Source organism: Pagrus pagrus (genome assembly GCF_965226575.1).
Source record: "Pagrus pagrus genome assembly, chromosome: 6".
NCBI lineage: Eukaryota > Metazoa > Chordata > Actinopteri > Spariformes > Sparidae > Pagrus > Pagrus pagrus.
Window position 1 is genome coordinate 22871046 of NC_140190.1, and position 240911 is coordinate 23111956.

The 240911-nt window shown below is 40.2% G+C and overlaps 11 protein-coding genes and 3 long non-coding RNA genes across 24 annotated transcripts; 8 read left to right on the forward strand and 6 right to left on the reverse strand.

Annotated features, from left to right (window-relative positions):
- The first annotated feature begins 408 nt into the window (after positions 1 to 408).
- On the forward strand, positions 409 to 28081 carry acsbg2 (acyl-CoA synthetase bubblegum family member 2). 3 transcript variants are annotated; one of them, XM_084355090.1, is made up of 15 exons: positions 409 to 515; positions 11546 to 11681; positions 12816 to 12937; positions 14616 to 14887; positions 16894 to 16982; positions 18831 to 18951; positions 19783 to 19863; positions 19947 to 20096; positions 20673 to 20849; positions 21920 to 22101; positions 22964 to 23206; positions 23320 to 23537; positions 23722 to 23861; positions 24980 to 25226; positions 26400 to 28081. In XM_084355090.1, exons 2-15 carry the CDS (start codon positions 11569 to 11571, stop codon positions 26516 to 26518), a joined length of 2274 nt encoding a protein of 757 aa, XP_084211216.1. In that variant the 5' UTR covers positions 409 to 515; positions 11546 to 11568; the 3' UTR covers positions 26519 to 28081. The 3 variants fall into 3 exon arrangements, with proteins under 3 accessions (XP_084211216.1, XP_084211215.1, XP_084211214.1); XM_084355089.1 differs by lacking the exon at positions 409 to 515 and adding an exon at positions 2120 to 2293; XM_084355088.1 differs by lacking the exon at positions 409 to 515 and adding an exon at positions 7066 to 7251.
- A 1551-nt stretch (positions 28082 to 29632) lies between these two features.
- On the reverse strand, positions 29633 to 55472 carry LOC311258486 (protein ENL-like). 2 transcript variants are annotated; one of them, XM_084354797.1, is made up of 12 exons: positions 55331 to 55472; positions 48030 to 48210; positions 47514 to 47596; positions 45453 to 45596; positions 43811 to 43936; positions 41304 to 41954; positions 40602 to 40692; positions 40349 to 40460; positions 39276 to 39375; positions 38729 to 38797; positions 36889 to 36960; positions 29633 to 36513 (listed from the first exon to the last, which is right to left on the reverse strand). In XM_084354797.1, exons 1-12 carry the CDS (start codon positions 55340 to 55342, stop codon positions 36385 to 36387), a joined length of 1770 nt encoding a protein of 589 aa, XP_084210923.1. In that variant the 5' UTR covers positions 55343 to 55472; the 3' UTR covers positions 29633 to 36384. The 2 variants fall into 2 exon arrangements, with proteins under 2 accessions (XP_084210923.1, XP_084210922.1); XM_084354796.1 differs by having other exon boundaries at positions 38720 to 38797.
- A 3356-nt stretch (positions 55473 to 58828) lies between these two features.
- On the reverse strand, positions 58829 to 64018 carry LOC311258417 (protein ENL-like). 2 transcript variants are annotated; one of them, XM_084354671.1, is made up of 6 exons: positions 63676 to 64018; positions 62263 to 62443; positions 61176 to 61258; positions 60732 to 60863; positions 60388 to 60480; positions 58829 to 59184 (listed from the first exon to the last, which is right to left on the reverse strand). In XM_084354671.1, exons 1-6 carry the CDS (start codon positions 63706 to 63708, stop codon positions 59125 to 59127), a joined length of 582 nt encoding a protein of 193 aa, XP_084210797.1. In that variant the 5' UTR covers positions 63709 to 64018; the 3' UTR covers positions 58829 to 59124. The 2 variants fall into 2 exon arrangements, with proteins under 2 accessions (XP_084210797.1, XP_084210796.1); XM_084354670.1 differs by having other exon boundaries at positions 60388 to 60486.
- A 4358-nt stretch (positions 64019 to 68376) lies between these two features.
- On the reverse strand, positions 68377 to 75224 carry acer1 (alkaline ceramidase 1). The gene is made up of 7 exons (XM_084355315.1): positions 74798 to 75224; positions 72841 to 72953; positions 72552 to 72666; positions 71210 to 71348; positions 70365 to 70502; positions 70138 to 70275; positions 68377 to 69644 (listed from the first exon to the last, which is right to left on the reverse strand). The coding sequence occupies exons 1-7, from the start codon at positions 74802 to 74804 to the stop codon at positions 69467 to 69469; spliced, it is 828 nt and encodes a 275-aa protein (XP_084211441.1). The 5' UTR covers positions 74805 to 75224; the 3' UTR covers positions 68377 to 69466.
- An 800-nt stretch (positions 75225 to 76024) lies between these two features.
- myo1f (myosin IF) lies at positions 76025 to 99887 on the reverse strand. 3 transcript variants are annotated; one of them, XM_084355611.1, is made up of 28 exons: positions 99720 to 99887; positions 94664 to 94792; positions 92227 to 92316; positions 92022 to 92116; positions 91808 to 91895; positions 91538 to 91627; positions 89869 to 90000; positions 89556 to 89690; positions 87725 to 87857; positions 87116 to 87312; positions 86892 to 86972; positions 86661 to 86747; positions 86317 to 86403; positions 85451 to 85618; positions 85074 to 85159; positions 84896 to 84977; positions 84668 to 84774; positions 84480 to 84578; positions 84206 to 84350; positions 83517 to 83631; positions 83260 to 83429; positions 82950 to 83095; positions 80380 to 80526; positions 80146 to 80294; positions 79889 to 79951; positions 79340 to 79547; positions 77152 to 77312; positions 76025 to 77023 (listed from the first exon to the last, which is right to left on the reverse strand). In XM_084355611.1, exons 1-28 carry the CDS (start codon positions 99720 to 99722, stop codon positions 76947 to 76949), a joined length of 3270 nt encoding a protein of 1089 aa, XP_084211737.1. In that variant the 5' UTR covers positions 99723 to 99887; the 3' UTR covers positions 76025 to 76946. The 3 variants fall into 3 exon arrangements, with proteins under 3 accessions (XP_084211737.1, XP_084211738.1, XP_084211736.1); XM_084355612.1 differs by lacking the exon at positions 99720 to 99887 and adding an exon at positions 94908 to 95654; XM_084355610.1 differs by lacking the exon at positions 99720 to 99887 and having other exon boundaries at positions 94664 to 94896.
- On the forward strand, positions 88561 to 94785 carry LOC311258912. Its single transcript, XR_014622790.1, has 6 exons — positions 88561 to 88743; positions 88928 to 89011; positions 90435 to 90535; positions 90965 to 91058; positions 94111 to 94151; positions 94697 to 94785. It is a non-coding gene; the product is annotated as an uncharacterized lncRNA (long non-coding RNA).
- Positions 99888 to 101744: 1857 nt separating the features above from the next.
- On the reverse strand, positions 101745 to 155454 carry adamts10 (ADAM metallopeptidase with thrombospondin type 1 motif, 10). 4 transcript variants are annotated; one of them, XM_084355613.1, is made up of 26 exons: positions 155371 to 155454; positions 149099 to 149500; positions 140883 to 141022; positions 140578 to 140787; positions 136897 to 137065; positions 136268 to 136470; positions 135254 to 135337; positions 132766 to 132911; positions 131694 to 131737; positions 130913 to 131018; positions 127873 to 128019; positions 127492 to 127633; positions 126293 to 126400; positions 125689 to 125834; positions 124171 to 124234; positions 123925 to 124027; positions 119561 to 119694; positions 115998 to 116121; positions 112354 to 112434; positions 110804 to 110967; positions 110589 to 110715; positions 109274 to 109403; positions 108766 to 108970; positions 107808 to 107984; positions 106856 to 107021; positions 101745 to 106195 (listed from the first exon to the last, which is right to left on the reverse strand). In XM_084355613.1, exons 2-26 carry the CDS (start codon positions 149199 to 149201, stop codon positions 106086 to 106088), a joined length of 3333 nt encoding a protein of 1110 aa, XP_084211739.1. In that variant the 5' UTR covers positions 149202 to 149500; positions 155371 to 155454; the 3' UTR covers positions 101745 to 106085. The 4 variants fall into 4 exon arrangements, with proteins under 4 accessions (XP_084211739.1, XP_084211740.1, XP_084211741.1 ...); XM_084355614.1 differs by lacking the exon at positions 155371 to 155454 and having other exon boundaries at positions 140960 to 141022; positions 149099 to 149114; XM_084355615.1 differs by lacking the exons at positions 140883 to 141022; positions 149099 to 149500; positions 155371 to 155454 and having other exon boundaries at positions 136897 to 137007; positions 140578 to 140583.
- LOC311258913 lies at positions 130740 to 132517 on the forward strand. The gene is made up of 3 exons (XR_014622791.1): positions 130740 to 130820; positions 130938 to 131050; positions 132411 to 132517. It is a non-coding gene; the product is annotated as an uncharacterized lncRNA (long non-coding RNA).
- Positions 155455 to 157702: 2248 nt separating the features above from the next.
- Positions 157703 to 173574, forward strand: zap70 (zeta chain of T cell receptor associated protein kinase 70). Of its 2 annotated transcripts, none has more exons than XM_084355643.1 (13): positions 157703 to 158746; positions 164815 to 165285; positions 166642 to 166802; positions 167336 to 167474; positions 167568 to 167649; positions 167816 to 167835; positions 167917 to 167956; positions 169140 to 169323; positions 169413 to 169619; positions 170075 to 170267; positions 171917 to 172057; positions 172193 to 172305; positions 173053 to 173574. In XM_084355643.1, exons 2-13 carry the CDS (start codon positions 164881 to 164883, stop codon positions 173168 to 173170), a joined length of 1803 nt encoding a protein of 600 aa, XP_084211769.1. In that variant the 5' UTR covers positions 157703 to 158746; positions 164815 to 164880; the 3' UTR covers positions 173171 to 173574. The 2 variants fall into 2 exon arrangements, with proteins under 2 accessions (XP_084211769.1, XP_084211770.1); XM_084355644.1 differs by lacking the exon at positions 157703 to 158746 and adding an exon at positions 164474 to 164557.
- A 1482-nt stretch (positions 173575 to 175056) lies between these two features.
- On the forward strand, positions 175057 to 181153 carry mob3a (MOB kinase activator 3A). The gene is made up of 4 exons (XM_084355646.1): positions 175057 to 175282; positions 176667 to 177237; positions 178511 to 178713; positions 180745 to 181153. Exons 2-4 carry the CDS (start codon positions 176820 to 176822, stop codon positions 180772 to 180774), a joined length of 651 nt encoding a protein of 216 aa, XP_084211772.1. The 5' UTR covers positions 175057 to 175282; positions 176667 to 176819; the 3' UTR covers positions 180775 to 181153.
- Positions 181154 to 181286: 133 nt separating this feature from the next.
- On the reverse strand, positions 181287 to 190968 carry LOC311258934. Its single transcript, XR_014622799.1, has 3 exons — positions 190890 to 190968; positions 183619 to 183747; positions 181287 to 181729 (listed from the first exon to the last, which is right to left on the reverse strand). It is a non-coding gene; the product is annotated as an uncharacterized lncRNA (long non-coding RNA).
- Positions 190969 to 191052: 84 nt separating this feature from the next.
- Positions 191053 to 201248, forward strand: mknk2b (MAPK interacting serine/threonine kinase 2b). The gene is made up of 14 exons (XM_084355645.1): positions 191053 to 191174; positions 191786 to 192004; positions 192465 to 192555; positions 192771 to 192872; positions 192996 to 193093; positions 195528 to 195607; positions 195803 to 195876; positions 196063 to 196167; positions 196409 to 196464; positions 196683 to 196778; positions 200192 to 200386; positions 200486 to 200650; positions 200756 to 200796; positions 200917 to 201248. Exons 2-14 carry the CDS (start codon positions 191954 to 191956, stop codon positions 201188 to 201190), a joined length of 1428 nt encoding a protein of 475 aa, XP_084211771.1. The 5' UTR covers positions 191053 to 191174; positions 191786 to 191953; the 3' UTR covers positions 201191 to 201248.
- Positions 201249 to 210024: 8776 nt separating this feature from the next.
- Positions 210025 to 225232, forward strand: rexo1 (REX1, RNA exonuclease 1 homolog). The gene is made up of 16 exons (XM_084354370.1): positions 210025 to 210329; positions 211901 to 213741; positions 213837 to 213938; positions 216183 to 216393; positions 216713 to 216861; positions 217028 to 217165; positions 217274 to 217397; positions 217509 to 217634; positions 219337 to 219477; positions 219579 to 219692; positions 219856 to 219929; positions 221101 to 221211; positions 221537 to 221652; positions 221783 to 221921; positions 222384 to 222504; positions 224080 to 225232. Exons 1-16 carry the CDS (start codon positions 210140 to 210142, stop codon positions 224166 to 224168), a joined length of 3786 nt encoding a protein of 1261 aa, XP_084210496.1. The 5' UTR covers positions 210025 to 210139; the 3' UTR covers positions 224169 to 225232.
- Positions 225233 to 225869: 637 nt separating this feature from the next.
- On the forward strand, positions 225870 to 239197 carry dmbx2 (diencephalon/mesencephalon homeobox 2; the record flags this gene model as incomplete). Its single annotated transcript, XM_084354152.1, has 5 exons — positions 225870 to 225931; positions 234510 to 234638; positions 235065 to 235237; positions 236562 to 236737; positions 237815 to 239197. The coding sequence occupies 5 exons, from the start codon at positions 225870 to 225872 to the stop codon at positions 238331 to 238333; spliced, it is 1059 nt and encodes a 352-aa protein (XP_084210278.1). The 3' UTR covers positions 238334 to 239197.
- Between the last annotated feature and the right edge of the window lie 1714 nt (positions 239198 to 240911).

Below are 240911 nucleotides of genomic sequence, written 5' to 3' on the forward strand. Positions count from 1 at the left end.
TACACCTACAAATAGCCTTTATGTAGGCATATAAAAGTAACTGAATATTGTTTTATTATTTTTCATTTTTCATTATATTTCATTGTATTCTATCTTATATATATGTAAATATATATATATATATATATATATATACATACACATACATACACATGTTCTATGTGTGTGCAGCTTGATACATAGCCCAACATTACAAGGCACTTGAATTGGTATTTTAGTGCTAAATAATAAACATAGAGGAATACAAAAAGAAAAAAGAAAGTACTGCAAAAGGCAAGCATCGTAAATAAAATGGAAATGTACAATAAAAGATAGAAAATACTTTTTAAAATGAAAAGAGGTGTTTACAGACAATATACTCAGTGTGAGGCAGGGTGCATATGAGGTGAGGCTGAAGCTGTAAAACGGTGTCAGAGTTCAGTCACACTCACCATGGATTTATTGACCCTCTGCCAGTGAAAGGAGAGCTCACAAGTGGCTCATCCGCAACCGGACAGATTCACCAAAACAAAGAGGTAAGTCCACCACCGTGGATTGATAACCGCTGCTTATTTAGGTAATCTTATCAGCTGTCACTCTAGTTAACGTCAGCCCAGCATCAAGCCGTAAACTGTCGAGTTTATCAATTGAAGTATAAAGTATAAATATATGTGCCAATTAACTGAGCTCATTAGTCTTGTTAAAGCCAAAGTCAAATCATCACACAGGAGTTTAAAGCTTACCAGTTCAACGGCCACACAGCCAAGACTGTATTTTATCACTTTATCATTAGGTCGTGAAAATGTGTATTTAGTTTTTAGCCGAGATGCATCTAAGGACGTTTAATCATATGCATCCATAAAGGCCGCAAAGAGAGCCAAAGTCACGACACTTCCAGTATGCAACATGGGACCTTATTTTAGAAAAACGTCTATGGTAGTGAACGGAGAGAGACAAATACGTTTCTGATCCGTTTAATTTTCCAAGTCAGGAAACTCGCAGTTCGTCGTGAATAAAGTAAAATATCAAATGGTTTTGTGTTAAACGGCTCAGTGAACTACATCGTCTCGCTCAACATACGTCACCAACACCAACATGGCCGCCAACTCGGCACAGCAGAAAAGGTACTAAATAAGAGATGAAAATCACAATTTACCTGATCACACTGACAACTGCATTAATGTGAAAGGGTAGTTCGCCAGTTCTGCCAGCAAGCTAAATACTGGACCAGCTCTGCAATGTTTAAATTACGGGTTTTGACGACCGTTCAACCAGACGACGTCACTAAGGCGACTGTTTGGCTGTGTAGTCTTTATAATTACGTATTTTCTGTCTTATATTTCATTAGCTGACTTTCTTGACTTGGAAAATTATCTTTTATATCGACAAACATTATATGTGTGATTCATGACCATTCATACGGATCGAAAAATGATTTGCCTCCCTCCATTCACTACCATACAACGTTTTCCAAAATAAGGTGCCATGGCGCAAACCGGAAGGGGCGTGACTTTGGCAACGCCAACGGCAGACCCACATAAATTAAATCCCGCCCCTTGGCTAGCTGTCTTAGCTTGCTAGCAACTCCTACATTATCTTCTGTAAGCTAACTCATTTGGTTTTCACCTTTGTGTGTCGGTAGTGGCTGTTAATTCCTTACAGGCCAGGCCAACCTACAAAAAACATGTAAAACTAGGGGAATGCCCAATGTCTGCTACTTGGACAATAAACAATAAACAAATGCCTCTTCTGGGTATAACAAACAAATACCTCCTACAAGCCCAGGGAAATAAAATGGTAAACTGAAAGTGTATAGGGGCTTCGGTTTTAAGGGATTCCCAGTTTCCTCACTAGAAAGATGTGGGCAGCCAAGAAAACAAAATAGGGCCTAAACAGACCAGAGTTTCTGGCTGCCAATCTAGGGGGAATGAGGTTCTCAGGGATTCAGGGACAGGTTCAGACTGAGGGTGAGAGCCCCCGGTGTGTCATTTCCCACCTCTCTTAAGCCTTTACAAACAGGGTGTCCTCACACCATGATTGGCTGGGAGGGAAATGCCCCAAGCTGCTTCCACTCCTCAATCAGGAGTCAGTCTCCCCACCTGTGCACAGGTGATCTGAACCCCCTGCAATTAGTCGTGAGGGAAAATCAGCCCAAACAAAGAAAAATAGCAAGTCTCAAACAATTGGACTGCTACACCTTCACTTATTTCTGAAAATTTTAAACACACTACGCAGCTTTTCTGTCCATAAGCTAAGCTAATTGGTTGTAATACTGAACTGCGTGGCTGAACCTGAACACCTCATTTTACCCAAGGTAAAAGACTTTCATTGTATTTTCAGCTTTCCACAACAACATTTCCCATTTAATCCTCTGAAATGTTATTGTCCAGGTATGAACTGTATTTTCTATTTATTTATGGATATATGTATTTTGTTATTTAAAAATGTCTTTTTTTCTGGAGTGATTCCATTTTCTGTTACTTTACACGTCTGGACCACTCAACTACATTTCAGATGGAAAGAATATACTTTTTACTTTAGTACATTTTTCTCACAGCTATAGTTAATAGTTACTTTACACATTAAGATCTAGATTCAAAATATTCCTTATAATCACCTTATTAAATATAATGTGTTGTTATGTATTATACTACCACACAGTGTATAAAATACATACACTTCACAACACTAACACACTCATGACTTTGTATGGCATGAATCAAATTATCCAATAATAGAAGATGATATTGGTAATAATAATACAACACTTAAAAGAAGCCATAATAAGTATTTTGAGTTTTAGTGGTTTAAGTACACAAAAAAAATACTTCTATTAGTCAAATTTATTCACTTTGTTTATTGTGTGTTTTGTCTATTCTAAGGCAAATGAATTACACTCAATATGACCAGAGAGAGAGAGAGAGAGAGAGAGAGAGAGAGAAAGAGAAAAGTGTACACAAAGAAAAATTAGACATAATTAATTTTTCCACTTTTTGGCAGATGGCAACCTGCCTTCAGGTTTACTGCTTTACTGCCACCAACAAAGTGAGAACAGAAAGACACAGAAATGATTTAAGTGGCAATATTTTTTTACACAATATTATCATATAGGTATTATTAACACAATATCACATTTTTTAATTTCACAGTTATCAATACTAGGGGTGTTGCCATTAGCCAGTATGGACATTAACTGTGATTGGAAAAAAATGAAATATTGATATTGTGTTAATAAAAGATGGTAATATGATGAACACAATCATGTCGAATGACAGACATTTATGGTTACATGGACTCTCTCTCCCACTTCCTACATTTGTATGACAAATGGTATCTATTTGACTAAATAAAAACAGACAAAATACTCAATTAACAAAGTTAAGATGTATTGGACTGAGATTCAGAATTTCTATATGTATCGTTATTGTGAATTCTTCTGGCCAAGATAAATGATACTGTGACAGCCCTGATTAATACTAGCATATCATGATACCCTTAATGTACATTATAATATTGGGTTACTTTTGATATTTCAGCTGCTTGTTGCCCATGACCATTAATAAAGCCTTATCTTATGTTAATTCTAATAATACATTATCATTTATTTGTTTATTACATTTTGTAGCATTTATTTGAATCTGGTAGTATGTATATAGTATACAGAAAATGGAAATACTCAGTATAGCACTTGAATAAATGTACTTGGTTCCTTGCCTGTTACTGCCTCAGCAGCCTCAGCAGAGTGTGGGCTGAGAGAGAGGATGTCACTGACCGACAGTAACCTCAGCGCAGGGTGCATCAGCACTAAACACATCCTGCAGCATTTCAGCATTTGCGCATGGGTAGAGGGGATCAGCTGGCTTCTGGTTGTCATGTGACACTGTGGTGTGGTGGCTCTGCGTTTTCGTCTCTCATGGCAATTGGCTGAGCCTGATCTTGCTATAGTGAAGTAGTGATGGCACATTATATATGAAGTCATTTGAGCTTCTGCGTATGTGAGATGATTTCAGACTGATGTTCAGAAATAAGCCTCATGGTAATAAGAAGATACTCACGAAGTAATAAGACCTGTTTTATGTTTTGGGCATATACATGCACATTTTTTGCATTTTGAGGTGTATGTGAGTGTATTTTTCTCAGTTTTTTTAAATTAAACTGTCTTATTTTAAATAGAGGTATTGGCAAAAAAACACCTTTTTTTTCTTGTGAGAATAGAATCAAATAAGCGTAAAGAGGAAACGTGTCTGCTTCCTGCTTCCCCCACTTGCACTACTTGACCTATTGACTGTTGGAGGCGGGAGTTTAGGGGAAACTGAAGGAAATTCCTCTGATCTAACCCCCCGTGAAACTGGGTTTTTTCTTGTTTTACCACTGGTGCTGCTTGAGTATTTGATCAGTGACTTTTTCTGTCCGAATCAATTTCACCCTACTCTCATAGGAGTTACCTACAGGTTAAAGTATTAAAATAAAATGTCTTCTTAGCTATGAATCTACACCCACACTTCCTTCACAGAGGCAGGCTCGTTTACGAGAGTGCATGACCTCTTTTTCACTCCTTTATTTTCATAGTTGTATCAAGTGCAGTGTTTGCTAACTGTAAATACTTTTACTATGAGCAGTTCTGTAAATTCAGCTTCTCTTCCTGCATTTTCTTTCCTCTCTAGAGCCGCTGTCTTTGTTTTAGTAGCCTGTATATCAGGTCATGGCTCACGAGAACAAGAAGTACAGGATTGACTTGTCAAGCTGTATAATTGGGTCTGACGGCTTTGATTTTAGACCACAGGCCAAAATTAGTTTTGCCAAAAATGTTGTGAGTAATGCAGTCACTACTTTGAGGACATCCAGTCCCCCAAGAGAAGCTTCTTACCTGCTAGTTGACCTACTGGTTTTAGTATATTTAATGCTATGTCTGCAATGTTTTTATTATGATGAGAACCTTAAGCAGCCATGTTATGATGGCCCACTATTTTGCAATGGTGGATCAAGTATTCAAATAATACGTAAGAGAAACGATACCGCACTGTAAAAGTACTCCATCACAAGTAAAGGTCTTGCATTAAAAAGTATAGTGTTTCCCATTTGAATTGTGGAGGAGTGGATGCATGAAGTTGCACAAAATGGAAATACTCAAGTATTACTAGCACAAGGACAGTTCATCACATTTGCACATTAGGTATAGTCTGTTTACAAGTCAGATTATGTTGTTAACTATAAAAGTAATGCACAGAAGCAATAGAGTTAGCGCAAATAAAGAATGAAGATGCTAAATGTGATAGATGGATTATGTGCATTATTTGCATGTATAGATGTGTATAGACATCTATATATGTTTGTTTGACAAACAAAATAAGTCTGCAACTTAGTCAACAATCCATTAACCCTTGAATCATTTGTCGATGCTGTTTTTAATCATTGTAAAATGTAATTTGAAGATTTCCCCTTACACTCTAGCAAACATTTTTAAGTTGATTTTTTTGACATTTTACAGACAAAACAATTACTTGATTAATTGAGGAAATAATCTGCAGATCATTCAGTAATGAATTTGCAGTAGTGCTATGTAATGTATCGCTAAGATATTGTTATTCTGACATGAGACTATATTACATTGGGATATGGCATATGTGTTGTCTTTTGCTGGTTTTAAAGGCGGCATTACGCTAAAGTGATAATTTGGACTTACCAGCCTGTTGTACTTGTTCTAATACTTGCCTTCACCCACTTAGTCATTATATCCACATGACTGATTTTTGATTATTTATCAAAAATCTCATTGAGTTAGTAATTTGTGAAAGTACCAATAGTTATCCCTACAATATTGTTGCAATATCAACATTGCAGTGTTTTGTTAAAAAATATCCTGATATTTGACTTTGTCACCCAGTCCTAGCGTTTATGACGTGCTTTTGAGGAGATTTCAAAATATTGAGATATTTATATTGTGTATTGCGATATAGCTTACAAATATCAGGATATTATTTTAAGGCATTACCGCTCATCCTATTGTAAACTAAGTATTGTTTGGTACTAAGTATAGCTGGATTGATAATAGACAAAACAATTAGTCAATTAAGTATGAAAATGATCCGCAGATAATTCAATAATGAATTTAATGTAGTGATTGGCAATATATCGCTACTATATCATTATCGCGATATGAGACTATATATCGGCTCAGATTTTGGAAATCATGATATCGTGATGACATAAGTGTCATCACGATATCATTTTGTCAATATTTTGTAAAAGTAGTCTACCTTACAATATTGATATCAATGTATTTGGTCAAAAATATCCTGATATTTGATTTTGTTGCCCAGTCCATAACATTAATGAAGGGCTTTTGAAGAAATGTATATTGTGTATCGCGATATAGCTTCAAAATATGGGGATATTATTTTAGGGCCATATCGCACAGCCTATTGTAAACTGAGTATTGTTTGGACAGTTGGATGGATAATAGACAAAACAATTCATTGTGAAAATAGTAAGCAGATAATTTGATAATGGATTTGCAGCCTTAATGGATTTTGAGTGACATAAAAATGAGGAAGATGTAAGGAATAAACGTGTGAAAATATTCTAACAATGTAGGCCACAGGATGTGGGTGTCTTTGCATTGTGCAGAATGATTTCAGTCAGTGGAAAGTCGTGAAGCCAAGACATCACAGCTGCACTTGTAATCTGGCCTGAGAAAGCTTTGCATACACGTTTATCCGACAGTAACCTCAGCCAGCGTAGCTGCAACGTGTGCTCAGAGTGTGAGTGTGAGTGTGAGTGTGTGTGTGTGTGTGTGTGTGTGTGTGTGTGTGTGTGTGTGTGTGTGCGCAGTATCTCTGTAGGGGGATGGGTTGAGTTTCACAGCAGCATCTCTCCTATGTGTGTAGCCTACTCTCATAGCCACTTCCCCCACCTTATTCATTTGGCTTGCGTGGCCTTATATGGAAAATGGGTCTTGTGGTGTGAGCAGTTTCAGCCAATCAGGTTGCTTTTGGATGATGGAGGAGGGGGGGTGTGTGTCTGGAGGAAGCTGGCTGTCCTGTCTGGGTGGGGTTTCAGGGGGTGGGACCAACTGAGCCAGCCAGTGTTTGAAAATGAATGATATGCTCCTCAAGTTGTAGAAACAGCGGACAGCTGGTGAATTTGTGTGTGTGTGTTTAGCGGCAAACTGAAGCTACAGCGTTTAGAGACAGAGAAGAGGAAGAGTGTACGAGCTGAGAGAAAAGCTTTCATACAAACGGGGAAAAAAGAAGCCGTTTCTAACGATGCAGCGTGAGTACTGAAATTTAGGTTTCTGTTTCATATCGCATGAGATGCTTTAACCTTCCAGCATTCACTTAAACAAATCAGGTTTGGTACGAAAAAGCTTGGTAATGATCCCCGAGTCTTGCTCACATGTATGTGTCATGTATGATACTATAGATTTGATCTGAATAATATCATTTAATACCTCAGGTGTTGTGCCATTGTCTAATTCCTGTGGTTATCATTCGGCTTAACCATTCCCTGACATTAGTCTCACAGTTGTTATTAAATATAGCTCATTTTTAGCCTGATTTGAGCACAGTAATTGTGTAATAATGTAAATAATCTGTAAATTTCAAGAGGGGTAACATGTATGGCTCAATCACCCTCCACAACATGTGGACAGCTGCTCCCATGCAAAAGGGTGTAACCCAACCAGAAGATCTGTGTGAATTTGCCAGATGATGACTAACATTGAAAAGGCTGCATTTAAAGCCTCATTGTATTGATATGTAGCTTACAGATTTCAGTATAGGATGAAAAATGCTAAGCTCGACGTGTTAGTGAGGATGCTGAGGAGCACGCCCAGTCATAAACTGCTGCACTGGGAGCTGTTCAGAGGCAGCAGCCCACTGAAGATGTATTGATTGAAAAACAGCTCATCTCACATGTGATAACATGGGGTTGAGACAGTCCGTTGGAGGTGGTCGTTATCTTGGACAAGAGGAGACGATGCTTGAGAACAGAGAGGCAAAACTGAAGGGAGTGGTGTCTTTTCTGTTTGACAGGGGATTAGCATAAGTGAAGTTTGCAGGCATGGTGTTGGGTCCGGGGTTGTCCCAGCATTCATGTTTTTGTCAGAGGATGAGGATGTGATAGGTTCTTTTTCTATATTGATAAAAGGGGAAAACCTGGTTTAAGTATTGTCTCTCCAACTGTTGCATTTTCTCTTTCTATATCGAACAGCTGGTGCAACACAACACTCTGCCCTACATCCATAATCCTCTCCTGATTGCATGAATGCAGTTGCAAAAGTGATGTCAGTTTGCGCAGTGCTTAATCCATCTGATTAATCATCCTGGTCTTAGTTGTGCTGGCACATGTCGAGGAAACTTCCCAAAAGCAGCAAGAGAGGAAAGGACAAACCTTGCAAGTCATTTTGATAACAATCTACCTGCATTTGCTTGTTCGAGTTGCTCTGTTGTGATGATGCTGTTCTCTGTATTACATTATTGTCAGTCAAATATCTTTTAGTTTTGGACTATAATGAATCATTAGTTGCAGCCCTACTTCCCCAGAGACTGTGGCTTTTTGTTGTTATTTGAGAAGTTCAAGTGGAGGCCCACAAATGTCCTATGGGTGATACCAGTAAACCCCAGTAAAGTTTGAGGAAGTGGATTATGACAATCTGAAAGTGACAGTTCATCACACTGGGCGGGAGATTTTATTTTTGGGTAAACCATGGGTGAATGATTCAGTTACCCTTGGTGACAAATGATTGATGTTTAAGTCATTTGTCAGTGCCTCAGAAGACATAGGGGGGTTGCCACACCAGAGCGAAATCAGAGACATGCATCTTGAATCTTTATTTGTGATCCAAACGTGTGATGGTGGAAGATGGGGAAATAAAAAAGGGGACAAGCAAGAAATAGCCTCGGGGCTTTCCCACTCTGATGTCTAAGACTATAATCGTCCAGACTTGGAGGGTACAAGTGACTGAACCCTTTCTCAACATCAATGTCACACCCCTCCCCCTTCCAATCCCATGACCCGAACACCAAAACAATGACGGGGCATAAAGAAATAAGACAAGGAGGGGAAGGAGGGGGGAGATGGGGGTTTTAAAATGTCTGACCAAACCATATCCCACTTCATCTGCCTGCCTCCACCCTCAACTTATCTAGAAAACCCACATCCACTTGCAGCTGTGTCCTTGAAGGAATTTGCAGCTGCATTGGAAGGAAGAGGCAAAATAAAATGGCAGCTCTGCATGTGTCCATGTGAGCAGCAGCAGTGAGATCACCCTGTGACATTTGTCTCCTCGGCTGAGAGACCTTCAGGCCTCCGTAGGACTCCTCGGGGGCAGCTGGCTGCTCGCCACATGACTGAGGGAGAATTGATTTTCTTTTACAACCATAATGATAGTTTGAGGCTGCTGGTTCCTCACGGTCCTGAAATTCTGTACTATCAATTTCATTTCTGACATTTTGGTAACAATTCACACATGGAACATTTAATTTGACCCGTTTTGTAATTTTTTGGGAAGGTGTGGTTGGCAAATATGTGTCAAACTCTGAAGCGCGATGTAAAATATTTTGGTTCCTGCTCTCTGACCTCCCTGGAGCCTGTTTCTTTCCACTTGTCCAAACCCAATTGTCCCTTGACAGTGGTGTCATGATAGGGCGCTGCTACAATAGGCAGACGAAGCCACTGGTATGTGTTTTTCAGCTCACTTAAATAAACAGGCCAGCAGCAGCTCAGGGGCTTGAATGAGCGAGAGCGTCATGGAGGTGTTGGTATGATGGTGGCCGAGCGGTGAAGGTTTATTGTTGGGAGGCTTTGATGTGTTTCCTGTGATGAGGTAATGGCAAAGGCAGAAAAGGATTGTCCCTCCGACTCTTTTGAAATGGATCTGATCGCTGTTTACACACTACAACGCCAGGTTGATGATGAAGAGGTGAAATAAATCCAGCTATATTTGTCTTTGTTTGTCTTTCATTGGATTATGATGAGGGACAGCAATAGAAACGTTTTGAAAAAGGTGTTTTGTTGACCAAATCAGGCAATGAAAGCCAATATTTTATTCACAGCAGGACAATGTAATCTGTAACAAGACTTTCCACTTTACCAGCTCAGCTCCATATGTTCTCCACACTGTTGTTATACAACCAGGTTTTGTCAACAGACCGCTGTAGTAAAGACGAAGACAATATTTGTTTAGCAGCTCATAAATTCAGCAATAAAGGTTGATAACAGTAAGATGTAGCTGAACATTGTGGGGATTTTGAAGGATTTCCTGTCAGCAGGTTTTGCATTTGTGCGTATTACTGTTCCTCTTTTTCCATATTTATTCAGCATCAGGGTTGGTGCCAGTCACATGGCCTGGAAGATTTCAATGTCCGGGACAAATGGGAGAAATTCCTGTCAGAAGTTTATTGAGCTTCAAATCAATTCATGGCGACCGCTGTCAGCGTACATCACCAGCCTAAAGTGTTGGTATTTGACGACCGGGGAATGAAACTCAAAAATGTACTTATACCAGAATCATTTTCAAATTATTTTCACCAGACATTGTGACCAGAGAGATTTAAATATGTTGGACTTAAACAGATTTCCCTGGTTAAACAAAAACAGTACCGTAATTACCTACAAAACAAACCCTGGTCACTGTGTATCTATAAATGTCTGTCTCTTTCTTTCTTTAAGAGTCCCTTATGTAGTGATAAAATGTCTAAATAACTTATTGCACAAGACAAAAAAAAGGCTTGGCTGTGTAAACATAACCCCAACTACAACTGCCAGAAAAAGTAATGTGACCTGGTGCCAACAACACTCAGGTGTTAGTCTTGTGAGTACTAGAAGCTGCCGGCTGTCACAATTTGTTGTTACCCCCTCGCAATTAGACCAGAGGAGCAATCCTTTTATCTTTTTTAAAGTCAGGAGGTATCCCTAAAAGAGAGCGTGTGTCTAGTTTTGTTATCAAGAAAAAGACATACTCACCCCTGATATAATGAAGCAAGTTGGTTGATCCGTACTATCAGTTACATCAGTATCTACTTTCTATCTATTTTGATGATGTGGATACATGCTACTAAGAAGAAAAGTAACCCAGTGTACTAAATTAAAGCCTATAACATAGCCTAACAACTTTGATAGTCAATCACTTGGTAAACAGTTTTGTCGAACTTAAAACCAAATGTCTTTAAATTTGAGCTGTTTATTGGACGAAGGAAGGCATTTGAGGACATTACCTTGGCAACAGGCATTTTTCACAAATTTCAGACACTGAATAGACTAAACAAAACAACTGATTCGTGTAGAAAGGAGGATTACTCAATAATGAAACTTGTGTCAGCTGTATACTAAATGGTAATCACCAGTGAAGTACCTCAACAAGAAGACTTAGATTTGGACGTCATAAAAAGGTCATCAAACTCCACGTTTAGTCTCTGAGGAGATTTATTTGTTGTTGTTACATTTCCGAGCTGCACCTAAGGAATTTTTGGGACATATTTACATTTCCTTACTTTTTGCAGATGCTTAAAAGTAATGCCCTTTAAATATACAGTAGCTAACGAGCCCTGTCCCTCTTCTCTTTCAGTGACCTTGTGTGAATCCACCGACATGTCTGAGGCCGTGGTGATGGAGCCTCCCAGAGCAGACGGCTTCCTGGAGTCGTCCTGTGGTGTGGGAGACAGCGCAGCCTCCCTCGATGACTGCATTGTGGACACAGCAAAGTATGTCCACACAAACACATCCAAAACACCATGACATCAGTGTCCTGAGACCTTTGGTTCCCACCCTGGGTTTTTGAAGAGCGGTCACAAGATAACAAGTTACAGAAGAAAAATGAACACATTTTACTGCTTTAGATTTAGAAGACATTTATCTTTGCTATTTACCTGTAAAATAATGATTGGTTTTACCTCTTCCGACCCTTAAAATGATTCAAATTATAGCATTTCAAAAAGAAAGAAATCACCTGCTTGAACTCCACACAGCTCACAGTGGTCCAAGGATCACAAGCCATAAAGATTGGGAACGACTGGTCTACACCCCTTTCACACTGGACAAAAAATCCACTAACCTCAATTATCGCCCCTTTTCCATGCTGAAGTTAAGGACATTGGCGTGTAATTACTTATTATCCATCTTGGTTCCAGCAGCGTTCAAACATTGTTCAGTTGGCGTTGAATTTGAAAGAGAGACTGAAGTAAAAGCAATAAAAAGTAACCTCTGTAATGCTGCCCAGGCTGCTTTCTACGGTTCTGTTTGTCGCTGCATTTGTGACGTCAAATGTGACACATCACAAAAACAACTGAAAGGCAAGCTTGTCTGCTGGAAGTGGAAAAGGCGTCAATCGCCTATTTTAAGCATGTTTACCCAAGTTAAAAAATGATCTGCATTACTGGTTATTTTTTGTGTAAAAATGGCATTTGGGTCAGATGTTGTGTAGTGTCACTGTCTTTTACTAAGATTTGAATATGAAAGGGAAATTACAGGATGCAGATGGTAGTAGTTCACATAATGTTAGTAATTGTAAAGTGTCACTGTGTATAGGATTACATTCCTGTCAGTGTAATAATAGTCATTTTATCACTTTTGCTCTGTTATTCAAGCTTTAATTTAATTCACTAAAAATATAAACTTTCCTTTGTATCTAATAAGTGTTTACAAGGTCTACAGATGAAATGAAAGCATAATATGTATTTTCAGGTTGATGAGGAGTTTAATGTTGTGTTTGGAGCCACAGTTTCCCCCTGTGACCCGTGCAGGGTCCAGTTTCTGCCTCTGGTTTTCCCCGCGGATGCTACGGTTACTTTGGGAATCCACGTGTTAAGTGACGTGTTTTTTCCTGTCCCTTCCTGCAGCGAGTCTTCAGAGGAAGATTCCACGGGGGAAAAGGAAGAGGAGATTGGTCCACATAATGAAGTCACCTGCAGCACCAAGACGACGGAGGTCCCTGCTGAACACACCTCAACCACACAAACAGGTGAGGGCTGGAGAAAAGACGCCAGGTTGTGTGTGTTTACTCTTTTGTTGTCCCTCCCTGAACGCTAACATTCGTGAGGGTGGTGCAAATTATGATGACTATACACAGACAGAACTGGGCTATATTATGAGTCTGGTCTGGTCAGTGTGTTGACTCTAGCTGCTGAAGTCGGCATTAGTGAACAAGTTTTTTCTTTTTTCCTGAGGAAACAGAAGAACCCACATTCTTTGGCAGAACAATTTGACTTTCCTCTTCCTGCCTTCAGTCTCCACTTTGACATTCCTTCCTGTCTGAGTCACTGACGGGAAAAATACGTGTACTTTTTAATCCATTATATTTGTTTCTGTAAAGCAAAGTTTTAATTTTGATTTGGCTGACCTGTTTACTTGAAATCCTTGTGATTCAGAGTTCAATTAAATGAACAGGGACGACATACAGGAACATTTCTAATCATCATCTAACCAGGAGAGGGGTGAATCTGTTAAATATGTTATTATATCAGCTTGGTTTTATAAGATTTTACACTAAAAAAGAATCTTTTCAGCTATTCTTAAAGATTTACCTCCTGAATGAAAAATGTTTGATCGAACTATAACTGAACATGTGTGCTGCTGGTAGAAAAAATCCACCCTCCTGCCCTCTCATTTGCTCTGTGTGCTGATAACCAGCTGTTTGTGTTTGGTCATAAATCCACTATCATTTAGTTCCTCCGTGTGCAATATAACACGGTTGTATACTGAAAACATCCTGCTGTCTGTTGGGTCAATAACACGTTTGTTTGAGATTGTAATAAACACAAAATGGAGCTCTCTCCTTTTCTAATCAACAAGAACATTTTGTGTTTATTATAACTTGGGTGTTGTTTTTGTAGCTCAGGTCATCGTGTTTACCGCCCCATGATCATTTTGGAGTTACCAAACTAATTGCGGAGTTCTCTGAACGCAGCACCATCACTAAAAAAAAACAGCAAGATGATAGCCCAGCATTAGCCCACTTTATTTAAAAGTTAAACCACAAGTTAGAGCATTAAAAGTGTTGCTAATAACCCCTCACTGGACAGGAAACTGCATGTGATCACAACTGTCACCCGTGTGGCTGTTAAATTTAAACCAGGAAGTTGTTCTGTAAATTGAAGCGAGCGTTTACAAAAGGCAGTTGGGGCTTTTTTTAATGTTTGCTTACTCTGCCAGACATGGGTGTCCTTTCAACAACCTGTATGGGGCTCAATTACTCACAATGCTTTTCTTTAATAACAATTTAAGATCATTTAAGATGTGAAACGTGTTTTGATAAATCACTTTATTTCAATTCATAATTGGTTTTCAAGGGATTCAAAGACAAATTAAATAAAACAACCAAGAAATCTTTAAACACTATATATGTGCAAGGGTGGCACAGGACATGTTGTGTTTTAATACAGTAAAATAGCCTGTAAGGTTGATATAATGGTGAGATAATATTCACTTTACTTTCACAAAGAAAACTACATCAGGCCAAACTCAAGTAACAGCCTACTGTTGTCCCAGCTTTAATGTCGTGCCAGATGGTGAGACACATCTCCTCTGATACAACAATAGCAGAAAAAACAAAAGTTTAGTTCTGCATGTTTCTTGGAACAGAGGTCAGTCGTTGATATCTTGTTGCTTGTCTTCTGAACATCTTTTATCGTGTCTTTTAGTGAAAGCCCAGCGCCCAAGCTCCCTGGCGGTGCCAGCAGCAGGAGAGCCTGGCATGTGGACGTCACAGGGGGATGCAGAGGTAAAACTGAGGATCGGGGACTCTGGTCTGGCTGCTGAGACCCCTTTGACCGTCCACCAGATGTTAACCTCAACTGTGGAGCGATTTGGTGACTACAAAGCTCTGAGCTGGAAAGAGGGCGAGCAGCAGAAGAGCCTGAACTACAGAGAATACTACCAGACCTGCCGCACCGCTGCCAAGAGCTTCATGAAGGTAGGTTTTTAAATATTGAGTAATCATAATTATAAACAGCAGTTAAATAAGAAAGGATCAAAACATCTTCTTTACAGTTGAATTATGTTTTTCTTTGTTGTTCCTACCATAACAAGACATTGAAATAAGTCACTTTAATGGACTTTTTTGACAATTGTATGACATTTTGTAAACAAAAATGATGAGATGAATCAATAATGAAAGTGTTTGTAAGTCAGTGGTGGTCAGTGTGTAGCTTTTATAATAGATTATCTTATATTTTGCATGGAAATCTATGTGTCCTATTTTAGATCTATCATTAGTTTATTACACTGTCAGGTTTACGGGAAACGAACTCAGAACATTTGCATGTTCAGTTCTGGAAAATTTTAGGATGTGGCGCAAGTAGAGAATTTCCTCATGGTAGTTTCATATCAAAATGTATAAATTGCACAACACCTTAAAAATAAAGACAGAAGTCTCTGTGAACTGTGTTCTTCACAGTGAAAAGCACTTTTGTTTTCATCCACCCGCAGCAGAAACTCTCCTTCAGTATCAAATATCTAAGATTTCTGTTTTGTTTTAAACAACGGTCTTCTGTTCTCATTGTCAAGTCTTGTGATAATTTCATGCATTTGATTTCATGCCAAGTCAGTCTAGACGACACACGAAGCAGCGTGAAGGAGTCAGCCTGATATTCAGCCAGGGAGGCAGCTCTGGACAGGCCTCAGCTGTTTATACAGGACAGAGCACGTTATTGTTTATTGTGAAACCCAACGCAGTTAGTCAGCATGGAGACTCAGCAGGAGTCATGTACACAAACACGTAAAGACAAACTCACACGTGTCTCTCTGGACTTACACACACAAACTAAGCTGAACTTGAGGTACATGCACATGCTGCATAACAATTAGGTTTTCAACCTCTCAATCGTTAAAAAAGCACTTTTATATGAGCGGAGCGGTCATGTTTCCATCTGCAGACGTCGAGCTTCAGATGTCAAGCCTCGTATTATATTCCAGCTATTGTTATGAAAGACTTCATGAGTTATTTAAGAAGCTCATTGCACTGTTGAGCTTGGTATCAGTTTCCATTATGGCAGTCCTGTGTACATTGGCAGTATATCTGCTTCCATGGTAACAGCTGCTTTGGCAATGTGCTTTAAGCAACCCTGCAGATCAACAGTTCAACGCTGTCGTCACAGGTTTCAGGCATAAGGACAAAGATGGTTTTAGACTGAGTTTCATAAGGAAAAATACTTCTTGCTCTAAACTTGTAGAGGACAATCTTCATTTTCATCTTAAAACATGAGAATAACCACATTTAGCGAAACAAAGACTTGACACCTGACAAAGCAGTATTTACATTGTTTATTTCTCCAAACTTCATGTAATTAATGAATTATAGAGGGGGCATCACAGAGGCTAATAGGATGAGACATGTACCATATGAACTGCAAAATCATCCAGTTTGAATCCTGCGAGGGACCTTTTTTTTGCGTGTCCTCCACCTTTCTCTTTCGCAACATTTGCATGATGTCAAAAGGCAAAACATTTTTTAAGATAGAAATGGGCTCTGAAAATGGATGTGCAGAATATCCCAATATTATTTCTATGATAATAAATTTGTCATTTTATTTATACTTAAAGCAACGTTATGTAGAAATTGACATTGCGTATTCATTTTGGCGCCCCCCACAGTTTCTGAGTGCAACACCACTGTCGCAAATACAAACCCCAGGTCTGTTGTTTGTCAGATGTAATGTAGGTGCTGAGTACAAACAAAACTCATTACATCATAACAATGTTATGTGTTGAAAACTTGTCTTGAAGTAAACATGCATGTAACGCTGTGATCCTACCCTCTCACTGAAGTTACATAGTGCAGAAACAAGTGATGGGGGGCAGAGTGGTTGAGTCAGAGACACCATTCACCCTATTTTAAGACACAAGATTTTGAATCTGATATTCTAAATTGAAACAAGTTACTTAATGTTGCTTTAAAAAGTATGTGTTGTCATCCCACAGCTCGGTTTGCAGCGCTACCACGGCGTCGGCATCCTGGGCTTCAACTCCGCCGAGTGGTTCATCGCTGACATTGGAGCCATTCTGGCAGGGTGAGTTTCATCTTCATCTCTGAATGTTAGAGCTCATCACTGAGAGTCACATAAACTCGGTGTCACGCCACTCTCAGTTTCATGCAAGCAGTCTGTTTATGTATGAATGTGCCGTATGCATGTCCTCCATACCTGAGTGACGCAGTCCAAGACTTGAAATACGAGTACACCAGAGCACAACTTCAGTTCAGCACGTAGCCTCTTAAGTTATGACATCTTGATTGATAGATCACATAACCACACTAAACAGCAAGCTAATGAACTACAGCAAGGTACATTTACTCAAGTACTTTGGTACAAAAGTATAATTTTTATTCATCTCACAACCCCTCAGATTAATTGTGTAATCATCTGCATAAGCAAGCAAGCTAACATAACCAGCTAAAACCGTAATATCACAACATATTTCACACGCTTTGCAGTGATGTTAGCTTTGACTTTGCGTTGGACTCTGTGTTGTGGTGGGTGCTGGTTGTTTGTTGACATTAGCAGACTCCATTTCTCAGCTAATGTTAGCTAGTGTTTCACACTGTTGCCACTGTAGGGAAGCAGAAGAGAGGCATGGCTCTCAAGAGCGCACAAAAACATCACATCCTTTGAGTCCTTTACCAAAAAGACAGGCTGTAAGAAGCAGCCGAGAAAGGTCTCATTTTTAAGTCACGTCAAGACTCATTCACACATCAGCAATTCAGAGTGATTTAATAATGTAAATTGCTTCACATTCTTGCATATTAGACCTGTACTTTGATTTGTTGTATTTGTACGTTGTTGTAAAGTTTTTTAAGTAAAGGTTTTGAGTACTTCATCCACCACTGACTTGTGTGCAGATCATATAAAAGTAATCACAAGCGTCTCTTCTGCTCTCACTGCATAAATACTCAGCGTGGACGGTCCCTAAAGAAATCAGACCTCGTGCTTCATGCAGCGAGCTAAATAAACCAAGAAATTGGCTTCATCTGAGAAACCAAAACCCCTTTTAATTAGGAACCAAACCCATCGATTGGCCATGGCTACAATTGGCTCAACTAATCAGCACCATTAAACATGTGCTTTTTGACATTTTGGTTTTTCACGCTGTTGGCACATTTGAGCCGGAGAATATGGTGACTTTTATATCCTTCAGTTCTAGGAAGGCTGATAACAAGAGCACATTGAGGAAAATGAGTTTGGTTATGCAGAAGATCAGAATGTGTCGCTCCTCTTGTGTGCTAAGACATAAATAAACCTCTCTTGGAGCTGTAACACACATGGTGATACTGTTCGTGGATTCCCCAGTTTCCCACGCTTACCCTCACTAAGAATGTATTGAAGCTTGCGTGAACTCGTCAAGCCGGTCCTGATGAGCCGACCCACACGTTTCCTTAATGAAGTCAGTAGGAGAGTCACGTTTGCTGCAGATCACGTTGTTGGAAGGCAAAACAAAAAAAGAACTGAAACATGTCTTGTTGGCTGACCTTCTATGAGTAATGGCTGTCAGGTACTCTCACAATTCTACGAGGTCAGGTAGTTCCTGTTGTCCTGACTTCACTAGGAATGGGAGAGTTAAAAAAAAAAAAAAAGAACAGATCAGAACAAAAATAGAGCTTTTTACCTAAAGTCTTCTGCTGATCAAGATTAATGAAAATGTTGTAAATGACTCCACTAGAGATCTGTCCCTGTATAAACCCTGTACAGATGAATGTAGGTCTGATCAAAGTTGAGAGCACATGCTGGAGATGGCTTCGGGAGGTCAGCTCTCACTGTTCTGTGGATTAAATGAAACATCTTGTATGGCAGGTTTCCAGTACAACCAGTTAGACTCTGTGTATAGAAACTGCAGAGTCTGACTCATCCTCTTGTCTGTTGCAGTGGGTTTGCTGTGGGCATCTACACCACCAACTCCCCTGAGGCGTGCCAGTATGTTGCAGAGAACTGCAAGGCCAACATCATCGTAGTGGAGAACCACAAACAGCTGCAGAAGATCCTTCAGGTGAGATCAGAACGAGCGATACACTGCATGTTAACACTGTGGATAAGACATGCTCTGCCCTAACTCCATACTAAGTCCTTATAGGCAAGTCTTGCCACTCGGCAGCCATCTTAGCAACAGCTCTGAAGTTATTCGACCAGGTCCCCATCTAAATGACACCTTAAGTGTTCACCTGGACATAAAAACTGCACGTATAGAATCGCCAGTTAAGCCTGATTAAAAAGTTTGGTGACTAAAATAACTTTTAAAAGGCCCTTTTCCCACTAATCTGTGAATAACCTCATCATGCTTGCTAATCCTGTGCATTAGCGCGATATCCTCTTCTATCCTGCTTACTCATTGGCACCAAATCAGTTGAAACAGTCATAAATCTCAACTGTGGCTCAATTGGCTTCTGGGGGAAGAGGTGGGATATGTGTCATACAATCACCATCTCTGTTTAAAATGCCATAAGTGGTCTGTCTCTTTCTTACAATGTCTCTGGTGTCGGCATCAGCCCGAACAAAGGAGTCTCGTCGGACTCCACAGTATACATGAAGAACTGCACAGCATTTATCCAATGTAATGCATCGCAGTATTTATAACTGCTGCTTAGAATTAGTATGCAGTACGGATTTTGGACACAACCAGAGATTTCTGTCTCCCTAATCTTTCAATGTTTAGACTGATTTTGTAGCAAGCGCTTGATCAATAGAGTATTTGTCTTGTTTTCTGATCTAAAATGATTTTAAATATATATGGCCAGTAGTCTAGACATGACACAAGTCTCCTTGTTGACTTTGCCTGCAGCTATTAACTGACTGGATTCTTTCTGAATGTATTTGTTCTCAGGTCGAAGACAAGCTGCCGCACTTGAAAGCCATTATCCAATACAAAGACGCACTGAAAGAGAAGAGACCAAATCTGTACACAGTAAGCAAACAAGCTGTGCAAACATGAAAATATTTATTCAGTTCAATAAGCATCATCTCAGTGATTTTGTTCGTGTGCTGCAGTGGGCCGAGTTCATGGAGCTCGGACGTGAGGAGCCTGAAGAACCCCTCGACGCGATCATCTCCAGCCAGAAGCCCAACCAATGCTGCACCCTCATCTACACCTCAGGAACCACAGGCCAGCCCAAAGGAGTCATGCTCAGCCATGATAATGTAAGTCAACATGAGCATAGTGAGCAAGAAGGGTGAAGTGTCACATGTTTGGCTCCTGAGACTGACAGCAGACACACAATCCTGTTGTGTAAAGAGGGAACAGTGCAGATGCAGCTGACAGGAATAACAAAGTAAACTGACTTCCTGTTAGCACCATGTGTTGACAACATTCCTCAGTGACAGATGATGTTCTGTCGACCCTGTAAAACCACGGACTCATTAACTTGCCACGCGACTGTCTGAAACAACTGAAACTTGTTTTCAAACACAGATTTTATTCTTCTCAAAGTCCAATTGTAAAGGTATAAAACACTGTGGCCTTGAAAACTAAATTAACACCATGACAGGCATAGACAATTTATGTGAATTGAGATGGAGAATGAAGCAGACTTGATGATAATTGTAAAAAATAAGATAAAAATGCATAAAAACAGGGACAACATGCCTTAATCAGGAAAAATGAAAAATGATAATCAATCAATCTTTTCAACAACAGTCATCTTATGACACTCTCCAAAGTGAGACCGAGTACCGTGAGTATAACATACTGTGTTCCTCTCTCTCTCCCTCCCTCAGATTACATGGACCGCTCTCTCCACCAGCCGCCACGTGCGTCTTACAGACGCTACTCTGGCACAGGAGGTGGTGGTCAGCTACCTGCCACTCAGCCACATCGCCGCCCAGATGGTCGACATGTGGATCACCATGAAGGTCGGAGGGATGACATACTTCGCTCAGCCAGATGCACTGAAGGTGAGAGAAGTCAGTGGTGTTAATATGTGGTGAAAAGTACAAGATCAACGCTGATCTCGCACTTATTTTTATGATTAATCATTTAGTCACTCATTATAATTTCCCAGAGCCCAAAGTCACATCTTGAAATTGTTTCTTTGTCCAAATAACAGACCAAAACTCTGAACTCTTCATTTACTCTCATAAATGACATAGAAAAGCAACAAATCCTCACATTTAAGAAGCTGGAACCAGCAAATGTTTGATATTTTTGCTATAAAAAATGAAAATATTTGTAAGAATAACATTCATTAATGCAGTAAATCTTTGACATATTTATAAATAATCGTACTATTGATCATAAATTTGTATTGCACCTTTCATGCAGAGACAAAGCCCAAGTTGTGTCACAAAAACAGGATTTAAACAATGCTTTGTAGAGAACAAGAGCAAAAACAAACAGTAAAGATAAAATAAATAAAAATTAAATGTTTACAATAACTATTAAAAACATTAAGAACAATAAAGTTTACAGGAATGAATAAATAAACAAACAAGTAAGTGAAAATAAAAAAGGCAGATTAAAAGGTGGATCATTCATTTCTGTTTAAAAATAAGAAGCCAGTTTGCCAGTCGCGGATCAAGAGGGAGAATATTTTGTGAACAGAAAGGATAAATTCAGTAGATAGTCATGAGTCATGAGTCAGCAGTCATCAAAAACCATATCTCTGACTCTTGAACCCTCCACAAATCGTGACTATCTCTCTTAACCTGCCCTTTCATGGGAAATGCAAGATTTCTTCTGCGGTGCAAAAACACTTCTGTGATGTTGAGCTTCTGCCTCTCAGGGCTTTTTATTTCTTAGGCCACGTTAAGTGTGTAATGTAGTTAGTAAAGGCAGATCACCAAGAGTTCCAGTGAAATATAAAGCAATATCCAGAGGGTGGACTTATGAAAAAGCTTCTTTTTAATGCAGAGGTTTTTCAAGATCTCTGCCTCACGTTTGTAGCAGCAGATTCAATTTTCCGCTTGATTTCTCTCCATGTGAGCTGTAAACTACATTCGATGTGTGTGTTGTTGTTTTTTATCAGGGCTCTCTGGTGAACACATTGAAGGAGGTTCGGCCCACAGCCTTCATGGGTGTCCCACGAGTGTGGGAGAAGATGCAGGAGAAGATGAAGTCTGTGGGAGCCAAGTCTTCGACTGTGCGCAGGAAGGTGGCTGCCTGGGCCAAAGATGTCGGTCTGCAGACTAATCTGACCAAGATGAATCAGTGCGTAAACATTATTAAATGACTGTTTTATTTAGACATGGTGAAATCATTCCTGGGACCTCATTACAGAAAAATGTCTTGACGGCTCTTCCTATCATCACTGAGGTTCCAAAGATAGCAAGAATGTGACCGTTTGTAACAGCTAAAGTCGAATCCTAAGATTATACTAGATACTTAAAATCCTGAATGTCATCCTTAACTGAGATATGATAGGTTATGATTATGATACGATGATTTCAGTCTTAAGAATTTTCTGTAATGAGGCTCCTGCTTCCATGTTTTGGTTAATGAAATGTTGATCCCCAATGCATGAGACTGGATTATAGGAATATTGTCAATGTGGCATGTGTGTCATTTTTGGGTATCTAGTCATCCAGAGAGACTTAGATTTAACGTGTTTGACATTGTGTGACTCATTATGTGTCAGTTACTGGATTTATGTGAGCCCATTACACAACAAGGTTAAGAGCCTGCAGCCGACCTGGTGGCTCTTTTAGGCTTTGAGCTAAATGCTAATGTCAGCATGTCAACAGATGTCATTTCTGGCGTTTAGCATGCTGAAAGTAGCTAATTAGCAGTAAACACAAAGTACAGCTGAGGCTGATGTGAATGGCTTTAGTGTTGCAGGAATTGGGCCATAAAATATTTTTTTTAATTTTGTGCTAATGATGACGACGGAGGGAAAGTGAAGGGATCATCAAAATTGTCAATGAAATGATAGGGCAGTCCATCCATTAGTTCACTTAAATGGTGGCACTACAGAAAAATTCAGAGGGATCACCAAAGTCAGCAGGTTTTGTAAAATATGTGCTGCTGGCATGACTCCGAAAACTCAGACCTGCTGTTATTTGTCTTATCTCAGAAATGCAGCAGCTGGCCGCACACCCTTCAGCTATCAAATAGCCAAAAAGCTTGTGTTCAAGAAGGTGCGTAAGGCCCTGGGCCTGGACCGCTGCAGCAAGTGCTACACAGGCGCCGCTCCCATCACCAAAGACACCCTGGAGTTCTTCCTCAGCCTGGATATTCCTCTGTACGAGCTGTACGGCATGAGTGAGAGCACCGGACCTCACACCATCTCCAGCCCTGAAGCCTTCAAGCTCACCAGGTACATTTCTCTTTTTACCTCGACGAGATTTGTCAGGAAGCAATTTCCAATCTGAGCTCATTAAAAACACATGCTTGGTGTCAAATTAAAAAGATGTTGTTTTGTCCTTTCAGTTGTGGTAAAGAGATCCCAGGGTGCAAGACGAAGCTGCACAACCCGGACGAGGAGGGAAACGGCGAGATCTGCTTCTGGGGCCGTCACGTCTTCATGGGTTACCTCAACATGCCCGACAAGACGGAGGAGGCTCTCGATGCAGAGGGCTGGCTGCACTCAGGTGACCTGGGCAAACATGACAAGAAGGGATTCCTCTTCATCACTGGAAGAATTAAAGGTACTTCTATATTCCTTGTAGAGCTTGAAAACTGGATCTGAGAGAGAGACTTAGATTCTCCTTTACAAAAAATATTGATTCAGTGTCCTCTTGACTCTTTAAGCCTGAGAACATTTTTCTTTATCTGTTATCAATTGGGTGTGTCCGTTTGTTAACCGGTGCTTGTCCTTGTAATTGATTTCAGAGCTGATCATCACAGCAGGAGGAGAAAACATCCCTCCCGTTCCGATCGAGGATGCAGTGAAGGAGGCCGTGCCTCTGATTAACAACGCCATGCTGATCGGAGACAAGAGGAAGTTTCTGTCTATGCTGCTCACCATTAAGGTAAGAGAGCGTAAGACCTGGACCTGGTGCCAGAGACAGAAATATGAATATGTCAGATTTATAAAGTCGCACATACACCTGGTTCTGGCTCACTTAATCACCCAATTACATACATAACAGCAACACCAACTGTGTCTCGTCAGCGAGGTTCTCCAACAGCATGACAGCTGTCATTACTGCCAACTGTGGCTATTCACAGCACTCACACCACTGATTCATCACATGTACCTGTAAACCATCATCACTGATGTCTCAATCATCATTATTAAGTGTCAGACGGATGATCAGTGCTCAGTCTATCGAGACAGCTCTTCATTTTAGAATATTTGAATTATACATTTCTGTTTTCATATCTGACAGTACTTGTTTTCTTTCCTCTTACTTTGTTTATTTTGAACGTTATGCACCACAACACCAAGGCAAAATACTTGCTTGTGAAAAACTGTTTCTGAAAGACTTTAAAAAGTTTTTCACAGTTGAGGATAAAACTAAAAGATCAATAATACCAGAAATAAAGACTCAAATGTAAACAAGTGATAAATTTTTAGTCTATAAATGCCCTTTTGACATCTCACAGAACACTGTGTAGACTGAAAAATAACAGTGAAACTGTCAAACAAGCAAAACACACAATGTTTCACTATAAAGTGACATCTCATCTTATAATTCACATCTCGGCTATCTCTAGAAAACTGTGTGTACGCCTGGTCTGATGTGTGTGAGGTGTTATGTGTGGGGAAATGTATGATACACAAGCATGGTTCAGTTTAATGATGAGCAGAGGGAGGACTGTAGATAACACAGGATGTAAGGCTGTTGAACACAGTGAAGGATATCAGATGGCAGCTGAAGATGCCACTTAGCAGCAGCACAGTATCTCTGAGCCTTGTAAACATCCTATCTTTATACTGTTTATCTAATCTCAGAAGAGTCATTGTATCTGTCTTAACTGATAGCAACAGCAGCAGCAATAAGAAGTTTCTTCTCAAATGCTGCCATCTAGTGGTGAAACTGCAACATGATGAAGACAGACCCTAACTCCAAATTACAAATGTATTAATGCTTAAAACTGAAAAAGAAAGAATCAATACTAATGAATTGAAATTTGTTTTCTCCAGTGTCAGGTAAACGCAGAGTCAGGGGAACCCGAGGATGAGCTGACAGCAGAAGCTGTCGAGATCTGCCGGAAGCTGGGCAGCAACGCCACAAAAGTCTCTGAGGTCGCAAGCGGACGAGACAGGGCAGTCCACGCCGCCATCCAGGAGGGAATCAACCGGGTCAACGAGAATGCAACCTCCAACGCTCAGCGTATTCAGAAGTGGATCATTCTGGATCGGGACTTCTCCGTCACAGGAGGAGAGCTGGGTGAGTGGGACCAGAATGCATTGTTTGCCGATTAGAGGATCTATAAAGACCTCGGTAATTTCATATATATTAAGCCTCTATGTAAACATCATCTAATTCAGTGGTTCCTACGCTGCATTCCTGTGTAAGGTTTTTCTTTCTCAACTGTTTCAGTTGAATCATTTAGATACCTGGAGTGATAAATAGATTAGTTGACTGACAGAAAATTTGTTCTCTACTTTCTGATACCTGACGAAGTGAATGATCTGTATACTGAAAAGCAAATGTCAATGTCGGTAACATAACTAAAAGCATGCAAAAAGCTGTTTTCCCCTCTTTAAATCAATATGACGCCTGCGTTAGAATTTGTTAACCCATCAATCAAATTAAGATAATAAAAATAACAATAAGAAGATTAGTTGTAGTTGTAGATGTCCGGGTAGCTTTTTAGTTGTGTCAGTACCGTAACATCTCACACTCCACACTGCAGTCTAATACTTCATTGTATGACATCACCCATGTCCAGCATATTACTGCCCCCTTGTGGTGTGGTTTACTAACAAGAACAACATAAATTACTCTCAAAAAAGAACCAAAAAACATCCATATTGGCTCCAACAATAACAGTAATACATAGTTGCTAAGAACTCTTCAGTTTGTCACATGAACAGTAAAACCTATTTGGAGCAAAACATTTTTTTTTTAAAAACAATTTTTTGATAAATTTTAACCATAAAATTTACTTATCAACTTTTATTCTGAAATCTGATTTTGTAACTAGGACGCTACAAAGATGTGATGTATTTATCAGCCTTAATTCTGATTTTATAACTAATCTAGGTCACTCTACGTGGACTGCAACTAAAGGTTACAACCAAATACTATATTACAAATTAAATGAAATATGTGAGTAATAAAAAAGTCCTTAAGATCCGCCAAACATGTACATTCGGCTGCCATGTTTCAGGGTATTTGACGTCCAAATCAGCAAGTTGTGTGGCAACGTTTTCGCCCCAATATCAAGGTTGTTGTTTTGACTTGAGGGTGCGTTAATTTTCCTGGTCCAGAATGTTACAACTACAGCTTAGAAAGTTAAGAGGCCATATGATTTTTATTCCCTGAAAACAGGTTTAAGTAAAGCCTTGAAAAAAGAATAAAGTGTTTAACAGTATGATTTCTGTCCTCGTTCCACAGGCCCTACCATGAAGCTGAAGCGTCCGGTGGTGGTGAAGATGTACAAGGAGCAGATCGAGAACTTTTATAAGGAGCTCGCAACTCCAACGACCCCCGACGCTCCGCTGCCTCCCAAATAAAGCAGCTCCCCCACCTGCAGGGAGATCCAGACCGTCTCCACCTCATTTATCCGACCTCTCCCTGCTGCCATTCGTCTCTTGTACAAATATTTTGATTGCCTTAAGTTTTTCGGTCATTCTGTCCTGGTTTACATTTATGGGCGCTGTACAAAAGAGAAGCATAAACATGAGAAGCCATTGTATAATAGCTTTATGATTTTGAAGAAAAGTTCTATTTATTTGGATGAACAACGGATAGATGAAGTAGCCGCAGCTGTGTGTCGAGGAAATTTTATTGCACTGCTTTACTTGAGATATAGAAATGTAGAATCCAAAAAAAAAAACGAGTTTATAGGATGTTTTAAAATGAGTAATATGTGTTTTGTTTTTTTTTGGAGCATTTATTTATTATCAGTTTGCCAAAGTTTATGTGGGCCAAATGAGCTTCAAATGAAATTCAGCAATCGTGTCAGATGTTTACTGGCCTTTTACACGTATTTGGTGGTTTTCTCTCGTCTTTGTCAACCTGGTTTTAAGCTAAATATTAATAATCACTTATGTTGTATGTGTTCAATAAGTCACAGGTGTATTGAAATCTATCTCATAATTAAAAATCCAAATTTTGTTTTTCCATGCTGTGAAAAAACATGTCATTGAAGCCATATCTATTGCCTTTTGTAACTGTAAAGTCAGTGAAGCCTGCACACCTGCCTGGTCCTGTTGAAATGTTTTCCAACAGTCCTTCTGTGTGTAGACCTGCTGTGATTTGTATGTAATATTGTAAATATGTTCTGCCTACATCTTCATCTTTCTTTCGTTTTTTATTTAATTTTATTTTTGGTTGATTTTTCTGCCATTTATTCAGCATTTACGCATCATTATTTGCACTCAAATGTGGAGAAAGTGTAGCAGGAATGGAGAATGTACATAAGTTAGATGATATGTAGGTTTAGGGCAAATATATCAAGTGCATAAGAGTTGTCTCTATTGGGCTGACACATGTATAAATGTTCAGGTGGTTGAGGTTTTCATCCGCGCCTTTCGCCTCCTTGAAGACATTTCATCTTCAAATTAAAACACTCTAAAGGAAATAAAAAGAAGTTGTGAGAGTCCAAAGAGCCGATCTTGTATATGAAGTAATTGTATATAAGCATATTGTAGGTATTTGTAGCAATCTGATCGTTCAAAGTGAAGGTTCAGCTTGAAGAAATTGAAGTTCAGGGTGTGTGTGTGTGTATAAAGTTAAATAAGGATATGATGGCGATTCAGTGTGTCAGGGTGAGTGAGTTTCAACGTCATGAAGCCAATAATACGCAACATCTGAACAGTTTAACTGCCTCTAACATGAAGATTTTGTATCCAAGAAGTACAAAAGCACCATTATCAATATTATTTGAGAGTTCAGCGAGAGCTCACAAGACCCCCGACAGAAAACTGGATTCACCTGACCCTAACAAGTTGTTATTGTGAACTATATCAGGGTTGAAAGATTGAAATATGCATGATGCCACAGGAGAGAAGTGAAGCTGGCCAGTGACTGTGTGTGTGTTTGATCAGTTATGGAATAAAAGTTGACAAAGCTGACGTGTGGAGCTCTGTTCTTCTGTCCTTCTTTGAGTGATTGTTTCCTGTTTAATGTAAAGCAGAAAGAAGCACTCAGATATTTTACCTGAGTAACAGTAGCAATACCACAATCTACAAACACTGTTAGATGTAAAAGCCCTGCGATTAAGACTTTACTTCGGTCAAAGTGCAAAAGTAAAGTCAAAGTGTCTCAGGACTCTTAATCAGTGCTTCATTAAAGGCAGGTGGTTCAGGCAGTTAAGCCAACAATAACACAAAGTACATTGTGTGCTACTGATGGACAATTGTGATTTAATTCTAGATGATCTTAAATTTATGAACATTTCTCAGTTAACGTCTGTTCGGCTTTATGTTTGCGTCAGGTACGAAAAATAAATGGTGTTGGAAAATACGTTTTCTGAATTAAAATTCTAGTTAATTCCAGTCATGTAACATGTAAACTACTTTACATAACTGCATTTGCATTTTACATTTAAATAGTTAAGTTATTTATGTAACATTTGGATTATTTTTAGTTTTTTATCAAATCATTTGATGTAAAACAATAGTTTTTAATGGCACCAGCCAATTGTGGGAATGCCTTTTCTTGTATTTCTTTCTTTCCCTCTTTTTTCTTGTTTTGTTTTGACTCATTGTGTCGCTGAATGAGAGTCACCCCTCAGCGATCTGTTAGGTCAAATTTACAGGTTATGATGGTGATGAAAATTAAGTGGGGCTGCCATTTTGAGATTATTCTCATTCTCAATTAACATGTTGATCACTTAATATATTAATCAGTTATATTGCCTATTAATAATGGGGGGAAAAATCTCATATTAATCCAGAAATTTTCCTGAAATTGCTTGTTTTTCTGAATTACAGTCAAAACCCCAAAGATATTCAATTTCAGAGCACAAGAGAACCAGCAGATATTCACGAGAAGCTGCAACCAGAGATTTTTCTTTAAAAAAGACTTAACACACTATACAACTGTTTGACAATCAAAATTATTGTTAATTATCTGATGACTGAATAATCTAATTGTATAAGCTTTAATTTAAAAAGAGATAAGTCTGAAGTATTGTACGTTTTCAATAAAGTGCTTATAGAAAATAAAAAAACTCACCCAAAGACAAAGGGAGAGTTGCCTCAGTATTAAAAGGTATGGAAGAAACTCCACAGTTAACACATTTTCTATCATCTGGCAGCATTTATCACCCTCACCACACTACTGTAACTGTTGCAATGTCTAATATACTGAATTATTTGTGTAAAACAGTTAACAGTTATTAATGGAGGTTAAACTGCCTCACGGTTCTCACACTAAGTTTTCTCAGCGAGTAGAGTTGCGTCATAGAGAACAATTTATTGATCAGCCTCTACCAATAAACGTCCGTCCCTGTGGTGACATTTCCTCGATAGATGGTCAATGCATCATGAGCATTATTACCCGGCCGGCTGCTTGTCCTTTTAACCCCGCAGACTGCACTGACCATCACATGAACCTTACATGAACCCTCCACACAGCCATGACCGGGTCACACGGCGGTCAATGATCGGACACGCGGGGACAACAGTACTTAATGACTTTATTAATAATATGATTTCAAAATAAAAAATAACATTAAAATAACATGTTTCGTCCTTGTTAACAACTTGCATCATATGGCCACATGGTGGCATGGTAATGCCAAGTTTTTATTTTTCAAAAATACCAAATTGTTCTGCCATCCAGTTCATTTGTTCTGCCCATCATTTGCAGCTTGGACCACATACATGGAACACATTTGGGACTCCACCTTCCCCCTTTTACCCCAGTTAAAAAAAATCAAACCTTTATAAATACAGGCAACCCTGTCCCCTTGTCACAGACACATTATGACGACCACTGACACAGGAACATCCCGTCTGCACATGCCCCCTCCCACCCCCCTCCACATATTTTCAAGGAACCATGTTGCTCTAAATTTTTCCTCATCCTCTCAAAGATCCACACAGTAGATATTCTACCTTTGCTGTATTATACACTTAATATATATAATAGTCTCAGCTGAAATGCTCACTCCCACAGACCTCCTCACAGTTGCGAAGTGGCGACGCAACGCTGGCTCCGGAAGTGTTTTTCTCCTTTAAAGCAAACCAGAAGGCAAAATAAGCACCGCATGAAGGTCAGATAGGCCGGCCAACCATATTTACTTCTGTGTCTTTAAATGTTACACTTGACAGCAGTCTATTTTCATTTTCATGAATATCTTCAATTCTGCTTAAACACATGACTCTCCCACATAATGTAACAAAGAATTTTACGTTTGGTGGTAATTTGTGTAATTAAATGGAGAGTTTAATGCTGTTCCAAGATGTAGAAGATCTGCAACTGTCTGCCAAAAGGGGAAAAATGATCGACACTATTACTTCCAGAACCAACTACCACTCCACTTCGCGACTCAATTGTTTCCTATGATGTGTTTCATCAGGCTCAAGTTATCATAACACAATAAAATTAGGCATTTGGGTACAGACGTCTATGAATGAGTAGAAAAGAGACACTCAAATCATAAGTGGACGTGACACGGAAAACAAATATTTTAGCTCGACAGTTCAGTTCCCTGAACAAAACTCCTCTCGTCTCCGTTCTGGTCCAGTTATTCCGACTGGAAGCAGAGGGTGATATCAAAGTTTAGCTCATCCTGCAAATATTTTCCAACACCTGCTTCTTGGTGTTTCAGCTGTCATCAGAATTATGACACACAAAAAAAACATACAGGGAACATCCCCATAACATTTTCTGCCTGAAATAGATCCAATGGGCATGTTTGCTTGTGAATAATAGCGACAAATCATGCCAAAATAAAGACAATTAAATAAGAAACAAACAAACAAACAAAAAAAAAAATGGTTGGCAAAGAAAAGGAAAATCAATTCATATTGTATTGCATGTAAATATTGTATAAAATCCTTAAAAATACAGTTTAGGTAACTACTTAAGTACTGAAGTCATCACAGCCAAAAGTGCAGAGGTCCATAAATAAAACATTGACTGTGGGTAGACAGTGGGGCTTCTCTCGAGTCCCCACGTAACCTCCCCTCTCAACCACCACAACAAGGGACTGAATGAGTGCCTGGTCAAAGGTCAGAGTTCATGAACTAGGACTTTAAAGTTCCCACATTGATGCACAGAGAGGACAGGAAGGTTGGTTTTTAAATCTCTCCCATCGCTGACAAACATACTCACTCACACAGTTTCAAAGTTCATTCTCAGTAATCACGGCCTGAAGTTCTGTTGACGGAGGCACACCTAGAGAAAATGAGGGTGGGACGGGGGAAGAAGTGAGGGCAGGAGGGGGTTACTGCAGGGCACGTAAGGCGGCAGGGATCCTGGTTATTCTTTTTTTTTTGTTCGAGACACATTTTCCGTGCTCAGACGGCGTTTACAGTAAGGGCAGAGGGAGTGTGTACAAGTCGCTGAGCCAGGCAGGCAACAGAAAAACAGAGCGAACCATTAAAGCTATTGAAGCGTCAGAATAAAAACACAGTCGGCAGGAGGAAAACGGAGAAGGAGGGAGGGAGGGAAACGCTCATTGAAGGTTTGAACCACAGTGGGTTGGTGTGTGTGTGTCTATGTGTGTGTGTGTGTGTGGGGCCTAGAGGGGCCACAGGAACTAACACACCAGGGGCCTGAATCAAGAAGCAAGTTCACCTCAGTCTGGCTTTCTTTGAGTTTTCTGGTCTCACAAAGCTGCCTCTTGGCTCTGTTAACGCACAATTTACCAAAGTGGGTAGACGTCCGTTTACATTTAAAAAAGGTGCACTAATTACTGGAAGATGAAACTGTTGACTTTGGGGGGAATTTTGTCAGTGCAGCAGCAAAAGGTAAAATTCAGCTTAAATTTTTTTTTAAAAGATCGAGACCAGTAGGCAAAATACAGTAAACAATATTTACATATATAAACATAAAAAGTACATAATAATAGTGACATAATGCAATAATCACATAACAGTGGCCATTATTATTAACAACATGTGCTAAATTTAATTATTGATATAATGCTTCCGTTTCTTGATGAACAATTACAGAGCCTGACCAGTTGAAAGTAACACTAAGAGTTAATGTGTACAGGAAAGGAAATCTTTAATTATTGCTCATTATTTCATCGCTACAGAAAGGAAAGCTCTCATTGGCTGGCAAGTGTCAATTTAAACAACTTTATATATCCAAAATAAAGTCTGGTCAACAGTTAAGTTGTTATAAATCAGTGCACAAGGTATATTTAACTGCATGTAACCATAGCAACAACCACTTCACACTTAATTTTGGTAAAGTCAACCTAACCAGGGTCTCACTAATTATTGAACTAGGGCTGTAACTAAAGATGTGGATCGTGGATTAATTGATTAATTGTTTGTTATACCAAATGTCAGGTGATGTCTTTATGTGTCTTGTTTTGTCTAAACGCCAAAGACTATCAGTTAATTTGGAACATATTGGAAAGGCAGCGAAGAGAATCTTCTGCCATTTTTGGATGAAAAATCACTTTAGAATTGTGAGCAATTATTTTTCTGTCGATCGAATGGTCGATTTGTGGTTGCAGCTCTATATTGAATGACAATTTAAATAGGCTACACTCATTTATTTGGAAAAGTGGCTACGACATAAGTGTGACAAAACAATAACGATATCAAAAATACTACACAGTGGAAACTCTGCTTCATCTCGTGCCGTTCGTTAGCCTCCGCACAAGTTTTGTGTCCAGGTGCTGTGTAGACTTTGAGTTTACAAAAGTACTATGTTGACCAAGTCCCTGCATGTTGTTCTGATCATTGATGCAAAATAGTCTTTACTGTACCAATTAAAGAATTTTAGTGCATTTAAATACAACAGTAACTGTCATTCAGTATTCATCAATATGGCCAACTTGCTTTGTGCGACATGCTAGACGCGATGCTGGTGTGGGATTAGGAAACTAAAATGCAACGTGGCCAATTTCTTGTTTTTCCCCCTCAAGTCTCTCTCCTTTTCCTGTCACCTCTCAAAGTTCACCTCTAATAAATCTGTTACGAATCAACATAAATTATCCTGAAGATCATCGAAGAGGACATAAAAGAATGTTTCAGAACCCCAACAGCACCAAAGACCGTTTGGCAGTATGTCTCAGGTTAAATTACGTTTTTAAAGGTGAAATTTGCAGCCTGATTTTAACTTATATAAACATTAAATAAGTTGTGATTGTGATGTCCTGTAAATTTGGATGGATTTTGATTGGCTGACAGTGTTTCTATCATTGATCACATCTCTTTGAAGTTGATCCAATCTCATTCGTCACCATCGCTATGGTTGTTGTGTGGACAATTTTTAAAACAATATATTTACAGTTTTCATTACAGTCGTTATTTTTGGTGTGGATTGGCCTTTAAAGCAATGTTACTTGGTTCAAGTGAGCCAGCTTTGTGAGACCAGTCAGCTCGGGTTTAAGTTATCTGCGATAATCTTGCTTCATGATTCAGGTCCCTTAGAAATACATCTTAAATATTGAGGGAAAGGAAACACAAGGAGCGTTTTGTTTAGCTTATTTTTCTGCCTACATGCCCTTTGTTGATGCTCTGGTAACTTGGTATCAAACGCTCCAACGTTAGTTCGAATACTTGAAGAGGGAACACCGACCCTATTCAATGAGACAAAATGCACAACACAGCTGAAGCAACTGTTACTACAGGAGCTAATTAAATGTGAGTAACTACCACACAGTCACCTGACGATTCCTCTTTAAAACACTGAACCTAATCTCAGAAAGCAGGAACATAAAAACATGACCACCATCGGTGAGAAATAGTGGTATTAAAACTTCTAGAGGAGAAATGACAAAATGGCAACAGCCTACAAAGACACTGGAGAAGGAGAAGCAGGGATGGAAGCCATTAAGACAATACTGGATATTCAGGCATCCCTATTAACACTTGTTTCCCCAAAGGGGGGTATTTTGGGGGGGTTTCAATCTGTGTGACCATGGCTAACAGAGCGCACACCCCCCCCTCACACTGCAAGTCGCAGAAAAAGGCACTAGAGTGGGGCTGTTGCTAGCCGTAGAAAAGTAAAAGCGATATACATTCATAGCTCACAGGTTATCTTAACCGCAATCTGGGAATAAATACACAAAATGCACTTGTAGAAAAATAAAATGTAAAAAAGCGTGGCCCCTATTTTCTTTTTTCTTATTTTTGGATTCTGGGAGACAAGTATGGCTACTTTTTCACGGCTTTATTTTTGTTTTAAACCCCCACCCCACCCTACCCTACCCACCACTTAGAAGGCAATTCAGGAGTGATCCTCCACTGCTCTGGCCGCGAGCAGTCGAGCCCTTTCATGCACGCCAATATGGGAATAAGGGAGATGAAGAAAGAGGAGGGTGTAGAGGATGAGGGGGATTCAGTGGGAAGGGGGGAGCTGTTGGTAGGAGGTCAAGGCTCAGCTTTCAGTGCGAGGAAGTAGAGGGGGAACTCAACAGAACATGTGTTTTCAAATGTTCAGAAAACAGAGAAAGCTCATCCATAACACAGTCACACACACACACATACAGCATACGTCTCAGTGTCATCATGTACAGTGTTGAGTGTAAGGACAAACATGTGCTGGGTACGACTTTAACCTCCCCTATTTAGCATTTATAAGCACTGTGAACATTTAATAAATGTTTGATAACACAGTTTTATTTGTTGTACACACCTCTGTAAGGACATTTTAGATTTTCTTAAAGGGGCTCTAAGTAACAAGTCAATAACAATTTCAATTTACATGTATTAATCCCTCAAATATGAGCGGATTGTAGCGTGATGTGAAAACTGAGACTGTTTTACTGTTTTATTTGGCGGACCCCGCCACCTTTCTAGCTTCAAACAGTGTTCTGGGGACCTTATTTTCCTCTGAGAACAGCTTGTTTATTCAGTTCTGGAAAAGATAAATATTTCTGATTTTGTATTATTACCTCATTCATATTGTAAATATTAAAGTTCTGAGTTTGAATTTCTTGTATTTTCAACTGAATTTCTTACATATTGCCCCTTTAAAGTTCAGTATTTGTCAACATTTATCCCATTAAGACATATTTTATATCATAACAACAGTGTTTCAACAATATTGTCATTAGAGCTGCAACTTTTAGTCGATTTATTGCTCAAAGGACAATTAAATGTTAACTATTTTGTAATCAATTAACTGTTTTTGTTATTTTTCAAGCAAACATATCAAACATTTGCTGGTTCCAGTTTCTTAATTGTCAGGATTTCCTGCTTCTCTTTATCATTTATGATAATAAATGAAGAGTCTCTGGGCTTTGGACTGTTGGTTGGACAAAAGGAGCAATTTGAAAACGTCACTTTGGGCTCTGGGAGATTGTGATGAGCATTTTTTTCACAATTTTAAGACATTTTATAGGCCGAATGAAAATAATTGTTAGTTGCAGCCCAAATTGTCAATCATTATCTGTTGGCTGTAAACCAGCCTCCACTCGTGTGTGCTCACAGGAGTCATTGACAAATACATTAAAAATCACATATCTGCTTACAACTACATTATAGTGTGTCATAAACCATTAATTCAATGTTTGTATATTGTCTGAAAATGCTAAATGTGGGGGTTTGAAGTCAAGTATTACCTGAATCTGTCTGTTTGTCGTGTGTGCGGGAAAGGAGGGGAAACTGTTGTTGTTTGGGCTCGAGCTCCATGAACAAAGAGAAGTCGGTAACCACAGAGACAACATCTCCTCTTAAACCTCAGCAGCGCTCGCATGCACACACACACATGCACAGTCAACACACACACGACTCAACAGTATGTCGGGAGAGAAATGAGCTCCAGCTGACAGCAGGGGGAAGGGAACTGGAGCGTTCTGCCAAGTAAGGAGTGTGCGTGTGAAGGGGGAGGAAATGGGAGGGGAGGGGGGTATTGGCTTTGCAAAGGCGAGAGCAATATGAGTGCAGGGGGGTGAAGGAGGGGGTGTGGGGTGCATTCCACAGCTCTGCACAGACAGAAAAAAAAAAGATGTGTAGTGAAAATCCTGACTGTAGATGGAGTTCTCCCCCACCCCTCCCTTCCACACCTCCTCCTTCAGTCTCCTCCCCAGCGTCACCTGAAGGCGGTGTGTCTTCATGTGTGCTTGTGTTTTGTTCGAGTGTTTCTGTTTGTGTGGTAGTTGTTCGACGGTTCAGTCAGGCCTGTGAGACGGCTGCGACAGATGTGGCTGCTTGTCCCCTCCTTAAAAGAGAGGAGAGGTGGTGGCAAGTCTACCTCCGCGCTGCCATCCACACACCGGTTTCCCCACGTCAGCTTCCTGTCACGTGGCCGTCGCCTCCAGGTAGCTCTGTAGTTTGCGGACGGTGGACTCGTCCAGTGAAAAGAGGTCAAAGTCAAAGGTGGTGTTGGTCACGTTGAAGTGGCCCGTCTCTTCGATCAGGTTGACAATCTGGCAGAGGAGAGATCAATTAATCATTTACCATGTTTGTACTTCAGATCACGTGTTTCATAATCAGACCTAGACATTTTTATTATTATATCACATTTTTCAGTACTTCCACTCCAAGCTGTGTGATATGACAACATATGTCACGTGGTGTTATTACATATTACATAACATTATTACCTACATTATGCAATAGAAAACACTTAAAATGAAATGTGTTAACTTTGTCCTTTAGATCTCATTATTCATGCTGAAACTCTCTGCAAAAGATGCATTTTTTAAAAATGGTAGTCAACACTTGTTGGTATTCCAGTTGGTGTAGAATATGGTGTTGGTATGACGTTTATCCACATGAGAGACCATGGCATGAACACACACCTGCTGTAGGACGTTACGCTCCCTTAAAGCCATCAGTCTGCGATGGAGGTCCACTAATTCTTCTGTGTAGGCCTGCAGAGAGGTGAACATGGTCGGTTTAGTATTCAAGGACAGCAGAGACTCATAGTGATGTTCCTTTGTAATGAAAAATCTAACTTCAGTACAAACACAGGGAAAAGTTTTTTAGCTGGGGGTAATGCTGCCCTAACTAGAGAGAAAACTAGCAAACCTTGCTGACCAGATAATCACCAAACCAAACCATCTAAGAAGTCATTTCTGGGCACTTTTTGGATTCGTCACCGTGGAAGGCAAAAATCAAAGATAAAGGTTAGGCTGCTTACTGTAATCTTAGTTTGTCAGGAAACAGCAGAGGACCAGAAAGCGAATGTCAATTAAACAACATTTAGTATGTCAGGATAGATTAAGATAATGACGGATGTATTAGTTTGAATGAATTATGTGCTACTTTCAATTATCGCTAATTTATAAAACACATTTACGTAATCTTTTCGATGTGAGCACGCACAGTAAGCGCATTGAAAATAACGGCCTGACACGCAATAAATAAGAAAAATTATTGTTATGCACGCAAACATTTGACCTATCAGATGGAGCCCTGGATACATGGGCCAAGCATTCACAACATTTGGCCAATCAGATGCAGCCCAGCTAGTTGACAGTAGATTTACTGGTGTCAGTTACATGGCAACTGTGAGGTTAGTTAGCACGTTGGCTGAGGACAGAGAGAAGAGCTATTATCACAATTCATATCGTCACTGCGATACTGAACATAATCTCACATCGCAGACTTTCCTGATAATGTGCAGGCCTATTTTGAATTTGTTCAAACTTTTTTGAAAAAGCTATGTCCCTATAGAGTCGCAATTTAGTGGAGAAACTTAGGGCCTGTGTCCACAGAGCGTTTTTTTCTGGCTGAAAAGTTCTTGTGAGTGCTGGGATGAAGCGTTTGTGCACTGAGAGAAAAAACGCTGCACGTGCGTCTTGTCTCCATGACAATTCTCTTGACAACCACCGCTGTATGGTCCACACTGCCCTTTTGCGGTTTATCTGTTTGTTTATTATTTGACATGGACACAGGCCCTTAGTCTTCCATGATCTTGTTTTCTGTCCTTATAGTCGTTCAGTTTTGAAGCAAACTAATTAATCTAGACATAATCACAAAAAGGAGAGGGTGTTTATTGTGTATTTATCCACTGTCAGGGTGTATTGTTATGTATTTTTTATTGTTAATATGCATACATCCTTTGTGTGGTTGACCAGACGATGGATCTGTAAAAAGTCAAACTATCATAGTATGTTGTTTAGATTGTAAACGGAGCACGCTCAGACTAATTTGGGCAGCATAAATTAAGTTGACTTGAGTGACACCAAACCATAGACAGCTTTTGATTTAGCTGAAAAATGTTCTGCTGCTCACCAAACAAAATGTTAAACTTGTTGTTGTTAAACTAATGTTAAACTATTTGATTGAAACTACATATTGAAGTAGACATCTTCCTTTTAATTTAATCTCTGTGGGATTTAACCTTTTTCCTGATGTCGCAACAGAATCCATTAAACTGAGCATATGTTTAACTGAAGGGGTGAAACAGAGCCTGTTCGCCAGAGTTTTATCACTACATGAATCATCTTGTTACAAAGAAGAAAGAAGAGATTTATTTTCAAGGGTTCAAAGGACAGAGACTGTCTACTGTCTGCACATCTGGATCAATTCACTGGCCATCACTCCATACTGAATTCATTGAATATTGACAGAAACATTGAATGTGTATGTGTGGGTGAGAGTTAAAGCATAAAAAGTTTGATTTACCCTTCCTACCTTGTCGTATCCCTTCTTCAACACCTTCTCTGAGCGAAATGAGGAATCTGGACTCTTTCTGCCTGAAACCTGCAGAAAACACATTGGAGAAAGAAAAAAAAAAAGAGGGAAAGGGGAAAGGGGAGAGAAATTTAAGAGACAGATGATACAGAGATGAGAGACAGAGGCTTGAGGAAATCTGGGACACTGATTACATTTAATAAAGCTGAAATGTCTGTCTGCTGAATGTCTTTAGGCTATTCTGTGTTAGGAAGCAAGACATTAAAAATATGGCATGTAGTAAAATTCAAATGAGTCATCTGCATCTAAACTATTGCCTCACACTGTTCTGGCAATATCATTTTGACACTTTTGCTCATCCATGTGTTTCAAATTTCATTTTTTCTAACAATACCACACAAACACACAAAATAAGACTTTAAGGAAGGATTATCCTGAAGAAGAGACACGCCGGATGATGAAAAATGTATAATAACATTGTTAAGAATAAATGAGGCCTGTATCAGTAATCAGCAGGTCGCACGCTGACTCAGTCTGCGTGACTCACTTTGTTGTTGGTGGAGTTGTGTTTCTGCGGGGGCGGGGCAGGGTCTCGACTGGGGCTGTGCGAGCCGTCACTGCTGTCACTCTCGCTGTCCAGGCTGAGTCTGACAGGGGACAGGGTGAGGTCAGAGGTCAGTCACACACAGACTGACAGACAGAACACATTGTCATACGGCTTACCATTGTACTTGAATGATGTGCGTCTGAGATCATCATTAATATCGGCTGTTAATATGGCAGTCAGTAAATTAAATCAACATAAGCTGTTTTTGGTTCTGAGTTTCATTTGGTGAAGGAGACAAAAATGTATCAAAAGAACAACAAGGGTAAATAATATTAAAAAGAGACACGAAATTGTGTCTCTGACTGCATGTCACACTGCTCAAGATAGGTCTAATAAAATCTGTTGGCAATCTCTGTCGGTCTGTACCCCATCAGTTCTGAGGCATGTCAGATTGTGTGATAAAAGCCATTTGAATTACAGTGCTACAAATTCTGTAAATGGAAAATAATACTGATGCAAACCAAAACTTTGAAATGTGTGCATATAAAAACCTGACTGTCCTGACTAAAAAAAAAAAAAGAAGAAGAAAGAAAATGAAAAAGTCAAAGTCAAAATATCACAAAAAGGTTGAGGCTGAGGTAGAAAAGTTGGTGTACGGATAAAGGCAAAATGAAACAGGAAAGTCAGGAAACAGACTTGGCAAATAAATCATGATGTACTTGGAGCATGTGACTTAAACGTCCACATAAAGAGACGAAAAATAACAGAAGAGGAAAACATCAGATTAGAGCTGCAACAATTAATCGATTAGTTGTAAGCTATTAAATTAATAGCCAACTATTAAACTGTTTATAATTTTAAATGAAAAAATGTCAAAATTCTCTGAATCTAGCTTCTTAAATGTGAATATTTTCAAACCAAGACATTTTAGGATGATATCTTGAACTTTGGGGAACACTTTTCACCATCTTTGGACATTTTATAGACCAAACTTTTTATCAATTAATCGAGAAATCTACAGATTAATCCACAATGAAAATTAGAGATGTAGAGGTGTATTTAGGGAGACTAACCGAGAGTCCCGGTTGGGGGGGTTGGTCTTGATGGGTGTCTCCTCCTCTGAGCTGCTGTCGTCATCGTCCGACTCTTCTGACTGGATCTCCTCCACCATGGACCGGAGAGGACCTGGGAGAGGACGACAGCATCACACAAACTACAATATTGACCTGAACATTGTATCTCAAGCAAACTTTTAACATACCCAAATTACATGTTAAAACCGTTACATAAAATTATCTTTGGTGAAAGAAGGTGAATGGACTCTACCTTGCCCTTGTTTCTGTCCAGGCTCAAAGTCTGAATCTGAACTGGAGTCAGAGCTCGAACTGGAGTTGGAGGGACTCGAAGGGGCTGACTGCTGTAGGAGACAAAACAAAAGACAAAAGAGAGAGAGAGAGAGAGAGAGAGAGAATATCCTGATAAGTCTCGAGCTAGAATCCAACTCTTGAGGTGATTATTGTGCTGTTTTTGACTTCTGGAGTGACTCTTCTCTTCTGACTTTCATGGACAGTCAATATCAACAATCTGGAATTAGGCCAAATTAGTAAAAACTTTCATTTGTCTCTATAAATGCAGTCGTGTAACAAATGGTTAAATATTCAAATAAGAAAGTACAACAGGGAATTGATTGGTAGATTAATTGATAAATCAAACAAAGAAAACAACAAAACATTGCCTAGTGTCTCATTTGTGAGGTTTTGTCACTTTCCTTCATCTTGTGTGATAGTAAATTGAATATGTCTTTTTTGGTTTTGGAAATTTTTACTATTTTCTAATATTCTATAAATGAAACAATCAATAGATTAAACAAGAAAATAATCGTTTGATTAAGACATCATAAAAACAATCCTCAGTGGCACCCCTACATGATATATAATGATAATTAACATTATATGAAGCATATTGAAGTGACATTTATACACAGCTTGAAAAAATTTCGTCTCCTTCCACATTTTCACGTCGACATACCTCTGACTTTGACGATGGTTCGTCTGAATTCGACTCTTCTGACTCTGGAGGTTTCTTGGGCTCCTTTGGCTCCTGTGTGTCATTCTTGCCTTTAGCCCAGCGACCTTTTTCCTTGGAAGGTTTCTTTTCTGCGTATGGCTGGCTGGCTGCAGACGAGGAGGAGACTCGAGGAGAAGTTCCTGTAAAGGCCCCGCCGGTCGGCGCCTTCGGCCCCTCTGAGCTGCCCTTCTTCTGCTTCTTCGCGCTGGGTTTGGGAGACTCGACAGTGGAGGGTCGTTTCCCCGGGGCTTTGGACTCCCCGGGCCCTCCCCCTCCTCCTCCCCCACCACCCCCTCCGCTCCCTGCCCCCCCTCCTTTAGGGGACATGCCCTCCATCTTTGACTCCTTCAGGGTGAGTTTAGGCTCTTTGAAGGCAGCCTTGGGTAGGACCTTAACTTCATCTTTCACTTTGATCTCTGACGGCTTTTTTGAAGACGATGATGAGGAAGAGGAAGGATCGCGGCCACTCTTGCTGCTCCCGTCTCTGTCGTTGTCTCCTTTTGACGTGGCTTTGCTCTCAGAGTCTTTTCGGGGCCGTTCACGGTGCTCCTTGGTCAGCTTGTGTGGTTTGGGTCCTTTGCTGCTGCCACCACTTCCTTCTTTGCTGGGTTCCTGGAGAAAGAATACAACAGCAGCACTGTGACTGACAATGAGAGCACTCAGCCAAAGGCTTCATAAACGGAGACAGGCTCAGCTGCATAAAGACCTCATCAAGCTCTGGCAAGTCTAGTCTGTACTGTAATAACATTATTTACTGTGAACCAGATGTCAAATTAAGCTTGTCGGTCAGCGTGAACTATAGCCAAAATAACAATTTTCTCAGTGATCAGTCTAAAAAAAAAAAACCCTCTTCATGCAATAACAAGACTGAGAGTCTACAGCCACGCTAGCAGCTCTGTGGGGATATACAATGGTGCTTTGAGCTAAATGCTAAAGTCAGCAAGCTAACATGCTAAGGTATAATATTTCTCATGTTCACTAGCATAGTTTAATATGCTGACATTTGCTTATGAACACTTGAGTTGAAATGGATGGAGATTTCTTTAGTTTTGCAGGTATTCGATCATAAAACAAAATATTCAACAAGCTGAAATTTTAACCTGATAATGGCACTAGATGAAAAGCTAAAGAACGACGAAAGTTTTAGCCATTCATCCAGAAGGCAACATGATTATTTGTACCAAAACTCCTTGCTTATCCGTCCAAAAGATCTCGAGGCATTTCACTCATAACCACAAATATCAACCTTGTGGTGGTACTAGAGAAAAAGTGAAGCGATTACTAAAGTCAGTACAATTCATCCTCTGGGGAGCATGAACGTGTGTACAAAATTTTGCCTTAATCTGTCTGATAACAGATTTCAGTCGGACCGACTGATAGACTTTGCCTAGAGTCATGCCACTAGCGTGGACAAAAGTAGAAAAATAAATAAGAAGAAAAAGTTAGTTCAGTGTATTAAACAGAGATACTCTACTATACTGCAGTAGAGTATGCAGACAGTATTTACACACTGCGCCTGCTGTGAGCTGCCAATCTGGATTTATGAGTCAACTGGCAATGGACTACATTTGTTGTTTTACTGGAGTTACATTAGGAAACGTAAACTTGTAGTAAAACTTTGAGGGCAGCAGACGAACTGATCATGTAGTGAAGGATGTATGTGTGCATCTCATCCACAGAATTGCCTTTTAAACAAAGCTCTCAGACACAGTGATACAGGTATGGCATGATTATTTCCAAAACAGTTCTAGAGGTGTTCACTCAAGGGTCTTTATCATATTCATTCACTGTAAAAAATAGACTCAATACAGACTGGAAGACTGGAGGGAGTCGCTATGTGAGTGTGTCTGTGCGATGTGATTTTTTTCTATGTCAGCAGATGGACACAGCTGGATGAAACCAAGTCCTCTATCTGCCTCAAGCTGCTGCTCAACAAACGCCCACTCATGTCACAATAATAATGAGGATCGAAGCGACATGTACATCTTTGTCAAATGAAGGGAACATTTTATTTATTTATATGTAGACATTAGGACAACTTGAAGATAGTCACCAATGTGGGTCTTGAAGTTTTGTAAATTACTCAAAATCTGTAGAACAAAACACTTACAGAAGCAAACCCATACATGAAGAAACTGTACTGGTCTGTGAAAGGTCTATACCAAAAGCGGCAACAAATTAAACTGTAGCGGGATCAGTTTCCTGTTTTCTCCTCATATGTACCCTCTCCTGGCAGATAAGCCGGCTGAGTAATTCTGCATACATGCATACAGATGCTCAAAAACAGCTGGGAATGATTACAAGCCTGAGTCAACCTGTTCTGAAGACTGTTGTTTAGGGCAAGGCAAAAAACGGGTCAATAAAATGGACTGGAATGATCAATGAAGTTGTGACACCATGAATGAATGAGCAAGCTGACATGTTTGAGATGACTAAGATGGTGTTTTTCTTTGGAAAATGTGACCAACCTTTGACACATGAGAGGTCTTGGTCTTCTTGGGGTCTGAGAAGGCAGAGAGGGGGATGGTGGGGAGCATCGGGTAGTCTGGACTGGGCCTCGACACGGCCTCAGCTCCCTCTGGAACCACCAATACCTGAAATCAAAGAGACAAGGGTCATGGAAGCCACTGAATATATACTGTAAATTCTCCAAAAATGTACAGGGCCTTTATTTATTTTCACTAATGAGAAAACCAGACTTTTATAGAGGAAAAGGAAATTTTGGCCCTGGTTCTGTATGTAAAAGTCCCCGTCAAAGACAATGATACGTGACTCACAGTTCAAGCACTTCTACGGCGTGAGTCATCAGTACAAAACATTGCACAGTAACTGAGTGCTGCGAACTGCAAGTTAAAGCTGAAGATTAAGGTTCTGGCAAAACAAATTGTGAAGCAAACAAAGAATCCTGCACACTTTACATCATTTGTACCAATTTTATAAACAACATTTTGGTCCTCAGATCTTCATCAGGCAAAGCTGATATAGAAAAAGTTATTGTAACCTGGTACTAAGAGTTTATGGTGTGCAAGAAAGTTTTTGAAATTGCGACTGATCCTACAATCTGTAGCTTGAATCAAATCTTCTGATGAATTCAGCAACTGTTGCAACATTTTTGTTCACAAAAAGCTGTCAGCCACGGCAAACTGATGGGAATAAATGTGATTTCTCTGTAACAAAGATGAAAAATTAAAACTGCTGAACATAACAGAAACCTTTATGATCATTACATTATGAAGGAGAGTCACGTCTTTCTTTGTGAAGTTTAATGTTAAAGTTAAATTCATGACTTTTTAATAGGGATAGACCGATTGTCAGCCTGGCTGATTGTTGGGGCTGATATTCAGTACGGGTGATATTTCTGTCGGATTGCCAATAAAATAAAAAAATAATTTTAAAATGTACTACTTTGGCTCTGATGTGGCATCCTCTCATACAACGTCCTACCTACAACAAAGTCTGATTACATGTCACCATTTATAGTCTTTAAACTCTGAATAATCTGAATCTGCCAAGTAACTAGTACCTCAATTTAAACGTAGCAGAAAAAGGAAATGCTCCTCTAAATATCGGTCATCAGTCTCCTTGGTTTCTAATAATCAGTATCCGCCCTGAAAAAGTCATATGGGTTGATCCCTACTTGTTGAAACTACTTAGTAAACATACACAACTTATTACCTGTTTAACAACCATGCCTGCAAACATACGTAAGCATGATGGATAACGAGCAGGGACAATATGGCCTAGAATGAGCCAGCTGCATACTGATTTTTCGGTGATTGGTGCAACAATCCCATTTTAGTGTTTAGTATTTATTTACATTACTAACAATCTAGGGCCTTTTTTGGGGAACTGAATTCAATGATTTTGAAGACGTTTCAAGACCTGCAGATACCCTGCGTTGATGATATAGTTTAAAGACAGACTTCAAATGGGGGAATAAAAAAATAAATTCCAGGGCCAGTTTCTCCTCCCACTTAACACCTGTATTTGAGAATTCATAAAAAACATCATGTGGTAGCTGCTATTACAGCCCTACTGTTTACTAAAGTCACTTATTTAGCCATCAGTCTAGTCAACCTGGCAGCCAGCCAGTGTGTCAGGCAGCCTCACCCCTCCAGCTTTGATCAGCTTTCTCCTGAATTCTTTGGTGGGGTTGTTGAAGGTGAGCTTCTCACAGCGTAGGTGGTTCACTGGTGGGTTGCCCTCCAAGTTAAGGAAGAGGTCGTAGTTGAAACACACCTTTTTTGGCTCCTCCTGAGGAAAGACAGCAGATAAAGATAGTTTAAACCCTCCTGTAACAGTAAATGTGACACAAACTAATCTGTGTTTGTCTTACTGCATTACTGCCCTTCATACCGTCACCTCTCAATACCTGCATATTTCACAACAAAAGATAAAAGCTGAATGAATGAACTATCACCCTGGAAGTCAATAAAAGACACAGACAAAGCTGGAGCCGGCACACTGATAAGAAACGAGTAACATTCCTGAGAGAGGCTTTAGAGAAGAGGACAATTAAAGCAGAGGTAAAGCATTAAGACACACTGAGGGATACTATAAAACAAAATGTCTTCTTGTAAAGCAGGTGGAATAATGGCTGCTGATGTTTACACTCCTTGTGCTTGCCTTTGAGTATTTTCATCATCTTCTTGACAGATTTGTCCACTGTGTGTAAGTTAATTGCACCTAAGAGGAGGAAGTAACATTGTTGGGTGCAGTCCAGAGGTTTAATATTGTAAAGAACTGCAGGAGCTGCACTAATGTGCACAGACCTCTGAAGCACCATCCTTATCTTGTAATGAGAGTTAAGTGGTTCTTTCTGTCTTTCATCATTCTTTTAAACGGCTAATGGAGACTTAAAGGTGCCAGTATAATAGGGTGTACTTATTTTATTTCTATCACTTAAGGAGAGAAATGTCCCCTATTAAAGTAATGTTTTACTAACACAATTGCTCATTCTGATTGGCTGAGTGGATATATAATAAATATATACGTACTGTATAATAACTCTTATTGACCTACTGGAGAGTGTGTTAGTAAGGTTGACCAAAGAGACAGAGCATCGCTGTGCTGCACTCAAACACTATACATGCACTTAAGTAATCTGATTATTTCTGGCTTTGGGCAATAACCTGATTTCTGAAGTATCATGGTAAAAGGAACAGCTGCTTTCTTTTGCCAAGTTAAGGAATTAACCTGGTAAACAAGGCTGCATTTCTGCTAGAAAAACCTGTTTTTCCCCCGTAACCCAGATTTGTATGTTTATGGAAAGGCAGTCTAAGCTTGGTCTTAATCCGTCATGAAGCTTAAAAAATGACATTTATCTTGGCCAGGACTCGCTTGTTAAAGGCATTTTGAATCTCAATGGGAATATCCCTGGTAAAATAAAGGTTAAATAAAATAAATACATTGACACAGAGAGATCCGTGCACAGTTCATACAGCTTTCAGAAGAGTAAAACTCAAGCACTTTCAAGATACCTAAAACAAAAATTTCCAGACTTTTAAACCCTTCATTCATCAGTCCTTTACACCAATAGCAAGCCATGTGTGACTTTGTTCATTTTATCAGCTGTTCACATTAACTTTGATTGTGTGTTTTGATCATGTTTACTTATTTGCTAATTTCGACACCACCCAGTGAGCACAAAGTGGTCTAGATCACGTCTTTTAGACGTCATTTATTGACATCCAAAGACATAAAGACATCCTCTGGGGAGCCAGAATGAAAGTTTTTTATACATCTTTTCTGGACGTTGTATAGACGTTTATATGGCCATGGGAAGATGCATACACTGTCTCTTAGCCATGCTGTCTCTCCACCCCAACTGGCATCTTTTTTCTTTGGTCTTTTGTCAATGTCGTTTATAGACTAATTCTGGCTGTCAATGGACGTCCAGATCATGGCCTGGCCCGATGGACATGATATCAACCTGTTTTGGACATCCACAGACGTTGCCTGCTCTGTGGGCAGGAGACAACAAATAAGCGTGACAGTGGGATCGTTTCATTTCAGTTTTCAGATTATATTGAAAGTCAAGTCTTTATCAAGGATAATATATTTAAATTCAAGCATATTCCCAACCTTGAAAACATAATAGTTTTTTTGCTCCAACAGTTTCTTTGAAGGAAACAAGCCAACAGTTTACTGTCTGTATTCAGTCTATCTCACCTTGTTCTTGAAGTAAACCTCAATAGGCATGAGGAAGCCTGCGTAGCCCGACTCCTCCACTTTGTACGGAGGTTCCTTGCATACTGCAGACAGACAAAGACATAATTACTGCAGTGATACTACACGTATAAATAGAATGCTTTACTGTCATATGACCTAAATATACTAACACCTGTGCATTGTTCATTGAGACAGTGTCTGGATTGCTTACCTTAACTTTGACCCCTGTTGACGTTCGCATTTTTAATTTGATTTGGAAATTAGGAGCGTTATTGCACCTGCTCAAATTTTATCAACTGCTGGTGCGACAGGAGCATCATGAAGAAATGTGAAATGTGTTTGATTCAGCAGCCTCTTCAATTTATTTCCATTTCCATCATTTTAACTTATGTGAAATTAGTTTCTATCCCTGTCTTTTGTGCAAACACTAACTAAAACACTTCATTACCTTGGTGTGCGACATATGCTACGAAAATAAAGACACTGTGTTTGTGTTGAAATATCTCTCCGTCTTACCTCTCTTGGGTTTGGGGAAGCTCTCGTGCAGTCGGAAGACGACCTTCTCTACAAAGTGCTGGATGTCGCCGGTCTCTGGCCCTCGGACAAACACCATCCAGTCGTGGGTGAAGCCTTCTGATGTCACTTTCTTCCTCAGCTGGGCTCGGTGGCCCAACTCCAGCTTCACCTGCACTGTGCACTGAAAAGAGGCAGACAGAAAAAAGAGTCACGTACTATATGAGACCACATTAGACCTGTAGATGTGGTGAGTATATATATACGAGCCAAAAATAGGTTAAAAGTGGACTACATGGGCAGAATGAGAAGCTGCAGATGTATTGACAGATAGATACTGATGAAGATGTAGAATGGAAACATTTGTCTGTCTTTGATTATCTCGATGTGGTGAGCAGAGCAAGGTCAAAAAAATGCCTAGAGATTTTTGTCTTCTTCCGTTGACTCTTTTAGACTTTAATCTGCATGTGGGCTATGTTGCAATGGAAAGATTTATATGCACCTTTAAAGCTCTTCTTTCTTCATGTCTATGCTCATATAACCTGCATGAGATGTCAGATATGATGATGTATGCTGAACATTTATGTCACAGATTAAATGTGTCAAACTAGAAAAAGAGACAAAAGATGGGTAACCTGAAATTAAGTGGGTTTATTATACATGTTTGCTTGTCTATGATAAAATAATAAGGGTTACAAATCGAGTAAATTTCAATTATACATCCCCAAATCACAATTTTTGCTCAAGGCTTACAGCATATTACACCATCTATCCTTAAATCCTTGATATGCATGAGGGAAAACTCCATTAACATAATTTGCAATTATTTCTTCATCTGCAGAATCTCTTATTTTGATGTCCAGTTTACTATCACATTTAAACCTTTCCTCAGAATTAATGTCACAAATTAAGAAGTCACTCTTTCAGGAAAAGAAGCGGACAGAAAAACTCATTCTAAAAATAAATGACAGCTGACGCGAGGGGAAGAGCGACTGCTGCCGACTGTCACCTAATTGCTCGCGGAGGCGTCATTCTCGTGGATGGATAAAAAAAAAAAAAAAAGCCTCTAAAACGCTTAAATGGGTCGCCAAATATACTTAGGCCACTGTTAATATACCTGGGCGACCCGCCCAAGTAAACTGTATGTATGAAACAGTGATTGTTATAAATTAAACTACCCTACAACATATACGTTAAGAAAAAAATACCAAAACATTTGAGAGAATTTGCTGAAAAATGTTTATGTTTTGGACAGTTTGTCAGACAAGATAAGACAATACAAAATCGTTTTGTCCTCATGCAATGGACACTTTCACTGTCCTGATGTTGTACGGACAAAACAATTAATGATGAAAATATTGTACGGACGAATCGATAATGAATGATGAATGAATGAAAACAGTCTTTAGTAGACCTGCTTGTCCCCCACAGCTCTAGATAAACACCTTGCTAACCGAGGTTGTTTAAGAAATAAACATCAGCAAAGCGAGAAGTGAGATTAAACCAAGGGGCCATTATTCATTGGTTCTTATTCCGTCTTGAACAAAACCTCTGGGTCTCTATTTTGAGTGTGTGGACTTGATACTCAAGAGGAGAGGCTGAACACTTGGCCTGGACTGGTGTCGGGACGCTCCCTGTGGAATGGGAGTGATTAGCTGCCCGAGCCGACTGATCTCAAAAGGTTCGTCCAGAAGAGGGGCACATTGTTGGGCTACTTCTCTCTGCCAAGAACAATGACAGCGACAGGACGAGCAAGTGACACTGTGCTGGTGGTGATTGGCAGAGCAAGTGAAGAGGCTATGGAGATGGAGTGCAGAAGGGAACGAGGGGGAGACGAGAGGGGACAGAAAGGCACTTTATGTCCAGGGGAGGACTGAAGAATGTGGGGATTTGGCCCCGGCAGAGAGCAGCTCATGAGCTGGGACTGAGTGGGGGGATTAGAGGGGACAGGATTGAGATGAGCTGGTCTGGCACTCTCCGACTCACTCTCTCACACACACACAGAAACACACACATACACACACACACCTCCCCTGGCTGGCACTCCGCCCGGCCATTCTGTGGCAGTAATGCCCTTAAACTCCAGACTCCACCACACCCACAGCGAGCAGCCGTGGAGTCCCTCCAATCATCAACAACCCCCATCCCCCTGGCAACTTCACAAAATCAGGAATGTGATAAGGACAACATGAAAATCAGGATGATAATGAGCCAAAGAGGAAGACTCTATTAGAAACCAAAAGAGAACAATTATCTCAGAGCATGGACAAAATAAACATTTCTCCCAATTATCAGAAAATTGAGAGCCCAGGAGGCGAAATGAGGCAGAGAAAATTAGAGCTGAGACAATTAGTTGATTAATTGATTAGCTGGTAATTAATCTGGAGCTATTTTGATGCAAAGGTACCAAAAATTCACTGGTTCCAGCTTCTCATGGGAGGATTAGCAGCTTTTATTTGATTTATCTGCCAGCAAACTTTGAATATTTGGGTTTTGGACAGAACAAGACATTTTTAAGACATCAACTTGGGCTCTAGATTTTGAAACCTCCATTTTTTACGATCTTTTTGACATCTTATAGAGCAAACAACTGTTCAATCAATCTCAATCAAAAGAATCAAGATTGATCATCTCTGTAGCATTACTTCATTATAATGCTGTTTATCCCACATTTATCCTACAATTTAAAAATGCAACCTCTTGTATATTTGTATATTGCAAGTAGCCATACTGCGATTTCAATAATATTTTGATTAACTGTGCAGCCCTAAAAGGTACTAAACATTCACTGGTGAGAATTTGCTGCTTTTGTTTGATTTTTGTGCCAGTGAACTTCTAATATTTGGGTTTTGCACTGTTGGTTAGACAGAAAAAGACATTTTTGAAGACATGAACTTGGGTACTAGACTATTATACATCATTTTTTCACAAACTTTGACATTAAACAAAGCAGACAACCAATCACAAATTATTATTATCATTAAGTGCAGCTATAGATAAAATACTAGGGCTACAACTAATGATCATTTTCATAATCGATTAAAGGAAAAGTTCACTGCAAATTCAATCATTACCTGCTGACCCCTGCGCTGATGGAAATTTGGGATAAGTTTTGTAGTCCACAAAACATTTCAGGAGCTTCGCAGCAAAACAGCATCACAGCATTCTCCTAAACAACTGAATTAGATGTGGAGTTGTTTTAAAACGTAAATAAATAAATAAATAAAATGACTCCATACAGCTTGTCCGGTGTAATCCAAGTCTTTGGAAGCCCAGAGATCCCAAACTGATTTGACAAGACAATATTTAGACCCTTTCTAAAGCTGAAATCACCACTGTAGCTGCTAAGCTAATAACATTAGGGTGGGTGCACAAGTTCAAGCCAGTGAAGTCTGTTCAAATCAATTCGGGATCTTCTGGCTTACACAGGACGGGCTGTATTGAACCATTCCATTTTATTATTTTTTTGCCGTTTTTACGTTTTCAAACAAGTCTCTTCTTAGGTTGTTTAGGAGAAAGCTGCAGAGTTTCTATAAATTGTTTGTTTTGTCTGAAAAACCCACAAATAATGTATTGTGATATAACAGAACAAAAACAGCACGATGTGAAATTTTAGAAGCTGTAGGAAGCAAATATTCAGTATTGTACAAGAAAAATGATTTAAAAAATGAATTAACCATTAAGTTTCTATTAATTGACTACTACACTATTCATCTCAGCTCTATAAAATGCAGACAGGAAGAGAAAGAACTATGTTTCAAGTCAAACTGACTGAAAATATGAGGAGAATTCATCTATCAAACCGGAAATTGGCGATCATTTCTACTAATAATCAGAAAATTAAGAGCACCAGAGGCGGGGAAAATAAAGACTTGAATGAAAATCACGTTGATTGAGCTGGATATCAATTGAACTGCATCACACTGCCTGAAAAAATTTAACACCAGGGATCTAAAAAACAATGGTTAAGTTTCTCAATCATTCAAGTCTTCGGTATGAGATGGACAAAATGACTTTAGGCAACACATTTATTTCTATCCTCTATAAAAGGAACACAGGGGGATACAAAACCAGACAACACAAAGCCACTAACATTGAGATGGTGCTCATGCTCTCTCTCTTTCTCATACACGCACAGAGCTCCAATTGAGAGGATGAGAGGAAATACTAATTTTGGCAGACACGCTGGCACCCACAAAAACAATGAACTCCCAGCTGACTTGTAAATAACACCCCTCATGACCATGTTAAATCTCTGCCAGCTAATGAACGATTAAAATGAAAAGTCAGAAACTTTCCCTATGAGCGGAGGACAAACAATCACGTCAGCAGCTGTGACTTCACAGTGCTACAGCTTCCACTTAAATCCTTCCTCACACCCAGCCTTATATCTAAAAAGATGACACGGAGAGAGATGAAACAGTTACTTGTATTGGAAAATGGTCAATCCCAGAGAGCCACGGGGGAGTCATAAATAGCCAATCTGCAGCACCCAAGGAAAACAAGTGAGTATTGGAAATGGGGTGCGTGAATGAGCGTGTGGGGATTATGAGACGCTGCATGACCACTCATCCCGTCTTGGAAATGCTGTGTTCATTACATGCAGATCTCATGACTAAAGAAGAGCAAAGATCTCAGTATTTGCACACAAAGACGTGCTCCTGCTTCACTGTCCACAACACATGAAGCTGATTAACCATCATCCAGCTGTGTCCTGATGCTGTAATGTGCAATACATAAATTCAAATGCAACATTTGCAAACTGAACTTGACTCTCTTCCGGATCTGACAGACTCAGAGCTGCTGCATACCCAACGGTATAAAGGTAGCACACTCACAAATCTTCAGGACATAGTTGATAAATCTCAATTTCAGCTATTTATTTTGGCCATATCAACCAACATGCTAATGTTTTGGCCTTGCGGCTTTCTGTGGCCAAAACAAATAGGGGAAATTGAGATTTGTCAACTCAGCCCTGAAGATTTGTGTGTGTGTTACCTTTATACCATAAAATAAATTACTGGGAAGACGCATCCTCTCACAGATGGACTTTACTGCCGGTTTTCTTACATCCACCTATCTAAAACAAAAGCAGTACAATGCAATGCAGTGTTATCAAAAATATTGCAATTTCAACACTGATCAATTCTGAACATTTGAAAAAGTGTCAATACTTATTTTTTGCAGTATTTTCCACTACTAGCTGTGTTTTTTCGATCCCCTCTCCAACAGCGAGTTGACACGTGTTGCTGTAGCGCCCACATAGCTGTACCTCCTCCAGAAGTAAATTAACTTTGATGCTGTTGTTCTGAACACACAGTACACAAGCCTTGTTATATTCATCTTTCAATAACAATCTAAAGTTATGCCCTAAATGTTGTGTCAATTTTTCCTCATGGTATTGAATAGGGGTTGACTGATTAGGCTTTTTCAGGGCCGATACTGATACAGGTTATCAGAAATCAAGGAGACTGAAAAACGATATTTGGGACCGATATTCATTTGCTGTAAAAATGAAACTCTTTGTAAAACGACCAGTGATGAAATCAAGTACTGTTCTTAAGTACAATTTTGAGGTACTTTGCTTTAATATTTCCTTTTTCTGCTACTTTTTACTTCCTCTCAAACTATTATCTGATAAATTTACTTAGTTTAGTAGTTACTTTGTAGACTAATAATTGTGGCGTTTTACCAATCAGATATTATTGTGGGCCGGACATTGTGTCAGAGGACGCTGCATCAGAGCCAAAGTATCATATTCTAAAATTAGTTAATTTTATCAGCAATCTGACAGAAAAAAATGACCAATACTGATAATCAGAAAAGGCTGAATACCTGCCCCCTAGTACTGACCATGGTATCAAATATAAATATCTTTTTTAAGGTTTTGCATCGAAGTTAGAGATCATTTAAGTTACAAAATCCATGTCTACCAGTGAGGATCCATCTAGTACAAATCAATTCATTTGACCAGGACCACGAATTACAGCAAAAAACCTCTCTAGAACAGTTTAAGATTAGCTCTTAATATAATAACCTTTATAAAAAAGGTATGTTTCATTGCAAGGGTGCATGAGTTTAGCTATGTGCACCACTAAACTTGCGAATGTGCATGTATGAATACAAAATGCAAATCTTGCACATGTAACATAGTTAACATTCACGACAGAAGTACAACTACGCAACTCTTTTAACTTGTAGCAGAAGACCTCGTCTGGATGAACACACACATTTTCTAGTTAAACTTCAAAGGGGCCAACACTGAATGGGGACTAGTTCCAAGAAAGTGGCTGAGACACTTTCCAAGGGTGTGTGTGGCCTAACCTTCTGAAATATAGTCCTGAATAACCCCAGGCATTTAGAGACTAACCCACTTTGAAGTAATATCTCCCTTGCAGTTAGCTCATGTGTAATTTGGTTAACCCACTTTTCTGTTTTCTGCAAAATAAATGACGAAGCTGTTTAAGATGATATAAATCTTAACTGTGCAGATTTATACATGCAGTAGTATGAAAAGCGAAGCCTTGATCTTGCAAGAGCAAAAAGGCTTACATGCAGGTCATTAAATTATGTTTTACATTCTGGTTTCTTTATAAAGATCCGCCAATGCATGGGTGGTCATCATGACTGGATCAAGTTCAACGCTTACACAGAGCTTTTCCACCATGCTACATGCATTTCAGTCTACAATCATGAATGTGGTAGGCATTAAACATTAACCAACTGTCGGCTAATAATGCAAAGGTATTACAGAAGTTGCATGGTCGTTTTTAATCAGCATTGCATGTGAGGTTTCAGGCCGCTGGCAGTGGAGACACCACCCCGCCTCTCCAGCCCAACCTGGAGAGGACAAATCTTTTCCCCGGCGCCTTGTAGCGGCTCCTTAGCCTTTAGCCAACGGCCGACACTCTCCTGATAGGTAGACTAGCTTAGCTTAGCTACACAAAAACCCGACTCAAATTGGTCTTCATGGTGTTTAACAAGGTGCATGTGCGTTTTAAACACAACAGAGCGGAATAAACACCAGGTGTAAATCTCTTTGTGTGCCTGGTTGTGGCTAGAGCTATGCAGCGGTGCTGAATGGTGTGGTAGACTGAAGCTAGCTAGCGGTAAATACCGATGTATGAGTGCCCAGCTAGCATAGCTCCAGAGCCAAACAACTACGAGTTCATTAGCAGCAGGAGCATTTTTTTCTTCTGGCTAGCAGAACAGAGGATTCATTCCTGCCCTGGCAGCGCGCAGCCTGCTGGCATTTTCTCCGTGAAAAGTTCAGATTCCACAAGGAGACACAAAAGCCACTGTACCTGGTTCTCCATGTTTTTCTGGCCTCAGTGATTGTTGTATTTATTTACAGCGGCGTTTGTGGAGTGTCTCCCCAGCCTCTGCTCCTCATTGTGTGTCAATCCAGCCCAGAAGCGGAAGGCAGACGGCTCCCCTCCCCTTCCAGACGGCTGCTGGCAGGCAACCAAAACAGAAAGCTCTCTCAGCCAATCAGCGAGCCGTAAATTTAAGCACTCTTGAAAGTAACCAATCGGAGCACGGGAGAGGCGGGGCAGACGCTGAGCTGCAAATACAATTAAAGCATTTTCTGGGGGTTTTCTCGAGTGACAGCGAGCTTGTCCCAATGGCTACAGCTCTGTTTCAATTGTAAAATGCACATGATGTTAATTGATTAATCGGAGTTCGATTGTAAGGGATTCACGTCTTAGCTATTGCTATTAGTCTGGTAAATGAAATATCAATAACATTAAGAATGTGACATATATCTTAGTCATACAACTTCATATGTATCACAGTTTTATTTTATTTTTTTTTAAAATATGGTCTGTTTTCTGTCCACACATTCACATTCACTCGTGTGTGATCATTCTCAGTGACCACAGGCCAGTGCTCCTGGTTTATAAACCAGTCATGTTATATGTAGGACTAAAACTGCCAAAATCAAACTTAAATAAAGAAATGTATAAATGGCTCAATATTAATTGATTGATTGATTGATTGATTGATTGATTGATCAAACAATCAATTGGTCAAACAGTCCATTACTACGGAAGCCCTAAAGGGCCATGCATTCATACATATTATTTCCTCCGTTTTCCCAAGATAACGTGATAATTTTCTCGAGATAACGAAACGTTGTTTTCCCGAGATAATGATATAATTAATTAGAGATCTCGAGATGACTGTGATATGATGAGATTAGGGAGATGCCTGGGACCTCGTAGCTGGTCAGCTATGTAGTTAACTGAGATAACGATATAATTAATTCGAGATCTTGAGAAAACAGAACGATAGTGTATCAGAATCAGAATCAGAATCAGAATTCCTTTATTTGTCCCGCAAATGGGGAAATTTCTTTGTCACAACAGCCAAAGGACAGTATCACACTTAAACAGTAATAAAAGTAAAAAATAAACAATATAATAAGACATAAGAAATAGAATTTAACTGGTATATACATAATATCTACAATATGAAATTGGTATTTACAATATGACATAGTATTTATTATTTATAATATGGACAGTGTAAGTTTAAACAGTTGGTATTTTTATTTACAAACAATAAATAATAAATATGGATATTAAAAATTGTCCAATTTGTGCAAACCAGAAAGTGTGTGGATATGTGCAGAGTTTTTTTATTGCACAGTGCACAGTGAGGTCTACTGGGAGCAGTGCTGGTTGTAGACTCTGACAGCAGCAGGAAGGAAGGACCTGCGATACCTCTCCTTCACACACTTGGGGTGTATCAGCCTGTCACTGAAGGAGCTGACCAGTGCTGTGATAGTGGCCTGTAGGGGGTGGGACTCCTTCACCAGCAGCGATGATAGCTTGGCCATCATCCTGCTGTCTCCCACCACCTGCACTGGGTCAAGAGGGCATCCCAGGATGGAGCTGGCCTTCTTGATAAGTTTATCAAGTCTCTTCCTATCTGCTGCCGAAATGCTGCTGCTCCAGCAGACTATACCATAGAAAATGGCTGATGCCACCACAGAGTCATAGAAAGAAGTAGTATATTAAGTAGTATATTAAATCATTGCAGGAAACATCATTCAGTGTAGCAATGTAAGTGGATCATTGTCATATATGTCATATCGATCACCGCGTCACATATCTTTTCAACCAAGGCCTGACACAGGCTGAAATAGCATTATGCCTTGCTATTACAGATAACACATTAGTGTGCGTAATCTAAAAAGACGTTAGCAAGGCTTCAGCTATATCGGCGGCGCAATCTAAGTGAGCGTGATGTCGTCGTTAACTACATACCTGACCAGCTAAGAGGTCCTAGGCATCTCCATAATCTCAGGCCTATCATATCACAGTCATTATCTCGAGATCTCTAATTAATTATATCGTTATCTTGGGAAAACAACATTTCGTTATCTCGAGATCTTGAAAAAATGATCACGTTATCTCGGGAAAACGGCAGTTGTTATTTCGAGATAATAACTTGAGATCTCGAGAAAACAAATGAAATTAACTCGTTATCACGGGAAAACGGAGGAAATAAAATGTATGAATGCATGGCCCTTTAGGGCTTCCATACGTTACATTTAATTTCATCACAAAATAACATTATTTTGCAGCTCAGATTAAACAAAATATTCTGTTATAAAAAAGGTTCCCTTCCTAAGGCATAGCTCAAGTTTTTAATAATCATCCAACCTAAAGAAATCAGCATAAATGGAGGACATTAATATACACACTTTTTGTCATTAAATGCAACAAAAATAAGTGAAAATGAATGTAGGCGTATAACATGTGACATTAATAACTCTTTCTGCTTTAATTTGCCTGCATTTATTAAATTATTTATGTACTTTACCATAATGTTCCATCAATTAATTATTCATTAACGTATCAATTTTTCAATTTATTTATTTACTTATTTATTTCTGTATTCTTCTCCCTCTGTATTTCCCCCATTATTTATTTCTACGAACGTCTTCCCTAAATTGAAAAAATGCACCTTTAACATCTCTTTATGCATTTCTGCCATCAGAGTGCATGGATCGACTACACATGCCTTGCTTCCACTGGGTGTGGATTTATATTGAGCCCTTTATACATTTATTTTTATACTTTTGATTTTGGCAGTTTCACTCCTCCATTCTATAATAGCATCATAAACTCAGTGAAAAACAGTGATGGAAAATAATTAAGAAAATGTACTCAAGTGTTGTACTTAAATACAATTTTGAGGTACTTTACTGATGATGATCGACTACAGGTGTCATTAATCCATCAGCACATGGTAGCATAGAAATTCCATTGCGTCACAATGTAAATTTTGCGAACACATCAATCAAAAGTACCTAAAGTGCCTAATTGAGATGCTTTTCCAAAGTTGGGTATGTCTGAATTAAAGTATTTTGACCTCTTAACACCACAGGTTGTTACACTGATCTTACTCAGCCTCTGTCTCAAACGTCTGATTCAAATGCTTAATCTGGAAAGAAAGCAGTACGTCCTCTGATTGAAGACTTCTCTTTCATACAGAGTGAGGGAGCGAGGGCCCGTTGCAGTCAAGTCTCTGTGGTGCTCAGACTTTGATGTGAGATTATCGGGCCTCAGCTATGGGACAGAAGGTCAGCACTCTCTCACTGGTTTGGTGCCTCCTTTTCTTCTCCTGCCGCTCAAACTGATCCAGTCTGCTTCTCAGTCAAGTCTGAGTAAAAGAAGTCCCACCTGGCTGTCAGACACGAGGGTGTCCCACTTGTATTGAGGCATCACCCTTTAAATCCTCCTTTTCAATTTGTAGGAAGAGGGAGAATCACAAAATGAAGCAATGTTGCACAGGTTTCACACATGTAAAAGAACTTTATTATAATCAAAAGAAAATGTTAATTTCAATTATCAAGTACAATTTATAAAGAAAATCAAACAAGAATCAGTAGATATTACAATACATATTTTTTAACGATAAAAAAAATATACACCAGTGTGTCCTCACTTGGAGGACCTTAAAAAAAAACAATCAAAAAAAGAATCAAACATGAGTAAACATTATATACATTCATATGTTTACTCATGCTGATTATTTTTTTGATTGTTTTTTTGTAGCCCTGTTGTAAGAGTCTTGTCAGGGCCGTTCATTTGGCTCCTCCCTTGTCAGCTTGTCTGCTGGTGCCACTTCCTTCTTTGCTGGGTTCCTAAACAGGGAACACATTTGGATGCACAGGACCACCGTCATTATCTATCATCTAGAGACACAATCATCTCCTCCCAAAATGTGCTGTTGTGAAATTATTTACTGCTTTTGTCAGGGAGAACGTAAGCGTAAACAACACACAGCAATAATAATAAGACTCATTACTCGGTGTGGAATCTAATTCATCAAACTAAATCTTTCTCTGTGTAATAAAAGCGGGAGAATATTATACACAATAAAAAAGGCAGTCCAAACAATACCACAATTAAAAAAAAAAAAGACTACTAAACATACTACACTACTACAATATATTTTGGAATATTTACTCACTGCTCTTGCTATGAGCCGACAATCTGGACTGACAAACTGAGGCTATATATAACCAAATTTAAGCAGGTGGTTAAAGCAAAACCATTAAATATGTACACTGGAAATAAAACCCCTGTTGCTGTAGGTTTTGACTTTGGACAGCAGGGGGTGTAGTTTCACCCTCTCTCGGAGCAGAGTGCTTGCCGAGAGGTAAGGTGGCCTCGATAAAACACAGGAAGTACATCATAACATCGACAGTGAGAATATTTATATTAATAACGTATTTAGCCATTGTATTAGATATATTTAGCCATAGGGACACATTTGATTTCTCTGTAAAATAAAGAAGTTTCCAAGTCTGATCACACCGTATCGTGATTCAAGAAGGCATTGCTGTTCCCTATGGAGGGGCCACTGCCGTGTTTGTGTTGTATTTGTGCCTTATTTATGCAGGAATAGCACTGGATTTTTTATTTACTTTTTGCTAGTTTCTTTTTACAAACTGGCAACCAGTTCCTTGAGTGGAACGAAGCTTTATATTTTGACTTTTATAACATAAATAATTAAGGGTAAAATTGGGATGACAAGGGGAAAAAACACAAAATAGCATCTGAAGTGGTGTATGTGATTCATCACGGCTTGACAAAAAAGCAAGTCAAACAGATTTTTTTCAGAAGCTTGTGTCAGTACCTTGTTAAGATTGGTGATTTGATTTTAAGAAATGCATTGCCAAATTTGCAGTATCTTTAAAAAATAAAAAAAAACACCACACAAATGTATTGGAATGATCAATAAAGGCTTGACACCGTTTCAGGTTAGCTTATCTAAAACAATATGAGCAGGCTGAGAGTGCTACTGAGATTTTCTACATGCAGGGATCATAATGCTGACCAACCTGTGACACATGACAGGTCTTGATCTTCTTCTTTGGGAGCATTGGGGAGTCTTGACCGGACCGTGACGAAGCCTCAGCCCCCTCTGGAACCACCTTTACCTTAAATGGAGGGACAACAGTTATGTGTTATCTGTGTAGTAGTTTCAGTCATTTTAAAGCCACTGTACTTTAGACACACACTGTAAATACTGAAATATTTGCCTGGGCTTTTATTTACCTTAACTAAAGACAGAACTAGATATATTATATACAGTACTCTTCATTACGCTGTCACTGCAACTATTTACTATTCAGTCACTAAGCTATCAGCCCAATCAATCAGCCAGTGTCTCCGGCAGCCTCACCCCTCCAGCTTTGATCAGCTTTCTCTTGAAGTCTTTGTTGGGGTTGTTGAAGGTAAGCATCTCACAACGCAGGTGGTCGCCCTCAGGCTTAAGGTTTAGGTTGTAGCTAAAACACACCTTTTTTGGCTTGTCCTGAAAGAAACAATAGAGAGAGTGTTTTATCAAGCTAATCTGTTAGCTTTTTTACCGTCTTGTGTGACAGAAAGTAGCTTGTATTTGTCTTTCTGCATCACAGAAGACTTACAGTTGAATGAATAACCCATCGATAAAACAGACAGACATAGTCTTTCCATCTCAAACATTTCAGTTGTAGAGAGCGGGGCAAGTGAAGCTGAAGGAGAAGGTATGAAGACACCCTTGAGTAATTTCATAAACACAAATGTCTTGTTTGTTTGTCTTTAGTGCTTTTTTCATTTTCTTGACAGATTGGTCCATCTCCTTCACCTTGTTCTTGAGGAAAACTTCGATATGCATGAGGAAGTCATTGGAGCCCGACTCCACCACTTTGTACGGAGGCTCCGTGAATACTGAACAGACACAGATGACATGAAAGAAATACTGGTTATAGTTACAGTGACATTAAACTGATAATATTCTTAGTGCTGACAAATTAATGAGTTTCATGTGATCAAGGGATAAAGGCAGAGAATAAATCCAGTCAATTTTCTTATCTTTTTCTTTCCCTTTATAAAGGAAGGGAGGTTGCAGAGACATCAACATCTCCTGACCAATTTCCTGGGGGAAACCCTGCATGAATGTGTTATGCTGCACTTCTTAATGTATTTCGTGCAGTCTTAGGCAGTTCAAATAGCCTTAAGCTAAGTAGCCTTAAGCTATTTCAACTGCCTTTTTGTATGAATGTGCTATATAAATATATGATTCTTACATCCACAGTGGGGTCCAAAAGGCTTAGACTACATTACAAATCTTTAATATTCTTATATAAACTTGGAAATAATCAAAGTTTGAGGATTTAAGAATCATTTAAAACACAGTTTTATGATTGGTAAAATGTAGAAGATACATTGAAGATCCAGCAGTATTTCTAGGTCAGCAACAGTGGTTTGACCACCTTTGACCTCCTCTGTAGAAAAGGTCAGATTTGCTTGAATTGTAAAACTTTCAATGAAGAAAGAAATACTAGATTTGGTTTACTCTTCAGGCCTTGTTCACTTGTAGCCAGTCTTCACTCCATTATAAATATATATTTGCCTCAAGTTTCCAGCAGATCATTGCTCACTTAGTAACATTGTGACGGGGGAAACATGGCATTAGAACTAAGTGTTTGTGTCAGGAAGTCAAATGTTAATCTAAGCACAGAGGGGCTTTCATACCGAGATATTCTGGAATGTATGCTCATTTTTGAGGATTCAACTTTTCACTCAAAAAAAAATAAAAATAAAATAGTATTACATTCAAAACAAATGTAAAATAGAAGTATTTGGACAAGTGATGTCAGACTTTTGGACTCTACTGTATTTGCAAAGTGAAAGATTGTGGTCATGTGCATGTTCAGATTTGATTGCCATACCTCTCTTGGGTTTGGGGTAGCTCTCATGCAGGTGGAAGACAACTTTGTGTGTGAAGTGCTGAATGTCATCAGTCTGTTGCCCTCTGACAAAAACAGTCCAGTTGTGGGTGAAGTCCTCTGATGTTTCCCTCTCTCTTAGCTGGACTGTGTGGCCCACCTCAAGATTCACCTGAACTTTACACTACAAGGGGCAGAAACAAGAGAGTAAAACACTGTGCCTCAAAGGCCAGAGAAAGAACAAGAATGCAATTCACATGCAAATACTACCCTTAAACAATTACAACGGTTATTATCTCTAACTGTTGTCAAACACCAAAAGTTAGGTCAACTCCATCCTTGGAGTCAGACCTTGATATGCAGTTGAAAAAGCAGGAAAAAGTGGCTAAGAGGACCTTTGGTGCCAGACTGTAGGCTCCACATTAATCTTTTAATCAAAGGCAGCCAGAGGGGAGTCCCAAACAGCCTATATACATATATCCCACCAGTTAAAGGTGCGCTATGTAGTTTTTGGGAAGACATTTTAATCAGATGAGGAAAATACACAAACTGACCTTAAAGGCCAACACAATTTCAAACTGTTTTAGGGTCATACTACAGAAACTTCCACCTTTGGAAGTGCAACATGTCTGAAAATTGACTTCCCTTTCTACTATTTAAACTTAGACCACATTATTCCATAACTCATTGACTCTAAAAATACACATAAATAAAGTCTTAATTACTTTTTTTTTTTTAAAAACTGGTGTTACTCATAAGGAGATGAACACCAGTGATTTCCTTCTATGACTAGGGACAAAAACAAATTGATGGCCCAACAGGCAGTAATTGTTCAAATAACCTATTGTTTTATTATAAAATATGACAAGAACTTAAGTCACAAGTGTTTTTTCAGGTGTAATGTTTCTGTAAAGGCTAGGACCAGACGTTTCCATAGAATTACCCTTTATTTTGTTTGTATGTGGCGGACCCTGCCACCTCTCTAGCTTCAAACAGTGTTCTGGGGACCTTATTTTCCTCTGAGGAAGGAAATAAAAATATCCCTGAGTTTGTATTATAACCTCATCAATATTGTAAGTATTACCTTTCTGAGTTTCTTTTCCAAAACTACACAGTGCACCTTTAATATTAAGGGAAGGGGTGTAGAAGCAGTATGACTACTCACCCTGTGATCCTAGCTACACTTTTTATAAACACTTCAGCATTTGATGAGTGTCAGGATATACTTTACATCCACTTTGGAAAAATAACCTCGACTTCTGACGTTCAGTGAAGTGGAAACATATTCAGTTAGACTGACAGCTAGCTAACGGGAAATAACAGCTAGCATGGTTCCAGAGACAAACTGCTTCCAGTTTTGACAGTTTTCCTCTGTGAATCGTTCAGATATCATACAGAGAGATAAAACCACAGTACCTGGTCCATGTTGTGTGTCTGCCCAGCCGCCATCTTCAGTCTGCAGTACTGTGTGCACAGATGATGCTGCGGCACACAACAGTTAGTACAGACCAAAAGGTACCGTTACACACAGGAAGTCTCTCTGTCTAATCCCGTGCTCAGTTTTCACAAAAAAGTGAAAGTGGTGACGCAATCAGGAAATACTCCGAAGGCTAGACCGTCCAATTTAACAAAGGTTGACGCGGATCCAGCCCCTGAATTTGGACACAGCTAGTGTCTCCATGTTCCGTAGACAGTTTATCTCTTCGTACGATGTAAAGTTGATGTGATGATCGTGATTTCGCTAACTTTTCTCAGGAAGTTTCTCTAACTCTCTCATCCAATCAGGGTGCCGGGAATTTTAAGCGCTCACGAAAGGAGCCAATCAGAACTCTCAGAAGGCGGGACAGTCTCGAGTGGCTACGTTCCAATCGCTAGCTCTGTTCTAACTGTACAGCCACATGATGCTAGTTTAAAGGTGCATTATGTAGTTTTAATCAGAAGAGAAAGATCTTCACTGACTGATGTCTTTATGCCTGAACAAACTCAATAAACAAACTCCCTTTGTTTTCACGACTGAAGAAACTGAATAAACAAACTGACCTTTGGGACAACACAATTTCATACTGTTTTTTTACTTTGTTTATATGTGGCGGACCCTGCCACCTTTCTAGCTTCAGACAGTGTTCTAGGGACCTTATTTTCCTCTGAGAACAGCTTGTTTATTCAGTTATGGAAAATATTTATTTCTCAGTTTGTGTTATTACTTCATTAATATTGAAAATATTACAAGTTTGAATATCTTCTCCAAAACTACATAGTGCCCCTTTGATTGCAACTGGTGTGCATTACTCTTAATGTACCATGTTTTCTCAGTAATTTGTTAAGCACTTTGAATTTTGATTTGTTTGAAAGGTGCCAAGATTGATTGATTGATTGATTGATTGATTGATTGATTGATTGATTGATTGAAAAATAATCACACCCCAACGTCCATGTGGTGTAGATCTGGAGCCTTTAAGGACAGTCCTCATCAGCACTTTCTAAAGCTATTACTGAGGCAATTTATTTATTAGCTGTTTAGCTATTGTTATTAATGTGGTAATTAAATAAAAGTCACCAGGAGGATTAGATCTTATTTGTTTATTCACATAGGTGAAGTGCTTAAAATTGATCATCTCTTTAAAATGCAATATTCTCCTTGGAAACCTTGGGTCCTGGCATTCATGTGGACGCCACTTGACAGGCACCACCCACCCAAACACCAATATAGACCACATAAACAACCTCACAACTTGCAGTGCCTCCCCAGTAGGACAATGAGCCCTGCCACACTGCAAAATCTGCTCAGGAATGACCCAATGTGACAAGATCCCAAGGCGTTGATCAGATCCCCAAATTCCCCAGTTCCAATCTGACAATCATCTGTGTTATGTGCAAGAACAAGTCCCATCCATGGAGGCCCAACACCCCAACCATCAGGACTCGAAGGATCCACTGCCAATTGTTGAATGCCAGACACCACAGGGAACCCACAGAAGTCTTGTGTCTTGTGTCTGTCAGAGCTGTTTTGGCGACACAAGGGGAACCTCCACAATATAAAGCAGGTGGTTTTAATGAAGTTCCCAATTTATGTTTTTTTTAAACATAGACTGTTAAAGTTTAAAAATAATGTAATAATATTTGAGACTCTCCTTTTCATTCTCTTCAGCCACTGCTTACAAACCACAAAAACTAGTAAAGCAAGATCTTGAATGTAAATATACTTAGTTAAAAGCATGCAAAATAGTTCCACGTATATACGACAGCAGCCTGCATGCAAGGCTTATGCTATTGTATGCCAATAGTGGAGGGCAATAAGGATAAAATCCCCTAACATGGTGTATTTTCTTTTATTTATTTATATATCATTTTATTTGCAATATTACACACAAATATAACAGATAACAAATTGCTCAGTGATTTGTAACATTGCCCACAACGGCCTGAATGTAGAGACAAAGTTACCACTGTTTCATCTCTCATCTCATTTTCCCCCTATCCGTGAGGGTCGCCGCCAATGTTGCCACTCTACCCCCCCCTTTCAGGGGTTTGTGGGGGGTTACTGGAGCCAATCCCAGTTTTTCAATGGGCGAAGGCCAGGGTACACACCTGGACGAATCGCCAGCTCATCGCAGGGCCCTTTCTGATGGCAGGGGCTGCCACACAAGGTGCCAACTGTGCATTCAGGGTTCAGTATCTTGCTCAAGGATACTTAGACATGTAGCTCAGTTCCGCCCAGGGGAACCTGGATTCGAATCAGCGACCTTCTGATCGCTGGTCACCTGCTCTACCCAGAGGTGGGAATTGTGGAGTCATCAAGTCATCTCCATGCCATGTATTTGTTCTGTTCATGCACTAAACTAGCTGAGTCCAATCAGCACAGCTCTTCAGCCAGGAAGGTGAGCTAATTAGTGAATGCACCTGGTTCAGTGACTGAGCAGAACAAATACATGGCATGGAGATGATTTGATGACTCCACAATTCCCACCTCTGGCTCTACACACTGAGCTACAGCCGCCCAAGTTACCACTGTATAAATTATAAAGCAAAATCTGAAAATGGTCATATTCCTATCATCTTGTCATTATCATGAGGCCAAGCCCTATGTCCTAATTTAAAATGTTTAACACATAAATCAACAAATCTAATGCGATTTTAAACAAGGTTGTGACAGCACCATGCATTTTTTAAAAACATATAGTTAAAGGATAACTACCGTTTTTTACAACCTGGACCTTATTTCTAGCAAAATATATGATCATTTACTCACCCAGATAACTTTGGTGTCATTTGAAGTCGTTCGGACGAAATTAGATCCGGTGTAGCGCCGATATATCCATATAATGCGAGTGACGGGGCAGCGACACACAGCCTCTATATAACGCATTATCTGTCACGAAACTAGTTCATTTCACCAATATCTTATCATGATGTGCTAGTGCGGATGTTGACAATAGACGAGCCCAGACTCAGAGGGGAATAGCACTAGCATATCGTAACAAAATATAGGTGAAATTAACTAGTTTCGTGGCAGATAATGCTCATAAAGGCTGCGCTTTGGTGCCCCGTCACTCACATTATATGGATATATCGGCGCTACACCGGATCTAATTTCGTCCGAACGACTTCGAATGACACCAAAGTTATCTGGGTGAGTAAATGATCATGAAAAATAGTTACTGTAAAGAGGTTTATATTATAGCTGTTATTTGCAGGTTTACAATACATCTGTTTTTCACAGTAATAAACTGTAAAAAAAAACAGTTCTCAGCTGTGAAATTAACAGTTGCCAATAAAGAATACTGTAATATTTGATACATTGTCACCACAGCTGACGGTATTTTACAATTTTATTTTATTTTTTTTCAATTTTATATAGTGTAGTACAGTTTAATTGACAAGTTGAATCACACATGGCCCTAACTCTTACTCAGCCTCTGTCTCAAACGTCTAATTCAAATGTTTAATCTTTCATACAGAGTGAGGGAGCGAGGGCCCGGTGCAGTCAAGTCTCTGTGGTGCTCAGACTTTGATGTGAGATTATCGGGTTTAGCTATGGGACAGAAGGTCAGCACTCTCTCACTGGCTTGGTGCCTCCTTTTCTTTCCCTGCCGCTCAAACTGATCCAGTCTGCCTCTCAGTCAAGTCTGAGTAAGAAATGACCCACCTGGCTGTCAGACATGAGGGTGTCCCACTTGTATTGAGACATCAACCTTTAAATCCTCCCATCTAAATATGTAGAGAGAGGGAGAAACACAAAATGATGCAATGTCACACACATAACAGAACTTTATTGTTTTTTTAAATTTTTCAAACTTATTTTAAAAAAGGAGCATAAATCCATGCCAATCATCATCTTCTTCAATGATTACACTAAATACAGTTGTCTTCTAAGTTGCAAGGCATCAAATAAAACCCAAACAAACATTTTCATAAATAATCACCATGAAATTAATCTGTATGTGTGAATGAATGATTATCAAGCACTTGTCCTGGCTAGTAGAGATGACCAAAGTCAGCAGGCTTCATCCTCTGGAGACCTTGAATGTTCTCATAAAACTTTAAAAACATTATCATCTCTACAGCCATGTTGCCAGCATATCTAATAACTATCTGGTGACTCCTCAGATTCTACTTGTGCTTCCCAGAGGGGCTCCCGACCCCCAGAATGAAAACCATAGATCTACAGTAGACACACAGACCAACAGACCAGCCCAGGATGTACTGTTAGCAGTTAACATGTCTGCAAACCACAGATATGTACAAGGTTGACACTTGTACCAAAAAGTGGCAAATCACGTCCACATTATATGCTTATTAGCAACCTTTCACATCAGGAGGTTGAGGGGATGGTGATGGAGTTATAACAAGCCAACCACGATCTGGCTGTCACCAGTTAATAACCAGAGTTAATGCCTAAAAGCACTCTATCTCATCACCCACAGGAGGTCACTATTGAACACCAAAGTGCAGAGAACGCCTGCGTGCTTTTCTTTTTGTAAAATATCTATTGTTGGATCTTTTGTATCCTTCAGGAAAGATCATGTGAATGGAGGCACAATTGTACCTGAATATTCTCAAAACACCATCAAAATCAAGAGCTTTTTCAACAAAAGGGCTTTTAACAGTCCAGTGATGAATCAGTCTCACTAAAGAAACAGATTTGCATGTGATTGTTGTGGTCAGAAATACAAACGCACTTAAGAGTCATATTTCAGAGGTCCTGAACGAGACATCATACATTTATTTTGCTAATTTTCGTTCTAAATCAAACAAAACTCAGTTTCGGCTACAAAGCTCAAACTAACCCCGAGGGCAGGGAGTATGACTGTGAAACTACCGCATGTTGAGGTCATTTAAAACTCCATGTAAACACTTTTCACTGTGGCGCGTCACTCAAAGAAACCGTCGCACTGAAAACTGACAGCAGTTACAGTTTCATAAAAAACAGCAGTTTAATTTTAAGAAAACGTCTCAAAATATTCCGACATGTACAGAATCAAACGTGCATTCATGTCTTGAAAATAAGTCACAACAGTTGCTTCAGTAAAACACACATGCTTAACTGTAGAAGACAATTCAATACACACAATTACTCTTTTCTCTCAGTCATTCATTTTGCCTATATATACTGTATGGATACACATGTCCTCAGTAGTTAAACTTCAGTCTACTCTGAACATCAGCGGCCCTCCAGCTCTGTTTCCAACAATGTTTGGATGAATATTATTGTTTTTTAAAATAAAACACAATCACATCTTGAAAAGAGAAATAAAGGGCATATATTCACATTAAAATTATCTTACCTAATGCGCTGTTATTTGTAACCAGATTAAAAAACATGGATCTATAGAATACAAATTAATTCATCAATTTGATTATGTAAATAATGGATATATTTAAATATATCTATATTTGACGTTCAATAAATAGAAGATACACAGCTCACAGCTTTTGCAGGAAGTGCGTTTTGCCTGTTTACAGGATGGCGTTCTCAAAAGGTAATGCTCAGGTTTCAAAAGTTGGCTTTTTCAAGCACCAAAAATGCAGTTGTTGTGTCACTGAACGTCCAAAACGCTCCAAGATTTCCGTTTTATGCAAAAAAACGTTGCCGTGTAAACAGCCCCTTCGTGTTTATAGCATGTAAATCACTTTTGGAGTGGTAGTCATTGTGTGGTGTAGCTGTACTAATGGAGCGTATTTGCAGAAATAACTTGGCAAAAATGTGTTAGCAGCGTTTCCTTGTTTTGGGAGTGCCTTTCAGCACAATGTGAGGTAATCCAATGGCCCATTTATCACATGGCCAGTACTGCAGTCCAGGCAGTGAGTACGGTATCTCATAGTTAGCATCCAGGTAAGCTATCAGGGTGCTGCCATAGGCCACAGCCATCACGATCAGAATGTGCCTGCAAGATACGGATAATGCAGATCAATACACATGAGCATGTCCTTGAAAGCAACAACATGGCATGAAACACAACATGTGGAATGTATTATGTCCACACTTTCCCCAGTCAAGGAGTAGCTAAGTTCTTGGACCACATGGAAGTTGTAGGAAGGTGTTTGAGATGAATGATGGACGAACACCTTTGACACATAAGACCAGGTTCACCTCCTGAGCCCTGTGTGGCTAGTTGTTAGGTGTGGTCAGCACCTTGGTTATGTAAGGCAAAGATTCTGGCTTTGTTCACATGTTAACACAGCAAACAAATCCTTTTGTCGTGCTTCAAGTCAATGTTGAAATAAAGTGCTGAGAGTTTTGAACCGTTAAATAAGTAAATTATGCTTCAGTAGATATTGTGTTGCAATGTGCCATGTTGATTAAAACTGTAATTCAGGAGGAATTATGTCTCTTACGGTACTTAGGAAAGGAAAGGACACAAGTATGCTAGGACTTACCAGATTCCATGCAGGTAGCAGAAGTTCAGCCTCTGCCAGAAGCTGCAGCCAAAGCGGTCACTAATCCAGCAGGAGATGGCGAGCACCCACAGAGCCACTGACAGCTTGGCCAGTCGCAGAACCTTCTGGTCAGTGCAGCTGAGACAGAACGAAAACTGGTTATCACAACAAATCAAAACTGCACCGAATGACTTACAGATGCCTGGGAAACACCAGAGATTTCATACCATCTCATCTCGATGGCCAGAACATAAAGCAGATGGAGGCCGAAGCAGTTTAAAGCGTAGGCATTGGCTGTGGGTTTGACAAACGATGATAATGTGGTGATGACGGTAACCACCAGGACGAGGCTTGAAAATGTGGACCTGTGGACAGAGAAAGACAAAAGAAGCGATCAGGAATGCTGCATCTTTTGTGGTCATTTTTGCAGTTTCAGCTGATAATTGTTTGATATTATTTGACACATTGTTTTGTAAAAAAATATAGATTCTTCCTATGAAGGGAAAAAGAGACTAAATGTAATTGGATTTCACTGGCACATGCTCAGTATGAAAAACACCCCTACTTTTAAATGAACTTGACTTTCAAACAATAGATTTTAGTTTAAAGGACCCTTTACGTCCTGGGTGTGTTCAGTATTTCATCCACGATAAGGAAGACCAACCCATTACTTTGAAAAATGAGGGTAAAGTCATTGAGTCACACGTCAGGTGCTTATCAAAATTGAATTAATCTGTTCCCCACCTTGTGGTTAAATATTTACACAGGTAGGGTGGAGTTCTAGTCTTTCACAATAGCGAGAGCCTCTTTCTGTCACATTCAGGTGAAGACAGCAGCACCGCATTGTGTCATTGTGACATGAACAACTCCGGTTGGGGCTGTCAGACAGGCTCAGGACAGGTTAGGTTTCAGGCTGCCATTCCTCGGAAACACGCTGCCATTGTTATGTTTTTTCATTAAAGGATTATTGAGCTGCCTGTGAGTCCTTAGTGACACGTGGAGATGAATTACTGAACAAAGACAAAAACAAAGACCGTGCACTGACGACTTGATTGCTGTAAGGTTGCTTTACCTGTCTTTTATGAAAGAAGGGAAGAGCCTGCGGGGGAACCAGACAGCGTATCCCACCGCCAGCACCCACAGGATAGACAGCTCATCCAACATCTGGCCAACGAAACTGAGCGTCATGTGGAAGTATGCTGAAAAGAGCCCTGCAAGAAGAGAGAACTGTCTTTTTAATGTGAAACAATTCATGTTTTCATTATTATATTATAGAAGGAAAATCACATAGAAAGTAAAAAGCCAAAGAAAGAATGTAAAGTCTCTATTAGGCTTCTAGCCTGGGATACTGTGAAACAGTGGTCCCTAGTCAGGGTGAAGGGACCACGCAAGGGTTTGTACAATAAATCTGCAGGGGTGACTTGTCCCTTTTTGAGAAGAGATGATTATCTTTGCTTTTACAGCAGCTAAACAGATGCCACTGAGACATTGGAGGAAAAGGTGCATAGCCCCTTATGAAGAATGGACCAGAACAATGACACAATTGGACAAGCTTGATCAATACATGTTTACATGGGGCCCATAAAGGGGCAATATAGTAACTGAAAATATGTTTCAGGGTAGGATTCCACTGTGAAAGTGTGACTGTGTGTTATTTAAGAATTTTTTTTTTAGCGATTTTCCAGTTTGTCCTAAGAAGTACTCGAGAAGACATATGTGAATTTTTATTTCTGTTGAATCTCCTACCAATCTGAGTGTAAAATTAAATTTTTGACTGTTTTAAATTGTTCAAACTTCAATAAAATGTGCATTAGAAATCTGCAGGGGTCGAGAGATGATACAATGCATTATTTTGGGGGGCACAAATCTAAGCTTATTTTTCCTGTACATTGCTGAATAACTTTCCTTAAGATATTTTTTGGAAGCATTTATACCTTGACTGGACAGTATGACAGTGAAGCAGCAGACAGGAAATGTGCTGTTATGTGGCGTGCCCTGCAACCATTCGAGATGCTTTTCCTTTTCAATTTTTTTGGATAGGATAATTCATCTCATCTCTTTTGAGAATCTGGAACCAATTAATTTTTGTATTTTGAGTTTGATGTTGATCAAATTACTATTCTGTTGCTCGCTGCAGCTCTTGTTGGAAGTGGACTTCCTGGTAGGAACTACTGCAGTGAACTTTTTAAAAAAAGTCCATTCAGTCTGACCAATTTCTATGGCAGATGTCCTTTTTTGATGTCTGCTCAGGTCAAATCATAACTGAACACCAACAACTCACAAAAGCAATGATTCATTTAAAGAGAGCTGCATTTTTTGCGAAGGTCAAGAAGATCTGGTCATGTATCTAAAATGGTGAGACACTTAAATCTAACCATTACATTTATGAATAAAGAGAAAAGCGAGGGACTGACCGACAAACATCATCATGATCCAGACCAAGTGAATCGCCAGGTTCCTCTCTTTGGCGTAAGGGTGCAGAAGGTAAAGCATGACGGGAGATATGATGAAGAAAAAAAAGCTGCTCATCTGCAGAGAAAATATCAATCAGTCAACAAAACAATGAATGAATCATCCCAATCAAACCTCCCGTTTGTCTGTGAGATTTGACATTTATTTCTTGTCCAAAAATAGAAAAAAAACCCATTCCTTATTTTGCTTGTTTCCTGAATCAAGTATCGACATAAATGCAGCAGAACTCACAGTGTTGAAGTACTCCACCACATGTTCAGAGTGTCTGTAGTTGTCTTCACACCAGTCGATTTCTGAACTCTCATATGAGAAAGCTCCTGCCATCTTTTCATTGGAGTAAACAGCTGTGAAACACAACAGAGAGGGAAACGTCACATCAAGAGCACACCTGCAGTTTTGCACACTTCTCTGTCAGTTGATCCCCCAGCAGATAAAATACCGGTTGTGTATATCCAGGAGGCTGAGCAGAGCATTTGTATAGATGGGTTATGCAAACCAGTTTCCACTCCCTGCTGAGTTGTATTTAAATTTGTATTTAAATGTGGCTTTACACCCTTTCTCAGACAGGCATGCAAACATATGTATGCAACACTTTGACATAATTTGTTTTAATCAAGCGATTGATTAAAGAATAACCTCCATGAAATAAAACTAACGACAAAGTGGAATGACAAGTGATAAACTGATCGTTTGTTTAAAAGGAACTTTCATCAAGTTTTGGGACTTTTTAGACACATTACATTACGTTAAAACTGCACAACAACGGTCACCACACCATGGTGTCCACGGCAAAATCTGATGTCATTAGTAATAGTCAATCAGCACTGAATAATCTGAATTAGTTTGCTTAAATGATCAATTAACTGAAGTGGAGTGAAAGTATTAAGTAGCAGAAAATGGAAATGCTGAAGCAAATTACCTCCAAATTGTACATAACTACAGTACTTGAGTAAATTGTGTCATGATTGGGACTTTTGGTGTGGCTGTGATTGTATTTTCTGTTTTGCTCTGCAGAGGCTGGACGTGGCTTCCCTGATGCCTGGAGCTGCCTACTCTCTCACACCTGCAACACAGTTGATCATCAGCAGCAGCTCAAATACTCTGGTCTTCTCTCTACTCGCTGCCAGATTATTTTGTCTCCCTGATGTGTCACATGGCCTCTCAGAAAGCGCTACTACTTGTGATTCTAGTCTCTTGTGTCATTGTGTTTGCTATCTCGCTAACCTTGTTTCTCCTCAACCTCTCCAGTGATCGACCTGCTTTCAGCCTCCAGCACCTCTGCTACCTGCCTACACTCCGCTGTGGATCCTCTGTGTTACATGCTCCAGAGCCTCCACCAAAGCTTCTGCCAACGCCACTGTGAGTCTCCGCCACTACACCTGCTGAGCCACCTGCTGTACCACCTGCCTGAGCCATTTTCACTGCCCTCTACCTCAGCATTTAAAATAAATTCCTTTAACCTTCTCCCTGACTTGGTGTCCGCTTTTGGGTCCTACAACCAACCTAGTACGAACCATAACAAACTGTAGCTAGTTACATTGCATCATTGGTTATTCCCAACTTTGAAACTAAGATATTTTGGGATTTTTCCTGTAAATGTATATTCGTTTCAATATTGTCCAAAAATCCAGTCTCCTGGAATACTAATAATTGGTATCGGCCATGAAGAAACCATATCGGTCAACCCCTGGTAGCTACATACATGTAAAAATATGTAATATGTAGGCTACTTTTACTTGTACTTTTGATACTTAGGTCAATTTAATATCAGAGACTTTTACTCAAGTACTATTCATATGTGGGTGATTTTCACCCTTACCAAAGTAATATTGTAACACGGCATCTTTACTTTTGCTCAAGTATTTACTCAAGTATGACAACACTGGATAATAGAGTATAAATACAGTAGATGTGACTGAATATTGACTTCTGGGTTGTGATTATGCCATAGTCAGTCCATTATTATAGGATTACTGTGTCGATACATGACATACTGTATGTGAAACTCACTATTGATCAGCACATGTGCACTCTGTCACTGTCAGGATGAACAACAGGAATATTCTGGTGACTTCAGGCTGAAGGTGTGACAGTTTCAAGTCATAAGAGCCATGAAAGTCTGATTAACTCTATATAGAATAACTAGATGAAAATGTAACTATGGTCCAAGTATCATGATGGTTCTTACCTCCCATGTTGTTGCTTTCCCAGCCTCCAGTCCGACAGTGCCGCTCTGCTCCAGGTGAGGCAACAACAGGTGGATTTTTCGGGGCGGAGCAGAGAAAAGCTCTCGATCCTGTTGCACGAGACTGTTACGTCATTAATGAGCACGCTGAACGGTTTCACGTCTCCAGGTCAAAGTCACCAAGGAAACAACGCACTCATTTTTTTTCTGATGACGAATATAAACAAACTCGATCATCAGTGCCTCAGACAGCCGGCTGGAGTGTTTTGTGTATTACAGCACCATTATTTGAATATCACGAACAGATATTCAAATAATATGGTGGCAGCAACAGGTGTTACAGGTAGATGCTGTACTGATCTGCTGTAATCTCAGGTGTTCTCTAGAGAGCAGGATCAGCGCTCCACCTGCCTCACATCTGCCTCACATCTGCCTCACATCTGCCTCCGCTGTGTCGGGCCAACACCGCCGATTCAAATTTCAAAATAAAAGCCTAAACGCTTTGAGTGGGCGGAAGGGCAGGAGGACTATTAAGTGGTGGTGTGTGTGAGGTGTTCATTTTTATTTCATTAAAAACTACACGTGTTATAGATGCGGTGGTATCTTAACAAGATATAGTGTTAAAATATTACTTTGGTAAAAGTAAAAGTCACCCATAGAAATAGTATTTGAGTAAAACTCTTAAAGGGGCACTATGTAGTTTTGGAGAAGATATTTAAACTTGGAATTTTAATATTTACAATTTTAATGAAGTAATAATACAAACTCAGAAATGTTTTTTGTTTTTTTTTCAACTGAATAAACAAGTTGTTCTAAGAGGAAAATAGGTCCCCAGAACACTGTTTTGAAGATATAAAGGTGGCAGGGTCCGCCACATATAAACAAAGTAAAACAGTATGAAACTGTGTTGTATTTTAAGGTCAGTTTGTTTAATCAGTCATGTTTAGGCATGAAAAAACTATAACTATACTTATATGTATACTTTCCTGGAAGATGGAGATCATTTTATCAACTTTGAATACCGTTGGTAGTTAAATCTTACTACAGTGCATCATATTTTAAAAAGGAAACACATGTTTTACTTTACATGTGAAATGTTCATCTGAAAAGTATAAAATAGTGTAAATACTGAAGAAAAGTAAAAACCTCACTATTAATGAAGTTTGTTTACCATGTTAACACACTAACAAACATATAAATTGTTTTAAAAAGGATGAAAAACTCAATTCGGAGTGTTAACACTCTTTATTTTTCTCATCTTATTCATATACAAAAACAGATATTGATTGACCGTGAAGGAATTACATTATTTTACAAAATTAATCACAATTTAAAGTCAGAAATAAACATTTCTAAAAAAAATGTAAAAAGAATAAGTCACTTCTTCCTGTTTGTTATTCAGAAATGTTTCATAACTTACTGATGACACAAATCAGTGCATAAGTCCATGAGGGAAAATACGAAAATATATTCTTTTTTTTTTTTTAATGAAGTTAAAAAATATATAAGAAACTGCCATCAATCGTTTTAGTAACAATCCATGAATAAAACATAATTTTTTAAAAGTGAGATTAAAAGTATCGTCTCTGAATGGTTTTGATTCATCTGAAGCAGGTTTGTTACAGTGCAAACGTAACATTCAAGTTCACAACTTATCTATTACTTGATTTCATGCTGTTGTTTTAATCAGGAATACTGAGCAGTATTGGACGTTGCTCTGGAGAAAAGCTTCAGGCAAATATAAACATTGTAGACAACAGAAAGCGATGCATTATTCTCAGCCGCTTTTCTTTAGAGGCTGTAACTTTAGCTGTGAATAATTTTCAGTGCAGTAACAGTTTAAAGAAAGGTGTTGTGAGGGTCAAAGATCTTGATGCTGTGTCACTGAGAACAGGATGAAACCTAAGCTCTCTGCAGTGGATCTGTGTTTTAACAATGATGACCATAACAGTGATGTCTCCTGTGCTCTGTGCGTACGGCACCGTGTCAACAACTTATAGGTGGCTCAAATGTCAGCGAGGTCCAACCTTAAACAGCCCTGTTTTCATTATGAAAGAAGATCTACTGTGCAGCCATGAAACCATTAACAGGCAGAATGTGCTGCTGTTAACAAAATACAAATATTTCTCCACCAGGACTGATTGAGCCCTCTTCAAATCTTTTCCACATAGTTTCCAGGGAAGAGACCTTCCCTGCCTCGAATCCTGCCTGTCCACCAGCCTGAGGGATCTGCAGAGAAAATAAAGAGAGAAAAATCACTAACCACAGCAGGACATTTCAAATCAGATCAATCAGTTTAGAGCTTCTGTTTAGTTATTTTTATCACTGTACATCTCACTTTCATTTCGTCCACTCACCTTCTTTGACAAGGTCGAACACATCATTGACCTCAAAGCTGATCTCGTCTGTGTCCTGGCCGACGTACTGATATATGGCTCGACAGCGAGGCCCCTGGGGTCGAGGCTGTGGTTTTGGAGCAGGAGGAGGTCGATGACTGATGCTCCTTTTCCTCTGCTTCCTGTGACCAGGGGACAAAATTGACAAAAGGATGAAAGGAACTGCTGATGAGAGGGACATGTGTACTCTTAAAAGTTTCTTTTAAGCTAAAAGGCCAGACAGAGGAGAGTTTTTAGGTTTGCATATCTTCATTTGAGAACGATATTTCAGGCTTTAACTTGATGGTTTCTTTTTAAACTAAGTACAGAGTGAAACCAGAACTATGCTACGCTCCAGATGTATAAAACTTCATTCAAATCACCTTAACATTTGCAATGATGACACAGATTATCATGAACAAAACCTTGCTCAACACAGATTGAGTGGACCACTCCATAAGTCCTGATAAGATCAATATTAATTTGTTTCTGAGATAAGAGATCTTAATAAACCTCAAGAACTTCGGGAATTCAACTTCATCAGTTCAATGAAATTTGCATTAAGAGACCTCATAATAAAGCCACGGGCACCAGGGAGACACCTGATACTGCAGCTAAAATTGGTGGAAAGATGAAATTAAGAGAGTACATGGGTGCGTATAATTACACAGGGGGACACCAACACATACAATGTGGACTGCTAACAGTTCAGTTGAGCTGTCGGTTGCTGACAAATTAATTGTTTTTTTAACTTACAACTCACATAGGTTCAAATTAATGTTGTGTTTAACCACTTTTACACCGACATTAGCAAGCTTTTTTTTGTTGGTTTTTTAAAGTGAGTGAACCTGCTAAAAGTCGCCATTTGACTTTTTCACACTACCAGGAGACAACTTTTTCCCATGTGTATCACATTTGCTGTCACAAATGCACTAGGAAAGCAGGAAACAGTAAAGAGCAGCAGCTCAGACTACAGTACATCCAGAAGATGGTATAACTTGTTTTATAAAGTCTTAATCACTACAACTCTGAACTGGACTTGTTTTTTTCCGGAGCTGATAACGGAACTTGCAAAGGAGTAAGACATCTTGCTTATATCTGATCTCTGATGAGACATGTGAGTACTGATCAGGCAGACTAGCACCGAAGCCAGTCTGGTGGTTACTTTTTTAATATCTTTTACCTCAGCTTCTATTTCAAACTCAGTGGTGACTGGCCGATGGAAAAGTATTAACAAGCCAGCGACCATAACTTCAACAACCCTCATAGCATCTGGACTAACAAGCGGGCAAAAATGAATGTGTTAAACTGGGTGATTTGGTTTCATCACAGCCAATCAATGCAGATCAATACCTGGGACTATTGCGTACTCAATTGACGCAGAAATTAATGCTGATTATACATATTCAAATTGAAGACAAAAAACAGATGTTAGCTGGTGACGTGTTAATAGGTTTTTTGTCTAGTGTGAATGGAAATAAGAAACAAGTTTTACTTTTTCACAATGACAGATGAGATTTAACGCTCAGTTAGTAATTGTACTGAGTGAAGGCAACAGTGTGATTCAAACAAAGTGTTTGTTGAACAGTATGTGAAATCCTCACATATCCAACATCAAAATTGAGGGGGCTACGTCTGACAAATTCTCTGGCATTCAAATATTCTTTCCCATTTCAGGCAATGATTGGCCAGGTGTGTGGAGCTGGGAAATGAGCAGACTTTGAACTCTTTCTTTATTCTTTATAGAACTCCTACTGTTACCTTTACTATGCAGAAAATTAGTACAACAAGACGAATGCCTTCGAGCAGAGATTATCTGAAAGTGCGAGATTATCTGCCTGCGAGAGTGGCCTTTCTCACCAGCTAATACATCTTTTGCATTTGGTTGTTTTCAGAGGAAAATTCCTAAAAACCAGTTTGTTTTAGGACATGGCATTTACAGAAACTAGTTGAACAGCAGGTGGCCTAACTTCAGCTCTCCATAAACAGGTTTATCTACTCATTCATTCAATCGTTTGGGCTCGGCAAGCGTTGAGCCTCACCTTGACAAGCCTTAACGACTCATGTACAGTATGCGTTGATTTATAATGACTAATCAGCTCCACCCACACAGGCTGTGATCATCCCTCCCATCACTTTTATTCAGGTCTCACAAGGGGATCTCTCTTACCCTGACATGCCCACTTCAGGAACATTAAGAAAGTCCAGGTTCCCCTGGTTGTACTGGTTTTGGGCTGGGACTCGGGGGGCTTTCTGGGAGCCCAGTTTTGGCAGGGCTGTGCTGGGTGGCCTGCCCTGTTTGTGCGGGGCAGAATATGTGATTTCTGACTGTTGGTGGGGAGGGGCTCTGGAAAACTTGGCTGCTCCATTTTGGTGTGCTGAGGAGAGAGGAGGTGAAAAAAGGTAAAGATATAACTTGAACTACATCTAGACCTCTGCACAGATGCTGCTGAAGGAAAACCTTGCGAAAATACTATTATTCAGGACATAGCTTAAAATCCAGTTTTAAATAATACAGTTGGTTCTGAATGGTAGTGGTGAAAAAAGTATTCCCATATTTAACTAAAAGCAGAAAGCAGGTACAAGAAACATTCATTTGTTGTTGATTCTGGCGGCCCCTATTAGCCACACTGCCTCCAACAGTAAAATATTTGTGTTAGATATAAAAGAAATATACTGAACATACAATGAAAATGAAAGAATTAAATTGTGACTTTACCTCCACCGGCATAATTATTTCTACCTCCACCACGTGACTGTGGAGCAGTCTTCCTGGATGGCTCTGAGAAAAAATATATATGCTTAGTTACAAAAACATTAATCTAAACAAGAATCTATGTACAGTAAAGTAACATTTTCCATCTTTCAAAATTTTTCTTTAACTCTATTGTGTGTGTGTGTGTGTGTGTGTGTGTGTAGTTTTGCCCTGCTCCTTTGTATTTCAACACTGTACTGTGTCATTGTGTTTTAACTCACTGGAGCTTTTGGGTAGACCGTCCCCTACTGTGATGGTGAGGGTCTTCCCTGCAGGTTTGAGCTGGGCCAGGTCACCTTGCCCCCTCTGAAACGTCACAACCCTGGAGCCTCCTCCACCCCAGCCCTCCTTTTTCACTCTGAACTCTAGCCTGAGTGGTAAGAAAGTGTGTTAGTGATTTGAGTATGTAAGATTATGTGTAAATGCAGCCTGTCTGAGCGTGCAGGTTCCTCTACCTGTCATTGAAGGATATTGACAGTTTTCTCTTAGTCACTTCCTCGTAGCGTTTCGAGAGCAGGCTGAGGAACTCGGTCTTGAAGTTGGACTCCAGCAGACTGTCGTACTGGGTCTCATGTAGAATGAAGAAATCATCCTGTCTTGTACTGAAGGAAAACAAAAACGGACCATTAAGATAAAAAGAAAACTAGAAAATGTACATGTTCTAAAGAAAATATCTGCCAATGCTGAAACAATTTCACTTTTTGTCTTCACACTTTGGGCTGTTTCTGGCTTTTTAAATGTCTTTCCATTGCGGTAAAAGTTCAAGTTAAAGATATTAAAGCTTTGAGAAGGTTTAACCTGAAGTGAAAATGCTGAAAAGAGTTTAGATAAAAATAATTAAAATACTCCATCATGAGTAAAAGTCAAGCATTCAAAATGATACTTAGGTAAAAGTAAAGTTTATTAGCTAAATGTATAAGTATCAAAAGTAAAAGTACTTGTTTTGGAGAAAATGTCCCTAATATTTTATAATAAATTACGTTGTTGCATTGATATGTAAGCAGCATTTTACTGTTGCAGTTGGTTGGGGTGCAGCTAGTTTTAACTACTCTATATACAGTTTGCTTGTTTAGTCAATTGGTTCTTAATGGAGGCGTCCAGACCCCCTAAAGGGTCACAAGATAAATCTGAGGGAGGACGAAAACTCAAAGTTCTGATGAAAAGATTTGTTTTCATTTCAAACTTTTCTCAAATATTAGATTTTTTTGTGAAATACTTGATAATTTGACACTTTAAGACACTATGTGAGAAGTTAAAACAGGAAATGTGTCTTGATTTGTGGTTGTACTGCTAACAAATCACTGGCATCTGAAAGGTGAGAAAGAGTCTCAACCAAACACTATTTTTATTAAGCCAAGAAAGGGAGGTTGGGACCCTTAAAAAACAATTTTTACCAATGTGTGTATTTTCTAATCTGTTTAAAACTAATCAATCAAACTAGTGTAGCTCACTAATCATATATACTACCCTTTTTATTTCCTGTAGGTATGTGCTACTCATTAACAGCTAATTATCTATGATATCAAAAGCTATTGTGATTCAAAAATGCTTGCCTCTGGGTTTGAATTTACTAGGTTAAATCTCCAATGTAACTCAATTGTTACATTGTCTGCTTTTATCATGTTGTATTCATGTGAAACTGACCCTGAAATGTCAAGTTCTCAGTAGGGCTGTCACATTTTATTTGAAATCGTTCGAACATAGGGTGAAAAGCTAATATTCAAGCTGTAATAACCTGTTTGAAATGTACTATTCATAAGTGCATTAGGCAGTTTGCCTTGTGATCCAGCAGAGAGCGCTACCAGCTTGGCTTAATGTATTTAAAAGTTTTGTTCTACAACATAAAATACATCATTAAAAGTCCCACAATTTAATTATAAAGCACTTACGTGTCTTAAAAACTGCGTTTGCTAACAAGTGGCTAAATGAGACTACAGAAGTTGTCATGGACATCAACGTCATCATGCCAAACACGAGACTCATCTACTCACTACTCCGTTTTTACAGGTTGACTTTAGTTTTAAACTATTTAAACTCTAGCTTAACAACTTGTAGGTTGATCAATTTACAGAAAACATGTATAACACTTGTGTAGTAAGACCTTTAGTGGTGATGACGAAGTAATGTGACCGTAATAAAGTCTGCTTATAGACTAACATTAGCTTTTTGTTTCTAGCCATTTAATTTACGCTTCGAAAAAAGTGGTGTTCATCTGTGAAGATTATCTTGCTGAACAAAACATTCAGGTATCATAAACTTGTCTGCCACAGAGCATACTTTTGGCGATATACCGAAATCCAATTCAGAAATCCTATAGGCTTTGAAGAGGGACACAGTGCGATGCTAACTTCTGGGTTAGCCTACAAAAATACATCATTCCAACACCACTCTAGTGACCTATCAGTAAACTCAGTTAAAGTTATGTTGTTTTGCTACGAAAATGGACAACAATAGCAGAAAAAGCTGTCCTGAGCGCACAGTAAAAGCACCAAAACATCTGAGAAGCAGTGTGTTGAAGTATTTTCGGTTTCACACCGTAGCAGGTAAAGTCACACATCTGGACTGTGGACCTGCCACCTTACCACCTAATTGAGGCTTCAAAGGCACCACAGACGAGTGAAGCAGCGCCAGGTGTGCAACCTCGTTTGACTACATATTATTTAGCACTGCTGGCTTTAGTAGCCCCCCGACCAGAAGCTCATAAAAAGGCACATCGGTGATAAGATTAAGGGTAAGAGAAGGTAGTAGTGACAGGTACATAGGAAACAATAAATTAATACAATACAACGGAAATAATGATGTGATGAACTTGGTTTTGGGAAAGAATGATAGCCCTAGTTCTCAGCAATAAAAGGCAAACCAAATTCTGTGAATTCTCAGTTCTGCTGTTTTTGCTATTATTGTGTCAGTGGCTTCACATATAGTGGTGAGTGACCATCATAGCAGTTCTTGTATTTTCAGCCACAACCACAAATGTCACCATTACCCGGTGTAGTAGAGTATCTCTTGTAAACTAAAGACCTACCTGAGAGAGACACTACTGATGCTTCCAAACTCCATTTTTCGTTTGAGCACCTCTTTTATCTGTCCTTTCTCAGGTCCTTTCTTCACCTTCTCACGACCAATCAGATAGATGCCTTTAGGGGTCAAGATCATATCTCTCTTGATGGACTGGGTTGTGAGAGAAAAAGCAGAAGTGAGAACTGAGAGCAAGGCCAGAAAGGAGAACAAGAGTGGGTGGCTGTGGGGATGAGGTAAGACGTCTCTAACAACAGTAACTTTCCTGTTGGTCAATTTTTTTTAAAACTGAACATAACTGTTAAATGAAGCCTCACCTTGAACCTGCGATCAAACTTGTTGACAGAATCAGCAAAGTCAACACGCTCCCTCTTGGACAGAAACTGTCGCAGTTCAGGCCTCTGCTCCAGACCGAGGTAGTCTCCGACAAAGTTTCTGTTGATGCTGTTCTTCCTCCGCTCTTTGGAATTGTACAGGATGTCTGAGGCTGTGTTGCAAGAATGGCCAGACATTAAGAATCACAGCACCAAATAAGCACTTTTGTAGCAACAATACTTTTGTCCTTGGAGCTCACCCTCTTCTCTCATCTGTTCATACTTCTTCCTGGCAATGAATCTTCTCCAGGATTTCTGAATGATCCTGGCAAAAGTGTCAAACTTCCTCTCCCTCATCTCCTCAAGCAGGAAAAGCTATGGAGGAACCAGCATGAGGAAGGAGTTTACATTTATCATTCACTGCCAAGTATATATCATTTTTTACACTATCAATTTTCTGTCTGTTAATTAGAACATGTCATTGTAATATGAAGCTCTGCTCACAGAAATGTATCAGAACGTTGTTTGAAGTGTTTCAAACTGTAATACATGCAGATCAATATCAGGGAGAGGAACAAGTTTACAGATTCTTAGCCACTTGGTGGTCGTGTACAGCACTGACATATCACCACCTTTTAGGTTGATATGGTGAACTTGTTAGCAAAAAGTGGACAGAGAAACATTATCATTCATGCTACCTCCAATATCCACTCCATTTTAATTCTGTTTTTGGTCTCTACCATCTCCCGAGGGAAGTATCGTACTTTTTAGCAGCTTGTTGCTAACTGTGTTTGTCTGCTGAGCAGAAAGCATACAGAGGGGTGGTAGAGTTGTGTATTGTTGGTGATGTAGAGAGATGTGAGGAGAATCTAAGTAAAGTTATATTCCACCATTGATCAATACCGATGCAAAACACAACTCAGACTGAAATATATAAAAAGTTTGTTACCGATTCAGGGTTCTTGACGAAGACCTTGGTACGTCCCATCTGGTACTGATCGTTATCCATGTTGACAGACCGGAGGAGGTGAAGGACCCCCTGCTGCTCTGGACCCCTCCAACATGGCCACGTCTCTGCTGTCAGAATAGCATACCTGGAAACAACAGGAACACGTGCAGCAGCAAAAAGTCACTTTGAGAGTGTTTTAGATGTGTTTTTCTTTCAGGACAAACACACAGAAATGGATGTATTCTTTAAAGAAACGCTGTAGGATTAAACTCACCTCATCAGAAACTTATTGAAGGCTCTGCGGTATGCAAATCCAGCCCTTCTCACACGTATGTTTTCCCGCAGTCCCAGGTATTCAACCTGATGCTTTGCCCTAAAAACAGATGGACCACAATTTGTTTAGAAGGGATTACTGTATGTTTGAGCGTATGTGTAAAAGTTTATCGCAGTGAAGATGCTGACCTGTTCTCCTCCCAGTCTTTCGGTCTTTTTGTCTCATTGGGTTTGATACAGCGGATATAGTGTGGAGTGCATTTCATCAGCGTGCTCACCAGTTCATTAGCTTGTCTCTGTTGGAATATTCAATGCATTGTTAAAACCCCCAAAATATATCTTTATTCTGTTTTCAGCAAAGTGAGGAAAGGATAAAACGTACACTGATCAAAGGTTACCATCAGTTTAAACCCTCACCTTGATCTTTGAGCTGGCTGTGGTCGGCCTGCCTTTCTTATCTGTGTTCAGGTTTTCAGGGAACAAGCTACGGATGAAGTCACTGTTGAGACAAATTTAAGTTAGTTATTTTTTTTAACTTCAGTTCTTTTCAGAACATACCATGAGTAAATACATAAAATAGGCTTAAGAGACTTACTATTCGCTGCTTTGCATGAGCTCAATGAGGTCAGGGAAAAGCACATCTCGGTTCCTCTCACAGAAGCCATTGATATCATACGACACCTGAGATGACGCCAGGCATTATAATTGCTGTGTAAACTTTACTTTATGAGTATTTGCTATACAATTTTGAATTCAAATGTGCTTAAGGGTTAATGAGTTCATGCAACGACAAACATGTTTACTTCCTCTTGGTGTAACAAAACCCTCATTCACAACACAACACAACACACATCGGCCAACAAGTATTATACACAGCAACCCTACAATTTGAAATAAATAGAATCCAAATAATTGTCAGTGGGTTGTATTTCTGCTACCAGAAAGTCAGTGTGACTGATTTTATGTTCCTACTTTGCCAGCGTAGTGATGTACGACGAAGCCAGAGTTCCAGCTGTTGAAATGTTCATGTGTTCCCACGGCAGCCTGCAGTTTCTGCAGGAGTGTGCCATCTGCACCATCTCCTTTGGCATGCATGGTGGCGCACACATCGTCCAGCACACTCATTACACCAGGTGGGTTCTGCAGGGAGAGGATGGAGTGTATGAATTTTACTATAAACAATCACCACTTGCAACAGATTTTACACATTTGAAAGTGTAAAAAAACAAAAACAAAAGCTCCTCCTTGCAAACATACAGTATGATGATGAATTATTTGATGACAAAAGAACAAGATGATGACAATGTTTATTTAAAATATTGTTAAACCCATTAAAGCCAAGCGAGAACACTTTTTAAATTGTTTATGTTACTTATGCAACTGTTTATGCCTCACAAAGAAAGAGTCAGAAAAAAGGCTGCATTCCTGAGGTCAACAATGTCAAAAGAATCAGTTCACGTGTCAGTATCTCATATAAGGTGATTCTTTTGCTTATTTGGACCATGGGAGCATTTTCTATTTTGTGTTTTAGGAATCATAGACAAAAAGAGAAAGAAGTAAAAATGTCAAAATTCTCTGATTTCAGCTTCTTAAATATGAATATTTTCTGGTTTCTTTACGCCACTATGATCGTAAACTGAATATCTTTGGGCTTTGGACAAAGCAAGACATTTGAGCACGTCATCATGGGCTTTGGGAAACACTGATCAACATTTATTACCATTTTATAGAACAAACAACAAATCTATTAAAGGAGAAAATAATCAAGAGATTAATCGACAATGAAATTAATCGTTAGTTTCAGCCCTCGATTAAGAGTGATGGAGTTATGAGCTTACCAATTTATTTTCTATGAGGTCGCACACAATCTTATTGTTGAAGTACTCGATGGGAGTCCACTTGATGCCCTCCTGAACATACTCTTCCTGAGAGAAAATTAGAAGACATTAGAATAAAATAGAAGAAAGAATAGCGCTCAGAGGAGAACTGTTTGAAATATGTTTTAAGAGAGCAGATTTGAAAATTCACAACCACGTTCGGACTGAATGATGCATAAGCTCACAATTTGTCTCTATTCAACGAAACCCCATTTACTCAGTAAAGTGCAGAAGTCTAGAGACAAGGAAGACAAATCAAGAGATGTGACAGACTTTACAAAAGCAATACATTTCACTGTAGCTACCTGCTCAGCCTTCAGAGTCAGTTCAATAAAGATCTGCTGCAGTTTCTCGTTGACAAAGTTGATACAGAACTGCTCGAAGCCATTTCTCTGCAAGTGGGGAACACAATCCAGTCAATATCAGATTATTACCACAGTAAATCTTGCTGTGCTGTACCATCTCTTAAACTACCATCTGTTGTTTTAGTGGCAGCCTATAAATATTATGGAACTGTAACTTGTAAGGGGACTGACCTGGAATATCTCAAAGCCATAAATGTCCAGTACTCCGATACTGAATTCTTCATGCGGCTTCTGGATGGCTTTATTTATAGACTGAAGAAGACAGACAGGGAAATATTTAGAACAAATGTCTTTACTGTATCTCAACTTGTGTAGGTAACTAGGTGGGTAAGAGGTTTCTCCCTTATTTCACTTAATCGTTTTTTGTTACTTCTGTGTTTAAAAAGTTTGACTACCTCCACCAGGTAGTCAAAGAGTCGTGCATAAAGGGCTTTGGCCAGGGCGTCTCGTGTGTAGGTGGCCTGCTCCTGGTTCAGGGTCACATTAATGGACTCTGACTTCCCCCCCCACTTTGAATCCATCTTCCGGCTGGTCAGCTTGTCCTGCAGACGGTTGGGGTCGATGCCCAGCAGATATGCGGGGAAGGCAAGCACTGGAAGAGAAAATTATATTTCACATCAACACAGATATATAAATTATATCAAAATTAGGCTTGAGTAAATAATGCTTCTTTCTGCAGTAATTGTAGATGAAACTGTCTGCAGTCTTTACAATTCAAGACAGCGACTGCAGGATGGTAAAATTGCTGCCCTGGATGTAAACACCAATTATCTATTGAGCAGGGAATCCCTTGGCAGCAAACAAAGGAAAAGCTAAACAAGGTAGTACTGATGTGCACAGATCCTATCAATTAACAGTGTATTTGTCATGGGACTGCCTCATCATCGTGAGCTCTAATTTACTCATATCCCTCGAGGGATGTGCACACATAATCCCCAGTGTGTGTACACGGACATGGATGAGTGAATACGTGTGACTGGTGTATGTGCATGTGTCTCACTCACAGTCCGTGCTCTCCACCTGCCCGTAGTTGCCTGCTTCTATGAAGCTGATGTTTCCCAGGTGAAGGATGCCTGCGACAATCTGCAGCACCTGAGTCTGGATGTCACCTGGGATCCCAATCACCTGCATGGCTTCCTGGAGACCACAGCAAAAAAAAAAAAATTAATAAAAAAAATAAACAAACAGATAATGAGGGCAGCAATTTGTAGCATTAACAAGCAGACTCAGTGGAAATATTTGATTTTCGAAACCCTTTTGTTGTAATTTATTATTAATTTTTTTTGTTTCCTGGTCTTTCTGACTGAACAATATTAGACTGTGAAGAACAAACATAGCAACTACACTCAGTTACTGTTAAAGCTAGGTCAATCTAGCTAATGTTATGCTAACTAAAACTGTAAAAAAAAGAATTTAACTTTAGCAATTAAGCCCAACTTTATAAGTATTAAAATGCTTATTTTTGTTGATACTGTTTTAGAAAAGCCTACTTTTTATATCAATGAGGGCAAAAAACATCAAACATCAAAATTCAGCAGTTGAATCAAGACCGAGCTTAGCTTATATAACGTTAGCTACAACAAAACCTGAAGGTAGTTTTAGTAATGGCGCGGCCGCTTACCACAGGAAAAGTGATGATTTGACAGTTGCTTTCACCGTTAGCTTAACAAGTCGCAACTGATAAAAAAGAAGGCGCTGTTGCTATGGATACCTGCCATTTGCGCACTGATTCAGCGTTTTGTTTTGTTTTTTTACGAGGGACTACTTCTTCAGTAGAAACTAGTTCCAAGTAAATCTGTTTATTGTGAGCTCTGTGTATTATATAGAGTAACACTGGCACTGTTTTTGAAAGGATGTGTTCTCATTGATTATTTTAAATGTATTTGTCAATGCTGTTTGCTCCTTAAACAAAATTCTAATCGCCTCCATTATAGTTGAGTGGCGGAGGAACTGGTATCGCCCACACCAAATAAATAAAACAAAAACGAGCTAGTTAGTTACTAAAAAGCTGTAGCTGCTACAGGTTGGTCAGAAAATATTGTTATACCTAATAAGTAGTGAATAAATATGTTAAAATATGTTTAGTTTGGATTAACAGCCTCATAAGTCGTTTACCAGACTTTTGTTTAATGTGTAGCCTGCAGTTACACGGTTTTAACCATTCTTTTCCATGAAAGCTAACGTTAGCTACACTATCTTTCTTCAAGGCTGGATTAGCAACTGTCCCTGCCTGGGCCCCAGACCCGTATCAGGACCCCCCAAATCCCCTGGAGCATCACAGTTGGCTTATGGTAATGTGAACCATTTCTTTTCTTTGTTTGGAAATTTACTCTAAAAAAAAATGTACTACTAAATATTAACAGACATAATATGCCTTATGGCTTTTAAAGTTATTAGCTGTCCAAAATCAAACCACTGGATCTTAATTATTTCAGGTTACTCCTAAATTAGTTTTTGTTTAATCATATTACCACACAGCAAACCTGGGGCCATGTATAATTCACACAGTGATTCCCCAAAGCCTCCTGGTCCCTCAACATCAAGCACTTTCTACTTTGCAACCAGGCAACACAGTCTAAATTAGATCTATAAGTCTGAACAGTTTCTTCAGAGTGATAGTCCCCTCAAAACTCCCATTGTTAATTTGTATAATTTTCCAAAATACACCTATAAAAAGAGGCTTTGGGTGGAGTAAAAAATTGCATATTTTTGTATGTTTCTTTTTTCCTTCTTTGTCAATTAATCATCACATGGTCCTATGATTTATATTGTGACCCCTCAGAGGGATCCAGAGCCTCTATTGGGATTTGGGAATTTTCTCCACAATATATGTACCATAGTCTCTTGAAAGTCTTTGCTGTCGTTGGTCCCGTCCACCTTGTAGGTCCCAGATTGGTTGAGGTAGTAGTAGTAGTCTGGGGTCATGACGCCCAGACCCTCTTTCTGCTGGTTGTTGGCGCCCTCTATCAGCTGGAAGAGAAAAGTGTAGGTAGAAAAGAAGTTAAACATGATTATCTTAGGCACTTCTTTTCAGAGTAGGCACAGAAGAATTATGAATAGTTAAATATCACCTAAATTAATAATGAATCATGAATAGACAGTATCAGTATCTGTGACGATTTGTGCATGTCTCTCATCATCCTCTGACCTGATAGTAAATGTGGAAGTTACGCTCGCTCTCATTCTGGCTCACCACCCTCGACTTCTCCAGCAGGAAGTTTGAGATTTTTCCGCCGTCCGGCTCTCCTCCTCTGCTGAACTGAATCTCAAAGTATTTCCCCTGGTAGATGCAAATTCAAAGTCAACAATCAGAAGTGACAAAAAGGCTGTCACCTGATAAATCTGTCTGATCTGGTTAACTCAACAGGTGCAGGGTGAGTGCACTCATTGTGCACCTGCCTGACACACCAACAAAGCCTCATTATAACCTAAATAAAGCAAATAGATAACATGAAATCTTTGTTTCACAAATAACTCAGATTAGAATTGAAATTTGTTAAACAACTGCTGTCAGGATGAGACAATGCCAGAACACTGCAGCAGATTTCCAGATAAAAACTGTTCCCTCCATGGTTGCTACATCTGTATGACCTGGAAGATACTCTGCAGACATTGACTTATACTTAAACTTTCTAGCTGCAGAGGGACTACAGAAACATTTCAATTTAGCAACTTGCACTAATCTGCACACTTGCATGTTGTTGTGGTTTATAGGTGTGAAATTAGAGCCATCATAAGGACCCCACTGATGAGAAATGACGGGATGAATTGTCTTGTTGCGAGAATCAAACCAACACTGCTGTAACAATGCTTCAGTAAGACAAATTAAATATTGTATATGTACCCCCATTTCTTATCATTACACTAATAATCATTAGTTCACAAATAACAGCATGAGAAATCAGCTTTACGTGGAGCAAGTCTGTAATGCAGTCCAGTTTATCCAAATAAGCGATGTACCCTTCTAAAAACAGCTCAACTGGCATAATCCAAGTCTCTGGATGCCCCAGTATCCTAAATTGATTTGAAAAAACGTATTTACACATTTTTTAAAGCAGAAACCTTCAATGTAGCTGCAAAGCTAAAAGTGTAAGCACGCACCCCTGCTGAAGTGGGTGCATGAGCTTGACTGCGTGTTGTAGGTGTAAATAGTGTCTTTTTAAATCAGTTTGGGATCTCTGGGCTTCCTGAAACTGCCGAATGAGCTGTTCAAGCCATTTAATGTTGTTGGTTTTCTACTTAAGTTGTGTAGGAGATGCTGCAAAGCTGTTTTGCTGTGAAGCTCCAGAACCATTTTGTGGACCAAGAAACTTCCCTCAACTTTCTATCAGCATATGGGTGATTAGATAATGACTCAATTTCCATTTATGAGTGAATTTATCCTTTAAAACGGGAGCATAGAGTAGATGAATTTTCTGTGTTATTTATTGGACACTCCACATTGTTGGTGAGATGGTAATGTCATCTTGGCTGGTCAGTGTGCTTTTGTTTTGAATTATTCTCAAACACAACATTGTGCAGCAGCGGCCTGTCAGCAGCTCTGGGACCTCATTGTGCCACTACAGCAAAAAACAGTGGATCACCACATTAGGAATTCTCCACCAGACTCCATGAATGTCTCCACAAAATGTCATGACAATCCATCCAGTAATTTGAGTTACGTCAGTTTAAACCAAAGTGTTGCACCAGACAGCCAACTTCCCATTCCCACGCTATGCTAGCGTGGCTAAAAATCTGTAAAAACTTGACATTTAAGCATCTACAACCACCCACTCAACTAGCATCCACAGTCATGTTGAAGAAAAGATTATACTCACAAAACGACTAGAGTTGTTGTTGCGGACGGTCTTGGCATTACCAAAAGCTTCCAGGAGAGGATTTGACTGTAGGATGATGTCTTTTACATGCTGCACACACACACACACACACACACATAAAAACACACACACACACACACACACACACACACACACACACACACACACACACACACACACCAGACACAGTGTGAGACACAACAGAAATGCCTGCTCACCACACTAAAGGAACATTTCAAGATATCTTTAGCCATTGTGTGCTGTCTCTACCTGAACTTTCGATCCTCCTCCAGATACTTTGGAAATGTAACCCATGATATATTTGGCAGCCACTGTCTTTCCAGCACCGCTCTCACCGCTGCCACAACCCCATGACAAATAGAACACAACACACCACAAAACAACATAATGTTACTCAAGCTACACTGGCACGTGGCAACACGAGCTGTATTATAAAAACGAAAGACAGGGCTGTTGTGATCACCTAATGATGACACACTGATTCTCTCCATCAATCATCATGTTTCTGTACATGTTATCTGTCAAGGCGTAGATGTGCGGTGGATTCTCATATTGGGCCTACAGAGACGAATAGAGAGAAAGAGATTTGTGGTCAGTCATCAACAGTTCGAACCAAACACCACTAATTTACAAGGACTGTTTGTGAAATGTTAAAGAAGTGTACTCACAGCTCCTTGGTAAAGCTCAATCTCTCTATCGGTGAAATAGGGCATCTGCTTGAACGGGTTAACTGATATTAATACAGCACCGATGTATGTCTGAACAGAGAGGTCAAGGAGTGTAAATCGTCTTTTAGGCCATAACTGATATATTTGATCATTTAAAAATCCAATATATAATATATTCGGTAAAATTCAAGGTTTTTTCGTTGTTGTTTATTAAGGTGTGTGGCTAATATATGTACTCAGTGGTCAATGTCAAGTTTATGTCCAGAGAAACCTGGTAACAGTGCAAATGTAGCACCAATGACCTGTCATTAATATCAGCACATACAATACAGTTTACACAATACAATTCAGCAATCAAACACACACAATCTCTGGCGGTAAGGCTTCGGCCAATATTAGATATTACCAAATTATCCAATATTAACTTTCATATGCAATGTCTTTCACAATATCAAATATCGCACAACTGTTAAGACATCTTCAGGCTTTTATTTTGAAAAGAAAATGCACACTGAGCTGTCGTGGCAGCAGAGGCAATGTACCTCGATATTTAAGGAGGTGGGACGGAGGTTACTACAGGTTAATTGACCGGATATGGTGGTATGCACACAGTGCACGCAGTGCTGTCAGAAAAAAATATCGTCTATCGTGACAGTTGGGCTGGACAATATCATGATTTAAATTTTGGATATCGCCCAATCCTGCTGGCAGTAAATCATCTTTTCATTTTGGTGTTGTGGCACAGTTAGGAATCACTTTATAACAAGTGCACTTAATAAGCATCTATAAGTTGACAGTAATTGCTTTATTAATGAATAAGAAATCAATTACCCATTAGCAAGCCATCACCTGGGGATTATTAAAGCAACCACTGAGTCACTCAGGTCATTTCCTCAGTATTTCTTGCTAAAGATGTGAAGAGTTCCATCAAGTGAAATTTAAATTACATAACTGCCCTAATATGCCCATAATCTCAAAATTTGACCATCCTTATTCTTCTGCAGTCTGCAGCCATGCTAACAGCTCCGTGAGGCTGTACGTACACAGCAGTTCTCATTACGATGCTAAGCAGGTATACCATCTTAGCTTGGTATCTCAGCGTGCTAGCATTAGCTAAATAAAAACCATAGCTACGACTGATGGTAATGTCATTAGTTCTGCAGGTTTTGGGTTATAAACATTTTCAAAATTTAACCTGATGATGGCACTGAAGTTATTAGAATTCATCCTGAGGGCAACAGTACTATTTGTACCAAATGTCATTGCAATCCACCAAATAGTTGGACATTTCACCCAAAACCACATATGTGAACCTCATAGTATGTAATTGAAAATTCAGGGGATCAACAAAAAAATAGGATTTGTGTCTGTACCAAATTTCATTGCAATCCACCCAGAATTTGTTGTGATATTTCAGTTTGAACCAAAGTAATAGAATGACGGACCAACATCCCCGCCTAGCTACTAAATTACAGATTATAGTTGGCGTCTGGTCAAATTTATCTGGAATGTGGGGGGAATTACTAAGGTTATGACTTCAGTATTTCTAAAAACTTGTGCTACGGCCCGACCATTATATGAAGGTTCAACCGTCTGTACTTCCTGATTTCTGTGATAAAACAGTTGCCTTAAAAAGTCAAAGCATTCTATGCAAATCAGAAACACCAACCACAAGGATCTTTCACTTCATGTCAGCACACTACCTGGTATTTAAAAGTTGTTTTTATCTTGGAAAGGGCTAATTCGTAGTTAAGGTATAAGATTAATTGTATTCACGAATAGTTATCCCTGACAACTTATAAGTCCTCTGTATTCATGACTTACTGCTGCAGTGTGCGTGAAGTGACATCAGCAGTGAATTTCTTTTCCTGACTTTAAATATAGGTTTCAAGTTCAGCTGTGCTCTAAGAAGACGGAAGTGAGCGGTGAGTCATATTGAATGCAGAAGAGGAAGAGTGAATTCATTGTATTTATGCCCTTATATGTTTGTTCAAATTGTTTGACTGTGTATTTGTGATTCTTTTTGGCATATTTTTGTGTTTAAAGACGGGGCTGGACGTTTTAATGGTGACAGTGTAGGAATTTGTGTCACCGAGATTTTGAAGCAAATGTGTTTGACATTAATTGGACAGGGTACACAACAATATCACTCCACATTTAACCAAATTAAAATTCAGCTTTCTTAAATCTCTTAATCTTTGGGTGTTTTTGAGTGATTAAAGGACAAGGTAGAGAGTGGGATCTGATGGCAGACTGACACAGTGGCTGATACTTCCTGTCCCACATTCATTATGATTTCCTGCCCACAAGAACCTAAACAAGACTCCGTTGCTGATCGTTCTAATGTCCCTGCAGTTAAATCAAGTAATATCATCAATATTTGTGACCACAATTTGAAGTGTCCATAATTAGAGACGATGATAACATTTAAGGATACAAAGATGTAGTCGTCCATGTATCTTTTCTTAAGGTTTTCCACGATGGCATCCTCAGTGATCTTGGACAGCAGGACCATGTCGTCCACTCCACTCTGCTTAACATTTTGACTCTGCCAGTGGTACTTGGCCTGAATCACACACCAGAGAGAGGAAGAAAGAAGGTTGTTATGTGTTTTTTTGCTCTTTGAATTCATCTTTAATTGGCAAATTAACTCTTTAAAAGCTGAATAATGGAAACAGTACCATGTCTTAAATTCTTTAAAGGGGAAAGTCATTGTATTTCATTCTCTGCTGGTTTGACTCTGATTATTTTTTTCCCCGATCTTTGCGGAAGTGAAATACTAAATTGTTGGAACATTCAAGTACACAAACAAAACAGGAAAAAAGAAGCAAACAAACACACCAACAAACAAGGAAGAAATGAACCAACAAGAAAGAATGGGAACTAATAAACAACCAGAAAGTAACAAAAAACAAACAACCAGACCATGATAAAATGAAACAAAGAACAAGAAACAAACAAATAAGAAAGAAATTAACTGACAAACAACAATAAAAAACAAAGAAAAGGGAATGAAGTAAAATAAATCAAAAAACGTTCAAAACATCAATCAAAAAAGAAACAAAGTAACAATAAACATACAGATAGGAAACAAACAAACAAATAAGAAAGGAACTAACAAACAAACAATTTTAAAAAAATCTAAGTACTAAGTAAAATCAAGAAATAAAGACACAAAAAATAACAAGCTCACAAACAACGAGACAGAAACAAGTAAACAAAGAAGGAGAAGATGGAGGAGACTGTAAAATGTTGATTTCTCAGGGGTCTAATGAATTTGGTAAATGACAAAGACAAGTTTGGCATCAGTTTAGAGATGTTTGAAGAATGCAACCCCCCTGTGGTCGCCATTACAGGAAGCTAGGGCTGGTTGCTGAGCAACAGGTTAAAGATGAGGTGAGCTCATTTTCTAAGTTGGACATTTTAGAGAAGCACCACCAAAACTGATCTGCTGACTATACACAGGATCTGATCGTAACATGGTGATGAATCAACAACGTAATGATTGTTGTGAAACAATGTGTGTCTCTGTAATGAAGAGTGCGTCAGACAGACCATAATTCTCTGTTGACACGTTCTCATGGGACCCTAAGGTTCAATTCAATTCAAAATACTTTATTTGTCCCCGAGGCGCAATTTAAGGTTAACTCGTCTCCTGCGTCTTGGTTTTCCAACAAAACCAAGGTTGTTTGATGTGTGAAGTCTGACAGGTCTTAGCATTGGCATGGTGGTTGGGCTGTGGTCGGGGGCTTCCACCTACAACCTTTACTCCTTCTTTCTTATTTTGTAATTCATTTGTCATATTCTGCACCAAACCTAATTAAAACTTTTCACAAGTAATCTCAGCATGAACATTTTTTTTATCTCTGGAATTATCATTAAAAGAAAAATCTAAATTCTGCTTCAGCCAAGTGTGGAGATTTAGTTTGAATTCCTGTTAACATTTTAAAGTTTGCAGAGTAACTAGTAATTTCATAACATGTGAGACTACGTTTTAAGGAAATGTGGATTTATTGCATCTTTTTGATGCAATAAATGTCTGTGTATTTCAATAAAAGAAATTTCATGTACTGTAGCTCGATTAAGCCTAGGTCTAAGCAGACACCCAGTATAACAAACAGTGTTTGTAACATGTCCTTGTGTCATTGAGTATGTATTTTTAAATCTAAATTTAAATCCCCTAAAGGGGAACTTCAGACGGAAGTCACAAGTGTCAGTCTAATTAAAACCCTAGATATCTATCTAGATAGATACCTAGTCTGTTACATTGTAAACGCTTTTTTTTCCCTTGTCACTGTTTTTTCTGTTTGGACAAAACAACAACAAATCTATTTTATAGGATAAATATGTTTTTATTCCATATATTTTTATAACAACAAGTAAGTTCTCCTTTAAAAATAGGTCACTATTATATAGTTTCATTAAAAAAGGTTAATTCATTTCTTAAAACAGCTGGGCACTGTAGGTTTCATAAATGATACTCAAACATGAGTAAATTCTGTTCTGACTATTTTCAGCAGCGGTTTAATATCCATTTGGCTCTATTTCGTATTTATTGCAGCAGGTTGGTGTATGTGGAATTTCCTTAAGTAAACTACAGAACGCTCCAGTAGCTCAGTCGGTAGAGCACGCAACCAATGTACAGAGGCCTTGTCCTCGCTGCAGCAGTCTAGGGTTCAAGTCTGACTTGTGGCCCTTTGCTGCATGTCATCCCCCCTTTCTCTCATCCCCATTTCCTATCATCTCCCAAGCTGTCCTGTCAATGTAAATCCATGAAAAACTCCCAAAAAATACAAAAAAAATAATGATAAACTACAGCGCCCACGTTCGTCATCAAGAACAACCGTGTCGCCCATCCATCTCCTTTTACTGTGAGTGATAAACTTTACTTCATCACACTTTATCTCGTCACATGAAGAACATTTTGGGAATGTTTGTGGTACTGTTTGCTGTTTGTTTCACCTGCCTGAAACCGGCAATGTGAAAACTGTGCAGACATTATCTGTTAGCTAGCTGGCAACAGTACTACACTACCGTCAGAGTATGTCTTTTATGTGATTGTGGTCAGCCTCTGACTAAACTCAGAACTCACCAGAATCTCTGGTTCTTTCTTTTACTTTCCTCCAGTCTGTCCCTTTTCCTTTCATTTTCCTCTCGGCTCTGTGGTTTAAGAAGTTGCACATTTGAAACAAGCTAATTTTGAGCTCAAGTTGAATTTGTTTTAAATGGCATGATCGACACGTTTAGTCTTTCCACTGACTTTGTATGTAATCCCACGGCTTCTAAAATCTGCTTCAAGCCATGTCCACATTAGGGTCGGGCGGATAGACGGTGCCATTTTTCATCGCCGATTGGCTGACAGTCATCGACTTCTGAGCCCTATACCATCCTAAAATTGTGAGTTAAAATGTTCCACACCAGAGTTGTTGGCACTAATGTGACGTCCTCATGTCCATTTTATTCTTAAACCTGCCTGGTGTGGCGAACCTAAGACACTTGGTTACATCGCTGGCAGCGGTGTTTCTTTTCTTTGGACTGCTGTTGGTGTGTTTCTTTTTTTCGGGCTCTTGTTATTTGTGTTCTCTTATTTAACTTAGCCTGCTAACTTTGTTTCAAGCTTCTGAGGTTTCACACAGCTAAGTTAGTGTGTTTCTTTTGTTCGGGCTCTTGTTATTTGTGTCCTCTTAGTTAAGTTAGCCGGCTAACTTTGTTTCAAGCTTCTGATGTTTCACACAGCTAAGTTACAGACATGTGGCATAAAGTGACTCTAGTAGTGAGCTTTTCCAATTCCTGCCTACAGCAACTCTGAGGGGACACACTACCTCAAATACAGAAACACTTTATGGTACTGAAAAGCATAAAACTAATAACTAGGCCCCGATCGATATTGGCCTGTCACAGATAAATCCATATCAGTGTATATGTTATATATGTGACAACTTTCTTTTTACACATCATAATGCAGAAAAAGATGTTTAGGGTCATTTATACTTATTAAATTCCCAGTGAAGTTTATCATTTTAGTGCACTGATGTTATTTTAGATGATAAAGCTTATCGTTAAACTGTAAAATATCCTGCATCCGTTATATATCTTTGTCAATTTGAGAGATCAGCTTTGAGGGATGTATGCATTGATATTTAAAGAATATTGGCTGTATATCGATATCCCCATTAATCCAGTATCAGTGGGGCTCTATTAAAATATGTATTAAACTAATTAAAAGCCTTTTCCATTAATTAATATTTCTGATATTAGGGAAGATCCACTGATGTCACTGAGACCCGTTCTCATGAAGAAACACTTTCTACTCTTCAGACACTGAGCAGTCACGCGATCGTTGTGCTGTTGAATTAAACATTCAAATTTTTCAAGCATTGAGAACCACAAACAGTATGCCAGGCAGCTCCGTCATGTTGTGGTTTTGTCACAGAAGCTGAGATCTGAAAACTTGCGGCATTAAACCGGAACTTTCTGCACAGTTGTTGAAAGAAACTGTGAGCTGACCCTTTAACACCCGTCTCGATTCTCACAGTTATTTCTGCCTGATTGTGAGTATCAGACATATTTAAATAGACAATTGCAGATCTATAAGTGCAGCCTCCCCAACTCTTTGAATCTTATTTTGAAGGGATAAAAGCTAAACGATTATGACTGTGTTTTATGACTTCAACAAGAAGACTGGTTGAGTTTGGATATGTGAGGGATCATTCTGAGTGAGAGGAGGAAGTGTTGTAGGCCTCTCCTGTAGTCCACTTCCCCCTCTCACACCTCATCTCTGCCTCTTGTGAAACCCTATAAACTTTGTACATGCTACTAGTTCTCTTCCTGCAACTGCCTGCAGAACCCGGGGGGGCTGTCAAAGCTGTTTTCAACACTCTGTGAGCAATAAATCTTATCAACTGAGATTACAGTACAACTCTATAGATTCACAGTTAATTCAAGATGATGGGTTTTTCAGTTTATTTTAAACATGAACGCCACATTTTATGACAGCTACTTGTCCTTTTTACGCGTTACATCTGAGTTTAATCAGACCAAATCCACATTTTTCATCTGAACTGTGATCCCAAATCAAAAAACACAACAATGCAATCAATGTGTTTTACTAGCTTGAGTTGTTCTCAATGAAAGGACCATTGAGATATGCTCAAGGCAGAAAAAAGAGGAAACTCACTCTCCCTCAGAGAAGCAGCTGAATTTCCCTGAAGAGATGGCCTTTGAAGACAAACTATCAAATTCTTCATCATGTAAAAATTGAATTCAAGACATGAAAAACTTTTTTTATGACTCGTCAAATAGAAACTTCTGAAATGAGATGCAGTTAGTCGAGAGCTGTTGTCTCTTTTACAAACAGAAAACTGGCATCAAAAGTCAAACACTTGAATGATAAAATATAAGACACATACATTAAGTGCTAGTTTTCAGAGCGTACACACGTTACAGCTGTCTGAAGGTGTGTGAGACTGAAAAATGAAGGTGTGGTACCGTACCATTGTTCCTGTGGGGGCCTATCCTCCTCAGGTGTCCACTGTCCAGAGAGTGTGTGCGTGTCTGAGTGTGTGTGTGTGTCGTTAAAATCCACCGGTTGACCTCCTCAAACTGCAGCCATCACACACACATCAGGACGATCAGCGCCAACAGCAGCCAGCGACCTACAAGACATCCACTGTTAAATTCAAAATCTACTTCCTCATCCTCCCACAGATGCAGTGTGTGAAACAAGAACTGTTCGAAGATAACACACACACACACACACACACACACACCGATGCACACACCACGCAAAGTTGAGCAGCTACTTCTGTATTTCTGTCATATTCAGAGTCATCAGAGCGAGGCTGGAATAATGATGAGGCTGATGACGGCGTCCACAGGTTAACTGGGCAATTAGTCAATCCAAATTCATCTCGCCAACAGCAGACAAGTGTTGATGGCGACAACAACAACCACAGAGTGATAATTATCTTCAGTCTGTTGCCAAATGATGGTGTTTCAGTTGTGAGCTGCCGGCTCCACCCAGGCTGTGGTTGCTCCACCGTGTGTTTCTGTCATCAGAGAGGCTGCTGCTTCCAACGCCCATAAAAACTGCAGCAGGTTCACACAGAGGTAGAGTGTACACCATGGAGGTGTCATACTGAGCTGTTGTGTTTGCATCCTGAGTGAGAATGTTTTCGAGTACCTGCACAACAAACTTCAATGAATGCAGATCAGTGGCTTCATTTATGAAATGGACGTACAGTCAGTTTTGATCTTCAGTATGACTCGTTGTTGAAGTTCACCCAAAAAATGAAAATTTAGTCACTACCTACTCACCCTCATGCTGATGGAAAGTCATGTGAAAGTCTGGTTTCACAGCAGAATGGTCTGGCAGCATTCCCCTCAACAACTAGGGTAGAAGGGGACTTGTTTTAGAAAGTAAAAAATTATAGAAGAGACCCAAAACAAAACATAACTGGTTATATGTAGCTGTTATGGCGTAATCTAAGTCTCCAGAAGCCCTGAGATCACAAATTGATTTGAAAAAGTGTTATTTACACACTTTTTAAGCTGAAATCTTTGCTGTAGCCGCTAAGCTAAAAGCGTTGACTGCCCAATGAGGGTTCAAATAGTGTCTTTTCAAATCAATTTGGGATCTTGGGGCGTTCAAAAACTCACCTGAAGAGCCATTTTATGTTGTTTTTCTTCAGTCTGAAGTCCCAAGCTGCTTCTGTTGTTTGGGACAATCCTACAACACTTTTTTGTTGTGAAGTTCAAAAAATGTGTTGTGGACTACAAAACTTCACCCGACTCTTCATCATCATGGGGCTGAGTAGATAATAGCTGAGTTTTCATTTTTGGGTGAACTTATCCTTTAAGTGATTTTCCTGGGATGTTTGTTTACGCACTATTAAGTCGACAGAGTAATACATGTTGTCTGGCTTCAGTCTCCTCTACTCTCGCTGTGGTTGTCTTCCAAAAAGTTCTTTCTTTTTCTGACTAAATCCTCATGTGCTGCATCATATGAGGGGAAATCACAAGACTGGTGCTGTCGTTTAATTTAAGATATATAGATCATAGGGGCGTATTTTACAAACTGGATTCTTTTAGTACGTGTCCACAAGATCCATCGTTTCTACGCTTCCCAGTCCAATCAGTCAGTCAATTGGGCAAATATCTTTATCTAGGAAGATACATTTTTTTGCTTTAAGCAAGGTTTCTTTGCTCAACGTCACCGTCTGAAGTCAACCTGAAGACAGAAGTCAAGTATAAATTGAGAACATTTTCATAAACGAGGTCCCTGGTCTCATACACTCAGACTCTTCCTGGTCCTCCGTCATTAGGGATGCTGCTGCCTCATTCAGACAACAGGAAGAAGTTCTTACATCATCTTTTCCATGAAGGCTGTCAGGTCCAGAAATAGACCATCACTGATGATCTCAGCCTGTCTGGATGCTATTTTAGCACCAGGACAGTGTGATGTTTGTAGTGCTGATACAAATCTAGGCTCAAATGACCAGACCTCATAAGTTAGAATCAACAATGCACCATGTTTAATCAATTTAATATTTCCTTTTTTAAAAAGATGTACATGGGGGACAAATGGATTCATCTTCTATAATATTGAACAACATACAGTACATGTCATGTTATAATTAGCATGTGAAAAACAAAACAACAATGACCGGTTCTGTCCCTCGTATTTACTCAGATAAAACAGGCTCACTACTCAGTGTGAGCCTTTATTATAGGCACAGGTAGATACAGAGAAAAAAAAATGCCTTTCAGATGCTGAAACAGGAAATACCTCTGGAAGTTACTCTCTGAAATATCTTCTGAAACGGTATGTGCAATTGAAAATGTTACAAATGGTATTTCCAACTATTCAGTCCTGAAAAACTACTGGGATGAGTTAGCTGTACACCCTGACGAAATACAACTCAACTGACTTTTTAAATTAAATATTCTTAATGTGTCTATGCTCCACATGGATGGGTGAGCAGAGCTTTTGAGTTTTTGAGACCCTGCATATGATTTAATAACCCCAAATGTTGGTGAAGTGCCCCCAAAAGTTATTTGTTAAGACTAAAAATTTGGTAAGGTGTTTCCACAACGCAGATGTTTGTTAAATGCCACCGAAATGGGATGTTTTTAAAATCCCCAAATTCTTAACAGCATATTGAGATTCAAATACTTTGCATGGCGACCCTTTAGAAATTGTTGCAGCACGTGACGGAATCCTTAAATCCGCCAAATGTGCTATAATTTGGGACTTTAGAGGCACTATTAGCTGCATTGAGCAAGTCAGGGAGTGTAAATTAAAAGCTTAAATTACGGTAAAGAGGAATCCCTGGTGGGTGAGGGGCCCTACACAGCTGCAGTCATACACTTCAGACCGGCTCTGCAGGTTGATATTACTACAAAAGGCTCAAATTGATTTCTACATAATTAAAAGCATACTTGTTAAAATGATAACTCAGAAACAATGACAACAACAGTGAACTAATAGCACCAATCCAAACCAAAGCACCACAAGAAAAACAACAACATTGCAGCTAATCCCCATAAAGACAAACTGTAGCTTCCTCTTTACAGTGAAATTATGTGACATTGAGTGTTGACACAGAGCTGCTTTCAGCGGTGATCAGTGTGAGCGTTTCTGATGAGTCCGACCACAGCAGAGTTCAGAGCACAGTGGACGTCACAGTGATGACTGGTCTCTGAGCCAGCGGTTCTAAACGTGTCTCTAAAGGACGGAGAAAGAGCTGAAACTGCTTTTTTAAAGAAGAGGCCGGGAAAATCTTCATTGAAATCATTACAACAGATTCAGGTCAGGTGACATCACTTAAAAGGAAGAAAAGCTGAAAAGGGTTCACAAAGGAAGCTTATATTAGTCATTTAGATTCTGTCCTGATTTCTGGGTTCTTGTTTCTGAGAATTCAGCAGCTGGCTATACACTGAGTGATTCATTAAAGCAGCTATAATCAATATTATTATAAAAACACTGAATAATATAAATGAGAATGTAACAATATGAAAGTCACGTGAAGTGAAGAGCAGAATGAATCAGATCATTATTTATCTGTCTGGCTGTAACTTTACTGTTTTAGTTTACTCTCAACACGCTCATAATTATCAATTAATAACTATTTTGTCCGCAGCAGACAGCTGTTACCACTTAAAAAGCAATACCACTAGCTGGTGACCATGGTGAAGCATTTAGCAGCTAAAGAGCCACATATTTCCCTCAGGAGATGGTGGGGACCAAAACAGGGCAATAAGCGCAGGTGGCCACAAACTTGACTCCAAATGAATGATAATGTTGCTCTTTAACTGCTTGATGTGTAAATAAGCAGCTGATCTCTAACTTAAAAGGTGATGATATGTCAGTGTTGTGTTCTTAGCTTGTTTCCACCGACCAAAAGTGGCCAAAAAATAATTGTCATGCTGGAACCTATGGAAGCTTTAACTTATCATTCTGTGTGTAATGTGTAATGGCTGTAGAAAAATGACAACATCTGCGTATAGATTGGTTCTGTATAAACCTCGCTTTTACTATAAAAATGAATGATGAATTACAGCACAAAGGTAGCGAGTCCACCTTTGCACAATTGAAACACTCTCTCGGTCACTATCCCCAGGTAACGGTGGAACAACTGGATAACTGTGGGAAGAACCACAGCTGATGGAGGAGGCAAAGAAGGAAAAGAGGGAGAGTGATATAAACCTAGATGAAACAAGAGTAAACATTGATATGTTTCCTTTTACCACTCGGACTTGAGACAGTTCAAAACTGGCATTTTTTCTACTAGGTCAAGGAACCTGAAATAGAAGGAAGGGTCATTACGTCACTGAATCTCACCTTGGTGCCAGACTGTGGTGACACCTGTATTGAAGTCAATGGGAGACGCATGGAGAAAACACACTAAAATCCGACATCTACTGTACATCGCATGGCTTCTGATAAAGACATTTCTCCAGAAAATGAAAGAACACACTTCAGAGAGGAGGTTAACCACATGATTCTTTTCCCACCAGCAATATTGGTCAGACCGGCCCCGTCTAGGTCACGATATTATCAGCCCTGTCTATCATTTGGACAAATAAATCAGTGGTTGACCTCTTCCCTGAAGTGTGTTCTTTCATTTTCTGGAGAAATTTCTTCATCATGCGGTGGAGATATGTCGGGTTTTAGTGTGTTTCTCCGTGCATCTCGCATAGACTTAAATACAGCTGGCACCACACTCTGGCACCACGTTGAGATTCTGTGACGTAATGGCGCTTCCTTCTTTTATCGGTTGCTTGTACTGAAGTAATGAAACCTGACTTATCAATACAACAGGGTGTTTTACTAGTGCCTTTTCATAGCACTGAGATGAGGGTTTCTAGGTGAGATTGGGATTCTTACGGTTGTTTTTTTGGGACAGCTCATGGTAGCCATGTTGCTAACACTGTCTTTGTGACAACAGTAACACCACTTGAGAGAGGAAAAGTAGAAAGTTGTCTGTTTCCGCTTCAAATAAATTCAGGTTTATAAAAGTCTGCGGCAGAAATCTTTTCACAGCGGCCTGAATGATGGCTTCAGATGGCCATAAATACATCAGATCTGTGGCACAAAGAGATCAGATATTTTATGAGTGTGTAAATCCATCCTCAGATTAGCACTCCTGCTATAAAAAGCTCTTTGAAACCAGTGCGGTCAGAGGTCTTCACTCCTCCTCACTGGGCTGGTGCCTGCTGGCAGAGCTGACTCACTGTGTCTCACTGTGCTCTGAATTTCCACTCACAGTAAAAGTTACAAGCACTTTTGAATGAGTGGTAACATGTGGCAAAATAAACCAGAAAAAGAAATTAACAGCGCGGCCCTGTGCCGAGGGGTTTTCAGATAATGACGCTGAGCCGAGCTGTTAAAGTTCCTTTTTGAAGACTTTATGAACGAGCTGCCACAGTCTGCAGCCACAACACAAAATAACATCCTATCATCTGAAAATGTCCTGCTGAGTCAGCACTGGCTGTGCTCACAGTACTCAGGCAGTGTGTCCTATGCAGCATTGAGCACTGTTTTACTGTAGAGTTGATAACATTTAGGCAGACTTACTAACCAAAATGGCAAGACGATGACATTTATAGCTTCCACAGAGACATCAAGTCAGATCACATCAAGACAAACATAAAATAAACAAAGTCCTCGGACTGCTGACACTTTGTGCAAATCAAACTCTGCTCATACTTCAGCTGAACGACAGTGAGGACTCGATGAATACGTAGATACGGAACAAAGCAATGGCATAAAACAATGTGGTCAAGTAACAACTATTAGATAACATAGAAATCTCTCATTTTATAGCATAACATATTCCTTTTCATGGGCAAAGATATCTGGAAAATCATTTTCTTTACAAAGTGGATTTTTTAAATTCATAACTAAACAAATGTCACCTGTTAACATACAGGTGTAAGAGAGTACTGCGACCAGCCCTGCGGCCAAAGTGAAATATAGTAGCACCAAAATATTACAACAGAGGGATCGATTAGAAAGAGCAAGAGAGAGGGTTCATCCTAGAAGACGATGGAGGGAAGTTACTCTCTCCCTCTCTCTGTTTCTCCAGCTTTCAGCAGCCCTCCCTCCAGTGGAATGTATAAGTCAGCTCGGCCCGGAGAGGCGTCTAGTTTGGGCTGGATTCTGGCTGGAAAAAGGTCCCCCTCAACGGTTAACAGGACCAGGTGTCAGTCCGACAGCGTCCCAGTTAGATTTCACACTCCTCTGACAGAGGGAGTGTGAGGGCTGCTGTTTAAAGGCTCAGTGGGAGGGTTTTCAGGCTTACTGTGAGTGTGTACAGGACCCAAAGATGGGCGCTGTGAGTTTCATGGTGTCCAGGTCAGTGTCCCTGGCAGGTCTTGCAGCACATTTGCCTGAAATATGGCCGGCTGCAGAACTTGAACCTGAGCACCAGGGGGCAGTAGGCCACAGTGTTCACATCTTTACACTCTGCAGGGAAGACAAACAAGAAAGAGCTTAACTACACCCTGAAGAACATACATTGTACATGTTTTTTAAGAATGTCAGTGTTAGATAGCCATTTGAGAGGTTTTTAAACAGTTTTTTCTTTACTGAACCTCTGTGTTCCCAACTAAAGAGCACCTTTGTCACACCTAAGCACTCCAGACTAATGAGGATTTCAATCAAAATACAAAGAATTCAAGGAAATTTAAATTAAAGTAATTTAAACTAAATTAAGTACTTGATTCTTGACAAAATCAGAGTTTAAAATGTTCAAACACATGAATGTGTATATAAAGATTTAAGATTTTGGTTTATTACAACCGTAAACAATGAAAAAAGTCTAACTACAGGATGCATCACTAAAATAAAATCAGCGTGATGTTGCGCTAACATCAAAAATCACTTTCAGGTAAGAAGCTGGCAGATTTGCATTGCAAACATATGAGAAATTGGTCGCTGTCATTTTCAGTGGTGACTAACATTTAAATATAAATAGTTGACACAGTGGTATGTTAGCGGATTTTACAATCAAATTGCTAATTGGAGCATAAAACTTTACATTTTTTTCAACATCTATGAAGAAAATCTTTCTGTATTGTTCTTCCTATGAAACATTAGATGTTGCAGTGAACTTTGACCTCTGACCTTCAGGGTTGTCTGTACTGATGGGCAGACTGAGGTCACATTTGCTCTTGCACTGCTGCATGGCTGCTGGCCGCTGATGTTCCAGACACTCATTGGACGGCTGGCCGGTGTGGGTCAGACACTGCACCGAACGCTTCTCCTGACCCAGACCACACCTGGCAGAACACTAAGACACAAACACACAGAACATATTTGAACTTGGGATTTCATTGTAGTAAAAACAGACACTAAGGCCCAATCCCAATACACCCCATGCCCACCCTCTTAATCCCTCCATTTTGTGCGATAATGCCTAGGAATAGGGTTTCTTGATTCTTGTTAGGATACAGGGGCATGGCGAAGGTCTAGGACTAGGTCTATCTAATATCACCGGGCTGGTGGTTCTGGACCATCATTTCAACTTAAGAGAAATAGTGACTGAAACCACATCTGGAACAAGTCATTGTGGTTGAGTGGGCCAGGTATAGGACTCTTAATCAGGAAGCTGGGGATCAAATCCTACTTGGAGCATATAGTATATATTTTTACACAAAGTTGATGTATTATTTTCTGTGTCTTTACAGTTTTCTGTTGCTGTTTGGTTGGGTTTAGGGAGCTAAAAGTACTTGGTCAGGCTTAGGATAACATGGTTCGGGTTAAAATCTGCCCTTTCACAACATTAAACACTTGTTTGAAAGGATAACGACTCCCATGTGCGTATTTTTCTGATATTGTTCCCTGAGTCGCAGAGCTGAGACATTACAAAAAAACATGATTGGTCAGCTGCAGCGATGGTCCTTGAACAACATTAATTATGATGTTCTGGAACAACACCAACATGGCGATATCAGATGTGTGTAAGGGCTACATAGCCCTCCAGATGGAGGTTTTCAGAGGCACACTTCAAACCGAGTTATGAGAACTCTCATACAGCCTTAGCTGTATCCAACCATAAACCAAGAGACTTTCTTACCTCTCCCCAGGGACCAGTCACCCACTGAGAGGGAGGGCAGCGCTGCAGGTTACAGCGCACCCTGGAGGTGGGTCGGCCATGTTTGGGGCACTTGGACTCTGGCAGTGTGTCACCGCTCTCCCCGCTCTTGCACAAGACCACACGGTGCCTGTAGCCAGGACCACAGCTGGGTGTGCACTGCAGACAGAGCAGGAGATGAAGAAAGAGGGAGAAAAGAGGGAAAATATCAGGCGGGAGGGCAGAGAGATGGAGTGGATGGGAGGGTGCAGCACGGGGTCACTGCGGTCATAAGCATGCAAAAAGAAATCTGCTTAATCCTCTCAGCAGAGGGCAGCAGCTGTATGAGAAGTGAGGGGCCTGCTTAGTTCCTGTAAATCAGCTGGACATGATTTCTCTTCAGCGTGTGCCATCGCTACTTCACACAGGACGCCAGAGAAAAGTTGAACACTGCAGAACTTCTGACACCATTTAATTTGGTTTCAGGTCATCTTGAACTGTGAGAACAGAGTTTAGCTCCAGGAACACAGTGGGATATGAGAAGATGGACTGAAAACAAGAAAAAGTCGACAAGACATGTCTCAAAAGAGAAGCTGACATGTCTGCACAGCTACAAAGACAAAAGACACATAAAACTCCCACGGACTCCTCAGACTAACCGTCAGAATTAAAAATAGGTCAGAGAAGTCCCACAAGACAAGTGTAACAATATGTATCCATGACTGCAACAGCATGTTCAGCGTGATGTATTTGTCTGCTCCGTGCCTCTGTTGTGTATTTCATGGTTTAGGTGCTCTTACTTTCTCCTGGCAGATGTTTGGGTTTCTTAGGTTCAAATGGAAAACAAACTATTGCTTCACCCGAGAGGAATTCTGCACAAAACTCAAGTATTGGTAGAAATTCAGCCATGAGTTGCAGGAGCGCATGCAGACCACATGCATGACTGGAGACGTATGCTTACCTCTGACCAGTCCAGGGCCAGCCATTCAGGGGGGCAGCTGTGGTTGCTGCAGGGCTCAGTGAGAGAGGGGCGTACGGGGGTGCACGCTGAGTCATCGAGGACCTTCTCCTCTGTCCCAGAAATCCTCCTTTTACACAACACCTCCCGCGTCCGCAGGCCGCCGTTACAGCTGCGGCTGCAGTCCGACCAACCTCCTGTCCACCAGCTAGAGGCAAAGAAGAGCCCGTCGTTTACTAGTTTAAACAGAATAATATAGTGTGGACAGACTATCCTGTACAAACCAGAGTGACTGGCAGGAATAGTTAGGAATGTATCACACACAAAACACACAAAATTAGCTAACGTAGTGCAAATACAAACACAGCATTACACTTAAAATACACACACAAGTGCATATGTGCAAAAAAGTAAACACACACACACACACACACACACATACAACAAGAAGAGTACAAAATCATGAAGAAACACATTTGTATTCCACATGCAGACAGTCTTATCTAGTCACCTTGGTGAGCACGGCTCAGTATTGCAGGATCTTCTCTTCTCTTTGGGTTTGTTCTTCTTGTCACAGAAGTGGTGGTAGACGACTGAATGGTCTGTCTGCTTCCTGCACACCACCTGCTGGATCTGCACACCTGACCACAGGTGAGACAACACGAGACAAACGTACAATAAGGGCCCATGAATATATTTTGTTTACTCTTTGGGTGTGTTCAGAATTGCATACTTTTTTACTTTTAGTACGCACTGCAACAGCCCTTACAAAGTACATACTGTTGCCTGCAGTGTGCCTACAATTGGGACATACTACTTCGTCATGACAGTGCGTGTTGAGCTTCGACCCTCTTGCTCCTATATCCGTCTCAGCGTTAGCGCAAAATTGCTGGAGTACAAACAACGTAGTACTTACATTTAAGTTTGCTTTAATCTGTCAGTGAGCTGTCAAATATTTGTGCTCTCTAGGCATTTCACAAACTACGTATTGTGACATACTAAACCTTTTTCTAGCATACTAAATAGTATGGTAGTATGGGTATTTGAACGCAGGGCATAAAGTATGTTAGCTGTTTTGAACTGGGCCACAATAATGAGATTAATTACGTTGGTAAGTTTCTCATAACTCAACACGTGTGTCTTATTCTACTCTGGTGACAGTTTAAAATATTTTTTGCAGTTTAATGGCAGAAAAAATATCAAGAACAAAGTGTACACCAAGTTTAAAAAAATTGCCACAACCTCACTACATGTTCACCCGCTCAGTTCACCTCCTCTCCACATTACCTCGAGCGAAATAATTTATTAGTTAGAGGGGAAAATTGGCTCTTATCAGGTGAAGCAGCATGGATCATTAACCCCGGAAGAAAAGACAAATTGGCTATGGCAAACAAAATTCACCGACAAACACCTTCAAAGGTCACTAATGAACGCGTGATGTCTCATTTGTTTAATCCATACTGTAAAAAAAGTTTAAAAATTGACATCTTGTGCCCGAGCAGGGTTTATTTACCGGGCGTTTTCTGGGCTGGGCTGGCTTCAAGGAGTCTTCTGCAATACGTTCATTTCCCAAAACGTTGAACTAATCATTTAACCACATTTTAATGAAGCAAATCTAACCCAAAATAACTGACTCCATACAGATGTTTTAACAGTTTAATCCTTTATGCCACATCTGCCTCATGTAAGTAGATAAATCACACTACAGGGACAAAAATCTGTTCACAGCTACAAAAAAAAAACAGGCAGAAATCTGTGTGTTCGTTGTGTGTGTGTGTGTGTGTGTGTGTTTGTGTGTGTGTGTGTGTGTGTGTGTGTGTGTGTACCTCCAGCGCAGAGAGCTGAGCAGCGTGACCAGGAGGTGAAGTGCCAGGCGAAGCCAATCAGAGGATCCCTGTTCAGTGGGGGGTTGAAGCGATAGTGGACCCCTGGGTTCTCCTCCCTCACCAGCACCTGAGCACACATACAACCAAACATTTAACAGCAGACAATGATGAAACTGTTTTTGAAGAACTATTTCGAAGTTTCTTTCCATTCTTACCATGACGATCAGGGTCATGTTTGTTGGCCCCAGAGCTTCGAGGGTTTCTGGTCCGTCAGTGGGTCGCCTGTAGTGGAAGGTGGTACCGGCAACTTCAAACCTGCGTGGTGTGTCAATGGTCAGCTTCCCATTGATGAAGTACTGGTCCCCTTTACTCTTCAGCACTGAGACCCAGAGGAGAGGGAGAACAATGTTGAAGGGAGACAGTGAAGTAAAAGGAAGAAAATAAATGCGCTAATTATAAAACATATCCTGGGAACAGACACACACAGAGGACACATGTTGTAGCAGGTAGCTGTTTCCTCTTATAGCAATTCACGGACGTTTAAAGACATTTTCTTGTTGTATTGCTGAGAGTTACAGATGACAACATCAATATTAGCTTTGTCTAAGAGATGGTTCTGTGTAGCATAAACACTGGGGAAACAGTTATCCTGCACCTTAAGTTAAAAACAACGTCCAACAGCTCCACAACTGTTTTAGTTACATGTTGCATTTTGTTAGCTAGGAAGCTAGTTACCAACACACCCAGTTGTCAACTTAGTGTTGTTTAGAGCAATAAAATCTATGCAAAGACAGCAACTTTACTATTAGGACAGAACTTCAGAGGTGCTGTGAGAAACTTGAAGATCCAGCAGCTGTTGTTACTCAAGTATTTAATCAAACAAACAAACAAACAAACAAAAAATAGAAAACGTATTTGTCAAGCTGAGAGCAAGGAAGGTGGAGAAAGTGAACTTCAGGAACAAGTTAGTAGAACAGACAACTCCACAAAGAGCAATGACTGGACTTCAATACGAACTGAACTAACGAGGGGATGAGATGCAGATGAAAAGAGGTGGAGAAGCACAGGTGAGGGGAATGATGCGAAGAAACAAGAGCTTGGAGGAACACTGGGAACATGGCAGGGCAAACAAAGCTGATGCAGGGCAGGTGTTTAAGGTGAAACAGGCCCGGGGGGCACACAGGAAGACAAGAACACAGGAGGGAAGCAGAACAAAAGACAAAACAAAACCCAGAGAACACATGAAACACAAATAAAAGGAGACAGAAATGACAGGACCATGACATAATTAAATTCTTAACTTCTTCTCAATCAAAAAAAAAAAAGTGAAATACCGCCAGCCAGACTAAGAAAAACAAAAGAAAACTAAACTGAAAACATACAATGACCGAAGAAAAGTCAGTCGAGTCATTATATCCTAAGTCAAGTCACAAGTCTTTAACTTCCAAGTCCAAGACGAGTCTTTTATTTTCTGTCAAGTTAAGTTACAAGTCATCAAAACAGTGATTCAAGTCTACATCTCTGGTAGGAACAGCAAACCCTCTACTTGTCTAACTTGTAACTTGAAACTGAAACATATAAATGGCATTCAGCTATCATGATGTGCTTTTACTGCAATAACATGTTGAAAAAAAGTCTGATGTGAAAAAGGCCTGCTCAATGCAGACATTACTGAGGTTCAAACAGGCACATCTCATTGCTGTACAACCTTCTTTACATATGGACAGTTACACTCATCACAGCATTAGCTTGTACGCCATCTTACCAAGGTAGTTGAGGGAGATGTTGAGTTCTTGTATGTGGATGAACACTGATCCTTTGGGAATTCTGACCACCTCTTCGTAACCTGAGACACACAGACCCACACAAAGTCAAGAAATGAAAGCAAGGTGAAGGAGTTTTATTCACTGGGGGTCGGGGGAGCGACGCACGAGTACCGTTTAGCTCTGTGGGACGCAGATGGACTAAGCAGAGGCTTCAGATTCCAGCTGCATTCCTGGGCAGCCGGCCACAGCTGCCCTGATCAGCTCTTTGCTAGAGAGCGAGAACTATGCCAAGAACTCTACTCTCTTCTTCTTCTCTCTACTCACTCCATCTGTTTTGGTCTCTTGTCCTCTTTCTTTTTACGCTCATCTCACCTCCACCCGGCTTGCTCTGCTTTTCTCCAGCCAGCAGGCCGGCCACTGCAGCCCTGTAAATAACTTCAGCCTCCCTCGAGGAAGAAGGAATAAAAAATGGAGGAATGAAACAATTCCTTCCAGCACTTTGACCACAAGAGGAAAGGAGAGGCTTGGCTCGTGACCTCTCGGTGGAGCTCTGACTGACCCTGCTCTGGTTTTCTAGATGGAGGCGTAGAAGATTAGAGGGACTGAGTTCGAGGTTTTTGGCCTCACAGACAGACACAGAGAGAGCAAAAGTGCGAGAAAAGTGTGTACTTCTGTTAACAATCAGGGACCTGTGTGGTAAACAGACAGCAGAGGAGCTGTAAACCCCCGGCCCTTGACACTTCAGTAACCCCTCACCGCCTACCAGAGCCACAGGTTGGACAGATGGAAAGAGACTTAAGGGGACATTATTGCTTCTAGGCTGAGAGGACAGAGCATGGATTAAATAACACAGCAACTCACTTTTCTGGGATGTAAGGATGGGATTAGTCATTCATGTATTTTTTGTTTTATTTTTGTTTTATGAGAGGAGAGGCGTTGGCTAATGGCTTTAGGAGTTCAGAGAAATAAAAAGCTTGCTGTAGACATGAGTGAGCCATTCTTCTGGTAGGTTAAAGGTGCACTATGTAACCTTTTCAGCCCATACTCACCAGAAAAACGACCATAGAGGTTGACTATGAAGCAGCTTATTATCACCCAATTGTTGTGTGTTTTTTTAGGACAATGTTGGTTTGAAGTCCTCACACCACCATAGCTCAAAATACAAGCCTTTGCTTTTGCTCGAATGTTAACAAAAGCTTTGCAGTACATCTACAGCTTACATTAGCTCCCGAAAACTGACATTTGTATCAAGAGGTCCGTTTTTGTTTACCGGCTTGTAGAAAAGTTGTATATTGTACCTTTAAACTGGCAATAGACACGTTTTTTTTCTTGAACTTTCATCAAGAAAAAATATCAGTAATATCGATTGCACAATGTAATGGCTATAGAAAAATGCACTCTCTCAGTCTGGCACCATTTCTCTCTGCTTTCACACTGCTCACTTTGACAATATTTTTCTTCTGTGTCATTGGAGCTGCTATTCTGAAGAAAATGGAAATCGGTTCAGCTGTCTTTTGGACGACGAAGAAGAATAATCTTTATTTATCACATAAAATCATTTAATGTACAATGCAGTGAAACTGGCTCCCAACATTTAGCCCATCCCAGACAAGCAATAGGCAGCCAGCATATGGTCCCAAAGAATAATAATTTCTTTATGGTGGGGTAAACCACAGCACCCGGAGGAAACCCACGAAAGCACGGGGAGACCATCCAAACACAAGAAAAGGCCCTACCCCAGCTGTGATCTGAACCCAGGACGAGTGCTGACCACTGCGCCACCGTGCTGACAGCGGCGCCAACAATAATACCACTTGGAAACACTAGGGGGAAAAGTTGTCTGTTTCCACTTTAAGTATGTAGTTAAAACTCAAATGAACTCTTAACTTTAAGTATTGAGGAAATGTACATTACAGGTATAGCCAAAAGTATGTTGATGCGGCTGTCTGCGTACCTCAAACCCTGACTTCAACCGCCTTTGATACCTTTGGGATGAATTGGAACAACGACTCAGAGCCAGGCCTTTATCACCCAACATCAACGTCTTCAAACTTGCCAAAGCTTTCCCAGAAGCCATTATAGCAGCATACTCATACCCATGGTTTTGGAATGGTGTTCAACAATCACATATGAGTGTCCACAAACTTCTGTGGGTGTAGAGATAAAAACATCTGGGATTTACCAGCCGGAGGAAGCATTTTTGGAGTTTGACCCATACCAGGGAATAAAAGTCACCGGAGCTTTAGTAATAGCACTGACAATTTAACAGAAACCCCTTCACTTTGCCATCGGCCTCACAAACAGATTTCCTAGGCCAACGATAATGTCAGATATTTTGAGGGTAGTTGAGACCTCAGCTGGGGTTGACAGACTGGCCTGGTCACTGTGGTGCAGAGCACGGCTGCCTGTTGAGGGTGCGTCCCCTCTGAGGAATCCTGGAGGGGGGTGAGCGGTGTTGACAGTTGGGTGAGAAACTCTGAAGTTGGTGTTGTGGGGAGAAATGTTACCGAGAATAGATCCATAAAGCGGCCGGACCTCAAGCCACACTGGGTGGACCTCGACTAAATCTGTCTGCCACGTGTTCCTGGGTGGCTGGTGGATAAATATATACATACAGTGTATGGTATGTATATGTGTATATTTATTTATGCTTCCTCATGTGCTAAGACTATTTCAATGAGGTTTTTTTTGTCTTCTTGGAGCTGTTGGCTCGGGAACTTTTGATGTTGTGTATCTGTATGTATTATCGAGCTGACCTGAGTCAATGTATTTTCTCATTTATATATTGTATGAGGTGCAAATCCGTACCTAAAAATCTGTGGGTCAAACAAACTAACTAAACTACTAAACAAACTACAAACCGAACACTGACTCAAGAGGGCCTTTCATGTTTTTCTTGTTTTTAAGTGCCAATGTATAGGGTGAGGTGAGGGGTGTCCAGTTGGAGTCAATCTGCAAACTGACCACTAGACGTCATAAAATCCTACACAATGGACCTTTATTTCAGGAATTCATTTACATAATATAACATAATAATAACAGATCTGTCCCCTGTGGTCAAGAACAGGACAAAATGATGGATGAGACTGGTGACTGTTTCTGTCCGTAATGCCAACTTTAAATCTGGGCTGCATCAACTCTCAATTGCTGTATATACATATCATTTATCTCCATGCATTCATCAGAAACACTCTAAAGTGCTGAAACAAATGATCGTCCTGCAGTGATATGGAGTTTTGTTGGCTTTAAGAAATAAATAACTGTAACTATATGCTGCTGTGAACAGAGTTTGCATGTGAACAGATGATTATACGATACATTTTGAATGTCTGGGATGTCCTAACTTACATTGCAAGGCAGCTTTCCAAGATGCATAAACCATCCAGAGTATCAGAATCTAAATGTTGCATGTGCAGATTTTTGGAACAGAACCATTATGTTGCATAACTTCCCCTGCTAAATGCTTCACGTTAACCTAATCTGATTCTCTGGAGAATGGAGACTGTGCCAAATCCACATTAAGTCACTCTTCCCGCCTGCCAATGAAATCAGGACAGACTAAATGTATATGTGCAGAAACCTCTGAGGCAGCAGCTGAAGAAAATGAAGAGATGATGAGTGCTGTAGTGTTTTAGGTGCGTACCTCCTTCGGGCAGAGAGTCATTGAAGAGCGCCTCCACGGACACACAGCTGGTCCCGTCACCACCGCATAGCCGGCATCGGTCCTCGCGAACGTCCGAGCCGAGGATACGATCGCAGCCTACGTGCTGCGAGAAGGGAGAAGCGAGTGAGCTGCAGGGTCAGGCAGGGTCATGGGTGAAGGGGCACAGTCAGTAAGTCGAGAGGTGTCAGAGGCCGGCTGAGGGATTACCTCTAATGTCTTCCAGGCCACTTTTTCAAAACAGAGAAATATCAGATGGTAAGTCCAGATGTGTTTTCTGATCCTGAGCAGACATAATGCTCTTAGGTTGCTAAACTCATAGCTGTCGACATAAATAAGTCTCATGATGAGCGAAGCAGGTGGTTTCACTCAAATTCTTTTAACAGCGAACCAAACCTAAACACAAGTGTTGAGAATGAATGGCAACTGCGCTCAGTCTCATATATTCACATGACAGTTGCTTATTGTAGAGAGGGATAATGAGGCTTAAGTTTATTATTACTTTTACGGTGATTAGATTACAGTTCAGAACTAGATCCAGAATTGAAACTGTGATTCACCCAATTGTTATCTGGTGGCTTTTTAATGCGAGTAGAGGGGAGTTATTTAAGTTCAAAGTGATGTAGGTCTCTTGTGTGTACATGCAGACAGTGTTTCCCAGAGCTCATTGGGACCAACAGCACAATACAGGAAGCACATAAAACGTTTGCTGTGCTGAAATATCAGGAGAAGTGAAAGATGGCACAACGCAGATTAAAAATCATAAAAAACTTTATGTGACACAAAAGCAGATGTCAAAAACAGAAAGGATAAATCTGTTTTTGTATTTGGTATACAGGAATGGGGAAGACGGCTTCTTCAATAGGGGAAAAGGATGAAAGGATATGGATTTGAAATTACGAACAGGAGAGAGGAAACCCAAGAGCCTATGATATTATATGAAACAAGGGAAATATGTCGGCGAAAACTGTGATTATGGCAGTAAATATGCACCCTGAGATGCTGTGACCATAATTTTGAAAATGACAGACTACCTGCAAGAAAGGCTTACCTAACTACGACTTCCTGCACAACCTCGTCTGAAAAAAAGAAGAGGTTGTAACTGCCTCAACTTGAAAGCCAAACTTTCCTCTGATCTGTCTTCATGGATGAGCAGGTGAAATCCCTGTGAGAGGGCAGCCTTCACCTGCATTTACCTGGTCTATTAATTTCATGGAAGAACAGGTGTTGGTTGGAGTTACTAAGGCTTTTGCGCCTGCTGTCCTCAGTGACCCTCAGGCTGGATTTACTGAGTCGCTATTTGTGACTGTCAGTTTTGCATGGAAAATTCACACCCTTTCTGTTAGAGCCATTTTTGTGTTGACACCTAATTAATGTGATTAATGACTGATGCTGCATTTATGTGATCTTCAGATGGTCCCACTACCAGAGTTTGGAAGTCGTTCTCCCGACTTTGGTCTGTTCATGTTGCATCAAGTCAGCAACACGAACAATGTTTTGCATTTTATTGTTCAGAGCGTTTAAACAGCACATTGACAGCTGTTTCCGGTATTTGAGTGACAAAAAGGAAAGGAAATATGCATGTTGCCATCAACCCAATGTTTACTTTGGTCTGCCATGTACCAAAGTTTGTTGAGTTGTTGACGACACCACCTGAACGCACCATGAGTCTCATTTATCTTCAGCAAACGTGTGCGTGAAACAGGGCGGCGGTACAGTCTCTGACGTCATGTTCGATTGAGAAATGTTTTGTTTTTCTGTTTCAAAGTGAAAATTAATCATCTGACACAGAAGACTGTAGTGGGAAAATAAACATGCATCCGTGTCAGGAAGTTGTGGTTTGTGTCTATCAGACATCATCATCAACAATCTTTAAAAACAGAACAGGCTGAGGATAAACCTTAATACAAATGAAATGTGTGTCAGTCTGTAGTTCCTGTGCTTTGTGTACATTTAGTGCATCTTTGATTTGTCTTCATCTTCATGTGTTTACTTGAAGATGAAGACAAACTTCAAAAATTAGATATATGCTAAAGATTATAATATCATGATGACCTCGGTGAACCCTCCTTCACTGGTGAAGCGCATTTGGAGGCACAGTCCAGGAGCTGACTATGTAATGAGCTGCTGCCTCAGTAAATCACTCACTGAATACACTCAGATTGTGGCCGCAAACTCAACGAAAACCGCAGTGCACATTTGCACAATGCCATTTTCTTTGTATATCTGGCTCTCTACATTTTATCCATCAGATCCGGGAAAAAGGGGCTCTGGCAGACGTGCCGTTCGTCTGCATCGGTATGTTGTGTTCAACTGGACCATCTGTTCCCAGGTTTTTTTTTCTACCTTCTACCCTGTTTCTCCCCTCTCCTTAATGCCCTACCCCAGCTTTGGAACCGAAGCCAGCGTGAAGCTGCAAACAAGAGATTTCTCCAAAGTTTTATTGTACATAAAATATATGAGCGGTAAGATGATCGAGCAGGAGGAGAGGGAGGAAGAAGCTCTGACTGGACTGCAGACAAAAAAGTTGCAAGAAAAATGAAGCGAAAGAGAAAAAAAAGGAGGGAGGGAGAGAGAAAAATGAGAGGAATGGATGCAGAGAGACAGAAAGGAAAAGAGAAAAAGAAAGAGAGAAATAAGAAGACCGCAGTGAATGAAAGCCTGCCTGCAGTGCAGACAGACTAACAGCTGAGCTGGAGGGTCACTGAGTGCGTCCAGAGCAGAGCTGAGCAGAGTACAGGGAAAACAGAGGAGAGGTGGAGGAGCTGAGCCAGAGAGGGGATGTTGATAAACAAAATCCTCTTTTTGGATGAGTGTAGGGACTCCAGCCTCCCTCAGCGCCTCGGCCTACCTAACCACTGAGGCACTTAAAATAAAGCCCGATCGTGGGGGGTACGAGGCACGCGAGGGGGAGCAGAAGAATAAAATCTTTTGGCTCTCCGCAGACAACCACAAAACAACAAGCTGGATATCCTGAAGTTAGAGTTTGTTTTTTTTTCCATCCTCACATCTTTCCCTCCCCATCCAAAGCTTCTGGTTTCTTTTTGGAGAGGAGCTGCATCCAAAATAAACAAGAAGTGGAACTAACAACAGATTGGGAATCAATAGCAACCACATTAGCTGCGTGCTGTTACCATTGGGGCTTTTTTTGTTGTTGTCTAAAACCTCTCACAAATGAACCATGCGGGTGTCAAAATGGGTTCCAGGGACCTGTTGGAGCTCCAGGTGGTCTCCACCTCGACAAAATGAGCAGCAGCTACACGTTTTGTTTTCATTAACAGCTGGGATTAAGAGAGAGCATCGGTAATGGGAATCTAAGATCGCTGCCAAAGTTGAGACCATTTTTCAGCGGAGCAGCTGATCGTGATGATCGTCAGCACTCGGTGTGTAAACTAGACAGTGGCAGCTGTCCAAACGTCTCGAGAGCGAGAATAAACAACGTTATTGGAGTTGAAGACAGACTTGTGTTGATTCTCGATTCTGCTGAATGTCTAATGGCTCGTATGGATGCTTACAAACACACACACAGGATGGTCGTCTCTCACCTTACACTCTCCGTTTACACATACATCCAGAGAGTCGTCTCGGCAAGGTGTGCCGTCCACCACAGCTGGAGCACGCTCAGTGTAGAAGTTGTATCCTTCTGCCAGGCAGTTGAGAGAACAGGGCTTTACCCCACCTGGAAACACACACACACACACACACAAACGGTGGACAGGACATGCAGTGGTAAATAAACAGATCTATCCATATTATAGCGAACAAGTTTGCACATATACAATACAATGCAGGGGCAGACCAATTAATGATCTGGCTGATTATCGACCGATATTCATCATCTCTTTTATCGATATTGGTGATCGGGTTGGCTGTGATGCAGCATCCTCTCACACAATGTCCCATCCACAACACTATCTGATTGGTAACATGTCATAATTAGCAGCCTTTAAACACTGAATAATTAGAAAGAATTGGAGTAATTAGTGACTAAATTTATCAGATAAATGTAGTTGAGAGGAAGAGTAAAGAAGCAGAAAATGGAAATACTAATGTTAAGTACCTGAAAATGTTCTTAAGAACAGTACTTGAGTACATTGTACTTGGGTTCATTCACTGGTTGGTTTTCAGTCTCATTGATTTCTAAAAATCGGCATCAGTATTGGCCCTGAAAAAGCCATATTGGTCGACCCCTAATACAATGCATTTCAGAAAAATCAGAACATGTTCGTACCGAACAAACAATGCCTTTTGTTATCCCATAAATCATTTTTCAACTCAAGGAGAAGCACTGCGATAAAGCCCCTGTTATTCACTAATGCAGTTAAGGTTCAGTTAAATTTTAAGGACTGCAACCAACTGTTATTGTCATTATGACTTGTGTGTAAAATGTTTAGTGAAAACAGTGAAAATGACTTATTCTGTCCAAACAACAGTCAGATGCAAAGAAATATTTTAGGCTCCGGGGAATCAACATCTCAAAGAACCTATCATGGTCATCACACAGACAGAAAAGCACAGAAAAGGCTCTTCTTCAAACTTAGGAGGGTCAAATTTCAGCGTGAAGTTCTCAATTACTTTTACAGAGGAGCAATAGAAAGCATTTTGACTGGAAACATCACAAACTGGCATGGTTCCTGCATCACCCAGAACAAGAGGGCTCTGCAGTGGGTGAATAAAACCACAGATTAAATTGTGAAGTTTATCCTGCTGAGCAAAATGTATCATAAAAAGTATCATAAACTTGTGTTTGCCACAGGGCTTATTTTCTGCAGTGATCCAAAGTCCAATCCTTTTTGTCAAGGGAATCAGAGCGATGCTAACTTCCAGGTTAGCCTACAGAAATACGCCATTCCTGCAGCATACAACCACGCACACACGCCACATCTCAGCACAACATTTAGGTCTCAGCTGCCACTTCATTATCATGGCTTCTCGTGAAAGAAAAGCTTTCACTGAGGGGGAAATTTTTTTGTCTTTAAAGCAGAAAACATCAAAATATCACAATGTAGTGCAAGTTGTTTCTTTTCCCTTGTTTATATGTGAATATTTGGTCTTGAAATAATCCAAAAGTAAAAGTAAGACAGTAACACTTGCACAGTAAAGTATGATTTGCACTTGCATGACTGGACCTGTTTCAGCTTTTACCCCTTTTCCTCTCTATTTTCTCTATATTAATTTCACTGCCCTGACACACACACACACACACACACACACACACACACACACACACACACACACACACACACACACACACACACACAGTTGCTAGAGGTCTCCTCCAGCCAAGTGGTATATATCCTTCATTCATCTGTGCAGCTTGCCAACAGCTCCACTATTTGAGTGGCTGTTGACATCAGTCTGGGCCGTGTTTGTTTGTGCTGGCAGCGCTGCAGCAGGTACAGAAGAGAGAGAGACAGACAGAGAGAGTGAGAGAGAGAGAGTATGTACTGGCACGGCGTGCAGACGATAAAGTGGTCAGACCACGGAAAACTACAATTCCCATGGTGCCTAGCTTTGGCGGGGCAGTCGTGGGTTGCAGCAGGTTGTGTGTGTGTATCATAGCTTGCAGGGTGTGAAGGTTGAATGTGAAGGCTGTTGGACTGAGAACAGCAATGTGGAGCAGCTTATACGGCAGACCTTTTTTAATGAACTGTCCTTGGCTGCCTGAGCTGAGAGAGAAAGGCTGCCTCTGTTCTCAGTGTCAGGACAAAAACGAGAGAGTAAAAGACTGTATAATGTTGGACGGAATAAAATAAGAGAAGGAGACACTTTTACAGAGACCAGAGCAGAGAGGACCAAGAAAAAGAGCAAAAAGAAGAAAAGGATGACCTGAGTTGGAGAGTAAAAGTGAAAGGAGGAAAGCTGAGAAGAGAATATGAGGCGACTGAGAGGGCTGCAGAGGACAGCGAAGGGGCTGGGCGGTGTGATCTGGCCTTAACGCAGGGCAGAGTCTATGGCACTGGTCCTATTTTAACAGCTGCAAGGGATTTCCATTGTAAAATCAGCTGACTTGATGAAAGGAGCACTTGTTGCCTGAAGTTGGAATTGGCTTGCCAGCCAATTTCTGTAAGCCATTATGTTTTTGGAGGGCTAGATTAAAGGCAGTTATGTCGTTGAAACTATTTATCTTTCACATCCAGTGTAGTGCTCATCAGGAGCGAGGAATTCTCGCAAGGCATTGTGGGGCGCATGGCACTCTGTAGCCAGCATCTGTGGGCCAGACAGGAGGGAGTCTGCAGCTTCGATTCACTTTCTCCTGTCTCTCTCTCTCTCTACACACAGACACACACACACACACACACACACACTACTCTCTGTCTCCTGACTTCTGTTCATCTCCTGTCATCAAGTCTTTGCTCAAATCTCTTTGTCCATCTTCACCTGGTTACCTTTAATATTCTCTTCTTCCTTCTTAATATCACTGATCAACTTTTCCTTTTATACCAGCCTCTGGTGTCCTCAAGGAAATTCTGGTGGAACAGTAATGATGTGCTGAATTATCAAAGTGTCACGGACACAAACAACGCTTAGGTTTGATTTGCTGTGTGTGGTTTATTGTTTTTTAAGCACTGCAGGTGAGCTGATGGTCGGAACGAGAGAAAGAATCCATTACTTGATAAGTTGAGGTAGCAGAGGTCGTCATGGTGGCGAGCGGTTCTGATGGTGCGTTGCATTGTACTCGTACCTCCAACACGGAAAAGTACAATGGAACGGCCATCCAAGCCGAGAACTAACGGCAAGATCTGCGTAGTCTGAGCGTGCCGGAATAAATACGCATGACATCACAGCAGTATTGCGGCACACTTTACTTCTTACCTCTTTATGATTTATTACTTTAAAGGGTGTTTGTTTGTGAAACGTGCAGTAAATACAATTTTGTAGTTGTCAATTTCACTTTCATTCAGTTGATCTGCGACATCTTCTGTCGTTTTTTAAGTGCCCTCAACTGTTAGTTGTTTGCAGACTTGCCATTCAAACACCCGTCCGGGTGAGCATCCATTTTGTTCCGAGCAAAAGCACGGGAACGCTTTTAGATTGGAGGTCGTAAATACAGACTCGGAAACTCCTCAAGACTTCCAACTTGCAATGGAACGCACCATAAGATGTAATCACAGTGTTTTGTTATTATATTTAAACTCCTTTTGTACTAAAAGGTGTTAAAGGTGAGAGCAGTGAACTTAAACTGTAAGGTTACAGAATGAAAAACCAAAACATGAGCTGAAAGACGCCAAAACACTCCATAGAGCTGAGGAGACATCAGGTGATAATTCTCTGTGGGTTTCACGCTCACGTACAGGTTCTGGGCTTGCAACACCTCCAAGCACCCATCTCCCCCTCAAACAAGTGTGTTGCAAATCGACAATCAAATCATGTCTGTGCAGGAAACCTGAGAGAAAGGCGTTTTATAAAAAAAAAAAGTAATTGTGTTCAGCTCTCTACTTTTGTAGCTTCTAACTGAATCTCTTCAGTTTCTCTCATCCTGTTTGTCCTTTCAAACATCTGCTGTTTTACTGTTTCATCATGTTCACTTTCAGCTGTTTCGGGAGTCATGTTTAGTTACTGCTGGTGAAAACACTATGTTTCCTGTAGTGTTGCTTCATAACAAAAGCTTTTAAATGACTAAATAACGGGGGCTTTTATTGTGAAGAAGCTATAGGAAATGAAACGTGTTTGTAGCTGCATTAGCGGAGCCACATTGTCAGTGGTGATACTTCGATAGCACTACAGGGATTGGGACCAGCGTGTCATTGGTTTAAGACACACCTTCAAGTAGGTAGCCTGGTTGTGGCGGAAATTCAAATCCCAGCTGCGCCGAACTGCCACACCAAGTTAAACCGAGTAGAGCCAGGCTGGCAGATGTAATGGAAGACAGCAATATACTATACATAGGGATCGGTTGTTCACTCACCCCCTCTGTATGGCTTCCAGGTGTAAAACTTCCCCCGGAAAGGTACACTATCAAAATCAGAGCACTGAATCTCCCGGAAATCCCGAGAACCTGCAGCGCACTCCTGTAACACATACACATACACACACACACTATTCAATGACAACAAACAAAACAAATTAAATCAAAAAATATTTATGATTCTGTTTATATTATGTTAATCAATCAGTGATAATGGCGATGATGACGAAAAGCAGAAATACTCACATCAATATTGCAGGACCTGAAGCGCTTTCTCTCCCCCAGACAATACTTTCCACCAATGGTTGGCCTACGACCAGACACAAAGAGAATCTGCCAGTCAGTCACATCTGAGTACAATTTAACAAGATCTAACCTCCATCTCATCACCACACAACACAGGCTGATCACTGCTTCGCCTGCCTTCATCGGCGTGTTTTCAATCTGACTGTCTGTCTCTTTTATTGCTTCATTGTCTTTCGCAGACCATCACGACAACACCTCTACATTAAAAATAAAAAATAATAAAAGACTGAGAAGGAGGCCAGAGCCAGCCACCGTCAAATGGCTGCCTCTGCTAAACTTTCAACAAATTTAAACAGAGTGGAGCCAAAGCAAGTATGCAAACGATGCAGAGAAATGATACAAAAGAACACTGTTAGCCTCAGATTTGGGTCAATTCATTCTCAGTTTAATCAAATCAAGATGAGGGATCTGGTGACTGTGATTCAAAAGCAGGTCTGCTAGTCATTGGACGATGATTCAGACTCCAATCTGAATCATTTCAAACACGATAAAAACAGTGGCACTGCTGCCTGGAAATAAATCTCAGCTCTTCCTGCGTTGAGGTTGCATGTTCTTCCTGTGTTGACGTAAGAATAAAGCTCCAGTTTCCTCCCGCAGGTAAGACTGATCAGCATATTTCTCAGGATATAACCATCTAATATTATCTTGGCTGAGCAATTTCCCAACCTGACGCATTGGCCAATAACAGTGCTCTTTTTCTTCTGTATGCTGTACATCGTGCATTGAAACTGATTGGAATCATTTTCCCTTTTTTGTGTAAGGTAGCACAAGGCTGAAACTACAATTTTTTTCTTGATAGTGAAAACGTTTTTTTTAGGCTTTCAGTTTTAACTCAATTTTAATCCTTTGGGGCAACTCCGGCCGTCAGACTTACACCGACTAAAAGTGCTTGTTTTTTACTACTGAAACAGAAACAATTCCTAGAGAGAGAGGCTTCATATAAAGATCCTCTTTGTAACAGGAAACAGAAGCCTCCTTCAAGTCTCGCCCTGAAATCTCAGGAGTTTTCACAGTTGTTGCCTCCTCTAGATTTTCAAACTCAGCTAAATATTCAGCCATGACTTTGTAAATAAATTCTTGCCTTTATGTAAACTTTAAACTCCTCTCTTCAACTCTGACTCACGTCTCCTCCATCACCTTCTGGCAACAACTTACCTCTTAGCGAGAATTGAGACTTCTCCTTGAGCAAGACTTTTGTTTCTGGTTCTAAAATGACCTTTTCAGTCAACAAAAAGGTCTATCTTTGTAGAAATTGTTTCCATAATGTTGTCAGAAACAACCTCAGCCTGTCAGTGGTCGGAGTTGCCCTAAAGGATTACATTGACGCCTTTGTAGCTGAGGTGATCCACTTGACCAATGCCAAAACTTTTGCTAAGTATGAATGGTTTAGACGCCAAAACATGTAAATATAGGGCCCAGATTTAAAAATATCGGGCTGGTTAAAGGTGAGTACCGTACCTGGGGCTATCACAGTGTCTGATAGAAGAGGAGACTCCTCCTCCACACGTCCTGCTGCACTCCTCCCAGGGCGACCACAGACCCCAACCCCCGTCCACGCCCTCCGGACGAGTCCCATACACCACACACACCCGCTTGTAGCACCACTGCAGCACAAACACGCATTTTTTATAGACACGTTTAGATGCAAAAAGTTCACACATAAACAACGACAGCAAGACGTTTCATCACAGCAACAAGAGTGAAGTGAAAAAAGTAAAGATATGTAAATGTGTAACAACACTAAGGACGAAAATTGTTATACTCTTGAGTAAAAAATACAGCCAGGAATATAAGATATCCTGAAACCAAGAGAACATTTTTGTTACTTTGTGTTTTCAGGGTGATTTTCTTTCTATTAAAAAGGTCTACTCTCCAAATATTTTTATTGGAAAACATTTTATCCAAACAAAACAACATCCAAGATGAGTCAGCGTGAGCTCATGTGCTGCTCTCTTTTTTTTTTTACTCTCGAAAGAACCAGTCCCAGATGAACATCATCAGCCATATTAAGCCCCTCTTTTACAAAGTATAATGTAAGACGAAACTAAAGTTCAGTATTTACCCCTTTCTCTATGGTGTTGGTCTGACAGATGGTTCCCTCTGCAGCGGGAATGCTGCTGGTGATGCAACGATTGCTCTTGCTCATGCACCAAAGTTCACTGCAGACTTCCTGTGTGCGTGAGTGAAAGAATGAAAACAAAGGGAAGAGAGAAAAAAACAAAAGGAGGGAAACATAGCAAAGAGTCAGAGTTTCTATACAAGCACATTGTGAAGACACTGAAGCAGACACACTCTTGTTCACCCTCCTCTCTGCTCCTCTACAGCGATGCCTATAACACATGGGGGTTATGTTTTATTGTGTACATATGCTCTGACCACATAGTATTGATAATAAAGAGTCTGTAAAGAAGTCGTCTGTTCCAGATGTCCATTGGCTCTGAACGTGGCCTCATAAAAGTTGACCATGTGATAAAATGGATGCTATTCAGGGAAGGTACTGCACGATGTTTCCAGTTGCTGGAGAGAACCAGAGGAACACAAATCAGGTGCAAGCAGCGAGATAAATAATGTAAATTGAGATTGTGCCTTCCAAAACAGAAAATATTACACACACAATGTGGCATTTCTGCCGCTAGGGGGCTCTCTATCAAAACACAACGCAAGACATCTGCCAAGTGTTGTGTGGGGTACATATGACGTTTGTTAATTAAAAGATAATTTTGCAAGTCAGCAAAGTCTCAGTTTGTCATAAAACTACTGAAATATAAGGCTGTGAAAATCTGTAATTATAGCCAACGATCACCAAAACCTTAAACATTGTAGAGCTGGTCCTGTATATTAGTAGCTCAGTTGGTGGTATTTGCGACGTGTGTGGAACAAGACGATGTAGTTCACTGAGTGTTTACCACAAAACTGTCAAACATCATTCATGGCACAACTCAAATGGGATCAAAAAAAAAAGGTCATGACTTCGGCTCTCTATAGCCGCTGCAGCTGATCAGAGCCAGTCAGCTCTGGAGGAGAAAGCCGGGTGCAAAGCCAGACCCCTCTGGAGGAATTAACATCTAGAGTCACATCTCATTGTGCTCTTCTCTGGAGTCATTAAAACAAGGATTAAAATGAGGATTTATCTTCACTCCTGTTTAACAACCTGGCTGCAGCATGATGGCTATCTCAATATTGTTGAAAATATTGATGAACAAAAGGAAAAGCAAGCTGAATGATTTATGAAAAGTGGGAGAAGGTCGACAGAGCACTCACCGCGTATTTACATTGTCGAGATCTGACACCGTACTGGAAGCGACACTGTTCGTCTGCGTCGTAAGCCTGACCCGGTGCTGTGGTGGGGTATACAAACTCCTGTTTGGGTGGGATGTTGTTCAGACAGGAGCCCATACCTGAGCTAAAGAAACAGCAGAGAAAAGGAGTTAGCTTAAAGTAATAAATAAACAATAATTGGCATTGGTCGTTTGTTAGTAAGTAAAACAGTCAGTTTTTTTGAAACATCGGCTACAAAGTGGATTTGCTTGCTGTCATCTCTCTCACCATCATAAATGTTACTCTGACATCCAATTTTTTTCCCCTCAAACCTCTAATTTCCAAAATATTTGTGGTTTGCAGATATCTGATAGGTTGACTCACTCCAGGAAGCTGGTGATGTAATCCCGGCTACAGGCGGACCAGATGAACGGGTTTGTCTTCATGGTGATGTGGTCAGCCATCAGCTTGGCAGTCTCCTGGCTGCGGGGCCCACAGGCGTTCCCCATACCGTCATGGTTCATCCCGAACCTAAAACCCATGATGACACAGTGACACTTTGAGGTCGTGTGGATTGGTAATAATCGCTGCTGCAGGGACAAGGACGGTGGAAAAAAGATGACTGTGGATAACCGAGTGGGATCGAAAGACCAGACGTGTTGTAGAGCAGTCGGGCCAGTCAGAGTCTTGTTGGACAAAATAATTTAAATGAACAAACCACACAAAGGATGTAAAACCTACCCTGAATCATCAACCTGCAGGAAATATTATTAATGCCATTAAAGTGGCAGATCACCACAATATGAAAGCGTATAGTCCACTGCTGTGAATCTATGACCGGATGTTTAATCATTATCATCGAAGGACAGAGGACAGTGGTCCTCATTCAACAGCAGTTTAAGTCCTGCTGTTTTTCTATTTGACATCAAATCAGAAACTAAATTCCACCTTTTTAACTGACTCAAATGTGAATATGTTTAAATAACAACACTATTGTTAACAAACAGAAATAAGGCTGTGACACTGCATAAGATGAGGTTTAGTTTAGAGCTGCAACGGTTAGTCAATTAACTGAGAAGTGAAGAGACAGACAATTTATCGGCAACTATTTTCATGAATGTGAGTATTTGCTTTACTCTTTTTATATCACTGTGAATGACATGTTATTGAGAGTCGGCCCGATGAATAGAAGCTCAATTGGAAAGATGTAGTATGGGAAGCATTTGCTATTTGGGAAGACGTTGGTGAGACGTCAACCACATGCCAACGTCTTTCTAATCAGCAAACAACCCCCGCACTACGTCTTTCCAACTTAACTTGCAACAACGTCTGCAAGGCGTATGTGTGCTATTGGGGAATAGTGAAACGCCCGTCAAGTTAACATTCTCATTTAATATGATAACACTGTCAAAATATTTATTTAGAATATTGAGCAATCTTCCAGTTATCTTAGATTAATGGATTCATCGTGTTGTGTATAAAATAGTGGAAAATGTTGGGAAATGCCGGCATTAATTTCAAAGTGCCTGACTTTAAACTTTAAAATATTTGTTTTACTATATTTGTCCAACTGTCCTAATCCCAAAGATTCCCATTTACTTCTTCATAAGAAAGAGAAAAGAATCAAGTCCCCAACTTTTGAGAGCCAGGATCCAGAGAGAGTTTGGAAATCTTTCATAGAAACAAGAATGAAACAAGAATGATGGCCTGTTCATTCAAAGTGTACACCACACACTGAAAAAATGCAATTTACTGTGTAAGCCTGCAGAATAGGAAACTATCAGCTGGGGACTGAATCCACTGACAGAAATACTGAAATAACAAACTGCTGGTTATTTAAGTGCTCCATCTTCAACACCACACAGTAAAGGGATATTCACAGTGCTTTGATCCGTTTGGTGTTTCTTCCCAAGCATTCGTGTCAGACAACAATAACACTCACAGTAGCCGTGTTTGAGCCTGAAATACAAATGTCCTGAAGCTTTTCATCCCTCTGTTGAATGATTACCGTTTCGATCCCGCTGCTCTTTTCATGTGGGTGCCCTCCACCGCAGAGAGGCCTGTTTTTAATCTGACGCTGTGCTGTGATGTCAAAACAATTTATATGACAATTAAAAACAAATGTTGATTGTGTTGACGTACACGAAACAGAACAGTTAATCAGCGCGCTGCGTCCAGTCATGTTGGCTAGCGAGCCTCGTGTCTGAGTACTCGAAAGCTACCTGTGTTTATCATCAGGGAGGCCGGACCCCGAAGGATCGACCATCTGTCTTCATACTTCTCAGGCTGTGTGCGGACAAAATGCAATTGGACCCTCAATTACTGTGAGCGAGTACGATACTCCCCAAAAATAAACTAACTTGATGATTTTCTCAGGAAAAAAGAGAGATAAAATCCCTGTTGATTTATTGCAATTATGTCAGACGTAAAGCAAACAGGCAGATACAATTACTTGTTACTAAGGGAGCAAATGAGTAAAACACAGTTCCCAAGTCATCCAGGGCATCCAGATATAAAAACCAGAGGCGACTCCAGGTGCTGCACCAACCACACATGTAACTGATTCAGCGTATAAATAGTGTGACGGAAAGAAAATATACAACTATTAACACGTTCTCAACTGATGGAAATGACTCATGGTGTTAGAGATCACATACACTCTCTCTGGAGATGTGGAGATGTGATCTGAGGAGGGAGGGATCATCTCGGACCAGACGTAAGAAAAGACACATGAGACACCTCAGGGATTTTCTTCAGGGACATTTTGTGTTTCAGCCGAAAGAATGGCTGAATAATGTATTTTGTCTAAGATGTTTGACAACACTTGGTTATGAACTTCTCCTCGACAGCCTACACTGAGCTTTTTTCTCTTGTGCAATGACTTTTGCATGTAAATATTTCTTTCAAACTGTTGCTTCATACAGAAGTATATCATATCAATTAGTATCATATTTGCCATCGCCTGTATTATATGACAAAGGACACAAAATTATAAATACAATGTGACAAAGGTTATTTAGGATGAGTAACCGTGATTGCTCTACCAACGGGGTACTGAAGCTGTTAAATCCATCTGTGCACACTTGCTGGTCTACTGCTGGTCTGCCCCGATTGGCTAGTTTGTAACTTTGATGTTTTAACGTATTATTATATCTTAATGGACCAGACTGGAGCTCTGGGACAGTCAGCTGAAATGAACCCGGTGAATACGGCCTCTGTCTGTCAGCAAGCCGGTCAGTGCTGGATCCGTCCCTTTATCCAGATCTGCACCAAGCGTTTATGAGGTCTATTCTGACTTGAGACTCATCCAACAAACCAACAAACAGACACAGGTAAAAACATAACCTCCTTGGCAGAGGCAACGACAAGTTTATTGTTTGTGTGTGTGTGTGTGTGTGTGTGTGTGTGTGTGTGTTTCACTCACGTGTGTCCTATCTCATGGGCGATAGTGAAGGCCGTTCCCAGGCCAATGTCCTCATTGATGCTGCAGCTCCTCTCTGGCTCACACATCCCTCCTACAGGAGCCAGACCTGTCAGTCACACACACACAGTGTGTGTTATAGTGAGTATGTGTGCGCTGGACCTTCGATTTTTGGCAGGTTAGTTCACCCAAACATGACAATTCTGTCATTATCTACTCACCTCATTCAGATGGGAAGTCGGGTACATTTTCATTGACCACAAAACATTTCGTGTTGCAACATTCCCCTAGACAACTGAAGTAGATAGGGACTTGTTATAAAACGTAAAAACAACCAAAACATTTCTCACCATGGCTCCATACAGCTCGTCTGCTGTTTTTGGAAGCCCCGAGATCCCAAGCTGACTTGAAAAGACGCCGTCTGAAACGGATGCTTGACTGCACATCTAGAGTGTAAATAACGTCTTTTCAAATCAGTTTGGGATCTCTGGGCTTCCTGAGACATGGATTTCCAAGCTATCTGGAGCCATTTTTGTTTTTCAGTTGTTTTTAAGAACAGGTCTCCATCTACTTCACTTGTTTAGGAGAATGCTGCAACACTGTTTTGCTGTGAAGCTCCAGAAATCGGCATGGAGATGAGTAGATAATAACTGAATTTTTTTATTTTGGATGAACTTCAGTGTGTTCAGTTCAGGGTGTGGGTTGGTATTTAGTCGTGATGATTAAGGTCTGTGAGGGTTCTCATAAGTACAGAAATACATATATGTGTTTGTGTGTGCGTTACCTAGGGTTTCACAGGGCTTGTTTTTTTGGATGCAGATGTCGTACCTGCAGGTGGGAAGGAAAGTCAACCAGGCTGTTTAAAAACCATCCGGCATGTAATGCTATCACACTTACACGTGCTAACAGATGACATGCAGTATATTCACAGATGGCGAATATACAGACAGATAGCAGACAGATATAGTTTTAAAAGAACAATAGCAGGAAATCACGGACAGTCACTGTGGTGTCATCCGTCTGGACAGCTTCCATCCTCTACTTGTCGTGAAACCCCAAGTGCTCTCCCAAAGCCACCACCGCAACCACATCTCAAAAACAGACATTTATCTATCTGTTCTTCTCTTACGCCTCCTCTTACATAATTATATTCTGCTAGAAAGTATAGGAAAGTATTTGTGGCAGCTCTTGCCCGTCGACATCGCATTCAGATGACTCTGACCAAACTATGGTTGTGTTGTTTGCTGTTGCACATTCCTCAGTCAATAGCATCAGTGTTTTATCTGCTTTATATGCATCTTCCACTGTTGTCTCCATTTTCCTCCAGAAGTATGGAGAAATGACAGTTGAGAGAATGCATGGCTGCTATCATTGCTGCTCTCGTTCTCATCCTCTCGGGGTGTCTCTCTATTTTATCTGAGCTGCTTTCTTAAAAAAAATAAAAAATCTGACGTTGTCTCTCGCTCCCTCCTCATATCTCTCTTCTACGTTTTCTCTCCAGATGCTGAGCTGGGCAGAGTGGCCCCAGCTATTGTCAGCCCAGACAGGACAAGATACAGCCCAACTCTCTTGGACTTGGCTTCATGAAAACCTATGAGGATATGGGCTCGGAATGTAAGAATTCAGCTCGGAGGAAACGCTGTTTTAACCCTTCTGTGAACAGGGAAACAGACTAAACAGATTTTTTTTGCAGCAGGGTGTTGAACATACATGTGAAACCATTACTTGCCTTTCACCAAATCACTCATATTTCTTTAGTCTGAATTACTGGTATTTATATATGCAGAAAGCAGAACAGAGTTACAATCTTTATTGCTGATCCTTGTGTGAAAGGTTCCCCTGTTTGCATTTCTTACCTGGTGATAAGCACAGCAGTGTCGTGGTGAGCGATCCCATTGTCTGGTATGGCGTTACCGTAGCTGCTCCGGTGCTGGATGGTTTTCTGCCACTTACAGAAGCTGTCTAAGGACTTCCCCGCATGGTGGTTGATCTCTAATGTTGGCTGGATGAGAAACCAGAGAGGACATACAGGGTCAAAGGCACATTTGGAAAATAGACATATGATTTAAAATCTAAAATTCAAGCAATTTCTTATTTTTTGCAAAGCCAACTGATTTACAGGTCCAGTGTGTACGATTAAGTGCCATCTAGCAGTGAGGCTGAAGATTGCAAACAACTCAAATTTGGAAAGTCCAGAAGAGCCGCACGCATTCTAAGGTAACAAAAACATGATGGCTCTTGTTTTCAGGCGAATATACACTAATGAAAACAATTATGAATATTATGTCCAGTTTTTGCCCTTAAATCCCCCTAAATCCTACACACTGGACCTTTATTATTATAAGGTTACTCCAGTGTCAACAAAGGGGAGATTTCAACAATCAGCTGATAGGCCTGACAATGCTGTGATAAGCCAGACCCAGTCTTCCTGTATTGCAGCGTTTCAGGCTTGTTGTCCGCCCTAGTATGTTATTCTTTTTCTCCTGTGAAAACCACATATCTCCAAAGAGTCAACTTTTTTTAAGTGAAGGAAAAAGTGCTGTTTTCATCTTCTTGACTAAATTTTTTTCAGATAATCTAAAGAGGTTTTCATTAGTGTAAGAAGCAGAATTATTTTCCTAATACATAAAAAAATCACCAGATTTGGAGCTACATGGTTTACACTGGACAGCAGCTTCATTAGGCTGTAAATAATGGTGAGGCAGGATTACAGCGAAGGTGCTTTCTAGTATTATGAGAGTGCAGAGAGGAGAAGGAGAGGAGGGAGTGCTCTGCCGCTGGCCACAGCTGGCGAGAACTCGTAACCCAGGAATGCATGTGGTGACATAACTAGTAATTGTCTCATCCCACAGTCCCTCGTTTCTGGGCCCACTGCTGGCCTGATTTTATTTTCCAGGGGCAGCTTGCCGTCTTCAGACCTGGAAAGCGGCAGCAGAGCCACTCGCCGAGACTACTCTCAATCCTGTCCCGACCTCAACCTCAACAGTCCGTGGAGAAAGAATAACAACACTAATACTGCCCGCCGCTAATGATCCTAACATTTACCTCTCTACTCTGTCAGATGACAAACACATCCGAGCGGTTAATTATGGAGCTAATTTTGAAGCAGTATGAATAGAATGAATCATAAATGTTCCCTAATAGGACAACTATGGAGGAAACCTCAAAGCCACACTGTGATGCCACTTTAATTCAGTATGATTCATTTGTCAGATTGCTAGAAGGTCAGCGATGGAGCTGGCTGTACCGTCTCAACCCATGCTGTTAATGGCAGCCTAATAAAGTCAGTTACTGGGCAGTCAGATGGCCCAGTCATCTCCTGTGCTATGCTGGTAAGGTCATGCACTTTTCATGAGCTGAACCCCTGCCTTGTGGTCAGGTGGGGATTCAAACTCAGCGCCCTTTCTACCCTCCGTTCACTCACTCACAGTATATCATACAACAAGAGTCTGCAGCCACGCTAGCAGCTTTGTGAGGCCGTACGAAGCAGTGCTCGAGCTAAATACTATTCGTGCCTTACATTTGAACTGGGAAGTTGGAATTTCTGAGATCCCAGTCGGAAATTTCACCTGGAACGCTTCCTAAAGCTGGACTTCTGACTTGCGAAGTCGGAAGAACATCACTAATCCTGTATTGCTGTATTATTACTTCATCATTTTATCCTATTAGACATATGTCTAAAATTGAAACAAGGCATTTCTGAGATATCGTGTTCACAAGAATGGGACACCATGAGGTCACATCGACATAAACAGGCATGATGCCACCATAGTATGGCGGCACACAGTGAACAATCATCTTTTCATCCCTTTTTACTTTGTGAAGTGTTTCTGTTGAGAAACATCCTGACCCTAACCCTGACTTTGTAGTTGCCATTTCCTTTCCATTCAGCTGATTTGTGCTTGAAAGTCTCTGCAAGCATGCCGTACGAGCTTCGATGAATCAGGCAAATTTGTATCCTGAGGCAGATTTAGATGCTGACGTTCTCTGCATCAGTCTCCGAATCTAACTTCAAGCTTTTCTACACCCTGGATGTGAATCATAGCACCGATCAGAGAGGTCGCTGTTCACTGCATGGACCAATGGGACAGTCACAAAGCAGCTCTGTCTGACAGGTACAACAACCCCCCTCATATCCTGCCTTTCCCACCTTTCCTCGCCCATCTCCCTCTTCCTTGACTTCCTACAAGCCCTCGTCTCTTTCATTACAGCCAAGACCCACTTACATGCTTTCAGTCCACCGGGAGTGGTGGAGGAAAAGACACTTAAGCCAACAATTTGACCCAAACAAGGAGCTCATAGATGCCGTACGACACATAAGAGTGGCTGGCAAAATGTATTTACCTGGTCTTCCATGAGCAGGATGAGCCGCGTCACCACAATGTTGACTGCATTCCCCAGGCTAGAATCCTGGAACAGTTTGGCAACCTGACCTCCAGGGAAACAAGAAAAGACCAGTCTTAAAAACAGCTGATACACCAGTGGAGCACATGACACTAGAGCTGACACAACACTAGAAATAGACACAGGAGAAAACCCTCATAAATTAAAGTTTGTAACGGCATGAAAAGCTCACACTTCATCTACAAAGCCGACTTGTCTGACGGTATGCAAAGAGCATCAGAGGTGCTGATGATTATTAAAGAGTTAAAGAACCAACAGTAATAAAAAAGGACCACAGTTAAAACCACTACTAGCACTTAAGCTGCACTGAGACACTTGTCATTACAGGTGTCTGGTGTAATTTGGCCCACTTTGCTCCAGACCATTGAACAGACGCCGTTGGTTTGTGTGATTCTGTAACACTCCGGATGCAGCCTGCTTTGTAACAATAGCAGCTGACCAACCCTTCATTAAATACATTCCTGACACGTGTGTGTATAGGTTTAAAGTGATTAACTGCGTGTGAAGTGATCCCCAGTGACAGAAACAGAACAGATGATGACATACAACCTAAGACTGTCTGACTGAAACATGTGGCCAGCCCTCGGGGGAAATCAAAACAGGTCTACACATTTGTTTTCTTTCTGTCTCTAAGCATGTTTAATACTACTATTTCAAACTAATTTGGGGGTTTTGACACATTTTTGTACAAACAAGCTCATGAGAAACTAGTTTCTGTCACTGTAGACATGATTTGCTGTTAGAAAAAGCTTAGAAAAGAAAAGCTAAATTATACAAAAACAAAAGATCTTCTTCATCATATTTCTCAGTTTGTCTTCGTTTAAAACTTGGCATGAAGCTTTTAATGACTCCACCGCACATGAGAAATCTTCCTGTTTCTTTCATCTAGATTTACTCCAAAAGAAAGTGGTTTCGCACATTGTGCACATGCATCTTTTGTGTTGTGAAACTTACAATATTCATGACAGCCAGGATGTACTGCTCGATGTCTCTGCGACCATGGTAACCCACCATCATCTTGTCTGCCACCACCAGCGTCTCTACGTAGCGCTCCCGGCTGACTGAGCGCTTCAGAGGCAGCTGGCCGCGACCGACGTGATGAGGAGGCGTCTTCAGAGTTCGCTGCCACCATGAAGCGCCTTTCATCGGCTTCTCGTCTGAGGAAGGTCGTACACGTTTACGTTTCAGGAGAAAAAGGAAACCCACAAAAGCACAGCAGCAATCACTCACTGTGCTTTTTTTTATTTGTTGTAACTGAACAAGATATCACCGATGATCGTCTGAAACACTTTCCCAAACAGGATGATGCCTAAACACACCTTCCATGAATACAGAGCAGGATAAGATTTACAAAGTGAGATGTTTTTTGAAACATGAATCTGTCAAAAGATGCTTTTCTGAACATATTTCTGCTTTTTCAGCAACGCCCTGTAACACAGACTCAGTCACACCCAATCACAACTGGGAACTTAGGCACAACCACAATCTTCTGCTGCTGGCTGCTAATCAACCTGAGGTAGTTTACTCCTCCAGTCTGGACCAAACTGCTGCTACTAAAAAGACGAGAATATCTCTCCTCTCACCAATGACTCCGCAGGATTGGCCCTTGTACTGATGGCGGAGCGATGACCGCTTGTAAACCACATGGGGGCGCCCCTCTGCTCTCTCCCCCCTCTCTGTCCTGGTCTGGTTATCTGGTGAGACAAGGGGTTCAATCAGGTACTCCTCTCCCCCTGCAACAATCACCCCCTGCTGCAGAGAGACAGATGTGTAGAATAGAACAGAATAGAATAACAGGAATCATTGCTTTCAAGATACAAAAATCACAAACGGATGGTCTGAATTTTTCACCAAAACATGTTAATAAAACAAAAAACACAGCCCAAAATACAGATAAAGTCCAATGCTCCATCACCGATACGACTAAAATTGCGTATTCCCTATGTGTTGACAGAGAGGAATGACAGCGGAGTAGGTAGGGTTAGTTAATGTCAGGCAGGAGTGAATCAGAGGCCCTCTGAGGGATCCTGATGCTAATGGTTCAGAACACTGACAGCTGGAGAGGAGGGGGCTTCATAACAACCTCCGAGCTTCTACTGCAGCACATTTTGAGCTCAGTGTTTCGTCTTGTGTCAGTTCGTGCTTCATTTATGATCACAGTCCATGTAGTTTAGTTGTCATTGATCAGGGAGCATCACATTTGGAGAATTCACTGCCCATGTTTAAAGGTGCACTATGTAATTTTGAGGAAGAAATTTTAGTCATAAGAGAAAGATCTCCACTGAAAGATTTTTACGCCTAAAGAAAACTCATGACTGTATAACCTTAAAGGACAACACAGTTTCATACTGATTTACTTTGTTTATATTTGGCGGACCCTGCCACCTTTCTAGCTTCAAATAGTTCCTCTGAGAACAGCTTGTTTATTCAGTTATGGAAAAGATAAATATTTCTGAGTTTGTATTATTATTATTAGTATTATATTGTAAATATTTAATATTCAAAGAGTTTGAATTTCTTGTCCAAAACTAGACAGTGCCCCTTTAATGTGTCTAAAGCCACAGTGAAATCCGAGACAAAAGCTTTTGTTCCACAACGATCATCGACTTTAAATTGTGGTTGTACTACTAAATAACACAAGCTCTTAGAAAAGAAATGCACAATGACACAGTAGAGGATAAGTTCACCCGAAAATGAAAATTCAGCTATTATCTACTCACCCTCATGCTGATGGATAGTCTGGTGAAGTTTCGTCATCTACAAAACATTTCTGGAGCTTCAAAACAGTGTTGCAGCCTTCTCCTCAACAACTGAAGTAGATGGGGACTTGTTTTAAAATGCAAAGAAACAACCAAAGCCCAAAATGATTCAAACATATGTTAGTTGCATCCTCCGTCAAGCTCGAGCACCCACTGTCCCCGCCTACTTCAGTTGTTTATGAGGAGAATGCTGCAAGGTTGTTTTGCTGTGAAGCTCCAGAAATGTTTTGTGGATGACAAAACTTCACCTGACTTTCCATTGGCAAAGAGGCAAGTATCATTTTTGGGTCAACTTATCCTTTAATATTACACTCTTGCAGCTGTCCTCCTCAAGCTTGAAGTGAAGAAAAGACACCCCCTCAAATAACGGACAGAGATGAAGACATTATTTACTTAAAATAGAACAACATGTACAAACTGAGAACTTAGATAGTAATGCACTGACAACTATTACACTGTTAGATTAAACATTTATATTTGGAATCTTCTAGTTTTCTCTTTTTTTGAGAATTTCTTAAAATTCCTCCCATGTACAGCAGCATTGGTAATTATATTTCAGGTTACATTTGTTGACATTTATCACAATGTTAGCAGTTGTAAAACCCTTAATGAGAAATAATAGATTCAGCTCTTTAACATCAACATTACGGTACAATAATATGCCACATGTCACCATCAGAACTATGTCAGATAGGGCTGCATGATCCGCTAAAACAAGTCATACTGCGATTATTTTGACAGATAATTTGACTGCGATATGATTCACAATTAATGGGAATGATCATTTTTGCATCACAATTGTCATTTTCACTGAAAACAACATTTGATGGGATCCAAACAAACACAATTCTGCCTTAAGAAAAAATGCAATCTTCTTGTGAGTCGGATTATAATTCAGCCCTAATCTCAGGCTATCTAACAACTGTTCAGTGAAGAAATGAAACTCATTTTATAATTTGAGATACTTTTATATCAGAGCTGCAAGCCCAACATATCGTCCCCGCTCAGTGGTCAGACTGTCCCACTGTCCCCCCTTACAGGGGTTCTGTGTTGCCAACTGTCGGCCCATCAGAGGAAAGGATCAGGACCCCACAGACAAACACACGTGAGAGCATGAAAGAGTGAATGGGAGCGAGAAAAATGAGAGAGTGAGACAGAGAGCGATACACTAACACTTCCTTTGATTCTGCTCAGATGTGTTGGCAGCGGCCAGAGCGAGTGTCTCCCCTCGGCTCACTGCGGCAGCTTTCAAAGTGGCTTTAATCTCATAATAAAGTTAGTGATGCTCCCCTGGACACACAGCCCGCTCTCTGGTGAATGTGCTCATGCTGGTCTGACCAACAGTAATTACGTGTGCAGCTTATTAACGCTTTGTGAACACATCTAATCCTCAGCTGTGTAAACAACTGTTATTGTGGAGCCTGCTGTTTGTAGTGAGAGGATACACATACAAAGTGCTGTGAATGCAGCAAAATTATTTCAGCCAACGAAGTGATGCATCACAATTAAGTGATCCAGTCATTCAGAGATGAACTACCTTTGATCTCTTCACAAGCAGATGACTTCATGAGAATGGGCAATAAATTAAAAGGAATTACTTTACTAAGTGGTAAACAAGACCACTGTGGTAAGCTGTCGAAATTTCCAGATGATTAAAGATTATTAAAAGGTTCAGTTAGTTTTTCACTGCTTCCCATAACTCGCCCCGTTGACCACACTTCCAGTTAATCATCTCCCAGTAAACAGCACCAAGAGAGCATGCCAGAACTTGATGCATTTTGGGTTAACTGTGAAGGCTACACTTCAAACAAAGTACTTATTGGACTGTCTAACGGCACCTCCCTACATCCTCCCCATGTTGGAATAGGAGGGCTTTTTGTACCTTTCCTAAATTACACTCTCTTTATGCAGTGATTGGTCAGGCGTCCAGAGCTGATAACATAAACAAACTTTGCGCTTCTCTGTCAAGCTCTCTTTTTTCATCGCACAACTACTCCCGTCACTTTTGTGCAGTTGAGTACAACTGACTGCAACACCACGCATGCTGTCAAGGAGGGACAATGGGAAAGTGTGCTATGTAAAATTCACTGAGTCTTGCCTCTCTATCTAGGACGGCCACCTTCTAGTTAGAGCGGCAACGGTAACTCGATTGAAAGGAAATAAATCGATTAATTGTTTCAGTCATTCATCGAGCAAAAATGCACAAAGTATTCTACACATAGTCAATTATCTGTAGGGACAGAAACAAGAAAGAAATAAAGCAGCTTTTTTTGCTGTCTATCACTGCCTTTCATTCAGGTCATTTCAGTTTCCGAGGACCACACCAGTTGGTCTGGGCAAAGGTTAATGCCGGCTTGAGTACTTAAGGTTTGTTAAAATTTCATGCTTTGATGTCCAAAATCAAGCATTACTGATCCCTTATTTGCTGAGCCAGCGCTGCTGCTGCTGCTGCTGACCTTACTGGCCGTATTAGATGTGGATTAGACTTGAAGGTTTCGGTCTTACCAGGCCGTTACAGTTGCTCAGGGCCACTTTGCTTGAGTGTGGCTGGTCTTGGAGGTGTCCTACATACTGGCAATGGGGAGAGTAAGGGTGACTCCAGGCTAATCGACCTCTCTTCCAGTACTCCACCCTGAACTGCCGGGACAGCAGGCCTCCCTGCAGCGTTAGGTTCATCAGGAAGTTGTTACGGGACGTGGAGAGTTGGTAGAAGAGCTGAGAGATAGAAAAGAGAGAGAGCTCAGCTTATAAGAAAAACAGACAAAAGAAGATTAAAAAATAAAAGGAAACAATTTCAAAAAGCATAATACAGAGTCAGGCAGTCTGTCCTCAGTGCTACGTCTTCTTCTTTGGTGGTGTTGAGGCGTTTCTGCGTCCAGCGTCTCACCATTAGGTCCTACACGTACTGGGATGGCGATCTCATACTGGCCTAGACTGGACAGGAAAGCAGCTAGAAGAAGGGAAATACAGGGGGAAAAAAGAGAGAGTTAACTTAATAAAGCCAAAATTCATCTTTATCTAAGTGACTGTGATTAAAAACAGTTGAGGATTTGGGAGTTGCTTATTTCTAATAAGGCTATGGGGCTCTTTATTGAGAGAGTAACCCAGTTGGCACAGAGAAACTTGCAGGCTTTTTGGCCCATTACTGACAAGGTCCCTCCACTCCAAGAACCCCCTCCTGCATGAGGCCAAAGGGATGTTGCCATGGTTACACTGAAACTGTATACTTCCTGTCTGTCCCAGTCTGTGCCGGGGCCTGGTAGAGATTTATTGTCCAAACACACACGGCTCCAAACAGCCAACGTCAGCTAACGAACGGGGAAAAGGTCACCGGCAAATGAGTCCAGTTTTCATCAAACCTTTGGCCTCGATTGGTGGAGAAGCAGCCCCTTCCCACACAGAGTAAATACCCAGAGATCAGAGTTCCCTGGTACAGATTTGGAGAGCTCTGTACCGGGAAAAACCACTCTGTGAGCAGCAGATAGGTCTGGCTTGAATAAACAGCAAGCACAGTTACAAATGCTGCCTTCACATGGAACTCATGAGGTTGTACTGCATGTTCAACACTGGATGTTTAGTACAAAATGTGATCAGCTGCTGGTTTCAGTCATGAGAACAAAAATGGACAGTGCTTTGTTTCTTTTACAAAAAGGGTGAATGAGTCAGTGTTTGTTACATTATAATTTCACATCTAATTGTCTTCCTTCCCTATGTAGATGCACAGCTATGGAGCAAAACACACTTCTGTAACGACTTAAGAAAGCAGGATGTAAAGTTTTCGCTGAAAGTAAAATGTATATGGAAAAAATCACCGACAGCTCCATGATAGTGGAAAACAAATTAGAAGCAGGCCCCTAATTCCCTCCCTGTGTTGTCCTGCTTCTCCTCGTTACCTGAACTCCACACCCACCTGCACACCTGCTTACAACTTCCTCATTAGCTGACATAAACTACTTTAGTAAACTTTGCTTCAAGCCCCCCGTTCTGTCTGTCAGTAATGCGGCATGTCATCTGCAAAGCAACTAGTAAATTAAGTTATCAAACTAATATAGTGGAGTGAAAAGTAGAGTATTTGCCTCCAAATGTGGTGGAGTGGAAGTCTAACATGGCAGAAAATGGAAATACTCAGTACAAGTATGTCAAAATCGTACTTAAGTACAGTGCTTGAGTAAATGTGCTTAGTTACATTCCACCACTGCAAATAAGTCATTTATTTTAGTTTTTTTTGTCTTCAGCTATATGACACATTGTGAGATCTAGAGCTATCAAAAACATTCCCACTTACAAAGTCAAGAAACCACACTAATGACGGGTTCAAACAGCCTCGCAATGGACACTTAAAGGCACCGAAACAATGTCAGCACTATTTCACAAAACTTGTTGAAAACTATTAACTTCCTAAAAGAGCTCTGAGCTGTTTCCCACAACAGATCCATCCTGCTCCCACAAACCACAGCAAGTAATCAGGCAGGTGGTATTAACATTACCTTTGAAGCACAGGAAAAGCTCCTAGAGAGAAAATGAAGGCAGGGTGTCAATAAAGTAGAAATAACTCACCTCCAAGGAAGAAATTAAGGAGACCTCACACAGAATAAACTGTACACTCATGAAAACCAGTGAAACAAATTAGTTTGTAGCTTGAACTAAAAGGTTTGAGCGTGTGTGTTTATCTCTGCAGGATTTCCAACATATCACGCTCAGTGTCTCCTCCCTCCCACAGAGGACATATGTAGTTCCTGTAGATACTTACTTAATAATTCATTTTAAATATCCACATTATCACCTCCCTGTTTCTCTGATAGTTTATGTTGTTTCCCGTAACAGACGCACACCAGATGTTCAGAGAAACTATATAGTTGAAACTAAACACTGTACGTGACGTGGAGTGTCAATCACGTCTGAAAGTTTAGTTACATCAGAGCAAACGTATCAATGGTTTTGCAGCTGTCTAGTTTTGAGAAGATAGATGAAGAATGCCTTTATCCTTTAATGGTTAGGGAATTGAGCAAATTGAGACCTTGCAGAAGCTACAGAAGATTAAATTGTTAAGTCGACATCAAAGCAAAAAGAGCAAGCTGACAGTGGAAACCCACTTGCTAAATTTAACAAGAGACACTCCCAAAAAGGGCTTCATACAGAAGCTTCTGTGCTGATAAATACACCCATCCACCCATGAGCAGGGGATCACACTCCTTTCTGTTATCATCAAATGAAAATAGTGGAAGGAAATACTCTGGATGGGAAACTGTCCCTCCCTTCATCCCAGACACACCTTCATAGCACCTCAGGATTGACGCTGCTCTGCTTCGCTTGAAACAACTACTACAAGAGCTGGTGAAATAGTGAAATGTGCTCACTTGTTGATGGATCAATCCCATTCCAACTTTTACCCCTCATGTTTGATTGCCCCCTTGCCTCTCAGAACAAAGTTACAAGGGGTAATGGTTGAAATCTCCCTACATTTACATTATCAGTTGTTGTCGATGGTGTTTATGTAAACAGACATGACTGGGCATTTCCAGTATTCCGTTTTTATCTGGATGATTTCTCAGTAACAACAGATTAGTTAAATGTTGGGCATCACAGGCCAACAAAGTGGGAAATGCTATATTGAAATATGCCAAAGTGTGGTACTGTCATGCACAAATCAGCAATAACGATATAACTTTAGCTAGTGACATTACTGACAATGGTTAAGTGTGATGTCTCAACAGAGCCGAAAGGAAACTAAAAGACAGCATCCACCCCAACCACAGTCTATTCACCCTGCTGCCATCTGGCAAAAGATACAGAAGTGTCTGCTGCCGTACCACCAGACTATGGAGCAGCTTCATTCCCACGGCCATGAGACTCCTGAACTCACCCTCAACACTGAAGGACACAAGGACTTTAAACATTATTTAGTTTTCAAACACTTGTACAACCTTGTACCTTGTAGATAGCAAGTTAGCTACCAAGACATCAGCAAACTAGAAGCGAATGTAAGAAAAGGGCCATAATTCATAGAAACAACAGGAAGTTCACATAACCCTCAGTTTGCAGTGTGCCTCTGAAAGACCTCCGTTTGGGGGCCATGAAGCCGTAACACTTCACCCTACCCCTCTATCCCAACAAGACTTGGGACACCCTACATGAACATACAAAATGGCGGGGTAGGGCGCGGGCGGGGTGTATGTAGGATTGGGCCAATATATGCCTAAAGTAAAATACTTTTGTATCCTTCCAGATGACGAGGTAGTGGCAGTTGACAAACCTTTCGGAAGGCCGCCAAAGACTCTTTTTTTCTTAGGACACTGAAACAGGCCAAACTCCCACAGAAACTGCTACTGGATTTCTACGGGAGCACAGTTGAAACCATCCTGATGAACAGCGTCACAGTGTGGTATGCCAGCTGCACAGCCACCGGCGGCCCAGCGCATTGTCGGGATGGAGCGCCCTCCACTGGACAACATATATGCCAACAAACCTGGAAAGAAAGCTAGCAGTACAATAAGAGATAGCACACACCCTGCCCACTCCCTGTTTGACATTTCAGGACAGTAAAATCCAGAACAGAACAGCTGAAAAACAGCTTCTATCCAAGAACTGTGGCCTCCATCACTCCCCTCCAAAAGAACAGCCACTAACAAACTTCACTGGAGACACTTTGCACTGATGTTGCTTTTAATTACGGATGCTGCTTCGACTTATGTATTGGTTTTCTGTTCTATTTATAAGCTTTTGTCTATTTGTCTTTATTCTACATTCTGTTTACTGTTACATGTCTTTTATTTATATTTTATTTTACTTCAGAAAGAAGAATGCCAAACAAAGTTTCGTTGTACCTAGGTATAATGACAATGAAGAAATCTTGAATCTAAATCTGTTCAAGACTTTACTTAAAATGAGTCCTTGCTCCTCCAACTACTACTGGTACTATGAAAGATACAAGCAGCTACCAAAATGAGGTTTGTGCTATGCCACGTCTAAATAAAAAATATACAAAGATATTAGTGTGCTTTCAACTTTGTGGAAGCTGTTTGGAGAAGATCCTTGTCTGTTTCACCATAACAACGTCCCAGTGCACAAAGCCAGCTTCATAAAGAAATGTTTTTTCCAGGTTTGGTGTGGAGAAACTTAATTGGCCTGCACAGAGTGCTGACCTCAACCCCACCCAACACCTTTGGAATTAACTGGAATGCCGACTGTGAGCCAGACCTTATCGCCCAACATCAGTGGCCCACCTCACTAATACTTCTGTGGCAGAATGAGAGAAAATCCCTGCAGCTAGGATCAAATGCCTTGTGGAAGTGTATACTGTGTAACGATACATGAATTTTCTGTATACTTAAAAAGGAATGGACTCCAGGCCTTGGCCATGGTTGTTCTTTCAAAACACATCAACAAGGAGAGAAAAATAAAAGTTTGAATAAGCTAAAAGGTCCACCTGCTGCAAATTTGTCCTCTCACACTCTCTAAATAAGCCCTTAGAAACTAACAGCATATTATGCACACAGCTGGACACAAGAGACATCTTTATGTTTCTAGTAATTATCCTATTATTTCATTTGTTGTTGCAAGAGGTTTAATCAAAAATGACTCAATGGGGTTATCATCTGTGTTAGGATATCAGCCAAGGCCTGGACCAGAGTCAAGTTCATAGTGAAGAGAAAGAGACAGACATAGAGGGAGAGTAAGAGGATCATAAAAATAAAAGATTTTATAGCCAAGCCTTGTTTTTAATATCATGTTGTGTGTGGTGTTTAAAAGCAAATAAAAACATTGTTGTAGCTGTATACAATTATAGTTTAACACCGGCCAACAACAACAGAAGAACAACAAAAATGCTTAAGTTCAATCTGTAGTTGATACAGCACAGAATGGAGAGAAGTTTACCATTGTTCAGTTGTACATACTACCAACACTGCAGTGATACAAAGCTGGATGAGTTCCTGTTTAAGAGTTGGGTGAAAACTCTCTCATCTCCTTTTTCATTTGTCATTCAATTCATTGTTAATATAAAAAATATGAATTAGTGTAGCTTTAAAGCTCTAACTGTCTGTACCTGTGGAAAATGAAGTCTCTGAGGGAGTGAGCCACGTCAGGGTTTGAGGGGTGGGTTACTTAAAGGAAGCAGCGTGGCAGACTATTGGAGACAGATGGCTGTGAGAGGTCAGAGGTTAAGTTTAGGAAATACACAATCACAGCCTTGTTCTGGGTGACGAGACACGGACACTCAGGGATTTTATGTCTTTGCCTTCGGGGAATTTTAGTCGCTGCAGCTTCAGTGTGTATGTGAGCAAGCCAGGGAGACTGTGTGGTGAGAGGTGAGGGGGGCAGGCACGTGGCCGTGCCACAGCAACATGATTTGTGGAGGCAGAGTTCAAGTTCAGCAGTCCAGACCTGCAGGCCTGGAGTGTGCCTCAGACACCCAGACAGCCCGGTCAGACCTGAAATGTTTTCTATGGCTCATTTCACAAAACTTTTTCTCATCTGAGCACCGTGAACTACAAATTAAAAGAAATACAGTACACGTGCTGATCCTTAAATTACAATTAATCAGATACAAATTAAAACAGGTTTTTTAAACATGAGGTAGCACTCAGAAGGTTGTTTTGTGTTACTGAAATGAGAAACAGACTTCAGTCTGGGCGTCTTGATCATAAAATACATTAAAGTACTCTTGTTCTCAAAGACTGAAAATAATTAAAGCTCCCCACAGTAGAAAGCTAAGAAAGCAATTATGTTTTCCCACTACTTATAAAGATCACAGAGAATACATTGTGTGCTGTTAATTCTGTGTTTAATTCTCACTCAGGACTCTGAAAGTCTTTTCACACTGAATTTCGGATTGGTTTGAAAAGGTCAACTCGTGTTATGCAACCTGGCTGCAGACCTGCGCCAGACGAGGGTGGGACACCAGTCAGACAGTTTTTGGCGGGAAAGGGTGAACACATATTTCTAATAATAACTACAGGATTACTCTGGTAATTATATAACTGTAATAGGATTACTGTAACTTTCATATAGTGAAGACGTCTAGCCTTCTTACCATGGGTTCAGATTTACTCATGAATGAGCTGCGGTGACTTTTCAGTCTGGACACTGCATGGACAACTTTAAATAAAGCAAGTGTTGTTATACAGTTGTATTCATGTAGGTACGGCTGGGTACCACTTCTCAATGCATGTTTGGTACCCACCAAAATGTTCCTATAGCAACCGAGTTTTAAAAACTGCCAGTTACTGAAAACTGTTATTAAATGTCAAATTCATAAACTTGTCAACTTGTACTCTGATCACATAGTCCCTGATTGAAAAATGTATTTTGCCTATTTTAGACTATTTTGTTTAACAGTAGACCACATTCACACGGCGGCCATTCTCCTCTGACATCACGCACAGGATGGGAAACTCATATATCACACTGTGTTCCAGTTTTCATGTCCAGTTTTGTATTAAAGTTGGGAATCTTACAAATTAGCCCATTAGCTACTGTTAGACAACAACTAACGTTAGCTTTCAACTACCTCCTAGCTAACGGTACTGTTTGATAGTGTTACCCGCAGATTCCACTGGATACGGTACAGCTACGGTACGGCTGCGTTACGGCCCCGGTACGATTGTGCTCCGTCGTCCTCGTCCGGCAACCCCCACCAGTTGCGTTTTGAGTCCGCTACGGCGCAGCTCCGCCGATCAGCTGGAGAAACGAAACCGAGGAATTCCCGCGATAATTACATTATCACACACGAACGCAGTTATATGTATGTGCTATAAACACAACAACACAAAGTGTTCCCGACCGACGGATTAGAAGAAGAGCTTGTATTTGTCTCTTTTTTGAGGTTTTTGTGTTTGTATCAACACGGAGTGTTTTATTTTGAAAATCAACCGGATTTCTTGTTGTTGTTTCGTGTCTGACTTCCTGTCTGCTCTGTGCTAAATTCGGCTGAATTGCTGCGTTGTGTTGCGGCGTCCGCCAGAATAGAAGTCCTGCGTATCTGCTCCGCAGGGCTGCGGACTGCCGGAGCTGGCACGCAGCAGACACGCAGCGCAGCGGACCTGGTGGAAGTTAACACATAGACTAAAGTGCTACGGATCAGCTCCGCCGCCGTGGCGGAGCCGTAACGCAGCCGTACCGTATCCAGTGGAATCTGCGGGTTACACGATACGATAGACAAGGTGCAAATTAACGCTAAAATATTAACACACATCTTTGGCACATTTATTTAAGCCTACAAGTAATGTTAGCTAGGTAGTGATTGAATGCTAAAATTAGCTAACGGGTGACCAAATATGTTGTTTTACCTTTTTGCTTGTCATTTGGCTGCTGATCAATTGGAAAGCAGTGAAGTGATAATCACATCACAGTACGACATTTGAAATTCCCACCGGAGGAAAATGGCCGCCGTGGGGATATTGTCCACGACGAGCAAAAAGCAGTAGCAAGCGTGGAGTCCTCAAAACTCAACACCTGTCACTGCAACTTTTCTAACACAAAAAGCAAAGCTAGCCACGGCAACACATCTAACTCGAGAAAACACCTGATAAAACACGACATATCTAAAAGCTGAAGAGTGTACCGTGTTTAATAGCCTGAAGTCCCCTGCAGTACGCACAGCTGACGTTAACATGCCTGCAGCTAGCGCGTAAGAGGTTTAACCCACTGGGGACGGGAAAAACTGTAAGTGAGGCATTAACAACATCAATATCTTCAGGTAATTGATTAACTAGTTGGATAAGTTGTTGTTGGAAATAACTGGTCTTTTTTCACTGTTTTGGTTGACGTTAGCTTCACACTTTTACTAGCATTAGCCAACACTCGGCCACAGAACTTTTTTACAACTTGAATTATATTTTTGTTATTACAAAGAGAGTAAAATATCCAAAAAAGTACAGCTGGATACCAGTATTGATTCCAGGTATTGGTATCGGTTCAAGTGTGAAAGGTAGGCAGTAGGCTAATCACGATCCAAGGTGTCAGTCAGCCTGATGTTGCTAACTTTATAGCAATTTTCAACACATTATTCATAATTGGCTCCTCTCACCTTGCGATTGAGCGAACTCATCTCTGTGACCTCCTTCGACCTCGGTGGCAAACATGATGAGGATGACAGTGCAGACCAGACCAGTCCTCCATAGCGTTTCCATGGTTACTACAGTATTTGCTATAGTAACAGACTTCAGTGCAGTGCTCCCCGGGAGTCTGTCCCAACATGTCTTCTGCCCTCTCGGATGCCCCGTCGCCTAGCAGTAGGACAGCTCAGCGCTCTGTTGGGCCATGGCTGCAGGAAGATCCGTGAGCTCAGACAGACATAGCAGCCTCTGCAGCGTGTTGATCAGCAATTGGCGATGGATCCTGGACAAGACCTCGCAGAAGTAGAAAAAGCCTGGACAGATCTCCCAAGGGGTTCAGCAGCAGCAGTGGTGGGTTTCTGTTCTCTGTAGCCCTGCAGAAGAGAAATTGTTCAGTCAGGAAGAGGAAGGCAAGGAAAGGGAGTGAAAAGGGAGGAGAGAGACAGATTTAAGCTCAAAAAGGTGGGAGGAACAAGGGAGACATAGTGAAACAGACTTAGAGAGAGGGAGCATGAGATCCCATTGACCCATGCAGTTCCCAGTCTAACAAGACAAATCTACCCAGTTCATATTCAGCGTCCAGTGAAGGACCGCCCAGTCCTGCATTGTTCCTTCAGCTAATCAATCTTGGCTTTGGCGAAGGACAAACACCCTGTCTTTCACTCTGATGACCAGAGACAACAGCAGGTCCCAACCTGGGGCCCCTAAGGCCCTGCTCTTTAAACTGCCTGCCCACCGGAAAGAGTTCAAACACAAAGGAAGCCATTGATCTTGTAAAAAGCTGCGCTTAATGCCCAAACAGGGCTTGAAGTGGGTATTATGTCAGAGGCTCTGGGGGTAAAATGAGCCAATTTGAGAGGAGCAGCAGGTTGCCATCACTGCTACGCTGACTGACTGTGGTGGTTGGTTGTATGGCTGAGTGACTTGCTGGCTGGCTGCCTGACTGTGCAGCTTACTAATTGGCTGGCATCCTGGCTAGCAGACTGGTGGTATGAGTGCCTATATGAACTTTGTTTACACCTGAGACAAAGAATAAGAGTATTGCAATAATTATAGTTGGACCAATACAGGGTTTTTGTTATTTTTTTATTTCAGGTTTTAAAATCGGATAACAACATCAGCCAGAAGTAATATCTTAAAAACCATAAACACTCTGCTACTTCCCAGTTAGCTCTGCTTAATGTTACACACCAGAAATTATTCTTCCCTGCCAACACAGGAAAATGCACTGTGCTGCCCCTGGCAACTACTGTTTATAGAGTTGTCGAAGAAGAAGTTGATTTCCAGTGTGTAACATTAAGCAGAGCTAGGAGCTAACTGGGAAGTAGCAGGGTCCTGTTTTTTAAATTATGTGGTAGAGGAATCAGAGGAAGCTAGCAACATGTCAGGTATTTTTGGCAGTATTTTACTCTGCATTACCCCACCAGTACAACAGCAACATGCTCAGTATGCAAGGCTGTAATTTCGAGGGGTGGCATGACTGTTGCCAATTTCAACACCAGCAACCTCATAGCAGTTGAAGACGTATCACACGAAAGAGCACAACGAAACTACCCAAAGCCAAGGTATCAGAATCTGTATCGGAAAGGAAAAAATGGCATCGGAACATCTCTAGAAGGAATCAGACGACATATGTGACTGTTAATTATGCAGTCTAGTGACCATGAGGGGTACCTGTAATGATCTCTGAAAGGTGAAGGAATGAAGGAACTTTTTGGTAATCTAGTACTCAATTTCAGTAAAGGGAAGACATACAACAGGACACATCGGTGGGGCCTGGCTTTCCACCAACATATAGTTGTGTATCATCTGCATATTACTTCACAATGCCAGTGAAATAATAACATACATTTCCAGGAATAACAGTAGAGGGATTGATCCTTCCTTTTTCAACCACTGAATAGAAAGTGAAGTTTGTCTGACAGCTTGTACCTCCTGATCATTACAAGAGGTACAAATCCAGCCAGCCAGACATCACAGATTAAAATCTTGGGTCACTTGTTCATTTTCCACACAACTCATTTAAATGTCCTGTGCTATACATAAACCCCAAGCTCCTTTTTAATTGAGCACTATTCCGTTTGAGTACATACATATAGACCAACATAGAGTGCGTCTGCTTTATAATAACAATGGAAAATGACTTCCTCAGACCCAGAGTGCCCATTACAAAAACAGACCAGAGCCAGGATCAGGAGTCACATTTTCATGGGTGCCCTTCTCTTTGACTTGAGTTTCCTGGCTGTGGATTGCAGTGTCAGCTAAAAACCAACCCTTGCTATTCTCCAGTTAAGTCTGCCCACCCAGTTCACTCTTGTCCCAGCCTCCCTCCCTCCCTCCCCTCCATCCCTCCCTCAGTGCCGTCTGGGGGAGAGAAGAGCGAGCGGAGACGCCACACTGGCCCAGATGGCTGGCGGCTAACCAACTGCAGCCAAAGGTAATCGGAAGCAGATGGGAAACCTTTTGGTGACGAGAGCAGGGGGAACAAGTTGCCTCCTGAAAAGAGGAGGGAAAAAAACGAGCGCAAAGCCCGAGGGGAATGAAAGAGAGACAGCAGAGTGTAAGCTGCTCAAACCAGCTGGGAGAGCCATTCTTGAGTGTTAATACCCTGAACTGAGTGTGGAGGAATGAGTTGCAAAGAGCCCTAATGTGCCTCTCGTTTCATTTCAAACAGCAATGGGAAGGTAGAGTCAAAGGAGAGTTTGCTTAAAAAACACTAAGGGGTCTTTGTACTGTTGCAGCTTCCCCTCATACGTGGAACAACTGAAAGTCTTTCTCTCTTCCCCTCCCTCAGGCTTTCTCTCAGTCATTTCCTGCACAAGCCAAACTCCCCTCCATTTTCATTACTTCTTCTGCTCCCGCTCTCAATTTATTGTGGGGTTATTAAACTTGCAGCTTGATATCAAGTGCTTTTCATTACTACTAACTCTCCTCTTGTTTATTTAAACAAGAGAAAGGGGGAGAGCCTGGACCCCCCTCCCAGTGCTGTCCCTTGGTGCTTTTCAAGTACAGCAAAAAAGATTTGTGGATGGCCTTCAGAAGATCCCCACAACAACATGCATGCACCGCCTTCTTGCTAAATTATTACTCCATAATAAACCGCACAAAAATGCAGCTGAATTAGGAGTTAGCTGTCTCTCAGAGGTGATGGTGTCGTACATCTTCCGTGGTCTGTTGTGCAAAACTTTCCCTCTGGGCTGTATCACTTTTGGCAAAATAAAAAACGTATGTTTGTCAGCAGGCCAAGCGAGCACATACGGCGACTCTCTGCTCCGTGTTTTGCTTGGATTAGCTGCAAATATGGAGCGTATATATAGCTGCAATCAAGGCCAAGAAAAGAAAGTGGTCCGAGCTGCAGACAGGCCGCACTATTTCCAGTGCAATCACAATTTGCAAAAGAGAAAAGAAGGAGGGGAGAAGAAAGGGGTCGTTGTTAACAAGAGAGAGAAAAGTTGGACCGCTCAGGATAATTAGGTGGGAATTTAAGGGTGGGCCAAATTCGCGATGTAATCAAGGCAGTGGACCCAGAAGCCTTTTGACACGTCATTTTTTCAACTTGTCATCTCGTAGTGAGCAGGGAATGGTGCTTAATTCATGTGGCGTAAAGGATGTACAGTGAGTGTTTTTTTTTTCTTTTAAAGACTAGAGCTAACTATGCTGTCCTTGTCTTTAACTGTTGCCAGGGAGAGCGGAGCTATCCGAAAACTAGCACACTAATCAAAGCCATATGACCGGCTCAAAGTAAAGTCTGTGTGGAGCGAACAGATGCTAAGTGTCCCTCAGCTTAGCTTCAAGTCTAGTGCTCCCCCACTCTCTCTCTCTCTCTCTCTCCCTCTCGTGCACACACACACACACACACACACACACACACACACACACACACACCATCTCCACTTTGATCAGGGAGTAGCTCATGAATCAGCTTTAGGTTCAGTTTATTATTTCATTAAACCAGCGGTGCGGCTTCGCTTTTCTAAAAAGACCATGAGGCTGTGGGATCAAACAGCCCATAAGATAATGTCACAAGTCAGATGCAGCGACCAATTACTCCCTCACTGGACAAAAAAAAGAAAAGATTCTCACAGATCTCCACATGAAATCCTGAGCAGGTGATGGAACTAACACAAAGAACTGAGGGATACTTCTCAGACTAAACTCTAATTCTCTCCGTCTGCTGCAAAGACAGAAAGAGAAAGAGGCAGGCATTCCTTTCTCGGTTTCCCCAAATAAACAGCGTGCAGATGAAAAGTGGGAACATAAACAGGCCGGAGAACCTCGGATGTGCTCCCCTCGCTCTGAAAATGTGCCTCTCGAGTCTGAAACAATATTTAGTGAGAGAGAGAGCTGACTCGACACGAAGTTAGTCAGCCAGCAGCACTGGGAACGGAGCAGATGGTAGTGGAAGGTTTTCTCTGTCTCTGTCTTTTATCATATTCATTTCTTGGCAGCTTTTATCTTCTTTACAACTGCAAACTGTCCAAAACACCAAAAATAAACCTAGTTTACTGTCACGTGAGAAAAGTGGCAAGCCCACATGTTTGAGAGGATGGAGCCATAAATGTTTGGCATTTTTTGCTTAAAACATTTCCAACCCAATCGCCAGAATAAATGTTGGCAATGGAAGTTAATGCAAAACCACAGATATGTTGCAACTGTACGTTTCTTTAGCTTCTGCTTTAGGTTTCAATTCTATCTTGTGAGGATGCTGCGCTCACATTCTGATTAAGTTTAGGCACAAAAACTGATCATGTTTTGGCTTTAAATACCTGTTTTCATCACCACAAACATGGCTAGAGATATCCTATCTTACCGTCAAGAATATTTGTTTTTTGTTGCCACTAACGCAGCTTGAAATTGTCTCGACGTCCACTTGAAAACACCCAGTGGTGTCTCGCGTACAAATGTCGAAACACAGTCTTGAACTGTGGTCATTGGCTAGTCAACCTTATCGACCTGCCATCTCCTGAATCTTCTTATGTGAAAGTCAGGTCATAAACATGTAATGTAAACATGATTTATAGAAACGTCAATACGTAGCCTATGACACGCACAAACGTGAAGGTATCAGTGGTTTGCAGAAACTGGAAGTTAACTGCCCATCAAGCTAATGGGCCTGCTGGCACTGGTGCGCCTTACTTTTTCATTTAGCTGCACCCATTAACACATTTTATTTCAATTTCTGAACGCATTATGTAAATTATTGTAGACGGGAGTAAAAGGTGCAGATGTTCTTTTTCATTTGAGTCACGGCACATGTAACAAGAAGTTCTGATAACCTCGAGTTAGTTAGGATCTCACAAAGTGCTGATGATTACGAGACAGCGATAGAGAGAGATAAGATATTTTGTTACAATGTTTCTACAGGCTACGTTTTTTTTTAATCTGACCTGCTGAAAATGAGTGAAAATGCTTAGTCATCAGGATAAAATACCGTGCCATTGATCATGTTATAATAAACTTCATGAGGAAAAAACGCGCACAGTTATCGGCCGATATACCAAGTTGAGGTACCGTATCATGCAAATCCCGTAACCTAGGAAAACTACAAATAAACAATGCAAATGATGGCACCTAGGATAAAAACATATATTATTTATTCTCATACAATCTAATATGTCGATAAAGTATGGCCAAATAAAACCATTTAAAGGTGCATTTACATTTATTCTACCAAAATATAAACAAAACAGAATGATGCTGGGCAAAGGTCAAGAGAGCAATGCTTTCTGCAGAGTCAGCCGGCACACAGGTCATACAGTCACATCCATCAGTGTAAAGGTGAGCTTTAACATGATGGAGGTGTCATGTCTCAGTCCCCGTAGGAGGCTGCATGGGCACAGTCCTCCTCCATCAGTGAGGAGCTGCAGGTTGCTCCTCACAACCCTCACTAATGTACCTGATGTCTGCTGCCGGCCACATCATCTCTTCACCGGCCTGCACACTCACACACTCACACACACACACACTGACTGCCTCATCAGCCAACAAGGAGATCCCAGCCATAACTCAGAGCTGAGACAGATTTTTGGAGGAGCATTATACAAAAACCGTGAGACAACATCAGCAGTGCACCATGACGCAATGAAAAACACTAAAAGCCAACATGAGGACGATATTCTCCTAAAGTCTGCAGAAACCTATCTGGAGAAATGAGCGCAGCCTCCTGCCAGCATCATGTCACGGCCGTTTTCCTCCAGAGTCGTGCATGAAAAAGCGGACAGCGGGGCCGGACTCGGTGACCTACCTTCCCGTGTCCCCTTGCAGGAGTTTCCGCCGTGTCTGTCCTCGGTCCTCCGCAGCGGAGCGGAGAGGAGCGGAGCGGAGCGGAGAGGAGGCGGCGCCGGCGGATGACTGAGGAGACTCAACTTCTTCCACTTCCAGGAGCAGGGAGCCGCAGTTTGACATCAAGCCACACACACTTGGAATATTTGACTTCCGGTTACAACTTGCAAAATAAAAGTCGTAATGTACAGAACCTGAAACTTTGGTTCTGTCCACAGAGGTATTAAATCATGGCTGAAAGAGAAGCAACTGTTTTCACGCCTAATACATCTGCACAGACATGTGTGTAGCCTACTTTTACAGCAGAGCTACTACATTTTCCTGCCGGTTTTACAAAGAGCCGAAGTCACGCCCCTTCCGGTTTGCTCAATGGCACCTTGTTTCAGAAAAATCAATTTCTTAACACCCACCTCTCCAGTACTGAGTTCCCTCCCCAGACAGTTTAACAACCATTCACACCTGGGCTCACCTAGCCTTAGCAACCCACTGAAGGCCGGTTGGGTCAGCGATCGACAAGTGGCCCTGACAACTCTGAAGCTCAGAGCTCACACTGTCCTTTACGACTCTGTAAGGACACTCCAGCACAGAGTTTAAAAGCCTGCAGCTCCCCTCCAGTTAGTCAGAACTGAAGAAACCTCTTGGATGAGAGGTGAAACATCTTCAAGATACTGAAACACGTCCAGTTGCCTACGATACAGCACCTAGAATTTTTCCAAAATACGGTCCCATGGGGCAAACTGGAAGGGGTGTGACTTCGGCTCTGTATTTTCGTATTCTCCTTTTGTTTTTCTTTTCTTGTTTCTACTCATAATTTCTATGTGAGCAAGTGTCGTAAATTAGCATTTTGTTAAAAACCAATGTTACTGTTAGCCTATATCCATGTCCAATCAATAAACCAAACTCTACTATCTATATATAGTAAAGAGTTGAATTGAGAACGCTGATTGTTAATGATTGCTTCACAACACTGTGTCACTATCATCCATTAACTTTAAGGAATTTTACAAGAACTTATTTCAACAGCTGCATCACACACCACCCAACTTGGTTTAAATCATTTGTTTTTTATTATTTCTTTGTACCTGCAAGAGTCCATTCCCATGCTGTGGCCCAAAGTCTGAACCCTTACATGGCGGATCCAACCACAGTCAATGAAGGTACAGATTATACTGAAGCCATGGGTGAATCTTCTTCTTCTGTATCTGCATTGCTGACAGCAGTCTCTGAGTTGCTGTTTCTCAGTAAATACTAATTACTTAATCATCAGTTGTTCTTAACTATTCTTAACAGTAACTAATGAATCAGTTATTAGTGAATCAGGCATCACTAGTTTGTGCCAATCAGTAGGAGGTGGGTGGTTAATGATGAACAACTCACAAAGAAAGTGGTCAGTATGTCGATTCACCGATATTCATGAACTAATCATTACCTAATGATTCATTAATGCAGCATATCCCAGTCTGTTCTCCAGTAACTCATCATTGTCTACTATGTAGCCCTCAAATCCTCAATCCTGATTCCTTCCTTAATTGCTCCTGAGTAACTACTCACATTTTTGTGTATCTTATTGTAAAGTTTGACCGAAATTTAAGTTAACTGTGCTTTTATTTTGAAGGTCAACATCTTCATCGCTGGGTTTGTTTTGTTAGATTCTGTCTGACTTGATTCAGACGGATCCTGCTGATTGGTGCTGATCCACGGCTCCGAGGAAGCAGCTGTATCTGTGAGGTGGGGGCTTAGTGTGTGTGTGTGTGTGTGTGTGTGTGTGTGTGTGCGCGTGTGGGTTGATGTGTGTCAGTTACTATTACCCTAACATTGTCACTGGTCCTGTGGGTAGGCTAATGCACAGGTGTTGTAGCAGGTGTGTGTAGAGCCCCAGTCATAGTGGTTATTGTTTTAAATAAAAAGTATTACACACAACAGTATTACAATGTCACAAGCCCACCACAAGCTAAAATAAAAAGAAATAAAACACTACTTAGCTTATGAAGACCAGAAACAGAGGTAAACAGCTAGCCTAAAATCTGCCTACCAGAACCAGTGAAGCTCCCAATTAAACAGATATATCTTGTTGGTTTAATCTGCAGAATAAAAATTAAAATGTAGAATTACCTTTTTTTTTTTTTTTTTTACTGCGGTTTTGTCCCCTTGTTTCATGCTGAAAGGTGTATTTTGTTAGCTTCAGACAGAACAAGGCTAGCTGTTTCCCCGTTTTCAGACCGTATGCTAACACAAAGTCAAGCTAAGCAACTGCGAGCTGTAGCTTCATATTTCAAGGAATAGTTTATACATTTTGGAAAATACAGTTATTCACTTCCTGGCAGAGAGTTAGTAGAGTCAATTCACAACACTCTCACATCCGTCTGTTAAAGTAGAGTGCAGCCAGCAGGCAGTTAACTTAACACGTAAACTGGAAGTGAACAACTTAATGCTAAGCTGAGCTAATAGTCTGCTAGCTTCAGTTTTATATATAAAAGACAGATATAGGAAGGATATGATCACATGACCTTCTTATTTCACTTTTTAGTAGGTGCAAACTTGATTCCCAAAATCTTGATCTATTAAAACTACCTGATGTGGGGGGGGGGCGACACCCATTTCGAAGGACCGCCATTCCGACGGGCCGGCATTCCGAAACATGAAAGTGAACGTTCGGAATGGCGGCCCTTCGGAATGCCGCCCTGGACCCCCTGATGTGTGTTAATTAGATAATAGAAGCAAGTTGTTTTCCCTGTTTTTTTAGTCTGGATGCTAAAATAAGCTAACCAACCCTTCGCATTATGTATTTAAAGTAATAGTTTAACATTTTAAAAAAATACACAAGAGAAAAAGTTTCCAGTCTTTATGCTAAGCTAAGGCAACCGGCTGCTGGCATTAACCATACGTACATGACACAACAGCGGTATTGATCTTCTCATCTAACTCTGAGCTCAATCCTCCAAACTAATCCTTTAAATAGTATGATACTGTCCGCAGATGGTTAGCTTAGCTTAGCTTAGCTTCACACAAAGACTGGAAACAAAGGGAAACAGCTAAAGTAAAATCCACCTGCCAGCACCTCCGTCTGAAGGCACAACTCAACACGTTTTAGTAGAAATAGCAAACGAGACTAAGAGTGTTGATTTGCATACTTTTAAGGTGCAGGTAGATGGAGTCTATATCGAACTATTTCTTTAAATAGGACGGTAACTTGTGTTTGTGTGTGTGTGTGTGTGTGTGTGTGTGTGTGTATGTCATTGTCTCCAACCCCCACTTGTCACAACACCTTACACTGCTGTCAGATCATCTTTGACTCTGAGGCCACCACATTGCTCTACTTAGCGGTGCAGCAGTGAAACGTAAGTAGCTTTTATTGTTATACACAATTGAACAGCAGACGTGCTTTGTATTGATAGAATACACATATTTTCTTTGTTACCAATAAAAACGTGACACAGTAGGTGATGATCAGGTTGCCTGAGGAAAAATGTTACTGTACAATTTTAAATCCAACTTATTAATCATGTATTTTTCTCTATTAAATGCCAAACGCTTGAGACTACACCCCAACGTCCGTGTTCAAAGTGTAGGATTTTATTTCAGTAACTCACAGCCTCAACAGTAAAACTGGAATAGAGCTTTTAAAAGATGGAAATGTTTAAACTGTATCTAAATTGATTTTGTGAGCCTACAATATTCTTTGATTTTCATATTCTTATTGATCTTAAACATTTAAGCAGTTAAACTGGGTGCGTCAGCTGTGTCTGAGCTGTAAAAAAGAATAAAAGAGTGTGTGCACCACAGTCGGGCTGAGGCATTGTTGCTCTGGCTTACAAAAGTAGAGATTACATGTGCAAAATATAAATAGCTGCTTTTATTGTGCCTTGGAATAGAAAACCAAAAATGGGTAGGTTTTAGCACACCGAAGAGGTCTGTGTGTGTGCGTCTTTTATCGCTTGTAACTTTTCTTGAAATTACTGGATGTATTTTTGGTCCTGGACTGAAGCATATCTGAAAAATGTTCCAGCCTCACTCAGATGATATTGTCCGTGACAACAGAAAAAGGACTTTATGTCACATAAAGTGTTCGCAGACTAATTGAACATTACATTTAGTTTCAGATTAAGCCACAGTTAACATAAAAAGGCCTCATGTAACTAGGTTTCATCGACAGTTGCCACGTTTGTTTGTTTTTTATTCATTGAAATTAACTGTTGAGGTTATTTTTGGTCTAGGTCTACAATATACGACATTAAAATACTAATGAAAAGGGCACTTAACTTCATTTTTGTTTCAGAGTAGATTTAAATCTTATTATGGTTTGGAATAAAACAATATGAATCATGACACAGGAATTGTTTCCCTCGATGCAGGAAATTAAGCTTCAGCTTGGGGCTTTTCGGCCTCTGATCTGATATTTAGATCAGACTCTTCCCCCGCCTACATCTTTAGTTGTTTTTAAATCATCACTACAAAAAAGCCCAGCTTAGGGAAAAAAAATATTTAATGTATGAGGGTTAAAGAACACATTATCTGTTAGTGGATGTCGACACAACACAGTCTTAAATGTTGATGTATGTTTAGAGGAATGCTTTGAGTTACATAACCCTGCGCTGACTTCCTGATAGCGCAACCAAAATAATCATGACCTAAAATAACTTTAATAGCTGAATAGTTATCACTGGAATGTTCTTGATTTAATGTGAGTCACGCAATCTACAGAAAACACAGCTTGTAGTTAAAGAAGCAAATTAAATCACTGACCTCATGGCGGTAAATTTACATGCAGGCTATGATTCAGGAAAGTAAAAGAGCTTGAATGTCTCTGCACAAATGAGTTGCCGAGTATCAACGCTGTTGGGGGGCTTGACATACCGTGTCACTGTTTACATGACACCGACTTGATCCTGCCAGCCTGAAGTTGACGTCAGCTTGTTACTGAAGTCTTGGGTTGTAAATTTTGGATTGTTTGGAGGTCATGTTAAGGTGTCTAGGTGAAGATAGTGATGTCATATTCTTTGTAATATTTATTAAATTGTGTAACATTTGTGTAATTATACAGCTGGACAAATGTTGTCCGTGTGAAGTATCTCTACAACGATTGGCATTACATTTAGAACATACACAGACATTTCTGGTCCCCAAAGGATTTTTTTCCTCTAGCGTTACCAGCAGGTCAGCAGTTTCAATAAGTCTGTAAACTATCACTATAATTACTGCTGTAACTTTTCCCTTTGAGTGATGACCTCTTGCGCCATTAGCAAGTAATAATTCGCTTTTACCGATATTTTATTGTTTTTGACCAAACAACTGCCAAACTGAGATCTCATCAGCTGTAGGCTAGCTGTGTTAAGTGCTAACTAACAAATATCAGCATGCTAACATGCTAATCCACTGCAGGATGATGAACATGGTTAACATCGCTAAAACCTAACCAAGTATTCTTGTAACCTAAACCTAACCAAGTATTCTTGTAGCCTAAACCTAACCAAGTATTCTTGTAACCTAAACCTAACCAAGTATTCTTGTAGCCTAAACCTATCCAAGTATTCTTGTAACCTAAACCTAACCAAGTACTCTTGTAACCTAAACCTAACCAAGTATTCTAACCAAATATTCTGGTAACCTAAACCTAACCAAGTAATCTTGTAACCTAAACCTAACCAAGTATTCTTGTAACCTAAACCTAACCAAGTATTCTGGTAACCTAAACCTAATCAAGTATTCTTGGTAACCTAAACCTAACCAAGTATTCTTGTAGCCTAAACCTAACCAAGTATTCTGGTAACCTAACCAAGTATTCTTGTAACCTAACAAAATATTCTGGTAACCTAAACCTAACCAAGTAATCTTGTAACCTAAACCTAACCAAGTATTCTTGTAGCCTAAACCTTACCAAGTATTCTTGGTAACCTAAACCTAACCAAGTATTCTTGTTGCCTAAACCTAACCAAGTATTCTTGGTAACCTAAACCTAACCAAGTATTCTTGTAACCTAAACCTAACCAAGTATTCTAACCAAATATTCTGGTAACCTAAACCTAACCAAGTAATCTTGTAACCTAAACCTAACCAAGTATTCTTGTAACCTAAACCTAACCAAGTATTCTGGTAACCTAAACCTAATCAAGTATTCTTGGTAACCTAAACCTAACCAAGTATTCTTGTAGCCTAAACCTAACCAAGTATTCTGGTAACCTAACCAAGTATTCTTGTAACCTAACAAAATATTCTGGTAACCTAAACCTAACCAAGTAATCTTGTAACCTAAACCTAACCAAGTATTCTTGTAGCCTAAACCTTACCAAGTATTCTTGGTAACCTAAACCTAACCAAGTATTCTTGTTGCCTAAACCTAACCAAGTATTCTTGGTAACCTAAACCTAACCAAGTATTCTTGTAACCTAAACCTAACCAAGTATTCTTGGTAACCTAAACCTAACCAAGTATTCTTGGTAACCTAAACCAAGCACGACCTTAGTTGCTTAGATCTTGTTATACTTAAAGTCACCTATCTTTTAGCTGCTACTTGCTTCTAGTTATTTTGCTTACTATTGTGAATGCTGAACTTTTACTGGAAATTGAGTAATTTTCATACTTTATTGGTAACTATTTTTCTTGGTAAACTGCATTACCTCTTTTGTTTAGTTTGAGTTTTTTTTAGTTCTTCATGCTTGACAAATCACTGACATCAAGATTGATTGCCCTGGAACAGTCCCTCCCCCAAAAATCTTAAAGTCTGACCAGATGACAAACACGATCAGGTTTTTGCTTTGTATTTAATTACATTTACTTTGTGCTTGAGGGGTCTCAGAGGACCTAAATCATGCCAGAACAAACTCACCCTCTCTTCTCTGTAGAAAACAAGCTCTTGGCCTGTAGATTTTGGCATGTGTCACTTATGTATTCCTCCGCTTGTTGAAAACATGGTGACTCATATGACTTTTTCCACTGCTCACTAGGTCACTATCTGCTTACTTTGCAACACCTCATTTACAAAAGAATGTTTTCATGTGCAATCAAGGGTTTGTACATTTCATTGAGCTAGTTTCTGTCTTTTAAAGTATCTTTTGATGAAAATACTCCCAGAGTCGTTATCAAAGATAAGCTACTACGCAACATTGTGTGTTCAGAGCTGTCTCAGGAACTGACTCATCTGTCACCTCATTTCTCTCCACTTTGGCTTTTGTGGTCCATTATGTTCAAGTTAAGTAGAAAAGCCATAAAAATCATATTTTGAAAAGAACATGAGCTGAGGAAAGACTGGCTGCTGTCCTTAACGAAAGTTTGTATGTCTTGTTGGAAAAATGTCAATATTTTGGTTGGTTTGGTCGTGTCATAAATTACAGCAGCGCGGCTAATTTTCTTGTCATGGCGTGTTAGAAGGGTTTGTTGGTTTGTAATTAAATTCACTTTCTCTTTCAGTTTAAGTCTGTCCTGTAGTATCACAGAAGGTGGCAAAACATTTTGAATGGATTAGATTAGAAGATTAGAATTAATTAGATTATCTCAACTGTCCTATTTATGTTACTTAATGTTTACGGGGGAGTTAAAAAAAGAAAAAAACAACAATGGAAACAGAGTTAAAGACACACACCTCTTTATATTATCTTAACTTATTATTATTAATCTGTTTTTTTCAAATAATCACTTAATTGTTTAGTCTATAAAATGTCAGACAATAATTGAAGGATCAAACACAGTTTCGCATAGCTGAAAGTGGTTTGGTCTGAAACCAAGAGATGTTTAGTTTTCAATCATATAACACAGGAAAGAGCAAACTCCCATTTGAGAAGCTGCAGCTTGGTCTTGTGGACTTGTTACACTTAAAGTACATTGAGTTGCTAATGCTTGTGTTTGCTGATGATTTACTGATGTACAATTTATTTCTTAATATTATTTATTTCTTAGTAATTCTTTAAACTACAGTTTGAGCTAAGCTTTATCACACACTGTAGAGAAATAAAGCAAAGTACACTTAGTCTCACCTAACCCTAACCTATACTGAAAGAAAACAGACAAACAGGTTCAGGTGCAGTTCTCATGTATGGTTGTAATGTCGTATAACAGCCTGTCTTTAGGTGTGTGAGGTATACTCGTCCACACTGCAAGGTCTGGAGGTCTTTGTTGTGGTGAAAAGGGGGTCAGGCCACAGTGGAGTCTCAGGTGTTGTGGCAACTACGTGTTTCTGCTCAGTTGTCCACTGTGGATGTGGGCAGCAACACACAAGTGTAGCCAGGAAGCTGAGGTTTTCACACTTTTTTTTCTCTGTGATTTGTTAGGTGAGATGTACGATTTATTTGGCTCTTGTATTAAAATGTCAGGCTGTTAATGTTTCCAACACACTTTGGTAAAAAATTGTATTTTCTACCTGATTGTTGATATTAATATGAGTATTATAAAATCTTCCTGGGCGCCCAGTAGCTCAGTTGGTAGAGCAGGCGTCCCATGTTCATGAACTGTGGCCCCTTGCTGCATGTCATCCTCCCTCTCTCTCGTCATGTCCCTGTCACCTCTCAATGCTGTCCTATCAATAAAGCCATGAAAAGGCCAGAAAATACATAAAAAAATAAATCAATCTTACTAAAAGCACTTCTGCATATTCAGTTATTGTTGTGTTGACATATTCTGATCAGTTAGATTCAGTCTGAACTCCAACAAGCATTTTTTTCCGCCTGCTATCACGCAAACTGTTCCATACTGACTGTGTGATCTTATCTCTCTGTCTTCACTCCAGCTCAGACATCTTGACTATAGCCTTCTATCAGATTCAGACAGAACAGACACATTGTTCATTTAGATGTTTTTTTAACAATGTAGTGAGGTCAATTCCCTCGGCAAAAACGTTTTCCTGCATGAGGGAAAACTTACAAACTTGAGTTTCTAAAGCAGAGGGAATGATCTAGAACCAAAAAGCACCTGCTCAACGGAAGAGCAACATGCTGGAGAATGGAGGCTGTGAGGGCGGACGGCAGCTTCCTGTTGTGGCTTCTGTCACCAGTTTGTTAATCTGCAAGCTTCATGCAGTCTCAAAGTGTCGGTGCTTCTTGTGAAATATCTCATCCAGACATATGGCACCTTACAGCTCGTCTGTGTAGAGCTGACAGCCCTGAAAAACACTGTGAACTTTATAATTCATCTCGGTGTAACGTAGAAGATAAGAAGAGGAGGTGAGGTTTTCAATATTAAGTGTTTTTGTTCTTTTTCTTGTTCTTTTTTAAGCTGTATTTCCACAACTGTTTGTAATTTAACGAATGAGACATTAAGATTGATTGAGCAGGAAGGTTGAGGCTGAAAGACTGAAAGGTCAGAGGTCACAGACTGGATCTCCATTTCTGATAGTCATCACACCGTGGACTATAAAACCTAAAGTCTTTCAGCCATTTTTAAATGCAGTTATTACTTAAATCCCTTTCTGTCTCTCTAGTTCTTTCCCACCATCTACATCCAGGACTCCGATCCAAAGTCCAGCTCGTCTCTCCCAGGTTTCACCATGTCACAGGACCCAGCGGCTGAGCTGCCTTTTTTCTACGGCAGCATCAGTCGCTCCGATGCCGAGCAGCACCTGAAGCTGGCTGGAATGGCCGACGGGCTCTTCTTGTTGCGGCAGTGCATCCGCAGTCTGGGCGGCTACGTTCTGTCTGTCGTCTGGAACCTGGAGTTTCACCATTACTCCATAGAGAAGCAGCTCAACGGGACTTACTGCATCGTAGGAGGGAAGCCTCACTGTGGGCCAGCAGAGCTCTGTGAGTTTTACAGCCAAGACCCTGATGGGCTGGTGTGCACCCTCAGGAAACCCTGCATGCGCTCCCCGGATACGCCAATACGACCCGGCGTGTTCGACAAACTGAGAGACAAAATGTTGAGGGAGTACGTGAGGCAGACCTGGAACCTGGAGGTGAGGCTCTGCTGAGACTGTTGAACTTTTTCAGTTTACAGTCTCCAAACTGAGCTCCTCAGTTTAAGGAGTTAAAATGAGCTGTACTAAAATCAAATATGTAAATGCAAGAATGCATTTAATCATTAAAGGTTGGATTTAAGTGATGAAATGTAACTAATTAGATTTACTTAGGAACTGTACTGTACTGAAAAGCTCTAATTTGTAAGAAAGTTGATTTTTGTGTTTCATTCCCAACTCCAATACTGACTCTTGGGGATATTTGAGGAGTTGGAAATTCATACAAATTGGACCTTTAAGTACATTTTGAAGTACTTGTATTTTACTTGAGTACATCGATTTTATGTTATTTTATATGTCTCTGCTACATCTCTGAAGGAAATAATGTACTTTTTATTTTACCACCTTATTATTTGACAGTAATTTATACAGGAAATAACATCAAACACATGTAATAAGCCATACAAATACAACACATAGATGAAGATTTAACAGTTGCTCCCAACATTTTTCTCGGATATCCAGGAGTTGTTAAGAGACATTTCCTCTTGAAACATCTCAACTGTTTGAGGCCCAAAGCGATAAAATTACAATTAAAAACAGCAGCTGGAGTACCCATCCGACACATCTAAAGATAAAAGAAACACATTTCCTGAATCTGAGAAAGTAGCGTCATCGAGGACCCTCTAGCCTTAAACCCGAAAAATACCCGAAAGACACAGAGGAAGTCAGAATCTTCAGGCGATTTTGCAAATTGAACCTTCAAGTCAAGTGTCTTTGTGGTCACCTCAAAAAACTTCCAAACTTTGCGTCTCAGTTCAAGGTCTGACCATCTGAAGTTCCACTTTAGTACAAAGTCCTGCAGTTTTGTGGTTTGTCTCGTGCTGCAGACAGTCACACACTGGGACCAGTAGACTTTTATCACTGGTGGGCTTCATTGAAACAGCCAAACCAGCTCCAGATGTTTGTGGACCCCAGCAGAGACCAAAAGGAACCAGAAAAATCATGCAGCATCACCACTCAGCAGTGGCTTGTACTTACTTCCGTGTATCCATTTTCTCTTACTCTCTACTTTTATTACATTACATTTCAAAGGGAAATATTTTACTTCCTTCTCCACTACATTCATTTGAGAGATACTGTATCGTTCTGTGTTACTTTGCAGGTTGAATTTGGACAGATTAAAACTGTGAAACATTTATTAAATATAATTGAATGCTTAAGATTAGCATGCTATAATGTTTTCCAACTTTTTTGGCTTGTGACCCACAAACCTGAACATCATTCAAATGAAACTGAATGAATTTGTATATATCGTGGTCTAAATGTGTTCATCCCTGTTGTTTTTCTGTTCAGGGAGAAGCCATGGAGCAGGCCGTCATCAGTCAAGCTGGTCAGCTGGAGAAACTGATTGCCACTACGGCCCACGAAAAGATGCCCTGGTATCATGGTAACATCCCCCGAACGGAAGGTGAGAGGCGACTTTACTCTGGAGTGCAACCAGACGGCAAGTTCCTGTAAGTTTCACAATCAAGCAATCAATACATTTTATTTAAAGTGCCGAATCACAGTGCTCACAATCCCAACACACTTTATAATAGGATAAAAAAAGGATGTAATTAAAGATTATTTTCATTGAGGATTATTTCTTTTCTGTTTGGTCAATTAAATGTCAGAAAATGGTGAATAAAGTCAATAAGGGTTTCATGTCCTCGAATGTCTTGTTTTGTCCACAAAACAAAGATATTCAGTTTATCATCCTGTGTCATACAGGATTAAAGAAATCTGAAAATATTCACATGTAAGAAGCTTTTATCAAAGAATTTTGATGTTTCTTCCTAAAAAATACACAAACAATTGAATTGAATGTCAATAGTTGACAACTAATAGGTTAATTGTTGCAGGTCTAAATTAAATATTATTAAATTTATAAAACAACTGCAAAAAAATCTGCTTTTTCTGTCATCCAACCTCTGACCAACCACACTTTGAAAATTGAGTTTCAAAGGTGTTTTGGTTTTAAAACAACACTGTTGTTTTTGTGTCTCAGGGTGAGAGACAGAAAGGAGACGGGTACTTTTGCTCTGTCCATGATGTACGGGAAAACAGTGTACCACTATCAGATTATCCAAGACAAATCAGGGAAGTACTCCATGCCAGAGGGAACCAAGTTCGACACAATCTGGCAGGTAGGTTCCTCATCACACCTGTTTCACTATCTTGTAAGTGTGTTGCAGCTGATGGGTTTTCTCTAAATGAACACTGCATGTTATCTCAATCAGCTGGTTGAGTACCTGAAGATGAAACCTGACGGCCTGGTGACTGTTCTCGGGGAGGCGTGTGTTAACGGCAAAGCTGAAGAAAGTACTGAACATCTTTTTTTCCTTTTCAATCATTACACCATTATACAAATGCTGCAAACGTTTCTAGGTCATGTCTGTGAGTTTTTTGCAACATTCAGCCTTGTTATTAATCATTTCATCTACTGCTGAAAGTGTTGATAACGCTGATGTGTCTTGTAATCTTGCAGAACCCAGTCTTCCTGCAAATGTGAGTATTCACTACATACTTCACCGTTTCAGTCAGCATATTTTTCTCTCTCTGAGATTCATTTTAATGTGACACTTTCAGAGACGGCCCGGCGCAAATGGATACACACCGCCACCAACAGGTCAGTCACACGAAGTACAACCAGATATCTATTCTATCTTTATTTTCATAGGGACAAGTATGAACCAACACTACATACCACAGTATAAGTGTGTAAAAAGTACCCAAAAGTCATACTTGAGTAAAAGTAAAGTAATTACCAAATAAGATATTACTTATGTAAAGCAGTGATGCAATTTAGCAGAGTACATATACTTAAGTACCTGTAAAGATGCATATGTCACTTTTTCAGCCTGTTCTCATCAGAAAAATGACCGCACATGTCGACAGTAAAAGGAGCTTATTATGACCCATATTGACGTTTGTTGTGTGTGTTGAACTTTATTCAGTACAATGCTGGTATGTTGTCATATATTCTATACACTGTAGGACTTCTAGATGGGCAATGCTGTTTTTCTTCTCACCCCACCATAACTCAAAATATAAGCCTGTTTTGCTCATGTTAACAAATACCAATGTAAATGTATGGCTTTAAAGTGCATCTAAAGATCATGATAGCTCTTGCAAACTGTTTTTCCATGTATCAAGAGCTCTGTCTATGTAAGAAAGTTGCATAGTGTACCATTAAGTACAATTTTGTACAAAATGCTGAATATCATTTTCGATAATCAGCCAGGCCTATAATCAGTTGACCCATAGTGTACAATATATTCAGATACATGTAAATATAAGTAATGTATAAGTGACTTTCACTTGATCTTTTTATACTTAAGTATTGCCCGAAAATTACTTTTCAGTACTTGAATACATTTGATATCAGGTATTTGAAGACTTTTTCCTAGTCGTACCTGTACAGGTGACTTTTGCTTTTACCAAAGTAATATTTTAACACGATATCTTTTCTTTTACTCAAGTATAACTTTTGGGTACTTGTTACTACGCTGCTGTAAAATGTGGGTGGACTATTTATCAGATCCAATATTTAGCTTTTTTTAAAATGTAAAAATAGGCCACTTTGGCTCTGATGCAGCAATCTGCAAAGTAACTAGTAACTAGTAACTAAAATTATCAAATAAATGCAGTGGAATTCAGAAGTACAAAACAACAGTGTAAAAGTACTCTGCAGACTGTATAGATCGAGTATGCTTCCAGCTGTCAAACAAAATGCACAGCGGATATACAAACATACAGTACATACAGAACTGATATTTTTACCCCATGGGGTTTGTACCTTCTCTTTTCAGCTTTTGGCATGGTCTCGAAGCCGGTTACCACTGTGCTTCCAGAATGTGAAGCTGAAAGCCCGTACCACAACCCGAATGAAGTGAGGAAGTTTAACATTCACAGGAATCAGCTGCTGATGGATGAAGTGGAGCTCGGCTCTGGAAACTTTGGCTGCGTCAAGAAAGGAACGCTCAAGACTGAATCGTGAGGAAACATTATAAAACGAAAATTGTAGATGTTAAATACCTTCCTCTAACGGTCAGATGTTCATCCGAAACACTTTTTTCCTCCAGGGGCCACGTCGATGTGGCCATCAAAGTGCTGAAGAGTGAAAATGAGAAGCTGGTGAAGGATGAGATGATGAGGGAGGCAGAGATCATGCACCAGCTGGACAACCGCTACATCGTTCGCATGTTGGGTCTGTGCAACGCTGAGAGCCTGATGCTGGTCATGGAGATGGCCTCGGCCGGACCGCTCAACAAATTCCTCTCCAGCAATAAGTGAGTTCAGTTCAGACACATTACTACCAATATGTCTGCTAAAGGGCCATTTTGTTCTGTATCTACCTCAAAGACAAATAAATGTTTAATTTGATTTCACTTCCTTTCATTTAAATGACAATATGACCATAGTCAGTGGATTTTATTTTAAGTACAGACTGGTTCAAAGATCGCTACAGTGTCAACAGCATTGCATACTGGCGGACATTATTATTATAACTTTCATTTTATCAAGTTAGCAGCAGAAGAAATAGAAAAGCAGACACAGAAAAGTGAAAAAAAAGTTTTTTCTTTCTTATCTCTGCGATCTAAGTTGGGTCCTAAGGTTCACAACACTGCTCTATGCTCAGACCCTTGATTTGGATTAGTAAAAAAACTACATTTCTAGAAAGGAGCAAAACATAATCTTCACCATCCTCTTATTTTCGTGATGATCAGTATTTTTGTCCCCACAGGGATACTGTAAGTGTAGACAACATTGTCAACCTGATGCACCAGGTGTCGATGGGAATGAAGTACCTGGAGGAGAAGAATTTTGTGCACAGAGACTTAGCAGCTCGTAACGTCCTGCTGGTCAACCAATCGTTTGCCAAAATCAGTGACTTCGGGCTCTCCAAGGCCCTGGGAGCAGATGACAACTATTACAAGGTACACACATGTGACACAAGACACGTGACACAAATGTAGATTATCAGCATTGCAGCAGACACAAATAGATAGTGTATCTTAAGTTGATTGCTCTGCTGAGAATTACGCATCTCCCCCTGAACAAATACAAACCCAGAGGTGTCACCTGCTCTGTGCGAACTAAGTAAACTCTATTGATTTACTCAATTTACTGGTCTACTGTCCTACATCTGCAGGACTGTAGGTGTCAGAAAGTCCCAGGAATCCTTGATTCCAAGAAAACGTGCGTAGAATATGTGTGTGTGTGTATATATATATACATATATATATATATATACATACACATATAAGGGAAAGGGATTATTTTTCCATGGCAGCCCCACCCACCTCTGTCAATCATACAATTGCACATGTGACATATATGAACTAACATCAGTATTATAGGATTATTTCACCCAAAACGAAAATTCAGTCTTTATCAGCTCAACCTCGTGCCAATTGAAAGTCGATTGAAGTTTCGCAGTCCACAAGACATGTCTGGAGCTTCACTGCGACTCATCGTCGAAGCATTCTCCTCAAACTCATTCTCAAACTAAATAAAAACAGAAAATAGCTCCATGCAGCTCGTTCGGGGTATTCCAAGTGTCTGTAAGACCCAAGATCCCAAATTAATTTGAAAAGACATGATTTCTACCCTTGACGTGTGGTCGAGCTCTTGCCCCCACTTCAGACTGGCAGTGAAGATTTCAACTTTAAAAAGAGTAATAAAGCAAGTTCCCACCCACTTCAGTTTTTTAGTAGAATGCTGCAGTATATGACTAAATAAAACATTTTGGTCGAACTTATCCATTCAGTGAAATAATATGGCCGTGTCCTCAATCACAAAAAGAAAGGAGGTGACAGTTTTAGGCACACTTGCTTTAAAGATTTACAGATTAATATTGAGCTTTTTCGTGTAAAGAGCAATAAAACGAAGTATGCCAATTATTAACCTACGTTTTTTTCTTTCTTACAAAAGTAAAATTAGGTTCATATAGTGATTCCAATGCTAATTGTTTTATCTGTTTTGACAGGATAAAAATGCAGCCAAAGATAATGTGAGCTCATAATTTTAATGTGGGGAAAAGTTACATTAAAAAAAGAGTGAATTTGCATTTGCATTCACACATACAACCTCACAAACACTGGTTTGGTCATGGTGTGTGTGTCTGTTTAGAAGTTACACCCCCTTTTGGTCAATCTGCATGAACAGTGAATCAGCTGTTCTTTGGCTCGTGACCTACTTTTCCAGAAAATCATTGGCAAGTCTGTGAATCCATTTGGAAGTTATGTGCCTTTTTGCAATATGCCACTCCACTTGTATTTCAGCTCCCCCTTTTAGCCATTTGGCATGACACAAACGCACACCTTCACACACACACACACACACACGCTTGACCTCCATGCCAGATTTATCCTCCAAGGGCAAAAACTGCAGCCGCCGAGCTATACAGCAGCTGGTCACAGATGAAACATTAAATTATAAAATCTCGCATCATCCTCGGCCCCTACTTAAAACACGATGGGACTGCTCGAAATCGTCCCCTTTAAATACAGTTTGTTCGTTCTAATTATCAATAACCATGTATGGAGTGTTTAGTGAATCGTTGACATACTGTTGTGTCTTTCAGGCTCGTACTGCAGGTAAATGGCCTCTGAAGTGGTACGCTCCAGAATGTATACAGTTCCACAAATTCTCCAGTAAAAGTGACGTGTGGAGTTTCGGTATCACCATGTGGGAGGCCTTTTCCTACGGAGGAAAACCTTACAAGGTACCAACTGATTCTGCAGCGCACCATCATGTTATCTGTCAGTTGTACATTGATTGTTAAATTCTAACCACTATGAGAATTCATCCTGAGCATCACATTGAGTTACAGCTCTTTTTCTGCACTAATTTTGTCCAGAAAATGAAAGGACCAGAGGTCATGCGCTTCATTGATGGTGGGAACCGCATGGAGAGTCCAGCAGCATGTCCAGAGCAAATGTATACAGTGATGAAAGAATGCTGGACGTACAAGTAAGAAACTGACTTGTGCATGTTCATGGGTACGAATCGGAGTAGAAACGTCAAAGGTCAATGCTTTTGTAAAACGCATACTTTATGTCTTTGTTAGTTTATAACAATAATTACATTAATTAAGATGTCTGGAGTTTGTCGAAAGCAGTCTGGAGATAGCCTGGACCTAGCCCTGTTTGTGTTAGAGTTGATGGCATACAAGCAACCCAGTTGCAGGAATAAATGTTTACAATGTATGTTTATGAAAACTACAGAATTGTTGAAACTTTAAATGTATTTATCTTTTTTTTTTTTTCTTTTCACTTTTATGTTGTGACAACAGTATGTTTATGGTGAGGCCTAATATTGATCCTTGTGGGACACCTTCATCAACCTGGGGACTTGATTTGAAAACTGAATTCTATGATATGATATGATTTAGACCACATTTAAGCAGATTCACCAAAACCAATGCAAAGAAGTTGATTTAACAAAATATTATAATAAACAGCATCAAAAACCTCAGGCAAGAGTGCAACACAATTTTATTTTTTAACAAGCTGGTTAACAATGTCATAGTCAACAGCTTTGCAGCAGTTATTGTACTATGACCACGTCTAAAGCCTGACTGCTGCTGTGGCTTGGTGTATTTGAGATTCTGTCAGCCTTAGACAGCACTGTGGTCTCTGAAGATCTTGTGGCATTACTTCCATGAATCACAACCTCTGAAATGTCTGTTCTGTCCCCTCCTCTCTCCTCACTCACCAGGCATGAGGAGCGTCCTGACTTCAAGAAGGTTGAGGAGTCCATGAGGTCTTACTATAACTCCATATCGAACAAGGCCGAGCCTGAGGGAGCTGCAGCCGCTGCTAAGCCTGTCAAGTAGACAGAAACAAGGCACATTCTGTCCCAGTGTTGCACAAAGCATCCTTTCAACTGGCCATTAAACAACCAAAACAAAGAGCTTTTTATGAACGGTGCACACTGACCAGCTTCGACTACAGTAGCGATACAGCTAAACAGGCCTCAGTGACAATAAATGTGCATTTGCAAATTAGACTTCAGTGTGTCAGCCATGTAAGGAGGACCTCTGTCTGTCTGTCTTGTCTGTCTGTCATGGTTTGAATGTTAAATATTGACGTCTTTACATTGATGACAAATTAATTTCATATTCTGGTATTTTGGAGTAGAATAGGAGTACATGTACAACCTGTTTTTTCACTGCATCTGCCATCATCTGTGAAATGTTTATTGCTGTTTTTATGCCAAATAAAGTATAATAAAACTGTACACTTTAATGTTAGTTTTTCATCATTCCTGTAAAGTCAAGGATTAAAGGTAAGGCTTCAATCATTTCTATTCACTGATCACTCATTTGGTGTTATGAATCTTTATGAAACGTTCATAACCACAAAGGCCCACCTATTACACAGACTATTTGTTTGTTTCTTTTGGATGCCGAACATGTTTGAAAAGCCCCGAAGACGATTGGTTTAAAAGCTTTATTATGAATCAGCAGAAAAATATGGGAACATCCTAGAAACATGACTTGGATACATGTGCAGAACAGTACATCTGGATCATCTTCATCTTGTCTAGAGAGGAAGTACAAAACATATCAAGGCAGATTACTTTAAATATTCCCCCTAAGTAAAAAGCTAGAGAGACATATAGCCATTCATGATGTTTTTGTATAGTACTAAGCGAATAAATAATCTGTTTAAATAACCAGTAGTTTAAATGTGTGTTCAGATACTTATGTGAAAGGGCTGTGAATAGATTTGATCTGGTTATCTAGAATAATTTATCGCAGATATTTCCTCCTGTTGTCTTGTCAGTAATTCAAACATGGTGTATTGTGGTTTATTATGACTGTGTTATAAAATAAATGTGGTTAGCCAGAATGCCTCCTGCCATTCACTGACTGTCTCAGAGGAAGCACCTCTGAGCTGCCAGGCACCACTGAAGGGCACACGACACCGGAAGTTCAGGAATTAGTCTTCAAAATAATGGCGCAAAGTGTTCACAGAGTAAATCTGACCTACACATGGTATCTTTCCCTCAGAGGCAGTTATACTTAAAACCTCAAATGTTTTGATTTGAAAAATTATAAATACCACAATTGCAAAATGCCTTAGTGCAAGATAAAGACCTGTATTCAATATTTTTACTGAAGTATTAGCAGGAAAAATGTTAAATCATCTTTTACATGACAAACTATAATAAAAACAGACTAAAACTCTGAATTATTTTGTTTAAAAAAAAAAAAAGCTAAATGTGCTATTTTCCTGCTTTTGAGATGATTTCGAAAAATTGCACCAGTATATTTTGAGGAAATTTTTTACCCCTTTATATATTGAAAAATACCTTGTGTCTGTCAAGGGGAGTACATTTAACTACACAACAATTTTCTGATGGCCGTAGTTATTATCATCTACATAGACCAGGATTTCATACAATATTGCTATTGTTTAGTAACATTTTCAAGTGTTAATGTTTCACATACAGCCAGAAAGCAGCCGAGAAAATAGCCAATCTGAAAATAGGCTATAAGTAAAAATGAATGAATTGCCAATATTTTAATCAATTAATTGCCATAACTGGCTTATTAACAATAAAACAATTTAAATAACAATATGTTATTATAATAAATGGGTATCAATAAATACTTAATACATGTGCTTGATCATTTCTTATTTTCGGTTTGGTTGCAATATGAAGGCAGAGGCATATTATTTTGAAGGGTTCTGGCCGGAAGTCGTTGCTAGTGTCTCCAGCCTGACGCTGGTGTACTTTTCGTTTCGTAGGGAGGAGTCAGGCGTTAGTTTCTGTATTAAAGTGACATGTTTATTGAATTAACAGTAATTATTCAACATGTATCGCTCAGTGTATCCATAATGTAGTCTGTGCATGCTGCTGACGTGAAGCTATCGATCGGGAACCAGACACATTTCGATAAAAGATCGAAGGAAACTGACGGAACAGGAAGGCGGAACAAGTAAGTTGGGGAAAGTGGCTTTCAACTGAGCCATTTCGTCACCGTTTGATCCACCGTCCGACATAATGGATGTTTTAACACGGTTAATGTGGAAGACGTAATGTGGACTAAGTGTTAAAACGCGTGTTTGTCGTGTGTTATTTGCTGTTTTTTTTTTTTAGCTGGAAGCAACAAGTCGGACCGAGTTAGCTAACGACAGTCACGTCACGAATAAACTTGGTCCAGTCGTCATGTGCCCTGCTGTTTAATCTCTGGCTTTCATCCTCTAAAGTGTACTGAAAACGACACGGACTGCGCATTATCGTATTCATAATGTCTAAAGAAACCCAGCAGGGCCCTGTTATATTAGTAACAGACGGTTTGAGTTGGTTTTATTGTCATTCCGCAGATTCTTGGTTTCACGGCGGAATTAGTGTCTGAAAGAGGAAATGACTCATGTTCACTTCAACACGATGTTTCATATTTAAAGCCTTCCTGCTGTCACTGTTCAGACTTGTCGTTTCACAGAGATGTAGAGGATTACAGTGATCTCAGGCATGCTCACTTTTCTCACCAGTTAGTGCTGGATGAAACACGTCAAGTAAATAATAAACTAAAATGGTTGTATCTGGTGAGAATCAGTATTATTATAGTATTTATGTTCTTCTACCAGACATTTATGGCTTCATCTTTACAGGTCTTTTTTTTAATGGCAACATTAACACTATGAAGTTTTTATATTTGCCTCAGAACATGGGCAAGCGGCTCATATTTTACTACATAATGCAACTTCAGGCCCAAGACAATGCAAAAAACTGGGACACAGATGCTCTTATTGTGTAATCAACTGTCATGTGTTATGTTTAAAAGGCGTGGGAGTTTGTAAAAGAGCTGAAAAGCTCACTTGCTCACTGATTAATTTATCAATAGATGACAGTTTAAAGAAGATATTACCTAGTTCAGGCTTCTTAACTGTTAGGGTTTGCAGCCTTTTTGTGATAGTAAACTGAATCTGATTAGGGTATTGTGATGGACATGAGTTCTTTATTTGTGGGCATCTGATAGACAAAAGATGATCAAAGGTCCTATTTGTAAAAAAAGTTGATTTTTGAGTCTCATTCCCATTTTGTCAACTACTGACGCATTGGGGTTGTAGGTTGGGTCACCCGCCATCCCAAAGTGTCAGTCTTTGATGAGTTGGAGATGAGACTCAAAAATCAACTTTTCTCACAAATGGGACCTTTTTTAATCAATTAAAAAAAAAAAACAACTGAAGAATAATTAATTGTGAAGACTGTAATATTTTGTCAAATGTAATGCATAAAAATCAGGCTTGACATAAGTTATGCATGTCAGTGAAAATGTACATCTGTTAATCAAACTCTGTCCCTTTCTTCCTCTGCAGGATTACAGACTGAGTCGCCACAAATACCAGAAGACAATCCATAACAACAACTCTGCGCTGGTTGTTGACACAATTCTTGACCGCTTCCATTTCAATAGTAAATAATTCACCAGAAGCATTCAAACAAGTCGCCCGCCGCCGACACATGCAACCATGTCCATGGCCCTGAAACAAGTCTTCAACAAAGACAGGACATTCCGGCCCAAGCGCAAGTTTGAGCCCGGGACGCAGCGCTTCGAGCTGCACAAGAAGGCCCAGGCATCTCTGAACGCAGGGCTGGACCTGAAGCAGGCCGTGCAGCTGCCCCACGGCGAGGACCTCAATGACTGGGTGGCCGTCCACGTGGTCGACTTCTTCAACCGCATCAACCTCATCTATGGCACCATCAGCGACTCCTGCACCGATCAAACCTGCCCCGTTATGTCCGGTGGGCCCAAGTACGAATACCGCTGGCAGGACGAGCACAAATACAAGAGGCCGACGGCGCTGTCAGCCCCCAAATACATGAGCCTGCTCATGGACTGGATCGAGGTACAAATCAACAATGAGAACATCTTCCCCACCAACGTCGGTAAGTGTTGAGAGTGGCTACAGATGGCATGTTAAGACTTTGGCTCTTTATCCAGAACTAGGTCACAGACTTTTTGGTTTTGTGTCCTCAGATAGTGAACTCTGCTTGTGAGCACACCAAGCCTTCACCCATTCATAGACAATGAGCACAGACCGCTGACCTCACAAATTATTGTCGGCTCAGATAATAATGATCAGTGCTCATCCCAAATCACAAGAGCTCAAAGTGGGTTCATATAATTGTGTCTGCACAAAAAGCTGCTACTAAAAGCCCCAGTGGTATATAAATAAGTAATGATATAAAACGGACAGAAGCAGTAAACTCTCACAGTTGAGAATCTGTAATGTGTAAACCACCTAGAGGAGAGAAAAGCTGAAAACAACATATTTATTCTACAGAAAGTTATGCTTATTTAATCAGATTTCTCTGATTTCTCTGCTGAGTAATTTTGATTTTGGGTATTGTGGTATGTGTGGGTATTGTGGTATGTGGTATTTTTACTCATTAAATGACTTTTTAATGATTAATCTTTCTTTCAATAGACTCATTAATTTTAGCACTAGTCACACGAAAGACCAAAAACATGCCACTTTAATGATTAGCATGTAAAAATTAAAAAATGAGATGAAGCATTTAACATCTGAATCCACTGTATTTCAAAAAGAGATAACCAAAAGATGTTTTAAATTCGGTCTGCAAGGCCACATTTGTCAGATTACCTTCAGTGTGCACATAGCAAACACTATCAGTTAATCTCCTGTAGCATTCAGGGTTTTCTATTATCTCAGTCTGCAGCTCAGTGGTTGTGTGCATGCCCTGTGCTTGGCATCTGACTAACTACAGAAACATCAAGGCAGTGGATTTAAAAATGGGTCACACAATGTACAGGCGGCTATGAATAGAAACGACCTCTGACGCGTCTGTCCTCTGGAACAGATTCCTGAAATATTATTGAATTAGTCAAAGCAAAACGACATACTAAATTAATCACTTGGTTAGAGTGGAGGCTTATCCCCCAGACCAAGTCATGTTGGTTTCCATTCACGGATGACGTGACACGAGCTGGGTTCTTAAGCATGCTGGTATCTGACCTGAGGGGCTCCAGGGGACAAAAGAGGACAAGAAACACATTGAAAATGTTGTTAAAGTCTTTTGTGAGAACTGCTTTAAATATATCTATATTGCAAAGATGTATCTTTCTGTGAAGCAAGTAGCCAAAGGTCATCGTGGATTGACCGTAGCGTTTTCCTGTCTCTATCTGTCTGACTCTCAGGTACTCCCTTCCCTAAGACCTTCATGCAGGTGGCTAAGAAGATTTTGTCTCGTCTGTTCCGGGTGTTTGTCCACGTCTACATCCACCACTTTGACCGCGTGAGCCAGATGGGGGCCGAGGCTCACGTCAACACCTGCTACAAGCATTTCTATTACTTTGTGACTGAGTTCAACCTCACGGACCAGAAAGAGCTGGAGCCTCTGGTGAGTCAAAGAGGGGATGAGGTCTAAGACGGAGCTGGAGATTATGTCTAAAATATGTGAATAAAAGCTTTGACGTGCTTTGAAATAATGGGATTTCAAACACTCGATCCTGAACCTTCTAAAGTAGAGTTTTCAGCTTTTTCTGAAGAAGTTAGCAGTGTCACTCATGACCAAAGTTATGATATGATGAGCATAACTCAAACAGATACCATTTTATGCACATGAAATTACTAAACTGCAGTTAGGTACATAATAAAATAAAAAAGTAGAGCCTCACAGATTCTAGATCTTTAAGGCTGATGTTGCTATTTGACGAATAATCTAAAATCTTTTGATAAGAATCACTTACATTTTTAAAGAATTGCAACCAAGATAATGTATTAACTCTACATTTTACAGAAGTAAAATAAACTCATCAGCACCCTCTGGAGGACAAACTTTTAAATAGAAACACTGTTTCTTAATGACCTCAAACACATCTTGGGTATCTCTTTGGTATATCTTGTTATTTATGTGCTCTGACATAAGACAATGATGATGAATCCCCAATAAGCTTAAATGGATGGGACAGAGTAAAGTACTGGGTCAACCGGTCCTGTGTTTGGAGTTTGTCAGTAAAAGGTAAAGTTTGGTTGCTTTTAAACTGAAGCTCTCTGGTTTGGAGTGTACTTTTTCTCCGTAGTCTCTGTTCGTACTTTCAGATAGCTGCTTTATTTTACTGTTTCATCGTGCTCGCTTTCAGCTATACACAGGAGTTGTGTTAAGCATCTGCTGGTGAAAAACCTCACATTACCTGGTTTGCTGCCTCATAATAAAAGCTTTTAAAGGTGCTATTTGTAGGAAATGATGATTTTTGATTGTCATTTCCAACTCGACAAATATTGATGCTCTGTTTCCCAACTCGTCAAAAAAGTCCTGTCCAGTCTGTCTTACAATCCCGAAGCGTCAGTTTTTGACCAGTTGAAAATGACACTCAAAAAACATCTTTTAAATAACAAGCTATCTGGGGACTATTATTGTGAAGAACTAATGGGAAATGAAAAGTGTTTCTAGCCAAATTAGCAGAGCTTTTCTATCGGCTATTCTTTGACAGTATGCGGTGATGGGGAGTATTTACAGCCGCTCATTTAACCACTACTCAAGACAAGTACATCATTACTTTAAGACACACCTTCAAGCTGATTGCCTTATCGTTATGGAAATGCAAACCCTGCTACGCTGGGCTGATATGCAGAGTCAAGATGAGCATGCACGTGTGTCGGAAAAGCCACGTCTCCAGTGTTTTGTGATTGCTAGTGAAAAGTCCTGGCTTGCTCTAGAGGACTGCTGTGGGGATTTAAGATGCTGACCGTGATTGCAGCGGAAATTGCAACATGTAAACAGTGATTTGCTACACGAGATCAACTCCTCTTGCAATCATTTTAAGATGTTAAATTAAGATAATCAAAGTAGGAGTTAAATTTATTAACAGTTTGCGAGTGGCCATCATTTGTGAAACAGGATGCTGCCACCATATGCGATCTGCATGTAAGCAGCCCTGGCAAAAATCATTCATTTGAAACCGGACCCTGACTGGGGACCTTTTGTTGTGTATATATTATTACAGTGTCATTCATTATAAAGACACTTTTATGTTGTTTTCTTATTAATTTAGATAATGTAATTTATTTCGGCTCTCTAGAAATCATTAATTTACTAGAGAAGATTCTCAGTCGGGCTGAATTACTGCACAGCCTCAACTGATGTAATACTGTGATTGATTGCGTGCTGATTATTAATTGATTTTTAATGACCTCTCCACCCTTTTGTAAGAGATTATACAGTAAGTTCTCTGCCTCATGTTGTAACAAAGGCCTGTGTGACCAAAGGTTTAGACAGTAAACTGGATGTTTGCCATTGAGATAAATGTGTGGATATTTTGACCCGTTTTTATTGGCCGTTTGAAGCTACTTACTCCTTCATAAAGTGTTGTAGCATTTTAGGAGTACTTCGCTACTCTAACTCGCTGTTATGTGTGCTTTGTGTCTGCAGAAGGAGATGACCTCTCGGATGCTTCACTGAGGAAGCACAACTGACCTGTCGACACGCCGGACGAACGCATCCGTCCATGTAGAAGACTGCAGCGGAGAACTTAAAGAACAAACAAATTCAGAAAAGAGTCTATTTTTATATTTAAGTACTGTAATCTATTTTAGCCACAAATTGTAGGTTTTAACCAAGAACCTTGTCTTATGAGGCGTTCCTGTTCCTTTTAAAACATTTTATCAGAGCTCAGTATTAAGAGGTGTATGTTTGTGTTGATGTTTTTCTATTTTATTTGAATCTCAATCATTCCAGGATGCTTCTGTCTTTCTGTCTAAAATGATCTAAAATTAGTACGATTTCTTACTGTACATTTATAAAATCATTATGTTGTTACATTAAAATATTCTCTACTCTATTATAAGTTGAATTTCGTAATCAATATTTAAATCAGCACTGACTGGACAGTGTAGCCTGATCTGATGATTTTTCAATTTCCCCCCAGGTTTCTCTGAGAAATGGTCAACAGTTCAGACAGTTTCCCCACTCACAACTGAACAGTCAATGTAGTATTTTTTTCCGGCAGATAAAGTATTACGACAAATGTTAAATTAACAATGAGAAAAATACATTTTTTTTTTTGTTTCTGGGGGTGATTTTATTGATTTTTAAAGACCATTTCAGACGTCTAAATAAATGTGGGACCTGGTACTGTTCATTCAAAAGTCACATACATATTTGGAAATGAACTAAATACAGTAATTGCCTGCTGGTGACTCTCACATTATCAAGTCCGTGTCACTGCACACTTTGGGCCTCTGGCCATAAGGCAGGTTCTCAGATGTCAAACGCGCAGGTGTTCATTGCAGATACTCTTGGCAGCTGAAGGTCACACGAGACTCAAACCTCACATGACAAAACTCGGGTGGTGGCACATGTTCAGTACAGCAAGTGTGAAACTGTCCACCGGGTGGCAGCAGACACCAAAACCTGTCTGAGGTGAAACAGTGAAATGTTACAGTAAATGTTTTGTATCACTTACGCAATCTGCCCAATGTCCCAGTTATAGCAATGGAGGGGGGAAGTGGAGCCCTCCTAGACTTGATTCAGGTTAATGATTTGACTGTAAGCTGGTTATATAAGAAACAGGCCAGACTGTACTGTGATGACAACAGAGTTTTTGTTTGAATGAACCCGGCTTTGCTTGATTGGGTCAACAGCAGTCATGAATAGGCTTGAGAACAACATTGTCGGTCGGATTTAGAGGAAGTTAACCAGTCACACTGGTTCAGATTATGTAAATAATGAGCAGCAATCTTGCACACAGGAAACACTCCTATGCAAACACAAGATAACCTGTGGCAATTAAGTATGAGGTGTGAGATGTATTCAGGATTGATTTATATTAGTTATAATTATTCACAATTTTACTCAAGTTAAAGAACTGAAGTGTAATTGCAACTAAGTTAACATATTACATGTACTAAGAGTTGTATATAATGTCAGTGATGGAATGTAACAAAGTACATTTACTCAAATACCGTAACTAAGTACAATTTTGATGTTCTTCTACTTTACTTGAGTATTTCCATTTTCACATTCTACTCCTACTTCACTGCACTTTGGAGGCAAATATTGTACTTTTCAATTAACTACATTTATTGATAACTTTACTTTGCAGATTGAACGCTGTATCATTGTTTTTTCAGCAATCAACTAAAAAAAAACACAACAATCAGAAAAATGCTGAATATAGAACCTGAAAATCAACCAGGCAGATAATCGATGGACCAGTGTTAACAGTGTACAAACATGTAAATATATGTATAATTTACTTTTACTTGTATTTTTGATACTTACATTTGACATCAGAAACTCAATGTGATGAACCGAAAATCCTACTCACACATCTTGTTTGATGCTTGAATATTACGTACGTACCCAGAAGTCATACCTGTGAAAGTAAAGATGTCATCTGGCAATACTTTGTTGTTTTTTATATCTGATTGCAGATGAAAATAAATTAATTTAAAATGCGCTACTTTGGCTCTGATGCAGCATGCCATATGAAAGGTAACTAGTAACTAAAGTTCTTAAATAAATGTAGTGAAGCAAAAAGTACATTATTCGCCACCAAAATGCAGCAGAGGAGAAGAATAAAGTTGCAGAAAATGGAAAATATTTTGACATCTCATCAAAATCCCTTCACAGATGCTGGGACAAAATCAAATACCTCAATACTGATATCGTGACAATTTTAGGGATGACCATAACATTTTTGATAAATAACCCTCAGTAATGCTGATATATTGACTAAAGGGTAAAGTATAAGAGCCTTAAATAGCCTTTAAAACCAGGAAGACAACATTTATGCCATATCGCGATATGACAATATCAAAAATCTAAGACGATACGTAGTCTCATATCACCATAACCATATATTGCCCAGCCCTAATATCACCCAGCTCAACTGACACATAAACATGCTGGTTGAGTTGAAGCCAACTCTTTGTACTGCCGTGTGGTTTTATCAAACATAACCAGTAACTGCAGCTGTAAGATAAATGTAGTGGTGGAGTTACAGTATAGCAGGAGTATAAAGTAGCATAAAATTGAAATACTCAAAGTGTGAGTACTTGTGTTAAATAAAACTATTCTAATATAATGTCTAAAATATATTGTTGTCAGTTTCCCTCCTTCCTTCAAGCTAGAAAAAGATACTATTTTGACATTTGAATGTAAATCTTAACAAACCAACATGATGTAACTATCTGCCCCAATAACATCAACCACTGAAATGACCTCATTGCCTGCTGAAACCTGATCCTCTTACAGGATTGTCCCTCCTCTTTACCTCCTCCCAGCAGAGTCACTTCCTCTTACCACTGCACTGTACACTGGCAGCAGGCGTTGTGTCTGTTACGTGTGAGACGAGCCATGTCCGCCTCTTGCTCTCTCCTCCCTCTGCTGTGTTTTTCTCTCCTGGAATGTACCGAGCAGCCCTGAAGGCCTCTGCAGTTGCAAGACATTAAAGAAAGTACTGGAAACAGTCCAAGAACAAAGGGAAGGTTTTCAGGCTGCGTCCAATCAGACTTAAGCTTGTCCAGCTCAGTCAGGGTTTACACAGCAGTGTCTGCCTGTTGTTTTGATGGCACAGTGTGATTATTTACAAGTAGAGAGAAAAGGGTTTGGGAGATAATGTGACTCAGCAAATGTTGGAAGGAGCACACACCCTTAACGGTTTTGAGGGTTTGTGTGACTCACTTGCCTCACGAATGCCGTAGCTGGCAGAGATGTAAAGTATAGTTTGATTTTAGGAAGAGGAGCCGCAAAGGTTCCAGTAAGAGGATGTCCGCTGTAAAGTCCCTCTCTGGTTAAAAAGTTGTTTTTCTTCTTGTTGCTGCGCTTGAATGTTTGAGCTTCACTGTGCACAATGGTTCATGTGCAGTTAGATACTACAAGGCTGTTTTCACATCTATATTGTTTAAAGTGTAAATTTTCTCTGTTCTCATTGAAAATCTGATTTTAAGAGGCAGGACTACAAGCATGATTTGTGACATCACTCTGGAAGACAATCCTGGTCCAATAGAGTGGTGTAGCAATGAGTCCTAAAACTCGGAGATAAGTTAGGAATCGTTATAGCCTAAAGTTAGCTTTTTATTTCTTTGCCAATTGCATTCATGCTTAAAAATCATAAAAGATTAGGTTAGATTTGTGTAGATTATCTTGCCGAACAACACACAACTATCATCAATTTAGCGCATATTTTCTGCAATAATCTTAAATGGTCTCTATGAAACCATTTTTAGCTGTTTGAATGTATTAATCACTTTTTTATCGGCCATATGTGAGCGGATTCTAACATTACGTGAAAAATGTCTATACAAGCTTGTGGACGACTTGCTGAAGTTGTTTAATGCTGCTGGACTGCGGATTTCTTTCCGCACCTCTGACAGAGCGCAACAGTTGCTAACATAAGTTTAGAAATGGAGTCCGTTAACATGACCAGCTTCCAGCACATCACAGAAGTTACACAGAGCCCCTCGGCTGTTTGTCGAGGGAACCTTGTGTCATCCCTCCCACTCTCTATATTCAACAAGTGTGACGCTTTTTAATAAAGAAGAATAATGGATGCTATTCTAAGGATTATACTTTTTTCCCCTGCAAAAATGATGTCAGACACACATTAGATTGTGCAAGTGATATTTAAAGGGGGGCTAGAGGAGAGGTATTTCATTTGCTTATGCCAGCTTTTTCTAAAAACGTTCTGCTTTCTCAGTCTTGCGTGTTGCTAAATTGAAAATATGTGGGTTATGGATCATTCATGGAAACAAAAAAATAACAGCTATTTGAAGGACTCAAGCCAAACAATTTATTAAGAAAAGAATCAGCAGATTAATAGACAATGAAAACAATTTTTATCTGCAGCCGTAACTGTCATAATGCTCCACTATAGGATGATAAAATCAAAGTACAACACAATGTAGGCTATCTCAATCTGTATTGTGATGACTTTTACGTCATTTATCGTTGAATCTCAACAGAATATTTCCATGTTAACCGGATGACTGCAATCCACAGAAAAAAGCAACTTCCCTTTCTGTTGTGAACGTGCAAGTGTCCCTCTGTGCACTACTGTTTCATTTTGCCTTGAGGTTTTCGCACAATGTCACAACAAAGGCTGATTACCACAGTCTCTAAAAACACAAGTTGTAGCTGTTACAACATGTCCTAAACCTACTCACTTCCTAGTTTCTAAACAGTAGTGCAAGATTTATTGCACGTAAACACTTACCTATGTGTTCCTTAGAATTTAAATCGTGACACAAACTCTACAGCCCAGCCTTCATGGAAATGACTCAACATTTCAACTGTGTGCGAGTAACTAATAACAGAGTGCAGTTGGCACATTAGCCAATCTGAAAGGACTCAAAGAAATTTAAAAAACATGATTTATTTCAGAATACTTGTTGTACGTGGTTATGCAATGAGAGCAAAGTGAGAGAAAAAAAGCATGCAAAAGGTTTTCAAGGGCACAACAGGAACAAAGTTGGAACAAAACAAAAGCTGTTGCAAAATCCCTGGCAGCTCTTTCTGTGTTAAAGGAGTTATACTGAATATTGGATTGATTTCAGTGGCCTCTTCCTAACTGGAGGCTGCTTCCTTCTAGGAACTTTACACTGGGAAGGTTTCTTAGGAAAGGTGTAATAAGCGCCTGGGGGCACTGTGACCTTCATACTTGAGAAAAGTATGCAACTAAATCTAACTGTGTAAGCGCAGGCTGCTTCTCACACACTTATCATCTTGGTCTTTGACAGTTTTATGTAGACATGCCAGACGTGCATTTCATGAATACATTTACAGAAGAATGCTTATTCACGTGCACAGATGCATATAGCCTATAGTACCGTACTGTTTGTAAAAGATAGTACAGGAATGTTTTTGAAACAAATCCTGCTGGTTCGGCTGTTTCAACATAAGGCCTGATCCATGGAGTCAATATTAGGGGTGGACAAAATCTACCAGCCCAAGAAAATATTAAAAATTTGAAAACTCATTTAATGCCTTTGTAAATTAATGTAAAAATCACTAACACACGGGATGAACTTTTCACTAACTCGTGATTTTTTACAATAATGTCTGTTTTACCTTTTCCTGTGTCACTGTTAATGGGAGAGATCAGGGGTTAATAACCATAATCAAAGTTTGTGCATTGTTATATGGAGACACATGCAGGTATTGTATTGGTATGTGTAGAAGGGGTTACATGAACACTTGAAACATAAAGTTTTTCTACTTCAGTGGCTTTTATTTGTATGGGTGACTTTCAATTTTACCAAAGTAATATTTTGACACCCTGTCTTTACTTTTACCCAAGTGTGACTTCTTTTCTTTTACAACACGGGACATATTCATGCTGTATCGGCTTGTCGCAGTTCTACGTTAAAGCTTTATAATGTTTTCACTGAGTGACAAATTCAAACCCAAGACTAAATATTTTTATGGCTGCACTGTTGCATCAAACAGATGTTGCAGTTGTCTTGTGCATTAGTTTGTACACATTTTCTCAAAATTCTGCCTGACTGGGTTTTCAGGAAAATGTGAGACCAGGGAATAGGTTGTATGAATTTGAACAATGTTTGACTGCACAGCATGCATTTCTGCTGACTGGCCCACTGTTGGGTTAGTGAGTTGCTGAAACATGCAGCTGTAATGGAAAGTTATATATTAACTTCATGAGAACTTATATCAAACACAGGGAAGTGACGCAGATGCATACATCCTTTGAGAAAGATAGCAATAATCTACAGTTTTATCTTCATACACCAGCAGGATATCTTAGAAGACAAGCCTTGAACTGCAGTTCGGTCAGGAACAACAACAGAGACACACCTCTGTTATATGATATTTCAGACTGGAGTAACCTCTGCCCTTAAAGAGGACCCCTTTCCTGAGTGTCTCCCGATGAGAGCCATTCACATCAGAGATGGGGATGTTACCACCTAATGATGGTCCACCCCTCTTCTTTTTGACCTGAAGTGACACAGACCCACCCCCTGCGCTTCGACGACGTGTGATCTTGTTTTCCTGCTAAACCTTCAACTACACCGTGTGCTCCTGGCAAGGGATCGGCAGCCAGTGGCTTGCGTAATGTTTGCTACCACTGGGCTTATGTTTGAGGGGCAGAAGGTGAAAGGAGGAGGAGAGGCAGGAAAGCCTCCGGTCACAAGACATTCGACTCCTGAAAACAAACCGTACACAGTTTTAACTGGAACACCCTTGATAAACAAATGAATGCTACACACAGCATGTATGTGGACGAAGGATTATATACAGTAATAAATTTCACTTAGACATACAGTTTAACAACAAAACACATGACACATAAAGCACTTACACTCCCTGGCACTGAATGCAACGTGTGGTAAAATGCTTACCAGTCATTGTCAATTTCTATTATTAGTATCTTAATTAAGTGTATGCATGTAAAAGAAAAATATTAATATGAGATGTTGCTCTGTCAACATACCCTTGCCTTTAATCTATTAAAATACTGTATGAATTCATCATGTCTGTGTCAATTTTGCTTTGGCATCTCACAATTAGCAGATGAGACAGCAAACGTTTCTGCATCATCAGAGTTCTTGGATTCCTTTCATTATCACAACCATGAGACAACCACCTCCTCATCAGGCTCCAAAACGTGCCGCGTGCGTCCGCCTTCTCACATGTCAGAAAAGGTGAGGGGCTGCAACTAGCTATTGTGCTCATCTGCCTTGTCAGTTACCGCACCTAAAATCCAAATGATTTCTGTCCATTATGAGGAGAATTTTGTGTGTTTTGAGTGCATTTTCCATTTATGTAGCTACTTTATAAGTTTATTTTTAAAGGTTTCAAAAGTGAAAACTTTCCTAAAGCAAATATACTTTAAGTCTATCACAGTTAGTCTAATAAAAATCTAAATATTGGAGATGATTTCCTAGTTGTATCCAGTGGTTACGGTAACAAAGTGCATTTACTCAGATACTGAGGTACTTCCATTTTATGCTACTTTATATTTCACAACATTTCAGAAGGAAATTTTGTACTTTTTACTCCACTACATTTATCTGACAGTTGTAGTAACAGATTTCTTTTGTACCCAAAAGTCATACTTGAGTAAAAGTAAAGATATTGTGTTAAAATAATACTTTGGTAAAAGTGAACTGGTAAAAGTCATTGGATGAAAGTATGTGCCTTTAATTGTCATTTTATACTGTTTATCTCAGTCAGTGTACAACAAATCCACACTTTTATCATTTTAAATTTATAGGGAATGACACCAAACATCAATATCAGTACAACTTTGGAGTTGGTGAGTAAAAAGTAAAGAACAAGTACCTAAAAGTTGTACTTAAGTACTACACTTGAGCAAATGTACTTAGTTACATTTCATCACTGGTACAGTGTATACACACAAGCATATACAAGTATACTTTTGATACTGAGTAAATACATATATGCAATGTGCGTACATTTTATATCAGATACTTTAAGACTTGTACTCAAGTAGTATTAATATCACCAAAGTAATATTTTAACACGACGTCTTTACTTTCATTCAAGGATGGCTTTTGGGTCCTTTTAACAAAACAGATTCTGTGGTATGTAGTGTTGTTTCAGACTTGTCCCTATATATTAATGTACTTAGTTACATTCTTTCACTGTTTTTTTTTATATAGATTTAATGACCGAATAGTATATAAAAAAGTAATCACAGTAATCACCCAAAACATCCCAGTATTACAAAATAATACTGACTTAAGAGTACTTTTACTTTTTGATACTGGAAGTAAAATTTTTGATGCATACTTTTTAACTCGTACTTTTGTAAAATGTTGATTGCAGGACTTTTACTTGTAGTTAAGTCTTTTTCATCTTTGATACTTTTACTGTACTTGTAAAAAGAGCCGACATCTGAAACTTTCCTCTAGATTGCATGTGTGTTTCACTGTGTTTGTATGGCCTATGATACTGTGATACTGAAATGCCATAACAGCTGAGGTCATGTCACTGCTCCAGTATGAGTAGTTAACTGCGTGCAGTGACTCAGACAGGGGATTTCTTTGAACACCCATCTGGCCATGGCCATTCATTACTGGTTGTGACTCTGACGTTTATGGCATTATAGATGCAAATTTTTCCATTTCTGAGCCACACAAAGAGGGAGAAGGGTGGTGCGTGTGCGTTTGCACTTATTGTTTATGTACAACATAGCACAAAGCTGACAAATTACTCTTTAATGTTCAATCTCCTCCCTATAATGTGGCGTTGACGTCTAGTGACAGCAGCAGTGGCAGTTAGCCTATTATCATGATTTCACCTCTGTCACAGTGTAAACTGGTGGATCTGGTCTGTCTACATGTTGCACTGGTCCCATCCCTCTCCACCTCCATTGAGATCCTCATCTCTGTCATCAAAACAGGCAAAGGTGCTGATTGTCATGCTGATGCTAATTGGGGTTACATTTACAAGTTTTTTAAGTAGCTTTAAGGCTGGAAAAATCATCTTACAGACCTTCTGACAGTATCACACCAGTGAGGGAACATAACAAAGTACATTTACTTTGGTACACTTGAGTATATACTCAAGTAATTAGTAATACTTAAAGGTGGACTATGTAATTCGGGGGAATGCTGTTTATTTAGAAGAGAAAGATCTTCATTGGCTTTTAAGCCTAAACAAACTAATAAACAAACTCTTTTGTTTTCATGACTGAATAAACTGAATAAACAAACCGACCTCACAATTTCATACTGTTTTACTTTGTTTACACGTGGCGGACCCTGCCACGTTTCTAGCTTCGAACAGTGTTCTGGGGACCTTATTTTCATCTGAGAACAGCTTATTTATTCAGTTCAGAAAAAATAAATATTTCTGAGTTGTATTATTACTTCTCCAAAACCACAACGTGACCCTTTAAGTATATGTATTACCAGATACGTAATCTCAAGTCCTATTAGTATGGGTCACCTTAAACATTAATTTAACACAATATCTTTACTTTTACTCAAGTGTGACTTATGGGTACTTTGCACACTGCGTGTATTCATTCTGTATGTCGCAGCTCTACATTAAAGCTACATAATGTTTACACTGAGTGAGAAATTCAAACCCAAGACTAAATATCACTGTGGCTGCACTGCTGCATCAAACATAAATATTGCAGTTGTCTTGTGCATGATTTCATATACATTTTAGCCTGACATGTTTGAGACAAGAGAAACTTGTACTAAAAATAAAGTTGTGTGAATTTTACTGCACGGCATGGATTCAACTGGTGGATCTGGACTGTGTACATGTTGTACTGGTCCCATTCCTCGCCACCTCCATTGAGACCCTCATCTCTGTCATGAAAACAGCCGTAGGTATTCTTTGTGCCGATGCGCACGTACTCGCCGTTTCGTTCCTTCATGAACGTGTGGCCCCCGAATCAAAACAGAGCGCACCGGCCGCATACCATTTCGTGCGTTTTATCAATTTTGTTCCCTAAAATATGTTCGGAATCTCACCTCAGACGACATTAAACTAATAAAAAGACAAACCTCGTCAACGTATGTCTTTCTTTTTTTGGTCTCTTACACCACTTTTGGTAGCTGTTTTACAATTCTTACCTTGAAAAGTAGTGAAGTTGTGGTCGTGAAACGAAATGGGACCTAGCCGCCATATCCTTTTCTAGAAAACACATGATCCAACCAGTGTGTTGATGCAGTCCCGAGGAGGGAGGAGACAAGGAGGAGTCAGCGGGGAGATTATAAAAGCATGTGCGCTGTTGCTGGTTAGCCACCTTCCACGCACTTTCTATCAGGCGTATCCCCCCCTACGACCGTCCTCTGCGGCTTTCGAAGCAGTGGGTCAAACAACGACGCTAACACTGGAGCTGTAAAATTAACAACGGGGTGAGTAAAAACAAGTTGCTTTGGATTTAATTTAAGTTGCTCTGTCTATGTTTTGTTGGCTGTTTCGAAATGGCGAATTCACCCATTTGGTCCGCAACCCTACAGTAATGTTGCATTTTTTGCTAACTGTGGCTAACATTTGACATTACATTTAAATCTGTCATAACGGACGATCAGTGCGCGAGACCAGTGCTCGCTATTTGACCGTTATGCCTCGGGAGCAGCGTGTTAATGTTAGCTAAACGGTTAGCCTCCCTGAGGCTTTTGTAGCGGCCGCTAACTGCTAAACTGAAAACATCATGGCTTTTCTGACATATCGGCTCATCTTTGCCCAGACTGCAGTATTGTTCTCAGTTTCGGTATGTGTTATATTCTTACATTTGCTTATTTGAATGGCTCTAACTAGCTAAACGTGCGTGGTTGTTGCAGTTAGCTGTTGCTGTTGTTGCACTGCGATTATTGTTGTTGTTGCCTCATGAACATGTGACGAATGAAAGCTAACGCAAATCCGCCACGGTCCGATATTATTCTGCTGGGCTTTCATTTAAACGCTGGTGATTGCACGTCGGCATCTCAGATTTTTATTCTGTGTTTTGTGTTATTGTCCACAGGGCTCCCGTTTAAAGCGCCGCAGCAAGCTCACCAGCCAGCGCAGTGTGATCACTTGCGACTCTCTCTGAAACGACTTTCTGTTTCGGAGAAGAAGCAAATTGATTTCCCAAAACAAAACCACTGCCGCCGCCGCACACCCACCAAAAATCGCCCCAAATCGAAGCAAAATGGTTCAAAATAAGATCACCGAAGTCACTGGATTCCACCGCTCGTTCAAGGTGAGCTTGAGATTTGTTGAGGGGACATGTATAAATGCTAATCATGCCTTTTGGGAAGTCTCTCTAATCAGAGCACATTAGTCATCATGTATGAGAGGACCTCACCTTGCTATATATAAACACATATGGCTGACGCATGCTGTGTGGCCTGATGTCACGTGTGTGTTCAGCTAATGGAATTATATCCTGTAGGTGAAGAGCTGTTGCAGACAACATGGCCCTTGCATTCATATTCAGCAATATACTTTGGATTATTTGGTGTCTATGAATCAGACATTCATGATTTATGTAAAATCTTCAGCCCATCAGCTGATGTACTGCTTCAAGCCCATTTCAGTTTATGGTTGCAGGAAGGGAGATAAGGAGGGTTCTAATCAGTTATGATTAACAGTTGATGGTCTCAGCTAAATAGTTCATTGATAAGATACCTTAACAAACACGTTTTTATTGTACTCCCCAGGGGCAAAATCCCTTTGAATCTGACGACTTCACTAAAAATGGATCCCATCTTATTGATTCGTCATTTAATTTTGATTCCTCCCCAAGACATGGTGAGTATTTTAAGTTGAGTGTCTTGAAAACTGTAACTGTTATCTGAGTTCTGTCCATACAATACCTTCTCCAGTTTGGCAGAAATGTACTATTTACACTCAACAAAAACATTGTGCTTGCCCTCTAAACTTTGTTTCCCCTTTAGTGCTTTCTTGAGCTTGTTTGGTTATTTACCAACTAGCAGATAATTATGTAGGCACTCCTGTTTTTACAGACATGCCTTCCAGCCAGCCTATTGACATTCCCGATGCCAAGAAGAGAAACAAAAAGAAAAAGCGTTGCCGGGCAACTGACAGTTTCTCTGGACGATTTGAGGGTAAAAGCTTTTTATTTCCAGTATCATTATTTTGCTGTTTAGAAAGAATTGTCATTACAGACTAGAAAAGATTCTGCTCCTTCATAAGGAGTATTTTCTTAACTTGTTAACTCTGTGCCACAGATGTCTACAGACTGCAGGAAGAGGTACTAGGAGAGGGCGCTTATGCCAGAGTGCAAACATGCATCAACCTCATCACCAACAAAGAATATGCTGTAAAGGTAAGCCAACAGACACTCACAAACACTTAATGGATGACTGTAATATATTTGAAAACATTAGCATAATGCATGTCGTCTTGTTTCCTGCAAGTCGCCGCTCCTTTCTCAGGAGTCTGTGAATGTCGTGGTTGCTACATAACACTTGAGCTGTCTGTGAGGGGTACCATGTCTAGTGATGAATATAGAGATGTTTTTTATATACCATCGAAGAGGTCAATGGAAAAAGACAGGCTACAGGATGTGGGTCATAGTGTTCATGTTGCCGTTTTTTCACTGGTCATTCTATAGAATCTTACTGAGGAAAGTTCTGATCCTGGGGCAGGATGTTTTGTTTTTTTTTTCCTTTTAGTTCAGCTCTTTAGCGGATGTCTGCAGGCTCTCATCTGTGTTGTGCTACTGCTGTGCTTTTTTTCCCTTTTTTTTTCTTTGAGTGTGTAACACTAGAGGCTGTTAGCAGGCCCCTCCCCTCAATGTTTTTCTACTTGGCCAGCCTATCAGAGAGCTGGGAGGGATATACCCACCCCTTTTCTTTACTCCTATTGCCTACAGAGGACGCTCTTAGTGAGAACATTGTGTACTGGATACTGTGCCAAAACAAAAAACCCACAGAGAGGAGGAGGGGTGTACTGGGTGAGAGTTATGACCCAGGGTGTTTACACTGCTTTGTTCTCCTTCTCACTCAGTACAGTTGTACTTTTGTTTTTTTCCCCTTTTCCTCTCCATATGGGGTGTGGACTTGTTAATACATATCTTGACTCCTTGGGACTTCCCTTTTTTAGCTTTTAAATACAATTCTCATTTCCTCATTTTAAGGAACAAAACATTGTGAAATCTTTTTCTTTGCTGAAGTGTAGAAAAGTAGAACTGGGGCTTGTTTTTCTTATAAATTCTTGGCCCCTCACGTACTAATCCCATTGGGACAATGTGCATGAACGATGCGCTATTTTTTAACTCCTAATTAAAGCCTGTTTGCAGTTTAATTCTGTTGAAGTTTGAACCAAAGTGGCAGTTAAAGAGTGGTTCCCCAGTGGAGCAAGTGTCCATAGCCTGCATTAATATTTCAGAGGAATTGGAGCACAGGTTCAGTCATATGGCCATGATCTTTTAGTATTGTTTACACTGGGATGGTTTGGTAGGTCCCTAGGGACTTGACAGTCCTGGGGGAGGAGGCACGACAGTCGGTACTTATTGGAGGTCATTTAGGAGTCGGAGGGGGCTCAGACTGCTCCTGCCAGATGTCCAGTCTCGCCCCTCCCCCTCCAGGCTGGGGTGAGTTGTGTAGGCTCCTTGTGTTGCAATTGTAACAAAAGCCTTAGAGCAGCAAGGACAAGCAGAGGGCTGTGCAGTGCCCTGGTTTCCCAACATATCCTTTGCCTTAAAGGTACTATTTCACAACCCTGGGTTGATGTTTGAACCTGCAGTGTGACTTAGTGGGGCCTTGTTTTGCAGCAGGCTGCTGGGATATGGATAAATAACCATAAATCAGTTCATCCCAAATAACTGCCATCCAGTTTATGTTGATATGCATTTATCTGCACATGTCATTATCAGAGTGGGTGGTTTGTGTAGTGATCCAGCGAAAAAGTGAACTGAGTGGGGGCTGTTTGTGCTGCTGACTCAGACTGGAACAGTGCAGAGGCTTTGGACTGCTCACAGGCCTCTTGTCTGTGCATTAATCCTAGACACACACTGCAACTCTGGCCCCACTGGGCTTCAATAGCAGCTGTAATCCAGCTACCAGGAAGAGAAACATGCACAGCCTCCCAAGCAGACAATAACTAACCAGGGCTGGAAAATTCAGGCCTTTTGCTTTGGTGTCAGCAGTCTGTCTTTCTGTCTCTCTTGGCAGGGCATCGTGCAGCTGGTGGCCCCTCAGTGGTTTAGTTCCAGGCAGCACAGTTATATTTAGAGAGCATTTTTTTGTTGTTATCGTAAACAGTTTTTGGATTAACTCATGGGATGTTTCAAAGGAATGCTCATGGCTCCTTAAGAGCACTTAAGATTTAAATATGGGTCACACATGACTGCTTAATATAGCGCTGCTGTGACTTGATTCATTCTCACTCTGTTCCATCTCTGCTTTGGCATGCTGGACTGAAAGTAGGTTAAACTTGGCAAGTGTGTCACAGGGTGGGATAAAGGTAGGACAACTGGGAAAATGCAGTTCTGGAGGAAACCAGCTACAGGGCTCTGTATATGGAATATATAATCTATGCTACAGTAAACACAGCCACGGGTGGGGTTTTGTGGTGCAGTGGAAGGGGACGGCCTTCACCCAGATATTAACTCTCACAGGCGGGTTGAAATTTTCCTCTACCATCAGAGCACTTTCACAATTGTCCTCCATCCAACTCCTGTGAAAAACATGAAAGTCAGCCTCATTTGTTTACGCTATTTTTAGATAATCTGACTGAACTGTAATGTTCTGTTCCAGATCATCGAGAAAAGACCAGGTCACAGCCGCAGCAGAGTCTTCCGTGAGGTTGAGATGCTCTATCAGTGCCAGGGCCACAGGTAATGTCTTTCTGTCATGACCAACCGCAGTAATGCCATCTGATGAATATATGCGAACAGTACCCAAACTGACTGATCCTATTTGTGCTGAATCACATTGTATTGACACTATAGTGCTGAAATCACACAATTTTCATTAAATGTATACTAGATGACTCTTATCACTGGCTCATAGTGCTCTTTTCTTGTCTAAAGTAACATCCTAGAGCTGGTGGAGTTCTTCGAGGAGGAAGACAAGTTCTACCTGGTGTTTGAAAAGCTTAGAGGAGGTGGGTGAATTATAGCTGCTGCAGGATTCCTGCATCCGATCCCTTTGTTTATTTTTAAACATTCCTGTAATGCATGTGCATGGTCTCTAGTGTTAGCCAGTTGTTTGTGTCTGTGTGTGGGAAGGCATTCATCCAAGTATGTCTTGGTACATGGAGCTCATATACTCTCATTTTCCCCTGTATTAGGGTCAATCTTGGCACAAATTCACAAGAGACGCCATTTCAGTGAGCAGGAAGCCAGTGTTGTCGTGCAGGACATCGCCAGCGCTCTAGATTTTCTGCATAACAAGGGTAAGACCATGTATACAATAATTACTCATGATCACCAAAAAGGCGTAACAACCCCATGGGTATATGCGTACCATGACATAGGATTAAGTTCAGTAATTTGGATTGGACACCATATCGAACAGTACAAAATGGCTTGCTCGTTGTATTAATTGATATGATGATAAAAAAGTTTCCTTGATCATGACAGTGGTCAGATCTTACTACAAACCTGTGGCTGATTTATTTTTATTTTTTTCCCCAGGAATGGCACATAGAGACCTGAAGCCTGAAAACATTCTCTGTGAGCGTGCCGACAAGGTGAGTTTACTGTAAACATATGAGCCTAATTAGTCCAAAGTGCAACTAATGTAGTAATAAAGTTTGTTAACTTGCTGCAAGATTATGATATGAACTGTGGTACTGATAAATGATAGTGGAAATTTTTGGTCCCACAAGTACTGTAGATATCCCACACACATGATATGAGGAGATAATGAAATGTAGATTAATATGAATGATTCTTGTATCGTTGTCAGATTTCCCCGGTCAAGATCTGTGACTTTGACTTGGGCAGTGGGATCAAGCTGAACAGCGACAGCTCACCCATCTCCACCCCTGAGCTCCTCACCCCTGTAAGTCCACCTGCATATTGCACTCCTCTTGTTCGCCAAGCAGTTGAGAACATTTTAGAAATGGTAATGGGACACTGCTAGGGGAAGGGTGAAGGGAAATGCATGTTAACAATTTATGGGTATAGCTATTGAGAGCAAGGAGATTAATCTGTCATACCGTCTTGGTCACATTTCCCTGAACAGTGGTTTTTATGTCCTTGTTGTGGATAAGCAGGCTGTAAAACAATATCTTTATAGTCAAACTGGCTGGTTGCCTATAGGGCAATCCTCAGTGGTGTTAGCTGCAGGACAGCGAGCTGATTGGAAGAGAGAAAATGTTGTTTTGAGGTTAAAGTAGTTCAGTGTTGGGCAGTTTCTCTGAAATGACGTGGATTGTTTCCTGAATGTCCCAAGCTGGCAGCTTTTGCCTTTCCTTATCATGCTACAGTATCAGCAACACATGGATAGATATCCGCCAGTTTGGGGTTATGATTGTTTAACTCCCTTGCTGTCGTCACAACACAAATCATCTGAGCGGCCAGAAAAGTGGACCCTTGCAACCTCAAAGAGGAATGGTAGAGTTGAGCTAGTAAGCTTTCGTCTTGTGTCAACACATGCTGTCTGCTGGTTGTCTGAGGGGCTAAATGGATGGACTGGAGCAGGTGAAGGATAGTGCAGGAATGTAGTGGTGGGTGAGGGGGTTCCCCTACACTGGAGCCCATCCCTGGACTATTTGAAGTGGAGATGGTTGTGGGGCCACGAGGTGCCTCGTGTTTAGTCTACATTGGCCTGTATATATGTCTGCAGTGGGGGGCCTATTCATATGTCTCCTTGTTTTTTTATTATTGAATATGGCCTGCTTCCCTACCCTTTTTATATCAAGTTTTGTTGTGGAAGGAATGTTTCTACAAAACCACAAGACATGATGTGATGCAATGCAAAGAATTCAGTGGGGAAAAAAGTTGATGCCTGAGGACACAATATAATAGCCTTGTAGTGTAATAAGTCTGCAGGGAACACATTGTGACTTTAACAAGGCCATGTCCAATGGTGGAAAGAAGTTACAATGAGATCAAAACACACCAACTCTCTCATTTCCCTTTTCTCCCTCTGTGGTATGAGAAAAACATCCACCCTCTCTTTCTGCTCAGTCTCCGCCCACTGGCCCAAACCCTGCTTGTGCTGGTCTGCGCTTTCTTTATGTTCTTTATACAAAGGCTCTGCATAAGGCTTGTTCTAGAAATTTTAGTCTTTGCCCATATACCTAGCAACTGAGATGTGATTGGCTAGACCAGTGGGAGGGGGAGGGTAACTGGGAGGGACAAACGGCCCGTCTGCTCATGCGCTCTGCTTGTTTTCTTTGCCTTGATCACAGGAACAATGTTATCTGATTTTCATCTCACTGTTGGCACTCTCACCCAGCCCCCACATTCCTACAGTTGCTGTTGCACAATATCATGTGGTTTTGTACTCGCTGTGTATGTTCCTGAATCTGATCCAAATGAATACATTTAATAAAAGTCTAAGGGTTGTTTGAGTGTTTAAGTTTACAGTGGATGTGTCTGTATGCTCTCTAGTACAGACTAGAACCAGCTGGACCACAGAGGAGAGGGACCTTTCTAAGAAAAGGCTAATTTTAGCCTACTAGGAAATCTGCACATGTGGCTGCCTGTCTGCTTAGCATGAAAAAAAATCTGACTGTTCAAATGTCAGTGTTCATGTGTAGCAGTTAGGCTCTACAACGTGAAGACTTTGCACATGAGCAGCGTGGGCAGTTAAAAACAAAATTAAGGAAGTGTCCCTGTTATTCTTGTCATAGATGCAGGTGCTGCAGCTGTATGACAACAGAACAGGTCTGATCACTGTAAGCCTCTTCAGATAATCCTATAGTTCACAAACAGCAGAGGTGTGTCATCAGTGATGTCGGTATGGTCTGACTAGTCACATGATTTCAGGAAAGCCCCAGGTTGCAATACCAACAAAGCCTGTGGTAACAGCAGCTGATTAACAACTATCTGCAGCTTACAGAAAGGTTTGAGGAGGATGTGACTGATGCAAGTTCAGAAGGTGTTTGCAGCAGCAGCACAGGAAGAACAAATGTGATTTTTAGATTGAGGCTCTGTCTCTTATCACAGAGCTGGCAGTTTCAAGCAGCCGTGGTTATCTTTTATCCTGACTGTCTTTTGATTGGCAGTGTGTTTAAAACCAGATTAGCCTCAATTGTTTTATGATAGCGCAGCTATCACATCGCCTTTCACTGTTAGGGCACCTTGGTGGGCAAAAATATCCCTGTTGTATTTCTGTGGCAGCTGCATTTGGCCTGAATCCTCGGGGCTTGTCTGTGGAGGCAGTCACCCCAGACATCATGATGTTGTTGGTGGAAACGTGGGGGTTGGGGTTTTCTCTCCGACAGAAGCAGCTTTGTCTGAGACGATTCCTGTGCAGCAAATTTCATTACATAAGGGTGCAGCAGGGTGGAGGAGGAGTTAAGAGACAGCTGGGATAGGGTACTGGGACACAATAGAGGCCTGCTCAATGTAAACACGCTCGCCTACAGATGGTTTGCCAGACTACAGGCCTCTTAATGATGGCATGTTTTGCTGTGGGCTACTAGACTAAGAAAAACTGATTGGGAAAAGGGCGGATTAACAGGTATTCTAAGAGCAGGTTCTCATACCAGTCGTCTATATTTAGGACAACCTCTTGAAATCTCCAAGAACTTTGACACGAAACACCTTTAATCCAAAGTTGTTCAAGAGGCAACAATGAATTTTCTTTTCCACAAAGCTCTACGTGTCCCGCTGAACTAGCGACCTGCTCCTCTTTTCTGTTCCTAAAGTATTAAAACGGCATTTGGTGTTTGTGTTTCCAAGTTACATAACAGACGAGGGTTCGGCCCAGTCTGTGGCTCTGGACAACCAATCCTCTTTGCCCTGCTCAGTGTTTGGCCTAATTTCCTTCTTAGCTACATAACAGGGCACCGTCAGAGCTGAACCTTCCATTGGCCTCAGCCCATTTTGCCTGGCTTGTGTGCAGCTGGATGGTCAAAGCAGTGACTCACTTCTGCTGCCTGCCTACCCACACTAACGCGCTTCATTATAACATTGCCCTCCCTCCCTCTGCTCTCTATGTAATTGTACACTGTGTTCCTACTTACGTGTCCTGTACGCATTGAGAAATGTTGAATAGCACATTTTAAATGAATCCATCGCTACAGATCAGCATGTGACTATCACATAGGCTGCCCCCACTGCACAGCACAGCCCAAGAGAGGGCCCCAAGCCTTAACACTTAGAACCACGAGGTATCAGCTGAGTGAAGGAATGTGGGGCTTCAGCCAAGAGAGGCTTGTGTTTCTTTTTCTGCTATAGTTGCTGCTTTCTGCTTGTCATCCCTGGGGCTGACACACTTTCTTTGTTTCCTTTTTGTCCCAGTGTGGCTCAGCAGAGTACATGGCACCTGAGGTGGTTGAGGCCTTCAGTGAGGAGGCCACAATTTATGACAAGCGCTGTGACCTGTGGAGCCTTGGAGTCATCCTTTACATCATGCTGAGTGGCTACCCACCCTTCGTAGGCCGCTGTGGTGGTGGCTGTGGCTGGGAATTAGGGGAACCCTGCCACACCTGCCAGGTGAGAATTTGACACATTGCACTGGACATTATTGAGACTTAAACAGTGTATATTCTCATCAAGGTCGGCTTAACTAAATGTTTTTATGTCCATTTCTAGAACACTTTGTTTGAGAGTATCCAGGAAGGAAAATACGAGTTTCCAGAGAAAGACTGGGCTCACATCTCCTCAAGTGCCAAAGACTTAATATCCAAACTTCTTGTTCGGGACGCCAAAAACCGCCTGAGTGCCAGCCAGGTGCTGCAGCACCCCTGGGTGCAGGGGGTAAGTCTTCTAATTGGCAAGCTTCTTCTCCACATCTCTGAATTCTTTTATATTTGGTTACAAGTTGAGGTTTATAAGTAATTAATTTCTTTTTTTTTTATTCAGGGTGCATATGATACTCTGCCGACCTCCATCTTGCATCAAAGGTGAGAAAACTTTAGTTTGCAGTTGCCATTAAAGAGTGTATCCCCTTGGAACCTTTAGTCTGAAGTATTTACAAGATTGATTTTAATTCAGCTATTTTGGTCTCTGATCTTGTCCATTAGATCCAGCAATGCCAGGGATCTGACATTCTTTGCTGACAAGGCCATGGCTGTGAACCGACAGCTGGCTGAACAGGATGGCATGGAAGACCAGCAGCAGCAGGAAGTCCCGTTTGTCATTACAGCTACTGGCTCTTCTATGAGACTCTCTCCTCCTTCCAACTCCAAGCTGGCCAAGCGCAGGCAGCGAGGCAGCCAGCCCAAGGGAGGGCCCGTCTCTGCTGCAGAGCTTCGTCAGCTTTTGGCCCCTCTCGTTATTGTGGGAGACTGTGCCTGAACTTTGTCAACCCTGACCTCCGACCTTCCGTTAAGATTAAAGTCCAGATCTAAGACTGCCCCGAGACTCTCCCTCTCCAGACCTGGCCCTTCTCTCTGACTCTAGCTGGCCTCGGCTCCTCTGCCATTCAGGCTCTATTGCCTCGCTGTAACGGGTGATGCTCCTCGCAGCCCTTTTCTCTAAATGCCTTCTGCCCTTCTGCAGCACTTCTGAAGCACATCAGCCCAGGGCCTGCATATAGCAAACACACACACATGTGCATGTCAGGGTTTGGGAGGAGGGCCAGTTAATGATTTGGGAGAGGGGGGGGGGGGAGGGAGGGAGGGAGAGAGAGAGAGAAAAGTATTTTCTAAGTTATGTTCTTTTGTTTCATAAAACTCAGTTTAGAAGAAATCAAAACACTTGTCTTCAAAACGAAGCTCAGACACCAAAGGACAACCTGTTGTGCTGCTCCCACGTTACAACTGGATCCACTGTGAATTAAGTTATCTGGAATGTTCTCTTTGCCTGTATGTATATGCATGAATGGCCCATCTGCAGATACGTACAAGCTTATGCAATATGCCAAGATGAAGGCTGTTCCTGTCTCGAAGGGATTCAGTATAAAGGGTTGGAAGGGCTGTAAGCCAATGCTGTCCGTGCCTGGTGCGGTCCATTATTATGTGGCTGGGGACTTCAAAGATTGTTTTTTTTTTTTTTTTTTTTTTTTGGTCTCCATTTAAGAAATTCCTCAACACTGAGCCTCTTCTGTAAATGTCTGAGATAAAACTCGCACTCATCTAGCTTGGTGGCCATGCACTTACTGCTCCCAGAGCAACGAATGTTTGTCTGTACCCAGCCAGCCATTTCTTACTTACTGTTGCACCGACTCATACAGTCTATTATGAGCATAGATGCTGAATTATCAGTGGCCACACCTTTCAGTGTTTATATGTGACCATCAGGCAAGTCTAATAGTATTATTTAAACTATTGCACTTGGGTTATGATGCAGGGCCAACCACAAAATGACACTTCTGGGCTCGCTCCGAAGTTTATCTGATATGTTGGTACAAGCTAATTAAATGGCTTGGTTCGGTTACTTCATTGTAAAGAGTTCATGATATGTCCCCTCGCCACAGCTGGAACTTGTGTTGTTTTTTTTGTTTTTTGTTTTTTTTTCTCCTCTGCAAATCAGTTTAAGCATTACGATTTTGAATATTTTGGCAGTAATGGTTAGAGACCCAACCAGAGGTTTGAAAAGCACATTTTGGCCAATGAGACCCAAGTGTCATTTATTGATTAAATACATTTATCTGGATCATCTTTTTTTTGTTCTTCCAAGGGTTCACCATTGTCTTGTTTTTGATGAGACAGCCCTTTGAAAATGATGACATTATAAAATAAAGAGGCAGTTAAAAAAAAGAAACATTTAAAAAAAAAAAAGGAAAAACATTCCACAAAAAGAAAAACAAAAAAAAAAGTCTTCCACGGACGTGTAGCTGTATTAAGTTTACCTTATTTTTCATGTTTGAAAACTCCATGTCAATGTGCCACACTGATATTTTTTTTCCTTTTTTATGGCTGTTAATAAGCTTTTATTTTCTTTATATGGCAATTTTCATGCAGGTGCTGTTCAGTTCAGGTGAAACACCGGATGTTTTCTTTAAGTTTTTTTTTTTTTAAAGTTTTTTTTTATGTTTTCTGTTTTTAAAAGTTCAGAGTATGTGGTGTATGATGAGGTGAGATGGAAAGAGTTTAGATGATCTGGAGCGTTCATGCCCAGCGAAGGCGAGTGTTTAAGTTTTATTTTTTTATGTGTAAGAGTTGGCAATAATCTTTTTTTTTTTTTGTTCAGATTAAGTTCATTAAGCTCATTCTAAAACTGACAGGTAATGGACAGGTGATGAGGTCTCACAACACTGTAGCCATTTCACCAAAGAGGGTTCAAGTCACAATATTGAACATGTGATCCATCACCTAGCAGTGAGAAGTGCAGACTTCTGATTGTCCATGTCCTGTTGCCAGCACTGCAGCGACGGTACTCTGGAAATGGCTCCCTTGGTGTCAAAGGACCCATTATGCTGATAATAGGACACTGTAATAGTTCTAAAATACCTTTCTACAGATGCATAGTTATGGGGTTTTATGTCTTATAATAAGACTTACTTGAATTTGTGTATGCAGCTGTTCTCCATTTGGGAAACTACTTTGCTATCGGTAATCTCAAAGCATTACGCTGATGATCAAGGCAATCTTGGGGTTTTCAAAATTACCAATATCCTTCAGTATTCTGCCTTTTTCTCCCTTTTTTGAGCATCAGACAAGTTGGTCCCTACTTTTTCGATAGGGTTGGATACTCAGATACGCACAGACTTTGGCCATACTCTGTAATATCCTGAGCGGTATAATAAGAGTTTTCGTGGTCATGACCATTTCTACTTTTTGTCAAATGGCAGTAGCTTTTTGGACTGCCTTTTATTGGGGGGAAGGGGGACAAAATGATATCCTTAAGCCTCGCAATTTTTATATTGTAAGTCATTTTGAAGTAAGGAAGTGTTAAAACTCAGTCATTCATTCAAATGGACAGTCCCGTCATCAACCTCCCCACAATTTGAATGTAGCCCACAGGCAAAAGCATTTACAATCCAGCAACATTGATCAAATGTTTTATAATAGTTTATTTCATGGACACCGTGTGGGGTTTATTCTGTCTATGTTGATACGGTCTTCAATCTTTTCTTTGGAGGGTTGACACCTGATTTTAACACTGTCTGAATCACCCCGAGCCCATTGTGTTCATGGGATGAAATCTGAAATAAATGCATACTTTTTAAAGTACAAAAAAATATTTTGATTTAAAATAAGCACTTTACTGTACCATGTGAATGATTGCAGTTCACTCAAGGCAACATTTATGACCGTTGCTACAGAATTTTGTATTGTTTTTCTAAAAAAAAAAAAAAAAAAAATTGCAATAAAATGCTTTGAACTACACATTTGTCTGTCTGGTTACTGTATTGTTGTGTTGTTTTTCTCGAAGCCTGAAGGTCTACAGTGAAAACGCCTGTTTTCTGCTCCCTCCTGTATCTCTAGTTTCATATTAACAGCCTTATCTGTTGGCCAAGGCTGAGGCAGTTCCATCTGATTCAGGGCTGTAAAGCCCTTTATCAGTAGCACTCCCTGATACCTGAGCTGACTGCGTCACATGGCTGTCCTTGGCTGTTGGTAAATATGAGCGCAGTTGTCTCCATACTCTGAAATGTGACAGTGGTTTAACCTTGCGTTAGTCACGCTGAGAGCTGCTGTGTGTTGATGGGAGGGGGCGCTCTTCACAGCACAGGCGGGCCTCGTCTGACCAGACTGATGCAACCTGCTGCAAGAGCTGCAGTTCTGCTGTGCCACCTCATGATGATCTGCCTACAAATACAAAATGACTTCTGCTGAATTTGCTGAATACCAGAGGATCATGTCAGCACCGCTCCATATAAGGATTTGTCATCCTGTCGTTAAAATCAGATCTGAAATAATGTCTGAAGAACTGTCACTGGCGTTTCCTCAAATAGATGAACATAAGCAGGATTTGGCATCAGCAGCAACTGTGTGTACTTGTTGACCTGTCTCTTAGGCCTGCGATTATTGGTCATCACATTTATTTTACCAATCAAAACATCAGTCTATGAAAACAACACATTGTTAAAAAAGAAAATGCACATCACAAGATTTGAAAGCCCATGACATCATGTTATATTTGACCAACAGTCCAAAACTCAACAATAAACAAAATATTACATTTAAAGTCAGTGATGGAATGTAACTAAGAACATCTACTTGAGTACTCTTTACTGTCGTGTTAAAAGACAAACTAAGCCCTTGTGATCTGAAAAGTAACTTGTAACTAAAGCTGTCACATAAATGTAGTGTAGTGGAGTAGAATGTACAATATTTGCCTCTAGGATGCTGTGCAGTAGAAGTATAAAGCTGCATAAAATGGAAATACTCAAGTAAGGACCTCAGATTTGTGCTTTAGTTACATTCCAACACTGGTACTAACTAGATACCAGTGTTGTTAAAAGTACCAAAAAGTCCTACTTGAGTAAAGGAAAGATACTGTGTTAAATATTATTTTGGTCCCCCCCAATTAGTACTTGAGTAAAAGTCTTAAAGTATCTGATATTAAATGTACTGAAGTATCAAAAATACAAGTGAAAGTAGATAATACATATATATGCATGTATTTATTCTGTATAATATGGGTCGACCAATTATTGGATCCCATCTTTTTCGTCTTATTTGACTGCTGATAATCTAAATTAATCTAAAAGTGTGCTACTTTGGTACTGACATTTAGACTCAAACAAAAAGTAAACAAAGTCCTGTTATGTTTGACCAACAGTTCAAAACTCAAAAATACTAAATTTAAGAACCAGTAGTTGAAGGTAACTAAGTACATATATGTATGTATGTATGTACAGATTGTATTGGAAATCATTTACAAAGTACATGCCTGGATCAGGTGACAATCAATCATCAGTGACGCTGAAACCAGCAAATATTTGGACATATTTGATGAAAGTAAAGTATTTCAGCTCTACAAACAATGATCACATTAATAATTTGTCATTATAAATCGTCTATCTTTATAAATCCTTTCTTATAACTCTCCACAGAAATAAAGAGTTAAAACACAAAACAAATGAAAAGAAAAAAACTGCCAGTTGCATAATTTCTATTTCAGCCCTGCAAACGTCATGAGGCCGGAGGAAATTAAATGATGCAACAGCAGAGGGCTTTCTGTACAATCTCCAGAGAACATGTGTGTGTGTGTGTGCGTGTGTGTGTGTGTGTGTGTGTGTGTTTGTGTCTGTGCTCGCGAAGAGAGACTTTACAGGTGTTTGTCTCCCTCTTGTGGACAGATCTCACAGCTGCATGCAGAATCACACTGCCATGATAACGCTGAAGTACATCTACTCAAGTAAAATATTTATAAATGTCATATATTTTTTTAAAGTATGTTTAAATATGTAGAATGTACTTTTATTTGTACTCTTGATTCTTGAATTTATTTTTGCCAGGAAAGTACTTCTGATACTTGAGTACATTTACTGTCAGATACTTTCAAGATTTTTACTTCAGCACTATTGTTATGGGTGGTAAGTAATATTTCAACACAATATCTTTATTTTTTACTCAAGTATGACTTTCGGGCACTTTTTACAGCACTGATATTTAGTTTATAGCAGTTTAGAAATCAAATAAGTAAAAATATGGGATCCAATGAGCAGTGACTGATCTTATAGTATATACTATATCATTTTTTATACTATTAAAATGAGCTCCACTACAGCAGTAAAATGCAACATACACATTACTGCAGCAGTGGTATTAATCCAACAACACCAGATATAATAGAAAAACACTGACAGGGAACATCTTTTTATATCACGAGTACTTTTACTTTTTAAAAAAAACAAAACAAAAAAAACTTTTGTACATCTTGCCTATAACACTATATTTTTACAGTGCGTTAAAGTTACTTTTACTTTGGTAAAGGATCTGAATACTTCTCCCACTACTTGTTATGATTAACAATCTCATAAAGATGCGGTAGACTAAATAAATAACAAATAAAGAACATTTTATTTCTTATTCCATCCATTCCAAACATTACATAAAGGAGGGAACAAACCAACCTTGTGTGAGCCACAGATCATGAGATGTGAAGTCATGAGATCTGAAGAGGGTCAATTCTTTTTTTCTTCTGCACTGTGCACATGAAGATAGAAAATAGGAACATTTTCTGACTGAGTGTTCTTTATAAACTTCATTTGCTCTATTTTCTCTCTCCCTTGTAAGACAGTTTGTAACTTGGAGAAGTGCTAAACAAATAAAGTTGATTATATCCTATCCGAGGTATATACTAATATGACCCCAGTGACAGGAAGTGTTCACAAATAAGAAAATGGCAAAGTTGGCACATTGTAAAGGAAAAGTATTTTTATCCTGGACACTAACATTACTTTCATCTGCATAATCTAACACATCCATGTTGTACTTGACCAAACATTTTTCAGGAGCAGTCTTGAGACAAGTTGAGTAAGAAAGATTATCAGTCTGCAGACACGATCAGTAGAAGGTTTAATGTATTCTGGTGATGCCTTACCTGCATCTCAGTTCCTAAATGACAAGAACAAGTGTCAAGTAATAAAGCTAAGCAGTTACCTGGCTTTCCATTTCATCTCATTAGAAAAACAAACACTAAAGTATTCACGCGCTGAGTTTAATGAAAAATCTCAACTTCAATTTAGGCTAGATGCCTGCAAGTCTTTCTCACAGCAGACACTTTGACCTGTCACAGCAGGAGAAACACCTCAGGTGTTTCTAATAACATGAACGAGGGCTCTGCTGTAATGTTCCAGTAAAACATGTGACATTTGTGATAGACTGAAATTATTATTTTTCTTATTTTCACCTTTGCTTTTGTTTATGTTTGTCTGACATGTCCAACAGTGTTTTCCTTTTTTTAAATGAACCGTGTGTTTATATGACTGGATATCCAGAGTCTTATTATTCTCTCCAAACATTTGAGCCTGAGCCAAGTGCAGGTGTATTTGATCAAGGGTTGTCATGGTCTCAGATTTTCACTACACAGTTATTGTGGCCTAAAGAATTCATGTAACAATTGTACCACCTTACCTATACAAAATCTAGAGAAAAAAAAAAAAAACTCAGTCAAAATCATCTACAACTTTGTTTATTGTGTCTTTTGTATAATTTTCGGATGATGAATTACATTTAAAACACAAGTAGGTGGATAGAGAGTCTGTAACCATACAGTTAGTGTACAAAAATAACAATTACACTTTTTTTCTCCATTTTATGGCAGGTGGCAACTGGTGTTCAGGTATAAAATCACCACTATGAAAAAGTGAGATAAAAAAAACCAAACAAATGATTTAGGAGGCGTTGTATTATTAACATGACTATCGTTAACACCATATCTATATTTCCTTTTTAAATATCAAGATTATCGTCAATATCGTAATATCGAGACACCCATAATTCGATCTTTTCAACACTCTACACTACTCTGCATCACTACTTATAGGTTTAAGTATATTTTAGCTGCTGATGAAATAATGAATTTCCTGTTGTAGAGAAGGGAAGGAACAAATGTACAAGGTAGCAACAAATTCAAATAAGGTAGTCACAAATTCAGCTTTTAAAAACGATTAAAACAATCCCAAAGACCAAATTCAATGTATACATAATAGGATATCATCACAAGAAAGCTTTGAGTGCAACCATTTTAGACATTTCTTAGTTTTAGGCTATTTAACACAGCTGAAATGAGTAATAATTGGTCTGCCCTTCAGTACTTCTGTGTCAAAATAATAATCATTAAGACAGAAACTTTTAACACTATATTCAAGTGACTGCTGCCCCATTCAGAACCATACATCTGAAGCTGAACGAGGTTATGGAGTTGACTCATTAAAACAAACATGTACCTGGGTGAGGAGTGCCAGCTGTTACCACTGATTAGGCCTACCTGTTGAGCACACCTGAGCATCGTGACGGTGTGGACCGGGTCACGTGCTCAGCTGGAGTGTACAAAAAGCCTGAGCACGTGTTGGTGTGAAGTTTGAGAGTGGAGCTGCAGGTAGGTATCATGGAAGATTTTAGGAACCATTTGTGGAGCTTAAACGTTTTTCTACTTCTTGTCAGGACATCTGTGATTTTTTTTTTTTCTCACTAAGAACCCAAGTTGCTGTTGGTGGGGATAAAAAGACACAAATAAAGGTTAAATATTCTTCTTCAGCACATACAAGATGGCTCTCCATGTAAATGTAAGAAATGTTTTTCCTTTTGCTGAAGAAAAATATTTTACTTTTGCTTTATATACTTCTGTAGATTTAGATATTTGCTTATTTCAAGTTAACACCAGATGTTTTTTTATTTCTAGATGTAAACTAAAATCTTAATTGTATTCCTGACATTTTGCACCTTAATTTTCATCTGAACTTTTCCTCTATTGTTTCAGCTCTGTCAGGCCTTCTATTATATAGCTTTGAGTATCCTAAGCTTTTGCATCAAATGCATTTTGTAAACTGTTTTTGATGCTAAACAGACTAAATAAAGCTATAACTTCAGTCTAATTATGTGCTCAGGCAAACGTGATTTCACAAATTATTATTAGTTTAGAAAACTAAAGAAGTAGTTGGACATTTTGGGAAGTGCGTGTATTCGCAGCCAGCTCTCTATATGAAGCAAAGTTGAAGGTTGTTCACAGCTGAAAAATGAGGACGCATCCCAAAATGGCGGACTACTCCTTTCAAATTGGCAGCAAATTCCATGTATGTATTTACTTCCTTTCCAGGGTATTTGACTCGAGCACTTCAAGACAACCCGTCACGGGACACCTGTGAAATAAAACTGTTGAAACATGTGTCGCTTATTTTGCAAAACAAGTTTTCAGTCAAACCACAGCTCTACAATTAGGAGCCAAAGTCATTTTTATGTCTCTTGTTGAGCACACACTGGTGTTTCTAATTAAGCTAAGCTAGCATTAATTAGCTAAATAACGATTGCAGCCAGCATAGTGATGAACGGAAGTTGATGGAGAAGAAAGTCAGGTCTCTGGGACTATTTCCATTATTGTCCTCAATATTCCCACCTCACATTAAGATTTTTTGTAGTTTACAAGAGTTATTAAAGGGTTTCTTTAGCCTCCTGTTAGCAGCATACTGGGTGAAAAGTTTTCACGTTAACCGTTCATTAGCTTCCGTGACGTCAACAGCGCGACATGTTAATTCACGCGATATTTCATTCTCCCGATCAATCCAACATGGCGCCGTAGGGACGTTGTTATTGTTCCGTCGCCTCTACAAGCTTTCGCCAGTACGACAAAAACCACGCAGGAAAACGGACGAGCGTGTTCATGCGGGCATGAGAGGAACATCTGGAGATAATGCTCAGATCCACCGGCTTCTTCCGAGGGATTGACTGCCCATTTTACGCTGAATACAGCGAGGGCAAAAGCAGTAAAAATGGGTGCAACAGACCGTACTGTCACTTCAGGCACAGCCAGCAGAGACGGCCGTCCTACGGAGCACCGGCAGATGTTAAAAAGCAAAGAGATCTTCAATCCACACAGAAAGGTGCTTAGTATTATTTATTAAATCCGCAAGTGACTTTAATGCTTTCACGTCTTAGCTGGCTGTGTTGGTAAGGAGGACCACAGGGGTGAGAATGTCAAAGCGGGTTAACGAAACTAACAACGATGTAAAGTGAATTTCTGTTTGTTAGCTTCACTCTTTAAATAACCGTCATTTAAGCATCTTACCAGTCCCACCCCTCCAACCGATGTTAAGCTAGGAAGTACAAGACAAACTATTCAGCACATACAAGGAAATTAAAGTCTCAAAGTAAGAGACGAACCGGAATTTGAAAGAGAAAAACGGATGATATGTACACTTTGAATAGATGTATATACAAAACAAAGCCTGGAAAACCAAATAAGGTACCCTGTACTGCAGTATAAATGGTAAATAGTCGGAGAGTGCAGTGTCCTGGGTCTGCAGGTAGCAGTGTTTGCACCATAACAGAGAGATGGAGACAGGAGATCATATAGCTACTGTCTTACTGTCCGATGTTGTATATATATGTTTTTGATGAATAATACTCCACTTGTCCTGCTGGAGTCTTATGTTGGCCCCCAGATATAATAACTTTATAGCACTTTTAAAAACAATTACAAAGTGCTGTACGTACAACATAGAAAACAATGAAAGAGTCAAAAGGCAAAACCAGTATTAAGTACAGCAGCAATTACAAATATTACTATAAAGACAACAGAAAGAATTACTCAGGGAGACAGAAATATGTAAATCCTGAATAAAACATCGATCCCAAGAGAATCCTGCTAATTCATCCATAAATACAGAGCATGTGAGCTTGTGTAGTTGCATACATTATGTTTTATGCCATATGTTCAACTCTCCCTGGCTAATAAGTCCTCTGAGGAACACCTTGTGATGTGGTGGGAAGTAGGGATGCTGCAATCCAACTGTTCTCCCCCTGGTATTGAGTAGGGCTGCAACTGATAACTGTTTTCATCGTCGAGTAATCTACAGATTATTTTCCAGATTGATAGATTTATTGTTTAGTCTATGAAATTGTGAAGAGTGCTCATAACTATTTGTGTCTTCTTGAAAAAGCTTCTTTTTCAACAGTCCAAAACTGAAATACTTTTAATTTACCATCATCAGTGACACAGATAAGCAAATGTTTGACATTTTTGCTGGAAAAATGACTGAAACGATAAGTTGCTTATCCATATAGTTGGCAATTCATTTTCTTTTGTTACACTGATCAATTAATTGACTAATTGTTGCAGCTCTCGTACTGATTCTAATTGCTAAACTCATTTCTAATCGGTATAGAACAACCTCACTGCATGGAACCGTTTGGATAAATAAGACAATGCAGTATTATACTCAGGGATTGCTGCAACACTAACATTGAGTGATTGGCCTTCTGTCATTAAAACAATGTAACTTAAAGCAGAAACACTGAATTTTATCATTTGAGTGACAAAGAAACTATTGTACGGTGGATTGATAAGTACAGCATTGTGGCAGACTGGATTGGTGCATCCCTAGCTCCTGAAAAGCTAGTAAGTGAACCTTTTTCTTAGATTGTTAAGACTGTTTGTCTTTCACTCCTGCAGAACAAGGTTATGATCCCTTCAACCCAGAAGTTGTGAGGCCCCAGGATCAGCAGAATGGAAAGCCAGCCGCCTCAGGAGACCTCAGCGGCGCTCTGGAGCTGGTTAACAAGGCCATCGAAGAGGTCCGCAGCGAGGTGGAGAGGGAGAAGAAAAAGCTATCACGGATTGGGGATGAACCGTACGATCCCAGCAAGAGTACCAGTGTGTCTTCATCTGAAGCTGTTAAGAGCAAAAAAACGCCACCTTCACACATGGCCTATGACCCTGGGAGTTATCAGATGACATCTGGAGGTTATAATCCCACCCCTGGCTGCAGCAAGTATACCTTGGATTCAGATAACCAAGGGAACAATAGTAACTCCATGGAATATGTTCCTACTTCAGTGAGGAAGCCTCTATCTCGGACACACACACACCAACTCCCCTCTCCTCCCCCGAGTCCAAAGTACTCCAACAGCACATCCTCTAAGTGTAAATACACTGTGGATAATTCAAGACCATCTACAGATATGGAGTACGACCCGCTGTCCAACTACTCAGCAGGAATCGCAGTGAAAAGCAAGAGGAACAGGGGTGCTGTAAAGACGGAGGGGGCGAAGACACACAAACTATTAGATATGTCAGATGAGGAGTGTGTTGTAGCGGTGAAAAAACCTTGGCAGCAGAGCGTAGACACAAAAAAGTACACTGTCTCTGACTCTGATGGGGAGAGCTCCGGAACAGAGTATCGACCCACCTCGCTCAGTAATGTCCAGCAGAGAAAAGGCAACAGTGGGTCACTTTGGGACGCTGTGGGAAAGGAGAGAAAAGAGAGAACTGAAAGTACGCTAAATGCACTGACACAGAGGAATAAAGAGGACTTGACAGGGGACTCTGACGTCCAGGAAGGTCTTAAACGAAAGGACAGCATAGAGAAAAGGAAAGTGACTAGTCGAACTAGTCATGAGAAAAGTGGCAAATCTGAGAAAGTGCACAAACTTGAAAAGGAAGTAAACAAAACAATTGGTAGTAAGAGTAGTAGTAGCAGCAGTAAAGACAAAGGGTCAACTAAGAACCAGGACTCTGCAAAGAAGGAGAACAAGAGTCATGGAAAAAGAGATGATAAGAAAAACATGGTTAAGGTTAAGACATCTGATAAAGTTCAGAGGGAAGGCAGAGACGAAAAGAGAAGTGATGGTAAGATCAAAGTTGTGGAAAAAGTAAGAACAGACTCAAGCAAACGAGATAAAGACACGGAAAATGGTGCGAGGGAAAGTAAGAAACCCAAGATATCAGACAAGGAAAAGGAACTCAGCAAGTATCGCCAACACAAAAATGGTAAAGTTGATAGCAGTAAAAGAGAAAAGGATGTAAAGAAAGTAAGTAAAAGCAGCTCTAGTAGCACAAGCAGTAGTAGTAACAGTAAAGGAATTTCTTCAAACAGTACAGATAAAGTGAAGCAAAACATGAGCTCATCAAACGGCAAAAAGCTTGAGAACAAACGGCGAAGTGCGAGTCTTAGCCACGCCGATCTGTTTGGGGATGAGAGCCCAGAAGAGGCCGAGCCGATAGAGATTGACGATGACGACGAGGAACCAGAAGAAGTGCTGGTGAGAAAATCTGCTGATGCTTTAAAAAGGGGACTTGTGAACAAGAGGAAAGCGTCAGAGCTGACGCCGTCTTCCTCTGATGATGAGGATGACGGCGGCGCGGCAGGTAAGGACGAGGTAGACGGTGTTGGAATCGACTTCTCTAGTTTCCAGGATCTGGACTTTGACTCAGATCCCATGGAGGAGTGTTTGCGGATCTTCAATGAATCAAAGGATGTGAAGAGGGAAGACAAGGGAAGGCAAGCTAAACAGGTATTTCTTTCTTGCCATAGTGTTTCATTTACTGAGTCATATTTTGTAAATGACCACTTGTGATTGAAAAACCATGTCTTGTTGTGTCCTCTCAGCCCTCTAGGGATTCAGAAGAGGAGAAAAGCACAGAGAGCACTTTAACAACTCTCTTCCCCGGTCAAAAGAAGAGAGTCTCACATTGTGTTGCCAAAGGAAGTGTAAGTTTGTCACCTTCACATTTTTGTCTTTCTTCATCCCACTATGTTGCCACGAGCAAAATTTAGTGGAAGTGGAATTTGAGTATTTTTAAACCTGGGCACATGTTTTGGTGCATCACACTTGCCAGATGTTTTGGAATCAGTCCTGTAGATCACCTCAGCCGGCAGCTGTGACACGGCTGCAAAGTAATTTGTTGGGCTAACTCTGACGGTCAAAGTTAGGTCCATTAAAAGTGCTTGTTTTTGTCACTGACAGGCTGAGGTTGTTATTCAAAGTGTCTGACAGCATTATGGAAATGATTCCTACAGAGATAGTAGTTGTTGTTAAATGATAAGACCCTTTTTGTAACCAGAAACGGAAGTCTTGCTCTGAAATCTCATGAAAGGTGAGTTGTTGCAGTAAGAAGATGTTTGAAACATGAGTCACAGTTTGGAGTTTACCTTGAGGAACTGCAAGCGAGAATGTATTTCCGGGCATTACTGACTGTTGGGGCTGACCTGAATGTTTTGAAACGTATAATGTTTCCATTTTGCTTTTTGTTAATGCATTACATTAGGGCAAACACTCCTGAACATTGTTCACCCCAGAATCCAGAATGAATTTTAGCAACAACGTTTCAGTACAAAGACCTTCATCAGGTTGTCTTTGAAGATTCTGTAGGTCTTCTCCTACTGATCCACAGGTGTGCAGAAGTTTTACTCTGTGAATGCATTGTATCAAAAATAAATAACCCAGCTGCAACATTATTCATCATTCATCATCACATGAATAACCATTAGTTGCAAGTTGTCGAAAGAGTGAAGCATCTAGAGTAACTTCAAAATTTACAAAGATGACCTCCAAAAAGACAAGTGTCAGTTATAACAAAGTAAACTGACATATCAAAAAATCTGCTACAAGTTTGGCAAATCACCTGACAACTGGAAGCAACAGCTCAGCCTTTTGCAACTGCTAGAAATGTCTTTATGGCTGATGTGAGCGTAGTGTGACCTAAATGCAAAGAAACGTAAAGGTTAACATTCAGAGTGAGACTTCTTGAATGAAGTCTAACTGGTTACAACAAGATTGTTACTATACAACAAAAGGTCGATCTCCGGTGGAAACGTTTCCATAATGTTGTCAGACACTAACAATAACAACTTCACCTCAGGTTTAGAAATACCGGAATTCCCCTTTAAGCCAGTCAGTGAGAGGTGAACACACAGTATCTCTACCTGGGTTATAAAACAGAATCACAAGATAATCCAGAACATGATTTTTATATAAATCATGCTTGTGTACAAAACAGTAATTGTTTAAAAGGAGTACAAGTTCTACAGCTTTATCACAGGAGGACTGTACAGAATAAACACAGTGGTAAAGTAACAGTGTTCAGTCGTGTAAGTATTATGACACAAAGATTCCCTCAGGCTTTTGGATAAGCTGCAGTTTTGTCAGTATCATTTGAAGTCAAACTCTAATGAAAAATATTATGTTTTATCACAGGTACAGCTGGTGGTAGAACATGAAAACAGACAAGGAAGTGAATACTAGAACAATGTGAAAGTATCTGTGTAGCGGGGTAGGTGTCGGGGATTTCCACTGGTACAGATTGCAGCATTTAAACAAACCATTTGATCCGACTATCAAGCAGTCAGCTGACTGTGTGTTATAAACAGTCAGGTCAGATATTTGGCAGCCTGATCAGCCTTGTAAAGATGCTTTTGACAACATGGTCTTTCTGGAGTAAACTGTTAATGGGTCAGCTTTACCTTTACCTTTACTTTTTATTAATTGAACTGAAAATATGTAAAAAAAGAAAGGCGTAGAAATACAGAATCCATATAAACAGAATAAAACATGAATGTAAAGGTGTTCAAATCAGTATCAGTAGCTATTTGCATCAGCTTCAGTGGTGCAGTAACATTATCATGACTAGGGGTAGACAGATTATCGGCCCTGGCCAATTATCAGGGCGATATTCAGCATTTTCCCGACTATCGCCATCGATGATTTTTCCTTCAGATTGTAGATAAAATAAACTAATTTAGAAATATGATACTTCGGCTCTGATGCAACATCCTCTCACACAATGTCCCTCACAAGAGTGAGCTCATACTGTATGTACAGTTACAGGCAAATTTCTGCTGCTTCCTTCTTGCAGGTAGCCAGAGAATAACTTAACGTGATTCTTGTCTTTTCAGCATCAACTATTGACACAAAGCGTTCACTTTTTAATAGAAATGTGCTTTTGTTTTTATCAGAATGAAGCACCTTCAAAATCAGCGGTGCGGCCGTACAAGAGACCCACGGCTCAGGAGGCCTGCTACCATCGGATGCAGATGGCTCAGCAGCAAGCTGCTCAGCTTTCTGCTTCAGTCAAAGCTGCCTCACAGAGCTCCAGCCAGAGCTTCTCTGGAGAAAGGAAGAGAATCGCGCACCGTCCCAACCCACAGATGACATCCTCCAAAACAAGTATGAGTGCCTCCAATAATGTTTTATCACATTTAAATTCAGACGTAAGATCAGACGTCAGGAATGTAAAAGTCCGGCCCCCTGGCACTTCTCTTTATTTCAAATCTGGCCCTTCTAAAGAAGTAGTTGAAAGGCCTGCTCTTTACTGGAGCATGATTCACTTTTTCGTCTATGTATAACCACTTTCCACTGATTATTTTTTAATACCTTAAAATGATAGCCTTAAGTAGATGTAATGGTCTGTCTCTCTTCTCTGATGGCTAATATGGAGCTATTCCAACTGTTTTAAGTAGAAAATCACGTGTGTGTGGGTTTCTAGGTCCTGCAGATGTTAAACCAGCTGCCAGTCGAGTGTTGTCCCCCAGCCAGACTCATCAGACTGTAAAAGCCCAAACCACCGCCGGCATCTTGTCCAAGACATCGTCCACGTTCATGCAGAAGAGGGTGGCACACACTCCCACCATGAAGGTATCCATAGAATCCACAACATTACATGCTGCTGCTTGTTTGGCTGAATGATTGTTTTGTGGCTGGATATCCTTGAGTTACCTCGATGATTTACAGGCAGAGGTGGGCTGAGAAATGTTTGTTTAATCTGTAGGATGTGATTTATCATCAGTGTTCTCTTTTCCAGAGTGCTTCAATGAGGCGGCCCGTCATCCCCACTGAGTTCGGGGCCAAAGTTCCCACCAACGTCCGCCAGCGCTACCTCAACACTTTCATAGATGAATGTGTCAAATTTTGCCCATCAGAGGAGGTTGCCTTCAATATGGTACGAATAACACCCAGCTTTCAAATGCTCTAATCAAACACTGCATGCAGAGGAGATTCAATGACAGCTTCAGCTGAACAAGTCCTGACAGAAGTTTGACTGTTTCAGGCTCTTGACGAGGAGAAGCTGGTGTACGAGCGCAGTAGCAGTAAGAACATCTACCTCAACGTAGCTGTCAACACCCTGAAGAAGCTCCGCAGCAAGAGCAGCTCCCGTCCATCACCTGTCACCAGTATGTCACCTCAGTCACTGTGCAGTACAGCTTAGAGTATTTACTCTTTGTTGATACACGTTGTGATAATTATGAAACATTCAGTGATAACTTCTTTGTGTTTTTCTACAGAGAACCCGGGTTCAGTCGCTAAAAGGAAGGCCCAGTCCCATGAGGAAGTTCTGGGGGGTCGTCTTGCTGCTACAACCAGCTTCACTGTCAACAGGATGGGGAAACAGCAGGAGGAGAAACTCATCGGTAAGGGACAAGCCATATTTGTGTTTTATTCTGTACACAGAGTACTCTGGACTGCAGTCAAGATGGCAAGAAGTGTTATGTTTGCAGTTTTCTCAGCTCTATTTCTCTACCAACCTTTTTCTTGAACACATTCTTTTCACGTCATTCCCATCTTCCTCTCTCTCTGTTTTTCCTTGTTACCGTGATAACATCGCTGGCAACATAAAAATGCAGATTATACCTCTGATAAAAACAAAAAGCTAAGAGAAGAAAAAAAACAGGAGAAGAAACTGAGAGACTCTTTGTGTCAAGTAGAAACTTGTGATGTTTGTTTAGTCTCTGATGTGTTGAGTCAGTTTATGGTCGTGAAACATATCAAATATCCATGTGACAACCTCAGGTGCTGTTTACCGCAAACTCCCGGCCCCGTGTCCTGACATCATGTGTTTGTTAGACTGTGTTTATAAAACTGTAGAATTATTCTTCTAGTGTGATGAATCCTTAATAACAACTTGTAATGCAAAAATACCAAACACTTCCTCATTACAGCAACTTTTCACATTTTAATTTCATGATTAACTTAAGACAAGAGCTGAAACAGTGGTCAGTTAACTTATAATCAATGAGGAACTAACTGTGATTATAGATTATATGTTAAAGTAGTTTTTGGAGCTGAAATGCCTCTTCAGTGGGCGAATTTGCTATTTTTAAACTGAATGTCTTTTGGTTTTGGACCGATGATTTCTTCACTTTCTCAGTGTGGGTTTATGACATCATTGTACAAAGACGGCATTTGTCCGTCTGTAACTAGAAACCGTCTTGTGATGGGATAACACCAGCTGCAACGCCCATCAACATGTTCACTCACATTTTCCCCCAAGTAGAAAGACAGATTCAACTTCTTTAGTCAATGAAAAGTAAAAAGGAAACAGATTCCTACAAATCAGTAGGATATGTCCGAGCTGTTTGTGAATGCAGACAGATAGTATATTTGAATGTAGAGTCTCATTCCCAGGACTTCAAATACTGACATTTTGAGGAGGGAGATTAAAAACTGCCCTTCACCTGTTGTGTGTATTATCTTCACGTCTGTGACATTTTCTACAGATACAGACATAAAAACGGTTGTGAAACGCTGGTATAATGTTGATTTGACTGTCTACAGGTCGTTTTCTGTTATATTTTTGTCGAAAACTGTGTGTGTGTGTCGCTCTAACCTGTTAACGCGGGTGCTGGAATGAAAAGCAAGAAGTATTTGCATGCACCCACGCTGCTAACGCATCCAGTGTGGTCAGCCTGTAACACGCCTTTTCTCTGTTTGGTCTTGCTTTGTCTGCCATGCGTGACATGCGCTGATAGTTTGAAATCAGTCTCGTGATGTTGGGAAGGCGGCGTGCAATAACATAAAATAAAAGTAATCAGTAGTTCCCCTCAAATGCATTAAAACTAAAGTAACAAGCCTGTTTTGAAAATGTATGGAGTAGAAAGTACAGATATTTATGTTCAAATGTAGGGAGTAAAAGTAGAAAGTTGTCAGAAAAATAAATTCTCCAGTAAAGTACAGATTCCTGAAAAATCTGCCTAAGTACAGTAACAAAGTATTTGTACGGGTCAACATCTGTCTCCATCTTCTATCCCTGTTTCTTCATGTTCTCAGTGTAGGTTTTATGACATCATTGTTCAAAGACAGCATTTGTTTAACTTGTTGTGTGTCTCACTGTAGGAGCCACACTGTACAGGAAGCTGAGGGCATACATGATGACAGAGGAGCAGCTCCAGGAGCACGGATACCCGAGATCAAACCCAGAGGCTCCGGGCAAAGCTGTCATATTCAACCTCCCAGAGAAGAAGGCCGTTTCAGACCGTGAGTGAGCCCACAGCTCTCACGCTAAATTACATCATCATTGGGATCTGTAATCCAGCAGTTATTTGACTTTCAGCTGACTCTCTGTAATGTGTTTCCAGCGTTCAGTAAGATATGCTGTCGGTGTGGAGCCGAGTACAAGATCAATGTCAACGGCAGCTGTGTACGGAAAGAGGAATGTAGCTTTCACTGGGGACGACTGCGCAGACATAAAGGTACGTTTGTTTTTATCTAGTGTAAATCGTCAACAAACATCGATATTATGAATGTACATGTTTAGCCAAATCTAACTCACTCTTCCTCTCTCCACCATCTTTTTGCAACTTTAATTTTCCTCTGTCTCTGTTTGACTCGTCCATTTCTTGTCTTCTCTGTCAGTTGCTGGAGGCTGGGAGACAAACTACAGCTGCTGTGCTGCAGCTGTGGGCGCACCAGGCTGCCAAGTTTCCAAGGTATCATCATTTTCAAGCCAGTCAAATATACAGATTATCATGGCTAAATGGGCTACTGTAGACATATAATGGGGCTTTTCGAAAGAAAAACCACTGTCAAACATTAAATTAACGGTGTTATATAAAACAAGGACAAGCTACAGGAGAAAGACATTAGTATCAACTTGAAACTACCTTCAATTACAGAACCGTTTCTCCCACAGTAAAGACCAGTGTAGTGAAGCTCCTGATGATGGTTCTTAAAACTGTCAGATGTTAATTGCCATCTGTAGCCGGAGCTTATAGTTTTGCAGACCAAATAACCTCTTACATATCTAAAATATATTTTTTACACGTCTGAGTTACTGGTGCTATAATTGTCTGACTGTAAATCAAAGGCTCCTTTACGTATGGCAATTTATGTGTCTGTTTCAACGATATAAGAATACAATTGTCACTCGCCACATGCTTCCATGCATCCTTTATGTGGCCATGGATGTTAAGCAGTACAACCACTAGAGGGCGCTGCTAAGAGTCAAATCGGTCTTGCATGGACCTCTAGTTTTGCTTGGCCATCGTCCAGTCTCCTCTCAGCTGTTCTGTGATAACTGTGTCTCTGTGCATCATACAGACAAGTTCAAAACTACAAAGATTCATGATTCAAGATGTTTATTTTCATTCTGGTTGTACAAGTACACGTGTGAAATTCATATGCTTAGACACTCCACTACAGAAATGGTAAATAGTAAATTAGTAAACGAAATGTATATAAAATGATAATAATAATAATAATAATAATAATAATAATAATAATGATAATGATGATACAATGATGAATAAAGAAAAACAAAAACATACAGAATAAAAATATGGATACGTGTCTGTATCTATCTATACATGTGTGTATACAGTACATGTATGTCCTGTGGTCGTTTCTCGCTCTAAGTATTGGCTACACTGCAATTCTGCCCTCCTGTGACGACCAGAGCTACTTCTTCACTGAGCATTAATGAGTCTTAATAATCAGAAGCCCACTGCCCCTTCATTTTGAAACACTACACATTGTCAGTCAAACACCTCCGGGGTAACTTACAATAAAACTTCTATCTAACTTGTTTTGAATTAAGTTTCTGCTCTTTCTTAACATGTTTGATAAACAGTCTCAGACTTAAAACATTTCATATTCCCACAGCAACATGTTCAGGACGGGCGGAAAGAGTCACTAGATGGCTATGTCACGACGTTCAGTAAATCTCTCCCGCCTGATGGCAACGGAGGCGTGTTTGCTTTGGATTGTGAGATGGTGAGTCAGACAGGTTTTTTTTTTACCTGCTAATAAACTCTGAACTGTCATCTGTGTGTGTGTGTGTGTGTGTGTGTGTGTGTGTGTGTGTGTGTGTGTGTGTGTGTGTGTGTGTGTGTGTGTGTGTGTGTGTGTGTGTGTGTGTGTGTGTGTGATTTTAGATTTGATTTATTTAAGACCAGTTAAATACAAATTAATTTGATTTCATTCTTTTGCTACAACGTCGGTAAAATTAAGATTAAAATAATAATGTCATAATGTCACTTTTACTGATTAGTTGTGCTCTACTGAATCTCCTTGTTGTTTTTTCTCTCTTATTAATCAGTGTTACACGAAGCAGGGCCTGGAGCTGACGAGGGTGACAGTCATCGACTCAGAGTTGAAAGTCATCTACGACACGTTTGTCAAACCTGAAAGCAAAGTGGTTGATTACAACACGCGGTGAGTCTGTCTCCTGCAGCTTGACTCTGTGTGGGTCGTGTCTGCTTGTGACTTAAACTTGAAATGAAAGTAATTTTCAGCTGCAGCCCTGTCACACCACAGTCTTCTAAAGGCACTATATACCCCACAGATTTTCAGGTGTGACGGAGGAGGACTTGGAAAACGCAACCATCAGTCTGAGAGACGTTCAGGCTGTGCTGCTCAGCATGTTCAGCGCTGAATCCATCCTCATAGGACACAGTCTGGAGAGTGACCTGCTCGCTCTGAAGGTACCAGGAGTCTTCGATAATCTTCAAGACTTTATGTTTGACACTTTTGAGGATGATTCACACAATGGAAGCTTTTCCTACAAAAGCAGTGTTTTTTCTGTCTGCTGCATGTTACTGACTATAGGATGTGCTTTGACAACATCCAATCAGGGCCCGTGTCCACATAGCATTTTTTAGGGGGTGGAACAGCACTGGTGGTGCGCTCGGGGGCACTGACACATGAAACAAGTGTTTTCGTGTGCTGAGAGAAAAAATGCTGCATATGATCGACACTGCACCTTTGCTGCTTATTATCCGTTTCTTTTTTATTTGACATCAGGACATCAAAGCAAGAAAGCTCTTGCAAAGAATTTTGCAATATTTTTATGCTATATCATGACACAGTATATGTTTTAATATTTTGAAATCTTTATATTGTATTATTATGTAATAATGCATTCTCTGTCTCTCGCTCTCTCTCAGCTGATCCACAGTTCAGTCGTAGACACGGCCATCGTGTTCCCTCACCGCCTCGGCTTGCCCTACAAACGTGCCTTGAGGAACTTGATGGCCGACCACCTCAAACGCATCATCCAGGACAACGGTGAGAAAAATCTTACAGGAGAGGCAGTTGTTTTAATGCTTTATGATAAGAGATGTTATAAACATTTGTTATGATCCATTACTTGTTGTTACTGAGTTGACATAGTCCATCTAAAAAATATAGTACTGCAAACATAGAATAACTAATTTCATATTGTTGATGATTTCAGGTTTATTTGCATCCAGGCATTAAACAGGTAGATGTTGTCGCAAAGCTCAGAGGCATTCAAACAAACAAACAAATCATTTCATGAATTATTTAAAAATAATGCTTTAAAAAGTGACTCAACATCTGAGTCCGTAGTCTGGTTTCATGCAAACAAAACAACAAACAACTAAAGATTGACTAATTGATCAGTCTGCATCAGTTAATATTGATTTGTTGCGTACATCTGATTGAATCAGACCCACAAATTAAAATGAATCTTTTTCAAATTACTCTCAAATTAAAGCCAGTTTTATTTGTGTATCATATACAGTGTTTTAATGAGATTTAAAGGCCCACAGCAGCTGCGCTTCCTTACAAGGCAAAGGTGCAAAACTCCCCCAAAAACATTTGGACAGGACGAACAATGAAAGAAAACTTTATAGGCGCTGCAGGTAGGAAAATGGCAATAGCAGAACAATTATCAGAAAGTCTTCACTGGTCTTTAACAGTAATGTAGTAAATCCTGTATAAAGATGTCCAATAAAACAAGTCCCAGGAGTCCAGTTCAGTGAGTGTAATTAATCCAAACTCATAAATATATATGTGTGGTGTGCTTGTAATATAAATTTAATCTAATATTTTAGTGCAGGCTGCAGTCCAGTAAATCAGTCTGCTTTATTTGATTGCATTACATTGATTACACCACCAGGTGTCACTCATGCACACTGAAGCCTGACTGTTAGTTTCATTCTGAGACACCTCAAAGCTTTCTTGATGCGTTCATGAAATTTTAAAGTTTTCGAGGTATTTTACAAAGGTTTCAAAGACTTCCAATGATGTAGTTTCTGTTTCGGAAACTTAACAGAGTTTTTGTTTTGTTCCTCTCTTATGTCTTCTGCTCCATGGCCTTCAACATTAACATTACCATAAGGTGGCCACATCCTCTGTGTTTTGGCAGTGTTGGTCTGTGGGTTGGTTGTTCCCCCTCTTTGGTCCAGGCTTAAATATATCAACACCTATTGGATGGATTGCCATTACATTTGGTGCAGAAATTCATGGTTTCCTGATGAGGTTTCTGAGGCTATGTTCAGATTGCCAGCCCAAATACAAATACAGACTTTACCAAAATTAATTTTAGGAAGTCTGGACAGCAAAAAATCACATGAAATAAAACTTCTACCACTCAAATCCAAACCACATTTAGAGTTGGTTTGAAATACAACTAGTTTGGGATGTGGGTGCATATATGCATGTGCATGGATATGCAATGACAGTCAAATGACACGTATTGCATTATTTTTTGGGGACCTAAAATATTCACAAAATAAACAATCAACTGAAACATTTTCAGCGCTGCAGTTTTCATGTGGAAGAAGTATGATTCAATAATAATAAGAACAAAATTTCTGTCATTTCACGTCTTTCCAGTGGAGGGCCACGACTCGAGCGAAGATGCGTCTGCTTGCATGGAGCTGATGTTCTGGAGGATCAAGGAGGATGCAAAGGTCAAAAGATGACCTCTGACCCCTCTTCTCCACTTTCCTCAGTTCAACTTCCTGCCTTCATGTTGGTTGAAGGGAGACTGGTTGCAGTTGAAACTGGAGGCCGACACCTGCTGTCAGAGCTTTAAAGTCAGAGCGTTGGGGTGGTGATGGTTCAGCACAGGTGAAGGTTTTCAGCAGAAAAATCGGGAGAAGAAGCCGACTGTCGTTGCTGCCTACTGGACTGAATAAGAGAGCTGCCAGTCCCCTCAAAGCAATAGGAGCCCAAATTAACAGTGTTTTCATTTGCTTATTGGTATTTCAGTTCTTAATAATGTTAGTTTTAAATGTATTTCTGTTTATTTGAGGAGAAAACCTTTCAATAGAAGAACTACCTAAAATGCCAGGGCATTGTCCGCTGAACGATGATGATTACTTTGATATTCATGCAGGCTGCGTCTTCAGCCTAACTTGCACTATAGAAACGCTCTTGTTGTACAGGGCCCAAGTCTGAGTACCTCATCTGTGTTATAAAGGATTCACTTCTAATGAACAACACGTTACTTAGTTACACTTAAGTGCATTGACGTCTTAGTCTGTCGAACATATTGCTTTGTAAATGCACTTGTGTTTTTCACATCGCACCTCGTTTTTCACTGATGCTCTGTTTATGGTGCGGCTCTTATCGAGTTGTTAGTTGGCTCTGAAACCTGACTAGTCCTATAATACTTGATCATCTAAAACACCATCTGCAGAAATGTAAAGTCTCTGCTGCTACCTATTTGCTAGTATAGTCGATGGATTATATCACTGTATTTTATAGTTCAGACTGAATACTGACTATATCCTCCACTGTCTCTGTGTCATGTGCACTGCATGAAATAAAACAACAGGTATCATTGTGATAGTTCAGCCCTGTTGAATTAGACCTGGGTTATTAATTACAAACATCATCATTTAGTGAGTTCCAGCTAACGTGCTGCTTTATGTTGGACATGACTGAAAAAATTACTCGAGTGCTGTAAATATGCTGTAAGCAGCTTCCTTTTGTATTTGTTCATTTTGGTTGTTTATCTTTTTCTATTAAAAGGTGTAAGATAAAACAAGTTCTCGCTGTCTTCACATCTCAGCAGTCTAGCTGCACAACAGTGAACGGACGTAACAAAGCAAATCTTCTCAAGTGTTGTTCAATTTTGAGATAGATGATTCCGGTTCTGGTGCGCCGCTTCCTGTCAGCATTCCCCACTCTGAGCCTGAAACTTTGTCCTTCAGGTGGTCCAGAGCTCCCACCGGAAGAAAATGTTAGTTAACATTTCAGCAAACAACTGATATGAATGTTTATTACCAGACTTTCAATTTGGCATGTGGAGGTGATTGTGGTGGAGCTACAGATGAGAGGATGGCAAACCAGTGAACTGATTATCTTTGTGTTTGGACCTGATGGCCGGACAAAATCAGACAACTGAAGACGTCACTTTCTGGGAAACTCTGATGTGATGCATTTTTTAAAAGTTTTTTTTGTTTTAGTTTTATAATAACAGAAAACTTCTTAAACAAGCAAATAATACCAGTCATTTTTTGCATTTTTAACGACTTGCCAATGAAGTTGTTGCTGATAATCTGTAAATCAGCTAATCAATTAATGGACTGTCCGTTTCAGTCTGTTCAGGATGAATGCAGTAAAGTGTTTATTTGCTCTGGCTCTGGCAGAGATAATGCAGCTCTCCATCTCCCAGCATGGGGTCAGTTTTGGAGGCCCCTGCTCGCGGCTTCCCCCTCGTGACCCCCACTAGTCAAAGGTGATCACGGGGGAGAGCGACAGAGAGGCGCTGATCGAATTTGATAATGAAGACGACCCCTCTAAGCTGCTTTGCTCCACATGTTCAAAATCTCTGCAACACTCAATAAACACTAGGAAGCCCCCCTCCCTGTCACTGGAACATTGTGTAGGTATTGATCCCAGCTAACTGGCTCTTTTAATACCTGGGGTCTGTGGCCCGGCCTGGGGAAATGCATACTGACATGTGACGGGAGGAGCTTAACAGGCAAACACACCGAAGAAAGGATGGGCCTCTCAGTTTAGCATTTCTCTCCCATTTTTTCCAATTTACACATCTGCTGAAGAAAGGAGAATTACAGCAGCTGCACCTGCTGTTAAAAAGACATATAGACCGCAAGAGGCCCGGCGCAGCGCTGAGAGGAAGCTGTCACACTGTCAAAAACTATTTGTGCAGCAGAGGTGGAAGAAGAGTACGGATCTTTACTGAAGCAGAAAGTAGAGATAAAACTGTGTAAAAACACCCAACTACAAGTGAAAGTCCTGGAATGAAATCATCATCATAAAAATGTAATTTCAAAAGTAATCATAGCGGCTCATAGCAATTTACATTTATTAATCACTTTTTTATTTGTTGTGTATACTTTACATACATGATGGAAACTTGATGTGCGTCTTCAATACATGTTAAGATATTTCCTGGTTGTTTATTTTCCTAAAACAGACGAGACAAATACTGGCTCTGTTTTATTGTTAAACTGTAGAAAGTATTTTAACTTTCTGCTTCACAAGAACGACTCAGCAGGGTTGTTAATATGTCTCTTGCAAGATTGCAGCTCAACAACAACAACACAGTTTTGTGAGACCAGAATGGCAGGAAGGGGACAGGCAGTCCTTATCATCCTCATCACGTCCTCTCTATGGTGAATATGAGTTGTTACCATCAGGTCAGAGATGAGTCACAAATATGATGACTTGCAACTTGACTCGACAGAAAATAAAGGACTTGTGACTTGACTTGAGACATGAGGAATGACTCGTCCGTGTTCATTTTCAGTTTAGTTTTTTTAGTCTGGTTGCCGGTATGTGACTGTTTAGAAGTGATTAGAAGGGAACACATTTGCATTGAGAAGAAATTAAAGGTCCTTTAAGACATAATAAGCTTTCATACAGTTTTTTTCAATGACATTTATTTCCCTGGATGAACAAAAAAAAAAAAAAACTTTATTTCTCATGTATCCTTTGAACATATTAAATAAATGGGTCAATAATATCATTATTAGTACTAATACCTTGTCACCTCACAAAGACCAGGTCCTGCAGGTTAGACTGAAGTTTCTTGGGTTGGGCAAAAGTGACTTGACTTGCCCACTAAAAACTCAGGACCTGCTTGAGACTTGAGCCACATGTCCGTCAGAGATCCTAGCGATACTAGCGATATGAGGTGTGTGTCGACTCCTGCCGCTCTGTTTGATTACTCGTGTCTTTACCATTTCTGCACTGAGGCAGGAGAGTCAGGAGAATGAGCCACACCTGAAGTAACTTTCTCTGACTGCTGCAGCCTCTATCAGCTGGGTTGTGACAGTATATTTATATTCTTCAGTGGTGTTGATGACGTGAGGCACTTTGTTGTTAAATGTCTCTTTGTCATTGTAATGTTGATTGTAATCGTTGTAATGGTTTGTTTGTTTTATTTAACAGACACGAGAGGAAAATAAACAAAGCTAACATTCGATATCAAAAACAATGCTGAGCACAATGAATGTTGTGCGTCAGCTTCACATGTCTGTGAACTCTGGTACAAAGTGGCTCCAGTATGAGCAGCTATAACTCGCTTTATCCTGCCATATTAAATGTTGTCACCCTCAGACTTACTTGGAAGTGAACCACCATCTTTGTTTACACACTGTGTGTTATCACTGGGCTTTAAAGGTGATGGCTTAAAGAGGCCAGGGTCTGTTTTCTCTCTCTGTTGGTCTTCACCTCACCCCTCTCACCCCAGTCTCGCCCACTGTGGGTGCCCTTGACCCTCGGGACACCCACAGCTGCCTGCCCCCTCTCTCTCTCTATTTAATCTATAGCACTCTCGCCCAATTAAGAGACTGATCTTTACTCAGTCCACTTGTATTGATCCACAGCTCCCAGGGGCTGCACAGGAGATCATAAGGAGCTAATTGGAAGGTAATACGCTGCTCATTTTTGATCAATAATATCACATTAGTGGATCATTTTGTTCACTTTTAAAGCTTCTCATTTAAATTCTGCTCTCTGAACCAAAGTTATCTGTGTGTGTATGTTTGAGATTTTTTTTTGTGTGTGTGTACTTGGTATGTTTGCGGCCAGGTCAATGTCCCTCTAAGCTCTGAGTGAGTGTGTCAGAGCCGGTGTCAGGCCTCACAGCGTGATCCTGGCACTCAGAGGGGCTTAAGAGGACCGACTGACCCGCCGCCCGCTCTCCCTGTCTCCCTCAGGTCAAAGGCCAGCCGGCCTTCATCGATTCCCCCCGATGAAGAAGTCTTTAGCTCCTCCGCCTGCTCGCCCCTCTCCGGCCCACATGCTCCCGGACTATCATGGCGGCCCCTGAAGGCCTCTCAATTGTGTTTTGCATGCCGATCGATCCAGTTGGTGTCTTAGGGGGGCCGTCCTTTGAGATAACTGACAACTACAAAGGTCCCCTCCTGACAGGCCCTTGTCAATACAAATTTCCACTATTGATAAGTAATTAAAGAAAGCCTGAACATAAGGGGAGTTTGCTCTGAAGCATCTGTTAAACAGGAGACATTAACAAAAAACGTCTTGGTGACAAAAGAAGAAGACAATGACAAAAAATAAGATTAACTGCCCCTCCACCCACACGTACTCCAACTGCCCCTTCAACTGCCTCTAAATGACACAACAGGTTCATTGATCCTTGAGCTGATATTATGCAATATTTTATTAGTCAATTGAGAGAAAATTATGAAGTAACTCCTTCAATAATGAGATAATCGTTTAGGTAAGGGATGCAGGATAATATCAGCGTGTTATCAGTATTGGCATCGGACCGAAATGAACATTTTTCTGTCAATACGCAGATAAGTTAATAAGATAAAGTGAACTTTCTTATTGCATCTGGTGAGTGTGTATTACTGTATGTTTTCAGAAGCATTGTGTGTCTGCATCACGATAAGAGGAGGCAAGAAGGAACGTATCGGATATCGGAAATCTTACATCAAGTATCCCTAGTTCAGGTCATCTTTCAAGCAATTGTGCCAAATAATTCCTGGTTCCATGTTCTCAATGTGTGAGCCTTTGCTGTTTTTCTTTGTTTTATGTTATCGGAAAGTAAATCTATTAGAAATGTGGAGCATTTCCTGACTATCTTCAGTCACCAGCACACGTTTGCACCAGACAGCTCCCACTGTGTCATATTTTTATTTTTTTTTGCAAGGTGCAAATAGTTTGTCAGAGGATCCACAGCTGAGCTTCGGTCTTAAGAAAGATATTTTCTCCCAGTTCAACACATGGAAGAGGTCTCCCATACTGAGGAACAAGTGTTGTTAAAACACAATTTAGAGCTAAAATTAATTAATAACTAAAAAACTTATCTTTTCCTGATTATAATCCAGACATCTTTGGTTTTTGGACTGTTGCTCGTACAAATGAAGCAAAAGAAGCCTTCAAACATCAAACCTTTGGTTTTTTTCCCCTTCTTTTTCCCCCCATTTTCTGACAAATAATCGACAATGAGTAAAATGACTAAATGATTGTTAGGTGGAGCTCTGGTTGAACATAACTGATTGTTTGTTTTGCTCATTCAGTGAATTGTGACTTGTTCGGTATCATGTTCTGATAAAATGTAACATGTCGAGTGTTAAAGTTGTAACTTTGTTATTGGATGATAGATATATAACAAATGCTTTATAAATCAGTGATATTCAATTCATAAGAATAACGTTTGGGTTGCCAAGTTGTAAAAATGTTACTGGCAGCGGTTTGTCTGTTGTGTTTAGTGATAAAAATGTGATAAATGTTGATAATCCATTAATAAATGATCCTAGCCTTCTTATTTTCTAATCAGTCATTAGGTTTCCACTTAGAAAATGTTAACAAGTCATTAATTCAGAGGTTTCAATAATTAAGTCTGCAGTTGTGAGAGATATTTGTTTGAAACCCTCTGTAGAAATAGGTGATCAAAGGGCTTTTTCACAACCTGGCAACCCAGAAGTTGTCAATGGTTTATAACCAGATAACTAAATTATTTATTGACCATAATTGAAAGCATTAGTTACAACTTCATAAAGAGCGCCTCGCTAGAAAGTGATACCACATTTTTTCTCATTGCCTCTTTAATAAAACTGTGAAATGTTTTGCAGTAAGTTCAGCCTGTTTGCAGCAGAAACATACCCGACAAGGCTTGTATGAACTTGAATAACTTCAAGCAGGCTGAAGACTGAATCGTCACATCATCAGCAGAACAGTGAGGTCCCTGTAATTCCCTCTGCTGCATGTGACAAGAGTTATTAAACCTGCGCAAGGTTTCACCTGCTCTCTGCTGAGTCTGTTGTCAGTGATGTGACTTCGCCTTTTGTCTTTTATTCGCTGTAATCCATGCATGTGTAAGTGGATCCTCTAAGAGCAGGATAACTCCTTTTAAAGCGGTTTTAAACACTACAGGAGGGACTCAAATCCACTAACTTCTCATTTACCTCTGCACCTAAGTCTTTAATGCAAAACACTCATATCCTGGTGATTAGACCTGCTGCACCGACGCCTGTTTCTTACTAGAAACTGCTCTCAACTTCAGGAAAAATGGAGTATGATGGTGTGTAAATGGAGCAGTTTTGGTTGACTGGGAACTGAGGAGCTAATTGAAGAGGCTACCACTCATTTAGACTGAACCCTGGTCGTCCCTGATGGGTAGGAGGTGAACCCGGCCGAGCCCTGCCTGGCCCGCAGAAGGGGAAATGATCCGGGGGGGCGGGGGGCGGTGAGTGAGTCAGTGGTGGCAGCTCTGGGATGGGGAGGGTCACACACAACCACACTCTTTGTGTGCCTCTAATCCCCCCAGCCAACACAGCTTTGGCCAGGTTTCATCATGAAAGTGCCATGAAATAACTACTTTTTTTTCTCTCCTCGCAGTAAATCTCCCCTAATCCTGCGGGCTGCGGAGACAAAGGCCTCTGGGACCTAATCCTGGAGCTTTTAGTGGAGCTGAGGGGCTGGCCGACAGAGCCTCTTCTAAATGACTTATTTCTATCGGACACTAATATAGCTTGACAGCCAAGAACAGCGAAAGGAGGAGGAAAGAAAGGCAAGGGGAAAAAAGAGCACAAACATTTTCACATATTTTGGAAGTCTGAGCAGTTTGATTGTGTGCAAGTGTGAGAGGAAGACGTGGACCATGGTTATTTGTGTACAGCCTCAAAGTAAACATCAGTCAAGACATCTTACGTGTTTATCTGTGAACATTGATAAAATATTAAACGGTTTCTTGATGTGCAGTTGACTGGGTGGAGGAATGTACCTGTAGCATCTTATTTTACAGCAGGATCTGTTTGTTAGATGAGAATGTCAAGTGACATCGGACACAGCAAAATGGCTCTGTAATACTAACAGAAAACAAGGGATATGCAACAAGTTATACTCACTGAAAAGATTATTTCAGAAGATTTTACAAGTTTTATTTTGTAATTTAAAGGTGCACTATGTAGTTTTAGGGAAGAAAGAGAAAGATCTGCATTGGCTGATTCATCTATATCTAAACAAATTAAATAAACAAACTGTTTTCATGACTGAATAAACTGAATAAACAAACTGACCTTAAAGCACAACACAGTTTCATACTGTTTTAATTAGCTTATATATGGCGGACCCTGCCACCTTTCTAGCTTCAAACTGTTCTGGGACCTTATTTTCCTCTGAGAACAGCTTGTTTATTCAGTTATGGACGTTTTGTATTATTACCTCATTAATCAATAAACACAACAAGAAGATCTCAGGTAAACATACCTTGAAACAAATAATTACACTTTTTCCTTGATGAGGGGAAACAGTAGCCTGAAAAAAAAATCTGAAATAACAAATAATGCGACAAATAGGTGCTAAAGGTATATAGATAGAAGATACCGGCAAAAGAATGTCTCTAAACCTCAAGGCTTTGAACAACCCAATCACCAGGGTTAAATATAAATGTTAGCTAGATAACCACAGGTAAGTTATAACTTTACATTTGTTTAGGTTAAATTTTCTATTTCTGTCTCAACACAGCGCTGCTCTTATGTCTTGGTTTTCGGCGCAAAAAACACATGGTTAGGGTTAGGGAAACATCACGATTTGGCTTTAAATAGCCTGTTTTTGTCTCGCCACAAAAAATGCCTGGAGTTGTCTCCAGGTCGCCTTAAAGGACAACACAAAACATCAGATTTTGTCACCACAAATACAGCTGGAGATGGTCCGCCATTACTGTGAAAAATAGCCAGCTTTGGTCGCCACAAAAACGGTTGAGAATCTCACCACAGACTCAAACTGCATCATTCATTGCCTCCTAAGTCAGCTAACAAGCATAATGTGAATTTAATATGCCAAGTTTGGTACAAAAGTCAACCTCAGATGTATCTGCGGTTTGCAGAAACATTAACTCATATCCAGGCGACTGGGCTGACTCTGAAAGCTACAAGCTAAAGCTAGCACACCAACTGACCATTTGAACTGAAAAAACACTGGTGAGTCTGCCAGTCTCGGAAAACTGAGATCTTTTCTGTGGGAAGAAGGACTTTACATTTGTGTGCCGGTCTACCAAAATACATATTCAACAAATTCTGGGCCTCCCGAGCAGACATGTAACATAAAAAAACAATACAAAAAAACATATTACAGTGGGTAAAATGCACTCACTTTAAATTGTTGTAAATGATTTATATGTCCTACATGACTATAGGAAAATTTATAATTGCTGACAAATATTGTACATTAAAGGGGCTCTATGTAGTTTAGGAGAAGAAATTCAAACTCAGAATTTGAATATTTACAATATGAATGAGGTAATAATTACGGAAGCCCTAAAGGGCCATGCATTCATACATTTTATTTCCTCCGTTTTCCCGTGATAACGAGTTAATTTCATTTGTTTTCTCGAGATCTCGAGTTATTATCTCGAGATAACGGGATAATTTTCTCGAGATTTCGAGATAACGAAACTTTGTTTTCCCGAGATAGCAATATAATTAATATAGCTGAAGCCTTGCTAACGTCTTTTTAGATTACGCACACTAATGTGTATATTATCTGTAATAGCAAGGCATAATGCTATTTCAGCCTGTGTCAGGCCTTGATTGAAAAGATATGTGACGCGGTGATCGATATGCTCCTGCTCCTCTGACATTGCTACACTGAATGATGTTTCCTGCAGTGATTTAATATACTACACTATCATTTTGTTTTCTCAAGATCTCGAATTAATTATATCGTTATCTTGTTTCGTTATCTCGAGATCTCGAGAAAGTTATCCCGTTATCTCAGGAAAACGGCAGTTGTTATTTCGAGATAATAACTTGAGATCTCGAGAAAACAAATGAAATTAACTCGTTATCACGGGAAAACGGAGGAAATAAAATGTATGAATGCATGACCCTTTAGGGCTTCCGTAAATAATACAAATTCAGAAATATTTTTTTTTTATAACTGAATAAACAAGCTGCTCTCAGAGGAAGTTAAGGTCGCAGAACACTGTTTGAAGCTAGAAAAAGGTGGCAGGGTCCGCCACATATAAACAAAGTAAAACAGTATGAAACTGTGTTGTCCTTTAAGGTCCGTTTGTTTATTCGGTTTATTCAGTCATGAAAACGAAGACAGTTTGTTCATTTAATTTAAAAAATCAGTCAATGAAGATCTTAAAATTTCTTCCCCAAAACTACACAGTGCACCTTTAATAAAAAACAACAACATATAGTGTGTTATAAACCATAAATGACTGTAATAGTCTGAGTCTGTAAGTGTAGCTGTATTAAGCAGCACTAAATGTACCTACATGTATTGTTGTAGAGTATAAAGTCCTTTACTTTAGAAAATGAATATATTAGAGGACTTAATTGTGATTTGATGTTTTTCCTGACCGGCCTCTCTGCTCCTGGGAAGACTTGTAATTTAGCTCAGCTGGGTGTGGAGAAATTGTTCTCGTTGAGCAGCGCTCAGATTAACTTCACATGGTGACAGTTTATAGGCAAAATATGGTGCCTGTTAGCAAAACAAACCCTGAGAGAAAAGAGGGCCTGTCAGAGGCAGCGGTATGGGAGAAAGAGGACTGAGGAGGAGAGCACAATCAAAGGCTGTTATTTTAATCTGTCCTGCCTCGGAGATTAGCCGACCACATTGTTTTAATTGTTTTAACGGGAGGGAATGAAACGCTCGCTTATAGGGGGATCCTTGGCATAAATCTCTCAAGTTCAATAGTTTCAAAAACTTGAGCTCCTTGCAACCCCCCTCTCTTCCCTCATCCCACCTAATCCCGGCTAATACCTTTCTTTCTATTGGCTAATGGCTGAGGGGAGCCTGGGTAAATGCTTCTTAAATAGTCGTGGGTGAGAATGGTTTCGGAGAATAAGATCTGTGCCACGACAAAGAGCGCTGCTGTGCGAGGATATAAGGCCCGAACTGGACTGGGAAGCACTGGACTACAGCTCACCAAGGTCGGCTTCCGTGCGTAAAGGCGCACCTGGATCTCACGCTCCTGCTCAGGCTCCGGCTCTCAGGTAAACAGCAGAGGATATTTAGAAAAAGTGCGCAGACAGAAAAGGTTTTAACACTGTTTTCATCGCGGAAAGATGGCTGAATGAGTGGACGATTGTGTACGGACATCAACGAAAGCTTGTTTTTGGTTAAAAATGCTGCTTTTATGGCTTTGAGATGAAAATTGCCAAAAGGGACAGTAATTATAATGATTTTGGGAGCATTAAAAAAAACGTTGGTTCCTCTAATAATAAGTGCTCTTTCGCAGGTGTGTGTATTTTTTGGCTTCTATGTCTAACAATTTATCAAAGTAAGAAATAACAACAGCTTTAATTATTTAATCTACAGTAACTGATTCATTGACCTCATTAAAGTACCAGTTAATAACTGTGTTTACGAGGTTTGAGGACTTGCAGGGTTTCACGTGACAAACCTTCCTGTGTCCTCAGATTCAGTATGAACTCGTTGAATTTCTGCGGGACGTCCAGCGGCGGAGTGTATCCGCTCCACGGCGTCAGCTCCATGCTGTTCGACCTGCACCACCAGATGGCGGAGCAGTACCACGTTTACTCTGCAGCCAGCCCCGCCGTGCACACCCTCTCTGTGGCCGAGAGACTGGCAGGTGGGTCCTGCTATGGAGGCACATTTCTGCCATGAAAATAATTATTTTCAACTTTAGACTAAACTGATGAAGTCACGTTTGTCTGTTATTGAAGTGTTAGTGTTTGTTCAGGACCAGCATGATATGGAAACATATTTCCAGCAGTTAAAGAAAGAAAATGATGAAAACTCAACAGTTAGTTAGGGATATTGGGATATGGGTGCAGGTGTGCATGTGCATGGATATACAATAAAAGAAATGAAATGTGTCGCATTATTTTTGGGAATCAAAAATATTCACAAAACACAAAAAAAAATTCTAATATGTAACAAAATAAACAATCCTGTGAAACGCTAAAATATCCAAATATCCCTAAATCATTTTGATGAGTGTGTATATATCAAAGTCGAAATTATGAAGTAAAGAGTTGAAATCATGAGATATAAAGTCATGTTTATGAGGTAAAAAGGCAAAATTATGATCTTATGAGCTACTTATGTATCAAATGTAAGTAAAAGTATATACATACAGATATAAACAGTAATGTATATATATTTATAAAGTCAGAACTGTGAGATAAAAGTAAAAATTATGAGGTGTAAAAAAGGCAAAATTATGAGATTATGATCTTTTTTGTCACATACTCCAAATCTTTTCTCAGAACAAAATTAAAAAAAAAAGTAATTGTATGTCAATAAATGTACTCAAGAATCAAAAGTACAAGTAAAAGTAAATACATATCGATATTTACAGTTATGTATTTATATAGGTCGACCGATTATCAGCCTGGTTATTTATTGGATCAGATGTCGATTGCTGATTAAAATAAACTGATTTAAAAATGTGCTCATTCGGGACATGACTCGATTTAACTTCACTTGACTTGCCCAGGAAAAAATGACAAGAGACTTCCATGAGACTTGGACCACATGACTTGAGTCACGTGTAAATAAAGACTTTATATATAAAATGTGCTTTTAGGAAAAAGATGTATTTGTCCAGCAGTGTATAAATGAGTTAAAAAGAGCTGCATCTTCAACAGCTCAAGTGTTGCAGTTCTACTTACACATTAATGCATTTTGTTGCATTAAATTATTGATGATACTCATCAAGAGAAATGATTAATGCAGGACTTGTAATGGTCAAGTGTGACATTGCTACCTTGACTGTGTGATAATGCAAAGACTATTAGGAATTAATAGACGACAGATCAGTCCAAACTGAGTCCATACAGGTCAAACCTTCACTGCATCCCTGAAACACAGAAGAATAAAATGGGAATGTGAAACTTTTCACTTCAGAGTATACTTTGCTGATGACGTTTTCTTTCTCTCCGTCCTGCCAGAGCTCATTCTGGAGGCTCGGTACGGCAACCAGCAGAAGCAGCGTCGCAGCCGCACGGCGTTCACGGTGTCTCAGCTGCAGGCGCTGGAGAAAGCCTTCCAGCAGACACAGTACCCAGATGTCGGCATGAGAGAGAGGCTGGCCGTCTGCATCAACCTGCCCGAGGCTCGCATACAGGTGAGAGCAGACACCTGACTGTAAACAACACTGCATGCGTGTATTTGTTCTTTTATGGTAAACATTGAGCTGGAGAGCATGAATAAACCCTCCTGTGTTTAACTTATTATATTAAAGTGTCAGACATGTAGCTTTAATAGGAGAAAGAAAGTGGATAATATGAATCTTGGGAACAAAAACAGGCCACTTCACTTTCATATGTACATGTACGAGGGTGTCAGTGGTTCAAGATTTTTGCATAACCATCTCAAAAAATATCCTGGTTTCACAACAATGATGCTTAAAGATTGTGGCGGACTCGGGATTTTTGAGAGGCAGGGGAAATAAAAATAAAAAGGGCACAGTCTGTATGTGGCGGGGGACCACAGGGCACTTTATCAAGTTTGGTCCACTGGAAGGGCACCCCAGAGAGCACTTTATCATGTTTTATCTACTTTAGGGGCGTCCAAGAGGGCAGTTTTGCTGTTTTTCTTCACACATGAGGGCATCAGGGGGGCGATCACCCTCGCCGCCTCCCCTTAAGTCCACCAGTGTTTAACGGAGTAAACGAAGTGTTTTTTGGTCGAGCAAACACTGTATTAAAATTTAAAGAATATTATGTCCTTACAGGCATGAAACTTGATGCGTAGTTGAAATATGTATGTTTTAATAACACTAATATGGTAGAGTATGAACAGATTGACACAGTATGATAATCATTAACTTTCACATGATTGAATACCTTGAAAATGGTACATCGCTGCAACCCTAACTTGTACATACCTGTTTATATACATATAAATATACATATATAGTTCATATATTTAGTTTTAGCTCCATTTCTGTGTTAATTATTTCTTATCTGCCTGTTTGAGTGTCTTTATGTTTTGTTTTGTGTGATTTGGTCGCTGTAAAGCTGCATTATACCTTCTAACCTTGTGTTTATCTCTTTTATTTTGTTTTGAATGTCTTTACTTAGTATGTTCACATTATTTGTTCGGTCTTTTATAATTGGTTTCAAAGTGTAAATGTTTGTATGGCACTTACAAAAAAAAAGGTGCTATAAAACAAATGTACCTTTGCTGTTTGTTCATCCAGGTGTGGTTCAAGAACAGGAGGGCGAAGTTTCGTAAAGGTCAGCGGTGCTCCCCGCTCTCCCGAGACCACAGTCTGGAGGAGACGCCTCATCACAGCAAGGCAGGACAGGAGGAAGTCAGGACAGAAGACAAACAGGACACCACTGCATCACACATGGACAGCAGCATCCCTCCTCGTCGCTGTCCTCCTCCTCATCCTCCTCCTCATGTGGACAAAACTCGGGATGTTTGCCCTCCTCCTGTTCCTTCAGACTCTGATGTTTCCCGTTGCTCCCTCCACCTTCACTCTCCTACACTTTTCCCCTTCATGACAGGGGAGTGCTACAGCCACCCACCTCACCAGCCGGTTGTGGGAGTGCTGTCCACTGAGCTCGCCCTCCCCCCGGTGTTTTGGCCCATCATTCAGCAGCAGAGCTCCGCCCTGGGGCCTCAACCACCACCCATCACTAAAAACTGTAGCCTCTCCCTTCAGACTGCTTGTTCTGGTAAAGCTGTGCCTCGCCCTCACCTGGGGCTGTAACTGCAGAACCACAGCCCGACACCTTCGCCCCTCGTGGACACCTGAAGCAGCCCTGTGTGTGAAAAGACAAGGAAGAGAAGCAGCGACTGCACCGAACGTTCATTTTTATTTAGTGAGCTTCATTGGATGGATGAAGAGAAGTACTGTCACATGCAAAACCAACCCTCTACAGGTTGGTTTTGGCTTGCTTGAAGGAGGCTGTTTTTTAAAGGGTAACTCCACCAATTTCACACATTAAAATGTATTTATATGTCTTTGAAAATAATTCTGCATATGTGAAAAAAGTAGAATAAAGCTTTTTGTGGCTCCAGAGGAAGCTGCATCTAATCTGATAAATTGCCTCCAGTGATGTCACTTAGTGGCCAAGTTGCATTGTGGGTAACATAGGCACGACTGCATTGCACTCTTCTTATACTATTAGACTCATTATGGACAGTTTAAAAACAAATGATTAAAATCAATACAGCAGACCCTCCACACATTCTTATTCCTCTCCAAAAACCACCTACATTACCCACAATGCACCTCAGTCACTGATTGACATAACTGAAGGCAATTTATTTATTTCTAAACACACTTTAATGTGTAAAATTGGTGAAGTTGCCCTTTAAAAATATACTTCTAGTTCCAGACAACAAGCAGGGAACACGCGACATTTAAATTATTGTTGTCTCGTTCAGCATTGTTGAGCTACAATGACACGCAGCTACACAGTAATAAAGCATGTGAGAGGGGTTCCTTAGTGTAAGTAGGCACTGCAACATAGAAATGTGAAATAAAATTATTTGTACGTGAATTCTGTTTTTCTTTTTTGTTTTTTTGTGAGACTTAAGATGAGTTTCACTCATTTAAAATGTGTCTCTGGACACATAACAAGACCAGAAGAAAAGAAATTATTAAAAAAGGTTTATTATTTGTATTTACATAGAGATCTGCTTCAAGAAAAACTATTCAGTATGAGGCTGGGTGATGATTCAGTTTTATCTTCTGTCATCGTTTGAATTGTATTGTGATCATATGATAATAACATTTCATCATTTTAGTCTGTTCAATTGTTCTTCATGGTTTTCTACATATCTGCCTACAATATACTGTGACATTGATTTCAGCCATATTGTCCAGACCAAAGTTGATGCCTGAGAAGTTCTTTGAGATATAAAAAAGTATTTTTTGGGACGCTGCCAGCAGCAAGGAGATAATCTGCTCAAATAACTGTCGAATTTTCCATGAACTCTGGTGTTTTGGGGGATCCTGCTCTGAAGAATGAATGAAGCAAACATCTGGCAGTTGAAAAAAAAGAGGTCAAACTTCCCACAAACGTTAAAATTTAAAGAGGAAGACAGGAACTGTATTTCACTTCAATGACTGTATGCAGACAAGCAGGTCTATGAAGTTAAAAGGATTGTAGTCTTCTTGAACACAGGTGTGTTTTTCAGCTTCTGAATCAAAGATCAACAATCTGCAGTGTTAATCCTCGTGCAGCTATGGCTGCAGCTAATGATTATTTTGATTTTCAATTAGTCTGTAACTTGTTTAATTGATTAATCGTCTAGTCTTTAAAACTGTGAGAAAATAGTCAAACAATGCCGATCAGAGCCTAAGTTAATATATTTATATGACTTGTTTTGTCTTCCCAACAGTCCAAACCCCAAAGATATTCAGTTTACTGATACAGAAGACCAAGACAATCAGCACATCTTCACAATTAACAAGCTGGAACAAGTGAATTATTGACTTTTTTGCTTAAAACATGACTAAAAAATATCAAAATTAGAGATTGACAGATATATCAATTAGCCGATATTGGCCTTTCGCAGATCTGTCAGTATTGGCGCATATGTTGTCTTTATATCTATAAAATGAGTCAAGTACCTTTACTCAAGTACAGTACTTAAGTACAATTTTCAATTTCTGCTACTTTATACCTACACTCGGCTACATTTTGGAGGCAAATATTGTACTTTTTACTCATTAATACATTTATTGTATTACTTTGGTTACTAGTTACTTTTCAGATTACATGCTACATCAGATAATCAGTCCACCCATAGTGTGCAGTATAAACATACATGTGAATATATATATAATTTACTTGAAATTTATACTTTTTGATACTTGATACATTCAATATCAGATACTTCAGACTTTTACTCAAGTACTATTTGTATGGGTGACTTTCACTTTTACCAAAATAATATTTTAATGTGATAATTTTACAACACTGTCCGTTGATATGTATATCACAAGTGTTTGTTAACCACATTTGAAGGATCACTGCAAAACTGTGAGTATATTGACCAATATATCAATATTCAGTGTTTTACTCCCTAACATCTGTGCTGGCATTGGCTCCAAAAATCAAGTATTGGTCGGCAAAATTATTGCTGATTAATTGATTAACATTCAATTATTTCTGCTCTGAGTTTGATTTCATCAACATGTTTACTATAAAAAGGTAAACAACATTTAATAATTGTTCAATGTGTCTGGTGTAAATTCCACATCAGGATTCAGCTGTGGGATCTTTGGCAACACACAGTATTTGGACTTTGCACCTGTGAATAAATATCGAATAATC

Bases quoted from the DNA above. Each gene is read 5' to 3' on its own strand.
- acsbg2 (XM_084355088.1), top strand. The intron at 12,938-14,615 runs GTGAGGGCTGGA...CGTGTCTTTTAG, and splicing joins CACCTCAACCACACAAACAG to TGAAAGCCCAGCGCCCAAGC. The intron at 23,207-23,319 runs GTACATTTCTCT...TTGTCCTTTCAG, and splicing joins GAAGCCTTCAAGCTCACCAG to TTGTGGTAAAGAGATCCCAG.
- LOC311258486 (XM_084354796.1), bottom strand. The intron at 40,461-40,601 runs GTAGAGTCCATT...GTCCTCTCCCAG, and splicing joins TGGACAGAAACAAGGGCAAG to GTCCTCTCCGGTCCATGGTG. The intron at 39,376-40,348 runs GTTAGTCTCCCT...GTCCCCTGTCAG, and splicing joins CCCCCCAACCGGGACTCTCG to ACTCAGCCTGGACAGCGAGA.
- LOC311258417 (XM_084354670.1), bottom strand. From the start codon at position 63,708: ATGGCGGCTGGGCAGACACACAACATGGACCAG. The intron at 62,444-63,675 runs GTACTGTGGTTT...TGCCCCTTGTAG, and splicing joins AGACACACAACATGGACCAG to TGTAAAGTTCAGGTGAATCT. The intron at 59,185-60,387 runs GTTGGTCAGCAT...TTCCCTGTTTAG, and splicing joins AGACCTGTCATGTGTCACAG to GAACCCAGCAAAGAAGGAAG.
- acer1 (XM_084355315.1), bottom strand. The intron at 70,503-71,209 runs GTAAAGCAACCT...CTCTGTCCACAG, and splicing joins CCTTCTTTCATAAAAGACAG to GTCCACATTTTCAAGCCTCG. The intron at 69,645-70,137 runs GTAAGTCCTAGC...CGTATCTTGCAG, and splicing joins TGCTACCTGCATGGAATCTG to GCACATTCTGATCGTGATGG.
- myo1f (XM_084355610.1), bottom strand. From the start codon at position 94,858: ATGAATTCAAAGAGCAAAAAAACACATAACAACCTTCTTTCTTCCTCT. The intron at 91,628-91,807 runs GTAGAGACAGCA...GTGTGTGTGCAG, and splicing joins GAGGAGGATCGAAAGTTCAG to CATGTAAAAGACATCATCCT. The intron at 85,619-86,316 runs GTAAGCTCATAA...CTCTCCCTGCAG, and splicing joins ACCTCATAGAAAATAAATTG to AACCCACCTGGTGTAATGAG.
- adamts10 (XM_084355613.1), bottom strand. From the start codon at position 149,201: ATGGAAACGCTATGGAGGACTGGTCTGGTCTGCACTGTCATCCTCATC. The intron at 140,788-140,882 runs GTATTATGCTTT...TCTATCTCTCAG, and splicing joins AGGACAGACTGCCTGACTCT to CTCTTCTACCAACTCTCCAC. The intron at 116,122-119,560 runs GTGAGAGACGAC...CCCTTCTCGCAG, and splicing joins GTGTAAACGGAGAGTGTAAG to CACGTAGGCTGCGATCGTAT.
- zap70 (XM_084355643.1), top strand. From the start codon at position 164,881: ATGTCACAGGACCCAGCGGCTGAGCTGCCTTTTTTCTACGGCAGCATC. The intron at 167,650-167,815 runs GTACTGAACATC...GTAATCTTGCAG, and splicing joins TAACGGCAAAGCTGAAGAAA to AACCCAGTCTTCCTGCAAAT. The intron at 167,836-167,916 runs GTGAGTATTCAC...TGACACTTTCAG, and splicing joins AACCCAGTCTTCCTGCAAAT to AGACGGCCCGGCGCAAATGG.
- mob3a (XM_084355646.1), top strand. From the start codon at position 176,820: ATGTCCATGGCCCTGAAACAAGTCTTCAACAAAGACAGGACATTCCGG. The intron at 177,238-178,510 runs GTAAGTGTTGAG...TCTGACTCTCAG, and splicing joins CATCTTCCCCACCAACGTCG to GTACTCCCTTCCCTAAGACC. The intron at 178,714-180,744 runs GTGAGTCAAAGA...TTGTGTCTGCAG, and splicing joins AGAAAGAGCTGGAGCCTCTG to AAGGAGATGACCTCTCGGAT.
- mknk2b (XM_084355645.1), top strand. From the start codon at position 191,954: ATGGTTCAAAATAAGATCACCGAAGTCACTGGATTCCACCGCTCGTTC. The intron at 192,556-192,770 runs GTGAGTATTTTA...CTGTTTTTACAG, and splicing joins TGATTCCTCCCCAAGACATG to ACATGCCTTCCAGCCAGCCT. The intron at 196,168-196,408 runs GTAAGACCATGT...TTTTTTCCCCAG, and splicing joins AGATTTTCTGCATAACAAGG to GAATGGCACATAGAGACCTG.
- rexo1 (XM_084354370.1), top strand. From the start codon at position 210,140: ATGCTCAGATCCACCGGCTTCTTCCGAGGGATTGACTGCCCATTTTAC. The intron at 219,478-219,578 runs GTGAGTGAGCCC...ATGTGTTTCCAG, and splicing joins GAAGAAGGCCGTTTCAGACC to CGTTCAGTAAGATATGCTGT. The intron at 219,693-219,855 runs GTACGTTTGTTT...CTTCTCTGTCAG, and splicing joins ACGACTGCGCAGACATAAAG to TTGCTGGAGGCTGGGAGACA.